This window comes from Lutra lutra, chromosome X, assembly GCF_902655055.1.
Source record: "Lutra lutra chromosome X, mLutLut1.2, whole genome shotgun sequence".
Taxonomy (NCBI): Eukaryota; Metazoa; Chordata; class Mammalia; order Carnivora; family Mustelidae; genus Lutra; species Lutra lutra.
Window position 1 is genome coordinate 89395117 of NC_062296.1, and position 241163 is coordinate 89636279.

At 46.2% G+C, this 241163-nt stretch overlaps 4 protein-coding genes and 1 long non-coding RNA gene across 22 annotated transcripts; 2 read left to right on the forward strand and 3 right to left on the reverse strand.

Annotated features, from left to right (window-relative positions):
• The first annotated feature begins 70461 nt into the window (after positions 1-70461).
• Positions 70462-111972, forward strand: GPM6B (glycoprotein M6B). 5 transcript variants are annotated; one of them, XM_047715308.1, is made up of 8 exons: positions 70462-70882; positions 78938-79057; positions 97401-97587; positions 97934-98090; positions 104152-104323; positions 106023-106096; positions 107011-107076; positions 109879-111972. In XM_047715308.1, exons 1-8 carry the CDS (start codon positions 70822-70824, stop codon positions 110026-110028), a joined length of 987 nt encoding a protein of 328 aa, XP_047571264.1. In that variant the 5' UTR covers positions 70462-70821; the 3' UTR covers positions 110029-111972. The 5 variants fall into 5 exon arrangements, with proteins under 5 accessions (XP_047571264.1, XP_047571265.1, XP_047571266.1 ...); XM_047715309.1 differs by lacking the exon at positions 109879-111972 and adding an exon at positions 108398-108648; XM_047715310.1 differs by lacking the exon at positions 78938-79057 and having other exon boundaries at positions 70463-70882.
• On the reverse strand, positions 104487-120075 carry LOC125091625 (uncharacterized). Of its 3 annotated transcripts, none has more exons than XR_007124721.1 (5): positions 119494-120075; positions 113129-113241; positions 112399-112515; positions 105999-108869; positions 104487-105229 (listed from the first exon to the last, which is right to left on the reverse strand). It is a non-coding gene; the product is annotated as an uncharacterized LOC125091625 (long non-coding RNA). The 3 variants fall into 3 exon arrangements; XR_007124724.1 differs by lacking the exon at positions 119494-120075 and adding an exon at positions 115064-115996; XR_007124723.1 differs by lacking the exon at positions 112399-112515.
• Positions 120076-130783: 10708 nt separating this feature from the next.
• Positions 130784-219967, reverse strand: OFD1 (OFD1 centriole and centriolar satellite protein). 4 transcript variants are annotated; one of them, XM_047716430.1, is made up of 25 exons: positions 219863-219967; positions 201379-201409; positions 188626-188731; positions 178720-178818; positions 173855-174055; positions 170170-170238; positions 170053-170080; positions 156140-156247; positions 154022-154158; positions 153537-153710; positions 151379-151485; positions 149734-149853; positions 147832-147905; positions 146964-147055; positions 146371-146560; positions 145300-145430; positions 144678-144789; positions 141976-142581; positions 141358-141481; positions 138545-138645; positions 137433-137543; positions 134522-134679; positions 131847-131993; positions 131219-131286; positions 130784-130924 (listed from the first exon to the last, which is right to left on the reverse strand). In XM_047716430.1, the coding sequence occupies exons 3-25, from the start codon at positions 188671-188673 to the stop codon at positions 130882-130884; spliced, it is 3048 nt and encodes a 1015-aa protein (XP_047572386.1). In that variant the 5' UTR covers positions 188674-188731; positions 201379-201409; positions 219863-219967; the 3' UTR covers positions 130784-130881. The 4 variants fall into 4 exon arrangements, with proteins under 4 accessions (XP_047572386.1, XP_047572387.1, XP_047572389.1 ...); XM_047716431.1 differs by lacking the exons at positions 130784-130924; positions 188626-188731; positions 201379-201409; positions 219863-219967 and adding exons at positions 130936-131081; positions 179241-179380 and having other exon boundaries at positions 131122-131286; XM_047716433.1 differs by lacking the exons at positions 130784-130924; positions 188626-188731; positions 201379-201409; positions 219863-219967 and adding exons at positions 130936-131081; positions 179229-179347 and having other exon boundaries at positions 131122-131286.
• Positions 179477-191832, forward strand: TRAPPC2 (trafficking protein particle complex subunit 2). Of its 4 annotated transcripts, XM_047716455.1 has the most exons (6): positions 179477-179595; positions 180111-180250; positions 185928-186039; positions 188638-188782; positions 189235-189320; positions 190770-191832. In XM_047716455.1, the coding sequence occupies exons 3-6, from the start codon at positions 185947-185949 to the stop codon at positions 190866-190868; spliced, it is 423 nt and encodes a 140-aa protein (XP_047572411.1). In that variant the 5' UTR covers positions 179477-179595; positions 180111-180250; positions 185928-185946; the 3' UTR covers positions 190869-191832. The 4 variants fall into 4 exon arrangements, with proteins under 4 accessions (XP_047572411.1, XP_047572412.1, XP_047572410.1 ...); XM_047716456.1 differs by lacking the exon at positions 180111-180250 and having other exon boundaries at positions 179486-179554; XM_047716454.1 differs by lacking the exon at positions 180111-180250 and having other exon boundaries at positions 179492-179595.
• Positions 196079-220007, reverse strand: RAB9A (RAB9A, member RAS oncogene family). 6 transcript variants are annotated; one of them, XM_047716448.1, is made up of 4 exons: positions 219863-219990; positions 214487-214557; positions 201379-201409; positions 196079-197122 (listed from the first exon to the last, which is right to left on the reverse strand). In XM_047716448.1, exon 4 carries the CDS (start codon positions 197090-197092, stop codon positions 196487-196489), a length of 606 nt encoding a protein of 201 aa, XP_047572404.1. In that variant the 5' UTR covers positions 197093-197122; positions 201379-201409; positions 214487-214557; positions 219863-219990; the 3' UTR covers positions 196079-196486. The 6 variants fall into 6 exon arrangements, with proteins under 6 accessions (XP_047572404.1, XP_047572405.1, XP_047572403.1 ...); XM_047716449.1 differs by lacking the exon at positions 214487-214557 and adding an exon at positions 206987-207072 and having other exon boundaries at positions 219863-219989; XM_047716447.1 differs by lacking the exon at positions 214487-214557 and adding an exon at positions 207682-207737 and having other exon boundaries at positions 219863-219983.
• Positions 220008-241163: the final 21156 nt, after the last annotated feature.

A 241163-nucleotide genomic window follows, 5' to 3' on the forward strand; every position in this document is an offset into this window, starting at 1 on the left:
ACGTTAGTACATCCTTCTGAGCTCCTAAGTTTTATCTTTAAGCCTGTCCTTGCCTTTCTGCTTTAGTGATGGGACCAGACTTTGGAGTGATGAGTGGTGAGAATGTGAACATCTTCCCCACTTGGTAATTTTTTTTTTTTTTTAAGATTTTATCTATCTATTTGAGAGAGAGAGAAAGATTGAGCATGGGCGGGGGGCAAAGGCAGAGGGAAAAGCCAGCTTCCCGCTGAGCAGGGAGCCCGATGCGGGGCTTGATCCCAGGACCCCGGGGCCATGACCTGAGCTGAAAGTAGATGTTTAACCCACTGAGCCACCCAGACACCCCCTTCCCCTCTTGTTAATGAGTTACTGCACTGCACAGACAAGTGCCATAAGGAAAATGGAATTGGAATTCTACACCAGAACATTCTGTGTAGGAAAGGAAATGCCCCGAAATGCATTTAAGGTTAAAACTAAATTTTCATGACAGAAATCAGAGCACAGATTCGTATTTTCTTTCTCTTTCATTGCGTCAAATTATCTTTACGCAGGGGGACACACTTGAGTAGAATGTGGGAGATGAGAGCCATGGTCACCAATGTGGGATGCACAAGGTGGCTCCTAGGGCACAAGAAGGACACACTGAAAACGAAATTAACCTTTATTTATATTTGACATATACGTTTCTGGTACTTTAAATGTATGATATACAATTTACAGGTATTGGGAATTTATGAGTTTTTATTCCCAAGTAATAGAGGCATAGAAATAAAAAAAATGGGGAGGGTGGCGCCTGGCGGGCTCAGTCCGTAGAGTATACGACTCTTGATCTTGAGGTCATGACTTTGAATACCATGTTGGGAATAGAGATTACTTTAAAAATTACAAAAAATCGGGGAGACTGTTGGAAAAAGGGGCTAAAGTGTATACTTTCTGACCCTCGTGTGCTGCATAGAAGACCATTTATTTTGGACAGATGCCTCGGGAAAGAGACCCCAAGTTCTTTGTGGAACCAGCTGGGACCCCATGGACCTTGCTGGAGCCTCAAACGGAGGGAGGGGAGGATCGAGACAGGTTACCATAGATGATTTCAAGAAAACTGAATGGAGGGCGCCTGCTCAGTGGGGAGGCTGCCTCTCCCCCTGCTTATGCCCTCTTTCTCTCAAATAAATAGATAAAATCTTATTTTTAAAAAAGGGTGGGGGACGCCTGGGTGGCTCAGTTGTTCAGCGTCTGCCTTCGGCTCAGGTCATGATCCTAGGGTCCTGGGATCGAATCCCGCATTGGGCTCCCTCCTCAGCTGGAAGCCTGCTTCTCCCTCTCCCACTCCCCCTGCTTGTGTTCCCTCTCTCGCTATCTCTCTGTCAAATAAATAAGCAAAATCTTTATTTAAAATGAAAAGAAAGAAAATTGAATGGACCAAAGCTCTTCTGTATTTGACCAGGGAAGGGAAAAGGTATCAGAGGGTCTGTAAGTGTTGCCTTTGTGTGTTTCCCCAAGGACTGCCCTCATCACAGTCGAGCCTCACAGGTGTCTGTTGAGCCTGTCTCCCTAGAAATCACGGCGCGTTCATCACCCTCCAGCAACCCAACCTTTACAGGAGGAAAACGGAACTGAGGGTAGGCGGAGTAATATGGCCAGTCTTTGACTCAGGCATGTGTGAGTGTCATTGGAAAAGGAAAGATTTTGTTTTGGGGACGGAGCTTCACAGGGGAGGGACAAAATGAAAATTCCTCTTGCGTTCATAGAGACCCCAGTCTTCGTGCGAAGAAACTTCTCAACAGGCTCGTTGGGGGACAATTTGGGCAGGCCACCTGCTCCCGCATCGAGCACAGAAACTGATAGTGTGGGCTGTTTAATCACTATCTAGTTTACGGCTTGTCAGAGCCCATTCCTGGAAGATGCCGACGCCTTGTCCAATTAGTCGACAAATAATGGCCGAGGACTCGAAGGCAGCGGCGTCTGGTTCTGCACGAGCTATGCCTAGGAGAGGGTTTCCTTGACAAGGAGAGTCCTGAAGTCCTCTCCCTGGGCCAGAATTCAGCTAACCACCCACAGTCACTGCCGCTGTGAATGCTTGCTTTTACTGATGCAGATGGTGGCCAGAAAAATCCCATCTCCCACCCAGGGACTCGGCTGGACAGGAGGATCAAATGCTCATTTTCCTAGCCCGGTAACGGATTGTTTCTTAGGTACACAATTTGCTGCCTAGGTCTAGAGCACAGCCCAGAAAGAATAATGCCCCGTGCATGGTCGGCACAATTTTCTGCCTGTGGACCTTCACAAGGCAGCATTGTGGAAACAGAAGCCGCTCAAATTGTTCATTGTTCCATGGCTCCTACTCTGGCAGCCAGAAGCGAATTCATTATGCAGCGATCGCATGCTTTTCTCCTGTGTATTTCAGGCGGCGAGTACAGTACTGCCTTCTGTGCTCGGCCCAGCCTCTTCCTTTTGGCCTCTGGCTCTTCGGGTCTTCCCCTGGCCCCGCTGCCTTCCGCAACCTAGGGACCAGCACACTTGGCATTGCTTGCCTCAAACTGTAGCAAACGGTTAGGAGGATGGATTGCCCCTGACTCCGGGAGAAACACCCCCTTTTTTCCCCCTTTTTTCTTAAGGTTTTATTTATTTATTCCACAGAGATCACAAGTAGGCAGAGAGGCGGGCGGGGGGGTGGGGGGAAGCAGGCTCCCTGCTGAGCAGACAGCCCAATCGATCGAGAGATGCGGGGCTCGATCTCAGGATCCTGAGATCATGACCGGAGCCGAAGGCAGAGGCTTAACCCTCTGAGCCACCCAGGCACCCAGAGAAACACGCTTTATTCTCACGTCTGGGCCGGTCAGGCAGCCAGCATGTATGAAGCTCCTAGGGAGCGCACAGCAGTGTGCCTGGCCGCCTCTGGGGGACCTCGAGCTCAGACAAATGTCCACAATTGCAAACATGACACATTTCTCCCTTGCTGTTCCCGCCCCCAAAAGTATGGCCTCTTGGGCTTAGAGGGGGGAACTCGAGAAGCAGCCCTTTAAAAACGACCCTTTGTTGGGCACCTGGGTGGGTCAGTGGGTTAAGCGTCTGTCTTTGGCTTAAGTCATGATCCCAGTATCCTGGGATCCATTCCTGCATCGGGTTCCGTTCTCAACGGGGAGCCTGCTGCTCCCTCTCCTCCTGCCTGCTGCCCTACCTACTTGTGCTCTCTCTCTCTGTCAGATACATAAATAAAATCTTTAAAAAAATTAAAAAAATAAAAATGACCCTTTGTAAGGTTGGTTTTTTTGTTTTTTCTGAATTGCTTTGTGCGCCTGGAAGACAAGATGAGCATGACCGCTCACAGGCAAAGGTACGGGTTTTTTTTTTTTTAATTCTAGAGCAGCGTTTCTCACACTTGGCATGTGTGTACAGATCGCCTGAGGATCTAGTTAAAACTGCAGATAGGAGTCTGTAATTCTGCAGCGGGACCCGAGGCCACCTTCCTGGCAATGCCCTTGCTGCTGCGCCGTGGACCACCATGGTACAGAGTTTCTGCTTCTGGTGATGGAAAAGTTCTGGAAATGGATGGTGGAGATGGATCTCTAATGCTGTGGATGTATCTAATACCTCTGAATCAAAAAGCTTGTGTTGCGCATATCTTACTACAATAACAAAAATCTGTGATTCTGTCATCACTGGTTGATCGATAAAAACCATACGTTTGCCCAGTTCTAACGTGAAGCCACCTCCCCGTTCCCCATTGTTCTTATACTCATGTTTCTTCCCAGCACCTGTCCGTGGCTCAAAATCCTCCAGATTTGTGTGATCTGGTAATGCCTTGCCTCACTGAACTATCAGCCTTATGTGGGTAGGGCACTATATCTTTTGTTGCCCACGGTCTCCCCAATCCATAGCACGGATTGCCTGGGATTTTTTATTTTTTTTGGTAAGATTTTATTTTATTTATTTGACAGACAGAGATCACAAGTAGGCAGAGAGGCAGAAAGAAAGGGGGAAGCAGGTTCCCTGCTGAGCAGAGAGCCCGATGTGGGGGACCCTGAGATCATGACCCGAGCTGAAGGCAGAGGCTTAACCCACTGAGCCACCCAAGTGCCCAGATTGCCTGGGATTTGGTAGGTGTTCCACAAATACTCGTTGGGATGGATGGACCTGCTACTACCATACATGTTAACCTCACTGGGAAAGGGAATTGGTTGTTAATCACACATTCAGACTTAATAAGATGAAGAGGAGTGTTTGCGGCCAGGCACAGTTTTTATGATGTTGTGGGAATTGCCTTCACTTAGAATCACTTTGGAGCAGCCGATCCTGATTCCTCTCCAGGTCTGAGAAGTCTGTCCGTTCCTTTCTGGTTAATATCCCGTTCTGGCTGGCCCGGAGAGCTCTTGACCGCCACACGAAGGACAGTGCTGTACGTATCCGGCAGCTGGAGAGCGGTCTGCCACTCGAAAATATTTTACAGAGAAAGACATATTGTTACCATAGAATCGGTTGTGATTCTGTTGTAGATAATTGGCTTGGGAGACAGAAGGCAAAAAAAAAAAAAAAAAAAAAAAAAAAAGCATTCTTTTTCAACTTCATTTCTATTCTCGGTTTCTTAAAACCACCACCAGGCAAAACAGGGTGGGGAAAGGCGTGTATGGATGAAATGAAATAATCTGGCCCTGTGCAGAAGGAAAAAAGAAGGCAGAAAGTTACATCTTTCTCTTGCAGAGAAAAGAATATGTTTCCTGTTTGCCCTCGCTGAGAGCTAGAGCTTACAGCCTCCGCTGAACAAAGAATAGAGATGTGGCTGACAGGGCAGAGTTTGAGCTGCCAAATATTGGCTTGCTTGGAAACCATGTGACAGTCGCAACTCCTGATTGCATTTACTGGGGTGAGAAGGAAGGAAATGTGTCTTGCTGTATATCCTTTGCGGCTTCACATGAAAGACCATCGAAGGTAATTAATTTCACCTTCCAGAGTTCTGTAGGAGCATTGGAGGAGCCCTCGTGATTGAAAGCTCCCCCCCCACCCCCGCCACCCAGTACTGAGCTTATAACCAAATGGCTTTCTGCAAGAGAGTGGACTTCACAGAAATCCATGGCTGCCTACAGAAAGGTTTTAAAACTGTGACATTTTCCATTCGTATTTATCATGTTCCATATATGTCCTGTGCGACGCCCCTGGCATCCCAGGAAAAAGGACCCTGAGTGCTGAACAGGGGGCCCTGGGGATTCTCTAACTCAGTGGTTCTCCGTGTGTTTTTCTGGAATCAACCCACCCATAGAATATAAAACACGGTTTTAGGCATATGGGCTCCATGATGTGTGAATTTCAAGGATAGAGGGGTGCTCCCGTTGAAACCGAAAAATCCTTCCTTCTGATATGCCCCGTACACCACGGGTTCTCAAACTCTGCTGTCCAGTTAGAATCCGCTGAGGAGCCTTCACAGGCTTCTGCTCTCTGGTTTCCACCTTCCCCACCCCCCAGGCAGGGATTAGGATTTAATTGTTCTGGGGTGCTGCCTGGCTGGGGACCGTGGACGCCCCCCCCCCCCCGCCCCAGGCGCAGCCAGCATGAAGCATCACTGCATCACCGCGCCATCCTTCTCTCCCAGCATTTCAAGTTGCTCTTTCCGCCCTTGTCTTCAAGCGGGAGAGGATTAAGCCTACGGGCTCGTGCTGATGGCAGCTCCGATGGAAATGGACCCATGCGCTCCCAGGAGGACTTCCGTTGTGCAGAGAAGTGCTGTCCTCTCACTACCCTTGTTTCTGGTGCAGTCAAGCCTGTATGAGGAAGTCTGTGCTGCTCAGCCTTCCCTGTGTTTTCCCCCAAGGTGGCTCTAGAGCTCTCCCCGAACTGGGAAGCCCAAGGTAATTAACGGAAATAGTTCTTTGCACTTTGCTCATCATCATTTGAGCTTGACTTACTTGTCTGTTACCAGCAGTGGAAACACTCGGCATTTATCAGTAGACACACTAAATACGGATCGGACTGCGGTTAATGGAGTTGGAAGACAAAGGCCACTATTCGGGGGGGACATCCGCAGCCTAGTACCCCAATTCATGTGCAGACCATCAGGGATAAGGGTTTCTATATTCCGCTGTCATTATCTTTGATTCAGCAGTGACTTGCGGTCGAGAGAAATGGGACCCAGAAGAAGTCATTCTCTTTAGTTCAATGTCAGTCATGTTGAGAGCTGGGGAAGGGATGATGGAGGAGTCACTTCACTAAGAAGGAGGAGAGCTTAGGGGTTGAAGACCTCCCTTCATGGAGGCCGAGAGGGGAAAGGTCTTGAAATTTGAGTATAGAAGGCTGGCTCCTCTAGGGGCTCTGTCCCTTCCAGGCCCTGTAAAGTCAACAGTGCTGGGAACTTAGAAATACTGTGGATGTATAATGGAAGCATTTTTTTCACATGCTCAAGTAAAGAGCTGTATCCTCATACATACAGTACTGTAAACATACAGATGAAGGAATGCAGTATTTGTGGGGAATGTTCCACGATTTTGCCAGGGAAAAACGTGGTAGCCTACAAAGAGATCCGTTGACTTCCTAAAGGCATTGGGTGAAATGAATCATTGATTAAATATGAAAATTCAGGATGAGATTTTGCTTTCTAATTTGTTAATTTAAAATTTGAATAAATTTGCATTGATGCCTATGCAGAATACTGATCTTGGCCGCACTTAATGGGAAAAACAATAAGCATGTTATGCCTGTGAGTTGTAGAATCAGGAGAAGGGGATAGATAACAAGGTCAGCATCGCATTTCTGTTGCTCATTTAACCACTTACAAGTATATCCCCGAAGAGTGCAATGTAAGCTTTTGTGCTTTTCAGATGTTCTTTCTCTGTGTGTTTTAGCTTTAAAAAAAAAAAAACAAAACCAAAAAACAGCCGTGTCCATTTTTCACAAGGGCCCATTATGATAACAGTTGGAAGTGATGGGGGTGAGAAACTGAAACTTCTCAAAATCCGCATTTTATAGAGTTGCTGTATGGTTTTCCCATATAAGGCAAGCCTTGTGTCCCTGCCATGCGCATTTGCCTTCTCTGCTCACTCCCTGCTGTTGAATGTCTGACTGCGCTTCCCTCACTCTGTCACTCTTCGTCACTCTTGTCTATGGCAGTGACGGGGGGGGGGGGGGGGGGGGGGGGCACGCACGGGTGGTTGTGTGCTCCCCTCCTCCCGTCCTCCCCCCTCCCCACTGCAGTTTCTTTTCAGATGCAAAGGGTCATGGGCACCTTTGTGTCCTGAGGAGGGTGACCACGCCCCACTGCCATTACCACAGGCCCTGCCCTGCCCTCCCCCTGCCTCTGGAGATTTTGCGAAGAGGAAGCAGAAATAGCCCAGGGCAGGATGGGGACTAGAGCCACTTCTGGAGGGCCTTGCCTTCTCCCTTCCCCCAGCAAACCTTCCTGGTGCCTCAACCACTGTCAAACTCTAGCAGATGTTTCGGGAGGTTGATCTGTTCGTCCCAGGGGTAACTTCCTGGAGGAAAAAGAAGGGCATTGGGCTTACACTTCCCGGACATGTATCTGAACAGCAAAGCGTTCTCCTTTTCGGGCGGGAAGCAAGATGATTAATGGAGTATTGAGTCGCTTGTGTTAGCTAATATGTTTGGGATGAAATAAAGTCGCAGAAACTTCGTTTGTTACAAAGTGTCTGTATACTTTATAATAACCCAGTTCTCCGTGTATAATTATAGCTTACTTATGCACAGTTTATATAGCCTTTGTTAGAAAAAATGGAACAGAATGGTTAAAGAGTGGGGAACAAGTTACTTGATTTCTCCTTGAGGACGGTTATAAGCTCTCTGCGTTGTAAGCCCCTTTGTGTCTTTAGGAGGGTGTGGAGGCCGAATCCAGTGCTCTGTGGTGACTCATGGCCCCTGGCAACATACGCAAACTATATCTAGATGTTCAACAAATGTTAGTTTCCTGTCCCTTCCTCTGGGTCTCCTCCCCCCTCTGAATTTCAGGGTGGGCCCAACACTCTATGGGCTCGCATCCTTTGGGCCCATCACCCCAGGGATCCTCTCTGTGTTTTCCAGGGTAGAGAGTTTATATTTCCTTTTGTCTTTTATTTACATCTTTTGTCTCTCTGATCTGGAGTCCTTGGTCAGGAAATCGGGCTCAATTATCCTAATGTCTGTGGGAAAGCTCAGCCCATTTAATGACATGCTGCATTATTTTGTAGCTCTCAAGGGAAAGAAAATGTGGCAAGAAAGCGAAGAGTGCTTGTTACTTCTTCTTACACCAGGGTCCCAGCCTCTTTTGATACAAGTAAATAAAGATGAGGTAAGAGCTGCAGAAACTGTAGATTAGGGAGTTGGCGTTATCAGTCGATAGGTCCGAAAAATCATATTTTCTTGGTTTCAGAACAATGTAGAATTTGCTGTATGGCCACTACTTGCATGACTCCTGAAATAGATAAAGTGTAGAACATGAGTCAGCCCTCCGCATTTGGCTAAGTTGAAGGAGGCTTGATGAATTTATTTGACATCCAGACTCTAGACAAATCAGATACTTGTTTCCAGATTAAAAACCTGATTAAGAGGGGTACCCGGCTGGCTCGGTCATTAGAGCCCGTGACTCTTAATCTCAGGGTCATGAATACAAGGCCCGTGTTGGGTGTGGAGCCTACTTTAAAAAAAAAAAAAAAAGATGAAGAAAATATGCATTGCCAACATGGAAAACTATTTCAGATATTTTATTCGATATAAACGATTCTAGAATATCCAGGATCCACGCTGTCTAGTAGAAATATAGTGTGAGCTACATATATAATTTTTAAAAGGGCATTAAAATTATTTAAAAGATTAAAAATGGGTAAAATTAGTGATATAACTTATTTAACGATATATCTAAAATGTGTTTCAACATGTAATCTAAAAAATTGGGGTATTTCAGCTTTCTTTCTTTCTAGATTTTATTTATTTGCCAGAGAGAGGGAGGGAGAGAGACTGTGAGCACAAGCAGAGGGAGAAGCAGGCTCCCTGCTGAACGAGGAGCCCAAGGCAGGACCCCGGGATCATGACCTGAGCCAAAGGCAGACACTTAACTGAGTCACCCCAGGCATCCCTCACACTGTTTTTCATGTAAGTTCTTTTTTTGGGGTGGGGGGGAGAAGATTGATTTATTTATTTTTAGAGTGTGTGCCTGTATGTGAGTGAGGATAGGCAGAAGGGAGAGGAAGAGAGTCTCACAGAGACTCCCCGCTAGGAATGGCACCCCTGTATGAGATCCTTTTGAAGTCCAGTGTGAATTTGACCTTTAAAACACTTCTCAGTGGGCCTGGCCTCGGTCGGTGCTCAGTGGTGATATGGGGCTGGTGGCTGCCCTATTGGATAACAAAGCGGTGGATCTTCATTCTTTTAAACCCAGGTGGTGAGAAATTAATCAAGACTCTTGCCCTGATTTAGAAAGATGATGTGAACATTGAGAAAAGGAGTTCTTTGAGAAGAAATGTGCTAGAAACCTCAAACAGTTGGTAGTAGGAACTAAACCACTTTGCGTATAAAATCTTTGTTTTCATCCAAGGACCACAATGAGAGGCTACCTGTCTAAAATGTTTGCATGTGAATTGGAAGGGCATCTTCTCTAGCCTGTGCTTGTGAAAAACCAGATCCCAGTGACGCTGGGAGGCAGGTGTACTACACTCTAGTACATAGTTTTTGTAGCTATAGTGCCTGGGTTCCAAATCCCTGCTCGACTACTAACTAGCTTTGTGGTGTCGGGCAGATTAATCTTCATGCCTAAGTTTTGTTAGGGTACAGAGTCGACCACCCCTCAATTAGACAGAGAACACTCTCGATAATGCAAGTCACACAGCGAGGTTTATTTCCAGCTCGCTGGGGTCCAAGTATCCGCCCGGCGCAGGGGGTTTCAACAAGGACCCCGAGCACTCAAAGCCAAGGGCTTATATAGCATTTTCAAGGCACTTTCCCATAGCTACATACATCTCTTGCGCCCCACTCTGACAGTTTAACTTTAACTTTTTGCCACCCCGGCGTCACCCCGGTGTCACCCTGGCGGTTAAGTGAGATTTAGTTTAGAAGAAATTTAGCTTTATCTACATTTCCTTCTGCCTCATCCTTCCTCAGTTTTATGGTGGGGAGGGGGACCTTAGGCCTCGAGGGACTGAGCCATTTGTCTCTGGAAATTGGGCCATTGAAGAGATGGCCCTTTTTGTTGTAAATCACCAGGACATTTGCAAACCAAGGGAGACTCCCGTCTTGCAGGATTGTGATCTCTGCAACTTAACTATTTGTTTTCTTTTCTTTTCTTTTTTTTTTAAAGATTTTATTTATTTATTTGACAGAGAGAAATCACAAGCAGGCAGAGAGGCAGGCAGAGAGAGAGGAGGAAGCAGGCTCCCTGCTGAGCAGAGAGCCCGATGTGGGGCTCGAACCCAGGACCTGGGATCATGACCTGAGCCGAAGGCAGCGGCTTAACCCACTGAGCCACCCAGGCGCCCCAACTATTTGTTTTCTTTAACATCTGGTCCCTGTGGCGTCATCGCCTAACCGCCCTGGTGGTATATGATTAAGTTGCTTCCTAGGTTTTAGCCAGTTCCTCTTATCTCAAGTCTCAGTAAGCCTTGTGGGCTGGTTAGGGGCGCTCAGCAAAATGGCTTCCGGGCCTTCAGGATGGCCGTTCTTCTGCTAACGCACTCTTCCGGTGCCAGGTGCCGGCTTTTGCTTTGCCGAGATGGCTGTACTATGTCAGGGCCAGACCCGAGGGGGTACAGCCTTGTTTTTCTTGGCCTCCACACCTGGAGCTGGTTTCCGGGACTTGTTTTTAAGTCCCCTGGGGGAAGGGAGCAGGGACAGTAAAATAGGTCCTTACAGTTTCTTCCCCTGCATGCGTTGGCTGGGAATAGTAACTGTGTCCTAGGCTGTGAACGTTAAATGAGCTGATAGACACGAAGGACTTAAATCAGCACTGAGTAGTGAGTGACTGTATGATATCATTAGCTCTTAAATGGTCATTATTCTCATTGAAAATTCCGTCAGTTGCCTTATGTCTCACTTTTTTTTTTTTTTTTTTTTAAGATTTATCCATTTATTTTAGAGAGAAAGCAAGCCGGAGTGGGAGGGCAGAGGGAGACGAGAGAGAATCTCAAGCAGTGGGGCTCGATCCAATGACGCTGATATCATGACCTGAGCCGAAACCAAGAGTTGGGCACCCGACTGACTACACCACCCACGCACCCCTTGAGATGAACAAGATTCCTGCTCTCATGTCTTACATTTTAGTGAAGGGAAATGGGCAGTGAACAAGCACGTGGGGAAATGAGCTCATCTCTAGAACAGCTTAGTGTGACTGAAGACTTGGGGTAGAGGCTCGATAAGTAATCAAGGCAGACCTCACGCTGGAGGTGACAAGGCACTCTTTGAGTTAAGCCCTGCGGCTGGTGTGGATATGGGCGGGAGCAACAGGCCCAGGGAATGGTGGGTGGAAAAGGCCGTGGGTAGAAATTGATGTATTTGAAGAATGGAAGGCCGACTCGTGTGCTTGGGGTGTAGACCAAGTATAGGTTAGAGGTGAGGGCTGGATCACAAAGACCTTGCAAAGCCTGGAAGAGAGTTTGGAACCTTATTCTAAGAGCAAAAAAAAAAAAAAAAAAAAAAAGCGGGATGGGGAAGTGGCGGAATCCAGTTTGCCTTTGGAAATGGCCCTCTGGCTTCCTTGCATTTTATGGGAGTGGGAGGGGACCCCCACTGTCGGTTTTCTACAAGAACAAGAGATGGGACACGACTCCTCATTCCTGGCAACCCCCCCTCTGCCTACCCTGGGTTCCACGAGCCTTCATTTTCTGCTCGTACAGGTGTGGAGTGAGGCCTGTCCCCTCCTTTGGTCTGCTGTTTCAGACAATGCCATAACCACGCACGTGCTTGCACGTTTCTAGGACAATCAGTGGGTGTGTAAGCAATCGGTGGGTGTTCTCTGCAAAGTGAGGGAGAAGAAATCCTCCCAGAAGCCAAAAGTTGTCTGTAACGATTCACAAGGCCGGGCTCTGTCCTTCATACACGAAAAGCTCATTCTGACTCCCATGCCTCCCCTCCCCGCCGCGAAGCTGGTTTTCAGGTAAGAATAACCGATTCATACGGGTGAGATAGATTCATTCATTCATTCATTCATTCATTCATTCATTCCCAGCATCAGGTGGGAATTTGCTAGAAATGCGAATTCTTGGGTCCCTGCTCTGCAGACCTATGGAGTCAGAAACTCGGGGGCTGGGCTCAACACTGTTTTTAACGAGCCCTCTGGGTGATGCACCGTGGAATTTGGGGACCCCCTGGCTTCTGCTGCTAGAGATCGTTGCTGGGAGTAGCATGTTCGACTCGGTGCTGAGCACTTGGGTAACTCATGGAATTAAGCGTTTGCATCTAGCTCTTTGTGACTGAGGCTGTTCATGCTGTATTTCGGTTTTTCCTATCAGATGCTCCTGGATGGCATAATATTTACAAGGTTCCTGGGCTGGTTGCTTATCAGAATTTTTAGACTTGTAGAACTGAAGTAATTATAATTAGGTCCTTCCTATGTGGAATTTTGTGGTTTAAACAAAGAAGCTGCTGGCTGTCCTGCTTTAATATTTTTTAATTAATTAATTGATTTTTAAAAATATTTTATTTATTTATTCGGCAGACAGAGATCACAAGTAGGCAGAGAGGCAGGTGGGGGCCGGGGGAACAGGCTCCCTGCTGAGCAGAGAGCCCAATGCGGGGCTCGATCCCAGGACCCTGAGAACATGACCTGAGCCGAAGGCAGAGGCTTAAACCACTGAGCCACCCAGATGACCTTTTCCTGTTTTAAAAATAATAAAAATAAATAAAATATAAAAGTTCTTCCTGAGAACAACTGGCCACAGTGTACCCGCCTTTAAAATCCATGTTTTCTGGGCACCTGGGTGGCGAGCTCTTCCTCGCTTCTAAATGATCTGCTTGTCTGAGGCCTTTCAGGGCGCTATTACAAACCCCCACTGATTGGGAGGCTTACAGATCACAGAAAATATATTTGTTCTGGTTCTGGAGCCTTGGAGGTCCTGGATCAGAGTGTCAGCAGGTGCCGTGTCTAGGGAGAGGCCTCTTCCTGGTACCTAATTGGGCTCGCGAGGGTGCAGCCTCATGACTTAAGCATCTCCCAGAGGCCCCACCTCCTAATACTTACCACATTGGAGCTTAGGATTTCAGCATTTAAATTTGGAGGGGGCCTGGGTGGCTCAGCGGGTTGAGCTTCTGCCTTTGGCTCAGATCATGATCTCGGGTCCTGGGATCGAGCCCCACATTGGGCTCTCCACTCAGTGGGGAAGCCTGCTTTCCCCCACCCCGCTCCGGCTTCTCTGCCTACTTGTGATCTTTCTCTCTGTTAAATAAATAAGTAAAATCTTTGAAAAAAAAATAATAAATTTGGCTGAGGGACACAGACATTCAGCCTCTAGCACCACTTGAGGAAAGTGGGCTGATTTATTTATCTATCTATCTATCTATTTATTTATTTATTTTAACCTTAACGTACAGTATAAAAAGTACATCTCCCGGCAGGGGAGAATGGCAGATAAACATTGCAAACAATACTGTGAAAGCAAATGTGGTTTTCTTCCTGCTCCATGAGTTTCTGGTGGCTGCTCTAACAAATTGTCACAAACAGTCGCTTAAAACACAAATTCGTGAGCTTACATTCAGGAGAAGGGGGTCAGAGTCGAACCAGGGTCTCACGGGGCTAGAAACAAGATGTTAACAAGGCCACGTTCCTTTGTACAGGCTGTAGAGAAGAAGCCCTTTCCTTGCCCTTCGAGGCTTCTAGAAGCCACCCCCATTCCTTGGCTTGTGGCCATGTTCCTGCAGTTTCCAAGCCAACCATGGTGGGCGTGCCAACACCCTGCCTCTTCGGCCTGCCTCTTCCACGTTTAGGGACCTCTTGACTACAGTGGGCCCACCGGGTCTTCCAGGCTGATCTCCCTATTTTAAGGTCAGCTGAAGAGCCACCTTAATTCCATCTGCCCCCCAAGCCCCCTTTGCTGTATAATGTGACGTAGTGGTAGGTTTCAGGGATTAGGATGGGGACATCTCTGGAGGGGGAGGGCCCGTACTTCTGCCCACACAGCAGGTCCCTGAACTTCCTGTCTGTTTCCTCGTCTGTTTATAGCGGGGTAGCGAGTGGTCTTGAAGGAGCTCTTTGAGCATGTAGTGAGGTGTGTGTGTGAAAATATCTGGCACAGGGCTGTCCCTTAGGCAACACTCTTGTGCCCCCAAATCTCTACATTGGTTCCTTCTCATTCCTACCCTCCTCTGCCGTGTGCCTTGGCACCCCCACTGGTGGGCGGTCTCCTGCCCAGGTGGATGGGGAGGTGGACGGAACCAGAGCATCCGCACGTGGTGACGGAGGGAAACACCCTTCTTGTCCCAGACCATCTGTTCCTATTTTCCCCTCTAAACCCTAAATAGGAAAAAAAAAAAAAAAGAGAAAAAAAATCCGCAGAAGTCTGGGTCCTTCATTTGTTTTTTTAAATCTGCTTTATTAAGTTGAATTTTTGATTTGTCTTTCTCTGCGTTCTCTATAGGCCTCTGTCTGCTGTTGAGGCCCTTGTGAAATCCTGGATTTATTTATTTGAGAGCGAGTGAGAGAGCGTGCGCACAAAACCTAGCCACTCAGGCACCCCCCCATTTTGAACGTCTTGAGGACTGTCCCACACTAGCTGCTGCAGTCTGCCTTCCCCCAGGGCACAACGGTTCCTTTTCCTTCACATCCTCACCAACACTTGTTTCTTGTGTTGACTTAGCCGTTCTGACCGGTGTGAAGGGAGACACCGCATTATGGTTTTAGTTTGCATTTCCCAGATCAGGAGTGATGCTGAGCATCTTGTCGTGTGCTGAGAATTTTTGTTTTGGTTTTGTTTTTGTTTTTAACTATTGCTGGGGAGGGCACTCTAACGTTTGATGGGGCGCCCTAAGGAAACCCTCCGCCTCAGCACCCCTGTGCGGTTTGCACGCTCCCAGTGCTCTTTGGTGGGTTATGATTTCCCAGTTCAGAGACTGTTGAGATCCTGTTACGTTGTTTTGTCTCATATGACAATCCCCTCCTCGATGTCCAACGGCCCCGTCTCCCTTCCAGAAGGCGAGCGGTCTGTATCTGGAAGGAAGGCGCTACCATCATCTGTGGTTCTCGCCGCAGGCCTCTGCCGGGTGATCTTCAGCTGTGTGGGGGCGGCAAGGAGCTGCTCTGTGGGACAGTGTGGTCAGCAAAGTGTCCTCTCCTGCCCCATGACCCAGGCCTTGCAGGGACATTGCAACACAGTTGGAAATTATGTCACCCAGAAAATAGTCTTGGCCTATGGGCTCCTGTGAACCCCAGGCTTGCCACCCCTCCAGCTTGGGAGACAAGGTCGTTCTCCCAAATTACCCCAGTGGCTTGTCCATTATTCCAGGGACTAACAGGGGATGACATAGCATCATGGTATGTGCGTGATGTCATCTCAGACGTTGTCAGACAACAGACCCACTCAAGTTGCGCCTATGGCCCTCTGTCGTGGAGGCTGCATCCCGCTGGGAAACGGCTGCTGTCTTGTCCGCTGGCCCCAGTGATTATAGGTAGCTGTGCTGTGCCTGAGTTTGCACAGGCTTGCAGAAGTTTCCCTATGCCCTCAGAGCCGGCCACAGGCCACCTTCACAACGCTGGATTGTTCCAGACCACCTCAGGCCATCGGACTGGTTCCATCCCTCCATCTGCCCTGCACGCTGGCATCTTATTCCCTGATACTCCCATGAACAGCTTCAAGGTCCATGCGACATTATCTGCTCAGAAGGGGCTTGTGTTTTACCACTCCGGGTTGACCACTTAGGCTGGGACCACACGGGACTGGTGGGCTTTCATGAGAGAACACAGGCATGTAGAAATTATTAACAAGTGAGACTTAAAAATTTTGAAGACGAAGATGGAGGTGTCTCGCGTGTCCCCCTGTGTGTTTCCCTTGATGGATTCCCAATCAGTAGTTTCTCAGTGACCTTCTAAAGACCTGTGAACATTCTTTTGTGAGGGACCCACAGGTAGCTTAGGACCCAGTTTCTAGTCTGAGGCTGTGTGGAGGCTTGCGGATGGCCATTGTTTGTTGTGTATAGCTCTTCCCTTGCTTTTTTTTTTTTTAATTAAAAAAAAAGATCACCTTAGGTGCTATATCAAGTAATCTGTGACAAATGAATTACCATTAGTTCCTTTCTTTCCACAGAACACATCACTCTCACTGTGGCTTCTGCGCTTGTGGAATTTTCCCTTGCTTCTAGGCCCTTCGTTTAGTTTATTTTATAGTGAAAACATAGAAAGTTGACCAACTAACCATCTTAAAGCATGCAATTTGGTGGCATTTGGCGCAGCCACAATGTCGTACACACATCACCACCATCTGGTTCTAGAATATTTTTGTCACCCCAAAACAAGGCCCCGTAACTGTTCCTCATCCTCCCCTCCTCCCAGCCTCTAGCAACCACTCATCTGACTTCTATCTCCGTGATTTTGCCTAGTATGGATATTTCATACAAAAGAAACCCTAGAATGCGAGGTCTTCTGTGTCTGGCTCTTCTCACTTAGCGTCACGTTGTCAACGTTAGGCTGCGCTGTAGCATGGCAGTACTTCATTGTTCTTGGTGGCTCAGTGCCATACCGTTCTACAACTGGACCATATTCTGTTTATCCGTACGTTGGTGATGAAGGGTACAGATACTATCACGGATAGTCCACGTCATGAACCTGTGAGTACAAATTGTTTGCACACCTGTTTTAAATTCTTCTGCATAGGTACCTACTTAGGAGCGAAATTGCTGGGTCATAGGGTAATTTGTTGTTGAACTTAACCACGGGTGGTTCTTCTGCTCCTGCCAACGCTCTTCTTACCACATTATGTCCATTCCTATGACCTGCCTGTCCTTGGCTGTCCTATGAAGGAGCGCCTCTCCTTCAGCTCTGCCTAGAGTAACTTCACTTTGGCCTTCTCCTATCTTCAGCTGTGTCTGCCCTGTTTCTCCAGGATGGAGCTGGATAGATGTTCTTTGTGCTCAAATGCACTCGGTTCTATTCTTGCCTTTCTGTTTTTGGGCTCTTCTAGTAACAATTGGAGGTCACAAGAACAGATTTTGATTCTGTTGCTCCCGAAACTCAGGTTTTTGTGGAAATTTTGGCCTCATAGATAGGTTCTACCATATTTGAAATGCTAAAATATCAGAGAGTTAAAAAGTAGGCCAAAGAGAGGAATGGAGTTTGAGGAGAGGGATTAGGATGCATACAGAACAGATATAAAAGTTGGCAGAATGATGATAATAGCATTAATGCTGCCTTCTTGACTTTGGTCTCGTTGAATCTTCATGACAACCTTGTGGGGTGGATTCTTTTATTTCTACTTAACAACAAGGAAACTGAGGCACAGGGAGATGTAGTACCTGACTTAAGGCCACACAGCTCTTGTGTGGCAAGGTCAAAACCGACTTCCCAGCCTCTCCCCTTGACCCCTTTTCTATTCAATCACTGTGGTCCTTGAAGAGGGTATGGCCAAGATGGCAGGTATATCCATTTCGCAGGGCTGCCCTAACAAAGTACCATGACACCGTGGCTTAGACAGCAGAAATTTATTCATACAGTTCCAGAGGCTAAAAGTCCAAAACAAGGTCCCAGCAGGGTTGGCTCCTTCTGAAGGATCTGAGGGAGAATCTGTTCCATGCCTCTCTCCTAGCTTCTCATGTCGTCTGCAGTCCTTGGCATTTCTTGGCCCACAGAAGCATTTCTGCCCCCAATTTCTGCCTCTACCTTTATACTTTCCCCTGTGTCTCTTCTCTAGGTCTGAATTTCCCTCTTCTTGTAAAGACCTCAGTCACGGGGTTAGGGTCTGCGCAAACCACATATGACCTCATCTTGAGTGGATTTCATCTGTGAAGACCCTATTTCCAAATAGGGCCACATTCGTAGGTCCTGGAGGTTACAATCCAAACACAGATTTTTGTTGGGACACAATTCAGCCTATGACAGTGTGTAAGTGTACCAGCATCACAGGCCTGATGGATGAACCTCCAGCTTTCGGAGCTGCTCCCCAGCCTGTGTGTCCCCTGGCACCCTGTGGAATCATCGAGTGTACGCCTTAGGGCGTATTTGTCAAATTTGATGACCAAGGAATATGCCATTGATGCCATTAACTTTCCCCCACATACTTTTTGTTAATCTTTCTCCTTAAGCCTCGGAAAATTGTAGGCTTTTCTTTATGAAATTGTTCCGATTTATTCCCAGATAAGAGCTTCCATCTTTACTTGCATGTGTTTACAAACCGTTGAAACAAAGCCTTTGACTGCCTCATAATGTCTTCCTTAATCCCATTCTTTTTGGATAAAAATAGTATTTAATATATCCATTGTAAATCACTGGCAGCTCAATTTGAAATGTGTCTTTTTGCACAATATACACTATTAAGTATTCTCCTGTGTTGTGGCTCAGGGTAAGAAAAGATGACACAGTGGTTTTTGTCATTTAAAGAAGCCCAGTTTTTTGTTTTTTTTTTTTTTTTTTAATGCTCTAATTTTTAAAAGACAAAGTACAGCTTAATGAAATGGGAACTTGCCATTTCAATGATGGAAAATGTGGAGGATAGGATACTTGAGATACATTTTAAAAGGAAGTATGTATTTAAATAAAAATACTTGTTTTAAAATCATCCATTAGGCAGAAATGGAGACACTTGAATGGTCTCGATCCCTTGAGTACATTTTCATGGTGCTTACGTGGAATGAGGCAGCTGGCCTGCATGGTAATCATAATCGGTATGATCGGAGGGCTTCCTGTGTATCCCACTTTGTTCTAATTGCTTAATGTGGATTGACCCATTTAATCTCAAGACCACCCCATGAAGCACATAGTCATTCCCCCCCTTTTAAAAAAGATTTTGTTTATTTATTTGACAGAAAGAGAGAGAGACAGAGAGGGAACACAAGCAGGGGGAGTGGGAGAGAGAGAGGCAGGCTTTCTGTGGAGCAGGGAGCCCGATGTGGGGCTCTGTCCCAGGACCCCGGGATCATGACCTGAGTGGTACTCCATCTCCACATCTCTCTGTCATAGCACTCATGCGCTCCTCTCAGAAGCTTCCAGCTCCTCCACTGGGGCTGGGCTGAGGGGGAAGCCGGAGAGATGCCCAGGGTGCGAAATGATAGGAGGCATCCCCTGTGCAGGTCGTGTGGGCTCAGGGTCGCGCTCTTCCCCCAGCAGGTCCTGCCCTTGCCCTGTACCTCCTCCAAGGTCACGTTCAGTCATCCCTACTGGTCCTTCCCTCCCTCCACTGACTTCGAGGAGCCTCCACCTCCGACTCTGCCTCTTGTCTCTGATCATTGATTTCCGGCCTCTCTGCGGCTGCTCCCGGGCTGCCCGCCCCTGACAGTGACAGGCTGTGCGTGACTGTTTTTTTTTCTCTTACCCCGCACGCCCAGCTGGTGGTCCCACTCACTGCGTGTTCTCCTGTCTGTGTGTTGAGTACTCTCAGACCCACAGTTGTAGCCCTGTTCTCTTTTCCACCGTCTGCCCTGGTGACCAGAGATCCTGGTTGCCCTGCAGAGTCCTCTGGGCACTCCTAAAAGCAGCCTCTGGTCAGCTACTGCAAACCCTCCTCCCCAAAGCCTCTGCTTCAGTAAAATGTCCCCAGGCATATGAAATTCAACAGCAGAAAATCCCGTTCCCCATGGTTTTGCCTAAAGGTGGTGCCATCTTGGCTCGCTCTCTCTTTTGATAACAAGGAAACCTGTTTTCCAAGGATGAGGGGAGGTTGCCACACCTGCAGGAACAGCTGGATCCAGCAGCCGCCACCTCTGTTCCCTGACCTCTGTCCTCAAGGGCTGCTGCTCTGTTAACACAAGCCCAGGGCTAATAGAACTTTCAACCCCGATGGAAATGTTCTAGGTCTCCATGGCCCAATAGGATAACCACTGCCCACGTGAGGCTGTTGAGTGCTTGGAAGGGGGCTCAGGCAACTGAGGAATTGACTTGTAAGTTTTAATTTAAATGACCATGTATCCCTAGTGGGCACCGCAGCTCACGCGGAAATCTTGACAAAAGGCAGAGTCCTCCTCCGGAGGTCTGTCCCAAGACCCCAGAGCCTGCGTTTCTAATAGCCTCTCAGGGGATCTCCATGGGGCTGGTCCGTGGACCACACTTGGAGGATCGAGACTTGAGGCCAAGCTGTTCACCACACTGGGGAAGGTTGAAAAACCTGCCAGGTGCCCAGGCCTTGGCCCAACACAGGTAAATCAGGAGCTCAGGGAATAGTCTGGGCACACGTATGTTTTGCAAGGGCCTTTGGTGACCGTAATGTAACACGAGCCCAGACAAGACTTCGCTGAAGGTTTCAGGGTAACAAAATGGGGACGAGCCGGTGAGGACAAGTCAGGCAGTTGCCAGGGTTTCTGTGTGGGGCCCACTCCTCTCCAGCCTGAAGTCCCCGTCGGGGACCCCTCCCTGCCTTTCACCCCAAATCTCGTGCCGCTGCTAGAGGTTGGAACAGGCTCTGACTTCTTTAAACAGCTTTTGAAGCTGCCGAGCAGACTTGGCCTCGCTTCCCCTTTCTGCTGGACTCTTCTAGGCACGTGTAGATTCGTTGGACGGTTTGAAGGACTTAAGTACAGAGAGCTGGGCTGTCGAGGAGTTGGGTGCTTCCAGAACCCGGGTCCGGGGTGCCAGCCTCCCCCTGGAGCAGTGTTGGGGCTCTGCTGCTCCTACAGCCCTGAGTTGGTACCTCACAAGAAAGGTTATCATTGGGGCGCCTGGGGGGCCCAGTGGGTGAAGTGTCTGTCTGCGGCTCCGGTCATGATCTCCGAGTCCTGGGATCGAGCCCCGCGTTGGGCTCTCAGCTCTTCTGGGTGTCTTCTTCTCCCTCTCCCTCTGTGCTCTCCCTCTCTTTCTCTCTCTCAAATAAAATCTTTTTTAAAAAAAAGAAGAAAGAAAGGTTATCATTACTGGGGACTTGTCTCTGTGCCTATCTTCCTTCTCTACTGATTCTCCTCCAGACTGGGGCCACTGTCCTCTCTGCCACTCCATCCAGGCCACTGTGAGAATCTCCTGGGAAGCCTCCCTCTGACCTACTGGCTCGGAATCCCCAGACATTGAGGCAGGAATGTGTGTGTTTAAAAGGCTTCGCAGACCACATTGACTTGTAGTCAGGAATAAGCATCATTGCCATAGGGGCTCACATTCTCTCTGGCACTGGGCGAACTGTGAACACGTATTTTTTTTTAGTGTATGGAAATAAGGCTTAAATGTTAAATCTGTGGAGAGTCTCGGCAGAGCCCGCCCTCGCCGAGGGAGATGGAGGGTAACATCTCAACACTGTCCCCCCAACCCCCCCATACGCTGCATTGCCTGGGACCCGGCCTCGCTTCTCTGCTTTCCTTCCCCATCACACACAACCTGAAGCGAATTGGGAGGACTCCTCAGACAAATTTGCACTGAGGGTTCTACAAAACACTTGACAGGAAGACTAAAGGTCATGAAGACTGAAGGTCATGAAAGCTCAGGACTGAGGAGCTGTCACAGATGGAAGGAACCTGAGGAGATGAGACACCAGAACGCACTGTCACGTCTTGAATCGGATCCTGGGATAGAAAATGAACGTTCGTGGGCAAAACTAGCCAAATGCAAAGGAGTTCCTTGCTTTAGTCAATACCGTTGAGGTTTGACCGTTATCGAGGTTAATTGTTTAGCTTTGATAAATGGTCTGTAGTTACGTAAGATGTTAACCTAAGGAGAAGCTACAAGAAACATACAGAGAAACTGTCTAATATTTTTGGCACACTTGGGTTATCAGCTGAAGTTCTATCAACCCCTCTCTCCCCAAAGCATGGTTAAAAACAAAATCTAGGGGCGCCTGGGTGGCTCAGTGGGTCAGGCCTCTGCCTTCAGCTCAGGTCATGGTCCCAGGGTCTTGGGATCGAGCCCTATGTCGGGCTCTCTGCTCAGCGGGGAGCCTGCTTCCCCCTCCCCCTCAGTCTGCCTCTCTGCCTACTTGTGATCTCTCTGTCAAATAGGTAAAAATCTTTTTAAAAAAATGTAGTTTCTTAAAAAAACAAAAACCCCAAATTCTATATAAAGGAGTGGGAAGTAGTTGAAATGTCACTGAGCAGGGGATCCTGGAAGGAGAAGAGGCCCAAGAAGAGACCGTTGGTTCAACTAAGAAACTACACTGGGCAACCTGATGATGACTGGGTGATCCAATAGTTTCATCACAAATCCCTAAGGATTTTTTAAAATCCCTCACCAACATCAAATTTTAGAACATTTCTAGCCTCCTAAAGAACACCCATCCCCATGTCTGTCACTTGACCTTTCCCCAACTCACTCCCCTGGCTCTAAGCAACTGCTCATCTACTTCCTGTCTGTCTAGGTCATCTTCTGTGCATGTCCTGTTCTGGGCATGTATTTTGAATGGACTCCTCTGTGATCTCTTTGGGTCTGAGATCTTTCATGTAGCTCTAGTGTATTTGAGATCTGTCCATGTTGTAGCTTTCGTCAGTACTTCTTTCCTTTTTAGGGCCCAGTAGTAATCTGTTGTATGGATACATTACACATCTAGCATATCCTTGCTTCAGTTGATGGACACCTAGTATCTTCTGGACATCACTCTGATGGCTTTTGGTCACATCCAATGGTAGAATACTCCCCCAGGCTCCCATGGTCTATGCATGTGTTGTCCCAAAAGATAGATTTGTGATAACGTGTGTCCACCATCTCCAAGCGTCCCATGCGGTGCTTGTTACTTACGTACACGATCAGCCACTTTGGAACATCTTTAGAATTGAGGCAGGGAATGACCCCAGGGTCGCAGAGAGGGACAGGAAAACATGGATTGTTTCAGGTCCAAATCAATAATCACCACTTCAGGGAGCTGCCCAGTGAATTACTTTATTGAATAAGTGTGAGAAAGGAAAGATATTATTGTCCAAGAAGGCTGTTGCCAAACTTGGTGGAAACAGAATCTGGTCTGAGGGAACAGCTTACATTTTATCCTGTGCCATGGAATTTCCCCTCGTTTGACCCAAGGGGTAAAGGAAAACTCTTATGCAACTATCTCATTTCAAAAGTTATTCTTTCCTATGTAGGCCGGGTAATAACCAACAGTAGACAATTTTATCTGAGAAAAGATGACTAAGATCCTGTATTCCATTTTTAGTGAGAGCTGATTTACATATCTAATTCATGTTCTATTAGCAAAAAGTTATGGGAAATAAGGAAATGGAAGAAAAATCCGACACTGGTTTTAGGTATGAATTTAAAATCCTATAGTTACATTCAGCTGTGAAGATTACCTTCAAAACTCAGAAACCGAGTAAGCTGTCAACTTACTCTGCTGAGGTGTTGACCTTTTTTTGAAACCTAGTGATTGTCAGTTAATGCTCTGTGAAAGTTATTTTTAATACAAAGCATTTTTCCATCTTTTAAATGACTCCTTTCTAGGAGGACCTTTATACACACGCGTGTGAGCACACACATCCTATTTTATTTATTTTTTAAAAGTTTTGATTTTTAAATAATCTTTACACCCAACGTGGGGCTCAGATTCAGGATCCCGAGATCAAGAGTCACATGTTCTTCTGACTGAACCAGCTAGGCGCCCCCACACACTCTATTTTAATGTCTGTGAAGAGCTTTTCACTTTCTGGAAAATCCTTGGCCCAGCTGGAATCTTCCTCAGGACTCTGCTGTCCTACAGATAGGAAATGGAGACCTCCCACCAAATCTAAGCGTACATGGCTGTGTGAGGTACTTAGCGCATCATTTCTAATATTGCCACCAGGCCTTTCACCCAGTAACTGGATTCCTAATCATGCTGGAAGTGCGGCGTCCAGACACCAAACACAAGATGTCTTGGTTCCATGTTTTTGGTCAGTCAGTGTAAAACTTGAATTGACCTTTTGGGGCCCACATATTTTGGGTTCAAGTTGGTGTTTCTGTCAACTAGGCCCTTCAGCCTTGTTCTGTGTGTCACTCATGAGCCTGTCCTTCTACCGCCTTTTCTCACACCCCCTCTGGAAATCTGGCATTTGGTTTCTAACAGCTAAATTGGGATCTCACCTTTGTTCCCGTGATATTTAACCTTTCCGGAGAGAGTTTCCTCATTGGACCAAGCTCCTTTTGGCATCTGATGATTTTGTCATCAAGGGGGTTGGCCTTACTTCCTAGTTTCGTGTCACCTGCTGATGTGAGGTGTCAGTACCTTTGTGTGAGCCACTGATGGCCATGGTTCAGTAGGGAAAGGGCCAGCCTGAGGCTGCCTGGCAGCTTCAAACTTCCTCACCACCCCTGGCACAGCCCGGACATCTGGTGGGGATTGACATCACTAAAGGCCGGTTCTTCCACATTCTCTTGTAAACAGGGGCCGCTTGAAAGACGTTTACGGGTGCCTTGCCTTATCCAGATAGTTTTCATCTGGAAAATTCCCTCAGCCTTACAACTGAATTACCTTCTCTGGATGAAAACCAAGAGAGGCTAATCTTACATCCAGTAATCACCGCATCCTCTCCTAAGTGCTCACAAGATCTTCTTCAGTAATCTCTCACAGACCCTTGACTAGGCTGTATATCAAGTTCAGTACTCCATAGTCTTTGGGGCAGAGATCTTTGTCCCATTTGAAAATTGCAGATATATTCCCCAGACTCCATTGGTATCACAGGGGAGGACTGAACTCTTTTCTCTTCCACTTCTGCAAGTACCTGGTATGATCGGTCGTTGCTCTAATGCAGAAGTCCGTTTAGAACATCTTCTAATCAGGGACGCCTGGGTGGCTCAGTTGGTTAAGCAGCTGCCTTCGGCTCAGGTCATGATCCCAGCGTCCTGGGATCGAGTCCCACATCGGGCTCCTTGCTTGGCGGGGAGCCTGCTTCTCCCTCTGCCTCTGCCTGCCATTCTGTCTGCCTGTGCTCGCTCTCTCTCCCTCTCTCTCCCTCTCTCTCTGACAAATAAATAAAATCTTTAAAAAAAAAAAAAAATCTTCTAATCAGTTTGGGACTCGGTGCTCTATTCCTAGTATTTTTTCCCTACTCCTTCCTGGCCGAGGGTCCTTGTTCTTGTCCATGTGTCAGAAGCAAAACGACGTCCAAGAGATAGACGCGTTTCCTTTCACCTATTAGAATTTAGTCTGGCACCTCCTGGCTGTTCGTGACCACGATGGCACGAACTGCTTTAGAGTTGACGAAGCGCTCTCAAGTACGTGTGATCTTTACGGCCACCCCGTAAGCTGGTGACTTTACTACCCGATTTTAGAAATGAGGAAGCAGAGTTGAACTTACATTAAGTGACAGGTAGGGGTGAGTGATTTTTTTTTGTCCCCTCCCAAGTCTTCATGGCACCAGCCCATAGCAGCGTCCTGCTGGCCTTCTCACCACACAGCCTTGGCTGCATTTAACACATGCACTGCCACGCCCTGCGGGCTCCTGGTTCCGCCTTTATCCTCTGGGATTCTTGTTTGTCCTTGACCACGTGTCCTCCTCGGTCTCTCACACGCGGTGCCTGAGAAGGGCAGTTCCTATAAAGCCTTCCAGCTTCCCTCCCCTTCACCACTTCTGGGGCTCCTTGATGATTGCCAGAGTAGCCTTTTGGAGATCATCAGTCCTCTAAAGCAGTCGTCGAAAAGCAGTCGTCGTCGTCGTCTTTTTTTTTTTTTTTTAAAGACTTATTTTTTAGAGAGAGGGCGAGGGAGGGAGCGGGAGTGAGCACGGGCAGCGTGGAGGGGCAGAGGGAGAAGCAGACTCCACACCGAGCAGGAGCCCGACCTGGGGCTTGATCCCAGGACTCTGGGATCATGACCTGAGCGGAAGGCAGACGCTTCAGTGACTGATCACCCCCAGCGCCCCTCTTCTAAAAACTCTGACCCTGGACTCAAGTTTGCCATTTCCGGAACCTCTGGAGACCCCAAAGCCCGCAGCCCTCCCCGCGCTGTGCCCATGTCCGGGGGCGGAGGACCAGGCTGCTTCCTCCCCCGGCTCCCTCCACTGGCTTCGGACCCCGGGGTCAGCTTTCGGTCCAGGAGAGCGGCCTCCTTTGCTGCTTTTTGTAGGAGGGAATGGGCTGCAGGGCCAGACCAGGCGATTTAGAATTCATCAGCTCTTTTTTTTTTTTTTTTTCCTCTGAATAAGGCGCTGCACGGATTTGCTTCGGTGATTTATTTACGTGAGCACGCATGTGCTCAGAGAGATGGGTAGAAGGTTAAGGGTGCGCATTGATTTCTTTCAGAGATGTCAAGAGTCCCCGGCTGATGCTCAATGTGTCTTTGTACTACAAGGTGGGGTAGCAGGCGACAGATGACCTTTTTAATATAAGTTTATTGATACAATGTATGGCACCCTTTTCTCTTGCCTTCCCTGACCCCTGATGCTTCCCAGAAGCAAATGGGCCACATCCTGCTGTCGCCTGTCATCCGTGCGGGCTATAATAAAGCGAGATCCCATCAGGAGCTCCTTTACAAAAAAATACCAGTTTGGTGATCGCACGCCATACAAATGGGAAAGCGCACCGGGTGCATTTCTGGTGCCTTTCACAACCTCGCCACAAACCAAAGAAAAGGGACAAGGAAGGGAGCAAAGGGAAATTCTCTCTCTGTTGTTTTGCCAAAGACTTCATCTCTTTCCTTTCAAACTGCCACAGATCCTGAAGTTCTGAAAACGGCTAGAATTATCACAAGACCATTCTTTCTCGTGCAAGAGAGGGAGTGAGTTGCCTATTAGGAGATGATGGCTAAAATAATCCGTCAGCGCTGGGACCAAATGCAACTAGAAAGGGGTTCAAAAGCTGCATTCATTCGGGAGAGAGAGAGAAAGAACAACCTTTCCCATAATGAGCCCTGGGAAGTGGCCACCACGGAAAGAGGTCGCACAATTGGCAGTTTGGCGGCTGAGTAACTTCTACTAGCATATTTTTGCGGGCGGTGGTTTAGCTTTTGTGGTTTTCTCTGAGGCTGAGTCCCTGGGGCCTTCAAACACAATTTCCACTGAGTCTGTCTTCTTTGAAACCACCGGGCATTGTGAAATTGTAATCCACCATTTTCATAGGAAACAGTCACTGTGGCATAAATGAGCAAAACAGGGTTCAGGAAATTTTGGTCTCGAATGGACGCAGCACGTGGGGAGGGCGTTCGTTCCTCTCCAGAAACAAGCCGCCCTGAGACTGGGCGAAACGAGAGCTTTAGCTGTTCATTTCTCAGATTGCCCGTGGAGGATGCTTTAGTTGGGATGATTTGTATAATATGCAAACATGTGCAGAGTCCCTTATCTAAGGAGAACTGGGAAGGATACCGTTCCTGAAGATTCTGCTTGGCGCCTATCCAAGAGGCAGAAACAGTGCTGGTTGTGATGGGTTGGGGGGGTGTTACTTACCTTAAGGTCATATGGCTTTCTGTGGTTTATGCCCGTTTTTAAACAATTTTTCTACAAATGAGGTTGGAAGTGAAGAGCTCTTTGGGGGGTAGCATTCACAATACTTTTCTCATGGGTATTTTCCCAAAGCTCTAAAATGTGCCTTTATTTATGACTGTTTGCTTTTATATCCTCTCTGTTGTACCTACACGCCATGTTGCACAGTTAACTCACGAACTCAGGCATGTGACCTCAGCAGGACAGCGAGACCCGCCAAGCTCCCCACCCCAGGCTCCGCCCTGCAGGCTCCCCTGCCCAGTCTCTCCCCTGTTTCCACCTGGATCTTGACTCCTCTGCCCACTGGAAGGGGAGGCCAGAGCTGAAGGCAGACAAATGTTTCCTTTTGGTTTGAGCTTCCAACGACCAAGATCTCCTTGACAGACTCTGTGGTTTTAACTTGGTGACATTTTTGCCATATCTACTTAATCCATGACTGCTTCTCTCTCTCTCTCTCTCTCTCTCTCTCTCTCTCTCTCTCTCATACACACACACACACACACACACACACACACACACCATACCCATTTGCCCTAAAACTCGACCCACTGAGCAATACTGAGAATCAGACTCCTGGTTCTCACCATTTTGGGGTCACAGACCACTTGAAGAATGTGTTGGAAACTTCTAACCTGCCTACCCTGAAAGGTGGCAATACAAGCATGTGTAGGTTTTGCCTACAGGTCTATAGGGCTTTGTACCTTCCACAGAGCCCATGCTGAGGGACTTACTTTTACTATGTGGTCTTCATTTCCATTTTGTTTCCATCTACATATATTACTTTTGTTAATTGAATCTGTTTCGGTTACTTTTTCAATTACCAAATTAATTAGAAGACCAAGAGCCTAAAATGGATTTTTCTTATTTGATTAAGTACAATATCGAGTGCTGAGAGTGCATTTGAAAGCAGAGTGTTTGTGATTAACCTTTTCAGTGCCATAATGTGCCCTTGGGGTTGCCAGAAAGCCAGTGTTGAGAGCCAGAATTTCATGAGAGGAAAACGATTGGCAGTCGGATTCTGACCTGCATTATTTTTTAACAAAGATGACAAAAGAAATCTCTTATTTAAAAGTAGATAAAGGGACGCCTGGGTGGCTCAGTGGGTTAAAGCCTCTGCCTTCAGCTCAGGTCATGATCCCAGGGTCCTGGGATCGAGCCCTGCATCGGGCTGTCTGCTCAGCAGGGAGCCTGCTTCCCCTTCTCTCTCTGCCTGCCTCTGCCTACTTGTGATCTCTCTCTCTGTCAAATAAATAAAATCTTTTAAAAAAGTAAATAAAAGCTGATAGAAATATGTTCAGGGCTTGACTGTGACTGTGTTAATGGTCTCATCCACATGGGGAAAATCTTACAGTTGCCAAAATGTCTACTTGAAAGCAGCGAGAAGGTAAGAGTGGATAATTACCACGTCAGCAGCAGAGCTCCGCAGACACCTTGCTACAGGGTTTTCACCAGAGCTTATCTTATGTGACTATCTTTTTTATTTAAGAAGCATTTTCTGGAATCATGGTGAGGGCTTTGCACGGGTTGGGCTCCACGTGGGAACCGTCTTTTATACCGAACCTCTCACTGTTACCAGCGTGTTGTAAGAGTGCCTGGATATTTTTTTTTATTTTTTTTAAAGATTTTTTTTTTTTTTTTATTTGACAGATCACAAGTAGGCAGAGAGAGAGAGAGGAGGAGGAGGCAGGCTCCCTGCTGAGCAGAGAGCCCGATGCGGGGCTCGATCCCAGGACCCTGAGATCATGACCTGAGCCGAAGGCAGAGGCTTTAATCACTGAGCCACCCAGGCGCCCCGAGTGCCTGGATATTTTAAACGGCAGTCGTATTTTACTCTTCCCAGCAAGGTATATGTGGCATTTTGGGGCTCTGTTCTCACGGTCCTTAAGACGGAAATAACTAGAGGGAGGAAAGAGGCTGATGGAAAGTCAACCTCGTGAGTGTTCTCGTGCCTTCTAACGTTCCTTCCTGTGTACAAACCACGTGGGCACCTAACAGAGGTTTGTTTTCAGCTCACCGAAGTGTGTGTCTTGCGCGTTGTGTTGGGATGGAGTGATGTTTGGGTTGTTGCTGTAATGTGATGCGATTTGCCGAGGTGAGGAGACGCGGATTTCTTTTTCAGCCTGAGCCTGGCATGGAGGCTGGGGAAGAAGAGGGAGGTGAGCCGGGGAGAGGGACAAGCCCAGCCGACAGGCATACTTGAAGTGCCTCGTTCAGCTACTTTAGTAGCTGTCTGGCCTTTCTTTTTTCATTCATTCATTCTTTTTTTTTTTGGATTTTGTTTATTTATTTGACAGCACAAGCAGGGGGAGCAGCGGGCAGAGGGAGAAGCAGACAACCCCCCCCCACCCCGCTAAGCCCGACACCGGGCTCGATCCCAGGACCCTGGGATCATGACCTGAGCCGAAGGCAGATGCTTAACAGACTGAGCCACCCAGGTGTCCCTGTCGAGCCTTCGTTTCAAACAGGACTGAATACTCCGTGGGTGGTAGGAGTCTGGGGGGAGGGGGGAGAGCATCAGCACCAGAGCTAACCTCTCTTGAATCTTATTGTTCCAAGCACAGTCATGTGCATGAACTACTCTAATCTCCATGACAAGCACATGGCACAGTGGGTTTCCAACCTGACTCCTCCACTTCCTAGCTGTGTAAACATCAGTTTTTTTTTAAATGATGAACTTAAAAGTACCCCATCCCTGGGGCTGATTTTTTTTTTTTAAGATTTTGTTTATTTATTTGATGGAGGGAGAGATCACAAGTAAGCAGTGAGGCAGGCGGAGAGAGAGGGGGAAGCAGGCTCCCCGCTGAGCAGAGAGCCCGATGCGGGGCTCGATCCCAGGACCCTGGGATCATGACCCGAGCCCAAGGCAGAGGCCCAACCCACTGAGCCACCCAGGCGCCCCCCTGGGGTTGATGTTAACATTGAAGGAGATGGTCAGTATAATACATTCATAACTGCCTGATTAAAAAAAAACTAAATAAAGATGTAAAAATAATTAGCAATAAAAATAAAATCCATGTACACAAAGACTTACAAGCAAATGTTCACAGCAGCATTATTCATAGGGAGCCCCAAACTGGAAACAACTCCAACATCTTTCCACTGATTTGAAAACAGATTTTAACAAACTGGAGTCTCTCCATGCTGTGGAACACTGGTCAGCAGTGCAAAGGAAGATCTAGGGATACACACAGGACCTCGGAAGAGTTGGAAACATCACAGTACGTGAAAAAGGGTACATGCAAATATGCCGTATGACTTCACCAATAGGTTGTCTGGAAAAGCCAAACTCTAGCAACCAAAAGTAGGTAGGTGGTTGCCGTAGCCAAGTACGGGAACTGTTCTGGGTCTCGATCGTGGTGGTTATACAACTGCTTATAGTTGCTAAATTTCATCCCACTGTACACTTAAAAATAGGGAAGCTTAGGGTCCCCGGGTGGCTCAGTCAGTTAATCATCTACCTTCGGCTCTGGTCATGATCCCGGGGTCCTGGGATCAAGTCCCACGTCGGGCTCCCTGCTCAGCGGGGAGTCTGCTTCTCCCTCTCTCTCTGCCCCTCCCTGTGCTCGGATTCTGTCCGTCTTTCTCTCTCTAAAAATAAATCTTAAAAAAATAGACCAAGTTCAATGCCTATAACTTCTACCTCAAAGCTAAAAAAAGCAGCCTTCTGCAAGTTGTAAGGCTCTATGATTGTAGGTATTGTTGTGTTTTAGAACAGGTCTTGGGACTATATGGATTATTTTGAAGAAGAAATTAAGCAGGTGCTACTGAGCGCTCCCTGTCCACCTGTCTGCTACGAAAGATGCGCAGGAACCTACGCTACTCGTCTCTTCTTTATTCTTACAGAAGTTGTCGGAACAGCGCAGACCGTTCACTTACACTAAGCCTTCGAGAAATCCCATGAGCAAGTGGAATTCCAGGTGTGCAGTGCAGCTGAGCACTGGATGGATCAGAAAGAAGGGAGGAGATTCAGTGGGGATAGGAGTGGCCGGGGAACGGCCTTGACAGAGAAGACTTGAGAAGGGCTGGCTGGCTTAGCCTGGACATCACACAAGCAGTGGCATAGAGGTCACAGTGACACGGGCCACCTGGAGCCTGCTGGGAAGACTCCGAGGGTGGAGGACCGTGACGCTTGTCATTTACAACCTGGAAAAGGACAAACGCAGTAGGTCTGGGACCCCCACCCCTCGGAGAGCAAGTTGTTAGCAGTTTACCAGCGCACCACAGATAGTGATTGGAAATAGGTATGAAATTGAAAGAGGGGAGCAAACAGAATGATCAAGCGGTGCCTGGGGAGGTGTTGAGAGAGCCAGAAGAAAAAGAAAACTGTCATGGAGGGTAAGGAGGCACAGATGTTTAATCCTGGAAGAGGAGTGGGATCATTTTGGTTGTTTGCACAAGGACTGGAACAGTAGCCCGCCTTCCCCCAAGGGCGGATGGAGTTAGCAAGTCTTAGGCGAAATACGGTATCTTCAGACCTTCAGTAAATGGGGCTCCCTCTTGCCTCAGCAACTTCTCTGAGATGTCTGCGATACCTGAATTATCGGTGCTTGCGGGGTCGACCGGGTCCTCCGTTCTCTGTGTGCCCGCCGGCAGTCTGGGAGGGCAGCCTGGCAGTGGTGTGAATGCAGTCATGACCTAGTCGTGAGCACTGTGTTGCTCGTACTGTGTGCTTGCGGTGCGAATCTCACTGACTTGCGTGTTTACCTAACAGGGTGAACTCCAGAACAGCCAGGAATTTTGTTTCCTGGTGTAGCCTAGCACCTGCTACTATGCTCATTGAAATGACAAGCGAATTTAGTCGATTCCAGTTTTTTGATAACATGTGGTTTTCAAAAGATCAATTACATTCTCTTTAATAAAACAAACCCAGGCCTTAAGTATTAAACAGCGGGAGCACTGGATTGTGTGAAACATGGGCTCACGTCCTTGTTTCTGTACCTCAGTTTCTTTCTGTGATCTGGAAACTAAAGCCCTTCCCTGTCATGATTTCTCCTGAGTCTGAGATGCTAGGATTCTAAGAAGGGAGGAAAGCTCAGAGTTTGTGGGCTTAAAGCCGTGGGTCCTTTATTGCTGCACATTACACTACCGAGTGATATGTGGTCTAGAAATTTTCTGGATTTTTTCCCCCCATTTTTTATTTTATTTTTTTTCAGCGTTCCAGAATTCATTGTTTATGTACCATATGTTCCACGCAATCCATGCCCTCCTTAATACCCACCACCAGGCTCACCGGTCCCCCTAGCCCCCTCCCCTCCAAAACCCTCAGTTTGTTTCTCAGAGTCCACAGTCTCTCATGGTTCATCTCCCCCTCTTTTTTCCCCTCAATTCACTTTTCCTTTCCTTCTCCTAATGTCCTCCATGTTGTTCCTTACGCTCCGCATATAAGTGAAACCATATGGTAATTGACTCTCTCTGCTTGACTTATTTCACTCAGCATAATCTCTTCCAGTCCCATCCATGTTGCTACAAAAGTTGGGTATTCATCCTTTCTGATGGAGGCATCATACTCCATAGTGTATATGGACCACATCTTCCTTATCCATTCGTCCGTTGAAGGGCATCTTGGTTCTTTCCACAGTTTGGTGACTGTGGCCATTGCTGCTCTGAACATCGGGTACAGATTCTTCTGCCTATAGACGTGATGCTTTCCCCAGTTCAGCATACATAGGATCACCTGAGTATCTTGTGCAAATGCAGACTCGGATTCGGGGGCCCTGGGGAGGAGCGTGAGCCTCTACAGCTGTCCCCGGAGGTCAGGGGACGCAGGTGCTCCTGCTAGCCGCTCCCACTTTGAGTAGGAAGGTTCTGGAGGCGGCATTCATTTGCCTGGGCTTCTGTCTTCTCAACCACCTCTGGTCGGCTTTGCAAAAATACTGTATCCTGTTGAGGCTCCTTAGTTTCTAGAGGCATGTAGAGAATTCGAGAACGTTCTGTGGTGAGCCATGAAGACTTGGAGCAGAGCCAATGTGGGAAGCATAAAAGACCTGCAGTTACTCAACCGGCAGAAAAGAAGGCTGGGGATGATTTAATAATGACACATCAGAAACTCAAGACCTCCTGAGTGGGAAGTGGTGGTTACCTGTTCCTCGTCTTCACTGAGCCAACCGCAGGGTAAAATAGCAGAAAGAACTGGGGATTGGGAACAAGGGGCTGCCAGGGAAGACTGTGGTTTTGAGGTGTGCCTTCGGGCACCTGCCGAGGGCCCTGGGACCCAGCTCGCTCCACCTCCTCATTGCCAGGGGATGAAATGGGCCGAGTGTGACCTTTGTGAGGTTCCAAGCAGATGATGGAGTCTGGAGTACAACTCGTGGCTTGACCAGATTCATCGTGCTCCCTCCGCGGAGGCTGTGCTGTGGGTTTAAAGATGGGCCGTTGCTTTGCTCTTCCAAGTGATAGAAAACGGAGGCTGTCTCTGGGGGGACAGGCGTGTTCAGTATCTTGCTCTGGGGTTTGGTTCCACAGGTGTGTGCCCGCGAGTGTGAAATGCGTCCACTCAGAGGCTTTGGATTTGTGTCCTCAGCCATCTGTCTGCTCATCAGTTAAAAAGGCGTTTTACTAGCATTTTGAAAATGACCGTGGAAACTCTCCATGATAGCCCCGGACCGGCAACAGTTCAAGTGTACTTCCACAGTGGACCAAATAAAGAAACTAGGGCATGTTCATACAGCGGATTTCTATGCAGTGGCGAGAATAAATCAACCAGTGTCACACATGGCAGCGTAGACGAGTCGCGCAAGCAAGTGGCTGAACGAAAGAAGCCAGGCGCAAGGGAGACCAGCCCACGTGATCTGTTGCTATAAAAGTCGAAACTGAATAAGTGTATCAGTGGTGTTAAAAGTCAGAGTAGTGGCTCGCTTTGAGGGGGTGCTGGGGCACGAGGACAAGGGATCCTGGGTGCCGGAGAACTGTCTTTTTAAAATCTGGGATCTGCTTACATGGAGATGTCCCTTTTGTGAAAATGAAGTGAGATGTGTGCTTCTTCATGCATTTATGTGTATTTCAGTTAAAAATTAACTTGACGGGGGCGCCTGGGTGGCTCAGTGGGTTAAGCCGCTGCCTTCGGCTCGGGTCATGATCTCAGGGTCCTGGGATCGAGTCCCGCATCGGGCTCTCTGCTCAGCAGGGAGCCTGCTTCCCTTCCTCTCTCTCTGCCTGCCTCTCTGCCTACTTGTGATCTCTGTCTGTCAAATAAATAAATAAAATCTTTAAAAAAAAAAAAATTAACTTGACGGGGCGCCTGGGTGGCTCAGTGGGTTAAAACCTCTGCCTTCTACTCAGGTCATGATCCCAGGGTCCTGGGATCGAGCCTCGCATAGGGCTCTCTGCTCAGCAGGAAGCCTGCTTCCTCCTCTCTCTCTCTCTTTCTTTGCCTGCTTCTCTGCCTACTTGTGATCTCTGTCTGTCAAATAAATTTAAAAAAAAAATCTTAAAAAAAAATTAACTTGACAGTGGGACCCTCTCACAAGCCTTCCTACTCTCACGCTCTGAAGAGTTCAGTGTTCTGGTTTATCTTAAAGGCACACAGGTAGATTGCATGAGAAAATGGGTTCTTTCACAGAAACCTTGAAACATGTATGCTGGAGAGAGAAGTCTCCCGGTCAGGAATTTGGAACGCGGATATTTAAATCCCAGTTGTAACCCAAAAGCCATCTGTTCGGTAGTTGGCTTTTCCCCTTTTCTTGCAGAGAAATCTATGAAGCCGGCCCCGGCCCTCAGTGCCTCTTTGGCTCTTTGTAGTTCTATAGAATGAAAGAATGGGGTCATTTTTTCTTTTTTTTTCCCAAAGCAGGAGCTTGAAATAACTAGTAATGGTGTTGGGAGACAGTTCTATCCTGCCGGGCACAGATGCGGGTGAGAGTCTCTGGGGCAGGCCTGAGGCTGCTCTCCCTAATGGGGCCTGTTCCCTACACAGATCCAGAACATTCCCTTGCTGCCAGGGCTGGTCTGGAGGCGGGGAGGGGCGGTGCTTGACTGTCCAAACAGTACGGTCCTAACCCTAACTCCTGCTCTCCCTCCTGGAGGCTGGGATTTGGATCTTTCCCTCTGTGACCAGCCAGAGCCTTTTTGACGGCTTCCCTAGGCAGAAACTTCTCGAACATGTTGTGGTTCTGTTGCCGAGAGCAGGGTGTGCTCTGAGTGACCCTTCCTGGGACGGAGAGAGCATGGGACAGCGGCACGTGGATTCCTGCAGCCTCCACGTGGGGCTTCTTTGCTCGCGGGTCGTCTGTACGGCTGTCATAAGTCTTAGCCATGAGTGTAGCCATGTGCAGGGTCCCAGTGGTCCCCTCTGGTGGATCTCTGCACATAGGTGGGGTCTTGGGGACGCAGGTATTTAAAGTAGGTTTTATTCTACTTTTGTTCCAACGAAAGTAAGGTTAGGAGATACTCTTGCGTGCTGCTGGTGGCCACATGGACGTGGACAGCCCTTGTTGTGGACAGGTTGTCAGTCTCTGGAGACCAGAAAGCAGTGTCTGCCCATGGAGGGGGTCCCCTTAGTCTCCACGGGCACCATCAGAGGGTACGTTTATGCTAGGAATTCCTGTGCAGCTGGAAAAAAAAATGGATGAAGAAGTTGTGCACTGCTATATAGAAAGATTTCCCATGTCTATTAAATAAAAAAAAGTTGAGGTGCCTGGATGGCTCAGTGGGTTAAAGCCTCTGCCTCTGGCTCACGTCATGATCCCAGGGTCCTGGGATTGAGCCATGCATCGGGCTCTCCGCTCTGTGGAGAGCCTGCTTCCTCCTCTCTCTCTGCCTGCCTATCTGCCTACTTGTGATCTCTGTCTGTCAAATAAATAAATAAAATCTTAAAAAAAAAAAGTGCAAAATTGTAAATGCAGTATTTTTTTTTTTTTCCCTCTCCACATAGGAAGGATGGGGAGGGTACGTTATTAAAAAGTGGTTACCTTTTGGAGACAAGTGAGATAGAACAGAAGCCAGAGAAGTGAGAATTTCCAAAGCACAGTTCCTTGCATTTGATGTTCTAATCCTGTCCTTGTATTACGTATTAAATTTTTAAAAATTAATTAAAAATGAAAAGGGCTGAGAAGAGTCACTATCAGATGTGGTATATCAAAGTCACGCTATTACAAGCAAAAGTAAGAACAACTGTATTTGTATTTTCTTTAGAGAAGGTGGGGACGAAGGGTCGGGGGAGAGGGAGAGAGAATCTTAAGTAGTAGGCTCCATGCTAGCACAGAGCGCCATGGGGGCTCCATCTCACAACCTTGAGATCATGACTTGAGCCGAAAGCAAGAGTCGGACACATAACCCACTGAGCCACCTAGGCACCTCCCAAAATTTTATAATCTTTGAGCTCACTTACCCCTCCCCCTTTTTTAAAGTTTTTATTTATTTATTTGACAGACAGGGATCACAAGTAGGCAGAGAGGCAGGCAGAGAGCAAGGGGGAAGCAGGCCCCCCACTGAGCAGAGAGCCTGATGAGGGGCTCGATCCCAGGACCTTGGGATCTTGACCTGAGCCAAAGGCAGAAGCTTTAACCCACTGAGCCACCCAGGTGCCCCACATTTCCCTTTCCTTAAAAAACTATGGCCTACAACCTAGCCACCTGTTTTTGTAAATAACATTTTGGCTCACGGCCATGCCTGTCCTCTTCCACATTGTCTATGGCTGTGTAGGTGGGATGGAGACCGAGATGGCTGACACAGCCTAGAATACATACTCTCTGGCCCTCTGCAAAACAAGTTTCATGACCCTGAACCCACCGTGTTGTTTACTTGTGGCTTAGATCATAATACACTTGATAAAAAGCAAATAAAATACTGTATTTATATGAAAAGCACTAGATGACCAGATAAAAAATCTGATCACTACTCTTGGGATTCATATCCAGTTCATTTTCCATTTTATTCATTTTCCATTTCCGTTCCCATTCATTTTCCACTTGAACAGGGATTGGCATTCTAGCCCTTAATGTTAGCATATGTTGTTCTGGGATTTCCTTTTACTAGCCTAAGTAACTTATCTATAGCAGATGTCATGGGGTCCTGCCCCTGTCCCCTCCCCTCACCCCTGCAGTGAACAATGGTCAACCTCCAAGTGCCAGCGCCCACATTGCTTCTCTCTTGGCAGGTCAGAAGTGTCAAGAAAATGAATGCCCTCCAGGAGTAGCCGCCTCCAATTGGTGTATAAATACCCCAGCTCCCCTGCCCCATGGTGGGCTAACTGAAGCATGTCTTCTCTCCCATCTCTCAGAGTTCTGTAGTGGGACTAAGACCAGTCATCCTTAGTGATAACTTGCTTGTTAATGAGTCTTTATTGCCTACCTTCTCTTCTTTCCTCTCACTTCCCCTACCCACATTTCCTGGGATCCACTCCCAAATGAGCTACTTGCAAGCAAGCTTTGCTTCAGGCTCCATTCCTGAAGGACCTCCAACTAAAATGGGTTCCTTATGAACCGTCTTTTTGTTATCTTCAGGCCCACATATGAAATACTTAGAGTGGTCCTGTTCTTTCTGTATTTTATCAATGAATACAGTGCAGAAGGGAAATTTTCAATGTACTTCATTATCTTTCCAAGGAACTAGATGTTCTTTCTGTAGACCAAAACACAAAGGCTAGATAAAGGGAATTCTCTTACTCTCACTGAACGTATCATAGATTGGGTTCATGATAACTTTAAAAAAGGGGCTTCCATCTCTTGATGGAAATTGTTGCCTTAAAGACCTCTGGATGTGTCTTTATTTGATGTGGTCATTCATTTGTAATAGGTAAAGCCAATGGCAGTCATTTCAGAGAAACAATTTTTGGTAAACTTTGAACACATCTCCCTGGAATTTGGTGTGTGCTGTGTTGGGTATGTGACCGTGTAGGGGGAGGGAGTTAGGTAGAGAGGAGTTCTTCTCTACAAGGATGCATTAGTCCATCGGTGACACCTGTCGCAAGAAATCTTAAGCAAAGTAACAAGTGATCTCTTTTCTAAAAATCTGTATGCCTCTGAGACAAGGAATAGGCCACTTTCCTGGCAGTGGTACCCTGGCTAGATGTTGTCTTTGAAGCTTCATGTCATCAAAAATTGCAGCAACTGTGCTTCTCCAGGGGAACTGAAGTCTGGGGTGGGATAATCTTCCCTCTATGTCAATTGCATGTCTGGGAAGACTCCATTCCTCCTTGCAGAACAAAATGCATTATTCTTCGAGATATGTGGTGGTTAGCAAAAGGGTGGTGTAGAGCCATAAGCAAGGCATGTCCTTTAATGATGGTGATTTTATGTGACTAACAGTGATGGTGGCTCCTGGTCCTCCAGGACCTGCTGTGTCATGGGCAGCAGATACTGGGCTCTGTGCGTCCTAGATCTGTTGAACCTCCCATCGACCTTAGGGGGCTGTTACCATCCTCTCTTTACAGGTGAGGAAATCGAGGCTGAGAGGGTTTAAGTTCCTTCCCGAAGTCATGCAGCCTATAAGTGGCAGAGCTGAAATGAGAGAACCCAGCTCAGCCTCAAAATCTCTCTTCTATACCCTGTACAGGAGTGACGTGGGACAAATATCAGGTACTAGGTAGAACTCTCCCCAAATAAACCTTGAAGTTTTGTCCAAGAAGTGACTATGACATAGCTTCAGTTCATTTGTAAATTGGATCAGTGCTAATGTTTTAAATAAAAATTGCAAGAAAAGCAATAAGACATTGAGGGGGGCAATACATTATCTTCTTCTTCTTCTTCTTTTTTTTTTTTTCAAATACCACTCTAATCACACATGGTCCAAGAACACTCCAACAGGAAACCAAATATAAAGTGATGTCAAAGATCGGTCTTGAGCCATCCCAGCCAGTGATGGCACGCAGGCCTCTGATCTCGCCGACCTAAAACCCATCCACCCATCCAACCGCTGGCCACCATGCCATACAGCAGAACTTCCTTCAGTGTGAGCTGTTGGAAGCTACCAGTGACTTGGCTATTTTTTTCAAGCTCCGACTCGGAGGGAGCAGCTCCGCCTTGGCATGGTGCCCAAATGTGGCCAACCGAGGCTTTGGGTAAGTCAGGTCCATCACCCTGGATGGCCGCTGAATGTCACCCCTGCAATATGTCACCCCCACAATAAAAACGGTAATGCTTGTGTTCATTGCCTGTCCTAAGAGCTGGACATAATTTCACTGATATTTTCCATGGACCTGGTTTCAGGGAAGCCAGCTGTTAATAGAACTTAAGCAAATTTATCGTTCACACTCACCTAAGTAAGTTGGGTTCACCCAAGATCCAGACTCTTACCCTCTGGACCCTCTTCTCTCTCCTGTTCTCCATGGGCTTAAGACTTGACTTAGTAAAGGGACAGACTCTCAGGAAGACAAAACTGTCCCTCAGAATATTCCTGTATTTTAATTTTTCCTTCAAGATACATACATTGCACCTGTTGCTTTTGGCTGACTCCCTGATTGTGTTTTCTGTTCCCTTTTTTGCTCTCAATTTATGGTGGTTATTCTCTGACAAATCAATTTTGACTCTGTTATTGTGGTGCCAACTTTAGCAAACTCTTCTGTGAAGGTAATTGCTAGTTCTATTGTCTTCACATTATGAGGGCTGTTAATATAATCCAGAATATTCCATGATATTCAGCCTGGGGCTGATTTTGTCCCATTGGCCCACCATTCACATGTTCTTGCGTGTTTGTGGTGCACCCACGGACACATCCGGCCTCTAGGCAAAGACAGTGTGCACAACTCAATCGATAAATCATGGAAGGCAGGGTGTGATTATGTCCAGATGAACGGGACTGAGTGTTGGTGCCGTGAGAGTTCACGCGATGCTAAAGCGTTAGGTAAGGAAAGACTTTGTGGAAATCCCAACCGTTCTGTCTTCTGAGCTTCTCTTGAATGAGTTCCCCTTACTATAATTTCATTCCTCCCTGGCCCAGGTCACCCCCATCTCTGATCCAAATGACTGTACCTGCTTCCTGATGACTTCTTTTGACATGTATATTTTTTAAGCCATGGCATGGAGGTAGGACTTGCGTACCATAGCATTCACCGGTATTAAAGTGAATTAAATGACTTTCAGTAAATTTGCCAAGTTGTACAGCTCCTGGCACCACAATCCCAGTTTAGAACATTTCCATCACCCAGTAAGATGCCTTGCGTGAGTTTACCATTCGGCCCTGTTCCCATCCCCAGTCCCAGGTTGCCTGGGGACCCACAAATCCACTTTCTGTCCACTATTTGCCTTTTCTGAACATTTTATATTTTTTAAAAATTTATTTATCTAGGGGCGCCTGGGTGGCTCAGTGGGTTAAGCTGCTGCCTTCGGCTCGGGTCATGATCTCAGGGTCCTGGGATCGAGTCCCGCATCAGGCTCTCTGCTCGGCAGGAGACTGCTTCCCTTCCTCTCTCTCTGCCTGCCTCTCTGCCTACTTGTGATCTCTCTCTGTCAAATAAATAAATAAAATCTTAAAAAAAATTTTTTTTAAAGATTAAAAAAATTATTTATCTATCTATTTATTTTTAAAAGATGTATTTGAGAGAGCATGCATACAGGCAGCGGGGAGGGGTGGAGGGAGAGGGAGAAGCAGACTCCCCGCTGAGCAGGGAGCCCAATGCGGGGCTCCATCCCGGGACCACGGGATCATGATCCAGGCCTAAGGCAGACACTTAACCGACTGAGTCCCCCAGGCTCCCCATGAACATTTTCCATAAAGGGACTTCTGTATATTCTTTTGCGTCTGGCTGTTTTCACAGAACATAACATTTCAGGGGTTCATACACGTTGACGCGTGTTATCAGCACTTTGTTTTTATTGCCAGATAATATTCCACTCTGTGGAGGGACCACGTCTTGTTTATCCATTTTACCAGCTGACGGGCACTTGGGTTGTTTGTACTTTTTGGCTATTGGGATTAACGCTGCTCTCAACTTTCGCATTTAAGTTTTCGTGTGGACCTGTGTTTTCATTTCCTTTGGGTATATACCTCGGAGTGGAGTTGCTGTGTGGTAACTCTCTTTAACTTTCTGAGACACTTCCATGTTGGTTCCCAAAGGAGCAGCCCTGTTTTCGGTTCTGGCCAGCAGGCAGTGTCCAAGGGTCTAGTTTCTCCATATCCTCACCAACACTTGTTACTATCTTTTTGGTGATGGCCATTTTAGTTCTTTTTTTCTTTTTTTCTTAAGATTTTATTTATTTGACAGAGAGATCACAAGTAAGCAAAGAGGCAGGCAGAGAGAGAGAGAGGGAGAAGCAGGCTCCCTGCCGAGCAGAGAGCCCGATGTGGGGCTCGATCCCAGGACCCCGAGATTACAACCTGAGCCGAAGGCAGGGGCCCAACCCACCGAGCCACCCAGGTGCCCCTCTAGTTCTTGCGAAGTACTATCTCATCCTCACATGTAGTTTTGCAAGGTGAAGGGCATTTGTAATGTGGGGCAGTTGCCTGAGTAAACAGGAAACATGACTGAAGACCTTAGTTTATTGTTTTGGTGGGTAGCTCCCCTGATATCTTAGTAATGGCTGTTGAAGATTCATGTAGTTCTAGGCTGACACTGTAGAGAGAAAATGTATGTGTTTACTCTGTACTTTACATTTTATATCTTGAAACAAAATTTAAGAACAGTATTTTTAAAAATCAGTTAATATTTAAATAACAATGTTCATAACATTTGAAAAAGAAGCCTGCTACGAAGCAAGTGTTAAGGCTATAGTTTGGAGGGCCCCTTGGGCTTGATTATAAAGTCCAAAATTGAAATTACTCATTTGATGTGATCCATAGGAGCCATTTTCTAGTGTGCCAGCATTAATCCACTTAGAGCTGAGTGACTAATGGATTAGCAAGCCATTCCATTTTCTATAAAGAAATGGGTATCACAAAGGCCAGAGCAGCAAAAAGAAAGCTGACTAGAATCATAATTCATGTATTCAAAACATGCAAAAAATATAGGTGGGATTAATGTTGCTTTCGAGTTTAGATGGGATGTTTAGGCATTGTGTCTAGAAATAATATTCTGAAATCCATAAAGGATAGGAATCCTTAGGTGTTTAAGTAGACTCCCAAGAGAGAAACTTCTTGGTAAATGTTAAAATTGGGTCTTGGAATACTTAATTATGTTAAAAATTGCTTGGACTTCAGCGAAAATTTCCTTATTGCTCTTTCCACTGATTTTCTGCCAAATTTTTTCTGCTCGGTGCGCAGAACTTCAGCAGCGACTCGTGTGTAAGGATGTTTGCAGACGCACAGGATGATATTTGTGCTTATCTTAAGTCATTTCATCAGGTCTCATCTTTATGTTATTACTGGTTTAAGGATTTGGGATTTCTAGGACCTTGTTGATATTTTTGGCAGACTGAAACATGACAAGTGCTGGGGGATAGATCGTAATACACAGAGACATATTGACAGACCATCCAAGCCATCTGCATGTCATGTCCAGTAGGAGTTGTCTTGTTGGCGTAGTTGAGAAAAGGTGCTCACCCTTCCCGTCCATGCCTGTGATGGGACCAGAAAGTGAGCAACAGCTGTACGTGTTGGCGGCCCACTAGGTTACTGGTGTTTGCTGCAAAAGTATGAGTCAGTTCTTGGAATGATGATTAGTCAAAGAAGAAGAAAAATGAGTGTACAAAAAAAAAAAGTGTTGGGGAGAGAGAAGTCCATATTTGCTCCAGCTGATGAATGTCACTGTCTTTATGCTTGACTATACGGGACAAGAAAACAGAAATACGATCTCCAGTGAGTATAAGGCAGCCTTTTTGTAAGTAGTGGGTGTTGAGTCTTTTTTTTTTTTTTTTTTGGTTCAGGGAGAGCCTGGGGACATGGATAATAGTGCCAGGAATGCAGAGCAGAACCAGACAAACTAGTGTAGAGGTTCTGGGGATGATAGGGAGCTACAGTAGATCAATGTGTGGAAATTCTGAATTCCACAGAGGAAATGCAAGCATGGGAAAGGAACAGAGCTCAGGTGGAAAAACCAGAGGTTTAGATGTTGCAGGAAGGCAGCCAAATGGCAGAGGAAAGGACAGACAGAAAATGAGGAAGGAAAGAAGGAATGGAGAGTGGAGAGCAGGGCTTTTGGCATTCTTTCCTCCCCACTCAAACAGAGAACCCACCAACTGGGACACAGTGCCTCTTCGTGGATTGGGAGAATCCTCAGAAGGATACCACTCCCTGCACGGAGAGGGGAAGTTTCTGAGAAAAGGCATGATGGAGGGAGGGTCCGTGATTTGGCACCTGGCCCTGAAAAGTTTACACCTGCCTTCCACAGTCGCTGGCTGTCCCTGCAGACAGCTAAAACATCCCATTGAAATGGTAGAATGCTCAAGATTTCAACAAAACCCCCAAACTGATTTATAAATCTATAACTCACAGTATGCTGAAAGCCAAAGAACTTTTACTTGACCAGAAACACAGAAGTACGTATTAGAGGAGAAAGGATTGCTGCTCTTAACTTCCTCCTGCAGGGAAAAACAGATTCCATCTTCTTTGTAATAAGAAACCTTTTGTTTTGGGAATGGTTGCTGGCATAGGTTGGAAAGAAGGCCATTTCATACAAGCAAACACAGATTCCGTGAGATGGAAAATGGCATTCTATCCTAAGCAAATACGGAAAGAGCTGGAAGCCTTTCGGGTGCTTGCATTTCTGCTGTAGAAAAGAAAAGCATTCTGGCAAATGTTAGAAGATCCCAGGTAAGTGAGGCAAGATGTCTCCCAGCTTTCTCGGTCTCACTCTCGTTAAAGACAGCGAGTTGTCTCTTTTCTTACTTTCCAACACTAGAAGATACGCGGGTAGGTTTCGAGGGGAACAGCCTGTAGCAGTAGGCAACTGGCAAACGCCAGGAAATATTTGTCCTGCTGCAGTCTCAGGATCCTTCTAGATCCCAACACTGACCTGTAGAATGGCATTCTTCAGTTCCCTGGGCTCCGAGTCCATCTGTCCAAGGCCTGGCAATCATCTCATCGTATCCAGCTGAAAAAATTAATTTGATATTTGTTCAAATAATTTTGAATATACTGAAGTGGGGGAATTGTTAAATGGGATGCTTGACTTTCATAGGCTAGGTACGTGACTGGGTCACTTTTCACAGTCAGAGGATGAAGGCATTAAGAGGTTTTGCCGTCTAATGGACAGTCAGATGTGAATTTAGGTTTTTCCAGCCAGTTGTAATATAACCAGCGTTTGAGTTAAAATAGTATTCTACCAAATTGGAATTTGGGGGTCCCCAAACAGCCTAATGACCCCAAACTACAAAGCTACGGTAATCGAGGCATTTTGGTACTGGTCTAAAAATACACAGATAGAGGGGCGCCTGGGTGGCTCAGTGGGTTAAAGCCTCTGCCTTCGGCTCGGGTCATGATCTCAGGGCCCTGGGATCGAGCCCCGCATCGGGCTCTCTGCTCTGCGAGGAGCCTGCTTCCCTCTCTCTCTGCCTGCCTCTCTGCCTACTTGTGATCTCTCTCTGTCAAATAAATAAATAAAATCTTTAAAAAAAAATACACAGAGCAAGAGAATAAAATTGAAATCCCCGGAATAACCCTTACATTTGTGGTCAGTTGATTTTCAACAAGGGTACTGCTCTAGAATAAATGTGCACCCCCCCCAACCCCCCACCACCCTGCTCACGTGTTGAAACCCAATTCCCAGTGGGACAGTATTTGGAGCTGGGCCTTTGGAAGGGGATTAGGTCATTAGGGTAGAGCCCTTTTGAATGGGATTAGTGCCCTTAGGAAAGAGGCTCCAGCCATGTGAGTATGCGGGGAGAAGGACCCTCTATGAACCACGAAATGGAACTCACCAGGTAGGGAATCTGCTGGCATCTGGATGTTGGACTTCCCATCATCCAGCACTGTGAGAAATAAATTTGTGTTGTTCAAGCCCCACCAGTCTATGGTAGCTTGGTAGAGCAGCCCTAATGGACCGACAGATACCAAGACAATTAAAAACAGGGTAAGAATAATCTTCTCAACAAACGACACTGGGACAACTGGATAGCCACATGCCCCCCCACCAGAAAAGGTGAAGTTGGACCCCTGTCTCACACCATTCACAAAAGTAACTCCTAATGGATCACAGATCTAAATGTAAAAGCTAAAACCAAAATCATTGGAAGAAAACAAGGAAGTAAATCTTCACGACCACAGGACAGACTGTGACAGTTTCTGAGATGTAACACAGAAAGTATAAGCAATAAAAGAAAAAAATAGATACATTGGACTTTATCGAAAATACAAAGTTTAGTACTGCAAAGGACGCCATCAAGACTGAAGAAAGCACCTGGCAGACTGGAAAAAATGTGAAAATCATACATCTAAGAAACTAGTATCCGAAATATACACATACACATATATGTGTGTGTGTGTGTGTGTGTGTGTGTGTGTATTTTTTCAAAGTCTTAGAACACTGTAATAAAAACACAACCTGAAAAGAAAAACAGAAAAGGGTTTAATACTCATTTCTTTTAAAAAGATATGCAAGTAGACAGCACATGAAAAGATGTTCAACGTCATTGGTCTTTGGGGGAAATGCAAATGAAAACCACGGTGAGATTACCCCTTCAGGCACTCAGATAGGACGGCTAGGATCAGAAATATGTGATAGCAAGAATTGGTCAAGATATGGAAAACGTGAAACCCTCTCACACTGCAGGTGGAAGCAGAAAATGGTGCAGCTGCTTTGGAAAACACTGGCAGTTCCTTAGGTGGTTAAATGCAGTTACCATGTAACGTGGCCATTCTACCTTTGTGTATAGACCCACGAGAAAGGAACACTTACATCCGCACACAAATTTGTACGTGAATGTTCATAGCAGCGTGATTCATGATAGCCAAAAAGTGGGAACAGCCCACATGCCCACACGCTGAAGAATGGACAAGCTGAATGTGGTATATAGTCCCATAGGATATTATTTATCAGTTAAAAAAAGGAAGTTTGGATACTTGCTGCAACACGGCTGAGCCCTGAAAACATTGTGCTCAGTAGATTGGTGGTTGCGCAGAACTGGGGTTGGGAGGATGGGGTAGCGTGGGGGGAAGGGCGAGTGACTGCCAATAGGATCAGAGTTTCTTTTAGGGGCTACCAAAATGTTGACAATCAGATTATGGTGACGGGTAAATCGCAGAAGCTGAACAAGTCGAAAGGAAGAAAAAAAAAAAACTAAAAACTATTAAATCGTACATTTTAAATGGCTGAATTATATGGTGTGTCAATAATCGCTCAAAGCTTTTTATTAAAAATGGTTTTTGGCTTAATCATACATCATAACCAGGGAGAGAAATATGCTGAGTAAATGTTAAAACATTATTTTATGTTCTGCCCATTGACTCCTATTTTAATTAGGGAAATATGCATTTCTAATTACTGCCATTGTGTGCCTAAGGCTGATGTGTTTGGATAGATCTTTTTGACCATGGAAAATAGTTGTTCTTTAATCAGGTCAATAAAATAATTACTGCTGGCAGATGGATGTGCCTCCTGTTCAACATTGAGGTCATTTGGGGCCCCTGGGCTTCACAAACTCTAGGTAGAAAATTAAAACCACTTAGTGTTTCTACACATGGAGCCCTCCCAACGTAACACAGTCAGCATGCAGGTTTGCGCTCCATAATACACTTGGCCACATTTTGCCTCTACACTAATGGAGTGCTGCTTACTTACCAGTTTCTTAAAAGAGATGGTACCATGCAGTCCTTTTTTTAAAAAATATTTATTTAGGGGTGCCTGGGTGGCTCAGTGGGTTAAGCTGCTGCCTTCGGCTCAGGTCATGATCTCAGGGTCCTGGGATCGAGTCCCACATCGGGCTCTCTGCTCAGCAGGGAGCCTGCTTCTCTCTCTCTCTGCCTGCCTCTCTGTCTACTCGTGATCTCTCTCTCTCAAATAAATAAACAAAATCTTTAAAAAAAAATATTTATTTATTTGACAGAGATCACAAGTAGGCAGAGAGGCAGGCAGAGAGAGAGGAGGAAGCAGGCTCCCCGCGGAGCAGAGAGCCCGATTCGGGGCTGGATCCCAAGACCCTGGGATCATGACCCGAGCCAAAGGCAGAGGCTTTAACCCACTGAGCCACTCAAGCACCCCAATTTTTTTTTTCTTTAAAGATTTTTTTTTTTTTTATTTGACAGATCACGAGCAGGCAGAGAGGCAGGCAGAGAGAGAGAGGAGGAGGAGGCAGGCTCCCCGCTGTGAGCAGAGAGCCCGATGTGGGGCCCGATCCCAGGACCCTGAGATCACGACCTGAGCTGAAGGCAGAGGCTTTAACCACTGAGCCACCCAGGTGCCCCCCAATTTTTGTTTTTAAGATAGAAAAATGATACTCCAATTTTAGAAGCCACGGGACCAAGGCACTCAATGAGTTCTCATGGAATGTGAGCACATGTTTCTAAACTTAGGGTAGGTGTTTTCGGTATAGCACTAAAGAAGGGCCCTGTAGGGTCCCTGTGGCGTCAGAGGTCAAAGTCATTTTGGAATGGAAGACTTAAACACAAGGGTGCTTTGTGGGAAAAGGTAGGACGTCGTCATGTGGTAAATTGGCGGGGTATAGACCCAAGATGGTCTGAGAAACGAATCCTTGGGAGGGTTTCCCACAAGCTGTAGCCTTGGAGTTAGGCCACGAAAGTGAATAGAATTAGGACAAGTGAAAGGGGGGAGGGAAGAGAGAGAGAAGGAAACAGGTCCAAGAAGTAGAGGCAAGAGGCGCCATAGGTAACGGAGAGAAGCACTGCAGGTGAGCGAGCGCCAATGACTGGCTTTGAAGGACGGTGATCCCCATGGGTCAGCGAGAGCCAACTTGATCTAGGAGGCAGGGATTCCACTGGAGATGGAGCAAACAACTCAGCAAGAGGGTTAGGTTTGGACAGATGAGCTTTGGTTTGGGGTTTGAGATGGGGAGATCGTAGGGGTTGGGAATCAGCTACACGGCCCTGGCCTCCATCCAAGCCTCAGGCCAGAAGAGGTTGGATAAAGGGGCAAGGATGGATTTGAACTACTGAAACCCACACGAGCCAGTACCCACCCAGTGTGCAGAAGTCCGAGCCAACGACTATATATTTTAGAGAGTGTGTATGGTATATAGAGAGATTTTGTGGAATTTGAGTGACTCTTCCAAACAGCACGTTGACGTGGGGACTTGTTATGACCACTGTAGAGATGTGGGCACGGATGGCCAGAGAGGTAGAAGTTAAAGGCCTGGTAAATGGAGGAGCTGGAATTCTGGAATTCTGAATGCCTAAAAGCTGTAAGTTGTTCAGATGAGGGTGATGCTTTTGACAGCAAGGGAGAGCTTCGGGAAGGATGAGGGAGGCATCAGGTGGGGGTGGAGAAGATGAATTCAACTTAGCACATTCTGAGTTTAGAAGGATGTGAAATGCTTCACAGAAAGTACGTGTATACATGAATATGATTATGCGCATATGTGCCCGCCCGTGTGTGTGCACGTGCAGGAGGGTATACGCATACATTTGCACGTGCACGTGTTTATGCGTACACACACACGCACACATCTGTGTGTGCGTATGTCTGTGAGGGGTTTGTGCCTGCATGTACATATACGTGCGTGCAAATATGTGTATCCTGATATGACGCACCTGTACACACAGGCATATATACACCCGCATACTTTTTTTTTTAGATTTTATTTATTTGAAAGAGTATGAGAGAGAGCACAAAGCAGGGAGAGTGGGAGAGGGAGAAGCAGACTCCCCACTGAGCAGAGAGCCTGACGTGGGACTCGATCCGAGGACCCTGGGATCATGACCTGAGCCAAAGGCAGAGGCTTAACCCACTGAGCCACCCAGGCACCGCCATCCACACAGTTTCACTTGAATGTTTTACATCTGTCACACCTCAAAGTATTCTAAGCCGAATTCGTTTTCCTCGACCTCATCGAAACTTCGTCATCCTTCTGTTCATGTATGTATATACGTACACGTGTGTGAACGTGTGTTGAAACGTACATGTGTGTGCGTTGTGAACGAGCCACGGGAGCTTCGCAAAGGAATCACCCCCGATTTCGTGTCAAGGGGTCTTGGGGAGCCACCTTACCCTATCAGAAGCGGTGTGACTTCCTGAGAGAGGCTGGACCCTTAATTCTCTGAGCCTCTTACACGCTCACAGATGGGTGAGCATAGGGGGTGGCCAAGGAGGAGGAAGACCAAGGAGAAGGAACTCCTTTTGGAGTGGGCCAGCGTGCTAGGCCGCGCTTGAGTGGACACAGCAGCCTGAGCGAGGCCTGTAGGTGGGTTAGTGGTTTGGTTTGAAATATTGACTGGATGCTCGTGCGCCAGGCACTGAGTGACGGCCCCGGAGACATCAGAAGTCTCCGATACGGAGCCAGCCCTCACCAAGTCCTCAGGCCACTGGTGGTGAGCGAGAGGACACGCGTGGCTTGAGAAAGTGGGCCTGCTCCTGCGGCTGCAGGGGTCCGGCTACAGGGGTCCCCGAGGAGGATCGTCAACTCTGAGTCGGGGTGGGGCCGGTAATGGCTGTTTGTCCTGCAGCACAGGGCCCCGACCCTGCTGGGGCAGCGTCCAGAAGGACATATTTCACGCAAATTCATCCGCTGGGTGAAGCCCAGGTCATTAAAAGCGTTTACACCAATTACTGCGCACCTCCCTAAGCTAGCATCCTGATAAAGTGTACCTTGGCAGAATGTTGGTCTGTCGATCTTGCTTCCAGTGTTGGATGGAAACACCTGTCACCAAGCCCAAGATCAGGTAGATTTCCGCCTGTATTTTCCTCTGGGAGTTTGATAGGTTAACGTCGTGGGCCCTGAGCCGTTTTGAGTTCCTTTTTGCGTATGTGTCTGACTTTGTATTTTGCATATGGACGGCCAAATGTTCCAGCACCATTTGCTGACAGGAATATTCTTTCCCCATAAAATTACCTTCTTCAAAAGTGAGTGTATTCATGTGGGTCTATTTCTGGGCTCTCTCTTCTGTTCTGCTGATCCGTGTGTGTCCTTTTGTCAAAACCACACTGCCTTGATTGGTGTGGCTTTGGAGTAAGTCTTGAGATTGGGTAATGTGAGTCCTCTGACTTTGTTCTTTTTCCGAATGATTTCGGCTCTTCTAGTTCCTTTACCCTTTCTAGAAGGGCTTGAGAGTTAGCTTGTTGGTAGCTACAGAAAGCTGGTCAGGATTTTGACTTGATTGCATTGGACCTATAGCTCAGATTGGAGAGAATTAAGCTATGGTTTTGAGCATTAGGTTTTTTTTTTTTTTTTAAAATACTGTATTTTTTTTCCTTCTAATTTTTCAGCTTTTATTTTAATTCCAGTGAGTTAACATACAGTGTTAGTTTCAAGTGTACCATCTAGTGATTCACGGACATCAGTTTTTAAATTGGGCTCTCATTCTTAGCTGAATTTAGGGGAGGCCCACGCTGCTGGGCGGTGCAGGCCAGCGAGACAGCAGTAAAGAGAGACGAGAGGGCATGTGGGTGCTGTGCAGGAGAGAGTGAGATGGAGGTGGGAGCCAGGGGGTTGGGGGTGCATTGGAGAAAATGGGCCTAGGGGAGGGGGCAGTGCCTAGGCATCTGTTAAAGGCAGGACGCTAGGCCAGCTCCGTGGGGACATGGTTGGGAGGCAAAGCAGATGGCCCCACCATCGTTTTCAGCCTCCTCCTTCTCCCTTCCAGAAGGCAGAGAAGGCAGGAGCGCATGGGCCGCCTTCCAGAGCCAAGCTTAGCCCGAGCGGGTGCCTGGCTCCATCTTGGTCCTCAGGAAGGAGCTCTAACTGCGCACAGCCTCCCCGGCCTTCCCTCCCCTGAGACCTTGAAGATCAGCCCGAGCCATAACGAAGGAACCAGAGCTTGTGTGGAGTAGGGCGTCATTTTAATTACCTCTGATGGTTTGGAGTTATTGTTAAGGGGCAGAGCCCTTTCAAAACATTCATTCCGAGCCAGAGAAGTCATTTCTCCCCCTTGAATTGAGATTCCATCTTTTGGAGAATTAATATCTGGTGGAGTGAAACACAAATCATTTTTTTGGCCTCTTAGAGGTTTACTGGGTTGATGTGGTTTTTATGACCTTTCAGACGTTCCTGTCTGCTCTGCCAGCCCGAGCCTGTTGCGGCTTTAGGGCTCTCCTTTAGCAAAGACGAAGGTGACATCTTCAGCAAACACAGGGACACAGCCTGCCAGGCAAGGTGAAGTCATTGCTCCCAGCCTGTGGTCCGTTGTCTCAAGGTCATCAGGGTGTTCCTGATGCCTTTCAGCCCACCCCCTGCCCTTTTTATTACTGAAGATCAAAAACATATAAATAAACTTGGCAAGGGCGTCCCCTCCGAGCCTCCCTCCCCGCAATAAGTATTACAGTAAGTGAATTTCTTCCTTTTGTCAAATTTCTCCAGGAGCAAGGGAGGTACCCTACTCCACAGCAGGACAAGAGGAAGTTTAGGGTTTATAATTAATTTTTTAAATCAGAGTTTAATTGCAACTTAATAATGAGAGGGAAGACGTTTATTACCTAGTGGCCCAGTAAATATTTTCTGCTAAGTTTGAGGCCATTTGAGAGGAGACCTGCTGTAAGGAAATTGAAAAACTCGCAAGTCGCTTTGAGGGAGGCAAATCATTACATTCAGACACTGTTGCTAAGAGCAGCCCAGCCCTCTCCCCTCCTCCTCTCCCTCCGCTGGTTTTACAAAACAGAAGCTTAAAAGCCTCCTTTGTGTGGAGGGGAGAAATATGCTAATTTGGGGCCCATTTCCCCTCCTGAGTCTTCTCTGGGCCTGTCATCGCTGCAATATGAATGATGATCGGGGCAGGCTCCGGTCCGTATTGTGCAGGGACAAAAGGGATGAATAGGGCGGCAGCTCTGCTCACCCGTGACGCCCCCCCCCCCCCCCCCCCAGGGCTGTGGGCTGCTCGGAGCTGAGTGGGTTCTCATGGGTTTGTTCCGTCCTCCCACCCCCAACCCAGGCATTGCCCCTTGTTGCCAGACAGCCCCCTTGCAGGAAGACTGTGTGCTAGGGACTCAGGGTGGCCGGGTAGGGAACTTACAAGGCAGAGCCAAGAAAAAAAGAAATGGGCCGTTTGAAATGGCAAAAACTTGATTAAGTCAAGGCCGTGACTGCAGGGTTATCCAGATCCCTGCGCTCGCCAAGGCAGCCTTCTCGCGCTTTAATTTGTTGTTTTGTCTTGTCTTCAGCTTAGTCATTTGGTGCTGTCCTTGGCTGTGTAGTTAGATTTGTCTGTGTTCAACTTTGATTTTTAGGTGGCAGAGTTAGCCAGGATCCCTGTACAGTGAGATGACAGTATTGGATGTGGAATCCCACGTTCAACAATAGGAAAAAATGTTTTCCTTCCTGCTCCGAATGGCTGATTTTTATGCAGGGAAGTGCACTGGTTTAATTCCTGTGGGCATGGTTTAGCTCAGTTAGTTCTTTAAATGTGTGAATTTTATAACTGAGGAATAATACATGCATTGCCAAATAGCCATTAAGACCAACAAAAGTGCTTCCCAGTTGAAATTTCACATGACTCATTGGAGGCAATTTGTATATTTGTCATGTATACTTGTAGTGGCGGCTATGCCGCACGTGATCGTGAATCTTCTACCACCGTTTGAAGCTAGAAAATGAATGTTAATTGAATTCTAGGTTTGTGCTGAGTGCTTAGTAGATACTGATAGCGGCACGCCTTCCGTGCGGAACAGAATTATAGGATGTCTCCATTGCGGTGGCATCTTTGTTTCTCTTGACCATAAATTCAGGAAAGCTGCTTGATCTTTGCACTGTAAACAAGGGGATGTTATTCACACCGAGGGAACTTCATTGGCTAGAAACCGCGGTTAGAGCTCATTTGTTCACCTCTCCAAGAGAAGTAGCTCCCGGACCGGACGCAAGCAGGTTTTAAATGACAGGCTCTGTGGATTTGTTTCTTCCAGTTAAGGTCTGGGTTTTGTTCATTGGTATGGTAAGCACGGTTTCGCATTAAAATCACAGCTGCTCGCTCAGCAGCCACCATTAATCTATTTTTCTGATTAAAATCAGTGGGTCAAGGAAGTCACGGTGAAGAAGCAGATCTGCCACCTAATTTTAGTGACTTAAAGTACCAACTGGTGATGGTGGCAAGCCCAAGACTTGTCTCATTCAAACTCGCATCAGAAAATCAGAAAGCAGTGGTTTAACACGTGTTTTGTTTGTTCATTTGTTTAACCTCGACAGGTGGTGTAAGATCGGCATTCAAGAGCCACCTTGTTCTTGGTAGCGTGCGTGTGTGTGTGTGTGTTAATACAGAATCTTGTTGAGAAATTTTTTTTTTTTTTTTAAAGATCCTGTTTATTTTAGAGAGGGAGGGGAGGGGCAGACAGAGTCTTAAGGACACTGTGCTAAGTGCAGAGTCCCATGTGGGGCTTGATCTCACGACGCCAAGATCATAACCTGAGGGGAAACCAAGAGTCAGTTGCTCAACCGAATGAGCTACCCAGGTGCCCCTTGTTCAGCATTTTTTTTTCTACATCTAGCAGTGATCATCCACTCACACGTTTCACAACAAAAATGCAAAAGTTGAGGGGTTGCCTGGATGGCTCAGTCGGTTGGGCACCTGACTTTGTTTAGGCTTCTGTCATGATCAGATACGGTTGTGAGATTGGGTCCCACATCAGACTCCACATTTAGCCTGGAGTCGGCTTGGGATTCTTTCTCTCTCCCTCTCCCTCCCTCTCTGCCTCCCCCCATGAGTTCTTTCTGTAAAACAAATAAATACATCTTTTTTTAAACTGTAGAAGTTGAATGAAACTGGGGGTTAAGCAAACCCTTGCAAACGAGACTTCTTGCCCCCGTTTTGAAACTCAGATACACAAACCCCTTGTAGAGTGAAGGGTTCAGGCAGCCGCTGATAATGGTGGCAGCTTGGAAGAAGTCTTGTATAATGCTGGCTTTGAGAAAGGCACGCGTAAGGGACTAGCTTTTATCTACGCTGACCTACAGTTAATGCCCCACTTTGCTACATTCTTATTTACTCTCTTATGTCACTTGAAGGTGTGTGGACTGAATATGACCAGGCTCTGCAGGTGAAGATCTGGGTCCTAATTAGAGGTTTTGAGGAACTTGCTTCCCAGGTGACTTTGGGGAAAATGGTGAACTCCCAGTTCGTACAGTGGGGCTTGGGGCTCATGAAGACAGTGTGAAATCCCCACCGCTCCGTATCCCTCAGGTACCCCCCCAGTTCCTCCCGTCCTCCCGCAGTGGGTTGTGTGTGTGTTCTGGGAAGCTGAGAACCTGGTCCCTCTGGTTGTCCCATCAGTGACACCCATAGTGGTTGCCAGATGCTGGGCCCGTGCTGGGGAACGAATTGGGTGTGAAACCTGTGCTCGTGGACTGTCCATTCTGGTGACGGTGCCCTCACACCATGGGGTAGGTTGCTATTTGCTCATCAGAAGCGAATGTTTGTGTCCTTCTGCTCCCAAGATCCCCTTAGCTGATCAGACGGCAAACCACCCCCACTCTCTTCTTAGCCTCACAGGGCCCCGCACAATCCCTGGCACGTGGCTGGAGCTTGAGAAATGGGTGTCGAGCAAACCAAAGAGGTAGGAAGAGTTAAAAGGTTTGAAACTGCTTTTCGGTGTTGCTAGCAGTAAATTATAAGTCTTTAAAAAAGGAAAGAATTGGCCTTCATCACCTTCTGTGCCATTTCAACTGTAAGCCTTAGTATAATTTTAATTGAGAAATAATGAAGTATCTGGATTTTTTTTTTTTCTGAATGAGAAACAAAGGGAAAGAAATACAGATGTTCTGGCTGAGAAGTTCAGAAGGTGAGATTTTAGGCAGAGGTTTCAGACCGAGAACCATGAGGGCAGCCCAAATGAGAGGGAGTAAAGCAGATAAATGAACTGACTGCTTTTTATTCACGATAACAGTTTATAAACTATGAAGTAATTTCTGTCTTTACCCCACTGAATGTATTAAAACAAGTTTGGGGTTAACAGGTTTGAAATTGAGATCTCCTTTCTTTTTGAATATTACCAAATTAGCAGTCATTAGTGAGAAAGAAATAACTTTTTAAAAAGGAATAAATACACCAGGTAATTAACATACCGACTGATCAGGTATTGGGAGTGAATGTGACAAATTACCTGTCACTTTCACCCATGAAGCTGTTCTGTGAGCAGCAGAAAAAGTTACACAGTGAATAGGATTTTTGACATTTTAAACAAGCTAATTATCAGGGTGGCCAGTTAGAAATAAAAATGTCCATGGGTCACCTGGGTGGTTTAGTCGGTTAAGCCTCTGACTCTTGGTTTCCGGTCAGGTTGTGATCTCAGAGGTGGTGGGATCAAGCCCAGTGTGGGCTCCATGCTCAGCAGGAAGTCTGCTTGAGATTCTCTTCCTCTGCCTACCTGGTCCCCCACCGTGTGCACCTCTCTCTCAAATCTTAAAAAAAGAAAAAAATTAAACTGTTAGATTTTCTAAATACACGTGAGTTTCACAGTACCGTGTTCCATTGATCCTTTCTCTGCCAACCATCAGAAACAGGCGTTTAAAAAAACAAGGCTACAAACTCAAGTTTAGTTTTGGGACTTGAGGAATCGGCCTAAATCAGGAATTTGCTTATTTTTCTCTGTCATCACAAACATCGGGGAGGCTTTCTTCTTTGGTGATAAAACAACAGCAACAGCAGCTTGGATTCTTTTAAAACATTCTAAGTGCTGAGTGGCATTTCATGTTCCCCCAAAGCAGCCATTCTTTTTTTATTTTTTTAAAGATTTTATTTATTTATTTGACAGAGAGAGATCACAAGCAGGCAGAGAGGCAGGCAGAGAGAGAGGAGGAAGCAGGCTCCCCGCTGAGCAGAGAGCCCGATGCGGGGCTCGATCCCAGGACCCTGAGACCATGACCTGAGCCGAAGGCAGCGGCTTAACCCGCTGAGCCACCCAGGCGCCCCCAAAGCAGCCATTCTGAGCTGTGGGACGGATCACACTCATGCTGCAGTTCTTGGTGAGAGGTTCCAATCTGTTGCTAATAAGAAAGCATGGAGGTGTGCATAGATTTCCTTTTTATCGGGATAAGTGTATGCATCTGTTCCTACCATACACTACCATCCCTCCCTTGCACTTAGATCTACTTTTCTTTTTATTTTTTTTTATTTTTTATTTATTTATTTATTTATTTTTTATTTGACAGAGATCACAGGTAGGCAGCGAGGCAGGCAGAGAGAGAGAGGAGGAAGCGGGCTCCCTGCCGAGCAGAGAGCCCGATGCGGGGCTCGATCCCAGGACCCTGGGATCATGACCTGAGCCGAAGGCAGAGGCTTTAACCCACTGAGCCACCCAGGAGATCAGTGAGATCTCCGCTGGGGAGCTGGGAATTTCCCATAATCCTCAGTTCTCCCCTGAGAGCGGGTGGAGCAGGTGACCCATACCCATGCATTATTCCGTGGCTGGGGCTAGTTGACAAGTTCCATCCTGGAGCTTTATTGCCTTCGTGAAAAAAGCATTTTCAACCCCACTCTGGTCCTGCCTATTAATCATAACAGCTACTTTTTATTGAGTGTTCCCAGCTCTTGTGCAAAGCCGTGTTATGCATTAGCTCACTTAATCCAATGGCGTGCTTTATCAGTGGCTTTTCATTAAAGAGATAAATTGATGTTAACAAGCATTGATTTCAAAAGATTTATGTTGTCTTTTCCATTACACTGTCTTGGCCCAGTACGATTTTACTTTTAAAAGGTATTTTGTAAAATTCATGCATGTGTTTCTTTGCAAAGATGTAATGTGTATTTTAGGAAGAATTATCTCTGTCGAGTGCGTGCTTTGCCGATTTGGTGGTTGGGCCTCATCCTAACAGAATATTTACTTTGATAATTATGCATCAGGCAAAAACAAGAGCATGTTTGGCTGCGAGTCAAGAGACCTCAATCTTTACTCCTGTCTTTCCCAATTACAGACTAGAAGAGGAGAGAAGAGCTAGACGGTTTAAAAATTTTCCTCCTGCTTTTAGAATTCTGTGTGTGCGTGACATTTATTTTAAGCTGGACTGGAAAATCAGGGAAGAACTGAACAAAACTCTTCTCGTGGGGCTTCTGTGAGGAAGTTCTAGGTTGATTACAGGGACTTCATCTTAAATGCCCAGGTGGTAAAATGAAGGTAAATGGCTTGTGCTTTCTGGGCCCTGGGTGACATTGCCACCTCCGTGGCAGACGGAGGGCAGAGCCCAGTGACATAGTACTTGGTCACCTTCCTCTCTGAATTGACCCCCTCATTTGGCGGCCACTTCGAAATCACATTAGCCCATTCTGATTCCACTCGAGTATATGATTAAGTGACCTCAAACTGTTTGTTGATGGAGAACATAGAATGAACATTTTTTTAAAAGATTTATTTATTTGAGCGAGAGCGACAGCACGAGCTGGAGGGGCAGAGGCGGGGTAGAGGAAAACCCAGGCCGGCTCTGTGCTCAGCGTGGAGCCCGACGTAGGGCTCCCATGTCATGACCCTGAGATCGGGACCTGAGCCAAACCCAAGAGTCAGGTCGCTTAACCGACTGCGCCCCTCAGGCACCCCTAGAATGAACACATTTTAAAGAATTCTTGTGCGTCACCAACATCACACACTATCTTACTCCCTCAGACAGGGGAAGGGTTTTATCCAGTGGCTTGTGGGGTCATTGTGGAAGAATTCTGCTCTGTCTTCAAATCATGGGGTGGTCGCTGAGTCCCTTCTCAGTGTCTGTCTGGCCTCACGGCGATTGTCCATAGCAGTTTTGCGGTCATGGCCAAGAGTTCTCTCAGGACCCTGCTGTACACTTTTGGGGTCTAGAGGCACGATTTTCCATTTTTGACAAAATCGTAAACTTTCACATTTAGCAATGGTGTGGCCAATTTGTGTCCTAGCCACAGCCATGGAGACCCAGCAGCTGATGGGCTTCGTGGTCTGTGTTCATTCCTGAGGTCGGAAACTATACCGAAGTCGTTTCTTGGAGATGTTCAGAATCTGTATATTCCCCAGTAGGAAGACATAACGTGCGATTTAATGGTGTAAATTACTGTATTAGTAGCTTTCAATGAGATTGCTCACCTAGACTCTCCATTGATGGTCCTTTCTACACACTGGGATGGCTTCCATCTGACCAGGCAGGGATGGGTTGTTATTTCAAGTGGTCTCAGTGGTTTCCGACTTCGAGAGCCCACCATAGTGGTAGAGTGAAGGACCTATCTGAGTTCCTCCTGCTTCTAGTTTCCATTGCTGAAAATAAACAGAAGAGGCGATTTAATAAAATAATGCATTTGAAAAAAAAGTGTGTTTAAAAGTATGTGGTTGGGAGGTCTTTTTTATTTTTTTATTTCTTAATTTTGACTGGCGGTGGCGGTGGGGGGGGGATCTTCTTTAGTATAGATTTTCATCAGCCTTAGACTCGATGAAATAGCTCATGTTTTTGTGCAAGTCCTATATTCTACAAACTCCAGCCCAGCCAGTGGCTGACCCACCAAGGCATTGGGTTTCTGGGGACTTCCATGTGAGGGCTCTTGAATGACATATCTCCAGGTCCAGAGTGTTTCCCCGAATTAGCAAGAGCAGGCATTCTAATACCGGAAAGTCAATTTCAAAGACTCTGTCAAGCTACCTCCTGGCAAATTTCAAAGAGGTTGCCAAGCTCTGTTCTGGGTAATCATACTCTGCTGTGTGTGAGTGGTTTTTCAGACTTCAGTGTGTAGATCAGAATCACTTGGGGTGAGGCTGCTTCTCTGAGTCGTTCATCGTCCATCTGAGTAGGCAGGCTCAGGAAGGTCACGTCTAGAGGAGAGGAGGGGAAGGTGATAGCCACGTGCTCACCCAGATCCCCTTAATCCTCCTAGCAGTTCAAAGGCTGACAAATACCATAGTCTTCCTAGCCTAGCCTATGAGTAGCCTATTTTTTCATTGTTAAAAAGTACATAAATAGACTGTTTCGGGGGTACAACAAAATGTGATCCCTGGCCCATGAATCATTAACTGGTTTACCAATTTTCCACTGAAACTGTCTACCAGATTCGTGTTTGCGGCGGGAGGAAGGACGGACCAAAGCCTGTTAGAATGTCAAGTTCAGTTTTCATACTAGTCTACAGAAGGGCACTGAGTTTTATCCCTTTTGTTTGTGAAATATATTTTTAAGTGAGTGATAAGGGTCTAAATTTTGTCAGAAACTGTCTTGGTGTCATGGTTTGACTGGTTTCCATTGTCTTTGCGCTCTCAGCATATGAAGAAAATCAGTATAATGTGACCACTTTGAGAGGTTCAAGGGCACGGGTCAGTGACATCAGAGCTGAGAACAGCTGAGCTGTCCCCCCCAAGCTTCCAAAGAACCAGTTGCTGGCATCTCGCCCCGAGAATGCCGGGAGCCTGGTGGAATCCATGCTGGGTGTCGAGACGTCTGTTCGAGCAGGTGAAAGGTCATTTGTCCTGCACAGTTACACGACTTAGGTGGACAGGAACAGTGATGGAGAACGGGGGTGCTGCAGGAGTCCTTACGCGAGCTTCTTTTACTTCTTACAACCGTCCTGCTGAACTGGTTGGTCACTTAAGGCCCAGTGGACCTTAGAACCAGGACAGGTTTCACGAAGCATCTTGTCCGGTCTCTGACCAGCGAGAAAGCAGAGAGGCTCAGGTGTGAGAAGCCCAAGTCCTCAGGATGGCGAGCAACAGAGCCGGTGCTTGCTTAGTAGGAAACATGGCACCCTTCCCTTGTACTACCTTGGAATCTCACAGAACTTTCCCCGCCTTGTGGGCCTGTTGGAATTCTGTGCTCACGGGCCATCGTGAATGTCACATGCCAGGAGGATGGCGAGGAGCTCGGGGCTCCTCCACTCAGGCACCAGCTCCACTGGCCGATCAGGTTGCACTTGCGAAATACAGAGTTAAAGATGAAATTATGTGGAATTCGGAGACCGTGACCTCAGAGCATTAAACCAAGTTTGAGGCCCTTCTTGAGGGCAGGGCTCTCTGTGTCCTTTTTTTTTTTTTTTTTTAATAAATAAAAATCAGAGGCAAATCTAATTTGGCTCTGAGTACCCAGGTGTTAGCAACGTCCTCCAGATTCCAGAAAACAATTTTGACAATTTGTTAAAGAGTGCCCTTGGAGACACATCTTTTTTAATCTCATTGCCTTATTCTCCTTAGCTCCGTTTATTTATTTGGAGCTTAATCATAGACTTAAACCTCCGCGGGGAGGTGTGGGGGGACGTGGGAGTCAGGAGTGACCTTAAAAATCCAGTCAAGCCAGACAAGGGCTCTGAAATGACCCCCCCCCAACCCTGGGAGACACAGAAAGATCTGGAAGGATAGAAATAATAGCACTTCCAACGTGCCACATAAGGGGCGTCGTGGAGACTTTATGCACCATAGTTGGCTCCTGGTGAAGGAGGCTCTCTGTGAGCCTGTTGAATGGGCGGCAGGGCTGAGGCCCAGGAGGGTCCTGTGGCCTCGGGAGGTCGGTCAGCGGTAGAGCTGGGCCGCAGGCGCTGGCAGGTCGGGCTGTGGGCGCGGGCCCCCCACTCCCTGGGGAGGAATGCCGCCCTGTGTTTCACCAGAGGGTGGTTGACTTTGGCCTCCAGTGGCCTGGGTCCAGGTCCAGCTCAGCCTCTGACCTGCCGTGTGACCTTGGCCAAGCCCCTCGGGCTGCCTTTGGTCTCGGTTTCTCCATCCGTTCAAGAGGGGGGCGGTTAGGAGACAGCTGCGGAGGAGCGAGGATGAAGCCCCCCACCCCCGGGAAAAGAGAGGCGGCCCCCAGGCGCTTCATGCTTCCTCTTGCTCGGATTGGTAGGAAGTGGGCACCGTGGAGGATGGGTTTGGAGGGGTCCATTCCCCCAAGAGGTACATGGGGTGGGGGGTGCGGTGTGTGCTTTCCTGCCTTTACTCAGCAGCCTAAGAGCTAGAAACCCGCTAATCCGCACACTGACTGCGTGGTAGGGCAAGGAGATGGTGAGTCCCGTGTCTGGATGACAGTAAGGCCTCCTGAAACTCACGGGGGTGCCCCCGAGTTTAAAGGGGGTACCATCAGCTCTCTCCCCCGCTGCCAGGCCCATCCCATGACTTTCCAGCCTCTGTTGTGACGATTTTCACAGCCCGCGTGTCTTGTGAGTTCACCTTGAATTTGAAAATGTCTGGCTTCCGTGGGGGTGGTACAGTGCGGGGGGGGGGGGCCCGGGTTGGCAAGAGTCTTTGTCTCCCACCTGCGTCGGGCGGGGCTGGGGGCAAGGAAAGGCAGGTTGAGCCACCAGCTCTCTCTGGGCGAGAGACTACTCCAGCCGCCGTGGTTTCTGGCAAGCCGGGCAGGAGCTACCCCGGAGACGTGCCTGGGACCCCAGGAGCCGCGGGAGCTCGGGAGCCCCGTCCTTGTCCGCGGGGGCCGGGTTCATCCGGAGCCCTGGCGGGGAGCGCTCCTGGCAAGGGATCGGGGCTCCCCAGGGACGTGATAATTAGTCAGGAAGCTCATTCTCAGTAGATCAGCTGCCTCCGGATGAGTGCCTTGTGTGCTCAGGAAGGAGGAGAAACTTGGCCTTTTTAATCAAAACCACCTCCTCCCATCGGGGCCTCATTGCTGTTTGGGCTTCCGGTGTGGTTCCATGGCACTGGGGCCCGCTTCCCTCCAGTGTGATGAGACACACAGCAAGGGTGTTGCTTATCTCCCTACCCCACCCCACACCCCTCCCGCTCTCTGATCCCCGGTGTTCCCTGGGGTCCCCGATCCCCTAAAGACTCAGTCCCACTCCAGTCTCCAAGCGATCTGGACTCGCCTGAGACCAAGCCTCCCCTCCCATTATGTCACCCCTAACACAGGGCTGTGGGCCCTCCCTCTTCTGGCTTTGACGTGGAATGACTCCAGGAACAAAAGCCCCTTCACAGCTCCGCCCCCGTCCCTTTTCACCTCCCCATCCCCATCCTGGCCGCCTCTTCCAAGATGGAATTCCTTAAATCTTGGACCATCTTTTTCTTTTCACTCCCTTTCCTGCTTCCTCACTCCCACCTCAGAGGGGAAGCGTTCTGTCCTCCTCCCACAGCTGGCCCCCGCCTCGCCTGGGATCTCGAGTCCTCATTTATCCACATCCACTGGCACCTTAAATCTCCTTCCCCCGCCGCTGCCTTTTCAGCATGAAACATTCGTGGACTCTTCCTGTGTTCCCCCTTCATCCGCCTGCATTTTTCTCTCACTTTCCTGTCACTACCCAGTTTCCTTAGAAAGCCGGCTGCCCTGGCTTCTCCTCTTCGCTTCCCAGCCCTTCAGTTCGCTGGTTTCCATTCTAATCTTGCTGTCGATGCTGGTAAGGAAATTGGAATTTTCCATGTCCGTGGCCTTTGCCGAGTCTACGCGTTCTGGCTGCCTTGACTGGGGACCACCTCTTCCTTTTCAGACTTTCCTCCCCCTCTGGGACAGGCCCTGCCCGGGATCACCTCCGACTTCCTGAGGTGGTTGGCCTCCCCGTAGGCTCTTCCCTCTGGACCATCTCCCAATCGTATCCCGTAGAAAAAAAATGTCGAAGCCGTAACTTCTGATACCTGTGAATATGCCCTTATTTGAAAATGGGGTCTTTGTGGATGCAGTCCCATTAAGATGAGGCTATCCTCGATTAGGGAGGGCCCTAGTCCAGTGTGACTTGTGTCCTTAGAAGAAGAGACACAGACACACATGGAGAACGCCACGTGATGATGAAGGCCGAGGTCAGAATGTTGAATCTACAAGCCCAGGGATTAGGGGGAGCCACCAGAAGTGATAAGAGACAGGGAAAGACGCTCTCCTAGAACCTTCAGAGGGCTTTCCTTTCCCGGAAAGGAAAGTACAACAATATAGAGGAGGGACTGAGGAAATCAGGAAAGGGCATAAGAAATCAAAAGGCCTTATAAACCCACACTGGATGTGAAATCAGAAAGTTCATTCTGATAAAGGGAGGTCAAAGTCTTGCCCAAAGCAATAAAGCTTTGGGCAGGCCCAGTTATGAAAAAGACTGAATTCTAAACAATCCTGTTCCCCATTTCCGGCTCTCTGTTTCTAGTTCTGGTGGTTTTTAATTTATGTGACATTTTGCACAGAACACAGATGCATTCATATGTTGAATATTATTGCTACTTTATATTAAAAGTATCTTTTCTGCTTTAAAGGTAAGCTTTAAGAATTCTTGTGCTCTTTGTAATTCTTCTCCCTCCAAGGCTCAGATACTTGCTGCTGGAACACCTCTTTAAATTTTATCATGGGAAGTAATGTGAAGTAGGAGTCACTTCACAAAAATTTCTTTGAAAACACAGTTTACTTACAATGCATCCATTCAAGCACACTAGAATGTGAAGTGAGGCTGTTTCTGGGGACCAATTTCCTTTGGGGGGCACAGGAAGGCTTATGCCTGGGCCTGTAAATTACGTGAGGCATGTGGAGGCCTAGAAGGCCTCCTAGAAGGCCCCAGAAACTGTGGAAAGAATGGGGCTTGAAGAAACTGACTGGCTGCGAGTTGTTGGAGCCGGTCATCATGATGTTCACAAATGCAGTCTTAGCTACTTACTCGGGGGTGAGAAGAGGGGTCTTGGGGAATCGGGAGGGCGTGTGGGCTCATTAGAAAGCAGGGAGCATCCATCCACCGGGAGGAGATGATCTGTAAAGAAAACTGTCAGTGGGGCGCCTGGGTGGCGCAGTCGGTTAAGTGACTAACTCTTGGTTCTGGCTCAGGTCATGATCTCAGGGTTGTAAGGTTGAGCCCCACATCGAGCTCCACGCTCAGTGGGGAGTCTGCTTGAAATTCTCTCTCCCTCTCCCCCCCTCATCACCCCATGCTTGCTCTCTCTCAAATAAATCTTAGAAAAGAAAAGAAAAAAAAAAAAGCAGTGACAAGAGTGGGAAGGAGAGGAAGAAGGGTCTGTCCCCTGGAGATGTGGGGCCACTAGGAGGCTTCATCTCGGATACTAAGAGGCTGGGCTTTTGGGGGAAAACCATTGGTGGAAATGTGCAGATTTCAGAGGAATTAGTAGTTTGAATAAATATGGAAACATCCCTCTTGGTGACTGAATGACTTCCCACCGGGGACTCATTCCGAGGCCAGAAGAAACCTATAATATAATTTCAGGAAAGTGGAAATGATGTGGAATTGTTGGGGTTCAGAAGGGAATGGTCTAGAAAGACTTCTTGACCATTTTTGGTGCAATAAGGTGGTTTAATTAACGCCCTGGGACAGGACCCACAGGCAGAAAGAGCGGCACTGGGGTTGTGATGGGTGACTGATTATATACTTTTTTTTTTTTTTTTTAGATTTTTATTTATTTATTTGAAAGAGAGACAGTGAGAGAGAGCATGAGCTAGGAGAAGGTCAGAGAGAGAAGCAGACTCCCCGTGGAGCTGGGAGTCCGATGCGGGACTCGATCCCGGGACTCCAGGATCATGACCTGAGCCGAAGGCAGTCGTCCAACCAACTGAGCCACCCAGGCGTCCCCTGATTATATACTTTTAAGTGGAAGAAGTTAGGGATGGTGTAAGTCTCCAAGGTATTTTGGAAACAAGGTTTCCAGGACCTTGACAGGGCTAGCTATTGTTAGGAAAAGGTCATTTATTACTGTTTCTTGTAAAAACTCAGTCATGGGATTTTTCAGAGGTGTATCAGCAGGCCGTATGCTTGGGGAGTGATCAGTAACACATGGGGGGGTGGTAGAGCTCAAGGAAGTTTCCAGAGGAATTTATGGTTGTTTTTTTTTTTTTTTTAAAGATTTTATTTATTTACTTGACAGACAGAGATCACAAGTAGACAGAGAGGCAGGCAGAGAGAGAGGAAGGGAAGCAGGCTCTCCACTGAGCAGAGAGCCCGATGCGGGGCTCGATCCCAGGACCCTGAGGTCATGACCTGAGCCAAAGGCAGAGGCTTAACCCACTGAGCCACCCAGGTGCCGCGAATTTCTGTATGTTAAAGGATCCCAGGTGGTGGGCTAAGATCGCCCTTGGCAAAGTGTCAACATCGAGGCAGCTGAGTCTCTAGAGGGAGGTCACTCTGCCTGTTGCAAGGACTTGTCAATGGGCTGTGGGCAGTAAGGACATTTCATTTTTTTCTTTTGCCTCTGTTTCCCACATCAGAAGGAGTAGGCATTGACAAACTTGATGGGTAGCCTCGTGACCTTGATAAGACTATGTAAGTAGAGTATTGTGCAGTCTCATGCGTTTATCCCATTCTCAGTCAACTCCCAGTTGACTGAACAGTCACAGCCACGTAACATAGAATGGTGACTCACTTTCTGGCCTGCGGTGGGTGCTTAATGAACCTTGGTTGAATGAATGAATGAACAAATGAATGAACATGTGAATGATCAAACGAACCAGTCACCTGATGGTGATGGACGACGTCCATGGTGGCCCACATGAGCATCTCTGACCGTGGTCTTGTTATGTTCTACACTGCCATCCGTATTTGGATCACAGACATATGAGATACGTAAGGCAAATTTACTAGGAGCCATGTGGAATTGTGATTTATTAAAAAAAAAAAATACACATTTGGTTTGCACTGGGGGCACAGAGCTCCTGAAACCCTTGGAATTTCCTGCAATGGAGAGCCACACAGGTGTCTTTTTTATGTTAATGAGGTGACTGACTTCTGAAAGCTAAGGTTGGGAGTCTGCTACCAGTAGAGCCAACTATGTGATTAGAGTGATGGAACTTTCCATCCCAGTCCCACTGCCTCATGCCCCCCCCCCCCCCCCAGCAACCTCTAACCCAAATCTCCACCTCTGGCCTATGATTTAATCAATTGTGCCTCTGTAATGAAGCCTCCATGAAGACCCAAAAGGACAGGGTTCGGTGAACACCTGGAGATTTGGGACAGTCCTGTGCTGGGAGAGGGCTTGGAACTTGGTGCATCTCTTCATTTAGCGTTTGATTAGTGTCCTTTGTATCATTTATAATAAACCCCTAACCTAGTAGGTAAAATGTTCCTCTAAGTTCCAGAAGCTGGTCTAACAAATTAATTGAATCCAGGAAGGAAGGGGGTCGTTGGAGCCTCCGATCTGTAGCTGAGTGACAGCCAGACTTGGAATTGGCGCCTGAATTTGCAGGGGTGTGTGGTGATGGGGAAGGGGGGCGGGGGGCAATAGTCTTATGGGACCGAGCCCTTAACCTGTGGGACCCCAGTGCTGCCCCTGGGTAGCGCGTGTCAGAGCTGACTTGAGTTGTAGGACGTCCCGCTGGTGTGAGGCTGCTTGCTGGTGTGGTCCCCCCCCCCCGCCCACCCTGCACACGAGCGAGCACGCGGCGGGAGCACGGGCCCAAACCGTTCGGAACAAACCTGGGAAGGTAGTCATGGAAAGACAGTGTCCCCGGGAGCATCCTAACTGGAGAGGAAGGCCAGTGGAGAAGCCCCAGGTGTCTTGTTCCTCCCCTGCCATCACTCAACCCAGACTCTTCTGGAAGTTCCAGTGACTGAGCAGTGGTAAAAAGATACTTTCTGCTTGTCAGTCCTCATCCTCTTTGCTCCTTCTATGGTATTGGACCACATGGGACACTCCCAGCACAGGACTGTCCCCAAATCGACGCTCTGCCCTTTGCGGACCATCTTCTATTTCTCTCCTTCCATTTTGGCCTCGTTCCCCTGCTTCTCGCATTTTCCACCCTTAGCCTCTTTGACCCTCCCTTTTACGGTTTCCCTTTCCCTTTATAGTCAAGAGACCGTGTTCCTTAAATTCTCATTTCTGTGTTTTTAGTCTTTGTCTCTTACCGGTCATTTGTTCACCCATCATTTAAAATATATTTGCAGAAGACCTCCGGTGTGCCAGGGGACCAAGACCATGTCCTCACCCATCCACGCTGGAAACTCCAGATTGCCTTTTGTGCCTTTTCCGCTCCCAGGCGCACGTATCCAGTGTGAGATCACCAGGGTTTCCCGGTGCCAGAGCTCGGCCCTCACGGTGGCTTGTTTGTCAGTCTTGTGACCAACACGATGACCTTGGTAAAGCACAGGTCAGACCTGTTCTCATGCCTTCCCTCTCTCCCCCATCTGCCTCTGGGATAGGCAAGGTGGTCCACCTACCTGATTCCCAGTCTACCACCCTCCAGCTCCTACACGCTCCAGACCCCCAACGTGCTCTTGGGCCCTCTGTTGGAAAAATCACCTCTCCAACACGCCGACAGTACCGTTTTCCTGTTTGTGAGCTTTTCCATGTTTCCAGGGACGCTCTCCCCCATCCCTGTTCTACCTTTCCCTTCTCTACCTTTCCCTGCTCTTATCCACCCTGCCCTGCCCAGCCCAGTCCTTTTCTACTCTTGCCTTCCCTTCTCCACCCTTCCCTACCCTCTCTTACCTGTCCATTCCCAACCATACAGCAGTAGCCAGCTCCGCTCAGGTCTGCTCTGCAAAGCTTTCCCCAAGTTCTCTTTCCCTCCTCTCATCTTCTTCGTTGTGATACTAGAGGACCTGTAGCCAGTAGGATCACCCTGGTTTCAGAGGCTTCTCTGGGGCCCATCAGTCTGTGGGCGACTCGGAGACAGGCACCGTCTTGTTAAGTTAGTGTTTGGAAGGCGAGTCCATGCATGCTTATGGAACTGGCTAGAATTCTGCAGACAACTTGCAAGTGTTGAACCCTGTGAAGCTTCTGTTCTTAGTCCGTGTTCACAGTTTTGTGTGGCCTGATCTAATATGTCCATTTTGTGTCAGTATTTGCTATTCCCGTCTTGGCTTTCGGAAGTAGTTTGCCCTTCAGTCAGATTGACTTAACTCAGGGGGCTCAAAGAATATTTTCCAGCTTTATGAAGACCTCTCCCATCCTACTCATTATATGTATCTAATCATGCCAGCCAAAAATGGGGGCAGACCCCAGAAATGTTATAAATGTATGCTCTTCTTTCTTGCTGTTGACAATTTTTCTATCATGCTTTTTTCCAGCTCGGATGGTTTTTCATAAACATCAGTGAGATTTTGAGGCTGTTGGTAGAGGTAACTTTTTAGCAAATGGTCCTTTGTTATCAGCCTAATGAAAACAATATGGGGAAGTTGTGAGCAAGGCAGAAATGGTGACTTGCTCGTTTGCTTGTTGTTCTTCGAGGGGAACATAGATCAAGGTATCACCCAGAGAATTTGTGAATATTTTGTCCAGTGGTTTTGATTTCTAAGACTGTGATACAGAACCAGAGTTGTCCTTAAATTGAAAATGTCTTCTGTATTTAATGTATACCCTCTTCTGTATTCTGCCTTCCCCCTTTAACAATATCTAACAATAATATTCTTAAGTAAGAGCCAAAAGTGTTCCATCCGGTGTATAATTGAGTGGTTTTGCTGGACGCTTTTAAAAGAAAACCAATTGCATAGCTAGCCGTGATCGCCCCTTTTGGTGCTGAGTTGCATTTTTGTTTTGTTAAAACTAAACTGCCGAGGGAGAAGCCCACTGCAAAGTCACAGTTGTCATCTTTTGTTCCGAATGCACTTAAGTAGTCTTTGCAAAAATGCGTAATGCCATCCTGTGTGGACGCATCATCAGGTTTTCCCATGGACGTAGTTAGATCACAGACAAATTTCTTTCTGTCTGAAGTTTGAGGCCGCCATGCTTTTCACTGCTTTCGACAGGAGACAGTAAAATTGTCCGGAGCCATCAGTTAAAGGAATAGTTGACTGTGGGTGCGGACTTCTCAGAGCATAGCTAGGGTGAAAAATGAGAAGTAACATCAGAAGAAAACATTGAAACAGGCTAAACGAGTTTTCAAAATCTTTTCTGGCTTACCAGGGGCCAGAGGTATGGAATGTAGAAGGTTTGGGGGATTATCTCACACTAAGGCATTAAAAGATCAGGTTGTTGGAGGATTTTGATTTGGGATCTCACACTGTTGTTTTTTTTTTTTTTTTTTTCCTTTGTAAGCGTTGAGCAGCAAAGCATCAAACCTTGGAAGAGGTTTTTTTTTTTGGGGGGGGGTTGGTCTCTAACTTGTCTTGATGTTTGCTTCTAAGGTGGGCAGTCAACCCACCCAGCTGGCCAGCTGCTAGGGTCAGAGAACCCTTCACCCTGTGGTTTTCAGGATTCATCCCTGTAGTTGACTTGAGTTTCTATAAATATCTTTAATAGACACAGTGAAGGGAAGTGGGTCAACCAAATCCTTAAATCATGGCACAGAAACCAGCGATGCTTGGAAACATATGGCTCATGACCAAGAGAAAGGATTTTCTATGCATGGATGCATTGAGAACTGTGGTCCCATAGTGTCTGGATACATACACAGGGAGGCTCGTGAAACCGGCAGGTAGCCATCATCGGTGCGATAACATTGAGACTGCTCTTGAAAACACCTGTTTGACCTTGAGGGAGAGGTTCTAAATGAATAAAACCCTCTATAGAACTAGTCATGGCCAGTAAGGAAAAGCATTCTATTTTCATTTTCATTCCAAAAAGTCACCAAAATGTCAGCTAGATGGACTTGGAGAGTGTCATGCTTACTTTTAAATATGGAGGGATACCTTTTTATGAATTGGGCTCGAGCTCAAGTTTCTCTTTCTGGCACAAATGTTGGTTGCAGACAGGGAACGGGTTATAATCCTGATGCCACACTGCATACAGCTGTGGCCATGTTGTGGGTTTTCTTCCCTCTTAGGTATTTTTTTTTCTCCCCTCTTTAATATATATATATATATATATATATATATATATATATATATTTTTTTTTTTTTTTTAATGGTAAATGCTTCTTTTTTTTTTTTTTTAAGATTTTATTTATTTGACAGAGATCACAGGTAGGCAGAGAGACAGGCAGAGAGAGAGGAAGGGAAGCAGGCTCTCCAGAGAGCCCGATGTGGGGCTCCATCCCAGGACCCCCGGGGATCATGACCTGAGCCGAAGGCAGAGGCTTTCACCCACTGAGCCACCCAGGCGACCCTTTAATATATATCTTATGGTATGTATCTAACATATAATTATATACCAATATTATCATATATATACTCTAAGGCTAGCTAGCTAGCTAAAGATGGCATGAAAGACAAATACTAAAGAAAGTGAATGCTACAGAGACCATGGGCTGGTCCTCTGCCGGGGTGGGGTCAATGAACTTGAGCGGCCTGTGATGCCCCACGAGGGGGTCCCTCATTGAAGGAAGGAGTTTGCAGGGATGGAAGCCCTGCGTTCTGCAGAGAGAAGAGACATCCCGACCCGCTGAGTCACGTGGTGGGAGGGGGCTCGCCCGCGCTCTCTCCCTCCCCTTCTCCTCCACATCCCGTCCTCTGATGTCACAAATCTGTTCCTCCCTGGGAGAGCTGATTAGCATTCAGTGGGTGCAGTTGGCCGGGAGCGAGCGGCGCGGGCAGGCGGGCGGGGGCGCGGCCGTCCCCCGGGGAGCCGCAGTGGGACTGGGCGCAGGATGGCCGCGTTCTAACTGGGATCCTCGCTGACGCGCGGCTGCCGGCTGCTTGGCAGCGGTCTTTGCGGACCAGTAGGCAGAGGGGAAACGGACGCTGCTGAGCCTTTTGCATCTTGGAAGGGACTGTAATCTACTGTAGGGAAGAACAGAACCTCTCAATCACGCGGTGTAAATAAGAGACGGAGGGGAGCCCAAAAGAAAAGGAAGAGGAGGGGAAAAGTGTGTGTTGGGGGAGCGGGGGAAAGCATTTTTGGTGGATGGTATGAAGCCAGCCATGGAAACTGCAGCCGAGGAAAATACTGAACAAAGCCAAGAGAGAAAAGGTACCCAGCGCTCTGACAATAGCCTGTTTCCAGCTTTTCACTGGGGTGCTTTCAAAGGGGTAGCCCGGTTTTGTGTCTCTTGGAAAATAGCTCTGAAACAATCCCTGTGGCATGGTCTTGCTTTCAGGGTGGTTTTTGCCTGTAGGCTGATGTTAAATTAATAGAGCAGCCTTCCTTCAGCCCAGTCCTGTTCCAGATCTTCTTACCTAGTGTGGGATTTCCCAGGATGTCCGCAGTTTGTCACCTTGGGTAGCTGAACTGGGGAAACGGTCTTTTTGGTTTTTTTTTTTTTTCCATTAATATAATGAGTCATAACTTAAGTCCCACGTTCTGCATGTTATATTCCAGGGGCATGGAATGCATTGTTTTCTGCTAATGCTGGGGAAGAACTGGGGGGGGGGGTGGGGGGACGCAAACTAAATGGCTTTGGTTCCGCTAATGCCGTAGTGATTTTGGACATTTTCTAGTTTTCTTATTGAGTATGATAGTTCTTTCCATGCATTGGGTCCTGACTGTGACATGTGATAACCATTTACAGTGGGAGCTTCAGAGAGGGGACATCAGCTCTGTGGCCCTGGTGCTGATGGAGAGGGGTGAGGGGGTCCCCTGCCGTTTATGACTTGGACATTTGGAGGAGGAGAATTGGTAAATGTCCTGACCCTACAGGGGAATCTTATCACAATGCTGACATAGGGAATGGCCTTTTTAGAGAAGTAAGTGCTTTGCAGTAAAAAAATGACAGAAAGTAGAAGTTAAAATTCATCTGTATTTTTCCTAGATAAAAACTGATCTCAAGTGCGAGAGCCCGTAGAACGCGCTCAGCCACTGTTAAATTACAATGCGGTGAGATGCCGCTCACCTGTCTCCCGCAGGCAAAGTTACAGACTCTCCTAAGGTGCAGGAACGCGTACTACACCTGCAGTGGCTCTAATATCACCAGCCTTCATGCCAAGGTTATTTCCCACGGCCCTGAGATCGACCGACAGGCACAAAACAATAGTGATTTTGCAGGGCGGGAGCACAACTCCGTTTGACTTAGGAAGATGTTGGTTCAGCCAACCATTTTACACCTACAAACATGGCAATTTCATGTGCTTGAGCCTAACAGCAGGCTTGGGTAGAAAGCTGCTTGTGTTTATGCAGAATTTCTCCCGTACACGGTACTTTAATAACATCGTTTCGTAAGCAGCGCAATTTCATTATTTATTTTTTCAACTAATTAAATTTCAGAGTCTGATGACATCTGCATAACATGAAGTTTGCCATTGTAACCATTTTGAAGTATGTATTTCAGTGCCATTAAGTATTGTAATTTTAAAATTGGCAGTGAAATTCAATCCCTGCATGACACCTACCTCCCCCCGCAATGAAACAAAACAGAAACTTTGCCTTTTCTCGTATGTATGTATTTTTAATTTATATGAGTGGCCAAAGAGCAATAAGAGAAGCTTTGAGGGAGTATTTATGAAGCTGAGGAATGGAGATAAAAGTAACGATTGATTTCCGTGATGATGAGAGATGAAGTTTGCAAGGGTCTAATCACGTACAAGCCTCTCACGGTTCACAGCGATGTTTTCCTAAAACAGATGATTTCATGTAGTGCCCACTTTTTTTTTAATATGGTATTTGCCATATTAATAAATCGAAGTAACCATTGAAAAACCATTAATATAACCATCTTGGTCTCTGCAAAACCATACCTTTTTTGTTTTCCTCTCCAAAAGCAAGCGAGGGGCATGAAACCAGGATAAAATCCTTACTGCACAACTGCATAGCTCATCCTCATTTAGTTACGGACGGCTGTTATTTCACAGCAATTAAATACTATTTAACACCGAATCTACAGGCTGTACTACCGGCATCGGCCGTCTGTAGGCAAAACCTCATTAGCTAGTTAGCCACGGTTTCAGAGACAAAATCAGAAGCAAGAGACAATGCCTGGAGGAACTTTAAAAATTGCCAACATGGATAAACACTAGCTGTGGAGGTCATTTGGAAATGGCAGGTGAATACAAGCTGCCGTCACATGTAGAGTTCAGGCGTGAGTAAGCACACAGGCCGGGGTGTGTGTGTCCACTGCCACCACGGGGGCTGTGGTCACTACAGGACCACTTATGCCGATCTGGAGGATGGCTTATCTGCTCATCTTAATTTAGACAAACAAGTTCACGTGCCAGCTGCACCCAAGTCAAAAACCCAGACAAGTATCATCTTTGTCATTTCCCAGTTTGCTCACCCATTGTCATTCTGGGCACACACATACACACACACACACACACACACACACAGGCATGAAGTGACAGTCACAAATGTTTCTGCCTGCCTGTCACTCCGATTTCATTTGAAATATACAAGATAAATGTTGATTTCTTTGAAATGTACATTGAAAATTTTGACATAATTGGAGAAGGCATTATATAATTCTTGAGCCGGTGGATCTGGGTTTTTGTGTTTTCCTTTTAAGCCTTTCAGCAAGGGATTTAATTTCCGAAATCTAATCCTGTACATTTTGTCACTTCCCACACAGTTTTTCACGCACATCTATTTATTCCCCCTCTCTGCTCCTCCTTTTGCATTTGATTTTAGTAGTTGGTGCTAAGGGCTATACCTGCCTCTTAATCTGGGGTCTTATTGCCCAGTGGGAATTCTAGCTTTGGATCATTACTTCTTTGGAGAATTATTTAGATTATGATTAAGAATAGAAATTAAACTTAACTTTATAAATTGACCTCAACTTCGTTAGTTGGCCTCACTTCCTTCAGCAGGACAAAGAGAGCTATTTCTTTAAATTGGGAGGACTTTGTTCCTATTTCAACAAAAAACATTATCCAAATCCTTAAAAAATGTGTGTGTGTGTGTGTGTGTGTGTGTGTGTGTGTGTGTGTTTGAGACTGCCTCACGGCTCTTGCCACAGAACACTACTTAGATGGTCAAAATTGCCCCAGAAGTATTCAGGAGATATTCAGAAATGTTTAGGGAAAGCAAGCTGGTCTTCCCAGATGGCTGTAAGAAATGCCAGGTTATTACAAATAACGGTTTTTACATGGGACACATTCCACTGAAGCATGAGGACTGAATAAAGAGTTTCACTGAAGTGAGGTTAGTGGAAGGACTGAATAGGACAGAATCAAAGAACCAGATCATGGGCCTCACCAATCAAGAGATTTCTCTTTATTTCTGTGGAGGATTACTTGATGTCCATTCATTTGTGAAAACTAGTGCATCTCGAAGTGCTGGGAGTGCTCAGTCAAGGGGTAGAAAAACAATTGATTCAATTGCTGTGCTGTGCGGGAAAAAAATCTGTGATGCAAATTGTTTTTATTACATGTAGGGAATTGGAATCTAGTGGAACCATTAGAGTCGAGGTAGTTAAAGTGCCTGGAATTGCCACTGAAATAATTTTGAGAGCTCCAGGCATCAAACCAAAAAGGAAGAACAACGTAGCAAATGGGAAATAATGTGTAATTGGAAATAAACTCTAGGATGTAAGCAGTGTAAGAAACGAATTCAGATTGTTGACTTGGGTAGAGAAACGGACACATTCATTTAATTTTTGGAGCAAATGTCATGTCTTATGTGTTTAGGTTGGGTTTTGTTTGTTGCGGTTTAGATGCGTGCACTCTGGGCCCTGTCTTCTTTTTTTTAGGAAGAAAACTCTTCTAGAATATATGGCCTGTGAGCTAAAAACCCTGAGGGACACATTTAATGTGTCATGCTCTTCCTGGTGATGTAGACATGATTTGATTTCGAGATCTTTTATTGACAATTTCTAACTGGATTATGTGAGTTCTGTACAGAGAAAGTTTTAGATGTAGTTTTTCCCTCGAAGGATCTGCCAAGGAGGACATTTGAAGAGAGGGTGTCTGGGGACTAGGCTGTAGAGAAAGGCCTGGCAGGCCAGATGGTGCCGGACGTATGTGGTAGGTATGAGACAGCTTGCTTTTACCTTATTTTATTTCACTTTATTTTTTTAGAAAGTTAAGCGTGGTGAAGATCTCAGTGAGCCATTTGGCGCATCTCCTACTTTTATACGGTTGCTTCCATTAGCATATTTTGTAAGGTTTGGCCTTGCTATTTCAGGAGACAAAGAATTCCAGCCCCTTTCTGGAAATTTAAATTTGCCTTGCTTGAAATTGGGTGGAAACCTCAAGTTCCGATTGTCCTGTTATGAATCGCGTTTTTCTATGACTTGAAACTACAAGTCGATTTAGAGTAAATCATCTTGATGGCATGACTTGGGAGCCTTGATGTATCAGAGAACGTGTGAAACAGCCACGATGTCAATTTCCCCTCACTGGGACTTGGTGATGGGTGGGATTGTTCCAGAGACATGTTCTTGCTTTTTTCTCCTTGGGACCAAATGTCCAGCCCTGTGAGATGGCCGGCCAGGAATAGGGATGGCTGTGGCAACACACACTCGCTTGTAAGAAAGGGAGGCTCCAGTGTCAGCTGCACAAATGTGCCTGGTTGTTCATTCATTCGTTCATTTAATAATACTCTCCTTTGAAACATCACCCGTCCTCTATCTTCCCAGCACGCTGCACAGGAGTACAGGGGCCCTTAACTCATCTCAGGGACCATTACGTATAGCAGGATCTTGATTTTAACCATAATTTTGCCATCTCAGTGCGGATTGCCTAGCAGGACAACAGTAGCAGAGGGGAGAACTTTCCTCCTCAGCCTGCCCAAGGACCTGTCTCTTCCAGACACATGTGAAAAAGAGAAAATAAACTAACTTCCTGTCTTGGAGGCCGACTGGATTAATGGCGTTGACTTCTTTCTATATCCAAGCCTTACCAGCCACGTTCCGTAGCCAGGGTCAGCACGCTTCATCCATGAAGGGCCAGGGAATAAGTATTTTAGGCTTTGTAGGCCACACAGTCTCTGTTGTAACTACTCAGATCTACAGCTGTAGCGTGAAACAGCCATGGATAGTATATGAACCAATAAATGTGGCCGAGTGCTGATAAAACTTTATTGACAAAAACAGGTGGCCATCGTTGGCTGACCTCTGCCATTTCTCGTGGTGGTGTTAGGGCTTTCCTTTAATATTTGAAATAATACCCACGAATGAAGGATGATAGATCCAGCTTTCGAAGACCTTGCCTAGGGAGTATGGTCTCTCGAAGGAAGCTCGGTCTTTGACACTTTGTTGGCTCCAGTGATAATTTCATAGATGCCAGAAAGTAGACCGGCCCGCAGTTCAGTTATTCCAGCCTTGTCGCAGAAATACATCACACTCTCTAAGTAAATGGGAAAAAAAAAGGTACAAGTCATCGTTTTGTTTTCCTCAATTCCCCATTGTCTGCTTCATACCCACCTTTGGTGATGACCGCCCATGGTTGTGAGTGTCACCATTAGCCACCACGGCTCCCCTCAGCCCCAGCTGTCTGTAGTAGTTCAGATGTCACCGACTTGGGAGGTCTCTTGCCCATCCCTGGCTTCCGCTCCCTGGCGGGAATATTTGCCGTCCTCCCTCGGTAGGGCCTCAGCAGGGACCTTCCTGGCTGTGTGCGGACGTTTTCCCATTTCTTGCCAACTGCCCAGCATTGACACATCGACACTGTTTTAACAGACCATTCGAGCCGAGGCTTCTCCTTGCAATCCTGTGACTCCCTCATAAACGTTGGGACCCTGGCCTTTTTAAACGAAACGTATACCGTGCTCTTTGAAATTTTAGAATTAGTCTTATATTTAACGTCTCCCAAGATTTGGTTCCAAAATGGGAAATAGACATGATTTTCTTTTCTTTCACGGGGAAAAATTTACTGTTGTGAAAAGGCCTATCCCAGAAGGACTGGAAAACAGCCACCCACTTGCTGACCCCATCGCCACATCTGCTGGAGAGGCAGTATTTACGCTGAACTAAGCATGTCTGGCATGGCCGCCATGTTTTGGTCAGAAAACATAGAAGCTTTGGGCAGTCCCCGGTTCTTTATTGTCCTTGCCTAGCAGCCTGTGCCTGATTGTCTGACTGTCTGGAGACTTCCCCATGCATGAGGAGAGGAGAACAGAGAATGGCTGTGTCCGTGCAGAGACGCATGGCCTGGCCTGGGTGAGGTCAGTGTGGTGGGGGACCTGGAGGTCCGTATCTTGGTCCACAGGGTCCCGGGGTGCTGCCTTGCCTTCAACCAGATACTGCCCCAACAGACATTTGATGGGGCACCTGCTGTGCATTGGGCATGGCGAGAAAAATGGTATTTAGAGGACAATGACAGATTTCCAGATCAAAAGTGCTCGAGTGAAAAGACTGGGCGTCGTTGCTCTCAGACAACGTAGCCCAACCCGCATCTGAGGGAGCATCTCCTGGGCAGGGACGCGGAGCTCTAAACCCAGGGCAACTTGAGAGTTAAGTCCTTTCCAGAACCCTGAGATAACACCAGGCGCTTGGGACCTGCGCCCTTTCTTGGGGAGGCACAGAAGCACAGCTCACCTCCACACTGACCTCAGAGAATCTCCTGTCGGGCGGACCTCCGCCTCCGCGAAAGAGCAGGGACTTGGAGCAGCTGCGCCCGCCACAGGGGGCCGGCCTGGTGGTCTCGAGGCCTGTCCTCTGTTGTCACATGGCCCAGGCGTGGCCCCGGGCTCCTCCTCCCCTAGCTGCATGATCAGGGTGGTGGGCGACTGACCTTCTTCTTGCCCTTGCTCCCTCCATCTGGAAAGGTAGACTCTTCAGAGCCCCGATGTCATAGGACAGTGGGGGCAGACATCTGACCTTGGATGATGGAGGGAACAGGTGCAGCATGCTTGGTGTGGCGCCTGGTGTCTCACCAGCGCCCCCTAAACACGGGCTGACCACCAGACAGCAGTGAGCAGGTCCTTGCGCAGGTCTGACCTTGCTCTAGCATCCTTTTTTTTTTTTTTTTTTTTAAACCCCTTTTGAACATCTTTGAACGTCTTTACATGTCCTTTAAGAGTTGGTGGAAGCCATCAAGGCTTTCCCTGAAACAGCACCCAGAAAAGCCCCCACTCACCAGTGGGAGAGAACCCCGGGAGCTTTTGGAGACTGCACACGCTTCCAGGGGGGTTCTGTGAAGGCTTTGCGAGGTGCTCCGTGCCCCTGGTCAGACATTTGCTTTGTCTGTGGCTGCTGGCTCTGGGGCCCTGTGGAGCGTTCTGACCTCCTGCTGATGGAATCATGGCCACTGTCAACATCAGAATCCCTTTTTCACCTTAAATATTTGTGCCCCCGAACTCCTTATTTGCTTCTGTGAGGTTCTGTGTGATTGGCATACGTGAACTGGCATACTTGACCTTCTGAGCTCTTAGGGATTTTAAGACTGTGGCTGCACTCATAGTTACGAGCAGCCTTTTCTGGGTCAGGGACACGGGCAGACCCGTAGCTTTTTCTCCAGTCCCTTAAGAAGTGGGAAAGAGAGTGCTCTATGACACAGGGACCCGAGTTCCCCGGAGGCCACTCGTCACCATGTGTGTGAGGAAGCAGGGGTTGGGAGCCCAAGACCGGCAGCCCATTTTCTCTAAAACGCTGGGAGGTCATCGGAACAGGATTTAATCCAGAACATTGTGGACTCCGAAGTACTGAGTTTAAGACGAGCTGACAGAGAATACTGCAGGTGTCAGTGGGAGGACAGGAGTTTGGTCCAAGATTCAGCAAGTCATGGGCTCACTGGCCAGGTTTTCAAGGCTGCAGCCGGGCCCCACCATGGAGGCCGTGATTATGACGCTCTGTTGGTCCAAAAGGGAAACAGCCAGAAAGACCAGCAGCAGTCTTGGGAGAAGCCAGATTTCCACCCTAAATAGCGTCTGCCCAAAGTGAATGTTCTGAGGGGCGGGGTGGAGGCGGGGGGACATCCTGGTGACAAAAAGGAAGGAAAAGGCGGTTTGGGTGAGTTTTGTCAACGTCAAGAACGGAGGAGACTGCAGCGTTCTCGATGCTTCCTGCCTTGGTGATCAGCCGGTACGGAAAGGTTGCATTTCAGTCTCATGTTTTTTAAACTCGTCGTTTCCTTTAACTGTATGGTAAGAGAGTAAATGCTGATGTAGAACCTTTGCTGGAGATAGAGACACTGACTCTTTGCCACCTGAAATTGGCAGTGAACAGCAGAGCTGAAATGGAAATTGGCAGGTACCACTGGATGTACCCAGGCTCAAAGAACCACCAGTACCGTCCCGTGCCGACCCTGGGGGACAGGGCTAGCCCCTTGAGCAGTCCAGGTAAATACAGCCTCGGGCCGAGTTCGAATAGCAAGTCAACTGTTACCTTTAATATTATTTGTAATGGCTCTTTCAGTGTGGTGCTATTTTATGTTTTGTTTGATGCATTAATTTGTTCACAGGGGCACGGGTGGAATTGGCTCTTGACGATTTTTTTAATCATCTTTTGTTTTTCTCTCCTCCTCTCCATTCCACCCCATCTTTGGCCTCTTTCTTCTCCCTCCTTCCCCTTTCCTTGCCCTCACCTCCTCTTCTCAAAGGGAGCAGTGTGCAATGACTTAAAGCTTGGGGGGTAACTCCGAAATTGCGAATGTCTGAACCAGTAGCGGAGGGTGGCGGTGGGTGTCACGTGTGTCCTCCTCCACAACACCGAGAATGGGGCCAGGGCGCTCCAGGAGCCTTGGCTCCAAGAGGACCGGGAGTGTCCCCAGGTGGCTCCCGGCCCCACTGCTTTGCAGCACTCTGTTTGAACATCTATGTCTTTGAGAAGGATAAATCCAAGCCCATGACATGAGGATCAGATAACTGTACTTGATCCCATCAGGTAGGTCTGATTTCCAGTTTCCTGAAACTGGTTTCCAGTTTCCTCGCTGGCAAGGAACACTGGTCTCCCAGGACTACATGATTCTAGGTTGGAGTGAGACGTGGGGGCCCAGAAGCGGGGAGAACGCCCACCCTCCCACTTGCCAAAGTCTACACCTATCTTAGGACCCGGCTCAGTTAGCGAAAAGTCAGAGGACTTCAAGTTATTTAAAATGTGCATAGATGGGGATGGTGTTCCTTAGTGTTCCTTAGTGTTACTTCTCCCAAATGGGTGCAACTGCATACTTTTTCAGGAATCCGTCAGAAATGATCGTGTAGAATCTATAATTCAAGAAAGAGCAACCCCGAGGTACAGTGCAGGACATGCATTGAGTTCCAAAGTCTAACACTATCATCAATTTAATACAACTTTTTCCTTCAAAACCCATATTGTGGCTTCGGGTTAATTAACATGAAGTCTGATTTCGGATTTCTACATCTTGAATTACGCATTTTGTCTTTTGACCTATGGCCGTCAGGCATCAGCAGTGTGTGTGTGTGCACGCGTGTGGTCCAGTTAGAAACAGCGAGCGAGAAGTGATATAGACATCTGTTATCATAGATCCTTGAAGGGATGGAGAGGGTTCTGGAATCTTGATTGAAGAATTGCTGTTAGACATGATCTATTCGTATAGCGCAATACCATTCAGCAGTGAAGTAGAAAGAGATGTTGCTACGTCTTATAACTTGGGCGAATCTCAAAAATATTATACCAAATGAAAGAAGCCAGACATAAAAGACCAACTATTGTCTGATTCCATTTATATTATATTTCCAGAATTAACAAATGCACAGAACATGGATTCCTGTTTGTCAGAGGCTGGTGGAAAGGGAGTGTGGGCCGTGACTAATGGTTACAAGGGATCCTTTTTGGAGTGATGGGAAGGTTTTAAAGTTACATTGTGGTGATGTTCACACAACTCAGAGCCATCGAACTGCACACTTGGCACAGGTGAATTGTATAGGTAAAGGGTATCTCATGCTGTTTTTAAAAAGCGCCCCCCGCACGGGCCCCAGGACCTTTAGATATGCACAGTTTGTGGGGGAGGGGGAGATATTTGGTACCAGGACAGGAAGGCTTCAAGTTACCAGAAACTGCTAGAAAGCGCCAAGTAATCTCAGCTCTGAACCGGTTTTGCTGCCGGGTGAGCCACACCAAAACCCCCCATCCTGCGTTTTCAGAGCTTTTGGAATTCTGGAACACTCTGAGGAGAAACACAGAAGTCTGACAGTATCCCGTTGCCGGTAAGACTTCATGTGAGAATTCTGTGAACGAGCAAGCGGGCTCTTGTCTGAGGGGGAGAAAACAAAAGCCCTAAACCTGATTTCTAGAATCATCTTCCCAGATCCTGCAGTGGCCTTTACAAAGCGCACACAGTCTGACCTTTTTGTCTGTACTGACTGTGGTCCCTGGAATGCACGTGCCTCCTGGGCACACACCCTGGGGACGGTTTGTGGCTGGACCCAGCCACGTGGCCCTGGTGCGAGGGGACCCGACCCAGCCAAGTGAGCACCTTCCCAGTCGCTTGGAGAGTTTGTTGGCTCTTACATCAACGCAGTTGCCATTCTGTACTTAGATCCCAAACCAGATGGTGTGAGGGAAAAAATAGAGAATTCCATATGGCTCTGGTGTGTCCCCTCCCCCCCCACCCGAGTTCTCAGTTTCTTTCCATGGGGCGGGGAAGAGGTTTCCAGAGAGGCCAAGCTGATCTCTGCTAAAGGAAAGTGCCCATCCTGCACGCGGCCATGATAGCAGTGAGCCCCTCCGCCTGCTGCCCCAACTGGCTTTCCCGGTGGGGCTGCTCGACGCTGGTGTAGACGGTGTGGTGTAGGCTTCCGAGTGGAGGCCCCGGAGGCTGGATCCTCTGCTCCGAGTGCAATCTACGGACTGGCCTCACCTGGAACCTGTGACAAATGCAGAGTCTCAGGCCCCAACCCAAACCTGCTGGCTCACAGCTCGCGTCTCAGCAGGATTTCCAGATGGTTCCAACAACATGCGTTAAAGTTGAGAAGCACTAGCTTAGAGGAAGGCCCAAGTAGTAAGAAGGGAGACCTGGAAAGGAATTGAAGAAGCGATTTTTTATCCTCTAGAGATCTAGAAGTCTCTTGCTCTTTGCAAAGGCTGAGGACTACCCCGGGGCTTCACTCCTCCCCGTCTGTCTGTGGAGAGGCCGGTTATCGAGGCCCTGAGTCCTGGTTAGTTTGAAGGACAGTGACCTTGGATTCTCTCCTCTGCTTGTCTGAGGCCAGGCCTCCTGGGGGACCTTGGTTTAAAGTCTTGGTGAAGGGGGTGGGGGAGGGGCAGCACAAGCGGGAAAGGTCTGTCTTCTTGTGGCAAGGAGAGGGCGAGGGGACCGCTGGTGCAAGCTTAGGAGAGACTCTCAAATGTTCCTCGTCATGTTCCTTACTATACCCCAGTGGCTCGCCAGATGCTGGTACTTCCTCTAGGCTCCAAGCAAATGCCCCAAGGCAGACCCTTCATGCGCCGGCCCACCGGCGGCTCAGTGTCCAGTCTGAGAGCTGAGCAGCAGCAAAACCATCCCCTTCACCAGTCCCCAGTCCCCTCTCTGCCCGTTTCCCAAATCTGAATTGTTTTGGTGCTCGGTTTGAGAGGGCCGTAGATCATTCCAGAAACCCAAGGAGCGCACGCGCACATGCCCTCTCACCCATGGTCATGGGTGAGTTCTAGGGAGCTGCCCTGGTGTGACCCGGGAGGGCGAGCCCCCTCACATCTCCAGCCTGTACCCCTCATGCATTTTGGCTTAAACCGGGGTTCATCGTGGACGCAGGGCAAGTGAATCACAGCCCAGGCCCCCCACGATAACGTTTTGAGGGTTTGGGGGGTTTTCTGGTGGTGGTGGTGGTGGTTTGAGTTCTTTGCAATCGGTTTCCTGCCATGGGTCAATTGTTCCGTTTTTCGCATCACCTGCAGTTCTCACAAAACACGTGCCACAGACAGTGAGTCATGATTTTAGAGCTCATTTACCAAAGGCTGTTATTATGTCAGCCGAATAGGTATAATTTCTTGTTTATGAATGTTCGTTTTTTATCAGCATCTTGTTGGTGTGTGATCATGCTTGATTATGTAACAGCGGCTGCCGTGTTCATGACTCCCTTTGCCTCTTGGTCTCGTGGCTGATCCCCTCAACTCCGAGTCGGCAGAGAAAGGCAGAGATGAAAAGCACGTCGATCAGTATTGAAGATCTGGACCTTTCTCTCAGACACAACATCTGGTTGTAGGGACACCGACTTGGATTATCCAAAGCAGCGATTCCCCCCTCCCCCATCTCTTAGGATTAGTGACATCTGGTCTTGGCTCCCTTCATGATACCCCTTGTGTGCTGTGTTTCCGTTCGAGTTCATGAAAATGAATTGTGCTTCGAGACCTTTTGGCACCCTTAAGAGCTAACTGGAGATGCTGTGAAGCAGGAGGCTCGAGTCCGCCCACCTCCCCAGGCCGTGTCCTTTCGGGCACCCCCTCCTGTTCACTCACAAATAAGCCACACACACCCACGTGTTTCCATGTCTGTCAAAAGCTTATATAAAATGGCTTTTGTGCTAAACAGAAAGCTCTGCGTGTCAGAGAGTCATGTAGGTGGGATGAGTCTTTCTCTGAAGACCGTCATGCTTGCATTTTATCTGGAAACTTCTGTGGATGGTGCTTCCCCCCAAGGAATAATTGTAGTGGTAAAGTGTCAGGCAGGGGGAAGTAAAGGGATCAAAATGAGCCTTTCGTGCTCTTAAAACAACCCTGTTTACATTCCTGTCCTCTTTCCCAGTGGTAATAAGCAGAGGTTATGGACATTCCTGGGAGGACTTGACTTAGCCCAAGCTGGTGATGCCACCCACCGCATTTTTTGTAAATAAAATGTTATCAGAACACACCCCACCCATTCACATACAGCTTGTCTGTGGCCGCTTTCCTGCCACAACAGAATCGAGTGGTTGAAACCACATGCTCTGAAGAGCCAGAAATATTTGCTCTCTGGCCCTTCACAGGGGAAGAAAATCCTGCCAACCCTTGACTTGAAATGCTTGCATTCTTAGCCCATGTCGCAGATTTAATCTATTTACGGAAGACAACACCCAGAGACTTTGCTAGTCACTCACTTTCCTGAGGTCGTCATCTGGGATCCCTCCTTTTCTTCTCTCCAGGCTTCAGAATCCTTGCTCCCCGAGGGGACCCACTGTTCACAGGCTTTAGGCTAAGGCTCAGCCCCTCTGGTCTCTTTCAGGTTCTTCTCTGAGCATCCCCGTAATGAACCAAGTCCTGTGACATGATGTCAGGGGGTTCTTCTCATCAGCTGTGCCCTCCAGTATCCTTCAGATTTTCTCTTCTGTGACCTATAAAGCCTGTGTCTTTTTAATCAGTGTAATATTGGGGGTCATTTTTTAAAAAAGCCTTATGTATTTGAAAGAGTGAGAATGTGTGTGGGGAGGAGGGGTCGGGGGGAGGGAGAGAGAGAGATAGAGGGTGTGTGTGTGTGTGTGTGTGTGTGTGTGTGTGTGTGTGTGTTAAGCAGACTCAGTGCTGAGCACGGAGCCTGAGCGGGGCTCGATCTCATGACCCTGAGGTCATGACCTGAGCAGAAACCGAGAGCCATCTGCTCAACTGACTGCAACCCCCCAGGTATCCCGGGTCTTTTTTTTTTTTTTTTTTTTTAATTTTTATTTTAATCACCCAGTAGTCATCAGGACAAGTGCGCTTCTTAATCTTGGGGGTCATTTCTCTAAGTGGTGTTTCAGACTATGAGTCTCTGATGCCCTGAATCAGAATCACCAAGGATGCTGGCTAAGCATTCAGATTCCCGGGCCCCACCCACCTTGGAATGGGTCCCAGGAATTTGGTATGTTTTAATATGTTCCCCAGGCAAGTCAGATGTGCTCTGAAGTTTGAGCACCATGACTGTATGTGCAGAGGGTCATAACCTTGGTTAGGAAACTATATCCTTGTTATACCATCTCTGGCAAAGTATCATTTCAGTTCAAGATAACCTTTCTGAAATTGAAATTCAAAGGCAACTTGTATACCTGTTGACGCACCAAGATGCCCCAAACTAAATCACCACATTGTAGCAGATCGCACTACCGAATTCGACGACTGCTCCTCTTGACGTTCTTATATTGCCATTGTGTCTTTCTGTATTAAAAAATGTGGGGATCCTGTTGTAGAGTCACTGGCAAACTCCAGAGCTGTGGCTGCTTATTCATTACCTACTGTTGCGTGGCAAGTTAATTTTGAATTTAGCAGCTAGACACAACATCTGTTATCTCCATTTCTGCAGCTTGGGAGTCTGGGCTTGGCTTAGCGGTGTCTGGATGTCCAATGAGGCTGCTACAAAAGTGTCAGCTGAGGCTGCAGTTTCATCAGAAGGCCCAACCGTGGAAGAATCCACTTCCCGGCTCACTGCGTGCTTGTTGGCAGGACTTGCTCCCTCACAGACTGTTGGCCCAAGACTCCTATGGATTCTTTGCCATATGTGCTTTCCCCTAGATCCCTCATGACTTGGTAGCTGGCTTCATGAGAGAGAGCAAGTGAGCGGATGAGAGAGAAAGTTCCGGCAAGCCAGAAGTCATGGTCTTTGGAAACCTCATCAGGGAAGCACGTCCCTAGGTCCAGGCCGCACTCAGGGAGAGGGAATCACACAAGAGTGTGACCATCAGGAGGCGCGGGGACCTTCGGGAGTATCTTAGGAGGCTGCCTGCCACAAGCCGTATACACATTTCCGGGTAGAAGTGTGTCCTTCCTCCCCTCTCTCCTTGAGGACAGTGGCCCCTTCACTTTCCTGTCACCAAGTAGAGGAGCCTGTGGGTTCTGCAGCCACAGAATCTGTCCCCCCAGACTACCCCACCCAGGTGGGGGGTGGCTCCTGCCTTTTGCTGCCGATCCTTCGTTCCCCAGAGAGATTCACAACCCTCTTAAAATTACTAGTGTCTTTTGTAAACATCAAGCTTAAGAAACAGGTCTCTCTTTTTTTTGGAAGGTATAATTGACATGTGTACGGTGCTTGCATTTAAAGTGGCCAATTTGTTAACTTGGACATATGAATGTGCCTGCGAAACCAGCAGCACAGGCCAGATGGTCCTTCGATTCGCAGGTGTCCCCGGGTCCCTCTGTAGGCCCTCCCTCTCACCTGTCCTCTCCGACCAGTGCCGATGTGCTTTCTGTCTCCCTGGGTTAGTTTCCATTTTCTGGAATGGCCCTTCTGATGATTTGTTCACATACATTCCCTACCATTTCTCGAACCCAGCCATTCCTGTAAAATGTGGTGTGACACTGACTGTGTTAGATAATAAAAATCCCACTGAGTAAATTGTAAAGATCCAATTGGTTCTGTTAAATGATGGATGACTCTGTCGGCATCCCATCGAGCAAGTAGAGGGGCTCTGAGTATTTGTTCAAAATGGAGGGTTTTCAAAGAAGGAGGGTGGGGCAAGAAATTTTATAGTGGAAGGAAAGGATTGTTCCAGGGAAGGCCCTTCTTCCCTTAGGGGGAAAAGCAAGGGGTCCTGACATCTCATGTGGATGACCTCATCTTTCCTTGGGGGATGGAGAAGACCCCTGTGGCAGACTCTTTGGCGCTGGCTGATTGAAAAAATTCCTGACTGACTGGTTATGACTGCATTTCTGGGAGAGGCTGACATAGCTAATAGATTAGGTGTTAAGCCCCTGGCTTGGGGACTTGGCCTAAGTGACGCCATTTTGGGCCTGTGGTTTTCCTATTAACAGCTGCTTCATGGCTCCAACCTTGTCTGATTTTCATCCTTCCTGCCTCTGTGGAACACACCCTGTGCCCTTTGACTAAAGCTCTGAAAGGCCCGTTCTGCTCGCACCCACTCCAGTCCCGCCTACACAGCCAGGCCAGATGGATTTCTCACCAGCGCCCCTCAGGCCACGTCACCCACCTGCTCACGAACCTGCCTCTGTCCCCGCTGCCTGCCAAGGGAAGGACTCCCGGCTTCTCCCGTGACGCTGCCCCAGTGTCTCCATAAAGTCGGCCACGTCCTGACCTCTCCCACATGCCCCTCGTCCCACTGGGCCTCCTCTCCTCCCCCCCCCCCCCCCCGCACGCTTGTCCATCTGTCCTAACTGCCAGGGTAGGGAGATCCGTCTCACTCCCCCTGTCCCTGAGTCAGTTCTCTTCTGTCTTGTACGTAGATGGCTTCTTGTCTATGTCCCTCACCCCACTGTCAAGTGGGGCCCCCTGCGTCCCGCCCCCTGCATGGGCCCTTACACACAGCAAAGTGCACCAGGAGCGCGTGGATGCTGTCGCCCAGATGCTCAGGGAGGTTGAGTGCTGCTGAAGCTTACACGTAGTTTTCAAGTTTCTTGACTCCCCTGCAGAGCTCTGTGCTTGTCCGATCGGTCACCTGAACCTAGAGCTGGCTTCCCCGGCTGTCAGCCTCCCCGACTCGCCAAGCCCCCGGCGGACTAGGCAACGAGCCCCCACGGTGATCGCTAGGAAAACCAGAGCCAGTTCCCACGAAAGGCAAAGGAAGACACCAAGTGTCCGTTTCTTGAATTTGTTTACTCTTAATTTGCGAAGATGTCATTACTTTGATCATAATTATCTTGTACTGCTCATGCCATATTGCAAATGTTAGAGGCTAATCTATCTTGAAGATTTTCACAACATGCCGTAAATATGAAAATTTCTTTTTTTTAGATTTTATTTATTTATTTATTTGACAGAGAAAGACACAGTGAGAGAGGGAACAGAAGCCCGGGGAGTGGGAGAGGGAGAAGCAGGCCCTCCACAGAGCAGGGAGCCCGACGCAGGGCTTGATCCCAAGACCCCGGGATGATGACCTGAGCTAAGCTAGACGCTTAATGACTGAGCCACCCAGGCGCCCCTGAAAATTTCTTATTTAATAAATTTTAGGACAAGAATTTAAAGAGATCTGTTGAAAAGCCATTTCCTTTGCATCGTTAAAAATAGTTGCAGCGTTCTTCCCATTAGACCGTTGAACTTTTGGGTCGGTGAAGGTCGGGAGAGAATGGAGAAGCAAGTCATTCGAGTGACTTCTCATTTAGCGCTTTGTCAGGACGCTTCCCATCCACTGACTTCATGATACCTTCTTCATGCACTGTGCCAGCGGTTCACATGCTTTTGGCTGTTAGGTCCCCCTCACACTCTCAAAAATACCTGAAGACCCCCAACAACCTTGGCTGATGTGGGTTATATCTGTCAGTGTTTTCTGCATTAGAAATTATAACCAACTTATTAAATAATGAACTTATTTCAAATAACAATAACAAGTCTATTACACGTTAATATCATGTTTAGAAAAGATAACCACTTTTCAAAACAAAATAAAACTTCAGTGAGAAGAAGAGTATGGTTTTAGATTTTTATAAATGTCCTTGAGACCTGACTCACTGTTAGACAGCTGGGTTCGCCTCTCTGCCTCTGTGTTCATCCCCAGGCATCTCGGATAACTGGTTTTGGTTGAGGTATGTGATGAAAACTTCATCTCTCGACATACCTGCGAACGGTTTAATGGCCTTTCCATGTATTTGTGAAACTCCTCCTGATAATACACTAAAATTCAACAAGTGGTGGTTTCCTAAAGATTATTTGTAATGTGGACTCTGGAGACATATTTGTGACCTTGTTTTATACTCTGTCGCTCTCCATTGGACTTTATGAGTGGCTCTGTGTACAAGAATGATTTTGCAACCTTACATGTCGGTCATGCAGAAAATACTGGTTCACGCAGATCTTCCAAATAACTGACATATTTCATTATGCCACATCAAAAAAGTCCCATTTGTTAATATCGCCACCAGTTTCACCCAGAAGGCTTTTAGGTGTTGGGAAAGCTGGGACTTTCACTGTGGCAGGTACAAGGTTTTCAGAATAACACCAATGGTTGTCTAGCTCACTTAGCTCATTTTTGAGAAAATGTCTGCCAGACACCCAAGTCTTCATAGCTAGAGTTTGTCACTAATTCAAGAAAAAATGATGTTCCAAAACAAAAAAAAGTACTTGTTTGGCTTGCAACTCAGTCACACTAGAACTTTCCGTTAGGACAGCCATCACACTTCGGTGTGCCGCACATGTGCTTTGTGCCTCCCTCCGGCTTCATCACACACACTATTCAAGAGGTGTATCCTTGGGAGATTGTGATTTGGTAAAATTCATCACTTCTTTACTGTGTCACGGACCTTTTTCAGTAAAACTATTTTTAAATTTTTTTAAAAAGATTTATTGAGAGAGAGTGCGAGTGGGGGAAAGGGGTAGAGGGAGAGAGAATCGCAGACCCCCTCTGAACATGGCACCAGACACGGGTCTCCAGCTCACAATTCTGAGATCATGACCTGTAATCGAGCTGGAAGCCCAACCGACTGAGCCACCCAGGCGCCCTCCTACCTGTTTTTGTTTTTTAAACCGCGCATGCGTGCTGGAGAAGAACGCCTGGCGGCTGAGTACCTTTCACTGCTACTGCCTGATGGGAGCTACTCTGTCGCCAGGTCACCGCGCAGATGTCAGCTCAGTAAAAACGGTAACATCTCAGGCGCGCCTGGTTAAACATTGGACTTTTTCAGTCGGTTAAGCATCTGACTTTTGATTTCAGCTCTGGTCAGGATCTCAGGGTGGTGAGATCAAGCCCCACATCAGTCTCTGTGCTCAGCACGGAGTCTACTCGGGATTCTCTCTCTCCTTCTGCCCCAACCCCTGCTTGCTTGTTCTTTCTTTCTCTCTCTCCCTCAAAAATAAAATAAATGAATCTTAAAAAAAAACAAAAACACAAAAACCAGTAATGTCTTAGTGGTATTTCTTTTTTTTTTTTTTTTTAAATATTTTATTTATTTGAGAGAGAGAGCATGAAAGGGGCAAGGGGCAGAGGGAGAAGCCAGCTCCCTGATGAGCAGAGGGCCTGATGTGGGACTTGATCCTGGGACTCCAGGATCATGACCTGAGCCGAAGGCAGTGGCTTAACCAACTGAGCCACCCAGGTGCCCTTAGTGGTATTTCTAAAAAGAGGTTTAACCTCATAGACCTTGTGAAAGAGCCCCCAGTCTCCCAGGACGGCCCAGGCCCCAGCTCCTCCCCACCCCCCCAACCCCATTTCCCTTTTCTGGCCTGTGGGGCCAGCAGAATAGAAGAGTCTGGGGGTGGGTGAGAAGTGCAGAAGCACGCTCTCTCACCGCCAGCCCCCCACCTGCCTAAACAGAATCTGCATTTAACAAGATCCCCAGGGAATTTCTAGGCCCGTTAAAGTTCGAGAAGGACTGCTGCCTAACAGGGCTCTGCAAACTTTTCCCCTAAGGGGCCACATGGCAAATATCAGAGGCAACTACCCAGCTCTGCCTTTGCAGCTTGAAAACAGCCGCACGCTATACGTAACCTAATGACCATGGCTGCGTGCCCGTCAAACTTTATTTATGGACACCGAGAGCTGAATCTCCTATCCTCGTATCATGCAAAAATAATAAGAAAGAATATTACTCCTGCAGGCCATAGGACGGGCGGAGCGTGGCCCACGGTCACAGGTTGCTTCCCCCTTCTCTGTCATGCTTGTTCTCCAACTTGGGATGCTCACTGAGATGGTTTCAGGAGCTGGCTTTTGTCCTTAAAAAAGCCAGAGCCTCTGATTCGCGAGCCCCAGCCTCAGAAATCCTGAGGTAATGGGTCTGTGGGGAAATCTGGGCATCAGGGCTTGAAAAGGCTCTTCAGATCGTTCTAACGTGTGGCGGGACTGGAGACGTTCTGGGCTGTCATGTTCTTCAAACGGAGTGAAGTGGAAGCGTTCGTTCGTTTGTCTGAATTGTAGAATTTGACACAGACCAGGGCGGCCCGTGTCACCTGAGGGCGGGGCTTCTCACAGCTGACCCTCTTGATGTTTTGTGTCCCCACATCCCTTGCGTGTATGTGTGTGTCCCCGCATGCGGTGCGAGGGCGGCGCGGTACCCTGCAGGGTGACCAGCGCCGTCCCTGGCTTCTTCCTACAGCACGCCAGTAGCGGACTCCCAGTTGTAATAATGATGGAAAGTGTCTTCACTCGCTGCCATCAGTCCCCTGGACGTACCCTTTTGTGCTTACGCTGTCTGGCTTATTCTCCCTCGGTACTACTGATCGTGGTGTGGCTGTCCCGTGAGCTGTAGGGCGTCGAGTGGCGTCGCTGGCTTCTGCTCATGAGAGCTGGCAGCAACCCCCCTCCAGTGTGGTATCAACGGAAAATCTCTCCAGACGTTACCCAATATCCCCTGGGGGGCAGAGTCACCCCCTGGGGTGGGGGGGGAACCGCTGCTTAGTGTCCTTCAGAATCCAGGAGGGAGGCCTCGGGCAGATGCCACTTCTGTGTCTTTGAAGTCGGTTTCTGTCTGCTTCTATTTCCCTGGTGCCTGTTGTTTCAAAGTTGCAAACGTTGGTTTCTTCTTTCCTTCTTAATTTTTTGGCTCCTTGGAAATCAGCAAAGTAGCAAGGAAAGCCCTGTTTAGAGGGCGTGGGGGTGTGTATGAGAGCGGGCCAGAGTGCCTGCATGTGTTTCTCCTTCTCTCTCTCTCTCTCTCTCTCACTCACTCTTTCCCTGGGGAAGAATCTGAGCCCTTGTTCCTGAAGCCAGGATCACAGACAACTCAGGGCAAATCACTGGGCTGTTATGAACTCAGCCATGGCAACGGCCATCCGCCAGCCCGAGGACAAGACGTGTTTTATTCTGTTGTTCCGCACAAAAGGTTCTAGAGATGCTGGAGACAACATGGCCATTGAGAGTTGGAGGCATTGATGCGTGTTTTTTCTCCCTACTATGTGGTTTATATTTAAACTGTCTTAGGCTAATGCACACTGGGGTTTTTGTGTGAATCAAAATCTAAAAATCTCTTTGGCCAGAGCCCAGCTCAACGAAGGCTTAAGACATTCTGAACCTCGCAGAGCTTTTAGGGGTTCGCTGAGAGGAGCTGGCAGTTCCTGGTAAAACGTGCTAGAAACTCTAGCGTTGAGTTTTAGTTTTACTCCGTCTGCTTACATGAGTAGATCATGTTCGTCAAAACCTGCTGGTGTGACGCTCGGGAAGGATGCGGTCTGTGGACCACAGGAGTGTCCGAGAAAAGCGCTGATGTCCCCTAACTAGCATCAGCTTTCCCCCAGGGGCTGCTCTGCCGATCCTTGACACCAACCCCACGCCGCCTGCCACTCCTCATCCTGGGGACAGCCCCAGTCCCTGATCCAGTCCCTTTGTCCAGCCCCCTTCGTGGCCCAGAGGAGGGGACCGCGCTGGGGCTTTTTCGGGCCTTGCTCCGCCGGACCCCGGAGGTGAGCAGTAGCCTCTTGGCTCAGAGGAAGCCCTCCAGCTGCACTCCTTTCGAGACAGCCGAACAACTTGGAACATTCTGTCCTTCTTCACTGCAGACCCTGGGACTTGCCGTGCATTTGATGGCCAGGGGCTAGAGTGTTCTGACCAAGCCCAGTGGGCTGCCTCTTAGGGGAGAAAACCCCAAACAGGGGTTGAGCCCCAAAGCGGGCCCTTCAGATGGAGTTGGGGGCACGCCACAGGACCGGGAAGGGGGGAGAGGGAACTGCTGGCTAGAAACGGGCCTCTCAGACTCCCTGGCGCGCACGGCACCACGGGGCTTGCGAGGATGCCCGCTTTGATTCAGCTGATCCGGGGCGGGGCCCAGGCATCTGCCTTTCTCGCCATCCCCCCACCTCACCCCCATGGAGTTGCTGTGGCTCGGCCAAGGACCACGCTTTGCGAAGCAAAGGGTCTGAGTCACTTCCGAGTGAGAAGTGGTCCGCTCATGTCTTGGTCTCTGAAAGCTCTCGTTGCCATCCAACAGCAGCTCACAGGGTCCAACTTCAGCTCTTCGGAGCTACAGACCCAGGAAATGAGTCGCCCCCTGGAAAGCTTCCCTTGAGATGACGTGCGGTGTCCTCAAACTCAGCATGTCTAAAACTGAACTCATCGTCTCGGTTCCCCAAGCCTGGCTGTCTTCCGGTCAGCCCGAGCTCGGGGAACAGCACGACACCCATCCGGTTACCCGCACCAGACATTTAGGCGTCCCCCTTGGTACTCCCCGGCCCATCCCCAGCCTCACCAGCGAATCCACACCGAGTTGTGCCCATCTGACGTGCTAGACGGCTCTCGGACCGCTGCCTCTGCCCCACTCCAGGCTCCCGTCATCTGTCACCTGCATTATCACCCTGGGTTCCTGGTCCTCTCCACATCCCCTCTGTTGCTCAGCAGCCAGACTGCTCTCGTGCAACCCCAGTCTGTTCCCTGCGGACAAAGATGCTCCGTGGCATCATTTGGTTCTGGGGATAAAGTCCAGAATCCTTAACGCAGCCTCGAGGGCCCTCGGCGGTCCAGCTCCGGTAGAGCCCTCATGCCTTCCTTGTCCTGCCCTCCCCCTGCTCTGCGTTCTGGCTTCTTGCGGGCCTGGGAAAGTGCTCTGCTCTTTTCCACCACAGAACTTCTCTTCGGGCTCTAAGTCCTTCCTGGAACCCCTCCCTTACCCGTCCTTCTCTCTCCTGATCAAATGAATTCAAATCCATCCTTCCTATTTAAGTTCTGGAAGCCATCCCTGCACCCCACCCCAAGCCTCCGAAAATTGCCACTCTTTGCTCTTGTAGCACTTGGGAAGTAAAGCCATTGCGTGAATGTCCCTTTGCCCCATAGACTAAACTCCATTAGACTGTGTACTGTGCCTACCTTAGCCCTTCACCGAGTCCCCAGCACCCGGCTCTGTGCTTGGGACCTCAGAGGCACTTGGCGAGCACTGACTGTGCACTGCTGGAATGAAGCAGAAAGAATGGACAGTCGCTACCCCCTGTCCCCCTGCTGTCATCCACCCCCGTGTCTGTGATTCCGCTTAGCTGACAGCTTCGGGGAGACCAGGCCTTCAGGAGACCCCAGTAACGGAGGTGATGATCAGAGTGGAGTCATGGGCAAGAGTCTCTCTTGTCTGCGTGAGCACCGAGCTGAGTTGTCCCCCGGAGGGGGTGCGACGGAGCCAAGAATCTGTACATTGAGCGCGTGCAGAGATGCCACTGGGCCTGGGACCACACTCTGAGTGCCATGGCCGCCCAGGGTGGCTCTGCCGCCATTCTCCGTGAACGGGGAGTGAGTCCAGCTTTTGCAAGCCCCGTGCTGTGGGTCCTGGCTACTCCACTTGCCACTGTAGGCCACAGGTGGCCGCGGTGTGTAAATGAACAGGTACAGCCGTGTTCCAGGAAAACTGTATTTACAAAAACACGGGCTGTATGTAGTTTGCCTACTCCTGGTTTAGGAGAACTTGGAGCCTTGACTGTGATGGTTGTGAGAGTGGGAGGTTGTGCCTTGTCCTTCTTTCTGGCCCTGACTCGTATCTCTGTAGAGCTGGGGCACTGGGCTCAGGATGGCGTGGCCAGCGAGGCGGCGTCTGCCATTCTCAGCCGTACTGGGGACATTATGAAATGAAACAGGATGCTCCTGTGGGCCTATCAAGGGAAAAGAAGGCCTCTTGCCTCCTCCCACGTGCCTACACTCAAAATTGGCTCCGGAAGTGGCAGGCCCAGTGCAGAAGGAAGATTCCAACACCCCTGTTCAAAGAAGATGACTGTCAAGACGGCAATAACAGTGCATTCAGCTGAGCACGGGGCCCCGTAAGAGCACAGAGCAGATGCCTGGGAGGCTGGCCTGAGCACACGTCACTGTCCTGGCCTCTGCCACCACCCTCTGCCACATACGTACCTGCCTGTACTGTCAACGTGAGCACAAACAGTATTGCTATCGATAGTCAGAAAGCTGATTCTGAGCGTTTAGGCTTCCCTGGGATAAGTGTGTGGCATAGGCCCAGACCACCCTGTGTGTAAAGATACCTTACACCCTTGGCTAGAGAGAGCTTCTAGACTGACCTAGAAAGTCCAGTGGAGTGATCCATTCATAGAAGGTCAGGGGGCCACCACACATGCAATGTCAGCCCCGCAGGTCACTGACCAGCGAGGTAGACTATGCTCCACATCCAGCTATGTGATTTCCTATATATTCTTCCTGTGTTGTGTTCCAGAAGCTTCTGCTCACATTGGCTGGCAGGATCCCTAAGAGTTTTGTCTGTGGGCACCTCGGGGGATTCAGTCGGTGAAGCCTTGCCTTCGGCTCAGGTCATGACCTCAGGGCCCTGGGATCGAGCCCCGAATCAGGCTCCCTGCTCAGCGGGGAGTCTGCTTCTCCCTCTCCATCTGCCCCTCCCCCCTGCTCGTGCGTGCTCTATGTCAAACAAATAAATGAATTTTTTTTTCTTAAAGAGCTTTGTCTGTGTGTGTGGAACCACAATGACCGATGTGGTGAGTTGTCATGTGTGGGAACCAGTACCTGCAGCCACAAAATCATTTGCTGCAAACGTACGAGCACTGGCGGGTGCTGAGAGTGTCATTCATTGACGTGATCCCCCAAATCCTCCAATCCCTGGTTTTCCCTGCTGTTCCCAAACTCGCCCCTCGGCATGGGGTATCTGCAGTCCTTGAGAGCAGGAACTCAGAGGGAAACTTGAGCCTTCCTCTGCTGGTAAATCTGGGCCTGAATGGCTTCGTTCTTCTAACCCCACTTGTCTTTTCTGAGCCAGGGAGCAGCTGCGATCGTTCCTTTGAAAGAAACAGAATGCTCTAACCCTTTGGATGAAAGACTGTTTTGAAGTGGCAGCTGTGGGCTTGGAAGGCTGAGTGTTGCTGTTCAAGGGCAAGCGCACTGCTCCACCACACCCCCACTTGCCGCCATGAGGAAAGACGTGGTCTTCCCAGAATGTGTCCGCGTGATGCACTGAACATCGGCCCAGCTGACGTGTCCGTGCTGGCATGTCCGCTGTGTGCCTGGCCTGCACATTGGGTCTTTCTGTGGAAGCCTCCAAAGAGTACTGAACTCATGAAATCTAAACTAAAACTCCCAAGAATCCAACTCACTTTTCAGAAAATAGCAGAGGCAGCAAGTCAAAAATGTATCTTCCAAAGCAGGGTTCTGTGAGAATAGAATGTTCCATAGTTACTGTGCAGTATGGTAGCCTGTAGCACGTGTGGCTGTTGAGCATGTGAAATAGGACAACTGAGGAGCGGAATTGTTTTATCAGCCGCTCTGTTGGACAACATGGTCCCAAGGGCACCCAAGTCTCTTGGTCCAGTGGGGACCAGCTGTGACTTGGTTAGCTGGGGAAGCAGGCGTTCATCTTGATCTTCACACCATCTTACAGGCTGAGAAGGGGGGAGGGGTGAGCGACGCCCCACACCGGGGTCTGTGTGCTCTTTACATAGTGGGACATGAGGCTGAGGGCTGTCGTTGCTCTTGCTTTGGGAGTCTGGAGAGAACTTGTACTTTCAGTGGCCCGCTTCTCCCCTCCCCTCATTCCCTAGAGAGCTGTATGACAGAATGAGATGGAACGCCATCCTCCTTGCTCCCAAATAGCAAGTATCTAAAGCTCTTGACTTGCTGGTGAACTTGAACTGTTCCGCGCACTGATTCCCGTTGTACGTGGTTTCATAAACCCATTTCATGGAGGTTGGTCTCCATGATGACAGCCAGCCGTCTTCTTTGTAGTGAAAGAAAGCACACTTTCTTATTTAGCCCGGACCTTTCCTTATTTTCCATAACTGAAGAGGAATCTGGTTTATAGTCCTCTCTTGTGGTGGGTTTAGACAGATGCTGCTTTTGAATGGGATGCTTCTCAAAATGGCGCAGCCCATCTCCAGTCCTTCCCTGTCTACTGGAAAGACCACTCTGGGGGCAGGGGTTGCAGCTGGGTTAATGTGCTGGCCTTGAAGTAAATAACTGCTCTAGATTGCGATTAAACATCATGATGCATTCAGGTTCGATTTCCCTGGCAAGCCATTTACTTAAAGGCCTGGATGATACAAACAGGGTACCTAACCCCAAGGTCACCACTGCTTTAGATGAAGCAGAGATGTCTCCATACTGAAAATGTCACCTGGCTCTGTCCCTTGGAGGGAGCATTATGGACCTCATCAGTAAAAGTTTATTTTTAAAAATGAAGAAAAATCTTCTTAAGATGAACAGTTAACTGTGGCTCTTTCTTCATTTCACTTCATGGATTCTCATTTTGTCTTTATCTGTTTTTTTGTTTTGTTTTGTTTTGTTTTTCTTTTCTGTTCCTTTGCCTTCAAGTACTTAAATGTCACCCGCCAGTTCTGGATTCTTACTCTGAACACATCTTGGGGAAGGAGGCAGATGGAAGTGTGGTGGGAGGAGGGGGAGGAGGGATAACGCACTGCTGGTATTGCCTGGGCCGGGCAGACCTTTTTATTAAAGAGATGAGGGGATTTGATGTTGACATGAATGAAACCTGAGTGGACCCACTTGAGTGGATGTTGGTGACTTTGTACTTGTAGGGACCAAAGAAATCCATCACCTTTCCACAATGACCATGTTGATATTTTTTTCTGAACCCAGCTTCACTGCTGTCCTCTCTGTTGACTTTGTTAGTGGAACAACCCCTCCTCCCTGTCACTCGAGCAGCACCCCTATCCCCGCCAGCCCCAGGTCAATGAGGAAGCCCTAGAACTGTGACTTACTCCCGAACTCGTTGTCGGGTGGTTGCTCTGCTACTCACCCCGAGTAAATTAAGCCACGTTCGCCTCTTGGAGCCCCGGGATCCTCCCCACCAGAATGTGAGCCGAGGACAGCCACCCTACTGGCCCTCGGCATGGCGAGCTTAATCGCAGAGCGCGAGAGGGGAGCTGGCAAGGGCGAGCCCTCTCTGCGAAGGGCTGGTGTTGATAAAGACCAAGACGTCTTGCCCGTAACCGCTGCCTTTTCTCTCCTTTGGGTCCAGGCTGCTTTGAATGCTGCATCAAGTGTCTGGGAGGTGTCCCCTACGCCTCTCTGGTGGCCACCATCCTCTGCTTCTCTGGGGTCGCCCTGTTCTGTGGCTGCGGGCACGTGGCCCTGGCGGGCACCGTGGCAATCCTTGAGCAGCACTTCTCCACCAACACCAGTGACCACGCCCTGCTGAGTGAGGTGTAAGTACTGGCTTCCCCGGGGAAGGGCATCCACCAGGCGACTGTCCCGGGATGGCCCTGCTAGCAGGAAAGGGAGGCTTCTGGTTAACGCTTACTTGGACGCAGGCAGAACAAAAGCCCATGGGAGAAGGCAGGAGAAGGAAGGGCTGAGAAGGCTGGGAGTGTTTGGCCCCAGGGGTGCCTGGCCCAGGTTGCTGTCGGGTGGGCGGTGGGGGCTGCCAGCTGCGGGGTGGGAAGGGGTCCCAGGACGTGGCACAGCCTCATCACGCCCTCCAGAGGCCCACAGCGTCTGCTCTTCACCCTGTGACGAATGTCGCCCTTGCGGCTGTCGTCCTCCCTCCCCCAGGATACAGCTGATGCAGTATGTCATCTACGGAATCGCGTCCTTCTTCTTCCTGTACGGGATCATCCTGCTGGCCGAAGGCTTCTACACCACGAGCGCAGTGAAGGAGCTGCACGGCGAGTTCAAAACCACCGCCTGCGGCCGATGCATCAGCGGGATGGTGAGTCCGAGCCTCTGGGTGTCTGCCGCGCACCCAGGGTCCCGCCTCTGGTGGGTCTTTGTATTCAGTGAAGGCTAGACCATCGGTCACAGACAGCGAGGCCATGACGCAGATGCCGTCCCACCGTGTTAGAGTGGGGAGCACGAAGAAACCCTCCAGCTTATGATTGATGGTAAACGAAAATCCCTGGCTGGAGTACTAACGTTTCCCTTATGCAGACACACGCAGTAAGGGCCCCGAGGGCTTTCGAGTAGAAAGTTGTGAAAGGAGGTCACTTGTGTATTGTCTCTGTACCACCCGCGTTTGTCTCTGAATGTGGATTGTGGCCCTGAAGACGGTGTACTGGGAGAAACTGTCCCATTCGTTCTGGAAGTACCGAGTGCTTTTTCTACTAAGCACCCGGCTGTGGATCTTGCTAGTCGCTGTGGGTGTGCAAAGAGGAAAACACAGGCTCTCGTCCTCAGGCAGCTCAGAGCCAACTCCAGCCCTTGGGCCAGATCCGGCCTGCCATCTGTCTCCGCGCGGCCCACGAGCTGAGAATGGTTTTCTATCCTTAGATTGCTGGGGAAGGTTTATGCAGGAACGAAGTGAAAGTCGCATCCGGGCACCCTAGGTGTGTTGGCCACCGGCCCCACGCGTGAGTTGGTGTGCCACGCGCTGCTTCGTGCTCTCCCAGCAGAGCCGAGGGGTCGGGACACGGCCGGCGCGTGGCCTGCACAGCCTCCCTGGTCCCGGCCAGGCCTTCCACGGACATGGGGAACCTTCAAAGATGGGCTTCTTGAGTGTCCCAGAAGGAAACTCGGTGGTGGGTTGGGCAGCTGGGACGGGGGGGGGGGGGGGGGATGTGTCCGTGCAGCTGCTCATCCCCGGACGGAGCCTTGGTCCTAAGAAAACGGCTGAAAGTCCCTGTCCGTGTTGCTTCCCTGTCTGGCCCTCAGTTCTGCTAAGTTTCAGATTCCCCCAGGAAAGGGGGGCTGCTCCCGCGAGCCAGCAGTGTGCCCCAGCTGGAACCGAAGGGTCTAGTGAAGAAGGATGGAAATGACACTGCTTGGGAAGGGGGAGACACCAGGTCAGGAAAGGCCCCGAGTGCCAGGCTCAGAATCCAGCGTTGAACAGGGAGTGCTGGCATCCCACACACGAAGGCGAGCGCCATCTCCGAGTGGCTGGGAGAATGGGGCCGGGGGTGGGCGCTGGTGTACAGCGGAGATCCCAGTTGGGCCCCTGTGGCAGAGCGGAAGAAGGGGGGCACGGACCAAGTGGGGGCGAGCTGGCCGCTTAGGACTGGGCCGTGGGACTGATCTCGAGAGGACGGGATGAGCGGCCGGTCTCCAGCTGGGCCGTGTGTGCTTTCAGTGGCTGGAGGCCGTGGGGGGAGTAGGTGGAACATCACCGAGAACCCTGGGCCGGGGTTTCTGCGAACACTCGGGCTGGAAATGACAGAGACCGGTGGTAGGCGTGAACAAGGTGGCAGGATTGTGGAGGAAAGCGCCCTGAGGAAAAGCATGGTCTACCGGGAAGACCCCAAAATAGGAGCCTTGAGGGAGAACTAAGGCGAAACAGCCAAAGATGTAATGACTGTCGTGCATGTAAGGACATGCCCCCCTCCAAGGGTGCAAACAATCTGATAGAGTCTTGGGTCCTATCTCCATGTCACTCTTGCTGTGAATGCCCACCTCCCAGTCCTCTGAACCCACAGGCAATGGCAAGTGGCACCTCGGGGGCTGGCATCTCTGAGCCTGTGAGGTCTGGAAAGTTCTCTGATAGCTGGTTCTGCCCTGGCTCCGCCCTCCGGCAGGCTGCCGCACTGCCTGTCTTGTCCTCCATCAGGGGCTGGGCCAGTCCTTAGTTCCCATAGCACGACTGCCCCCAGAATGTACCTGTGATGGTCGTCCTGAGGGCAGGGCTGCCAGCTGTGATGCCCGCGTGGACAGCGCTCCTGCGGGAGGCGGGGGGCCTCTCTGTGCCCAGTGAGTGCCATCAGCGAGGTCTTACACCAGGGCCCAGCACAGCTTTGTGTCGCTGTCCCTGTCAGCGCCAGGCCGGGGAGATAGTGCGCACGGGGAGCCGTCCCATCAGCATGGAGCCGTGTGGGGCCGGGTGGCACTGTGTGAGCTCCCCAGAATGACAGCATGTGGGGGACTTCGGAATGGCACTGTTGGGAGTTTGGCCTTGGCGGGGCCCCTGTGGGATCCACATGCCTCCTCTGTGCTCATGTGCAGGGAGGGAGGCGTGTGTGTGCCCATGCACACGGCATGTCCCTGGTTGCGTCGCCCCCGGAGGGGCACGGGGGGGTGAGCCCCCACCACTCGCTTGTTTAACCCTTTAATTCTTGGATGATAGGAGCCCCTCCAACTCCACATCCCCTAAGGGACTGTCCTGATGGGACTGTCATTTCTTTTTTTTTTTTTTTTTTTTTAAAGATTTTATTTATTTGACAGACAGAGATCACAAGTAGGCAGAGAGGCAGACAGAGAGGAGGAAGCAGGCTCCCCGCTGAGCAGAGAGCCCGATGCGGGGCTCCATCCCAGGACCCCGGGATCCTGACCTGAGCTGAAGGCAGAGGCTTAACCCACTGAGCCACCCAGGCACCCCCCCCCCTTTTTTTTTAAAGGGGACTGTCATTTCAATTTGGCTTTTTAAGATGAAGTCCACAGAACAGGGAAATAAATGAGTTTAAAACTCTGTTATTTAAAAAAAAGATACAACTACTCTCCAACTTGGGGGGTGGTGCTTAGGTCGGGGAAGGAAGCAACCATAGGAGGAAGAAAAGAAGGCAGGAGCCTAGGGGAGAGAGCAGCAGAAAGTAGATGTGTGGGGGGACCTCAAGCCAGTTCCCCCCTCACTCGGGGAGTCCAGTTTCTGCCCCGACGCAGGGCACATCTGCCTGGTGTTGAACATGTTGGGGGACGGAGTCTTTGTGAGGTCGCTCCCCGAGTGGCCCTAATCCCTTGGCAGCCCGTGAGAGCAAACTGGAACCAGAGTCGGGGCGCTAGAATCCCAGAAGAGGAAACTTAAGAAGCAGCCATGCCCCGTGCCCCGCAGGCTTCCCCTGAGCCAGCTGCTGCACTAGCAGCCTGTGACATGGGGTCTGAACTTGGACTCCGTGTCTGCCTTCGCGACGCCTCTCCCCACGCTGGTGCTGCCCCAGGGCAGCAGATGTGTGTCCACATATGCCTGCACAGGTCGTGAAAGATGTTAACGTGCCTCAGTTTACCTTGTAAAGGCGTTCAATAGGGGGGCGGTAGAGAGTGCCCCAGAGCTGTGCCGGGGGGCCAGGAGGGAGAGGGCCGGGACTCGGGGCGGTTCTTGGGGACCAGGCGCGAGTGCGCAGGGGACTTAGGGGACTTCTGGCCCAACAGGTCAGGCGTGAAGACCTCCGCCCCGCCGCCAGCACAGCCCACTTTTGCCTCTTTTACGTGTTCAGTTTTATTCAAGAAATCTCTGTTCCAAAACGTTGAAAAGCCACCCTGGGTGCCTTGAACACGGGTTGGCTTCATACGTCGCACTTCACGGCCGCTGTGGTGGTGAAACACCGAAGGGCCGGAACGGCCGCGGCAATCCTGTGCCCAGCACGTCTGTCGGCGCCGGTTTCCCAAAGTCTTTATCCGTTTCGAGTCTGTCCCATTTTGGTACTTCCTACAATACTGCAAACTTTCTCATTATTCTGTTGGTTGTGGGGATGTCTGACGCTGCTAGAGGCAGCAACTGACACAGGCTGGGTCCGTTCTTCCTGCTCCACGGACCAGCCATTGGCCCCATCTTTCTCCCTCGGGCCTCCCTATTCCGCGAGACACAGAAGTATTGAAATCAGGCCAGTTACTAACCCTACAGTGGCCTCCAGGTGTTCAAGGGAAAGGAAGAGTCACCTGTCTCTCTCACTTTCCCCCAAAAGCTAGAAGTGACCGAGCTTAGCGAGGAAAGCGGAGAGCCCGGCCAGGCGGAAAGCCAGGCCTCTTGTGCCAAACCGCCGAGGAGCGAATGCGAAGCAAAGTTCTTAAAGGAAATGAAAGGTGTTAGTCCAGTGAACACACAAGCGAGAAGAGACCGTTGTAGTTCTCTGGACAGAAGGGCAGACCAGCTGGAACACGGGGAGGAAGCCGCAGAAGGGAGGTCGGAAGCCAGCAGAGGTTGCTTCGCGGGCCCTAAGGGAAGAAGCCGACCCCGCAACATCAGAGCGCCAAGTGCAGCAGCGCGGATTTCCAGTGGAGACCAAACAGCCTTCCACTGGAGGAAGAGGCCCCCGAGGACTTTCGTAGTTGGAGAGGAGAGGTCAGCGCCTGGCTTCAGAGTCGCAAAGGGCAGGCTGATTCTCTGGCTAGCGGCTGGGGACGGAAAGGGCTCCTGCTGAAGCCGTCGCGGCACTGGAGAGGACTCTGTCCAGTTCTGAAAGCGGTTCGGTGGTGACACGCTGTCGCACAGCCGGGCCTGCTGCAGCACTGCGGAGTGAAAGGAAGAGGCATCTGCCGCACAGACGTCACTGCCGAGCAGCCAGCAGCGACCTTCCGCCCGCCGGAAGACGGACCCACTTAAAGCTCAGGTGACGGTTAGCGTTTTTGAGCAATAAATAAAGTGTATTTTCTTAAAGGTCAGTACCTTGTCTTTTCCAGACCCAATGTTCTTGCACACTGACCAGACTACAGTATAAAGAGGAGTTTGCACTGGGAAAGCCCCAAATTAAATTGACTCGCTTTACTGTGATGGTCTGGAACCAAACGGCAGTATCTTGGAGGCAGGATGGTACCTTTGAGGGGACCGGGGAACAGACCTGCCTTGGAGCATGCTAGGTGACCGGGAGGCCTGATGACAGCTAGGGCAGACCAGCTTCCGCCAGAAAGCTCCGTGAGCTCTGCCCACCCGGGACAGCGAAGCTGCCCTTTGTCCATGAGCAGGCCCGGTGCTCACCGGTCCATTATGAGAAAGCCGCTGCTGGGGAGCGCATTCTGGAAGCGCCTGTGAAGGCCTACGGCCCCAGGACAGGAGAGGTCCGCAAGGAGCGCTCTCCACAGGCCTGCCCTGCGGAGCCCTGACGACCTCTGGAAGGCCATGTTCGAGTCTTTTCTTTTTAATAACTCTGCAAAAATCCTTTTGAAGGGTGGGTAAGGAAAAAGCAGCCTGGTCTGGAGCAGCCCATCCATAAGCACAGGGCCCACAGGGAGTGTGAAACTGCTGAAATGGGCTTTACTCTCCCTAGAAATGCAAAAGCCTCTAAGTATCCGTGCCCCTGAGATACAAGCAAAGGTGACTTCTGCAGTTTCCTGTGGTGTGAGGCTGTCCCCCAAGCAGCCCTGAGCTCCTCCAGCGCTTTCTTGCAGGATGGAAAGGGACACCGGGTCTGCAGGTCTTGAGCATCGCCTGAAGAAGAGAAGCGCCCAATGAGAATGGCAGAGCATCGCCCACAAGCTCCGTGGGTGCCCGATCTGACGTTTTTGGAACAGCTTTCACCAGTCTCTGAAAACTGTTAGCCCCCCAACGAGGTTCTTCCCGAAGCCGTCCATGCCCACGTGTGCAGGGCAGGCTGGAGAGCGGCCGTGCGCACAGAACTGCTGCGGATCTTCCAGATGACAGCGGAGAGGGAAAGGGCTGTTGTACCAGACACTGCCTTAAGCTTGTGTTCAGGGCTGTTTCAGACTGTTACCTAATGCATTTAGTGATTTCACGGGCCTGTGAAACTAGGGAAGTTCCTTTCGAGAGAGGGCTTCCTGGAGCACCTGTCACCGTACTACGCTTGCGTAGCAGAACATCAAGGCCCGTGAAAGCAGCCAGACGCTCTGCATGATGAGTCCGGGAAAGAGCGGCAGGTGGGCGGCCAGCTCCTGAGAAGGGGACCTGCACAGGCGGTCACACTGTCCATCGTGGAGCTCCGGAAAGCGTGACTGCCCTGGCCCAGGAGAGGCTTCCCCTCTCCTTGTCACTGTGCCCATCGCTCCTGTGGCCCAGGCGATGCTGGAATGCAGCCCCCGGGTTCACCATCCAGCCAGAGCTGTGTGAGCACTGTGCCCCCAGGTGCTGTACCCTGCCCCGTCCCCCCCGCAGTAATGATTGTTCTTCCTTTTCTGCTCAGTTCGTGTTCCTCACCTACGTGCTGGGAGTGGCCTGGCTGGGTGTGTTTGGTTTCTCCGCCGTGCCCGTATTTATGTTCTACAACATCTGGTCAACCTGTGAGGTCATCAAGTCACCGCAGACCAACGGCACGGCCGCTGTGGAGCAGATCTGCGTGGACATCCGACAATACGGTACCATCCCCTTCTGTTGCCCCACGGAACCTCTAGCCTCTTGTGCAGCCCTCTGGACCTGAGTGATTACACGGGTGGCTTTTTGAATCACCATGATCGCTGTCATACGTTATTCTTAACGTGTGCTCTGTTTTCTGGAGGGAAACATCACTTACACTCTTAGTTGTAATACAGATTTTTGTTGTATTCTCAAGTATGGAGCAAAGGAAACTTTTCAAACTGGGTTACCAAGTAGCAGTGCATTATAATCCATCTTCTGGACATCAAAAGATTACAGATTTTTCAATTTCTTTTCAGTTTTGTACCATTCAAGTCTTTATCCAAAATATTGTGTATACCCTGTAGTCCAATTAATTTCCATGTCCCACTCTTCAAATCAGGGCTTTTAAAATGACCAAATGCTTAAACTTCAGCTCTCCTGGAAAACGCAACAAAATCCAGACATAGTTTAAAGTCATCAGACTGAACTCAATAAAATCTGGCTTGTTGGAAACCCCTTCAAGCCCATTTTCTAATGAATGGGATACTTGCAATGGGCAGCTAAGGTTGGTTCATTTTGACAAGCCGCAGAAGGGCCATTGCTCTTCCTGTCAATTAAATTGAGAGGCAGCCTCCCAAGTCAGGACTTTAATGAGTGCTTCTTGCCAAGATGCTGAGGGACCTTGTTCCTGGCAGAAACAGCAAGGCGGGGGCGGGGGGGGGGACTTTTCATTAAAATTAAAGACAAGATTTCTCAGGAGAGAGGACGGTTTCATTTGTGCTTCTTGTTTTTCCCATGGGGCTTGGCTTCAACATCTTTTCTTACAACATAATGAGAAACTTGCCCAGGACTGCCCACTGGAGTAGTTTTCTCATAAACACCAAGGTTCAGCTGCACTAGTCTTCCTGATGGTTTGAAAACAGAGCCTAAAAATGATTTTTTAAAAGTGTTTGTGAATGTCTAGATGTATATAACTCCCTTATTCTTAAATATTTGACTCAACACTTCTGGCCATTAGCGATCCTATTTTTAAGTTTTCTCTATGTGAAATCACTGGTTTCATGGACAGCGTGGGGACTTGTCATTGCCCGTTCTCCTCCAGCATCTCTGGGCCCATGGCAGGGATGGAAGGCATAAGGCACTTTTTAAAGAAAGCCTTCCTTACCTCCTGGGAGAAGAGTAACTTGAGCTGTGTTTAATATTTAAAAGCACACACCTAGTACACGGCACAGAGACCAGCAACCCGGTGGCCCATGGCGCGGCAGAGAGGCAGGACGGGGATTCAGGGGATGGACTCCACCATGCTTCCGTTTTTTAAATTTCCAACTGGATTTCCAATCCCAGTGGAAATGAATATAAAAGACCTACAGAATCCAAATTCCATAAACTTTGAGTATAGACCCTCAATTTGGGGACTTCGGTAGGAAGTCCATGGACTGGGAAATCCTGTATGAAGGTGGCTGTCCTCCAGCTGTTTAACTGGTTGGAAAATCAGTTTTTACAATATGAGGTCAACTCAAGCAAGCACAATTGGCAGGGAAATCAAAGCAGTTTAAAGCACTTAAGGACCAGTTGACTTGCTCTTGTCCGGCTGAGTAGGACTTCTTATTGATTCTCCGACCTGGCCGGCAGAGGTTGGCGGGGATGGGCGAGAGCAAGGGGCACTGCAGGGGGCGGCACTAACCGACCACTAACCGTCTGTTGGGCTTCACCTGACAGGTATCATCCCATGGAATGCTTTCCCAGGGAAAATCTGCGGCTCCGCCCTCGAGAACATCTGCAACACCAGTGAGGTAAACCCTTCTCCTGTCAGGGCCTGGACACGGCTGCTTGGTGGAGCCGGCTGAGGAAGGGCCCTCCTGGGGAGACAGAGCAGGAGGTGGTACAGATGCTAGGAAGGAAGGCTTTTCTCTGCAGACTTTTTAAGATCAAACCAACAGTCTGTCTTCACCCATACTCACCCATTTCTGACCCAGAAAATGCCCCTTTCGCATGGTCCAGCAGGTTCAGGGAGGATCCTTAGCACACCGAGAGCTTTCTCCTCGGGCACTGATTTGAGTGACCCTAACTGCCTCCATCTGAAAACACACGTAGATTCTTCTCTTTTGCCTTCACACGGTTTTTCAAAGTGGGACATTTATCACGGGACAAATGCAAATATTCATATGGAAAAGATCCCCTTTTAAAAAAACCCTAGAATTTGTATAGAAGACAAATTCCTCTCAATCTAGTCAGAGCTGGTCATCACTACTTCTCACTCACTCTTAGCTCACAGTACACCCTAACCCACTTTGCTTCAAACTCAGGCCTTAGAACGTGCTTTCGGCATTGGTTAGAGCGGTTTCTCCGGGGCGCCAGGGGGAGCTCGCATCCTTCGGGGAATCCGAGCCTGCTTTGGGAAAGCCGCGAGTTACTGAAACCATCAGCCCCGCCTCCGTCGTCGGCCCTTTGGCTTCTCCGTACCAGGGCCTGGTTCCAAGCAGGGGCTCCCAAGGGTGGCGGCACAGGGCGGTCATGAGGAGAATTATACCGCCCATCACTGAGATTCAACTAGTCGTGGGTACAGCCCGGGCCTCAGGAAGCTTTAGCAAGCCCCCCACCCCTACCAGGGAGCGGCCCCGGGGAAAGCAGCCCTGGAGGAGCAGGACCAGGTAGAGGCTCGTCCCCTCCGCCTATAGCGCTCACCCGGTGCCCTGTTCTTTCCTAGTTCTACATGTCCTACCACCTGTTCATCGTGGCGTGCGCCGGAGCTGGCGCCACCGTCATCGCCCTGGTGAGTAACCGCGGCCCCGCGCCTGCCTAGCGCCGCTCCCCTCCCTCCAGGCTCTCCTGCCAGACATGCCCTCCTGCGGCCCACCTCCGGGACGCAGCCCGGTTCCATGTCACCCGTGTAGATCTCCCCCCGGGGCTGGGGTGCAGGCAGACCATACTGCCTGTTAGGCCCAGAGCGCAGGTGGCAGAACTTGGATTCTGCTGGAAGACGACAGGGTAGTACCCAGGCCTGGCCTAGGGCAGAGCTGCACCGTGAGCCTGGACTTGCCGGGCATCTCTGCCAGGAAATCTGTGTTTCCAGCTGGCACCGCCTGTAGGTAGCCCTCCGTCCCGGGACGGGTGAGCTGCTTCGGTGGTCTCCTCTGTTTCTAGAGGGACACACAGGGTTCACTTTCTGCCACCACTGGGTACATCTCTTGCCAAACACATCACCACATAACCTTGTTTGATGTGGTTCTGCTCCAAGATACCTGATTTAGTGTAGACCACCACGGTGTTAACACTGAGCTCCTGGTGTCCGCACTACGGCTCCTACCTGAAGGAAGCTCCGTGGCCCCTCCGAGCCGTCTTGCTCTCTGTAGACTTTCAAGAGCCCTTCGTTCGGCACTGTGGTCAGGAAACCTGTAAAGAGCAACATCACAGAATGCAAACCCCCTCCCTGCCCCAGCACGGACTCGCCTGCGGCAAGGCGGCTGGGGGACAGTCTGAGACAAGCCACTGGGGCCTGGGCTGACCGCAGTTGGGAGCCTGACCCCGGGCCCCACTCTGCGTGTCCGCCGGGGACCAGGCCCGTGCCGCGAGCAGGGATGGTCGCACGGAGGGAAAGGGGCTGATAGGGAACCGGTCGCTAAGGAGGAGCAAGTGTAAAGGGCCCCGGGTTCCTGCATGTACGGCCAGAGGTCGGGAAGGCTCGCTGTGGGCGTTCAAGAAATCGAGGCTTGGTAGACCCAGAGGGAAACTTTCTGGCCCCCGCAAACAAAGGCCTTTCCCATTCTGGGGGCGACCCGTGCTCTTGCTGAGAAAGGAGCCAGCGGCGGACTCTGTGCCGCCACAGGGGCCGGCTGGGGAAGACCAGGGCATACGGGCCCCCAACCTGCCCCTGGCGCTTCTCATCTTCCAGCACCTCCCAGGCTTCTGCATCAACGGCCAGACGGCAGAGGCCAGGACTAGCAGTGTGCATGGAAGCACGAGGACATCTGTGTGCCCCGCAGGACCCCCTTCTGGGTGATGATAGATGGGGAAGAAGCCAGGCCGTGGGTCCCAAGCGGGCGGCCGCCCTGACTGCCGTTATCTTACTGTCGTGTTCTGTTCTCTTCCACCAGCTGATCTACATGATGGCTACTACCTATAACTATGCTGTCTTGAAGTTTAAGAGTCGGGAAGATTGCTGCACTAAATTCTAAATTGCTTAAGGCCAACGAGGAGCCGTAGGGAGCGCTCCTCGGGAGCCTGACATCTCCCTGACTAAAGCCGAGCGTAGGTTGCTGCAGTCTGGTGACAGGAATTTGTAAATAGCTTTAGTCCACGCATTTTGCATTGTAGATTAATAAGATGACTTACCCTGAGTGAATTACAAAAAGATGAGATCTGGCTATTTCCACGTTGTGAAAGGATTCAGTTATGTACTGACCTTGGTGAGCATCCGTTAAAAACTAATTCTCTTGAACTTGGAGCAGTATCTCTAAATGAAGTGTTAAAACTTTGTAACACCAGCCTTGTCTGTTATTGTCGCTTGCTTGATAACCAATACCAGTGCTGGAGAGGAGATGGCAGAGAGACGCGTTTTCATCGACTCTGAAAAAAAAGGCAAACACACTGTAAATTTGACTACAACTCTTTTTCTGATCTCATGGCTCACTACCCAGTACAGGCCCCTCCAGTTAGCCCACCCAGCTAGAGGACAATGTGAAGAAAAAGCAAGGGCACCCTGTCATTTTCTGTGGGACCAGGATCTGTACGTGGGGCGTGTAGCTCTCCGCAGCACACTTTCTCAGCAACCTCGCCTTGGTGCGTTTCGGTGCGGAGTGTCTGGTTGCTGGTAGCCGGCTCTCATCCCGCACGTCCGGTGCTGAGCGCAAGAGCGATGGGGCCTGGATCGGAAAGTCTCAAATATGTTGAAAAGGAAATCGGAGGAACCGGAGATGTAGATTTTGCAGGGCAGATGAGGAAAAGGAGCGGGCGAGAAGGGTTGGCCACCTCCACTGTGGAGAAGAAGGATTTGTACCCCGGTAACCTGCACTAACGGCAGGCCTAGAACGAAAACCGGAGGTGTGCTACTGCGCACGTGCTCACGCAGATGGCGCGCTGGGCCTAGAGGTCTGCATTTTGGTCTTGATAGTCACTTAATTTTCCTGTTAACTCCGCAGTCGATGAGTTACTCAAAATAAGTATCATTCACTTGTAGGCCTTCTGGGAACTGATTTTTAAGAGCTTGGCACTGCCCTGATTTTTAAGATAAGCACACAAGGTGTTTCGAAAGTCTGCGTTAGTTAAAATTCCTCCCAAAACGGTAAAGGAAAAACAAGACAAAACAACCCTGTCCTGTTTCATTTTCGCTTTTTCTTAATAACTTTAGCCGTTCTTTTTTTCAGTTCATTGTGTTTGTATACTAACTTTTCTTCAGCCTCTCACTCTTAAGCATACTGGTAGAGCATGCCTCCAGATCGGATGGCTCTGACAGCAGAATGAGTATTAATCCAGAATAACCCTCTCCCCTTTGACAGCACAGACCGTCTAACCGCCTAGCACCTTGCTTTGCCTCCTGACATGCTCACTAGCCATCATGCTCACCCTTCTTTTCCAGATCCACTTCCTCATGATACTGTCTTCTAACTGGGCTTACTTAAAGGATGCAAGCAAAATGCAGGCTTACCAGGATATCAAAGCAAAGGAAGAACAGGAACTGCAAGATATCCAGTCTCGGTCAAAAGAACAACTCAATTCGTACACATAAGTGTTTGCCAGAGCGTTACGGCCGACGCGTTGACAGCTCTGCCCACTGCCGAGACAGCTGCTCTGCAGTACAGATGTGTACCCCACCAAACAGCCTATCCACTTCACTGTCTGGCTCCAGCTGCTGGGATGTATTTCTAGGAACACCTTCCAGCAGGTCAATCTTTTTCTTTAGAGCAGATGTTGGGGGTTTCATGTGAGCCATTTTAAAAGGCAACACTTTGACAAAAGGATGGTTGATCTTTCTGAAATTGGTGGCATGTTCAGGTTTATCGGTAGAGCGATCCTACCAGGACAGGCGATGGGGACATGGCCTGTTCCTTGAGAGGGACCGAGGCTGTGCCCCAGCATCAAGGAACGTGACCATCAATTCACATACACCATCTGTCCTCCAGTCACTCATCTATGGGGAATAAAATGAAATGGGGGGGGGGTTCCATTTCTGACAGCTGACATTTATTAAACTTTGGCTCGAAGAAAATGTGATTCTTAACAATTGACTTTTTAAAATTAGCTGCCTTCCCTACCCCTTGGGTCCAGCCTACATTAATCTCCTGACCCAATCAGAAATCTATTTTTCAATAATGCTAAAAGGAGCTACTATAATTCTGCTACACCTACCCCCAAAGAAGCTGGATTCTGACTCCTTGACAAGCTTTCCAGAATCAATTTTATAATAGATTTCCTTTAAATAAAATGGCCCAGTTGTCATTCTTCTTTCCTGGGAAATAAATGTCAGCTCTGCCTTAATGAGTATTTGTTTTAAATTTCTAGGAACTTATTTTACAACAGGAGACCCCAAATCCTTCACAGACTTTTGTTCCACCAATGTTTTTCTTAATTAAAAAGTGTTACCTTATTAAAATGACCACCATTCGCAACCATTTCTATGTGGTCTGAATAGCAAGTTTACAGTTTCATACCAACTATCTAAAACCTAATTACAAGTAGACCACAGACCTCCTCCTACTTTTATAGACTTGAATACTTAAGTGATTTAAATTAGGGTTGGTATTTATTTCATTTTTTAAAATCTTTCCTGGAATAATAAAAGTTCGATGTTCAACATAAAAAAAGAAAAAAACAAAAAAACACCTGCTTGAGTTTAAGCCATTTTCAAAAGAAACTTGCCTTCTAAATCATTGTGTTCCAGAACATTAAGTGATTATAGGTACTGGATATTAGTGACGGTAAACTTTGTGTTGTTCTTTATGAAATGATACATATAACTGTTGGGTGCATCAGTGCTTTTTAAAAGGGGCTGCATAATATAGGGTTAACTATGTATATTCATGTTAAGAATTAACTTGTGGTTTGGCTGTTTCCTGGATTTTAAAACATATACATGTGCAGAAATGTATTAAAATGAAAGGAAGCATACCTTTATCAAGATGCTATTAAAATTGAACATCAAGTATAGTATTTCATTTGGATTCTTTCTGTTGTTGTTGTTAATGCCTAAAAATGCCTATTTGGATCTTGACTTTTTTTCTTTTAACTGGGAGAAGCTCTCTTCCGTGTAGAACAGTTGTTCCAGAATAGCTTGTTTTGTTTTCCTGTTGCATGACAGACTTAAATATTTTTTTTCCAGCAGTGGAGGTGCTGTTAGAGTCCAGTGTTCTAGAACAGGCAGTGTCTCAAGCCTAATTTTACTTTTCTAATTCTGGTAGCTATTACCAGGAATTTTTGAAAGTTTTTTGTTTAAGTAGTCTAATATTTTTTATGTAAAGAGCATTAAATTTTGCTATGTATAAATTTTTGTAACCTAACAGTGAATCAATATTTTCTATCAGTGCCAAGGGCTTCCTGTAGTTCTATTCAAGTGTTACAATAAATATTTGTAGATAATAGTCAATACTTGTGTATGCTTATTTTAAAGATCTATTTAGGTGGAAATAGTTGTGGATGTACTAAGAGTAATGCAATAAAGGTATAGCTTCACTCACTTGCCTTTTTACCATACATAAATACTCTTCTTTCTCTGGCTGCAGTACGGTGTCATTTTTCAATAGTATGCATGATCAAGATTTCACATGTGGATGGAAATCGTGTTTCTAGGAGGATGCCACCCCATCTCTATAGTTGTGTGAAGTATAGAAATTTTCTGACTAGCATCGGCAAATAAAAGCAATTATACATACGGGATTAATATAAAGCTTAAGTGTGGGGAAAGTAAAAACAATGCTGAGCCTTCCCAAGGGACCATGTTCCACTGGCTCCTTTATGAACCCATGGTAGAAAAGATCTAGATCCGGGGACCGGTGGGGGGGGGGGGGGACCACCACTCTAGATCTAACAGTTAACGCTCAAAAGCAGCAGAGCTAAGTTTGTTACTTAGGATCTCGTTTTACTGTCTGTTCTGTTTACTTACCTGTTAGCATGATCAGGCACTGGGATTTTCATCATCTGAAGTTTCTGAGTAAGGACCACCAGCCCTTGTCACTTACTGAGCCACGGCTGTTGCTAACTGAGATGCCACCTCGGGATCCTTGGCAGAAGAACAATCGGGACCCCAATTAATATGCTCTTTGTCACACTACTTAAAATCTTCCGCTTTTGTAGCATTTTGTGCAGCTGTTTAAGTTACATAATAAACTATGTCTAGATGAGATCACATGCAGTCTCTCTGACAGTAATCCGGCCACAGAGCACAGGAACCTCTAGAGGACAGAGTAGCAACCATTCATTTCTCTAACTCTGCCTTGTGAACTTTGACTTCCAAATTGGTAAAGAGATGAAAACAAAGTCACAATTTAAGTCCACTAAAAAATGACAAAGATTCCACAGTAAAAAAACTTGAAAAAAATCCTTTCCGGGCTTTTTAATGCTAGGATAGTCCTACTATTAGAAGATTTAAAAGAAATGATCCCCTTGTTAGTATCTTCTCCTAAAGCACGCCTCTTGCTCTAGCCAGGGCAGGGCGCATCTGCCCTCAGATGTTTGTGCAAAATCTCAAAATGATTATTAGGATGAATAAAACTATAGAGAGTTTTGAGGAAACAAAAATACAAACATAGTTAAGTCAGGTTGGGCCAAGAACATCCTTTTTACAACCTGTGCCCCAGCCTTCCTCACTGTCTCGATACTGGAACTTGACCCACCTGGGGAAGGTATGAATAGAGATGTGTTCAGGGGGTATCGTCTGGGGGGAGCGGGCTGGGGACTTCTCACGTCACACGTCACGCATCCATAGCCTTCTAGAGGATGCGACCACCTAAGAAGTACTTAAGAAGCGTCTGATCTTTAAATGGGATCTGTCCTGATATGGAATGTTAAGAATACCGCTTAGAGTTTGAGTTGACTGAAAAATGAAGATATCAAACTCCAAGCTCTAAAGCAATATACAATGAGTTACTTAGATGAGGTCTTTGAAAATACAAGGTGTGGGGCGCCTGGGTGGCTCAGTGGGTTAAAGCCGCTGCCTTCGGCTCAGGTCATGATCCCAGGGTCTTGGGATCGAGCCCCGCGTCGGGCTCTCTGCTCAGCAGGGAGCCTGCTTCCCTTCCTCTCTCTCTCTGCCTGCCTCTCTGCCTACTTGTGATCTCTGTCTGTCAAATAAATAAATCTTTAAAAAAAAAAAATACAAGGTGAGGAAGAACTGAGTCATATCAAAACGTGTTAAGAAGTGAGTTGAGGGTTCTGGCCCAAGATGGGGACACAGGAGGCCCCTGAACTCCTCCCCAGAACACAGCAAATACACCACTACACCCAGATTCATTTTTGATGAGAAAAAATCCAACTGGCTGCACTACTCTTCTACACACTGAAATGGGCAGGAAAAGCTCAGCCAAGCCCTTACCATAAACCCCAACCCTGACCTGATGCCGCACAATCAGCCGGAAGCTGCCAACCCCAACGTTCCCCCCGAACAGGTCGGACCCCACATTTAGTGCCTCAAGTTTTAACAGAGATGGGCCCCTAAAATGGCTTTTTTTTTTTTTTTTTAAGATTTTATTTATTCCTTTGAGACAGAGCACAAGCAGGGGCAGAGTGGGAGGGAGAAAGAGACTCCCCACAGAGCTGGGAGCCAGACATGGGGCTTGATCTTAGGACCTGGAGATCATGACCTGAGCCAAAGGCAGACGCTTAACCCTCTGAGCTCCCCCAGGCATCCTGAAACATCTCTTTTAAGCCAGCAGGGCTTGTAGCCATGAGCCCAGGCCCAGAAGACTAACAAGGAAATGGTGCTTAACCAGCCCTAGAGAACTATCTCTTGATCTTTCCCTGAAAAGGTTCTGTTTGCATATATTAAAAACTTGTCTCAGAGTCCAGCTTCTACATTTAGCACACATCTAGGGGCTGCCTGCTAAGCCACCAGAGAACAGGGAAGCCAGCGGATGCCTCCTCTGTTCACTCCCCTCTAGCCCACTCCAAAGTGCCTGTATCTCCCCGGAAGGAGCTTATACACATTGGGCCTTAGTTTTCGTGGCTGCCACCCAACATATCCCTGGAGCACCCGGCTTGACAGCCCATGCTGCTTGCACTCAGGAGTTCACAGGACTGTAGCCAAAAAAAAAAAAAAAAAAAAAGAAAAAGAAAAAGAAAAAGCAGTTTTTAATGGGTGCAGGAGCAATACTCCCCCAACTCCCCTACCTCCTTGGCCAAGTGCAGAGGAACTCGGCCTAGGGAAGATGGGAAAAACACCCATCTCACAGCTGACCTCAGAAAGAGGCGTAACTTCCATACTTTCCCAGTGGCTGAGAGTCTGGCTTCTACTCAGACTGCATGTGTGTGCTGTGATCTTCCCCGCAGAGACACTATTCAGTCTTGACAAACACTCAACTAGCAGCAAACGCCAAGAACAAAACAATTGTCTTAGACGGTCACAAAAATTTAAGAAGCAACCAAGAGCTTGGGCCAGCCTGACTGACCTGGGCACCTCCTACCCAAGACCTCTCTGGCCTAGGATAGGTGTCTGGTCACAGGCTAGAAGTCAACACACAGCATGAAGGAAAACGAAGAGACGATGGATTGTGGTCTCAACAAAAGTCAAACTCCAAAACCAAACTGTAATGAAATAGAAAGAAGTGACTCACCTAAGAGTGCGAAGTGAGCTCTACAGACGCTCATGGAGGTCAGAGCCACACATGAACAAACCGAAAATCTCAACAATGAGAAAATTAAGTATCAAATCATACAGCTGAAGAACACAGGAACAGCTGAAAAATTCGGTAGATGGGTCAACAGCAGACTAGATCAAACAGAAGAAAGGATCAGCAAACTTGGAAAACAGGCCAGTGGAATTCATCCTGTCAGAGAGTCAGGAAGCCTGAAGAGTTCCAGAAAGTATCAATCTAAAGAAATGCACACGGACACAGTGTAACTGAAGTGGCCAAAGTAAAGAATCTTAAGGCAGGAAGAGAAAACCTTGCAACATACAAAGGAAACCCCGTAAGACTACCAACAGATTTGTCAGCAAAAACTTGATGGTCTATTCCAATTGGTAAGAAGAAACTGCCAAACAGGAATAATACCACACTCACAAAGTTGTGAGTGAAGAACTGAAGGAGAGAGAGTTTACCAGACAAGAGCTAAAGGAGGTCATGACCACTACATCAGCTTTACATGTTAAAGGGAGTTCTTCAAGCTGAGATGGAAAGATGCTAATTAGTAACAGGAAACCCTATCAAAGTATAAAACTCACTCATAAAGGTAAACATACAGTTAAATTCAGAATACTCTAATGTTTTAACAGTGTTGGGTAAATCACAACTCTAGTGTGAAGATTAAGAGATAAAAGTACTAAAAATTAACTAATTTGCAAATGAATATCAAACAAAAAGTGGAAACAATGTATAAATGTAGAGCTTCTGTAGACGTTCAAACGTAAGTTGTTATGAGCTAAAACTAGACTATTACAGGGGCGCCTGGGTGGCTCAGTCAAACGTCCGACTATTTCGGCTCATGTCATGATCTCCGGTTGTGGGACTGAACCCCACACTGGGCTCCACGTTCAGCAGGAAGTCTGCTTGAGATCGTCTCCCTCTTCCTCTGCCCAGCCCCCTGCTCACCCACTAATAAATAAATATATCTTAAAAAAAAAAAAAAAAAGACCACGTTACATACCTTGTATGTAAGCTCCATGGTAATCACAAAGCAACAATGTGTAGCACATACACAAAAGATGAAACCCAGCGCCTGGGCAGCTCAGTCAGTTAGATGTCTGCCTTCAACTCAGGTCATGATCCCAGGGTCCGAGGATTAAGCCCCGTGTTAGGCTCTCTGTTCAGTGGAGAGCCTGCTTTTCCCTCTCCCTGCCACTCCCCTTGGTATATACTCTGTCAAATAAATAAGTAAATTCTTAAACAAAGATGAGACCCCAAGCATACCCCTACTGAAGATCATCAAAATACAAAGGAAGAGAAAGAAACAAAGGAATTGCAGAACTACCAGAAAACAACAACAAGGTGATTGTAATCTTGTACCTATCAATAATTACTTTAAATATAAAAGAACTCAATTCCCCCAATCAAAAGACACAGTGGCTAAATGAATTAAAAAAAAAAAAACAACAGAAAAAACAAAAACCAAGATCCATAAATATGCTGCCTACAAAACACTCACTTAAGCTTTAAGGACACATGAGACTGGAAGTGAAGGGATGGAAGAAGACATTCCATGCAAATTGCCCAAAGTAGGGGTAGATATACGTAAATCAGAGAAAGTAGATTTTAAGCCAAAAACTAACAAGAGACAAAAGAAGTTCATCATATAATTATAAAAGGATAAATTCATCAAAAAAATACAGCATTTGTAGGGGCGCCTGGGTGGCTCAGTGGGTTAAAGCCTCTGCCTTCAGCTCAGGTCATGATCCCAGGGTCCTGGGATCGAGCCTCATATCTGGGCTCTCTGCTCAGCAAGGAGCCTGCTTCCTCCTCTCTCTCTGGCTGCCTCTCTGTCTACTTGTGATCTCTCGCTGTCAAATAAATAAATAAAATCTTTAAAAAAAAAATACAGCATTTGTAAACATTGATGCACCCAACATCAGAACACATACACATATAAAGCAAATATGAACAGACCTCAAGGGAGAATGAGACAGCAATATGATCGCAACAGGGGACTTGAAAACCCCATTTCAATGATGGAGATCATCCAGACAGAAAATCAATCAATAAGGAAACACTGGACTTCAACACCACATTGCACCAGATGGACTGAACTGACATTTACAGAACATTCCATCTGTTAACCTTAAAAATAAAACAGCCAGTTATTTTACCAGTACAATGAGCTTATTTAGGACTAGCAGAGGAACTGCAATTTGAGCCATACAAGCTATAGGCAGAGTCTGGAGAACAAAGGAGAAGAACCTTACAGAGAAAAAAGGAGGAAGAACAGAAGTCTCTTAGAGGAACGCCAGAGTTCAGGGTGGTGACAGGGTTTCTCACCAGCTAGGCAACTGCCAGGCAAGGAGAAAACCTTCCTCCTGCTGAGCCCATAAAGTGACCTTCTTCCTGCCTGGGAGTCTGAAGTGAGCTGGGATAGAAAGTTCGTGTGTGAGAGCATCCCCTCCAGGGCGTTCGGACTCCATTCTAAATCAAGTTTCCCTCTATTTTCACATTTCCCCCTTTTGATCAAGATCTTTCTCCAAAAGCCTAACTGATCAAGAGTTGAATTCTCTGTATTCACGGCTTTTGTCCCTTGGTGCCATGAAGGGCTTTTCCCGATTGTCACGCCCCACGTCAGAGGCCCAACGCCGAGCAGTTACAAGCCATTTCAGGCCCCATTTGAGTAATGAGAAGGTTAGGAGGGAGAACTCCCAGGCACTTCCCATCCAAAGGCTCTATCTGGCCACAGCTGTACACACCAGATCAGCTCGAAGCACTGAGCCAGCGTCTCTTTACTGGGTATATCATTTCCACAAAGGTTTGACAGGCCATAGGCACAAAACCTAAAATCATAAAGTAGAATTAAAAGTAGCAGGGCAGGGGCGCCTGGGCAGCTCAGTCGTTTAAAGCCTCCAACTCCTGATTTTGGCTCGGGTCACGATCTCAGGGTCAAGATTGAACCCAGCACTGGGCTCCATGTTCAGCAGAGTCTGCTGGAGAGTCTCTCCCCCTCCTCGCACTCACCCTCGAATAAAAATCTTAAGGGGAAAAAAAGGTAGCAAAACAATTCCGAATTGTATTATGGCTCTGAACTAGGACCCTAGGCCTGAAGGCAGCCACTGAACAGATCAAGGGACCATGGAGAATCAGGTAGAACGTGCTGCAACCACTGTGTTTGCTCCCCAACTTTTTACAGTTGGATTCCGTCCTGTCCGGAGGCACCTACCCATGTGCTACGGGGGGGCGGGGTGGGGGGACCCGTGATTGCACAAACCCCTCCGCGTGTATCAAGCAGCTATGCAAGGGCCATCCAACTATCCAAAACCACTTCTGCCAGTGAGTCAGGTGATCATTGCTGGACAGCTGCTGCTCTGGCCGTGGAGCAGACCGGCACTCCTGAGGGCGGCCTGCCTGCAGCAGTCACGTACGGCTCCTGGAAGTTCCTGTTTCGGGTGGCTGTGGTGGTTCCATGGGGCGGACTAACAGGGGAGGCTTCTAATTTATTATGGATGTTGACAAGGACAGTTAAACATCCCGGTAAGGACTGACCTCCGACTTGCCAGCTATTTAAACGCTCACACACCCATGGGAAATGCCACCCAGTGTGGACCAAAATGAAACTGGGCGGGGGGGTACGGAGGGCCCCAGCTGAGGTCTGCTCAGTGATAGATCCATTTGCTGGAACTCCCTGATGGACCACTTTTTTTTAAAGATTTTATTTATTTGAAAGAGAGAGAGAGAGCATGAGCAGGGGCAGGGAGAGGGAGAAGCAGACTCCCGACTGTGCAGGGAGCCCAACATGGGGCTTGATCCCAGGACCCTGAGATCATGACCTAAGCTGAAGGCAGACACTCTAAGAACTGCACCACCCCGGCACCCCCGACTGACCTTTTCAAGACAGGAATCAGAGGAACCGGCATGACATTCTGAGGGCCCATCCCATCCTGAAAGGGTCTTTTCTGAAAGTCTTCCAAAGAGCAAGTAGCCCATCTGTAGCTCCCTTGCAGGGGAATGGATCGTACTGAGAGAAGGAAAAGAATGTGGGGGTGCCACCGTCATACGATTGGCAAAGGTGCAGGTGTTGGACTGACCTAGTCCAGTTATGGCTAGAGGAAGCGTGAAACAAGGAGTGAGAATCCCCGCTGTAAATGGCCTTGTCTGACAGGTAACGCCCGTGAACATGCCGGTATAATCAACAGTGGCTTCTGGGACTAAGACAACTGGTGATACAGAAGACCGAGGGATGTCTGACATAATAAACCTGTCAGTTTCTGGACAGATTCGACAGCCACAGAGGTTTCCCTTTTTGGCAACAGGCTGGGAAATATGGGTCAGAACGTTGTCATCCCAAACAAGAGAGGAAGAAATTAAACAAGCAGCAGCAAGAAAAAGGCATACAGGTCTGGTCTGCTCACCTTGGGAAAGCGGTCGCCTTTAGCGTCTGTATCAGCTTCCGGAACGTTTACTTTCAGGTCACCAGACAGTGTGTGCCCACTCAGGGCTTGGCACTTGCTTAGATGTGATACCTGGACCCAAGAGCATATTCCGAGAAGTCAGCCAGCATGAGGGTCATTAACAGTCCCTGACAGGGCCCGTCCATGGGGTTGAAGTGTCTTTCTGGAGATATCTTTCTAATGACAAATGTCTCTGGCCTGCAGATGATGACAATGCTTTCATCTACCAAGAGCACACTGTGGAAGATTGTCCCACCAAAGTGTTATTATTCCCTATGGCTTTGTTTGGGCTTTTGCAAAAAAAATCCCTTTTTACCAACTGTGGATCAAAGGAAGCAGGGGGCTAGGTATACGAGACATCCTGATACAGAAAGAACAGATTCTCATTGATCTGATGCAAATATATTGTCGTGGAAAAGGCGGTTATTTAATATGAGTTCCAGAATTCTGGACAGATCAGTTAAAGAAAAAAAGATAAACAGGAGCCTGGGTGACTCAGCCATTAGGTGTCTGCCTTTGGCTCAGGTCATGATACCAGGGTCCTGGGATGGAGTCCAATATTGGGCTCCCTGCTCAGTGGGAAGCCTGCTTGTGTTCCCTCTCTCACTGTCTCTCTCTGTCAAATAAATAAATAAAATCTTTTTAAAAAGAAAGAAAGAAAGAAAGAGAGAGAGAGAGAGGCGCCTGGGTGGCTCAGTGGCTTAAGCCTCTGCCTTCAGCTCAGGTCATGATCTCAGGGTCCTGGGATCGAGCCCCGCATCGGGCTCTCTGCTCAGCAAGGAGCCTGCTTCCTCGTCCTCTCTCTCTCTCTCTCTGCCTGCCTCTGTGCCTACCTGTGATCTCTGTCAAATAAATAAAATCTTTTAAAAAAAGAAAAAAAATGCTTCAATCATTGGTACAAATTATTTTAAGTTACAGACAGCTTAAAAGGAGAAGGGGAAGCAGGGAGGGTCTTTTAAATCTAGAAAAGAAAGCATTAAAGCAATCAGTTTTCCTTTAGAGTTTGAGAAATTCTTACCCAGTTCAATGTTATGATCTTAAAGTAATTGAAAACCTGTATTCTAGAGCACCTGTCCAATATCTTTGTCATGAATCTCTTTGAAGATGAAACACTTTTGTAGAAATGTGTCGTAAAAGCATCAGATTAAAACAACAACTGTAAAGGACAAAAGACTTAAAAATGGCCACAACTGAAGATCTGTAAGAGCTCATATACACACACCAAAGAGACCAGTGATGCAACTGACAAGTACATTTGCTTCATTCTGTGACATACATCTATTTTAACTAGTTATTAAAGCTTTTGACAAATCAGTTACTATTAATGCTAGTATTAATGCATTCGACATACTAGTTATTAATGCATTTGACAAATCAGTTACTATTTTTTTTAAAAATTCAATTAACATACAGTATATTACTAGTTTCAGAGGTGGAGTTCAGCGATTCATCAGTTGTACAGAACACCCAGTGCTCATTCCATCAAGGGCCCTTCCTAATGCCCATCCCCCAGTTACCCCAATTCTCCCCCCCTCCCCTCCAGTAACCGTCAGTTTGTTTCCTATGGTTAAGAGTCTCTTATGTTTTTTCTACCTCCTCTAGGTCTTTATTTTTCCCTCCCTTCCCCTATAATCCTCTGTTTTGTTTCTTAAATTCCATATGAGTGAAATTGTATAACTGTCTTCTTCTCATTGACTTATTTCACTTAGTATAATACCTTCTAGTTCCATCCACATTGTTACAAATGGCAAGATCTCATTTTTTGATGACTAATATTCTATTCTGTGTGTGTGTGTGTGTGTGTGTACACACTCCATATCTTCTTTATCGTGACATACATTTTAAAATAATGATGTACCAGGACATACCAGAATTTTTAAGTTTCATGTAATCTTTGGAACACGCATATTAACACACAACTATACAAACACAAACTAAAGAACTCTTAGTACTCCTAATTAGACAATGCTTCCCATGTAATTTAACATATCAAATAAGCCTAGTTAGTGTAAGATCCGTTTTTATAAACAGAGAACATTTTGAGATGTTCCAGGGACCCACTAGAAATTCTTATCATGAGTTTGAGGCCAAAAATTTTTCATTAAAAATTTTAATTTTGAGAAGTTTGTCAAGAATAACAAAAGGTTTGGACACTTGGGTAACAACAGGGCTACAGAAAATTAAAAAACAATACTTAATTATCTACTTACCTAAACTGACAAAAAGATTCCAAGTATATAGATCACACAGCTGCAAAAGTTATAACTCTTTTTTAATAGAGAACACTCAGCTTTTCTAAGTAATATCAATGATCTGATCAAGATAAAACAGAGGGTGAGAGATGGGCTAGATGGGTGATGGGTGCTAGGGAGGGCACCTATGATGATGAGCACTGGCTGTGAATATATTAAGCGGATGAATCATTGAATTCTACTCCTGAAGCCATTTTCACATTATATGTTAACTAACTAGAATTTAAATAAGAATCTGGGAAGAAATTGTCAAAAAAATAATAATAAATAAAAAAGTCAAGTGACTTCCAGAAAGGAAAAAAAAAAAAAAAGATAAAACACAGAACCTTTGTTTCCTAGGCAGATTAAATTAAAAGCAAAGAAACTTTGTTTAAAATTTCTTATTAAGGGCGCCTGGGTGGCTCAGTGGGTTAAGCTGCTGCCTTCGGCTCAGGTCATGATCCCAGGTCCTGGGTTCGAGCCCCACATCGGGCTTTCTGCTCAGCAGGGAGTCTGCTTCCTCTTCTCTCTCTGCCTGCCTCTCTGCCTACTTGTGATTTCTCTCTGTCAAATAAATAAATAAAATCTTTAAAAAAAAAAAAAAAGCCTTTAAAAAAAAAAAAAATTTCTTATTAAGAACAGATCAAAGGCGCCTGGGTGGCTCAGTGGGTTAAAGCCTCTGCCTTCGGCTCGGGTCATGATCCCAGGGTCCTGAGATCAAGCCCTGCCATCGGGCTCTGTGTTCAGCAGGGAGCCTGCTTCCCCCTCTCTCTGCGCCTGCCTCTCTGCCTACTTGTAATCTCTCTCTCTCTGTCAAATAAATAAATTAAATCTTTAAAAAAAAAAAAGAGCAGATGGAAAACGTACCACAGTTGTTCAGCATGGTGCTGGAAGTCCTAATCTCAGCAATCAGTCAACAGAAAAAAGAAAAAGGCATGCAAACGGTCAAGAAAGAAGTCAAACTTTCACTCTTCACAGATGACATGATATTCTATGCAGAAAACCCCCAAAGACTCCACAAAAAAAATTGCTAGAACTCCTCTATGAATTCAGTAAAGTCACAGGATATAAAATCAATGGGCAGATCTGTTCCATTTCTATACACCAATAATGAAGTAGCAGAAAGAGAAATCAAGGAATCAATCCCATTTACAATTGTACCAAAAACCATAACATACCTCGGAATAAACCTAACAAAAGAGGTTAAAGACCTGTACACTGAAAACTATAGAACACTTATGAAATAAACTGGATGATACAAAGACTGGATGATACAAAGAGATGAAAAGCATTCCATACTCATGAATTGGAAGAACAAATTTTGTTAAGATGTCTATACTACCCCTAGCGATCTACACTTTCAACACAATCCTGATTAAAAGAACACCAGCGTTTTTCACAGACCTACAACAAACAAACCTAAAATTTGTATGGAACCAGAAAAGACCCTGAATAGCCAACTAATGTTGAAAAAGAAAAGCAAAGTGGGAGGCCTCACAATCCCAGACTTCAAGCTCTGTTACAAAGCTGTAATCATCGAGACAGGATGGTACTGGCACAAACACACATAGATCCATGGAACAGAACAGAGAGCCCAGAAATGGACCCTCAACTCTATAGTCAACTAATCTTTGACAAAGCAGGAAAGAATGTCCAAAGGAAAAAAGTCTCTTCAACAAATGGTGTTGGGAAAATTGGACAGACACATGCAGAAGAATGAAACTGGACCATTTTCTTACACCACACACAACAGTAAATTCAAAGACCTAAATGGGAGACAGGAAACCATCAAAATCCTAGAGGAGAAAACAAGCAGCAATCTTTCTGACCTCGGCTGCAGCAACTTCTCATCAGACACATCTCTGGAGGCTAGGGAAACAAAAGCAAAACTGATCTATTGAGACCTTATCAAGATAAAAAGCTCTGCACAGCCAAGGAAACAGTCAACAAAACCAAAAGACAACCAAGAGAATGGGAGAAGATATCTGCAAATGACATAATGGATAAAGGGCTAGTATCCAGAATCTATCAAAAACTCATCAAAATCAACACCCAAAAAATAAAATAATCCAGTTAAAAAAAATGGGCAGAAGACATGAACAGACGTTTCTCCAAAAAAGACACACAAAAGACTACGACCCGTGAAAGGAGGCTCCATATCACTTGGCACCAGGGAAAATCAAGTCAAAACCGCAATGAGACACCACCTCACGCCCGTCAGAATGGCTAAAATTAACAAGTCAGGAAACAGATGTTGGCGAGGCTGTGAACACTTTCGCACTGCTGGTGGGAATGCAAACTGGTAGCCACTCTGGAAAACAGTATGGAGTTTCCTCAAAAAGTTAAAAATAGAGCTACCTTATGACTCAGCAATTGTACCAGGTATTTATCAGAAGAATAAAAAATGCAGATTCGAGGGGCACATGCACCCCAATGTTTATAACAGCACTATCAACTACAGCCAAATTATCGAACGGGCCCAAATGTCTATCAACCAATGAGTGGACAACAAAGATGTGGTATATGGGGGCACCGGGGTGGCTCAGTTGGTTGAGCATCTGACTCTTGATTTCAGCTCAGGTCATGATCTCAGGGTCATGAGATGGAGCCCTGTGTTGGGCTCCATGCTGGGTACGGGGCCTACTTAAGAGTCTCTCTCTCTTGCCCTTTGCCGCAATCCTGCCCCTCCACCTTAAAAAATAAGTTGTGGTATATATACAACGAAATATTGTAGAAGAATGTAGAAGAATGAAATCTGGGACACCTAGATGGCTCAGCTGGTTAAGCAATTGCCTTCCGCTCAGGTCACAATCTGGAGTTCTGGGATCGTGTCCCGCATCAGGCTCCCTGCCTGGTTCCCCCTCTGACCCTCTCCCCACTCATGCTGTTCCTCTTTCTCTCTCTCAAATAAATAAATAAAATCTTAAAAAAAAAATGAAATCTTGCCATGTGCAATGACATGGATGGAACTAGAGTGTATCATGCTAAGCGAAATCAGGGAAAGACAAATATCATATGATTTCACTCATATGTGGCATTTAAGAAACACAACAGATGAATATAGGGGAAAGGAAGGAAAAACAAGATAAAAAAAACAGAGAAGGAGGCAAATCTTAAGAGACCCTTAACTGCAAAGAACAAACTGAGGGTTGCTGGAGGGGACGTTGGTAGGGGGATGGGCGAAATGGGTGATGGGTATTAAGGAGGGCACTGGTTGGGATGAGCCTTGGGTGTTATATGAAAGTGATGAATCACTAAATTCTACTCCTGAAACCAATACTATACTATATGTCAACTATAAATAAAAAAAAGAGAGAGACCAATAATGTAAGAAAGCTTTTCCTTTTAACAGTCAAAACCCCACAAATTGTTAACTATGTACCAGGATACTTTTGATTTTTATTTTTCAAAAGATTTATTTGAGAGAGAGAGAGAGAAAGAGAGCGAGTAAGTGCGCAAGGGAATGGGCAAAGGGAAAGAATACCCAAGCAGACTCCCACTGAGCATGGAGACCTATACGGGGCTCGATCTCACAAACCATGAGATTAGCACCCAAGCCAAAACCAAGAGTACAACACTAAACTGACTGAGCCACCACAGAACACCAGGATACTTTCGATTTATTAAAACTCCTTTTTTTAAATTTTAAGATTCCATTTATCCATTTGAGAGAGAGAGAGAGAGAGAGCACAAGCAGGGGGAGTGGCAGGCAGAGGGAGAAGGAGAAGCAGGCTCCCCACAGAGCAGGGAGCCCAATGTGGGACCGGATCCCAGGACCCTGGGATCATGACCCGAGCCAAAGGCAGATGCTTAACCGACTAAGCCATTCAGGCTCCCCTTAAAACTCATTTTTAAATGAATTCATTTTAATCTTAGCTTGATTACATATAAAATATTTTTCCCGAGATCCCTTTTCCACAAACCTTCTCCAACTTTCCTTGTCCACTTCAGTTTGCCCTTTGCTCTTTTCTTTCCCTTTCCGAAACAGCCAGCTTTCCTTTAGGAGAAAATAATTTTCATTTTCCTCAACAAAATACATGTCCATTCCTCATACCTTCTTTTACCAAAAACACATATCCTACTTTCTCTGCAAGCTTTTCATTTATAGTTGTTTTCTTTCATGCTTATTGTTTCTAGCAGTTGTATTTTTACAGGTATTTAGAATTCTTAACGCTCAGAATCCTTAATTCCCGCAAAAACGAAAATGTAAGCAATTACGGACTAGCAAATTTATAAATACAGTTTATCATTTTTAGAACCATGTGTTTTTCTCATAGAACACTTTCTCAGAGTGGCACAAAGTATGTTTACTAATAGACTCAAATACCTTTAGTTTCTCTGTAATAAGAAACCAAAAGTGGATCATCTATGTTCATTACTGTTTTAGTATCTTACCTTGTTTAAAAAATTACCCAGATACCTAAAGAAATTCCATCATTTAACTGAACTCAGCAAAACTCTCAAATTTAGAGTTACCCAAAAAGATCTGGGGAAGCTGTTTTTTTTTTTTTTAAAGATTTTATTTATTTATTTAACATACAGAGATCACAAGTAGACAAAGAGGCAGGCAGAGAGAGAGAGAGAGGAGGAAGCAGGCTCCTTGCCGAGCAGAGAGCCTGATTCGGGGCTCGATCCCAGGACCCTGAGATCATGACCTGAGCCGAAGGCAGAGGCTTTAACCCACTGAGCCACCCAGGCACCCCCCTGGGGAAGCTATTTTTAAGCACACAAGCCATAAAAACGTAATTACTACACCTAAGAACTCTTATCTCATTTCGTTCTTCTAGTCATGTTGTTCCCACATGTTTAGGTCACTCACAAAAACTTCATGAGATATTAGACAATGCCAGCCACCATCTCAAAAAAATTTTCTTGCTGACAGATTTTGCAATAGAGATAGCATAAATATTGACTAATAAACCCAGGTAGAATAAAAGTTCTATGTCTGCATTATAGTCAATGTTGATAATTCTAAGACATGTTTGTCTTCATTAAATCAACAAATTAGCTTTTATTTACTGATTATCTGGGAACATGTGAACCCAAGAGACATCTGGGTTAGTTTACTTAATTTATATATGCACTTGTTTTTCTTTAAGCTAATTGCATGGAGCTCTTTACAAATTAACTTTGGCAGCACTACCTGTAAAGAGAAAAATACAGACATATGTAGACCTACATAAACAGACAAACACAGAGTACTTAAGAGCTTTTGTTTAAAAAAAAATAAATAAAAACAGTGGCACTTGGGTGGCTCGGTTGGGCATCAGCTTTTAGCTCAGGTCATGATTCCGGGGTCCCCAGATCAAGCCCCCACATCAGGCACCCTGCTCAGTGGGGAGTCTGCTTCTCCCTCTCCTGCTCCCCCTGCTTGTGCTCTGTCAAATAAATAAAAATCTTTTTTAAAAAATAAAATAAAAAAACAAAAACCTTAACCTTAACTTTAGCCATGTCTCAAGTACAAAACTCAAAGAATGGCTGCATCCAAGCTAGGTTTCGGGCAGACAGATCAAGGAAAGGTTACCTGCTTAGATGGCCGACGTTTGCTTTGCCTTCTATTTGCATGCTGTTAAGAATCCTTCTTCGAGATTTTTTTTTTTTTTTTTTTTTAAAGATTTTATTTATTTATTTGACAGAGAGAGAGAGATCACAAGTAGGCAGAGAGTCAGACAGAGAGAGAGAGAGAGAGAGAAGCAGGCTCCCCGCCGAGCAAAGAGCCCGATGCGGGGCTCGATCCCAGGACACTGAGATCATGACCTGAGCCGAAGGCAGCGGCTTAATCCACTGAGCCACCCAGGCGTCCCTTCTTCGAGATGTTTTAAAAATCATTTTGTTGTTCAAAAGCTTCTGCTTATCAAAGAATGCACCCCATTGTCTCTGAGAGGGTTGGGATCCTCTCTCTATAAGGGTACCCCTTAAGGTGGATTTATCAAAGTCAAAGTTTCCAAGAATGGCCACTACAATTCCAAATTATCCAAAAGTTTGCCTATTTTTCCACAGAGGCCAAGAGCCTGGTCCAAGGACTAGGGCAAACCCATCTTGCCTTTAGATTCCCTAAAGTGTCTTACCTTCAAGGGACCCTGTTTTCTAAGAGCTGCTCTGAAACACCGGGAATCGCGTTTCCCCCTTTGGACCAGGATGGGTCAATTACGAAGAAGGTGCAGCGAACCAAAAAAGGGCTAACAGGAACCAAGGAGTGCTCACCAGGTCGGGGTGTGGGGTGCCTTCAAAAAAACCAAACCAGATGCCAAATAAAGTCAGACAGCTCAACCAAGGGAGGGAGTTTGAATCTGGGAGGGAATTTACCCAAAGGAAAGAAAAAAGATGAGTCAGGGAAGCAGGGAGCACCGAGGGCTCGAGTGGGTACCACACACGGTTCTGAGGTTATTTGTTACTTGTTACTTCCGCAGGCGTTCATCTCCTTCAGATCCCACTTCTGAGCACCAAGTAACATGAACTTTATAAGTAAAATAGCAAGCTATTTTACCAGTAAAATGAGTTTCTTCAGGAATAGCTGAGGAATGGCAATTCAGAACACGCAAGCAAACCGTAGGCAGAGTCTGCAGAACAACGGAGAAAAACCTTACTTTATAGAGAAAAAGGAGGAAGTTGGGAGGGGCTGCTTTGAATGAAATTTAGGGTGCTGATGGTTACTTACTGTCTGAACTGTGGTAGTTTCTCATTGGCTAGGCTGTGGCTGGACTAGAAAATCTTCCTTCCCCTGCTGCAGCAATCAAGTGAACTTTTTCTGGCATAGGAATGAAGTAAGCTGTGACAGAAAATTCATGTGTGGGAGAGCTCCCCCGACAGGGCTTCCCAATGCCATTCTAAGTAAGATTTCCCTTTATTAATTTTCACACACCCAACAGGAGCAGACTACACATTCTTCTCAAGCATGCACGGAACATTCTCCAGGACAGATCATACGGTTGGGCCACAAATAAGTCAAGAAATTTAAGGAGACTGAAATCGTATCAACCACAATCGTATAAAACTAGAAATCAATTATAAGAATAAAGCTGGAAATACACAAGTACATAGAAATTAAACAACATGTTCTTGCCCAACAAATGAGTCAAAGAAAGAGAAATAAAAAATCTCTTGAGACAAATGAAATGGGAAATATAACATACCAACCTTTATGGGATGCCGCTAATGCTCTTCTAAGAAAGAAGTTGACAGCAGTAAATACCAACACTAAGAAACAAGAAAGACCACCTGGGTGGCTCAGGGGGTTAAAGCCTCTACCTTCTGCTCAGGTCATGATCTCAGGGTCCTGGGATCGAGCCCCACACATTGGGCTCTCTGCTCAGCAGGGAGTCTGCTTCCCCCTCTCTCTCTGCCTGCCTGTCTACTTGTGATTTCTGTCAGTCAAATACATAAATAAAATCTTTAGGGGAAAAAAAAAACCTCAAGGAACTACAAAAAGAAAAACTAAGCCCAAAACTAGCAGAAGGAAGGAAACACAAAGATCAGAGCAGAAATAAATGACCTAGAGACTAAAAAAACAGCAGAAAAGATCAATGGAACGAACAGCTTGGTTTTTTTAAAAGATAAACAAAACCTTGGGCTACATTAACCAAGGGGGGGGGGAAGAGGACTCAACTAAAAGTACAAATGATAGAAAACATTACAACCGATACCACACAAGTATTATTATGAGCAATTATACGCCAACAAACTAGATGACCTAGCAGAAATGGATAAATTCCTACAAACCTATAACTTACCAAAACTGAACCATGAAAGAAAAGTCTGAAGAGACCAGGATTTCTGGGTGGCTCAGTCGGTTAAGCGTCTACCTTCAGCTCAGGTCATGATCCTGGGGTCCTGGGATAGAGGCCCAGGTCCAGCTCCCTGCTTGGCAGGGAGTCTGCCTCTCCCTCTGCCCTACCCCCCTGCCACGCCTCCTGCAGCTCACGCTCATGTTCTCTCTCAGATGAATAAAATCTGTACACACACACACGCACACACAGAAAAGAAAATCTGAAGAGGCCAATTAGTAGTAAGGAGATCAAATCAGTGATCAAAACTCTCCCCCACAGAAAAGCCCGGACCAGATGGGTTCACTGGTGAATCCTACTAAACACTTCCTAAAGAATCAACTCCAGTTCTTCTCAAACTCTTCAAAACAAGACAAAACAAAACATCAAATTAAAAATCTTCTGTACAACAAAGGGCATCATCAACAAAGTGAAAAAGCAACCTGTCCAAGTGGAAGAAAGTATTTGCAAACTATGTATCTGATAAACGGTTAATATCCAAAATATAGAAAGAACTCATATGACTGACTTAATAGCAAAACACAACGCAATTAAAAAAATGGGCAAAGGAACTGAACTTTTTTTTAAGATTATTTATTTGCGAGAGAGCATGTGCACAAGCAGGGGGAGGGGTGTATACATCCTGGCTCTGCTACCTGATGGCTGTGAGACCCCGATGGAGCTACGAAACTCCTTGTGCCTTGTGTTTCATCATCTGTAAAATGTGGGTGGTCAGAATACACATGCTTTATATGGATGATAGAAGAATTAAGTGAGTTAATACATATAAAGGTTTAAAATTGTACCTGATACACAAAAAGTGCTCAGTAAATGTTACTTTTTTATCATCATCTAAGAAGGGGTTGTGTTCATTCTCAAGAAAAAGATGTGAGAAGTAAAGACCAGAGGTGATACTGTATTATTTCTAACACCTGGGATGGAAAGATCCGTGTCCTTATTTTCAGGGACAGATCAGACGGAGAGTGTTGGGGAAGATGAAACTCCTATTTGACAGTGGGTAGCCCAACTCTGGAGAGGAAAGGAACACAGCTGAAACTTCCAAAATATAGGCCTGGAACTTGACCAAGAGGTTTTCAAATAAATATAAGCTATGACAAAAATGGGGAGGAAAAAAAAAACCCATTCTAGGGTCATGCAAAGCCTGAAAGGAAAAATTCTTAAGAGGTGTTACTTGACTAGATGATTTCTGATTTATATACCATGAAACCAAACAAAATTATGAAAAACAGAATCATACAGGGTTACACATAAAATTTTTATTGAGAATTTTGTCTTGTTACAAAGAATTCATAGGCCTTTAGTTATATGGGTAAGATGCTGGACAGCAAACATGGTTACCAAAAGTCATCTGTTTCTTCGTGAGAAAAGCCCGTGAAACTAAATTAGGGAAAGATAAAAACAATTTTAATTTATTAAATTCTTGTCGAGTTTATTCAGGGATCCTTATAATGTTCACATTTTTTCTCTGTAGGGTTTCCATCCTCATTTAAAATTTTCTCAGAAGCCATTTTACAAATTAAAAAATGAAACAGATTTATCTTTTTGAAGTCCTTAATTTTGATTGTTTCACTAATTTCTCACAGGGAGACTCAAATATCTGAACGTTCCCCTTGGCCGACACACCTGCAACGTAACGGTTTGTGTAGGAACACCGCACTGAGGAAACCATACCTTTCGTCTTTGTCGCTAGATGGCAGCGTGTCCACTTCTGAGGCTTCTCTGCCAACTTTCTTTGAACTCTGACACAAAGAGGGAAAAAGAATTCTGAAATTACTATGTATCAATCTTATTCAACACTCTGATTTCTCTCAGGACTAATCTGAGATATAGATGCAATTCAAAAGTCTAAGAAAGAGGTGACTTTTAAACATGAAATTCAGCAAGCACATCAAAAAAAAAAACAAAAAACAAAAAACAAAAACCCTATCTGGTGCCCATTCTCCACACCCACGGTGAGATGGAAGTAAAACACCAGGGCTTCCGACAGTACTCAGGCATTCATTGTTCACGAACAGACCTTCATTATGTTCTTTCTTGTTCTTAAAATGATAGACATCCTAAACTTTTATAAAGTATGACAAATCAAAACCTCTTCAATCTTCACCCAAGCAAAGCGAGGAAATTTTGTCAAGAGTCTCATGTATCAAAAAGACTCAGGGCTCTATCTGAACTGTGGATTTTCTATGCTTCCACCTTTTTGGCTCCAATAGAGAAGGCAGATCTGGGTCCTACAGTTTTGAAACAAACCAAAGCATCTTGGCAGCCCCCTCCACAGAAGGCCAGTCCGCAGCATCAGCACCTTTTCTGCCGTCTCCTGGTCTTGATCCTGCTGAATAATCTTCATGTATTTCTCCAAAGGATTTTCACCACAAACGGATTGACCTTTCATTTCCTCAACACTGATTTCTTTTTCCATTTCAATCTCCAAGGACTCTTCAATCATCCTCTGTGGAATTATAGGTGCCAACACAGGAAATACACAAACACATTAAAACAACCTATAAGTGTTTAAAAGGGCACAGTAATATAATCTTGGTCCTGTAAGTACAACCTGCATGCCAAAGAACTGGTTTTTTAGTTGAAGTCATTGCTATCAAAGGGGGACAAACAGGTCATCTCACTGAAGGAAGGCATTAAGTCACCTCAAGTGTCCTGTGCTTTACGCCAGATGTACCAGGAGTCCAAGGAACATCCATAGGGAAGATAAATTCTGGTAAGACTCAGCAGGTATGTCAAGTGGCCAGAGTAATCCATGTGCCTGGGACCAGAAGCAGGACCGAGAAGGCCAGAAGAGAACCAGAGGAAGGAGGAGAGCAGGGGTGCCCCTGAAAGCCACTGCTGACCAGCAGTCACCTCCGCAGGGTTACCCTAGTTCCAGCTAGCTGACGTTGAATGTCTTCTTTAAAACCCATTTAAAAAGGAAAGACCTAGAGCAAAGCCAAGCCCACCTTCTTTACGGCTTGTTTCCAGGACCAGATAAGAATGCACGAGAATGAGCTTGCAAAACCTCCCCGTTGCTGCTGAACTCCTAAGATCTTTGTTACGCACAGGCTTTCTCAGTGCTCTTAAGCAAAGAAGACCGGGATGCCTACCACCGGCTTTTATTTTATTTTTTTAAAAGATTTTATTTATTTATTTGACAGACAGAGATCACAAGTAGGCAGAGAGGCAGGCAGAGAGAGAGAGAAGAGGAAGCAGGCTCCCTGCGGAGCAGACAGCCCGATGTGGGGCTCGATCCCAGGACCCTGGGATCGTGACCTGAGCCGAAGGCAGAGGCTTTAACCCACTGAGCCACCCAGGCGCCCCTACCACCGGCTTTTAATACTAAACTTAGTAATAACTAAAATTTGTAAGGAACCTCAAAAGACCCAAACGGCCAAAGCCATCTTGAAAAAGAACAAAGCTGGAGGTATCTCAATGCCAGATTTCAAGATATACGACCAAAGCTACCGTAATCCAAACAGTATGGTACTGGCACAGAAACAGACACACAGATCCCTGGAACAGAACAGAGAGCCCAGAAGTACAGCCATGCTTGTATGGTCGACTGACTACAACAGAGGAGGCAAGAATATACAACAGGGAAAAGACCGCGTCTTCAGCGATGCCGGGAAAACTGGGCCACCTGCTTCAACAAAAACAAGCTCAGAATGGATGAAAGACCTAAATGTGCAACCTGAAACCACAGAAATCCTACAAGAGCACCAGCAGTAACTTCTCTGACACTGGCCTGAGCAACATCTTTCTAGATATGTCTTCTGAGGCAAGGGCAACAAAAGCAAAGAATAAAACCCCCCAAAACAACAGCAACAAAAACCAAACACAAACAAAAACCTACTGGGACCACACCAAGATAAAAAGCTTCAGCACAGTGAAGGAAACCATCAACAGAACGAAAACAAACAAACTGAATGGGAGAAGATATCTGCAAACGACATATGCAACGAGGGGTTAATACCCAAAATATATAAAGAACTTACACAACACCAAAAAACCCAAACGATCCAATTAAAAGCGGGCAGAGGGCCTGAATAGACGTTTCTCCAAAGACGACATCCAGACGGCCGACCGACACATGAAGAGATGCCCAGCGTCACTCATCATCAGGGACATGCAAATCCAAACCACAGTGAGCGCTCACCTCACCCGTCAGAATGGCTAAAGCCAAAGAGACAATCGACAGCAACTGCTGGTGAGGATGTGGAGAAAAGAGGAACCCTGTGCCCGGCTGGTGGGCACGCCAACAGTGCAGCCGCTGCGGAAACAGTATGGAGGTTCCTCAAAATATTAAAGACAGAATTACCCTATGATCCAGTAATTCCACTACTGGATATTTACCCAAAGAAAATGAAAACAGTCATCTGAAATGATACACACACCCCGATGTCTACTGCAGCATTAGTCACAATGGCCAAGAGAGGGAAGTAGCCTGAGTGTCCGCGCATGGGGGAGTGGGTGGAGAGGGGCTGCGCACACGATGAACCAGTGCTCAGCCACAGAAAGGAAAAGGATGGGGTCCTGCCATCTGTGACAACACGATGGACCAGAGACTATTACGCTGCGTGAAATAAGTCAAACACAGACAAATACCATGTGATTTCACTTATGTGTGGAGTCTAGAGAACAAAACAAATGAACAAAGAAACAACAAACCCAAAATACCCAAACTCAAATACAGACAACAAACTGGTGTTTGCCAGGGAGGAGGGGGGTAGGGGGTGGGGGAATAGATAAAGGGGATTAAGAGGTACAAACTTCCAGTCATAAGAAGTGTAAGTCCCAGCAATCTGGAGTACTGCACAGGGAACATAGTAACACTGTAATAATGTATGGTAGAAGAAATCCCGAACCAAACCACCTGCCACTCTATGACTTCGGGACACAGTAAGGACTCACGTCCCTGGGAGCGAAGTACTTACAGGAGGCGCACCACAGGAAAAGCAGCAGAGAGAATTTGTGTGTACTTAGCATTACCCGCTCTTGATCCAGTGTTTCTAGTTCTCTTCGTTCCCTTTCTAAAGCCTCTTGCCGCTCAGTCTGCCTTCTCTCTTCTCTCTGCCTGCGTGCTCTCATGTGCTCTTCCCACATGTTTTCTTCTTCCTTCTGTTCTCCCAAATGTTTTTGATCCACACCTAATGGGACAGAAAAGAAAGGGAACGTAGTTTCCGGCATCAGATTTTTTCAACTATACACACGGCTGCTTTGCAGGGGCCCTTGCCAAGGCTCACGAAGACTCTGTGTGGTTTCTCATGGACTCCTGGCCTGCTCCATCTTCAAGCCCCCAAACCCACTCCTAGCCCCGCACCTGCCTTTTACTTTGCTAAGATGAAGACCCGTCACCCTTCAGACGAGGACTCTAACTGCCTCCCACGCCCCCCCAATTGCAGCTTCTTATGCTCTTTGCTCACTTCCACCCTTCCCAAGGCAAGCTGTGCCTCTGGTTAGGATCCTGCGCCCAGCTATAGGACTCAGAGTTAGCCGTTAGCCCCTCTTCTCTTACACAGCACTTCCGCAGCTCTTCCCCTCGCTCCCGTGCAGGCATCCCATCTCTCCTGCCCCAGAGAGGACGCTGCCACCACGCTCTACCCACCCCCCCACCCCCCCCACCCCCGCCAGAGCCACCTTCTCCAGGCTGATTCCCGACCCTTCCCACACCTCCTTCCTAGGCCCGACCTCTCTGTTTCCTCATGCCCTGACTTCTAAAAGGCTTCCTGACATCAACACTTGGAGATCCCACAGCCCTGGGTTCCTTCCTGGACCCCTCATTCCTGCGGAAGGTTCCGTAACCATGCTTGATCACAGAGCATGCCCCCTTCATCATGCTCTTCCCGTGCTATGTCCACTCGGCCAGCAGGGCTCACAGGCCCTCCCTCCTGCTGCACTGAGGGGCACTGCCACCACCTAGTTAGTGCTCTCCATGACGCTGGTCTCTCCGCCTGCAGGCAACCCACCTTCACCACTGTGAGCGCGCGTCACTTCCTGGGTCTGCTCCGCATACTCTCTGCTCTGGGGAAGTCCAAACCCATAGCGGTTCAGGCTGACAATCTGCCTTTTTCTTTCCAGACTTCCTCTATCACCGCAACCTTCACGGTCGAGACCTGCCATCCACAGAGCGGCACGCCCACTGTCGGATGTCCAGCCGCACTGGCCTCGCGCCACGCCCTTGCTTTCACGGCCTCCTTAACCTGAGGTGCTCCCTCCCTCCCCCACAACTCTACCTGCTCCGCAAGCCACCACTTAATGCCACCTCCTGGGTGAGGTCCTCCTTACTACTAAAGTCACACCTGGCTCCTCCAGCACCACATTCACACGTACTTTGTACCTGCCTTGTCACAACCCACCGGCACCTGTCTTCTCTATTTGTATTCCTTCTGGCCAAGGACCATATTTTCATCGTTTGTTCCCTCAGTTTGCAACACAGGCCCCCACGCCTCACATGCTGAATTCAACCTCAAGTCCACGGATGACTGTGCTGACCTTCTCCTCTAGCCCTGGCCTCTACCCTTCACCTTCCCCAGCCATGCTAAGTAGCAACGGTACGTGCACAGGTTCACCATGGGACCTCAAACCTCACAGCCATGCCCTGTCCTAAGTCACTAGCAAAAAGTTAGTTTTACTAATAGGACAGGAACAATAATACTCTCTTAATCCTGGTCATGAAATTCTAAGAGCAGAGGAGGCGCCGACCACTTCCCTAAGCAGCGACACAGTCTCCTGCCCGCAGGGGGAAACGAGGGTCACTCCCCGATGTGCCACTCTCACCCGGAGCAGCAACCCCAGAATGAGAACGCTGTTTGCGAGCTAATTTAAACAGATGAAAAGGGCTGCTTCTTCCCTGGGAGGTGCACTTTGTAGCTGCCCAGGCACAATGAAACTGCCCCGGACCTTAAGAACAAAGAAAAGAAGCGTTCCCACTGGCACAAAGGTATTGAGCCTGGGGCCTTTGCGTCTCCCTGTGCACCCCAGATAAAGAAGTCCAACAACAATGTAAGAGACTTTCTCAATGATTGCAACCATTGAGGGGAAGTAACCATACTACTTAACAGTCATTTACAAAGCCATTTACTATCATCTATGTTGTGTGTCAGAAACAAAACACCTGTCTGCTCAGTTGCTTTCCCTTATTCTATCGCGTTTTCTTCCCTCCTCACTCAGATCTTGGCCAAATGCCTGCCCATCAGACCTGCTCTCGGGTGCCACAGTCCCTATTGGTATCTATCCCACAGGAGGTCCTCGATGGCCTGACGACTGCCCGACTCTCCTACTAGAAGCTCCAGGAAGCAGGGGCCTGGGCTGGTACACTGCTGTCTGCCAGCCATGAGGAAAGTGCCCAGTAGAGAAAAGGCTCAATGAATCTCTAGCATCGTTTACTCTGGAATTGGCAAAAATCAACCCCAAGTCTCATGCCTCCGTCAGTGACTGCTCACATTCCCAGCCGTGTCTCAAACCAAGAAACTGGTTGTAACAGGCTCTGCGGAGGTTTTAGGGAAGATGATCTCCCCGTGTTTGGAAAGGACCAGTAGCCAGTTTTACTTGAAGCATTTCCTTTCAACTTTGAAGCTTCAACACTTCGGTTCAAGGAGAAAAGGACATGGCGGTTGGCTGAGCCCTGGAGCAAAGCCCCAAGCTCCCCACTACACCTTTCTTCCACGCTGGGGAGGGAGTGGGTCAGCTGGAGGAGGCAAGAGGAAAGACAGGGTGGGTCCGGCAAGACAAACCTCATGGCCAGTTTCCCTGCAACGTCACCAGCTTTTCTGCAGACTGAAATATATCAAGGTTTTGCTTGTCCTACTTTCTTAAGGCATGAAGGAAGAGAAAACACAGTAAGATTCAGCACTACTAATTCGTTAATCTACTTTGTTCGTTAAAACAGAGGAAAACTTACTCGGGTAGTGACAGGACACAGGTCTGGCGGCCGCGGCGGCATCCGCGTGAGGCATGTCACCGGCGGGATGGAGGCCATCCGCGTCAAACTGCCTCGCCGCGCTCCCTGCATCTACACGAGGTGCAAACAAGCGTCCCATGAGTCCTCCACAGCGAGGGCAGGAGAAGGGAGCGTAGCGCAGTGGAGGGAGAACTCACGGTGAAGCGCTTGAGTTTTGGCCCAAGCAACAGGGCCAGCCCTTTGCCTAGAGAACTCTAGAAGTCTGCATTGGAGCCGCCTGACCATGGTACTCACTTCTCCCAGTGTTGTCCTGCTTTCAGAATTAGATTCCTTTATAAAATCTCACTGGTTCCCCAATAGGAAAACCTACCAAGGGAAAGAATTCACCTGGCTTGCGGATAAATCACTTGAATTCTACTTGAAATCAGTGATTTAACAAACTTAGTCACAAGGATTTTGAAAAGCTTACTAAGCCTTATCATTTAAATGTTCAAAACCTGATCCTTGCACACTGGCCATGAGACCATGAAGCAAAATGGCAGGTCACGCAGAAATACGAAGATTCCCAAGCTGGAAAGAACCGTGGGCATGAGCCGCGCTACGGCTCTGTCCCGCTTCCCCTTCCGCGCTGCGCTCTGGGGCATGGCCACAGCCAGGATACCAATTCCAGACTCACAAGCTTATATTATTTTACCTCCATTCTTGAATTTTAAAAACGGGCCTTCTAAATCTTAGGCAGTCAATGGGTCAATAAAGTAATGGCATACTCATGTTCCATAAAAGGGAAAAAAGAATTCTTAAAAATCACTTATTTGAACTCTGAAGCAATCCCAAACTTGGTAAACTGAGTTAAGGATTCACTTACAGGCTCAGCTCCAACTCTGACATGGTGAGCTACCCTGAAATGCTTGATAAATGGAACTCAGAACACACCCCTGAAAATCTTTGTGATGTAAAGATGAGGCAATATATCTGTATTTGTGGTTTTATCACAAAATAAAAATGTCATAATCTGTAACTGCTCTGCTCTTCACGAGAATGAGTATGCTTCACCAAAACTAAGCTTTCTCCATTTTGAGCTTATAAAAACCAGTACTCGTATTTGAACTTACATTCGAAAGATGATTCAAATTCCTCATTGTCCTTAAGAGGTAGCTTGGCCGGATTTGAAAATTCACTTTTGTCCTGAAGCTCCATTTGTCTTTGACAAAGACTAGAATGGAAGAATAAAAGTCAAGAGCGTCAAGTTGTAAGAATGTAAAACCCAAGAGCACAGGTCGATGAAAACCCTTTGGGACTCGAGAAAATGCTTTCGGAAAGCAGTTGTTCCTGGGCTCTCGGAGAATAAGAGCTAGGCTGCCGGGGGCACCTTCCGCGCATCAGGCATCCCTCAAAGCCTTTGGCTCGGTGACCCCTCACGGCCACCACACGCCGTAAGACAGGCACTACCACCATTACCACAGTGCTCCTATGACGAGTTAACTTTCTCAAGAACCAGAAAGCATTTTTGAGAAACCCGGATTCTGCACACCCTCAGCACATGTCAGCTGAAGAGGTTGTACTACAAGCCCATGTGCATCAAAGAGCCCTAACTCAGCTTTCTTCCTGGCTTTATTACAACAAAGAATGATATAAAACACCATTACAGGTGTTAGGATAGTAACAGGCACATGTGGCAGTTTTCAGCTCTGCACAGTGTAACGGAGTCAATACGCAGAAGCCCAGACCGGAGCCCAGAACTAAGGAGCCAGCATCTCCAGCCATGGGGACCAGGCACAAACAGGGGTCCTCCGTATGACTCAAATCCCTCAACACACCCAATGCCTCCTACTTCACCAATCACACCGCAGGACCCACTGCCTGGAATTTATTTCAATGATCTACAAACTGGAACCTTATACGATCAGGAACGAGACAAGATGTCCACTCTTGCCACTTTTATTCAACACGGTACTGAAAGTCCTAGCCACAGCCATCGGACAAGAAATACGAGGCATCCATATTGGAAAGAAAGAACCAAACCGTCACCATCTGCAGATGACATGATTCTAAACATAAAAAATCCTAAAGACTCCACCGAAAAACTATTAAAATGAACGGATTCAGGGAAGTCGTGGCTAGAAAATTCATACCCAGAAATGGGCTGCATTTCCACACAATAATAACAAAGTAGCAGAAAGAGAAATTAAGAAATCAATTTCATTTACAATTACACCAAAAAATAACACCTAGAAATAAACTTAACTAAGGAGGGGCGCCTGGGTGGCTCACTAGTTTAAAGCCTCTGCCTTCGGCTCAGGTCATGATCTCAGGGTCCTGGGATCGAGCCCCACATCAGGCTCCCTGCTCATAGGGGAACCTGCTTCTCCCTCTCTCTCTGCCTGCCTCTCTGCCTACTTATGATCTCTGTCTGTCAAATAAATAAATAAAATCTTTAAAAAAAATTAAAAACAGAAATACCATATGATCCAGTAATTTCACTACTGGGTATTTATGCAAAGAAAAGGAACACACTAATCTCAAAAGATACATGCACCCTTATGCTTACAGCAGCATTATTTAAAACAGCCAAGATATGGAAGCAACCCCAGTGTCCACAACTGATGAATGGTAAAGAAAATGTGGTGCATACACAGCTATACATAATGGGGTATTACTCAGCCATAAAAAAGGACGAGATTTTTGCCACTTGCAACAACACGCATAGATCTGAGAGTATTATGCTAAGCGACATAAATCAGACTGAGAGACAAATACCACGTAATTTCACTTACATGTAGAGTCTGAAAAACAAACGAACAAACAGAGGCCACTGGCTGGCTCAGTCGGTTAAGCACCCAACTCTTGATTTCGGCACAGGCCACGATCCCACAGTTGTGAGACGAAGCCCTACATCGGGCTCCACGCTCAGCGCAGAGTTTGCCTGAGAGTCTCTCTCCCTCTGCCCCCCCACCACTCACGTGCACTCTCCCTACAATGAATAAATAAAATCTTTTAAAAAATGAATAAACAAAGAAAAAGCAGAATCAGACCTATAAATACAAAACAAAGTGATGGTTGCCAGAGGGAAGTGGGCAGGGGGATGAGCAAAATGGGTGAAGGGAGGGGGAGGTACAGGTTTCCACGTATGAAATGAACACGCCATGGGAACAGAAGGCACAGCACAGGGAATATGGTCAAGGGCCGTGCAACAGTGTTGTACAGTGACAGGCCGAGCTCCAATTGTGGGGAACAGAGCGTAACGTGATGAGTCCCCTCACTACGTTTTCTACCTGAAATGAATGTAATGTTGTCAACTATGCTTAAGTACAAAAAGAGACTGGAACCTTGTTTGTTTATATTTAAATACCAAAATATTTTTATATGACTTTTTAGTGATGTGTGAAATTGTTTTAAGTTTAAACTGAATTTGTTTTCGCAGATTTGGTCCATTTGTTTTATCTCCGTTAACTGGGTCTATTTTTTTTTTTTTTTAAAGATTGTATTTATCTGAGAGAGAGACAGGAAGAGAGCATGAGAGAGAGGAGGTCAGAGGGAGAAGCAGACTCCCCAAGGAGTTGGGAGCCCAATGCGGGACTCAATCCTGGAAGTCCGGGATCGTGACCTGAGCCGAAGGCCGTTGCTCAAACAACTGAGCCACCCAGGCGCCCAACTGGGTCTATTCTGAAGTACGAAGCTGTTTACTGATAGCAGAGTGTAGATCCTACATGCCAAGTTTAGTAAACATATAGAAATTACTTCTTTACTAAAAAGAATGTTCCTCCCCACCCCCGGCCCAGGTAATTTAGATCATTCTCAAAGATCACACGTCATCTTACAACCTGACTACTGATGCTATACTGCCACTGAAAAGCCCAGCGAGTCCAGGGTGAGACCCCGAGCAGCTCAGCAGACTCAGCTGAGGTCCAGCAGAAGGTGGTATTACCTGGCCTGCTCCGGAGGGCTGGGCGGCGGGTGGAGGGCAGCGCTGTGCCTGGACTCAGCAGATGAAGGCCGGGGTGTTCTGTCGGGACAAGGACTGGGGTCAGCCGCGTGGGATCGGTCCAGACCTAAGGGGCAGAAGGCTTGACTTTAAGAATTGCAAGGAGAGGACAGCAACATGGTCTCCAAACAGTTCTATTACTCTGACAATGAGTTCTACTATCCTTGTAAATAGCTGTGTATGACATAAGTGATCTCAAACTAACGATTCAAGCGCCTAAATGAAAATACAGTAGGAAAAATAAAATGTACCCAACTAACCAGCGGTAAAGGGAAAGCCACTGTCGCTCTGCACATGTCTGCGTGCCCAGGAAATTGCTAGAAAAGGACACTACCCCAACACTGCCCACAGCAACCCCACACACCTTAAGGGAGATGCCCCTGTTAACAAGGAAAGGCAGGTCAAGAGAGAGGACAGCAGTGCTGGGGCTCAGGCGACCCCGGGCTCGGCTCCTGCTCCCTCCTACCATCTCGGGCAGGCTGCACTCAGACTCGGGTAAGAGGCCCTCCAAGGACCAGAGCAAACCCAGAGCTTCCTGCAACCCTCCCGGCAGCCACTCACCTTCCAGATACATTTCACCATCGAGGCTCCTTTTTGCTTTGGGAACGGGAGTGGAGGAGAGGCGTCTGGAGGTGGTGCCCCTGCGTGGCCGCGAGGCCTTGCTGCCCGCCCATGCCTCCAAGGTGCTGCTCTTGTCCTCTTCGGTGGTGCCCACCGGAGGCTGCTCGGAGACAACTCTGTCCTCAGCACAAGTGCGTCTTTGGGATGAACTCGAATCGATGCTCTGGAGTGTTCCTAGCAAGTGCAGCGGTGGTGGGCTCTTGGCTGCTAAAGGGCTTTTAGCAGGGAGTTGACTAACTCTTCGATGGTAATTTCGGAAAGCTTTCTCCAAACGTTCGGTCTCTTGCTCTAGCTCTTTCATCCTGGCCTTGGTACTGGCTACAAACTCAAGGTCAGAATCACGGGAACTGCTCTCTGTGCTTGCATTTGGATAACTTATGATCCTTGGTATAACCACCATCGGCATTTCCTGGTCGAGAGTATTTTTTAAGAAATCCCCGCCTACATCTGCATCACAAGGCACCGCCGTCTTGCCACTCAGTAGTCTGCTGACGGACTGCTCGATCAGAGACTGCTTGGGCCTGCGGTACACCTCGTTCTCGAGCGCTGTGGGTTCCAAGAAGACCATGTGAGAAATGACGGGAAAAGGCAGAGAAGAGAGTTAAAATAGATTGAGATCATGATTTTTCAAAAACAAAAAGCAGGGGACGCCTGGGTGGCTCAGTTGGTTAAGCAGCTGCCTTCGGCTCAGGTCATGATCCCAGCGTCCTGGGATCGAGTCCCACATCGGGCTCCTTGCTCGGCAGGGAGCCTGCTTCTCCCTCTGCCTCTGCCTGCCTCTCTGTCTGCCTGTGCTCGCTCACTCTCTCTCCCTCTGTCTCTGACAAATAAATAAAATCTTTAAAAAAAAAAAAAAAAGGTACATACAATCTTTTGATAAGTGTTAATAATTACCGTCATGACTGCAGCTTCAGAAACTAATGTGGAAGCTTGTCCTTAATACTGCTTTTTTTTTTTTTTAAGATTTTATTTATTTGTCAGAGAGAGAGGGAGAGAGAGTGAGCACAGGCAGACAGAATGGCAGGCAGAGGCAGAGGGAGAAGCAGGCTCCCCGCTGAGCAAGGAGCCCGATGCGGGACTCGATCCCAGGACGCTGGGATCATGACCTGAGCCGAAGGCAGCCGCTTAACCAACTGAGCCACCCAGGCGTCCCTGTATGTACCTTTCATTACGCATGATATTACTTCACAATCCATTACACACAATTGTGAAATCTAAAAAGTTCTGGAAACTGAAAATATATTCCTAATTTATTTGGTGGCAAAGCCCAACTGATCTGGTTGAAAAGCTTGACCTGAACCAATATAAACACATTTACAATCTTCACTTAGTCCACTTAGCATGAATATTCATCCATTTGATTACAAAGTAATTACCATGTTTCACTGCAGGATGCTGCGCAGAACCCCCAGGGCCGTGGCAAAATCCACAGGCCACAGCCCTGGCCTGAGTTTCCGATAAGGGAAGGAGGACATGCAGTCACGACAACACTATGGGCTAAGAACGCTCACTGCTCCCATTTTATGGATGGAGGGCAGAGACTACTGAGGCTGGCTCACCCAGTGAGCAAGGTGGAGAGCCGCTGGCACTGCCCGGGGCAAAGCCGGCACTCCGGACCACTACCTCTCCCGCAACGCCTCCTTGAGGACGCCGCCAGACAGAGGCTCGCAATGTGCCACGGGGGGTTCAAAAGGTTCCACCTTCTTGAAGTGTTTTTCCTGATACGAGGTCACCAGAATTACAGCTGTGGACAGTGCAGCAAACAGAATTATGGAGAGACAGTGAAGAGCAGGCAAGAGTAGAAATGAGTAAAGGGAAAACCTGTGTGGGGAGAAGAACAAGGGCCTAACCAGGACAGAGCGCGAATGGGACGGAGGGGGTTTCGGAACAAAGAAGCGAGAAAGCACGCCCACCGGTAACACGGAGGAACCTGCTCCGTGCCTGCAAGCGGCCAAAGAAGGTGCGGAAGCTTCGGCGTCCCTGTTACGACGTAGGAAGGGGCGGACGTCATGCACAGCAGTGAAAATGGGAGTAAGAAAATGACAGCAGCAACCACCCGCTCGGTGTCATGTGTGTCGCAGGCCCCGTACTGCCACCCATCTTGCTTCATCTTCATCCACACGGCCCAATGCCACTCCTGGCCCCGTTACACAGTGAGGACACTGAGGCCCAAGGAAGTTCAAGGGAGTGTGCCCAGGGTCAGAGAACGGACTTCACAACGGGGATCCGAAACAAGGACTCCGCTCGCAGTGGTGCTCGTTTTTCTGACCGCCCTGCTTCTCGCACGCGAGTACACGTCTGCCCGGGCACACATCACACCACGGAACAGTCAACTGGTCTTTGCGGCAGGGCCACACGCAAAAAAGGAAAGCCTAGGTTCGGGATGAATCTGGGGACCCCTGTGTCACTACCACACCTCTCCTGAGTCACGGGGCACCTGTGAAAGCAGGTCACTGGAGCGGAGGACCTGGTTGCTAGTTCTGAAATAGAAGTTTTACTTCTCAGCTGACACATATTTCTATAACTCTTCCCCTGCTAGGAGAATTACTAAAAATTCACTGAGTAATCATCATTACATTTTCACAAACATCAGAAGCTTTACACACACACACACACACACACACGTTAAAAATGTCTTTGACCTGTCTGGGTTTGCTTCAGTTGCAATTTCAAATCGGCAACCTGTATAGTTAACCTCTTTACGGAGTCGTCATAATCAAGTATCTGGGCCTTCAGCTGTGCAGAATGTTCGATCTGAAAAGATTTAGGGAAGGAAAAGAAATGAACAGAAGACAAATCACAGCTTATTTCAAAAGGACCAATTCTCTCCTCTGGCTTATTCTTTCTCTTTTTTGCCAATTCTGAGCAGGTTTATACCTATGAAACCACAGAACACACTAACAAGTTTTCTAGCTCCTTCTTTACTCGTCTCACACAGCAGCTACTCCAGGACGGAGACAGATAGTATTAAGTTTTGGGGTGAGGATCAAGGGATACTTTGAACAATGGGCACCATCACGACTTGGAAAACCACGTGTGTAGGGGAATTTACTTTCCTCTTGATTGTATCACTATTATGAATATAATGTCACAATCACTCAAGAATTTTCTCAGATGAGAAAGAACACTGGTGGAATGATTCGCATATGGGGGGAATTTCTCATGTTAAAGTAGATCTGATTTATGCTGGTGTGATGCACACCGAGTTTACACACCCACAAAGTGCACCGCCCTGACACCGGGTGAGCGCAGAGCAATACTCACTTCACTCTGCAGCTGCTTCTGCAAAGCCTGCTTGTGGCTTTCAAACTCCTTATGCTCAAATGCGATAGCGTCTTCTGCTTTCTTTAGTTCTTTCTGAAAAACTGCCAGCTCGGGAGATGGCTGAGCTATACCTATGAAGGTAAAAAAGCTTGGTCATCACCAACCTGAAGTTTTCTCATTTCCCTTCACCAAAGCAGCTAAAGAGGCTTTAAGATGGTTTTGCTCCTTCTTTGTAAGCACACAATTAACATTCGTTTTACTAAATGGTCTAAGAGCAATCCTGAATCACCAATTTCAGAACAAAAGAATTTAATGCACATAACTGCAAACTCTACCACTCTTCAGAGTTCTACTCCCAGTACAAGGACTCCTTCAAATCCTCAAATGAACGTGAATGACCACCTCCCTCCTCTACTCTGCATAGAGGCACAGAAAGAACGCTCTGTCAAAGCCTGCCAGTGATGGCCCCTAGGTCCAATCCGACCTGTGCCCCTGTTAGCGGCACTCAGGGTCCAGAAAGCAAGCAGATGGTGTTCCCAGTACGGGTCATCAGAAGACCCTTTAATAAAGAGACACTTACACAGGGTGGCCACTAACGGTGGTGCAGTTCCCTGGGCTGGACTGCAGCCACGCAGTTACCAGCCCTCAGGCCTGGAGGGTCGGTAAGGGAGGCACTCCCAGAGCTGGACAGAGCGAGCAGGCACAGGGCACTGCTGAAGGGTCAGGAATTTCACTTTGCTGAGGCCCAGGGCCAGCCCAGGGCTATTCCACAAGGAGGAGATGGAGAAGGGATCACAATCACCTCAACCTCGCTGTTCCCTCCTTCCAAGCGCTTGATCATGTCCCCATTGGCCGGACACCAGCAGTCCGGAGGGTTCAGTGGGCAAGGGGAGCTGGGGACCCTCTTGTGTCTTAGTGCCATGACTACATAGCAGCAAGCAAAAATAACTCCGATTCGAGAATCTTAATTTTATAAAATCTTCCTAACTGAAGCTTCCCTGACAGGACAAAGCGCTTTCAGAATACCAAGCTAATAGCAATTACAAAGCCAATTAGAAAAAAAAGACCTACGGTTTAGGAGACGCACGTTTTCACTTCTAGTCTCTTCCAGTTGTTGTTTAAGTAATTTATTTTGTGCCTGAAGCTCCAGTTTCCCTTCTTTCAGGAGTGCATAGTCACTCATCTCTTTCACCTTTTCATTCAGCAGATGGTTCTGCTTGGTTACTGCCGAAGACAGGGCTCGGACAGACTCTAACTCAAGCTGCAATGAAACAGAAAAACCGGTACTTGAACGGTGACTTTACAGGGTTGCCTCCATGTAAGCTGGCGGGCCGCCCAGAGCTGAGCGTCACCACTGAATTAAGGCCCCTTAACAGAAGTCTGGTTCTCCGCGACGAGACCCCAGCTCCCACAGTCATCTTTTGCCCTAACGCTGGGCCAGGGGCCAGTTCATCCAGCTGCTACCGTGTACAACCCTGTCCTGCAAAGCTAGTGCTTCTGATCATTACCCCATTTTCCGGATGCAACTAAGGGCTCAACAAAGTCACGGAATAAACAGTCCGAACACATCAAGAGGATAAATGAAGATAAATTACGTATGACTAAAATTGAAGTTTCATACATTGTCTTAATGTCTGTTTCAAAACAACAGGCTTAACAATTACCTCAAGCTCTTTGACACGATTCACTGAATGATTAAGTTCTTCCTTTTTTGAATTAATAGCTGTGAGCTCCTCTTGCAAATGTATAGCTTTTTCTGAAAGAAAGAGCCAACCAATTAACATCATGTTTTCCTAGTGAATATAAAATCATTTAATAATTTATGGCCAATAGATCAGCTCTAATGACTACTATTTCATTATCTAAATAAGCAGACGTCAGGGCCAAAAAAAAAAAAAAAATCAGCAGGCAAGCACGAAATAAGCCCTGTTACACAACAGGGGATGGGATGTTAGCTGCAGCTGTCAAATATGCGGCAAACGCCCTCCCGCTACACATATATTAAAATGCAAAATACCTCAAAGACTGAAAAATTATCCAGCTTTCCTAGTTTCGGGCTAATGTCTACAAGAGTTTAAGAGGTTATCGATCATGTGAAAATATCACGAAACAGAAAAATACACTAGAAGTAAAAGAAATAAGAAACTAGGTCACAGGGACACAGAAGTCAAAATTTTCCTTAGGAAGAAATGAAGTCTCTTTCATGGTTAAGAGTGGTATTTAAGGGATGTCAATAAGTTGCTGCCACCTTCTTGACAATCACATTTATCAAAATACACTGAAATCAAGTTGGATAAAATCCTGCTGATAAATCACTGACCTTTGTGAATATACAAAAGGTTAAACACTAAGGTTCACAAAAATGTAGTGAGAGTATTTTTTTATTTTCTGAAATTAAGATAACAAAAAACAGGTAACTTTTGTAGTAACAAGGATGTGTTAGCTCTGTCTTTTTTAGGATACAGAAGAGGCCCAACTAGGAAAGCTAACAGCCTGTATCAGTGCTGAAAAATACAGCTTGCCCCCAATCACCTTTATTCTTCCTTTCCTCTTCAATCAGCCTGTTAGTTCTGGTGATATAGTCATCTTTAAGTTCAAGTTGATACCTGCCAATCAGAAGAACCAAAAATGAGCTCCTGGTCCCTTTCCTGGACAGACTGTCGTCAACACATGAGCTTATCTACGGCACCGGGGACCCCAAGGTGACAACAGGTAAACCTCAGGCTCTCTCAAAACAAAAGCCAGGGATCTGAACATAGAAGGTCCATAAAACCCGGCTGCGATCCTGTTAATCAGGTCCCAAAACTCAAATCACACAAAAATCAAGGGTCCCGAAGATGTGAGGTTACTGAGAGCAATTATTTCTCAGTTGGTCTCGACTGACACGAGGTAGTAAATTAAGGTCAACTTACAGTGTTCGTGACACTCTAGATCCCAAATGATAACCACGTCAGTCACTTACAATCCAATTCACCTATCCTTTCTCCCCGCTCTAAGATACGCACTTTTGCCCTTCAAGGTGGAGCACAGTATTGAGAGCCAACTGCCAACAGCATTAGACCCGAATTAGCGATACCCAAGGCACAGCTCACGCGGCTTCAGCCACCTCCGCCAGCTGTTACCAGCTGACTTTCTGGTTCAGAGGCCAGAGAAAGGAAGGAGAAGCAATCCTGTGATATTCTCCCAACTTCAAAACCTGCGGAAGTCATCTGAGGACACCCAAAGCCCGACAAGTGATACCAAACAGCTCATTCTATCCATGGCTGGGCAAAGCTAGCAAACTGTGAGGAGTAAGGGAAGAAAAATGTGTGTAACAACTAGATTTACTTCAGTGTTCGCTGGTATGTTAGAGGAGCAGACATAATACATAGATGAGACTCATCATTTCAAAACTGATACAATGAAAAGGTGCTACTTTTCTTTTTTAACAGAATTCTTTTAAAGAATAACCTCCAGAAACCTTTGTGGGTACTACAGAGTGGAATACCCATGACAAGTTATGGGCAAGGCAATAAGGTGAGGCCAGTCGGGGGGCGCCTACGTGGTTCAGTCAGTTAAGCGTCTGCCTGCAACTTAGGTCCTGATCTCGTGTCCTGGGATGGAGCCCGACATCGGGCTCCCTGCTCAGCTGTGAGTCTGCTTCTCCCTCTCTAACCCTCCTCCCTGCTTGTTCCCTACCTCTCTCATTCTATCAAAAATTCTAAAGAGGCCAATGACTAAGACACGGCCAGAGGAGCTGAGCGGAGCCATCGCTTCAGTCCACACGCACTTAGTCAGTACTAAGAGAGCACTCAGTGTGTGCCAGCTGCCGTGCCACACGGGAGGGAAAGCCACCATACGGGCTTAACATCTTTGCACGAGACACTATTCACCGGAACACACAACGCAGGCTACAGGAAAGCCCCAGAGACTATGTCTGTCCATCTTCTCCTCTTCTATGCTGTGTTTTACTTCACAGAGCTAACCCTTTTTCTGGATTCAGACTTGGCAGAACCTTGAAGGAATACCGGGCACACGTTCAGTGACAAACGCTGTAACCAGGAAGAAGGCCACGAGAGAAATCGTGACCTATCCCCATCTTCATGCCAGCGTGAGGCGAGAACGGAAAATGATCGTACTTCCAACTTTGCAACTGCTCAGCTGTGAAAACCGAGCAAATCCTAATGTGCCCTAAAAACTGAAGCAAACCATAAGCCTTCATTCAGTCAGTGTCAGAGAAGCTACGAGTAAGAATGAGCAGAGGATGCCATTCTCTGTACCTTTTTAAACCCATCTTAAACATTCATGGGAAAGGCGTGACTACCAATAAAACGTGTATTTTTTTAAACACCAAATGTTGCCATAAACTGTCCATCTTATCTATTTCATCAGTGTTGCTGTGTTTCTAGCAACTCAATGGAACACAGGATTCCTTTAGCAGTGCGAAGCAATTACTTGAGAAGTTCATTCTTGAGCTTCTGGTCATAGCTCTCCTCAATGCCCTTTATATCCAGCTCCTTCTTCCTAAGTGCGTCAGCTATGCTTTTATTTTTTTCCTCTTCCAGCCTCTGAGCCCTGAAATTAGCAAAAACAGAGAAAGCAAATAAGAAAACCACAATATCTGAAGTAACAAATTTAGGGGAAAAAAATCACCTGTGTTTTAGTTCCTCCATCTACTTAATGAACTGACTTAGTTCATCAACTAGCAGATGGAATGAATTATCCAGTGGCTCCTGGCTATGGGGAGGGTGAATGTACTAAGATCAAAGTGGTCTCTTACCACACTCAAAAAGAGGTTCCAGCGAATCGATGGCCATCATCAATTTAGGGATGAAAGAGTGATGTTTTTAGTCACAAAGCTACAACCCAAACTCTAGTGTACTTAAATGCTTATTTCTTCTAGAATATTATTTCTAACTGTGAGACTTAATTGATGAGCCCATAAGAATTATAGATAGAAGATTCATTTTTGGCATTTAATAATCCATCAACTGAATGTCGGAAAGAGTGCCAAAAGAAAGAGGAAACGATAGATGGGTGCTTCAGAACCTCCAAATCCGGAGAATGGAGTGCTTTTCATGGTGAGACACCCCCCCGCATCACCCACAAAACCAACTCTGGAGCCAGGAATTCACAGGTACTTAGACCAAAGCACAGTGAGACCTATGAACACAGCCTGTTCCAAGTAAAAGATAAATCCTTTGTGTTAGAGCACCCTCTGCTGGCTAATCTGGAAGGCAAAGGTGCATTAAATCCACTTTAACATGCTTAGACAGGAGGAGTCGGAGAGGTGGAGGTAAGGAAATGACAATATAATCATGATTATGTAACCAATAATCTGCACACATTTTGTCCCTTTACTTTTCTCTCTCATTATCCATGTGCCACTTCCGTACCGTGAAAAGGAGAGTAAGAAAGGCAGAGAGAAGAAATCAAATGAACAGAGCCTAAGAGAGTGAAAAAACATTAATGAAGATGGAAACAAACTTCAATAAAATCGGACTCCTGGAGTATCTATGAATGTCAAGATCCCAAATGGGAAAGAAAGCTCATTCCACCAACTACAGACTGGTGAGCCTGGTATTAATCCCAGGTAAGACGTGAAGGGTGATACATCCATGAGCACTTAGAAAAGTAACACAACACCAGGAGAAACAGTTTCACCCAGGACAACTCAAGAGTCAGAGCTACCATATTTCCTTTTCTTTTTTTTTTTTTTTTTTGGCAGCAGAGCAGGGAAAGGTGGAAGGTCTGGGTGTCTGGAGTTCAGGTGCTATGTGCGCTTGCAACTCTGAGAGCTGAATGACGGCCTGTAAGTGAGAAACATGGGATTTGTCAAAGCATCATTAGCTTCTTCAAATTATGTGTCTGGTCTTACTGTAGCCTGGTGACGGTGCCTCATTCTGCTTTCACCCTAATGTCTAATATCTCATGAAGGAAACCCTAGTCTTTGTTTCTCTTGTGCCTTTTAAAATCAGGTGTTGTCACTTTTACATCCAAAAACTCCACTTGGCAATTAGCATCGGACTATCAAGACACCTATTTAGTTCTTTAAAATCTCATTCATTCTGAATATGCGAAACAAATCCCCGTTACTCACAATTCAAAAGCTTCCATTCGCTGCTTCAGCTCCGCTTCTCTGCCTCTTAGCAAATCTATATCTTTTAGTAGAAGCTGCCTCTGAGCATAAATTTCTCTGGTTTCCATCTGCGTAAGAAAGCGTTAATTTTCAGTAAGCAAGCTAAAGGAAATAAAACAGATCTGAACTAACATCTTGCTTCCTAAGTTCCGGAGAACAAACTCCAGACATTTAGTGCCACAATTTCCCTTTTAAGAGGCTCCGAATGGAGGTGCGCTTTTCCTAATTCCTCGCCCAAACATGTGTTCCCTCCTTCAAAGACTGTGAAACTCCGTTAGTCTGTATTCCTAACATCCCTCGTCTATTTATTCTACGTAATATCTCTCAGACACTTAAAATTTGGTAAGTGCTTCAGCAAGGAAAGGAATGACAAAATGTGTATTCAGCAATAAAGCTCCCGAAGACTAGAACGCTCCTGGTTCTGTTGCTGTCGGAAAGCTCCCGTTCCTAAGTCATTCTGACTCAGCAGTAGCAAGCTGAAGGAATGGGCCTCACTTCCATTTGTGCGTTCACTGAGCAAAAGGCTTCACAGAATACCTAGCCTGTGTCAAACAGCACTCTTGGAGCTGGCCAGAGAAAGATGCAGAGACACAGGTCCCACCTTTCCAAAATTCACAGTTTAGTCAGGGAGAGAGAAATAATCAGACGATGCCGTGAGGATGTTATAACTGAACTACAGAAAGACCCCGGCTGGAGCGGCAGCTGAATGGGTCCGTAGACCAGGGAAGGCGTCACAAGCAGGTTAACATTCAAGCCGGATTTTGAAGGCCAAGAACGTTTCATCAGAGACAAAAGGGGAAGGGCATTCCAGGTGGTGGAAGAAAGACACAATGCTGTGCGTGAGGAGGGCCCTCCTGTCCAGAGCCCTTAGAGCATCAGTTAACTAAATGAACATTCTGGTCTGGTAGCTGACTGGGCTGAAGGAGTCAGTCACCTGACTTGAGGATGCCCTTATTTATCTAAACATAATCCAATCATCTCAAAGACAGACGGTGCTGCCCACATTTATTTTTGGAGGAGCCCAATCACCAGATAAAGTAAACAAAATCATACTGGGGTGCGGTCAGCATGAGCCGACTGGGTGTGACCGCGAAGCCCCGATCAAGAGCTCCGGACGGCAGCAGCTGCGGCCGGACGCAGGCAACAGTGGTCCCAAGCCGGGCTGGTCGAAGACAGCCCCTCGCGAAAGGAACTGGATCTTCCTACAAGAATGGACCCATGCCTCCTGCACGCCACAACCTTTCCACCTCCTGTCCCATCACTTTCCGCGAGAGAAGATCAAACAGCCACCTGGCTGACTTCTGTAGGCCTGGACTCCACTGCTCTGGGGACCCCGCGCTTTGACCCAATGGCAGCACACAGCGTGTTGTTGCCAGTCGGCCTGAAACCCTAACCTCTTGACCCACACTTATCCGTCCTCCTGTCGGTAGCCCCAGACCTTGTCCTTGAGGTCTCAGACACTGCCACATGGCCCTCCCTTCTCCCCTGGGTTAGTAGCTTCCCTACTGGCTCCCTTCACCACCCCCACTGAACCCCAAAATCTTTAATTAAACAGGCTGCCTTTTTCAAGCCAAGTCACTTCAGCTCTATAAAGCTCCACTCCACAAGGGCCTCTTTCTACCCTCGCTGACCTTAAAGGCCTCCCAAGAACTGGAACAGGACAATCGCCCACAAGCGCCCGGTCTGGTCGGTATCAGGCGCAGGCTGCCCGTCTCAGCCGGGCCCTCAACACGGCGCCGGCCGTCCTGTCTGCTTTGGGGCGTTGCTCTGCCTCTCCCCGCAACACAGCCGTTCCGCAACTGCTGATCCTCTTCTGGAAGCTGCCCCCCAACCCTCAAACCTGCCCGAGAGGACGAAGCTTATTCAGTGCGAGTTTCTCACAATCCCCACATGGATGTTCACACTCACAGTGCTTTCCTGCCAGCAATTTCGGAGCAATGAAGTCTGCAAATCGCTTATAGGCCCATCCTTCTACTTGTGTCCTTGAGCCCAATCCCTAGCACTCTCGTAGGGCTCTGTCCTATCTGACCGACTGTCCCATTGCCCAGTCTCGGACCTTGAGCCCCTCTACTAAGAGCTGCAGGAAACAGACACCCAGTAAATAATTTTAAAATGTTACCTCTTGGTGCTTTTGAATTCTCTCAAGGGCCATCTTTTCCCGAGAAATGAGGACTTCAGATTTTGCTTGACAAGCTCGCTCCAGTTCGTTCCGGAACTCAGCTAATTCCCTCTCAGACTTTCTTTTCTCTTCCATTTTAACTTTTGCTATTTCCGTATCTTTAAAATACTTAAACTGCCAATTGATTACAAATAACTGTAAATACCAATAACTATACTAAAGAAGTAACTTCTCTCTTGATGGTTAGATGGATTAACACGAATGCTGCACTTAAATACATTCAGATTAACTATTTAGTTTCCTCTCATTCACTGTACCTGTAGCGTTCATTCAAAAAGCACCAAAAAATGAAATTAGAATCTTATGTGCAATAATTTCACATTCATTAGTAAAGATTCCACATTTTCTCTCTTATACCTAAGACTAAGACATTAAAAGACAAGCACCAGTATCACCCTTGCTAAGAGCAACAAGATACAACTTACCTTTTGACACATTTCTTCCCGAAGTTGCTGTTCTATTTCTCTCTTATATGCACTTAACTTTAGTTCTAAAGATTCTAACTTGGGACACCGAGGGTAAGCATCAGCAAACTGATCATCAATGAGCTGAAGCTTTTTCACTATTAAAAAACAACAACAAGGGAAGTTAGGATAGAGAGATGCGGTCAGGTGAGCACGAGGCTAGAGCTCTGTTCAAAAGCGAAGAGTATACTTAGGGGGAAGTGTAGGGATCTCTGCCACTGACTCTGAAACATAAAAAAATTAAGACGGATTAACGGATGGGACAAACAAGGGCTTGAGCAAGTATCACACAAATTTATTGGGAGAATCTAGGTACACGAGTGTTCAGCATCCAACTGTGTGTTGGAAATTTTTCATCCTTCCTGTGTGTTGGAAATTTTTCATCCTCAAATATCAGGGGCGAAGAAAGCCAGAAAACACTGGCTTCTCTTTCCAGTCCCTAAATGCCAAGGCAGAGAGCACTTTCAGTGGACTTGGTTAAAGGTGTGACTTACACGTTCAGAACACTGACCTTAAAATAAACAAAGATCATGTACTTCAACTCCTCAGCTTTCTAGGAAAGGAAAGTGCCCCCTACAGTTTAAGTGAGTCCTAGAGGGCTAAGCAACTACATGACAGCCTAACGGGGACTGAGACCAGGCCCACAGGCTGTCCCGCAGTCTCCTGCCATCTCCAGGACCCACAGCCCTCAAACCAACTGCAGATCAGCATGAGCCACGTGACATGCAAACCTCGACCTAGAGGACCACCACCACCACCACCACCATCCACCAAAGAAGATACACAGGGTAAAAGCCTGGCAGAGGTACCAACAGTGTTCATCCCTTTAGAGAATTTTAGACATACTTTCCGTTGTCCTTTCTGTATTTTTCCAAATGCTCTGTAATTGTTACTGTTCAATACAGGACTCTCTAGCCGCATGAGGCCACTGAGCAGACAAAATGTGACCATCTGAACTGACATGTGCTCTAAGTGTAAAAGACACACCAGATTTTAAGGACTGAACATAGAAATTTTATCTAAACTAATCTCTTTAGTTTTTTTATATTGATTACATGTTGGAATATTTTGGTCATATTGAGTTAAATAAAATATATTAAAACAAAGTCACCTGTGGGGTGTTTTTTTTTTTTTTTTTTTTTACTATGGCTACTAGGCCATTAAAAATTACACATGTGGTTCATATTATTGGACAGCACTGCTCTAGAATAAGCACATACCATGTTCCCAATGGAATAAAAGCTATGCCAAAATAAATTAAAGGCCTCGTTATACAGTGTAACTTTTACAGATTATAGGCTTATCTTCTTACAGGTTAAAAGCACCATTACTCATTAAGACTCAGGAAGGGCCAAGAAATCAATTAATCACACAATTTCGGAAAACCTGGACTCTAATATCAGTTCTGCCCCAGACTTGCTTCCAAGTTGCTCTTCCTCTGTGGACCCCCATTTCCTCAACTATAAACTGAAGTGATACACCACTAACTTCTCTAGTTTTCTACAGTGCAAGTCGTCTAGGATTTCTCAGGTAGTGGCTATAAAATTAAGTTAGATGAGACAAAGGGAAGAATCTGCCAGTTAAGAGAGGTTGAATGTTGGGGCGCCTGGGTGGCTCAGTGGGTTAAAGCCTCTGCCTTCGGCTCAGGTCATGATCCCGGGGTCCTGGGATCGAGCCCCACATCGGGCTCTCTGCTCAGCAGGAGAGCCTGCTTCCTCCTCTCTCTCTCTCTCTCTGCCTGCCTGCCTACTTGTGATCTCTGTGAAATAAATAAATAAAATCTTTAAAAAAAAAAAAAGAGAGAGAGAGGTTGAATGCGACACACAAGGAAGAACATGGGCCTTTGGAGTCCCCTTGAGATGTGGAAGGTGTAGCCTTAGCAGTCGCAAGAGGAGGGAGCAGTACTGGAGAGAAGTTCGGGTCCCTTCCCACAGCGATGCCAGAGTAAACGAGCCCCCCCACCACCTGCAGGTTGTATCCCTCCCGGTCAAGGAACAAGCTCATAATATAGTAAATCAAGTCACTGTCATTTGAAGAGAAAGCAGAACAATTAAAATTCTGAAAGAAGGCTACAGTTACCAAGAGAGTCTTTGCTAGGAAATGTTGAATTTGTCTGCGTTTCCGTATCACGGCTCGCTTTGGACTGATGATATTCTGCCAATTCTCTTAAAAACTGCATGAGAAAACCTAAAAGAAACAAAGCGTAAAATATAGTTTCACGGCACCAATTTCTTTCATTTAACCATTGCTCAGTCACTGTTTATATAATCTTGGTTTTAGAACATTATCCGTGGGGTGCCTGGGTGGCTCAGTGGGTTAAAGCCTTTGCCTTTGGCTCATGATCCCGGAGTCCTGGGATCAAGCCCCGCATCGGGCTCTCTGCTCAGTGGGGAGCCTGCTTCCCCATCTCTCTCCCTGCCTCTCTGCCTACTTGTGATCTCTGTCTGTCAAATAAATAAATAAAATCCTAAAAAAAAAAGAAAAATTAAAAAAAAAAACACAATATCCTTTTCTCCATTCTATATCTTTTAAGAATAATTTCTAAGGAAAGGCCTTTGTGAACAGGGCACAAAACCTAGAAACAATAAGGATAAATATCAGTCTAACAACGTAAAAATCAGAAACTTATACGGCATGAAATGAAGTCAAAAGACAAGTGATACACTGGGAAAAAAACATTTGCTGTAATAATATGGAAACAGAGGACTAATTTTCATAGTATCAAATTGCTCTTACAACCAGTAAGAATGGAAAAATGGAACAAGACATGGACAAAGTTTACACAAAAAAAAGTTTAACTGTCAAACGTGAACAAAATGATAAATAAATGCAATTTACTTGTAATAAATTACAACAGGGAGACTGCATTTTCCCAGTAAGATTGCTGAGATTAAAAACACAGGCACAGGGGTGCCTGGGTGGCTCAGTGGGTTAAAGCCTCTGCCTTTGGTTCAGGTCATGATCCCAGGGTCCTGAGATCGAGCCCCGCATCGGGCTCTCTGCTTGGCAGGGAGCCTGCTTCCTCCTCTCTCTCTGCCTGCCTCTCTGCCTACTTGTGATCTCTGTCAAATAAAGAAATAAAATCTTAAAAAACAAAACAAAAAACAGGCATATAGGACTTCTGGGAAGGTGGCAAAGTAAGAAGATTGTAAGCTCACCTCCTCCCATGGACATACCTAGGTAACAGCCACAGCAGAGCACCTAACCCAGAAAAACAAACCCAAAGACTGGCAGAACAGACATCACACAGTTAATCACAGAGAGTAGGCCACACTGAAAACGGTAGAAGGGGCAGAGACACAGTTGGGAGCCAAACTAACCACCAACTGGAGGGACACCACAAGCACGGAGAAGGGAGCAGAGCAGACCCCAGCCACACCAGGCATCAGACAGGAGGGACCTGCACTGGAGAGATGAGTCCCCATATCATCTGGCTTTAAAAACCAGTGGGGCTGGGGCGCCTGGGTGGCTCAGTGGGTTAAAGCCTCTGCCTTCGGTTCAGGTCATGATCTCAGGGTCCTGGGATCGAGCCCCGCATCGGGCTCCCAGCTCCATGGGGAGTCTGCTTCCTCCTCTCTCTCTCTCTCTCTGCCTGCTTCTCTGCCTACTTGTGATCTGTCAAATAACTAAATAAAATCTTAAAAAAACAAACAAACAAACAAAACCCAGTGGGGCTTAACTTAGCCTGCCTTTACAATCAGCAGAGCTTTCCTCCAGGTATCTTAATGATCAGCAGGCTTAGCTCTGGGAGAGCTGGAGGGGGGAAGGAAACAGGGTCCACCCTTAAAGACCCAGCATAACAAACAGAGAACAAACATACAGCAGGTAACAAAACGGCAGTAAGTATGGACCTATCAATAACTACTTTCAATGCAAATGGACCAACTGCTCCAATCACATAGGGTGACTAAATGGACAAAAAAGGCAGACCCATCCATGGGGCACCTGGGTGGCTCAGCTGGCTAAGTGTCTGACTCTTGGTTTTGGCTCAGATCATGATTTCATGGGTTGTGGAATCAGGCCTGCACCAGGCTCCTTGCTCAACAGGGAGTCTGCTTGAAGATTCTCTCCCTCTGCCCTCCCCGCTATGTGGCTCTCTCTTGCTCTAAATAAACAGATCAATCTTTAAAAAAAAAAAAAAAAAAAAAAGCAAGACCCATCTATATGCTGCCAATAGGAGAACCACATCAGACCTAAACATACATGTAGACTGAAAGCGAAGGGATGAAAAAACGTGATTGTGCAAATGGACATGAAAGCTGTGGGAGCAATATATATATTGGACAAAACAGACTTTAAAACAGAGACCGTGGGGCACCTGGGTGGCTCAGTTGGTTGAGCGACTGCCTTCGGCTCAGGTCATGATCCTGGAGTCCCAGGATCGAGTCCCACATCAGGCTCCCAGCTCCACGGGGAGTCTGCTTCTCCCTCTGACCTTCTCCTTGCTCATGCTCTCTCTCTCACTGTCTCTCTCTTCTCTCAAATAAATAAATAAAAAATGTTTAAAAAAATAAAATATAAAACAGAGACCGTAAGAAAAGACAAGGGAAGACACCATATAGTCATAAAGGGAACAATCCACTAAGAAGATACAACAATTGTGGGGCACCCCGCTGGCTCAGTGGGAGCATGCAACTCTTGATCTCTGAGTTGTGAGTTCGAGCTCCACACTGGGTGCAGAGATTACTTAAAAATAAAATCTTAAAAAAAAAAAAAAAAAGAACAATGTAAATACTTTTGCACCCAACACAGTAGCATCCAAATATATAAAACAGCTAATCACAAACATAGAGGAAGTAATTGATAGTGATACAATAATAGTAAGGGAGTTTAACACACCCCGCTTACGTTAATGCACAGAATATTGAGACAGAAAATCAATGAGGAAACAGTGGCTTTGAAGGAAATGCTGGACCAGATGGAGCTAACAGATACATTCAAAAGGTTCCATCTTAAAAGAGCAGATTATACATTCTTTTCAAGTGTACAGTAAATATACTCCAAAACAGAGCACACATTAGGCCACAAAACAAGTCTCAAATTCAACAAGATTGAAGTCATCCCATACATCTCCAACCACAACAGTATGCAACTAGTAATCAACCATAAGAAAAAAATCTGGAAAGAATACAACTACATGTAGGCTACTGAACAATGAATGAGTCAACCATGAAATCAAAGAGCAAATAAAAAAATACATGGAGACAAAGGAAAATGAGAACACAATGGTCCAATATCTTTGGGCTGCAGCAAAAGCTATTAAAGATAGAAGATTCTGACAATTTAACAATGCAGGCTTATACCACAAAGCAAGAAAAATCTCAAATAAATAATGTAACCTTAACACCTAAAAGAGCTAGAGAAAGAACAAAGCCCAAAGCCAGTAGGAAGAAAGTAATAATAAAGATTGAAGCAGAAATAAAGGAAATAACGAAATAAAATGAAATAAACGAAATAAAACCAACAGAACAGATCAATGAAACCAGGAGCTGGTTCTTTGAAAAGATTAACTGACAGACCCTTAACTGGACTTATTAAAAAAAAAAGGAAAAATAAATAGACTTAGTCCTTTAACTAGACTCATTAAAAAAAAAAAAGACTCAAATAAAATCAGAAATGAAGGAGGAGAAATAACAACCAACACCACAGAAATACAAAAGATTATAAAGAGAGCATCTGGGAGCCTGGGTGGCTCCATCGGTTAAGCATCCAACTCTTTTTTTTTTGACAGAAAAACACAGCGAGAGAGAGAACACAAGCAGGGGGAATGGGAGAGGGAGAAGTAGGCTTCCCGCTGAGGAGGGAGCCAGCCCTGCTGTGGGGCTCAATCCCAGGACACCAGGAAGCATGACTCAAGCCGAAGGCAGATGCTTAACAACTGAATCATCCAGGTACCCCAAGCATCCAACTCTTGACTTTGGCTCAGGTCATGATCTTGGGGTCAAGATCAAGCCCCATGTTGGGCTCTGTACTCAGTGAGGAGTCTGAGATTCCCTCCCTCTCCCACAGCTCCTCCCCGCAACTCTCTCTATGCATGCACACTCTCTCTAAAATAAAATCTTTTAAAAACATTTTTTAAAAAGAGAATATCACAAAAAAGTATATGCCCACAAATTGGACAACCAGGAAGAAATGGATCGATTCCTAAAAACATAACCTTGAAAGCTGAATCAGGAATAGGAAATCTAGGGGTGCCTGGGTGGCTCAGTGGGTTAAGCCTCTGCCTTCAGCTTGGGTCATGATCCCAAGGTCCTGGGATCAAGCCCCGTGTTGGGCTCCCTGCTTCTGCCTCTCCACCTGTCCGCGCTTGCTCTCTTTCAAATAAATAAATAAAATCTTTGAAAAAATAAAAATAAAACTATTACCAAAAACAGAGGGAAAGGGAAGATTCCAAATTCATTCTACAAGGCCGGAATTACCGATACCCAAAATCAGATAAAGACACTACCAAAACAAAGCAAAAACCAAACAAAAAGCCACAAAAGACTATAGGCCAATATCTCTGATGAACACAGATGTAAAAATCCTCAAAAAATATTGGCAAATCAAATCCAACATTACTAAAATTATTCACTATGAACAAGTGGATTTATTCCACAGATACAAGAGTGGTACAAATATCTGCAAATCAATCCAGGTGATATATCACATTAATAATGGAAAAGATAAAAACCATATGCTCACCTCAATTGGTGAAGAAAAAGCATTTAATGAAGTACAACATCCATTCATGATAAAACTCTCTCAACAAAGTAGGTTTATTTTTTTATTAAAATAATGGCATTTATTGGGGCACCTGGGTGGCTCAGTGGGTTAAAGCCTCTGCCTTCGGCTCAGGTCATGATCCCAGGGTCCTGGGATCGAGCCCCGCATCGGGCTCTCTGCTCAGCGGGGAGCCTGCTTCCCCCTCTCTGCCTGCCTCTCTGCCTACTTGTGATCTCTGTCTGTCAAATAAATAAATAAAATCTTTAAAAAAAATAATGGCATTTACAATAGCACCAAAAATAAAATACCTAGAAATAAACTTAATGAAGGAGCTGAAAGACCTACACTATGAAACTATAAAATAGTGATGAAAGAAACTGAAGAGGACACAAATGGAAAGATATTTCATGCTCACGAACCGAAAGAGCCAGTACTGTTAAAAGGTCCATACTAACCAAAACAACCTACAGATTCAATGCAATGTCTATCAAAATACCAACAGCATTTTTCATAGAACTAAAATAATCCTAAAATTTGTATGGAACTACAAAAGATCCCCCAAAGAGCCAAAACAACCTTTAGAAAGAAGAACGAAGCTGGAGATATCACAATTCCAGACTGCAAGATATACTACAAAGCTGTAGTAATCCAAACAGTATGGCACCAGCACAACATCACACACGAAGATAATGGAACGCAAAGGAGAGCTCCGAAATAAACCCACGCTTATCTGGTCAATCAAGCGTGAACTCCTACAACAAAGGAGGCAAGGATAGATCATGGGGAAAGTAAAGCTCTTCAACAAACGGACAGCTACATGCAAAGCAATGAAACTGGACCACTTACACCACACACAAAACAGGCTCAAAATGGATTAAAGTCCTAAATGTGAGACCTAAAACCATAAAATTCCTAGAAGAAAACACAGGCCGTAATACCTCTGGCATCAGCTGTAGAAACATTTTTCTAGACAAGTCTCCTCAGGCAAAGGCAACAAAAGCAAAATTAAACCACTGGGACTACATCAAAATAATGAGCTTTTGCCCAGCAAAGGAAACCATCAACAAAACAAGAAGGCAACCTGCCGAATGGCAGAAAACCCTTGCAAATGATACACCCCAAAAGGGATTAAAGTCCAAAATCTATAAAGGACTTACACAATTCAACACAACAGAACAATCCGATAAATAAATGGGCAGAGGACCTGAATAAACTTCTTTCCAAAACCATCCAGATGCCAACAGACACATGAAGAGATGCTCCGCGTCACTCATCATCAGGGACATGCGAACAAAGTCACAGGGAGCTCTCACCGCACACCTCTCCGAATGGCTAAAAGCAACAGCACAAGAAACAACAAGTGTTGGCAAGAATGTGGAGAAAAGGGAACCCTAGGGCACTGCTGGTGCAAATGCAAACGAGTACAGCCACTGTGGGAAACAGTATGGCGGCTCCTCAAAAAATCAGAAACAGAATCACCATATGATCCAGTAATTCCAGTACTGGTATTTACCCAAAGCAGACGAAAGCACTACTTTGAAAAGATCTACGCATCCCTTTGTTTACTGCAGCTTCATTTACAACAAGCAAGATACAGAAACAACTCAAATGGCTTTTTTTTTTTTTTAAAGATTTTATTTATTTATTTGACAGAGAGAGATCACAAGCAGGCAGAGAGGCAGGCAGAGAGTGAGGGAGAAGCAGACCCCCTGCTGAGCAGAGAGCCTGATGCGGGACTTGATCCCAGGACCCTGAGATCAGGACCTAAGCCAGAGGCTTTAACCCACTGAGCCACCCAGGAGCCCCTCAATAGATGAATGGATAAAGAAGATACGCACACAACAGAATTGTCACTCAGCCATTAAAAAGAATGAAATCTTACCGTTTGCAATAACATGGACGTACAGGTATAATGCTAAGTGAAACGTCAGAGAAACAATTATCATATGACTTCATTTGCATGTGGAATTTAAGAAATAAGTGGAAAAACAAAGGAAAAAGAGACAGATTCAAATACAGAGAACTAATGGTTGCCAGAGGGGAGGTGGGTGGGGAGATGAGTGAAACAAAGGGGATTAAGAGTATACTTGCTACAATTAGTACTGAGAAATATACAGAATTGCTGAATCATCACACTGTACACCTGAAACTAATATACCACTACATTAATAATTGAATAAAAAAATAACAGTATACTCAATGAAATAATACATAGCAATTAATATGAACAAACCAATGCTAAAGTAGTCTTGAATCAACGTCATAACCCTGAAAGAAAGAAGCCATACTCATGACATACTGCAGGAGCCCATGCACATAAAGTGTAAAAACAGGCATTAACAATCCACGGTGCTAGACAGCAGAATAGCAGTGAAGACTGGGAAACAGGGAAAGTGTAGTGATTGGGAAGAATACAAGAGAGGCTTCTGGGATGCTGGCATTGCTCTATTTCTTGTACTGGGAGGTATTTCCTGGGTACATTTATTTTTTCATGGTTTCACCAAGCTGTAATTTCTGCATTTTGTATTATTATACAAATACATTTTTGTTGAAAAATGTGTGTGTACATATATATATATATATATACATATAAATATATATACATGTGTGTATATGTGTGTGTATACATATATATACACACATAAAATAATGTTCGTGATTGCATTGTCCATAATGCTGCTGGATTCATCAATTATGGCATTAAATTAAGTGGGGCACATCCATTAAAAACAAACAGGAATACCTTCGTGATCCTGCCATTTCAGTTTCAGACCAGTGCGATACAGTGAGTATCACAATGAATTAAGTCTAATGAATGTTTCCCAGTACATACAGAAGTAATATTCCCACTATAACTCGAGTCTGCTAAGTGTGCAATAGCATTCACTATGTCTAAAAAAAGCAACATACTTATCTTAATCTAAAAATACTGCTAAAAAATGCTAGCCATCATTTGAGCTTTTGGCCAGTCACACACAGTCTGGCTGGTAGAGAGGGTCTTGCCTTGGTGTTGATGGCTGATAACCGATCAGGGTGGTGGTTGCTGGAGGTGGGGTGGCTGTGGCCAACAGCCAGACAACACTGAAGTCAGCCACACTGACCCTTCCTTTCACGAGTTCTCTGTAGCACATGATTTACTCAAAGTAGAACCTCTTTCAAAATTGGAGTCAATCCTCTGGAAACCTGGCACTACATTTATGTAATAATGTAAGCCCTTTGTTGTCATTTCAACAACCTTCATGGCATCTTCGCCACTAGATTTCGTCTCAAAAACCACTTCCTTTGCTCATCCGTAAGAAGCAACCCATCTGCTCAAGTTTGACCCTGAGGATGCAGCACTTCAGTCCCATCTGCGTGCTCCAATTCTAGTTGTCTTGCTATTTTCTACCACATGTGCAGTGACTTCCCCCACTGAACTCCTGAACCTCTCAGTCATCCATGAGGGTTGAAGTCAACTTCTTCCAAACAGGGGAATGGGGAAATAGACATGCTCGTTCGCTTGGGAGCGAATTTTGTCGGGGTCTGTGTATGCTCAAATGCACATGCCCTTTGACCTCATCATTCCACTTTCCTAAATTTACACAGCTGTACTTCCAGAGGCGCACAGTGTGCTGTACATACCGATTGCTTCCAGTGGCAAAACAATAAACAATAAAATCTCCACCAATAGGGGTTAAATATGTTCTTTAAAAATAATTAATCTGGGGCACCTGGGTGGCTCAGTGGGTTAAAGCCTCTGCTTTCGGCAAGGGTCGTGATTCCAGGGTCCTGGGATCGAGCCCCGCATCGGGCTCTCTGCTCCGTGGGGAGCCTGCTTCCTCCTCTCTCTCTACCTGCCTCTCTGCCTAGTTGTGATCTCTGTCAAATAAATAAATAAAATCTTAAAACAAATAAAAATAAAAATAATTAGTCTGAATATACAAAGAAGTGTTAGTGAATAAAGCAAATTGCCAAACAGGATAATACGATCCCATTCATGATTATGTGTGTGTTTTAATCACACAGACTACCACATTCATAAACAAAATTCTGGCAGGATGAACCTCTCATTCTATGTATCAGCAGAAAGGGAGATTACAGAACACGGGCGGCAATTCCCACTTTTCTTTCACTTGATACTTTTCTGAATAGTCTGAAACTTTTTTTAAACCATGAGTATACATTTAGAAGTTTTTTGTTCCTTAAAACAGCTGGAAGGACTTGGCTTTTGTATCAGCCAAGTTAAAGGCCGTTTTGTTTTTACCCTTTTCTGAAGAGATTTTAAAATCTAGTTTCTCACTTCCTCTAATGTGACCGACATCCGTCTTTCATAGCCATTGCTTGCAATTCCTCTTGGGCTCATCCACTAATCTCCGGACCTTTTCCTCCCAGTCCTCCTGTCCTCTCCTCACACCTTCCTGCTACTATTATGCTCAGGGTGTCTGCTCTGCCTTTATAGAAAAGGTAGGCATATTGCAGAAATGTTCTTCGAGATCCTGCAGTAGATAATCTTCCGAGGTGTGCTCTTCCCCCTCACTCATTCTAGGTGAAGAATGGTCACCTTTTCCCACTTCCGTAGTACTATTCGAGGGCCCCTAATTAGTTCACTTCCCCCCCTCCCCTCCCCGATATATATATCCCCTCTAAGAAGGAATTCTCTACTCTCATTTATTCAAGCATTCATTTACATTGGTATGGACCCAGGGGTATTTTACACATTGTATTTCAACTCCTCTGTGATAATGTAACATTTTTATATAATCCAGTATTTTATTTTGTTGCTCCATTTGTTCTAGCTTTGGTCTTTGGAAGGTCTTTCATGGTGGATTTTTTTTTTTTAATTAAGCCCTTCCTTTCATCTAGCACTATAAAAGATCCAGGCTCATTTTGTACACTCTCTGCCCCAGTCCTGGAATCAGCCATTGCTCCCGGCAGCCTTGGCTCCTATTATTACAGAATGGTATTGGAATCCAAATCTTAGTGCTCCAAACGGGGCACTAGGCGTGCTCGTGGCTACTGGGGTGTCACGGCCTCTAGGCCCTCTCAGCCTCCAGAACAAGGAAATCTAAGTGTTCCACTAACCTGTGTAGACACGTATCTGTAAATGTCTCTGTATATCCTCTGCATCTATATTAAGCTAAACTTGAGCTTATCCTGAGGGCTCCAACAAATCCATTCCCACACAGATCATTCCAGCCTCTTCCCCTTACTGATCCGTGAAGCTGCACTCTCCAAACGCTGAGAAACTCGGCGCTCACCCTCTACTACCCATCTGGTTAACTGTGCCGTTCCAGCACACATGTACAATGGTTTTCAAACTGTTAACGAGTACCTCCATGAGAAATAACTATCACCCTGAACATGGTGCCTATATACAGTTTCATTTGCTTTTAGCCTCACAGTTTCATTTCCAAAGCTGGTCAAGCTCAGGTTCTTTTTTTCCCCATCCCCTCCCGTGAGGTTATTAGTTGGTTTGGTCACAGTCTGTAGTCCATCCTGGGATCACCTGACCTCCTAAATTTGCATACATTAAGGTTCAGCCTTTGTACTATAAAGTTTCACAGGCTTTGACCAATATATAGAGGTATACATCCTACCATTATAGTATCCTACAAAATACCTTCAGGACCCTAAAAAATCCCCTATGCTTCACCTATTCAACCTCCTACACCCCTTCCGTCCAAATCCCTGGCAACCACCAACCCACTGAACAGCTCTATAGTTTCATCTGTTTTTTTCTCAGCTTTTTAAGACTTTGATAGCCCTAGCACAAGCAGAGGGGAGAGGGAGAGGGAGATGGAGAAGCAGGCTCCCCATTGAGCAAGGAGCCTGTCGCAGGGACCCTGACATCATGACATGAGGCAAAACCAAGAGTCAGACGCTTAACCAGCCGCACCACCCAGGTGCCCCAGCTTTTGTTTTGGCATGGATTGACAATTCATTCCTTTGAGCCAAGCAGTATTCCATTGTCTGGACGTACACAGCTTGTTTACCCATTCACCTACTCAAGAACAATTTGGCTGCTCCCAATTTCTGGCAATTATGATAAAGTTGCTATAAACATTTCTGTCTGGGGATCTATGTGGCCCTAAGTTTTTCAACCAGCTGGGTAAACAACTAGGAGCATCACTGTCAGATGGTATGGCAAGACCAGGTTTAGCTTTGTGAGAAACCACCGATCTCCCCAAACGCCTACAGCATTTTGCAGTGACACTATCAATGAATGGGAGTTCCTGTGGCTCCGCATCCTCACCAACATCTTGTGTTGTAAGGTCTGGACTTCCGCCATTCTAACAGGGGCATGGGGAGATCTCTTTGTTGTTTTAATCTGCACTGTCCTGATAACAAGTGCCATTGAACATCTTTTTATATGCTTACTTGCCATCTCTAGATCTTCTTTGGTGACTTTTCTGTTCAGATCCTTTACCTATTATTAAACTGTGTTGTCTCTTTAAGACTTCTTTGTATATTTTTGATAGGTCTTTTAGGAGATGCGGCCTTTGCAAATATCTTCTCCCAGTCCGGGGCTTGTCTTTTCATGCTCCGTGTCTTTCAGAGCAGATGTTTTTGATTTTAATAGAGTCTAACTGGTCCATTTTTTTCTTCATATATATGCTTTTAATTTTCTATCTCATCACCAAACTGAAGGTCACATACATTTTTTAATGTTTTCTGACATGAGTTTAATAGTTTGATACTTAAAATTAGATCTACCATTTATTTTAAATCTTATATAAGATAGGTCTGTGTCGAGGTTCGTTTTTGTGTATGAGTGTCCAACTGTTCCAGCACCACGTATGTAAGAGACATCATTCCTCCCTTGAAATACCTTCACCCAGGCACCTGGGTGGCTCAATGGGTTAAAGCCTCTGCCTTCGGCTCAGGTCATGGTCTCAGGGTCCTGGGATTGAGCCCCACATCGGGCTCTCTACTCAGCAGGAAGCCTGCCTCTCTGCCTACTTGTGAGCTCTCTGTCAAATAAACAAAATATTAAAAAAAAAAAAAAAAAAGAAAGAAAGAAAGAGAAATACCTTCACCCTTTATCAAAAATCAGTTTATTATATAGTTGACCCTTAACACGGGCTTTATATGGGGATTTTTTTCAATCAATATAGGTCAGTACTGCTAATGTATTTTCTCTTTGATTCTTAATGATATGTTTTTCTCTAGTTTACTTTGAGAGTATGGTATATCATATATTTAACACACGAAATATGTGTTGACAGTTTACCAGTAAGGGTTCCAGTCAACAGCAGGCTGTTCATTTTGGGGGAGTCAACAATTCTAGTGGATTTAGGACCGTGCAGCAGCCCTGGTTGGGGGTGGGGGTCAGAGCCCCTAACCCCTGTGTTGTTCAAGGGTCAACTGTATTTGTATAGACTAATTTCTGGGCTCACAGTTCCATCCTGCTGATATATGTAGCTACTGTGTTACCCATCACAGGTAAAGATTTTAAGTTCCAGAAAATAAAGAGCCAATGTTTAAATTTTCTGCCTCATCTAAATTCTCTACACAGCTTTTTTCTCAGCATTAGTATCTCTGAGAAGTTGGGGATGGAAAGGATGGGTAAGTGTAATCTAGGGGGAAAGTACTACAGCCATTTAACAACCCAGCACCCTTGAAAGAGAGAGTAAAATAAAACTATATACAGGTCTCTGCTAGGGCCTAAACAACAGACACAAAATATCTTCTTACGTGTTTTCTATGTTCTCATTTTCTTAACTGGAAGCCACAAATTTTTTAAATTATTTCATTTTAACAATAGCTATTTTAGTGTCAGCAAAGAGTTCTACCCAAATTTTAAATTTTGACATGAGGATGCCTGACATGTCTACTATGCAGTTTTTCTGAATTTCAGAACCTATACTAGGAGGCTGGGTGAAGCCGGGAAGAGCTTTTAACCACATGTCTAACCAGAAGCATTTTGACAGTGTATAAAGGTGAAAAACTATTTTTCAAGAGAATATGAAATACCTGTAACAAGTGGATTATTTCCTAATATCCCTTTAGGCCCTGAGTTTCCTTCTGAAAGGAGTAAAGGTACAGATAAACGCTATATCCCTTAGATCTTCGTGCCCTGGGCAATAGGATAAGCACTATTCATGTGTGGCTATTTAAACTTAAGATTCAATTCTTCAGTTACACTAGCCACATTTCAAATGTTTAACAGCCACACATGGCTGGCGGCGACCATATCAGACAGCAGAGACACAGGTGCTCCCCCAATCACTACAGGAAATTGACATTAGACAGTCCCGTCTTGGAATACCAAATATAGGATCACTCGCCATACCAAAGCGCAGTATGGATGACCTACTTTGCAGGCACTCCAGAATGTCCTGTGATCTGATTTACTTGTCCTCTGCTAACATTACTCCCAAGAGACGAGGCAATTAAGTCATAGACTAATGGCTGGCAGAAACTAAGTACTCAAATGTTTGCTGAAAGTTAAGTTCTCAGTGAATGCCCTACTGGGGATGGTAGCAATACTGGCGACAGACAAAATCCTGGAGCTCACCAACACAAAAGGGCCACTATGTAATATTACAGATTATTTACAACAGACCTAAAGAGTATGCATTTCATCCAAGTTACCAGCTTAACTTCATGCCACAAAGTCTATCGTCTAGTCTAGCTCATGGTCTGGCATGTTATGGACTCTATGAAGGTTAATATCAAGCCCAAGAATAAAGCAATTTATCAGGCTCATATAAACACTTAATAAAAAGTATATATGTAACACTTATACTGACCCGATACTTCATTCTTTAAGCAAATATTAAGAATCTAGGAACTGTACTTGAGGGGGGAGATCTAGATTAAAGACACCTAGCCTTAAAATCATTAGTTTCCTTGTGTGGAAATGTTCCCAACAGTGGATATCTTTACAAAATGCAGCTTTCACATCATTTCTAGGGTTCTATCAACTCTATAGTTTTGGGGGTTTTTTGGTATCTAAGGGCAATTAAAAAGAGTGGAATTTAGGGAAGTGATTGACATCTATCAAAATAGATGAACTGTTCTATTTAAAAGGTAAGGTATTGGGGTGCCTGGCTGGCTCAGTCAGTGGGGCGTGTGACTCTTGATCTTAGGGTCATGATTTCAAGCTCCACGTTGGGTATAGAGATTACTTAAATAAAATCTTTTAAAAATATTAGGTAAGAAGGTAAGGTACTGTCACAGCATGGAAACTCAAATTCATATTAAATTCCCTACTCATACCCCTCAATATTATTACTTTCATAGTTTTACAGGAAAAAGTACATGACAAAAATGTTGCTATTTTCTACAAAGATGAAGGCTCCTACCTTTGTTTTCTTTATCAAATCCTGAAATCTGTTAAAAGAAAAAATTTTTATCTTTATTCAACTGTTCAGTTACAAATTAACAGACCAAAGCAGGTTATAAAAACTAAATAATCCTACCAGTGATTTGTAGAGACTGGATTCAGGGTTGATTTTAATGAGTTGTAATAGATCTTCCATAGTAAATACCTTAAGGAAAAGAAAAGTTAGAAATGATAAACTAGGATATTTCTGAAGAATCATAGTTCAGACCAAATTAAAAAATATTTTGATCATGCTAAAATAAAACTGAAGCACTTTCTTATACTATTGATAACATATTGAAGTCACAAGGATAAAATATTTTTCTTGATCACATAATTAACCTCCAACTATTACACACTAAAGACAATAGGTCTAACATGTCTAAATGGTTAATGCCTTACAGATTACAAACACTCTAACAGGTGATGAGCCAGTGAATACATGTGTGAATTCCAGGGTCTTTCAAATGCAGTTAAGTTTTTAAGGTATTACTGCTTCAAAATATAAATAAACTTTTACTGTCATTTCCAGAATGAATAACTAAAGCATACCTAAAATAGTCTTAAACATTTTGGGTGGCTATTTGTTGTTTTTTTTTTTTTTTAAAGATTTTGTTTATTTACTTAAGAGAGAGAGCGAGAGAGCAAGCAGGGTGAGGGGCAGAGGGATAAGCAGACTCCCTGCTGAGCAGGGAGCCCGATGCTGGGGCCCGATCCTGGGACTCCAGGATCATGACCTGAGCTGAAGGCAGATACCAACTGAGGCACCCAGGTACCTGTTGGGTGGCTGTTCTTAATATATATTTCTACTACAATATTCATCATTTACTAGGTTTACCCTGAGAACATGGATAGGTTTTCAAGTGGTTTTCCTTTATAGAAAATATTCTGCACAGCATTTTTTTTTTAAAGATTTTCTTCATTTATTTGACAGACAGAGATCACAAGTAGGCAGAGAGGCAGGCAGAGAGAGAAGGGGAAGCAGGTTCCCTGCTGAGCAGAGAGCCCGATGCGGGGCTCGATCCCAGGACCATGAGATCATGACCTGAGCCCAAGGTAGAGGCTTAACCCACTGAGCCACCCAGGCGCCCGTCTGCACAGCATTTTAGAGTAGAACCTTTGGGCGCCTGGGTGGCTCAGTGGGTTAAGCCGCTGCCTTCGGCTCAGGTCATGATCTCAGGGTCCTGGGATCAAGTCCCACATCAGGCTCTCTGCTCAGCAAGAAGCCTGCTTCCCTCTCTCTCTCTCTCTGCCTGCCTCTCCATCTACTTGTGATCTCTCTCTGTCAAATAAATAAATAAAAAATCTTTAAAAAAAAAAAAAAAGTTTAGAGTAGAACCTTTAAGTATGTGAACCAGATTAACTACTGCTATAACAACTGCGTAACTGACTATTACTCATGCAATAAGCAAAATTGTGAAACGTAACTGGAAACTCAGGGGTGCCTGGCTGGCTCAGTCAGTAGAACATAGGACTCTTGATCTTGAGGTCCTGAGTTCAAGCCCCCATTTGGGCTTAGACCTTACTTTAAACAAACAAACAAAACTTAACAGACTGATGGACCAAATAAGAACTCCTAATGTCGACAAATAAAATTTGGTTGTTAAATAAATACAGCATATTTGAATTTTCATATACTAACATTGTTCTTATTTTCTTAAAACATCTGAATATGAACTTTTAGTCAATTATAGACAAGATAAAGAACAAAAATAGAGAAACAACACCAAGAGTTAAACTATGGACTTTAGGGGTGTCTGGGTGGCTCAGGCAGTTAAGCATCTGCCTTCAGCTCAGGTCATGGTTCTGGAGCCTGGGATCAAGCAGGGAGTCTGCTTTTCTTTCTACCCCTCCTCCTGCTCCGTTACTCTCACTCTCAAATAAACCTTTTAAAAAATAAATAAAAATAAACCATAGACTTTAGGTAATAAGATGTGACAATGTAGATTCTATGGCAAAAATGCATATAATGGGGGTGCCTGGGTGGCTCAGTGGGTTAAGCCTCTGCCTTCGGCTCAGGTCGTGATCTCAGAGTCCTGGGATCGAGCCCCACATCGGGCCCTCTGCTCAGCAGGGAGCCTGCTTCCTCCTCTCTCTGCCTACCTCTCTGCCTACTTGTGATCTCTGTCAAATAAATAAATAAAATCTTAAAAAAAAATGTATATAATGGGGGCACCTGGGTGACTCAGTTGGTTAAGCATCTGCCTCTTGATTTCAGCTCAGGCCATGATCTCAGGGTCAGGAGATCGAGTCCTGCTGAGGGCTCCACAATGGGCATGGAGCCTGTTTAAGATTCTCTCTTTTCCTTTGTGCTCCTCCCCACCTCCCTCTTTATTTTTTTTTTTTTAAAGATTTTATTTATTTATTTGACAGAGAGAGAACACAAGCAGGCAGAGGGAGATGCAGGCTCTCCACTGAGCAGAAAGCCTGATGCAGGGCTCAATCCCAGGACCCTGGGATCATGACCTGAGCCAAAGGCAAATGCTTAACCCACTGAGTCACCCAGGCTTCCCTCCCACTCCCCTCTTTAAAAAAAAAAAAAAAAGAAAGAAAATCAAGTATATAATAAAAAATGTTGCTAGTAGGGGAGGCTGTGCATGTGTGGGAGCAGGGAGCATATAGGATATTTTCCTTTCTGCTCAACTTTGCTCTGAATCTCAACTGCTTTAAAAAATTAAGTCTACTAAAAGAAATAGGCAGTCAGCTGTATCAGCCTTTAAAATAATCAAGTGTTGGGGCACCTGGCTGGCTCAGTGGGTTAAAGCCTCTTCCATCGGCTCGGGTCATGATCCCAGGGTCCTGGGATCGATCCCTGCATTGGGCTCTCTGCTCAGCGGGGAGCCTGCTTCCCTTCCTTTCTCTGCCTGCCTCTCTGCCTACTTGTGATCTCTGTCTGTCAAATAAATCTTTTAAAAAGTAAAATAAAATAATCAAGTGTGACTAGATTTCTCGACCATCACTGTTAAACATTAAGCAACTAGGAAATTGGTAAAAATAGGTGTTTTAGTATTTGAGAATTCCATAGATTTTTTTATTTTTAATTTTTTTTTTTTTAAAGATTTGACAGACAGATCACAAGTAGGCAGAGAGGCAGGCAGAGAGAGGGGGAAGGAGGCTCCCTGCTGAGCAGAGAGACTGATGCGGGGCTCGATCCCAGGACCCTGAGATCATGACCTGAGCCGAAGGCATAAGCTTAACCCACTGAACCACACAGGCGCCCCAAGAATTCCATAGATTTTTAAAAACTATTGTAGCCCTCATTTCCCTTGTGTAATTCTAAGGAACAGAAATATTTGAAGAGACTTAAACATAGTAAGAAAAACACATTTTAGAGATCTAGATTTATGGCCCTGCATTGATATTTACAAAACATGTGACCTTGAGCAAAGTACCTCGCCTCTCCAGAGGCTGGCTCCTCATCTGTAATACAAGTAACACCCGCACTGTGACTAGTACAGTAACAATCTTACAACAGATTCAACATCAATGATGACTCTGAGTCTTAATAGACAACACCGAATGGGAGCTCAACTCTAGCTCCAAAACAGTCATTCTACACATCACAATTTTACCAAAGACTAATCGAGATTCCAAGGAATTGGTAACAATCAACTTTAGTACTTCCACTTTGTTACGTGATCGAATGTATGATGTGAATTCAAAGATGACTGAGAAATGGACCTCGCTCGCTAAGGAATAGGCCACTAGGGTACGACACTTCCCGTTAGCTCAGAAAAAAACCTGTTATTAGAAAATTCAAAAACAGAAAAGGAAAACTTTACCTTTTCTTTGGCCAAACCACTTTCCGGAAAGAAAACAGAGCGTGAATACTCGTAGCCACATCTTTCTAAGTGATCTGCTACTAGACAGTTAGAAGCATCCACTAAGAGGGCACTCCCTTCCACTGAAATGGACCGGGGCTGCAGTTCTCCACTCAACACAGGGTGCATCAATTGGTGAATTAGCTGGTTGCGGAGCTGTGTCTAGTTCAAAAAAAAACAGAACAAAAACATGAAAAAAGGGAAAAAATTTCAGCGGGATTATTTCACTGGAGATACACAGATCTGTACATGAATTAGCACTTTATTTCCAGAATGGTTCTGAACCCATGACCAAAAGCTAGGAACGACTCTTTAGATAACCCTGTGACACAAGCAGCCCACTGAGTTCTGGAAAAAACTCATTTCCACCAACTTCCAAGTTAACTTGTGGTTCCCAGAACGCGTGCATACTCTAACTTCACTTCCCCAGGAGCCCATTTCAGCAGCTTTTCACCAGGGTATCAAGTGCAGGAGACAATTCTGTACCTTCTCACCTCTCTGTGGGCTACTAAAGGTTATGAAAATATTGGGCATATTGATCAAAACAAAACTGGGTTCCCAAAAGGGAAATCACATATGCAAGAGAGAAATCGGTAAACCCCAAAACATATTAAGATATACTTCTGCATACGGTATTTACATCTCAAGACACTGAAGTATAATAATTTTCTTACATTTTATAAGTGAGAAAATTATAGTGTAAAGTGGGTCATTTTCTCAAGGTTGTGACACTAACATTATTCATCTAGGTTTTAACAAAATTCCCAAAATTACTCCGACTACTGGGTATTTGTTCTAGTCTATTTTGCATATCATCTGAAAACATACATTTGGGCTGAACTTAAGAATACACTGCCTAGACTCATGGGGTTCAGCAGTAAATGATATCTAATGAGTTCATGTTAATGGAATACAAGCCAAGAAACAAATGGAATTCTTATTATACTTTTTTCTATCCTTTAGCTCAAGAGTAGAACAGTACATAATTACCAGTATAGAATAGACCCTAGTATAGGTCTAAAGTCTCCTACTTGGGGTGCCTGGGTGGCTCAGTGGGTTAAGCCTCTGCCTTCAGCTCAGGTCATGATCTCAGGGTACTGGGATCGAGCCCCACATCGGGCTCTCTGCTCAACGGGGAGCCTGCTTCCTCCTCTCTCTCTCTCTCTCTCTCTCTCTGCCTGCCTCTCTGCCTACTTGTGATCTCTGTCAAATAAATAAATAAAAATCTGTAACGTCTCCTAGTTTAAAAAAAAAAAAAAAGACAATTACACTTAACAGAATACGCATGCCCTGCCTCATCTAGTACAATTCCATAACTGAAATAAAATGAGAGAAATTGTAGCATTCTCCACCAGTAAAATTTAGAGGTACTTTAATTAAATTTGTAACAAGTAAAGAATATACTTAGATTCAGCTTAATAAAAATGACTTAGGGTGTCTTGCAAACAAATACTGAAATAGGATAGAGTGACAGAAGCAGAAAGGAAAGTAGAGGGTGGGAGGAGCAAAGGACCTTACAGGTGAATCCCCACCTCAACAAACACAAAAAGCAAGCCATCCATCACTTGCTGGAAGGAATCCCACAACCGGCTGGGACTCTCCAGCAGCCAATATAAAGAGGGAAATCGATTCAGAATAGTGTTCCTAAAATAGAAGTAAGTACAATATCTGTGGGGGGGGGGTGGAAGAGAAGAAACTTGTGTAGCCTCAGCACAACTCTCTCCGAAATTAAGAGTAGACTCAAAATAAGGAGAAAGACTTGATAAATTCCATTTAGTAGATACCAGACTTTGTACTTCACCAGAAATTCTTTGCAAACATCCAAATAGAATGTTAATTAGGCCATTAAAAATTTCAATGAATTTTATTTTATTTTTTTTTTAAGATTTTATTTATTTGACAGAGAGAGAGTTCACAAGTAGGCAGAGAGGCAGACAGAGGGGAGGCGGAAGCAGGCTCCCCATTGAGCACAGAGCCCGATGTGGGGCTCGATCCCAGGACCCTGAGATCATGACCTGAGCCGAAGGCAGAGGCTTTAACCCACTGAGCCACCCAGGTGCCCCAAAGATTTTATTTACTCATTTGACATAGAGAAATCCCAAGTAGGCAGAGAGGCAGGCAGAGAGAGAGGGGGAAGCAGGCTCCCCACTGAGCAGAGAGTCCGATGTGGGACTCAACCCCAGGACCCTGATATCATGACCTGAAGGCAGAGGCTTACCCACTGAGGCACCCAGGCAACCCCTCAATGAATTTTAAAAATTAACTCTCACTCAGGCCACCATCACTGAACTGAGAAAACACAAATTAGCTCAGACTTAGTAAGTAAAAATCTGTCTTGCCACTGGTAAAGCTGGGATAACATAACTGAACAGCCAGCTACACAAAGGAAACAGTATTTCTCTAGAAGATACACATTAGTAAAGTGAACCAAGGTAACATAATCCTGATACCAAACCCAAACAGGGACAGCTTAAAAAGGATAAGGATACATCAGTATCATTTGTGACTACAAATAAAACACTCTCAAATCTAATTCCGAAGCACAGTAAAAGAAAGTATGCCATGGCCAGGAATCCAAGGATCATTCCACATTAGAAAGCCTGTTAGTGCACTATACACTACAATTAATTCCAAGTGAGTTACAGAGTTAACTGAAAAAAAAAAATAAAACCTTTTTAAAAAATAAAGAGTATTTGTTCTTTTAGAGAACTGAGAATAATCAGCAAAAAAAAAAAAAAAAATAGATTTGACCATATTAAAAATGTACATCACTATTTAGAACCAAATTAGAACTGAATATCAAGATAAAGTATGGCTGCAAAATTGGAAAAGAAATTAAGTTCCTATTAAAAGAAATCTTATACATTAATAAAACACCACTGGGGTGGGGGGAACGGGCAAGGAACATAAACTGCCAATCCACAGAAAACATACCAATGGCCAGAAAACATGTGCAACCTCATTAATAATCAATGGAATATTAAAGATTTTCCAATGTTTAAAAAAATGTCATGATAAGATCACTGGAGAGATAAGCATTATTAAATTGCTGGTGGAGTATATACTATTAATAATCTTTCTAGAACAAGACCCATATGCTGAGAGCCTTAAAGCTCTTAAATGCCCTTGGGTGGCTCAGTCAGTTAAGCATCTGACTTTAGCTTGGGTCATGATCTCAGGTCCCTGTGATGGAACCCAATAGGGCTCTGAGCTTAGCGGGGAATCTGCTTCTCCCACTCCCTTTGCTCCTGCCCCTGCTCTGGCACCCGCCCACTCTCTCTAATAAAATCTTTAAGAAAAAAAAGCTCAGGGGGCACCTGGATGGCTCAGATGGTTGAGCATCTGCCTTCGGCTCAGGCCATCATCCCAGGATCCTGCTTCTCCCTCTCCCTCTACTGCTCCCCCTGCTTGTGCTCTCTTGCTCTGTCAAATAAATAAAATCTTAAAACAAACAAACAAACAAAACTCGGGCTTTTGGTTCAGTAATGCCACTTAACCTAGACTAGGCAAAAAGTGAGAGAGTCAATGAAGGAATGTGCCGGCCTGGGTATAATGTAAATCTTCAACAGGGAACGGCTACATAAATCACCCATACATTCAAAGACAAGCCTGGTGCCACTGAAAATGAGGATTTCAAAGAACTCTGAAGGACACAGGAAAATGTTCACTATATAGTATCAGATTAAAAAGGAGAGGTGTCTGGCTGGCTCACTCAATGGAGCATGGGACTCTTGGTCTCCAGGTTGTGGGTTCGAGCTCTGCATTGGGGAATGGAGACTACTTTAAAAAAAAAGCGGGGGAGGGCACCTGAGTGGCTCAGTGGGTTAAAGCCTCTGCCTTCTGCTCAGGTCACAATCCCAGGGTCCTGGGATCAAACCCTGAGTTGGGCTCTCTGCTCAGCGGGGAGCCTGCTTCCTCCTCTCTGCCTGCCTCTCTGCCTACTCTCTCTGTCAAATAAATAAAATCTTAAAAAAAAAAAAAAAAAAGACACTTATGTCAATTAGTAGCTGTATTAGCGATGATGTTTCTCCATGTTTTTCTCTATTTTTCAGATTAATCTCAAGATTTAAGTTACCAAGACAATGGGAGAGAGAAAAATTTTTTTAAAAGCTCACTTTTTCTTCAACACTTTCTTTTAAAGAGAAGGAGCAGGGTAGGGGCAGAGGGAGGGGGAAAGACAGAATCTTAAGTAGGCCCCATTCCCAGCACAGAGCTGGAGGCTCAACTGACTGAGCCACCCAGGTGCCCTCTTAATTTGACATTTCAAATACAAAATATACTTTTGAAATGTATATAGTAATAAAAACATTTGAGCTAATCCTACTCTTTGCTGTTCATGTATGTACTAGTATCTGCTGCCCAAATATTTATACATTTCAATATATTTTAAGCAAGAGCATTCCCCAAATTATTCTCCCGTAAATCGTTCACCTCCTGTTTTCCATATGGTGTCTATTTTCTTCATTCAAAAGTGAGTACGGTTACAAAACCAATTATTAATTCAGGACTTGCAAACCAGATTTATAAACCAAGTCCAACTTTACTAGAATGTGTTCAGTTTACAAAGCTACCCACTACCACCTTAATATAAGTCCAATAAACCCATGATTTGAATATGCTCTTTTAAGACCACTCAAACTCGAAACCATTTTTAAGACTTCCGTGTTCCGTTACAAAGAGTTACAGAGGAACATAAAAATGTAACTTAGCAATACAAACTATGGCTTACTTTTTTAAAAGCCAAGACTTGAATGTGTTTAAATCTGGACTGCGTGTTACAGATTAACTTGTAAAAGTTATGTAAAAGATATGGCTAAAACGGATACCTTGAGCGTGTCCAGTATACCCCGATCCTTAAACGTCTGGTAAAGCTTTTTTCGCAGTTCATCTTGAGTCAACACGTCAGATTCGGGGCGCATAGTGAACTGGAAGAAAAAAATGGTTACGGGTTACCCGGCGGGCTGATGGACCATGAGTTTTTGAAAACAGACCAGTGGCCTCCCGGGAAGCCCTAAGAAGCTGAGCAGGGGAAAAGCTACAGAGAAAACAAACAACAGGTTACGTTTCCACCGGTCCCTGGGGAGCAGCCAGTGTAGCTACCCGAGCCGTTAGCTGCCAGCTTCCCCTGCCCCCGACTCCCCCCCCCCCCCCCCCCCCCCCCCCGCCGCCGCCCGTCCTGCCTTGGCTGGAGTTAACACCCGGCCCGAGCTGCAGGCTCAGGAGGAGTCCCGGCGTTCAGGGCTCGGTCTCTGCCTGGGGCCAGTCGGGAAGAACAGGGGAGCTGAACACTTTGTCTCTCGCTCTGAACTAGGAACTCCAACCAACCGACTCGCACTTCCGTTCTCACTGGTTCCGACGGGTAGGCGGGGTCGTGGTCCACACGCGACTTTCCCACGCGGCTGGAGGGCGAGGACCGGTAGTGAGGCAACAAGAGAAAACCGGGTACCAACCGGAATTCGCTGGGCTCCGCGTTGAGCCCGCCTTCCCCCGAGGCCCGCCAAACGGAACCGCCCTTGTCGGGAGTACTACGGCGCACGCGCTGGGTTACACGGGCCCTCTGGCCGGAAGCTCCTCCCACCTCTCGCGAGATCGCAACCGCGGACTCTCGCGAGGTTTGCTCGGGGAGTTCTGACAGAGGCTGCCAAGCGCGGGTCTACTGAGGGAAGTGAGTGGCTGTTTCCGTTGGCGGCATCTCCCCGCAGGTAGGAGATGGGGTGAGTAGGGGGCGGGAGGTCCAGGGGACGTTCCGGGTCCCGCGTGACGCGGGTTTTGGCCCGGTATCTCCAGCCCGCCCGGGGACAACCGGATCGGACCTGGGCAGTCCCCGTTCGGTCACATCTCAGGCGACTGGGCCGACGCACCTCGCGTTTTAGCCCGCAAGTGTCGATCAGCTCGGGGCCTTTTCTTCATTTTGCCTTTCACTGGGACATTCAGCTAATGCAGGGTTTTTTAAACGGCCGTACTGTTGTCATTTGGAGCTGGAAAATTTGTGGGCCCTGTCCGGTGAGGGGCGGGGATTAGTCCTCTCACAGGCAGCCTGATAGCTTGTAACAAAGTGCTTGGTAACATTGTCTCGAGTAAGTTTCCAGGTAACCTCAAAGGAGCAGCCCTAAGCTTGTCCTCTGGGCAGTTTGGGATAAATCTGTCACCCAGAGTTTAAAGACTTGGTACACACGTAGGTTCTGCCCTTCGATCTCAGCCATCTTTCCTGCTACAGATCTTCCTTGTCCCAGTCGTTATCAGCACCAGGTCCTGGCCGTCACTACTGGCTAATTAGAAGTGGCTCACCAGCGATAACGCATTTGCCATCCCTCATCATATCCCTTTTCCTTTGGACCGCATTCATTATATTTGAAGGTAAGATCCTGCTGTATCTCTCTCCCAACCCCCAGAAAGGCCTTCCCATTTAAACATTCTCTGGTCCTTCCGTAGCTCCTTTCCAGAGCATTCCTTACAACACACAGTTCAGAGTTATTGATCCTTTTAAAAATGAGATTGCTAGAGGTGCGTATGTTCCCTGGAGGTGTAATTAGTTAAAAGGACATGAACTTAGTACAGCCTCAAATTGGCATTAGCTTTTTGGGTTACTGTATCAGACTACTGCCCCTTACTGAGCTTGCATTAAATGTAAACTTTTGGGTTCTTGTAGATGAACTGCTCTTAACCTAGGTTTCTCTCCTATTGTACAGTTTGGGTTTTTGTTTTTCCTGGTTTTTAAATTTTTCGTGTGTGTGTGTGTTCTCTTAAACTCTATCTTGTTCATTTCACTTAAATTCTCTTAACCTGGAGGAACTGTTGAACCTGTAGTGTTGCCTTCCAGTTTATTAGCTGCCCAAGCGTGTTATCCTTCAATGTGATAAATTGTCCCTCACTTAAGCATTCAGAATGTTGATCTGAACTAGGTTAATGTCACACGATGGTTCCCTGTCAACCGACTTGTACAACTTTTAAGTCCCTTTGGGCACTGACATTCAAGTCTGGTAGAAGTGGTCCCTCACTCAACAGATAAAACGAGTGCTGCTGCACCCCCGTCCCCTTGTAGCTCTGACAGTACCACGGACTTCTCGGAGCCACAAATCTCCAGTTTGTTCTCAGGTAGATACCACGTTACTTCATACACTGATTTGCCATCCCCTGGATTTCTCTTCTAAAACAGAAACTAGCCATTCAGCTTTCTGTCAAACAGTTGTATAAAGCAGCAAAACAAAGGGGGGGGGGAGGGAATGATTGTTGTATAAAACAGAAAGTCTAAGTTTGTCAGGGCTTGTTCCCATATAACCAGTACTTTGACTAACCACTTGATTTTTGTCTGGGGATTCACATTAATGAAGTTAATGTAAATTAAAAGCTCCTAGCCTGTGTTCTGACCGGAGACAGGTATTTCATACGTGTTTCTCTTGGTGTTTTAATCTATTCCAAAAGTACTCAGTTACAGAAGATAAACCTTTGTTTCTGAAAACAAAGATAGGTAAGTAACACTTAAGTAACACCTATCTGAGGTGGTTTGACGGTTTTGTTCCGGAGATTTCCCATGTCCCTGATGAGTATACAGCCACTTTTGTTAGTCAAAGATATGATTTGCTAAGACTTGAAGATCTGTATTTATTGAGGTCTTTTTTTTTTTTTAATATACCTGTCTTGAGGTTCCTAGCCCGCCTTTTTGTCACGCTTGCTATTAAAAAATCATGCTCTTTGAGGGAGCGCCTGGGTGGTTCAGTGGGTTAGGCCTCTGCCTTCGGCTCAGGTCATGACCTCAGGGTCTTGGGATCGAGCCCCACATCAGGTTCTCTGCTCAGCCGGGAGCCTGCTCCCCCCCCCCCCGCCCCCGCCTGTCTCTCTGGCTACTTGTGCTCTCTCTCTCTCTCTCTCTGTCAAATAAATAAAAAGAAAAAAAAAAAGGAAAATCATGCTCTTTGAGAAAACTGAAGTTCAGCAGATCTGCATCCTATGCACCAGGTGACTTTTCTCCGTTCTTCCTGATTGTAGTCTAAGAAGCTTTTGTTTTTAACTTATTTCACACATTTCCATTCATTTTGCGCTTCACAGCCGCTCTCATGCCCGCCTCACAGATACGTGGTTATTTTTTTGCGTTCATTACTAGTTAGTGCCCTGTTTCTTATATCATGTACACACCCTCTTCCAGTTCAAGGTAGTTCAGAGCTTCTGGATCACCACATTGATTTTAGTTGTCAATCCCTCTCAAACAGTTCAGATCACCTAGCCATCGGGGACAGCTACTGTTTTCATCCCAGGTGAAAGTCCTTGAGTCAACAACTCCCATCAGTGGTTATGGGAGGTTCTTCACAAGTGTGGAAACTTCAACTTCTCACAAAGGTGCTGTTAATCATTTGATCACAGACCTCCCCAGTCAGGCCTCTGAGACCCTGAAGGCCTCAGCACTAGAACCTTCAGAAGGTTCTTTTCAGTGTTGAGGCCAGGTAATCCCAGCATGCCTCTCATTCCTGTGTTCCGGCTTCACCTGACACTGCCCCAGCTACTGCCCCCCTCCTCGCGGTTCCATTCCCCAAGTGTGTCGCGCTTACTCTGTACGGAGCTCTGTGGTAAGCATTAGGGAGGCATGCTGAGCAAGAAAACCACTTAGATTACCCTCAGGTTTCCCCAGTAGTTTCCCCCTGACGCACCACTGTCCCCCGCTTCCTTCCCCTCCCTCCGACCTTCTACAGTGCTTTGAAACACTTGTCCTGGGGTAAGTGAACTCCTTTTTTTCCTCAGTCTCCCTACAGAATGCACCTGCTTTCTGTGAGCACTTCAAATATGTCTTTTTCCCCTCATTCCTGCAGCGATCTCCGCTCTGACGTGTGTGCTGTCTACTGCTATAACGAAGTTGAGTGGCTTAAACAGCACAAATATGTTACCTTACGTGTGGCACAGACGTCCGCCGCGGGTCTCACTGGGCGTGTTCCCTTCCGGAGGTTATCGGGAAGAATCAGTTTCTTTGTGCTCTCCAACTTCCCGAGGCCGCTCGCCTGCCGGCCCTTTCTTCCCTCCTCAACGCTGGCAACGTTGCATCTCTGCGACACCCCTTACCCCCTCTGCCATTGCGCTTCCTTCTGACCTTTTGGGCCTCTCTCTCCCACTTTTAAAGACCTTTGTGATTATACTGGGCCCACCTGGCTAGTCCGGGCTGCTCTCCCTGCCCTAAGGTCAGCTGGCGAACCACCTCAGTTCCACCTGCAGCTTTACTGCCCCTCGGCCGGGAAACGAACATTCACAGGTTTTCCGGGTCAGGATGTGGTCAGGGCGGGGCGTGCGGTTCTGGCACCACCACATGCTCAGAATGGACGTGCTCATTTCATCCCTCTTTTTTTCCTTATTTCCTTTCCTGGTGAATAGACTCATCTTGATACTCTGCTTGATCACCTCAGTCAGGCATTTGGAAACATCCTTGATTCTTCCCTCTTCCTCAGTTCCCCAGTTTAATCCATTGCCAAGTTCTCTGTAGCCATCTCCTCCCCCGCTGGAGACTTCGTCTTCTTAGGAGAAGGGAGAAGGGCCCCTACTCTAGGTGATGGGGAAATGGAGCAGACACACGCTGTTCGAGCTCACGCAGACGCCGGCAGCTGCTTCACTTGTACTAAGTAACACTTTGTGGATGGAGGAAAGCAGTTGCTTCTTTTATATCACAGACTGGAGTACTAAGTAACACTTGCTTCCTGGATGGAGGGAAAGTAGACTTGGCAGAACTTAAAACATTTCAAATCATTGTTACAGAGCCAATACAGAGGCCACCGTCCAATACAGTAGCAACTGACCGCATGTGGCTTTTTAACCAAAGTGAAAAACTCAGTTCTGCGGACACAATAGCCACTGGTGGCTACCACACCGGATAGCGTGGATACAGAACGTCTCCCTCCCCGTGGAAAATTGAGTGTATCAGACAGCACAGAATTCTAAAGTGTGTCTCATCTTTGCCTACCACCTTGGCATAATAAACCTCAAACACTAAGTGATGTAGACATTGCCTTCCGAGACAATGTGGTTCTAGTCTCCCAAGATTTCCATTTCTTCCATTTCACCTTCCAGTTCTGCCTGTAGAGTCGAACAGTCGCATTACTCGTTCAGCTGCTATGAAATCAAATTATTGGCAGTTCAAGTCCTGTCCAGCTGTAGAGTCTATGATCTGATCTTTATGTGGTGTTTCCTCGGTTCCCTTTCTGTTTATCGTCACCCTGTACTGACACTACGCAGGCGTGGGGATGAGGGTTTCCTTCCTCAGATGTGTATTGTTTTCTGCTGCTGCTTCAATGTTTGTGGCAGAAAGGAAGCCCTTTCCTTGGCAAGCTCCAGCTGCAAAGCTCCTATTCTAATTCGGACATCATTGTCGACTTTGTTCAGATTGAAAGTTCTCATCCCTTTGCCTCTTGGCAATTTCTTTCAATCTCGAGAACTGTTGCTAATTCTGCTAGCTTTGCAGAGCTTTCACTTCATTCCTGCCTGTCTTGTTACCCAGTTTCACTATTGGGGCCTTTCCCCCCATCTTTCCCCTAAGACACTTGCTGTAAAGGATCAGATGGTCTCCGTTGCAGTTGCTCAATCCGTCATTTTGTCGTTGGGCAAAGGCCGCCTTCAGCAACAATAAAAGGATGGACAAGGCCAGATTTGGCCTGCAGGATACAGTGTCCCAACACCTGGCCCGAGTGACATTCTAAATTCCCTTTACCTCATCATGCCAAAAGAACGTCGTATTTGCCTCTTCTTCCAGTCATGGGCCTTCCGATTCCAGAGTTCAAAGTGCCAGTTGTGCCTTGATTTCCTTAACAACGGAGGTTGTATTCATTAGGAAAACATTTCAGGTTTTCTCTTGTTCAGTGTGATTCAGCAGGAGTCCCAGTGAGGCTTGATGAGCCCTGGGCCCTGACACACCTCACCGTACCTGCCCTGAGACGGTGTCCTCTCGGTTAGCCAGGTGGCTGCCCCACGTGGAGGCCTTAAGGGTCAGCACGTCTCCACGTGCGTATGCTCCTCTGTGTCGTTCCAGAGAGCCAGATATCGTGCCTAGTGCTTCACATGCATTACGCTGTATAATCCTCAAGTTCACTGTAAGGGATCCTGATGGTTGCCTCTGTCTCACCGGGGAGGAAACTGGCATTGGGAGTTTAAGGACTGTGCCTGTGGTCATGTTTCCAGTAAGTGGCATAGGTAGACCCGAACCTAGCTTTGTCTGATTCCAAAGACCCTGTGCTAGAAGTACATAAATACGTACATAAATCCTTCTACCCGTCTGTCTGTTCATCCAGATTTTGATTGTGCTAAAAGCCACAGAATCCCTGATTCCCCCCGCAACCAACCCCACCCCCAACACTTTCTCTTCATTCCCTTAGCAAACCTATAAACACCAGTTCTAAGATTTCTTAACACCTCAAGTGTCTTTCTTTTTGGATTATGGTTTCTTTCATCTTTTCTAGAATACAAAATTGTATCTTTTTTTTTTTTTCTCTTTTTTCTCTTTTCCCTATATCCAATATGTGGCTTGAACTCACAACCCCGACATCGAGAGTCACACACACACCACCGACCAAGCCAGCCGGGCATCCCATGTCTTCCCTTCTTACGAATGCTGTTTGAGGAGGCATATCATAGGCTCTTGCATTTGCAGAGACTTAGAATTATAGCATACATTGTTCAGGTAGAAAGAAGACAAAATCCGCACCTTTTATCAACTTCTCCCAGTGTTAGTGCTAGTAATGCTAACTGGTCCCATCCAGGTTTGTTCCAGCTTGCTCTGAATGTTCTTTTGGGGTCATGAGAATGTTGTTTTTACGATTTTGTATTAGAAGTCTTCTAGTTTCCCTGTGAAAATAAGGTACTGGATTCTATAGGACATATCACAGACCTAATTTGTATAGTCTCAAAGCCATTTGTCTATGACGATATACTGGAAAACGTGACAGGCTTTGTGGTCTCCTCTTCTACAATGTCAGGTTTAAGTAAAAAATTGAATTCTAGACTTCTTGTTAACCATTTTTCATTTTCAGTATGGAGTACTGAAAACATGTTATTTTCATTTAACTAGGAGCTATATATTGAAGACAATGTCTGGAAGCTTCTACTTTGTAATTGTGGGCCACCATGATAATCCGGTTTTTGAAATGGAATTTTTGCCAGCTGGAAAAGCAGAATCCAAAGTGCGTATGAAACCTTAAAAAATTCTGTAAGAATTGTTATGTTGTTGTAATGATAATGGTGTGGCACAATTTGATAGCTGGGAGAGACCCGGACAGATGAGGTAACTGGAATCAGCCACAATTAAATGAGGCTTGCCCTGCAGTCCCACAGGTTGAAAGAAGCCAGCCAGGGAACAGTCTCCGAGTGGTTGACTTCATCCTTTGATTCACCACACACTTGGCAAATACTAACTAGCAGGATGCTCTGGGTCTCTTCTCTGATATGTAGTTCACTGTGTCACCCGTTGTGAAAAGCTGCTCCCTGAGCACATAGGAACATAGTCCACCTGTTGTGGGACCAGAAGAACAGTTGTTACTGACTGGAAATGCCATGAGAGCCCATTCTATCCAGGGGAATTAATTACACTTCTCCTCAGGACATACGGACTAGGGCCATCTACACCTGGGAAGGCTAAGAGACCCTTGCCTCCATGCCCTGCTGGCCCTGAGACTCCAGCAGTTTCCAGTGCCCTTCTGCCCCCGCTGCTAGCTGGGTGGAGCCCACATGCCATTCTCCCCAGTGACACCACCCAACTTCCTTGTTGCCAGTAATGGTTCCAGAAAAACAAGCTCGGTTCAAGAACATGCCATTCAGAGTAAACATGTAGAATCTTGAGATGAGGATACCTGGGGCCCTTCCATCTTTCTGCACTGCTCCATATTGCTCATAAAAAGTTAGGCTGTGTTTCTCCCAACTCCAAAATAAGCTTTCGTGTCCCTTAAGAATTGATTTTTGAAATTAACTGTAACGCATCCAGTGTGTGATGCTTTTCAACTATTTAAATCTTGCCACAAAAATAAGATAGAAATGTGGTAAAGGTATTCTCTGTCAGGTGGCTGTTGCTACATTATGGTCCCACATTCCCGTGAGCACTGTGCTTATTAGAACTTGCTACTGAGGCATCTCTGTAGCAGCAGCAGCTTTGTGGTACAGGGCTACTTACATAGTTTCTGTGGACTTGTGGGAGGCAAAGCTGTGCCTGTAGAAACACTCTGTGGCATGACTTGCCCTTAGTTCCTTCTCCTGCTACCACTCACCTTAAAGCATTTCTACATTTTTCTTCTAATTGATGATCCCATGGAAAACACTGCTGTAAGCCAGACACAAAACACATCGATTTCTCTAGGGACGAAATTAGCTTCGTCATGGTGATGTGAGTGGAGTAAACATGCCTGAGCTGTGCAGGGATTCCAAGCAACTGGCAGCCTTCCTCCAGCCCCATCCCAGGAACAGCCTCCACAGCAGGGAGGTCATATGACGTTGCCTTTCCCAGGGCTGGCATAACAGAGCACCACAAACCGGGCAGCTTAGAGTAAAAGCAGCTCATTGTCTCACGGCCTGGAGGCCAGATGTCCAAGCACAATGCGTCTAGGCAGGGCCAAGCCCCCCGTGAAGCTGCCAGGGGAAGATCTGTTCCAGGCCTCTCTTAGCTTCTGGTAGTTCCTTGGCTTGTGGCCACAGAACCCCAGTCTTCACATGGCATTCTTGCTGTGTGTCCATCCCTACATGCCCCTCTTTCATAACTATGCCAGTGACGCTGGATTAGGGCCATCCCACTCTAGCACGCTAACGACAGCTGCAGTGACCCTCTCTCCAGAGAAGGCCACGTTCTGAGGTACTGGGTGGGTTGGTGGGTGGTTAGGACTTCAACAGAAGAATTTAGCTCAACCCGTTAATGGAAGTCTTCATGAAAAGTTTATTTTGAAATAAAGAATTCCACAGGGGTAAGACTCCCAGGTTGTGAATTCCCTCTCCACATTATGGGGGACTGTCCCACCTCCAGTTAAGCCCACGAAAAGGACACTCAGCTCTGACAGGACTGTCTCCTGATGTTGAGACCGGTGACTACTCACAGCTGGGGCTGAGCATGGCCTCCTGCCACTCCCAGGTCCCCCTGTCACCTAAGCTCCATTCACCTGAAAGAGGCCAACGCCAAGCCTGTTAAGAGTGCCACCTCCTCAGCCGTCTCCGCTCACCAAGTGTCACCGTGTCCCAAGGCCTTCCCTGCCCTTTTTCTCTGCTGACCCTGAGACCCATGCCGATGTCTGCTAGCACAGACAGGTAGACCCACCACCTGTCTGCTAGCCAGAGCCACTTATGTATTTTTTCATAAATATGTATTATTTAATAAATTATTATTCATAAATATGTATTTATTTTTCAAAAAATAAATTTTTTCCTCTAAAGAGATATGAGGGTGTTTAAAGCAGAATCTCTATTTTTAACCTACTGTACTTCACACACCAAAATAAGTACCAAATTTCATAACTTCCTTCTTGCAAAATTAAAAAAATAATCTATATTGTTTCTTGAACACCAACATTTCATTTATTAATTGGCTGTTTCTATTTGTTGAGTCTTAGATAGCAAATAGAAAAGAATATGATGTGAAAACACTTAAGATCTTTTCTAAGTCCCATGACAGTAATAAATGAAGTAGCAGCAGAAGATGCCCCCTACCCCCAAGAAGACTATGTATAGAATTTCCAGAATGAAATGTTGGTGTTCTCGATGCTGTCTGGAAATGTTAATCTGGTGCTACTCACGTTGTCATCTAGGACGATCATCGTCATCTGAACCAGTTCATAGCTCATGCTGCTCTTGACCTCGTAGACGAGAATATGTGGCTGTCCAACAACATGTACTTGAAAACTGTGGACAAGTTCAATGAGTGGTTTGTTTCGGCATTTGTTACTGCAGGTCATATCCTTATCTTTTACAAAAAGATCTCTAACTAAGGGTTGGGTAACAGACTAGACCAACACGGGACACAGATGCCAGACTGTGAGTCTGTGGACTTCAAGTGTCAGGTTAAAAACTGCCATTTATGGGGCTACTGTTATTTGGAGGGGGAAGCATTTGTTTAATATTTTTGTTTAACAGATAATTTTGTTTAACAGATACTTTTAGAACCAAGTCTCAAATAAAGCTGTGGTTAAGCTGAACCATTAGGTTGATTTTACTTCATTCTGTAGTGACTTTCTAACTTAGAAAGATTGTGTCCTCTGATAAAAGTTACCTAACTTCAAACGCAGTTCACACATTTGGCTTTTCCATCACGAAATACAATGCATGTGACTCATTTGAAGGATATCGTATCACCTGACAACTTTTCATTTTTCATTTCTATTAAGATTATACCTTAATTCTTTCACATATGAGATTTATTATGCTCCATGACATAAGGCAAGAAGATGGAATAAAGAATTTCTTCACTGATGTCTATGATTTATACATAAAGGTATGGTATGCTCCCTAACTTTTTAAATTTGATTATAAAAAGGGATTCCAACAGGAAACTGGCCTGTGGCGGTAACTCCCCTGTACTGTTGTTTTCATCTCAGACTAGTCCCCGCTCCCCCCAGTCAGAATGACCCCTGGAAGCTCCCTCACAGGCAAGACTTCACCACCAGGCTAACATGTATTTAGGACAGAACTCATGGTAGTTGTTTTTAAACTGGTTTCAGTTTCCCCCCTCTGGCACATATAGTTGATTTTATTAGGGAACCCTAAAAAGAGAAGGAAGCAGGCTACAAAAAAGAAATTGCTTCATAATTTTAATCTAAAATGTTCTCCATCTACTTTATAAGTAAGTTACACAGCAATGATTATAGGTCATAAACTGTCAGGAAGTTTACCAAATAGTCCTTCAAGGGTAATGGTGCCACTCACATTTCTGAATATTTAGAAAAAATAAAATAGTAGTAGGATGTCTGTGGTTAAACTGCAGGGCTAACAGTCTGCTCCTATTAATTTTAAATGGTCTATATTTAGACAAGATTTTTTGCATATCAGCACAGTTAATATTCCTGGTCAGATTTAGCAAATAAAAATATTTAGCTCTTAAAAAGATAAGAACATCAAGTAGATTAACGTATAAAAACTATTTAATGCCTTTGCCTAATTAGTGATTCCATTGGACAGTTTTCTCACATGTATTATGATACACTCATTACACTATTTAAGAACCTGATCATTTAGCCTGTGTTAACGGAGTGTATTCAAAACCTGATTGTTAGGGGCGCCTGGGTGGCTCAGTGGGTTAAGCCGCTGCCTTCGGCTCAGGTCATGATCTCGGAGTCCTGGGATCGAGTCCCGCATCAGGCTCTCTGCTCAGCAGGGAGCCTGCTTCCTCCTGTCTCTCTGCCTGCCTCTCTGCCTGCTTGTGATCTCTCTCTGTCAAATAAATAAATAAAATCTTTAAAAAAAAAACAAAACAAAACCTGATTGTTAGAAATTACTATATAAGGGTAATTTAATATAGCAGCAATGTGGTATAACTTTTTTTTAAACTATGAGCATATGGTGGATTTTTAGTTTTATGCAGCCAAAGGGCCTTATAGATAAACCCATACATTTCTAATTAATGTGAGTAGATTAGTATTTCACACAGAAGGTGAATCCTGAAGTTCTTTAGCTTACAGAGGCAATGCTGATCATACCACCATTAGTTTTGCCACAGGCACTTCTCAAAACTGAAACACTAAATCAAAAATCTCCTCAATGGGGCATTACTAAGTATTTAACAACAGAACATTTTTGTTGAAACTTAAAAATGTGGTCTTCAGACTTTTGTTTTAGATGTCTTTGATGATTTAATTTAGAACTTTAAAATAATTTCCTTCTAGAGATCTAGGATTTGTCAGCCTTTGTACTTTGACAAGCTTACTAATACCTTCTTCTTTCCTAGTTTGCAATGAATCCATTTTATGAACCCAATTCTCCTATTCGATCAAGCGCATTTGACAGAAAAGTCCAGTTTCTTGGGAAGAAACACCTTTTAAGTTGAATGCGGAAAAATCTGGAAATAAACAATACCACTACAATGGGGTATTCTCAGGAATGTGTACGTTGTAAGTAACTTGACTAAATAGCCTGGAAGTTTTACTTGTAGTCTAAATTTATCTAAACCTAATGAAATTCCTTGTATTATTTCAAAACAGTACATTCAGTTTCTTAACGATTATCAACAGATTATCAATATTTGCTTGTGAACAGTGTTATTTATAAACTCTTTATAACCTTGAAAATATCTTTATTCTAAAACTTAAAGATGAGCTTTTGGCTTTACTCATTCAGACAGCTTGATCTTGATGTCACAATTCAGAACTAAATGTCATTGTCAAGATTTTGGTAGACAGATTTAAAAGTGTCTGCCGTAGGGAATGAAGCTGACAGTGTGTGCATGGGTTTCTATACATCTATACTGTTATAAAACCACGCGGGCAGTATACACAGCACTCCACAAGAGGCCAAAGCAAGCAGCTTTTGCGGTGCCAAACACCGCAGGCCGGTCTCTGTCAGAGATTCTGCTGTAAATCAAGAATCCATGTTTGTAAAATGGGAGGCTGGGACCAAAGTGACGGGTTATGTTCTTATATTGTCTTTCCCTCCGACAGTAAACTAAAGTAAGCGAACTTGTTGACAGTTATAATAGTAAAAAGTTGTAATAATAGTAAAAAGTTTCTATTACATTAACATTTGCATTCTTAGCTTTTTTAGGCTGTGCACCAAGGGGGTGGGGAGTGCTCTGTAACCAGTGGGATCTTACTGTAAACTAGTAAATGTCCATTTAAAAACAAGTTATAACCAGATATTTTCTGTGCTAATTGTGAGCACTTAGTTTTTTTCCATCCTGAGTAACTTGAGCAAGTAGTTCTAAGTTTGGTCTCATACCCTTGTGTGAAGTTGCTACCATAATTTTTTACCCTATCTATTTATTTGATTTCTTTAATAAAGATGTTTGTCCAAGATTATGGAAGTTCGGTCAAATTTTGAAAGTGTTGCTTATGCTGCTACCATGACTGTTTTAGTCCTATTCCCCCTAGTGAGAGTCTACAAGCTATTACCTTAACCCATTTTCTAGAACTCAGATGCCCTCAAACTAGGTACCAGAGCTTTGGGAGTGGGAAGATACCCCGCTAGAAATCCAGGAGTGGTTTGAGCCGTGCTCACTGCAGAGACCCCAGTGTGTACTTACGCATCCCGCCGGCTCTGCCCTCCGTGAACAGCCTGCGCGGAGACCAGCAGGAGGTTTCGGGCGCCCTGCAAACCCTGCAAACCCTGAGCTCGTGAGGGAAGCGGGAACAAGGACCGCAGGCCCCGCGTGAGTACGTCACTGCAGTCCAGCACCGAGCTGTGTGTGCGCAGGAGCGTGAAGCCAGCCCACTGCCAAGTTGTGGGGGCGAATGGGACGCCAGACGTGAGCTGCACTGGACGAGCACGTGGGCCGCGACGGTGCGGGGGAAGCTGCCCCGGGCACACACACAGCGCGGTGTGAGGGGACAAGTGTGAGGGGACGAACCAGGGGCTGGTACTTAAGAAAGCGAAGAAGCCAGCAAAGCTTAGATCTGGTCGTACGGGACGTCACACAGGTTCAGGAACACAAGAGCACGAGCACCCCGGGCATGAGGCCCGCTGAGCACACGTGTGTCAGCACCACGTCAGAGCTATGTTCACATGCCCAGAGGGACCCAAAGACGACGCACAGGTCTGATCCTGTCCTCTTCTGTTTCCTAGATGCTTCACCGGTGCCCACGTTTTCCTCGTACGTACAGGGGGATGGATTTCTGCTCTGCCCACACTATACCCGTGTTGTTTTTTTTTTTTTTTTTTTTTTTTATTTGACAGAGATCACAAGCAGGCAGAGAGGCAGGCAGAGAGAGAGGAGGAAGCAGGCTCCCTGCTGAGCAGAGAGCCCGATGTGGGGCTCGATCCCAGGACCCTGAGATCATGACCTAAGCCGAAGGCAGTGGCTTAACCCACTGAGCCACCCAGGCACCCCTATACCCGTGTTCTTTCACGTTTCACTCAGTCAGCCCTTTCTGGTTGCCAGGCCACAGTGGTGGCTTTGCACAACGCACAGACAGTGCGCGGGTCCACTTTTCCATCTCACTGGCCCCAAGCCACGGGTGTCCACGGTGTCATGATACGCAAGGGAAAGCTTACACACGTTTCTACAGAAACGTAAAACTCAAGGCTTTCTCTTAAGGGACATCTAGGACGTTTTCACTTCCACTAGGGAATTTTCCCAAGGTGACAGACATCCCCCCGCTGATGGGACTGTACTCTTCCATCTCGCACACTGCGCGCTGTTATTTGCCACGCGGGCTGCAAACGTACGACTGTCCATTCTCCAAGTTCGGTCGTCCGCCTTTTCCGTAGCACTGAACTGTCTCGAAGGCTTCACGGGAGTAGAGCACAGAAGCACACGCTGTCACAGAGCTGGTCTGACGCCGTGTGACGAGCACGGGCACTGGACCACTGGGGCCTTCCCTCGCCACACTGGCGGGCACGCAGACCCGTCCTCCCGCTGGCTTCCTGCGGGCTCTGCAGCTCCTCCCACCAACCCCGCAGCCTCCGGCGCCGACTGCTTTCTTCCCCAGCTCCTGTTTTCTCGGTATTTCTCATCTTTCTTTAGGTAACACCAGCCAATCAAAAGACGTTTTTGTTCCTAAAAGACTTCTCACTTCCTAAAAACAAGAGTCAGATCTGCAGCTACCTCTCCCGGCTTGTTGAAGAGCTTTCCCCCTCAGTCCGTTGTAGTCTCTTTGAAGGCCGCAGCTCCTGGCAGTCCTGTTCCTCCTCCGTGGTCCCATTTCAGTCCTGTGCTCGGTCAGCCAGCCCCGCTCACTGGATCCCTCTGAGTCACGGCGTTCCACTGCATGACTCTCCTTGCTCGCCAGCCTGTCTTTACACACATGATCTGTTCCCTTGGCTTTTCTTGCTTCCCAGCTCTAGAACTTCTTGAATATTGGCTGAAAAAAAAGTTACTGAAAAGCTACTTGGACGTTTTTTGTTTTTTTTTTTTTAAGATTTTGTCAGAAAGAGCACAAAGCAGGGGTAACAGCAGGCGGAGAGGGAGAAGCAGGCTTCCCGCTGGGCAGACAGCCTGATGGGGGACTCTAACCCAGGACCCCGGGATCATGACCTGAGCCGAAGGCAGACACTGAACTGAATGAGCCACCCAGGTGTCCCTGCTTCTAAATTTTTTAAAAACCTCCAAAGTATTAGTTAAATCTATGTAAGAATCAAAACTACACATTATGTAAATATCTACACACACACAGACATAATATGGGCTGAATTGTGTCCCCCCAAAATACATATGTCAATAGCCCTAGCCCCTAGTCCCTCAGAATGTGACTCTATTTGGAGACAGAGCCTCTAAAGAGGTGATTAAGTCAAAACAAGCCCACTAATCCAATCTGATTGGTGTCCTTTTGAGAGGAGGAATTTTGGACACAGAGACATGGTGGCATGGGTGGGGGTGGGGGGCATGCTGCACACAGAGTAAATGTCATCTGCAGGCCAGAGAGAGAGAGACCTTAGGACAAACTAAACCTACCAACACCTTGATCTTGGACATACAGCCCCCAGAACTGTGAGAAAAATTCCCACTGTTTAAGCCACCCAGTCTGCATTTTGTTATGGCAGCCCTAGCAAACTAATACAGTATGCTTCCCTTACATACTAAATATCTAGCTTGATACCCAAGAAATAGACACATGCTGCCTTCACGGACAGGAACTGGGTGGCAAGGGTACAGATATCTGTCTCTTAAGTCTTATGTTGTTTAAGATTTTATTTATTTATTTATATTTTTTAAAGATTTTATTTATTTATTTGACAGACAGAGATCACAAGCAGGCAGAGAGGGGGGAAGCAGGCTCCCTGCCGAGCAGAGAGCCTGATGCGGGGCTCCATCCCAGGACCCTGAGATCATGACCTGAGCCAAAGGCAGAGGCTTAACCCACTGAGCCACCCAGGTGCCCTCTTAAGTCTTCACGTGACTCATCTATTCAAAAAATAAACAGAAAATGTATTCCTGGGGCGCCTGGGTGGCTCAGTCATTAAACGTCTGCCTTCAGCTCAGGTCACGATCCCAGGGTCCTGGGATCCAGTCCCACATCAGGCTCCTTGCTCAGCGGGAGGCCTGCTTCTCCCTCTCCCACTCCCCCTGCTTATGCTCCCTCTCTGTCTCTGTCAAATAAATTTTTAAAATCTTAAAAAAAAAAAAAAATTTACTCCTAATACCCACTGTTGAATAAGGTGTGGGAAATTAGAACTTTCAGATAGTGCTGCTGGATGTCTGTCACTAGAAAACAGTCTGAATAAACTGGTAAACATCCATAAAGCTGATGAGGTAGATATACTGTAATAAAGTATGTTCACATATATTAAGAGGAAACAGCAAGTCGCAAAACAATGGGGACACTTTAGACTGCGGGGGTGGAAGGCGGGAAGCAAATCCCCTAGAGAAAAAAGAAAGAATATATAATATACGTCGATTTGTTAATGGATTCCTATTTCAGTTTTTTTGATGGAGGATTACAGTTTTGGGAGCGGGGATTGATTATAAATACTAAAAACAACAACTGCCTCTAACCTGAGAACATGAAGAGATTTAATTTCCCCATAATTCAAAATGTCCAAATGTTTTGCATATAGCCAAATTGTTCTGTTAGGAGATGAGACTGTCAAAAGCTTAGCTTACTGAATGATACTGCAATTCTTTTCCAGTGACTCCCCATGAGCAGGACATGCTAACCCTGACCGGCACGTCCTGACAACCCTCAGCGGGTTGGTTTGCCTCTGCAGGATGGGACAGGCACAAATGCTGGGCATATGAACTTTACCCGCAGAAAGACAACAAATCGCTTTATCAAAATCTCCTTGAGTAGAAATCACTCAACAGTGTTCAATGATAGGGAAGGCATTACATATGTGACCTAACAAAGATGTCGTTTATCCTCACATGAAGTACAATCCTTTGTATTTTCTCCAAGAGTGATAAAGTTGGCTTCTGTTTTGGGGGCGGGGGCCCCACATGTAGCACACGAATGATTACTAGTGAGAGCAATTCTGGATATAGAGAATGAAAATGTGAACACTTAAATAATTTTAAAGAGAATGAAGAAGTAATCAAATAACTACAATGCAAATGCATTAGGTTTTAATCTTTATTATTTAACAATATTGCTTTCGGGAATTTTTTTCCCCTCAACCAGGAACTGAATGCTAATTACATAAAAATATACACATATAAAAGTAGTTCTCCATTTTCCCAGGAAAAAAACAATCAGTAACTTCCAGAATATTCAAGTGTTTTAATTATAATTAAAGTACTGATCATCTCATTTATTAGCTCTGTAACGTACATATTTAAATTAAACGTTAACAGACAACCATTACAATTTATAAATGTACGGTGCCACTACTGAGTAAATTGATTCTTCCATGAGTGGATGTGTCCCTTCTCCCGCCCACTAACAAAACAGCAATATGGTTAGTTTAATTTTATGAGTAGATGATCCATTGCTGCAATGCTAATTCTCTTCTCCACCCTGTGTTTTTCTGTGTATGTGTGTGAGCTGGTTAGATCACACAGGCAACCTCTCTAAATGGTCAACAGCAAGATGAGCTAGGCTTGGGCTTTCGGTGCAGACTGACCGTGTCTGTCTGGATCAGGTGATCTGACCTATCCTCAGTAGCAAGCACTCTTCGAACCGCTTCCTCAAAGGCCGCTGCGACATTTGTGGCATCTTTTGCGCTTGTTTCAAAGTAAGGATAGTCGCCGTTGTCCCTGCACCAGGCTTGGGCTTCTTCTGTAGACACTTGACGTTCACTTATGTCGATCTTGTTGCCTAAAATCACGAAAGGAAAGCTTTCGGGCTCTTTCACATCTGCGTAATATATGAACTCTTTCTTCCAGTTACTCAAGTTCTGGAAGCTCTGGGAATCATCGACACTGAAAGTGAGCAGGCAACAGTCAGAACCTCTGTAAAACGGCGTCCTCAGGCTTCTGAATCGCTCTTGACCGGCTGTGTCCCAAATCTGCATAGTAACAAAATGTCCGTCCACCTCCAAATCTTTATTTAAAAATTCCACACCTATTGTATGGAAGAGCTGGGTATCAAACTTATTGGTCACATATCTGTTCATTAGAGAGCTCTTCCCAACTCCACCATCTCCAAGAAGAATTACTTTAAAAAGCGAAGATTTTCCTGCCATTATTAATCTCAAGGTTTTGACTTTAGAACCCTGTAAAATAAAAAGGTACCATTACATTCCTTTCGACCTGTACATTTCTCTACATGATTCTATGAATATCAGTGCATAAGGGAAATAAAACGCCGAGTCCCCCTTCCTTTCTGTACAGAAAATACCTAACAGCGAGAGCTGTCATAGCCTGAGCACTCCACCACATACCAGATGCGGCCCTACTGTTGCTCCGAAGACAGCCACCAAGAGCTCACTCTTCCCCTCCTCGGGTCACAGCGGACAGAGGCAGACACGCAAGGCCAAGTCTCATCCAAAGACCTTGCTCTCAACCATCACTCTCTGCTCACAGTAAGCCCCACCACCATCTGTTAGAGATGCAGGAGGAGACCAAAGTAGGCAGGTATTTGTAACAACTTCAAACAGCCCTTTGGTGACACAGTGACAGTTTTACTGATGGCTTTCATTTTGCGCCAAGGGTTTTCTCTATGACCTCCCCTTTCTCTCTCGCAACACTATCACCATAGGCACTGGTAACCAGGAAACCAGAGACAGAAGCTGACTGATCTGGCTGTGAACAAAAATAAGCCAATGACTGAGTGAATGGACTCCATTCTCTTCCTTAGGAACACTATTTGGACTTGGCTGAAATTAACATCAGCAGCAATGGAAATTTTTAGCTGAGTATCATAATCTAGCACATTCTGCCCACAAGATTCATTTGGGCAGCTGCAACTCTTAATAAATTCGAACCTGGGCTGTCACTTGTGTGTTTCCAGAGGGAATGAGATAAACCTTAAAAAAAATGTGGTACTCTAGGGGCACCTGGGTGGCTCAGTCAGTTAAGCGTCTGCCTTCGGCTCAGGTCATGATCCCAGGGTCCTGGGATCGAGCCCCGCATCAGGCTCCACACTCAGTGGGGAACCGGCTTCTCCCCCTCTTCTGCCACTACCCCCAGCTTGTGCTCTCTGTCAAATAACTAAATAAAACCTTAAAAAAAAATGCAGTCCTCTACGTCCTCTTTTGGGGAAGCCATGGGGCAGGATTAAACATTTCCCTTTACCACAGGCACCAGCCTATGTGGGGTAGAATTTCAGATGCCCATTTACAGATGGCTACTTTTTTTTTTTTTAAGATTTTATTTATTTATTTGACAGACGGAGATCACAAGCAGGCAGAGAGGCAGGCGGAGAGAGAGAGGGAAACAGGCTCCCCAATGAGCAGAGAGCCCGATGCAGGATTCAATCCCAGGACCCTGGGATCACGACCCGAGCTAAAGAGAGAGGCTTAACCCACTGAGCCACACAGGTGCCCGTTTTTTTGTTTTTTTAAAGATTTTATTTATTTATTTACCAGAGAGTTTGAGAGAAGAGGGGGCAGAGAGCATGTGAGTACAAGCAGGGGCAGCAGCAGCGGGAGAAAGTAGGCTCCTTGCTGAGCAGGGAGCCTGATGTAGGACTCATCCCAGGACTCTGGGATCACGACCCAAGGCAAAGGCACTTAACCAACTGAGCCACCCAGGCAACCCCCAGATGGCTACTTTTATTTTTTTTTTTTTTAAAGATTTTATTTATTTGACAGAGATCACAAGGAGGCAGAGAGGCAGGCAGAGAGAGGAGGAAGCAGGCTCCCTGCTGAGCAGAGAGCCTGATGTGGGGCTCGATCCCAGGGCCCTGGGATCATGACCTAAGCCAAAGGCAGAGGCTTTAACCCACTGAGCCACCCAGGCGCAGATGGCTACTTTTAAGTGCAAACAGGAGCACTGTTCCTATTTAAGACTTCTGTTTTTAGGGACACCTGGGTGGCTCAGTGGGTTAAGCTGCTGCCTTCGGCTCAGGTCATGATCCCGGGGTCCTGGGATCGAGTCCCGCATCGGGCTCCTTGCTCGGCGGGGAGCCTGCCTCTCTCTACGCCTCTCTCTCCACCTCTGCCTGCCTAGAGGCAGGCTTGCGAGCTTTCTCTCTCTCTTTCTGACAAATAAATAAAATCTTAAAAAAAAAAAAAAAGGCTTCTGTTTTTATTCTTTATTATGGAAAATTTCAAACATACACAAAATTTCTGAATAATGAGAATAATACAATGAAACCCCCCATGGATCCCCAACCTAGTTTCACCAATTATTAGCTTATGGCAAATCCTATTTCTTCCATAACTCCCCATTCTCCCCAGTTATTCTGAATCAAATTATATCATTTAATCTGTAAATATTTCACTATTAGATGGCTTTTAAATACATTAAAATTTGTAAAAGGAGACAACCTTTGGAGTAGCACTAATAAATTTTCTGTAATGACGGAAATGTCCTCCATCTGCACTGTCCAATATGGCAGCCACTAACCACATGTGACTACTGAGCATCTGACATGTGGCTGGAGGCAATGAGGAACTGAATTTTAAATTTTATTTAAGTGTAACTAATTTGAATAGCCACATTTAAAGAGGCAACAGCTGTAGTGGCCAGCACAGTTCTAGAGCAAAAATGGTAATGAACTTTAACATGAAAGTGGATATATTATGACTCCCTCAATGGGAAGGTAATGAGACATGAAAAATCACTGTTACACTGACTAGGATGGATTTGGAAATTCACTGCAGTAAACGTTATCTGGCTATATCTTGGTTATATCCAAATGTGACCCAGTATAATGGAATTAAATACTCCCTGTAATGTGTAAGAATTCTGCATTTCCAACTACATGCTACACTATTCTGGTAAAACCTGTAGAACTTGCCTGTAACTCTTATTGGCTCTTTTAAATTACTACTGCTATAATTACTACTATAATTGATACAATTTAAATTGGCCAACAAAACTGTGAGGCAATCAAAGTACTTACCTCTTGGAGACTTTTCTGACTTCATGGGATTGCTCTGCTCAATGCCCAAACTAAATTCATGTCAGAGAGGAAACTGAAACAATCCCAAACCCCTTAATCTCTTGACATAGGTAACAACTTGATAAATCTGTTCCTTTAACTTTGCAATCTTGCTTAAACAATTTCAATTCATACCCAAAAAAAAAGAATAACAAAACCAAAAATGCACGCCAGCTATTATGACATGGGGAAAAAGCACTGGTTTAAGGCCTTATCCCTAATGCTCTTCACTGTTTCTCCAGAAATTTAGATCTAAGTCCAACTTCTAAGACAAGACACCTTAGCCCTACTCCCCATTTCTGACTTCAGTCATTTGGAAATACACAGTCAGATGGGACTGAAATTCAGTTCTACTTGCTCAGCTCTCACACTCTCCCTGGCCTTGGCCCTGGCACATGCTGCTTCCTCTGCTGGTGATCCTACCCCACCCACCTCACCTAACAACGAACTGCTGAGCCCTCGGACCTACTCAGCATGGTCATCACCAACACCAGGAACCTTCCCCAGCAGCCCCCATCCCACGGTTGTTCCTTTCACAACACAACAGTTCCATTATGTGTTCTAAGGATGTAAGAGATGTGCGTGATTCTAGTGTATCATTAATTCCAGTATTTGAGTAAGCTCTAACTACCTGACCAGACACAAAATTTTACTGCACAGCACTGAATTGTTAGTATCTTCACAAATTACAAACCAGATTATGCAATCTAGTAACCTCCACCCAGGTGACTAGCTGCATATATCTACCAAATTAAGTCTCAGACATTCCTTGAGATTTTTCATTTATAATTTTATCAGGATACTTTGACACAGTTCTTTTCTTTTTTCGTAATAATGTGGGACTTCCTAGTTGGTGCCATTGTGCTAATTAAACAAATCTGGGGTACTCCAGATCCATGCGCCAGGAAGTGGGATATGATTTTTTACAATTCCCATCTATAATGTGGGGCCTCACAGATACCCTATTTGCAAGGATGCTGGCATTTGCTAAAACAGTATATATACAAACATTTCTCTGATTCTTACTGTAGAGTTGTATATAAACATACATGGTGATACAGATAAGTATATAAACCATCTTATTTTCCACTGAATCCAACACAAGCTAGCTTCAGGCAATCTATACATTAACATAACCATAACTGGCTTAGAGACATTAAAAATACTCCCTTTTTCTTTTCTAAAAACAGTAAAATCCTTTCAAACTTCAGTATAAGATGAATGAATAAAGGTATCCCGTTATTTTCAAAACTTACCTTAAAATATAATGTGAAGTCTTTTATACTCCACAGTTCGGAATGATTGCCCATGGGCAATAATGAAAATCCTCACCAAGGTTAAAACATGACTTTAACAATTCAGCTAAATTTGATGAAGATTTCTGAATAAGAAAAGCATTATTACATAAGTCATAAATGTTACCTTAATTGTTCAGTTCAAGCAGCATCATTATCTGCAAAGAAAAAATTAGAAAGCTCACCTTAGCAATGGACTTTTAATTTGTTTTATAGTTTTAAGAGTTAAAAACAAAAATTAAAATGTGAATAAATATGACTTGTATTAGCACCCAAATTCTTAATTTAAAAGGAAAACCAGAAAAAATAAATAAAAATAAAAGGAAAACCACACCTGAAAGCTGTCCATGACCTTTCTCAGCCCCCCCCAAAAATCCTAGAATCAAATACTACACACTTTTTTAAAGGTTTTTATTTATTTATTTGTCAGAGAGAGAAAAAGTGTGTGTGTGCAGCCACACAAGCAAGGGAAGCAAGTGAGCCCCCGAGGTGCCCCCAAATACCACACGTTAATCATTATTTTTTCAAGAAGGTTTTTGCCTGCTCACCCTTCTAAGTTTCACACTCAGACAAAGGTAAAATTTTTTAGGATAAAATGTAAAATATGGGGGCGCCTGGGTGGCTCAGTCAGTTAAGCCTTTGCCTTCGGCTCAGGTCATGATCTCAGGCCCTGGGATTGAGCCCCGTGTTGGGTTCCCTGCTCAGGGGGGAGCCTGCTTCTTCCTTTCCCTCTGCTACCTGTGCTCTCAAATAATAAAAATTTTTTAGAAATGTAAAATGTCAGTCCTCAAAATTTGCCCAAGTTTTGAATGGCTTAGAATAATCCTATTCCAAAGAATTAGACAAAGCTAACACAAACAAGAAAAAGTAGAGTCACGAGAGGGAGGGGCACCAACGCAACAAAGGAAAAGCGGGGCTGAAGCTACGGCGACACTGTGTGGGGAAGCTGCTGGGCAGCTAAGGCAGACGTGAAAACTTTCTTGTGACAGAACAGCAAGCCACTATCAGAAAGGAGGAGGGTTCTTGGTACCAAAGGCCAAGAGCACACACCCCTGGGCAAGCTACCTGACATCCTACCTCCTGGGGCTGTTGGGAAGATTCACTAGGTCATGGACAATAGGTAAAAGCGTTTCACCACAATGCCAAGTTCATTGCAGGAGCGCAGGAAGTTTCTGTGGAATGAATACATGAAGTCTTTACTGGTGGTTTCAAGGAAAAGTTTCTTTCATGACCATTTCTTAAGTCAAATTTCAGTAAGGGTCCTGGGCAGAACAGAGAAGAGGATTATGCAGGCGGACGTGAAGAAGCCGAAGGATCCTCGCCATGGAGATCGAATCAACCGGAAGGTTTCTGAGTGACAGATTATGCCGGAAGCTGGGCTACAGCACTAGCCTCTCTTAGTCTAAACCAAAGGTTTTACCCCCGACACAGACCTTTTTTAAGCAAAGGGCATTTTTGTGAAACTTACATACAGCAGCCCTTAACTTATAAATTCAATCAAGGAATAAATGAGACTCTTCAGAATTTTGACATTTGACTTTAAAGATGAAACAGCAACAGTAACAACAGCCGTAACAGTGACACTGACTAAACCCTGTAAGCCCTTACTCTGCTTCACTGTATCCACTCCTCTCAAGTGTCTCCCTATCCTCACACTGCAGATGAGCCTGACTCGGTCGGGTCCACTGCCTTGCCCGAGGTCATACAGCTAGGAAAAGATGGAGACAGGGAGATCGCAAGGCGGCTGACTATTCCACAGCCTGCCATGTAAGCTACCAGACTCAGTTGTCTTCGCATTTATTTCTGAGGGTTTTCCTGTTGGCTGCTGCAGGCAGAATGAAAACCAGTAGCTGTGATGCTAAGAGTCTTTCAACTGCTGACTTTATTTCAAGAACCACACAAGACGAGTTAACCTGACAGAACCAGTAGTGTTCAATCCACTGACAGGTACTATAAATAAAGCACATCTAACTGTGCCTAAGGTTGTTTTGTTTTGTTTTTAAGATTTTATTTATTTATTTGAGACAGAGAGAGAGGGAGGGAGAAGTAGACTCCCCACCGAGTGCAGAGCCCAACACGGGGTTCCATCCCAGCACCCTGGATCATGACCTAAACCGAACGCAGGCGCTTAACCCACTAAGCCACCCATGTGCCCCAAGTCCTAAAGTTTTAACAGAATTTCAACAGTTTAAATTTTTTTTTTTAAGATTTTATTTAGGGGCACCTGGGTGGTTCAGTGGGTTAAAGCCTCTGCCTTCAGCTCAGGTCATGATCTTGGGGTCCTGGGATCGAGCCCCGCATCGGGCTCTCTGTTCATTGGGGAGCCTGCTCCCCCCCTCCGAAATAAATAAATAAATAAATAATCTTTTTAAAAAAAATTTTTTTTCACAGAGAGAAAGTGGGGGGGAGCGCACACACACAAGCAAGAAGGAACAGAGGGAGTGGGGCAGTAGACTCGATGCTGACTGTGGAGACAGGCGTGGGGCTCGATCTCACAACTCTGAGATCATCACCTGAACGGATATCGAGAGTTGGATGCTTAACTGACTGAACCACCCAGGCGCCCCATACATGTTTTAAATGCAATGTGAATCAAATGTTGGCAGAACTCTGAAGCATCTCCCCAGAAGTCTGGAGTTCCACAGGGGGGTGGGGGGTGGGGGGTGGAAAGCAGTGTTTAAACAAGCGCTTAGTGGGGCACCTGGGTGGCTCAGTGGGTTAAAGCCTCTGCCTTCGGCTCGAGTCATGATCCCAGGGTCCTGGGAATGGAGCCCCGCATCGGGCTCTCTGCTCAGCGGGGAGCCTGCTTCCTCCTTGCTCTCTCTCCCTGCCTCTCTGCCTACTTGTGATCTCTGCCTACTTGTGATCTCTGCCTGTCAAATAAGTAAATAAATAAAATTTAAAAAAAAAAACAAAAAACAAAAAACAAGCGCTTAGTGAAGCCTCCTTTGTGCCACACCCACCCAGCCCCGGCGGGTGCAGCTTGCAGTTGGGAAAGCGACAATCTGCACACAACCCATGTGTGCTACACCCACGGCAAGACCGACCCATGAAAGGCACTTGATAGTGCAACTACGCACGCCCAACCAGAAACCAAACCACCTGAACAGCCCGGGGATTCTGCCCAGCATGTGCCTCGGTGAGTGAGAGAGGCAGCGCACGGCGCTCAGCCACACCCAGGCCCCACAGGGGAGCATTTCGCATGCGAATCCAGGCCTCGGGCACTTAATTTTCATACACTGCGGCCCTGTAACTCAGCCAGCTACTTCACCTGCTGCTCAGTTAAAAAGGTGGTAACTTCCACGGCCAGGGGAAACCGGGCTGTGTGCAAGTGTGTCCGTGAGAAACTACACACCAGCTCCCAGAGCGAGCTCTTCCAAAGCTCCGTCTCAAGGATCATTTTGCTGTCCCTGGAGAGCAGCCTCACCAAGGTCTGATTCCACCGTAGGGGGATCTGACCCCGGCTAACTGGGTCTGATCACAGGCTGAGCTCAGAAGCGCGAAGCTCGGCAACACGGGGAGGAGAAAACCCCCGAGCGAAGCAGAGGGAGCCACAGCCAGGAAGCGGCGGAGGCAGCCTGGCAGAGCAAGAGCGCAGCGCAGGCCTGAGCCCCGGGAGCCCAGAGGGAGGAGAGCGCTGGCGCGCGGCCCGGAGGGCGCGGGACTGGAACACGCAGGGCCTGAGAGCCGCGGGAAGGACTTCGGCCCACACCCCCGCGACGAGGAGAGCCCCGAAACGGCTTCCGCGGCAGGCGACCTGCTCAGATGCGGAGTCGGGAAAGGTAACTGGCTGAAGTGAGGGAAAGAGGAAGGCCTCAGGAAGAGCTTCAGCGGATGCCCGTAGGATTCCTTTCAACTACCAATGGCATCAGTGGGCTTTGGGATTGAAAATGGTGGCTTTTCTGACTTGTAGGGGATCCCGCAGTAAAATGTTCCCTCTGCGGCTTATACCTCACCTCCCTCTGATCCTCTGCTCTTGCTCCCCTTCTAACTCCTGCTCACGCCTGCAGATGCAGCCAGACCTCACGTCCCACTGAAGTCCCTTCCCCCACATGCCTAATGCATCCTGAATATGCCTCTAGGTGCAGAGGTAGTAACAGTGACACTGGCATGCCTACTATGTCTAATAAAAATGAAACATGCTGGGGCGCCTGGGTGGCTCAGTGGGTTAAAACCTCTGCCTTCGGCTCAGGTCATGATCCCAGGGTCCTGGGATCGAGCCCTGCATCAGGCTCTCTGCTCAGCGGGGAGCCTGCTTCCTCCTCTCTCTCTCCCTGCCTCTCTGCCTACTTGTGATCTCTGTCTGTCAAATAAATAAATAAAATCTTAAAAAAAAAAAAAGAAAGAAAGAAACATGCTCAGGGCACCTCGCTGGCTCAGTCTGTGGAGCATGCAACTCTTGATCTTGGGGCTGTGAGTTCGAGCCCCATGCTGGGTGTGGAGATTACTTAGAAAAACAAAAAACAAAAAAAAATTTTTTTTTTTTTTAAAGAAACATGCTCTCTAAAAGGATTTGTTTCGTGGAAACATTATACCATTTAAAAATGCCCATACTTGGGCGCCTGGGTGGCTCAGTGGGTTAAGCCGCTGCCTTCGGCTCAGGTCATGATCTCAGGGTCCTGGGATCGAGTCCCGTGTCGGGCTCTCTGCTCAGCGGGGAGCCTGCTTCCCTCTCTCTCTCTCTCTCTCTCTCTGCCTGCCTGTCTACTTGTGATCTCTCTCTGTCAAATAAATAAATAAAATCTTTAAAAAAAAATGCCCATACTTTTCCCCAAGTTATCAATTTTCTAAACTATAGCAAAAAACTACATCCCCATACTATTCTAAAATCATCTCAAAAAGAAAAAAAGAAAGGAAGGAAATTTTGCAAAAATGTAAACTGTAGGGCAAATGCAAATGCCCTAAATGCCTAATTGGAGATGTTTTATACTCCCTGAGGAAACATGGAAACGTGGGACTGTAGAAATATACTGTTGCTGAGTGCTGAAACAGCACACAGACCACGATCATACCACATAAAACCTTACAGGTTTATATTAAAGTCTGCAAGAGGGACACCTGGATGGCTCAGTCAGTTGAGAGTCAGACTCTTGGTTTTCGGCTCAGGTCATGATATCAAGGGCTGTGAGACTGAAACCCATGTCAGGCTCCAAGCTCAGTGGGGAGTCTGCTTGAGATCCTCTCTCTCTCTGCCCCTCCCACTTGTGCACTGCCTCTCTCAAATAAATAAATAAATAAAATCTTTAAAAAAAAGATTTTACCTATCTACTTATTTGAGAGAGAGAGAGCAAGAGAGAGAGAGCGCGTAAGCCCAGGACCCTGAGATCACGACCTGAACCAAAGACAGACACTTAACCGACTGAGCCACCTAAATGCTCCTAAATAAATAAATCTTTTTTTTTAAAGATGTTATTTATTTGAAAGAGAGAGCTTAAGCATGGAGAGGGGCAGAGAGAGAAGCAGGCACCCCGCCAAGCAGGGAGCCCAATGAAGGGCCTGATCCCAGGACCCAGAGACCATGACCTGAGCCAAAAGCAGTCGCCCAACGACTAAACCACCCAGGCACCCTAAACAAATAAATCTTAAAAATAAAAAACAAGTAACCCAATTTAAAAATGGACATAAATGGTCAACATCATTAGCCAGAAGGGAAATGTAAACCAAAACTACAATGAGATAGAACTTCATACCTCTAGGATGGCTAGAATCAAAACAGACAGACAATAAACAAGTACCGATGAAGATATGGAGAAACTGGAACCCTCACACACAGCTAGTGGAAATGTAAAATGGTGCAATGACAGTGGAAAATAGCCTGGTTCTGCAAAAAGTTAAATATAAACTTTCCATATGACCCAGCAATTCCTCTCTTAGATATATACCTAAGCGAAATGAAAACATCCTCCACACAAAAACTTGCACATGAATGTTCACAGCAGCATTATTCATAACAGCCAAAAAAGTGGAAACCACCCAAATGTCCATCAACTGAGTCATTAATAATATTACATGTGGCCTCCCATTTATATGTAATGTTCAGAATAGGCAAACCCATAGATAGGTAGTAGATTTGTGGTACCAGGAAATGGGTGGGGAAAGGTAAATGGGGAGTGATCGTTAATGGGTACAGGGATTCTTTTGTGGGGGTGATGATAATATTCTGGAATTAGATAGTGGGTGATGGTTACACAACTCTGTGAATAACCACTGAACTGCATACATTAACAGGGTGAATCTTATGGTATGCGAGTTATAGCTAAAGAATGTAGGTGTGTATTTATAGACGCGCACACTCACACAAATATGTGTATGGTCTAAGAATTGTCAATTAAACCCTTATATTAGATTTATGTAAAGCCACAAATGACCTCCTTGTTGCTTCAGCAATGTCCTTTTGAATAAATAAACCTGATACACACACAACAGATACCTCAGGATGGCAATCCATGGGCCGGCGCCAACACATGCTGTATACAGCACACTGGTCTATATGAGGAAACGGAGTAAGTAGGTCACTCTTAGGAAAGAAAATGAACTATGCTTTCAGCAGATATCTCAAAACTGAAGACAAAAAGCACTGTATGTCAACCCTTCCCTTTTTACAACACTATTTTTCCAACTTTTCTATTGCGTACTTTAATCTTAATTATCGATAGTTTATTAGCAGTACCCTTTTCTCTGGTTTTCCCCAATCCCTTGCTGGTTTCCAAAGCCATTATACTACAGCAAACCAAGAGGGAGTCAGATCCAAGCAGAGAAAATTGAAATCTCTAACAGGAATGTTTGTAGGGATTAAAGGCAGACATTTTTTATTGTTTATAGATCCAACTGTCTCCACTCTTAACAGATAACTAGCCCCATTTATTTCATTATTTTCATTATATAAAGGTTTTGGGCATGGCATTCAAAGGGCCATCCAACCTCAGTTACAAACTTGTCCCAATTGTATCACTACAACTCATAGTCCCACACCTATCATAGGAATTTACAGCTCAATCTTTGTTCAGGCCCTTATCTTGGACTGGGAGTTCCCTCCCAACTCCCAGCTGTTCAAAGGCCTAGTTAGATCACCTCATCCAGGAAGCTTGCCACGGCCACCCCCAGAAACTTAATCTTCCAATTTTCTTTGCTCTCATCATCACTTCCATCTGGTTACAGCTCTCACCCACTTGTCATTGTCAGTTGTGTATGTGTCTCTTTCCTAATTATGATGTCAACTCCCCAGGAGGGACACAACACACCTAATTCTATCCATTTGTCCTTTTTTGGTTCTGCAACATCTTGTACAACACTTTACACACAGTGAGGTATCAAATAAACGGAAAATTGAGAACAAAAAGTAAATAACTTCCCCTTTTGTTCTCGTTATTCTATTCTTATTTTTCTATTTGTACTTTCCACGCTTACAATTTATTCAATTAGTTCTTCCCCCATTCTATTTATGAAGTCTATTAAAATGTGTGGGATGGGACAAAAAATTGATTTTTTTTCGTGCAAGTCCAATGAAAACACCACATTAAAATAAGTACTACTGGCGCCAACAGGGAGCTGGTGAACATTAAAAACAACATTCCTCTAACAAGCTGCCGAAGGGAGAGCGGGCCGGGTTTGTAAACTGCTCTTCTCAAAATCTCAGACTTGAAACATATACTCTGTAACCCCTTGACTAGTTCTTACTTCCAAACACTTAAATTGAATTTATCGCTCTTGGTTTAAATTTAGGAACAAATTTTTTCCCTCAAAATCACACATCCCTTTGGCATTTACCCTGAATGTCCCAGTTTAGAAACACACCACTTATCCTGAGGCTCAAAGAAACTAAGCAAGGAAACAAAAGCACGGATAATCTCTGAATTATTTCTAGTTTCGCTTAGAGCTGGACTCATTCCTTGAATCTTAGTTATCAGTGTGTCTCACGTAATTAGTTCCACTCTGTTTCCAGTCTTCTTGGTTGTCTTGCTGAAATGCATGAGCAAGAAGCAAGTCAAGGAAGGCACGAACTCTCACGGGTGCTTCATCTCCACAGCAAGAGGTGTACACACACACACACACACACACACACACGGTGAAGACTTAAATAAATCATCTAGCTGATCACTGAACATTACTCCACAGAGAGAGATAGCAAGAGAAGGGAAAAACTGTAAATCACTACACTATCACAACGCCAGAGTTGAACACGCTATTTAAAGAACTCATTTCAACACCCTATTTAAAGAACTCATTTCAATAAATACTTTTTAAAAGATTTTATTTATTTGAGAGAAAGCGAGCGAGCACGAGTTGGGGGGAGTAGTGGGGAAGCGAGGAGGGGGAAAAAGTCTCAAGCTGACTCTGTGCTGAGTGTGGAGCCCAATGTGGGGCTCGATCTCACGACTCTGACACCATGACCTGAGCCAAAACCAAGTTTAACTGACTGAGCCACCCAGCAGACCCATTAAGCACTCTTTTTTGAAGATAAGTCACCTAATTAAACTTCTAAGACATATATACTCACAATTTTGCTTAAAACAAGGTACCTCTATGGTTAGGTATACAAACTAATCATTAACAGCGATGGAGAGAGTGTAGGGAAAAGAGAGGTTACGGAACTAAGTCGTCTTAAACCATTCCGAAAATACAGAGCACCAATGATCAGAAAGAACCATGTGCAGTGATGGAAACGCTCTATTCCTGTGCTATCTACTGTGGTAGTCACGAAGCACACATGGGTTAGAGCACCTGCAATGTGACTGATCTGAGGAACTAAATTTTTAATTTTATTTAACTTAAATTAATTGAAATTTAAGTTGCTACATGAGTACTGGACAGTGCAGGTACAGAGTGTGCTGAATTGCGGAGTCCACGAAGGAGACGCAGAGAGAAAACACACGTCCTAGAACGACACGTGAACTAGAACGTAGAGATGGAAGTGTGTGCTTCAGCTTTTCTCTGGCAAGAGTACGCAAAGGGTTTCAAAAATCTGGCAAATTAAAAAAAAAAAACAGTACAAAGGGTTTCCTGTGATTCTTAAAGGGATCTGGAATGATAAACACATGTCCACATCATTGTATGTGTATATGTGTATGAATTTTTTATAAGGTAAATTCTACCAACATGGGGCTCAAACTCACAACCCCTGAGATCAAGAGTTGCCTGCTCTACCTGAATGAGCCGCGAGGCGTCCCTTCGTCATTTGTATGATACGTGATCCATGTGTATAAGTAACTCATAACCCCCTCCAGACTTTCATCTTTATGTGGCATCACTATTTCTCCATTGTCTCCCTCACCTGTGAGACTTACCTATTACATTTTGACCATGAACCGTGACAGTTCAGTGAACAGACTTACTCATGCGAAGCCGCTAATCTCGGAATTGAGGATAATGTTTTGCTCTCTGTTCTGTTCAATGGGGTCCTTTTTTTTTTTTAAATGAGGTCCTTAAAAGAACACCCATAAATCTATAATAAGACATTTACCTGTGAAAGACACTTAAACTGCCTGAAAATAAAGAAGAGGGTTTTTTTTTTAGTTTAAGGTTGTTTAAGATACTTCAGCTAGTTTAGGCTGCACTGTGAGGGACACAATTCAAAGACAGAAAAAAAAAATGGATAAAGGCCACAAGATAGGAATACTGGAAATTCTGCTAGGTTTCAGAAAGAAGACTGCATTGTGAAAGAAATGAATTTAAATATGCATGTTAGAAAAATGCATTAAAGTAGCAAAACACAAATTCAATATGATCTACAGTGACCTGCTGTAACTTAAGGGAACATTGATTCTTACTCGTCAAAGAAACCCATGTCTTTAATTTGGAGCAGAAAAGGGTAAGGGCTAGAGAACTTCCATAAAAACCCAGGGAATAGGACACAAACACGACCGATAAGACATGAAGCCACAGCAAAGTAGAACTTCTTGTTCTAAGTAAGTAAGTAAGAGGAATGGGGATTTCCCAAGATGTATCTCAAGAGGACAGCTGTACATCTAGCATACAGGACTCAACTGGATGAGAGGAGCCCATTCTGCAGGGAAGTGGTTACCAGGTAAAAATGAGAAGACACAGAAGAGAACTGCAGCTGTCTTACAGGAAAATTCACTTCATCCCACTTCTCCATCAACGATGCCCCGGTTTGTCCCAACCAAGGTACTGAAGCTGGCTTTGCTTACAAAAAGCTTCCCAAACCCAAACTTACTCTGCCGTCACTACTCATTTCACCTCTATGCCTGATCAGCCCTCTACTCCACTCACTGCACACAGGCTCCCAACTTCTCCATCCCTGAGTGTCGGCAGAAGCCACCAGAGAGCTCCTAAAGTAAGGCCAATCCAGGGGCTTCCCCCAGTCCTCATCTAAATGGCCTAATGGACCAACAGCCCTGAAGCAAAGAAAAAGTGTTTCTCTTAGGACTTCACTGTGTACGCTTCCAGAAAACACTTCCACAGCTGACCACCTAGGACAGTCAGTTCTCTTAGATATAGCCCTTTGTCTGGATGTACAGGACATAAAAACTCAAAAGGTACTCAAGACATTTTTCCTAAATAAGGGAATGGAGGCCCAACTGGGAAAGGATCTTATGAAGTATCACACCTCTAGCTGGAGGCATAGGTGGGATCTTCCAGTGTGAGCCAGGACTCGGCCACCATTACTGTCTCTGTTAGGTCTAACAGCCTGGCAATGACCTTGAAAATGCTTTCTGTTTAATGGTCCATAAAACTCCTCTTAGCTGGGGCGCCTGCAGTGGCTCCCTCAGTTAAGTGTCTGCCTTCCCCTCACATCATGATCCCAAGGTCCTGGGGTAGAGCCCTGCACAGCACGGGCTCCCTGCTCAGCAGGGGGTCTGCTTCTCCCTCTCCCTCTGCCTGCTGCTCCCCCTGCTTGTGTGCACACATGTGTGCGCTCGCTCTGTCAAATAAATAAATCCAATCTTAACAACAAAAACTTCCTCTTAGCTTTCTGCAACTTCGATAACTCCCTCTTCTAACAAGCTCTTAAAAGTAGGTATATTGCAAGGCTGAAGTCCTTACCTCTTCCCAAACCACATCTTCCTGGGATATAAAACCTAGTGATTCATAAAGTTGACCTCCATCCTCCCCCTCCTTGGGAAAAGAATTCCAACCCCTTTCATAATGTTCATGTGATACCCCGATGGCAATTCAAATTCAACAAATGTAAAGCCAAGCTGATTATTTTCCCCATTTCCAGAATCTCTTCTATTCATTTCATTCACCCACACAAGAATGTGTCCACTTCCCTCCCTACCCATTGCCATTGTCTTCTTTGCTCAAATAACCTATGTTATGACCATAATAACATGAGCCACCACTGTTTACTGAGTATCTACTAGGTACCTGGCATACAGCAAATCACCTGCAAATTGGGACACTATCACCCTATGTTCTATGTTTGTGATAACAAAGATTAAGTAACTTCCCTGATCTAATTAAACAGAGCAGGCTGACCATGTGTTACCTTCACTCCCACCAAATGACAAAAAAATTCTAAAAAATATATAAACCCAAAAAGGATAAGAAGAGGGAAAAACTATAGATGACAGACAGCAATGAAATTGAGATGGAAAGCAAATGTTCTAGTAACGACAAACGGAAGAGACAAGGAGCGCTAATTGGGGGAGAAGCAGCTAACAATGAGAAAGCTGATTCCCAGGGAACACCTGAAGAGGCATATGGACGCTTCTGGAACTTTCTTGAGACAGGCTGGCCAGGCTGAAAGCACAATGGTTTCTCCTGAAAGGCCACAGACCCCACGACCACCCCATCTGCACCTAGAGGCCCCTTTCTGCACTGGCGAATCTACTCCCTAAAGAAGTACATACAGCAGAAAATGGAGACGAAACCCTACGGACAACAAGGGAGGCCGGGCGGGCTCTTCTGAATTTCTGAGGGAGCCGCAGAGGTGGCAGACGTCCGTGAGACGCTGCAGGCTGGCGCTCCGGGGAGCTCAGGGTTTCAACGTGCGACTGTACCACGTTCCTTTCCGTGACATCATTAGCTTCGCACAGCTGGCTTTCCCAGGGCCGGTGCGGTAAAAATCACGCGCTGCGCAAATGGTAATGCGGGACAGGGTACGAGGGCGGCAGCTGTTTGCTCCAAAACAACTATTTATGAAATTTCATTTAGGATTACTAGAACTCAGGGCACCTGGGTGGCTCAGTCTGTTTAGCGTCTGCCTTGGGCTCTGGTCATGATCTTGGGGTACTGGGACAGAGCCCACTGGGCTCCCTGCTTAGTGGGGACTCTGCTTCTCCCTCTCCCTCTCTCTCCCAAATAAACAAATAAATAAATAAGTAAAATCTTAAAAAAAAAAAATACTGGAACTCATTCCAGAGAATGTTCTGCATTCACCAATGTGTGGTCCTCAAGCAGTTCTTCTGTTGTTCTGTTGTTCTGTTCTGACTTCCAACTAAACCATGTATGTATTTTCAGGTATGTTTATCTAATCACTGCTGATTAAATACACAAATGAGAAACTGCACAGACCAGAGCAGGTGCCCAGCCCAGTGAGTTCTAACTTTTTTGAACCTGTTAAATCATTTAAACACTCCTCTAAGGGAACCTGGGTGGCTCAGTCGGTTAAGTGTCTGTCTTCAGCTCAGGTCAGGATACCAGGGTCCTGGGATCAAGTCCCAAGTGGGGCTCCCTGCTCAGCGAGGAGTCTGCTTCTCCTCCCTCTGCCTCCTCTCCCCCGCCCCCCCGCCCCGCTCATGCTCACTGTCTCTCTCAAAAACAAACAAACAAACAAACAAAACCCTTAACTAAATAAAAACTCCTCTAAGTGTTCTACATAGCAAGTCCAGAAGAGAAATCTGTAAGTCTTTTTTCAGGCTTCTCTAACACGGACAATGCAACCACTCGTATGAAAACTACATTGGCCTCTGTACCCAAAAACCTAGCCCAATTCACAAGAATTTGGAATTAAAATAGTTCCGTTACACTGAACTAACTGTTCAGTGTGTTAGTTTACACTGCTCTGCTAGCCTTCACACTTAGATAATGAATGTGGCCACAGAAGGAGTAGATCAAGTTGCTCCATACTCTTTCTCGGTCCCTATCAAACAATAGCATAGATTTGGAAGGCCTTGGACAGAAGTGGTCTGGGTCCAGACTCCCCACCACGAAGTGAGCTGGCTTCAGTGAGGACAGAATGTAAAGCCTCGACCACCTACTTCATTTCTGTATTTCCTTCAAGCTACGTACCCGTCTTTCCCCACCCCATGTTGATCTAGCTGTCAGCTTACCTGCATTCATTTACTTCTAGCTGTCCTCTGTATTCACGATAAGCAACAATATTCTAAACCCTGTATCCACCCTGGTCAAAAATTAACAAAAAATAATGGAAGAATAAAGAATGTGGAAATAGCCAGAGCTCCACTTTCACAACATATACAATATCAAGATTCACTCCAGAAAACAGGGATTTCCTCTCCAAGGTATCTAACAAGCCTAGGCTCCCCCAGGCTCCCTGGCAAGCACAGGCCTGGGACGACCTCCAGCCTTACCTCTCCAAGCAAGGAGAGGCCCCGCCTCCTCCCCCTGCTTACACACCGGGGCCCCCAGGCCTCCTCCCTCAGGTATCCAGAATGTGCCTCTCCATCACTGTTTTCCCAACTCCATGAGGCATTTTATGAGTTCATCGCCCCCCCCCAATCCTTAATAAATGTTCTCTGTTGATGACCTACTTGACTAAGCCCTATTTTCTCGTCCTTGGTTTTGACTACAAAATTTATTACCTAGTTAGCTTTCAAGTGAGACGCGTTTCTCAAACACACAAGCACACTTCTATTTGGCTCTCTTCTTCCTGCTGCTTAACCAGCATGTTGCCTGGAGCAGAACTACCCGGAAGCCGGTAACGTGATGTCTCTATTTGGTGTCATATAATCTCACGGAGATCGTCAAGTGCAACCATCTCATTTCACAAAGAAAGAAACGCGGTGACCTAACGTGACCGAGCAGCAAGCCAACTACAGGCGCAGTAAACCTCCTCTGAGGCCAGCGTGGGTTCTTCCTGCACCCATTCCTCTTGACCCTTCCCAGAGTGAAATCCCTCCCATCAGGAAAGAACACGTATATCCCTTTGCCAGATCCCATTTGATAGCAGTCATTTTTAGGTGTACAATTCAGCATCCCCTTCACCCCACAGGAGATAACTCCTGATAAGAGACAGAGAAATCTATAATTAACAGAGAACATGCTGTCCATTAGCAGGAGTCCAAAGCAAAGCTACCCACAAAGCATGCCACCTTGGCTTCATGAATAACACTTTCACAGCGATGCCTAAAGACACAGCCAAACCTTTGGACTCCTCCTCTGAATCACTTACCCCCAAAGTTCCCCTAACAGTTACACTGACCACCACAATGAAGTAATACATATACTGAAGGGCCTAATCTTAAGACAGGTATGGTGAAATGGCTGGAAAACAACAGAAAAAAAAACGATGCAAAGGTCGTTTTTTAAAAAAATTTCATCATTTAGGGGCGCCTGGGTGGCTCAGTGGGTTAAAGCCTCTGCCTTCGGCTCAGGTCATGACCCCAGGGTCCTGGGATCGAGCCCCGCATCGGGCTCTCTGCCCCGCAGGGAGTCTGCGTCCTCCCCTCTCTCTGCCTCTCTGCCTCCTTGTGATCTCTGTCTGTCAAATAAAGAAATAAAATCTTAAAAAAATTTTTTTCATTTATTTCTTGATTTCCATTATAAAATGCATGTGTAACTACTGCCTACTAAGGCTAAATGTAAGGAAGAATTTTATGCTCAACAAGAATGGCTTCTTGATTTGATTCTTGTAAATATTCAGATGTGGTCAACCTAAAAAGCTATCAGAAACACATCAGGGGCGTCTGAGGGGCTCAGTCGGTTAAGCGTCTACCTTTGGCTCAGGTCATGATCCTGAGGTCCTGGGAGTGAGCCCCACATTGGGCTCCTACCTCAGCAGGGAGTCTGCTTCTCCCTCTCCCTGCCGCTCTGCCTACTTGTGATCTCTCTCTCTCTCTCTCGCTCTCAAATAAATAAATAAATAAATAAAATCTTAAAAAAGAGAGAGAGAAAAAAGAAGTACATCAACTGTTTCCCCATTTTACCAAAGTCACAGTAAATGGCCTACAGGTACCTGTGAGTTGGTGTACAGCTGTTTTGTTTCTTTTTTTTTTTTTAAGATTTTATTTATTTATATGACAGAGAGAGATCACAAGTAAGCAGAGAGGCAGGCAGAGAGAGAGAGAGGAAGAAGCAGGCTCCCTGCTAAGCAGAGAGCCTGATGCAGGGCTCAATCCCAGGACCCCGGGATCATGACCTGAGCTGAAGGCAGAGAGGCTTTAACCCACTGAGCCACCCAGGTGCCCCTGTTTTGTTTCTTAATGACACCTAGCCTCTGACCTTGAGTAGCCCAGGCAATAAATTTTATTCTCAGACAGAGTCAGAATCTGCTCTTACGATTATGATTAGACTGTAAGCTTCACAGAGTTGGTGACTCCCTATTATCCTTCATATCACCAGCACCTTCCTATCAGTGCCCAACAGACTGCCGGTGTTTATGGACAACTGGAATAATTCAGAAACCAAACCCCTAAGTCTATTTCAACAGCTCTGAAATGGCTCTCAAGTTCTTTTTGACACTTTTGCCCTAAAAAAAGAAAAAAAAAAAAAAAAACGATTCTGGGGGCGCCTGTGTGGCTCAGCTGAGCACCCAACTCTTGGTTTCATCTCAGGTCATGATCTCACAGCTGTGGGATCAAGCCTGGTGGCAGGCTCTGCGCTCGGCGCAGTCCGCTTGGGATTCTCTCTCCCTCTTCCTCTGCCCCTCCCCTGCTCCCATGCTCGGTCACTCTCTCTAAAATGAAAGAATAAAACCTCTTAAAAAAAAAAAAAATTCTGGGGGCACCTGGGTTGCTCAGTCAGCTGGTCTGACTCTTGATTTTGGCCCAGGTCATGACCTCAGGGTCCTGGGATAGAGCCCTGCCTGCATGGATCTCCCCTACTCGGAGGGGAGTCTGCTTGAGGATTTTCTCTCCCTCTCCTTCTGCCCCTTCCTCCGCCCACATACATGCACTCTCTAAAATAAATCAGTCAATCTTTAAAAAGAAAAGATTCTGTTATCAGAAATGATCTGCTCCCTCCTTAGTCTCTCAAATGAATGAATAGGTCTCTTGGTCAAGGGAAATTCTTCAAGTTCTTAAATTTTCCCCACTGCTCTTTCTTAAAAATGATTAGGAGGTATCCTAAATAGGAAAAATGACATTGCAGTTGAAGAACTACAGAAGCCCTGAAACGTGTTAGCCCCGGAGTTACACAGACTGCTGTAGAGCAGGGTTTCTCAATCCTGGCATTAGGGACACTTTGGGCCAGACCACTCTGCGTTGTGGAGGGCTGTGCCATGCACTCTAGGACGCTCTGCAGCACCCACAGCCTCAACCCACTACATGCCAGCCAGCAGCACTCCCTCTCAGGTGCAAATCAAAATCACCCGCAGGCTTTGTCAAATGTCTCCAGGGTGAGAACTACAGCTCTAAACTCACAAAAGGGGGTTCCTGTGGGGCTCAGCTGGTTAAGGGTCTGCCTTTGGCTCAGGTCATAATCTCGGGGTCCTGGGATCGAGCCCCGCATCAGGCTCACTGCTCAGTGGGGAGTCTGCTTCTCCCTCTCCGATATCTCTCTCGCTCTCACTTTCTCAAATAAATACATTTTAAAATCTTTTAAAAAAAGAAAGAATGAATGAAAACAAAACAAAACTCACAAAGGCTTGCCTTGAATCCTGGCTCTGCCCTCTTCCCTACTTGTATTGCCTGGGAAATAGACCTAACCTTCCTATGCCCCCAGCAAATTCCTCACAAGTAAAATGGAGCTAATATCAGAAAACTGTTGTGAAAATTAAGTGAAATGATGTATGAACAGGAATTATATGCACTATAACATCCAGTGCCAGAGTGACCGCCCAAGAAATGGTGAGAAACAAGGGGAGGCTAAAAATTAACTTCTAGAATCAAAGGAACATGGCTTCAGGCCTCCAGAGTACTACAGTCTACATGGAAAGAGTGGTGGGGATAGAAAGAAATGAAAAGCACGAGAATGGAAAACAGGAAGAGCACTAACGTATTTCCCCAACCTCCAAGAGAGCCGAGGCCAATGATGTTCTTAGTTTTCGTTGGTCTACTCTAACCTCACAAATGATAAACCAAAAATAACCCCAAATCAGAAACTCTCCAAAATAAGTCATCAAACCAGAAGCATTATAGTATACGCAAGAGGAATTTACTACAATGCCTACGCAAAAATACTAAAAGCATCCGGATCACACCACTGTCTTACATTTGGGGATCTAAATAAGATACTGAGAGTTACGGACAAGCAGCGATGGTAATTTCGACATAAGCTCCTGAAAGAGAAACTAAGCACAGCCATCCTATTTTAGTGTATGTGCTGCCAAAGCGAGCACAAGCACAGTCTTCCTAAATGGCTGAAAAAAAACTGAACAATTCTGGGTTTCCTTCATCTCTACAGTTTGGACCCGTGATAGTTTTTCAGACTACAGGCAATTTAGGGATTTTTTTTTCCCATTACGATGGTATCAGAAACAGAAAAACATGTAAAGATTTTTCCTTTAATTTTAAAAAAGAAATAAAATTCTACTGATTTTTATCAGGTTGCTGAAATCTTGTGAAAAGACTGTGATCACATGACATTTTGGAAACTAGCAGAAAAGTCATTCCTCAAAAGAACCGTGGTCACGGGATGTATCATCACTTAAAAAGAAAAACAACGACAAAAAGACAACTAATACCTCCACAACTATTTGGTCGGCACTTTAAATTCTCATCTTGCCTCTTGACATACGAAGTTGGAAGAAAGGAACACGATTCTGAAACCTTAGCCAGAGTCTCAATCAGATAACGCCCCAAACGGCCGCCAGCCCCCAGCATGGGCTTTACATTCCAAACTCCTTAACTGAGTGGCCATTAACACGTTAGCAAATGTTCACCCAGGCAGCGTGTCAGAGGTCGCCCAAAACAAACCGTGCGAGCACCTTTGCTTCCTCTATGTTAATCATTCGGGGGTACGGTGTGGTTTGGTTGGGCTGGGGTGCGTGGATGTGTGTGTGTCCTGGAACGGCTGGGGGAAAGGCTGGTGTATCTGTGTGTCCCCGGGGGGCTGGGGGTATTTGTGTGTGTGTGTGTGTGCCCCTCTCCCACGCCACCCCACCCCCACCGCGAGAACGTGCGTACGTGTCGCTCTCCCCGGGCGTCTGGGTCCGTGTGCGTCCCGTGTTAATGGATCTCTCTTCCCCCGAGTGCTTGCGTGTGTCCCCGTGTGTTTTCCAGATGTCTGGGCGTCTCTCCATGTGTCCCCGCGTGTTTGGGTGTGTGTCCCTCTCCTCGGGTTGTGTGGGTGTGGGAACTCGTCTTTTCTCCTGCGTCAGTCAGTAGGAGACAGGAGGCAACAAGCCGTCCCCCGTCCCGAGACGGACGATCGCCCCGCGAGCGCGCGCAGCCCCCGCCCCAGCTGCCGAAGGCCAGGCCGCACTCGGAGCCCACGCGCCCCCCAGACCCTGACGCTCGCGCGCCCGACGCTGGCGCGCCCTGCTCCGGCCCCCGCCCGGCCCCGAGGGGCGTCCGCGCTCCACTCACTTCGTGGCCACACAGAGGACGCCCGGGGAGCTCCCAACTGGCCCGTCCGGGTGCAACGAGGAGAGAAGGTCGGGGGGTAGGCGGCCAGGAGACCGTAGCGATGCCCTGTGCAACTCCAGCTGCTCACGTCCAGCACCAAGGGAACAACATGGCGGCGGGCCGGGGCGGGGCCCGGGGAGGCGGAGCCTGGGCGGTGGGGTCCGGGGAGGCGGGGCCTCGAGGCCGCGATACGGCCCGCCCTCACCTTCTCTCCCCGACTGCTTGTCTTCGCGTTAAATCATGGATTTTCTTGGGGTGGGCGACTCCTCGTGTCCTCAGCTGCGTCCTGGCGAGAGAGAGCACGAAATAATAGTTCTCTTTACAAGTTTACGTAAAGTGGAAATAAACAGATCGCAACAGCACAATCGCAGGTTTTTGTGGTTACCATAAGAAAACGAATATGGAAACGGAGAAGAAAAATGGAAGCAGCTGTGACATCGTGGAATAACAGGAATTTTTATAAAAAGTAAATGTAAAACTTTTCCGTAATCTTTTTAAATTCCGCCTCTGTTATCTCTAAATATAAAGCAGTAGTGGAGAAAGACTGTATTGGAAAAGCTCTTCTTATATATGGAGTCCCTCACTTTATATATGGAGTTGAGGGCATGGTTTTTATGATACAAGTCTCTGGAGGGACTTATACTGACCTCTCAGCAAGTATACATTGTGGGATATATTTCGCTTATTTGTATTGGAAGAGAAGGACCTCACTTATGATTTGCTGGGCCCACAATCATTAAATAACCTCTGGCTCTTTAGGGAGTCATTTTCAGCTAAAGAATCTAATGTAGTCTTTTCATTCAGCACTAGAAAAAGTATATATAGGAGAGTTTCTCCCAAGTATAAAAGGTAATTTTAGAACAGTGGGACAGTGGGATCTGTAATAAAGATTGAGTTCTAGTTTGAGCTTAAATGACTTTTTCTTTTATAAAGAAATCTATTTTTTAATGCATATAGGATATTTTCCCAAGGAAATATGAGTAAAGGTTTATAAATTATAAATCTTTTTTAATATAAATCTCTTGAAAATAGGGAGGGGAAAGATATTATCTTAAACACAAAATAATTAAAACTACACGATAAAACATATAAGAACATTAGAATTAATTTTCCCAAAGAAAAAATATATAGTGTCGTGTACATTGACCTAAATTGCAACAAGCAATCCATAGGATCACTAAGGAAAGTCTACCTGAAAACTGGATATCATATCATAGTCAGGGAGTGATGCACTTTAATTTCTGCAACTGCTAATACCAACCAGCTATTAACAAGAGCTCCTACAGAATTATTGTATCTTGATTTAAAGTAAGCCTCGTGGGGCGCCTGGGTGTCTCAGTGGGTTAAAGCCTCTGCCTTCGGCTCAGGTCATGATCCCAGGGTCTTGGGATTGAGCCCCGCATCGGGCTCTCTGCTCAGCAGGGAGCCTGCTTCCTCCTCTCTCTCTCTGCCTGTCTCTCTACCTACTTGTGATCTCTATCTGTCAAATGAATAAATAAAAAAAATCTTTAAAAAAAATAAAATAAAATAAAGTAAGCCTCGTGAAAAAAATAAAAATAATTTTTTTAAAAGTTTTAAAGGGGCACCTAAGTGGCTCAATCAGTTAAGCGCTTGCCTTCGGCTCCGGTCATGATCCAGGGGTCCTGGGATGGAGCCCTGAGTCCTGCCTGGGCTCCCTGCTCAGTGGGGAGCCTGCTTTTCCCTCTCCCTCTGCCCCTTCCCCCCACTCATGTTCTCTCTCGCTCACTCTGCTCTCTCTCTCTCTGTTAAATTTTTTTAAAAAATCTTAAAGTAAGCCTTGGGAAATTCAAGAGTTTTCCAAAAAAGTGTTCTAAGAATGTCCTACCAGTCATTCTTGGGCTGTTCCAAAATGTAAGCAAGGCATACAAAAATCTGAGTATAGCTTTTTGTAAGCACCTGAAGAAAGAATAAGGAGTTACTTTTCCTGAAATAACTATTACTTAGACACTAGACAACTGACACTTAAGAATATTCATATATTCAGGTCTCTCCCACCATTCTGTTCTTTGCCTGATTGATTTGACAGGGCAAGAGTAGGGTGGGTCAAAAGATTTTTCCCTGAAGGGCAAGTTTGGGGGATTTTTGTTGTCAGATGTGTGCTGTCCTCAACAGGACACAAGTTAGATAGCGTCTATCTCTTTTGCTCCATGAACTTGTTTATTGATGAAAAACATTTAAAAATTGACCTCATGGGGCGCCTGGGTGGCTCAGCTGGTTAAAGCCTCTGCCTTCAGCTCAGGTCGTGATCCTGGGAGCCTGCTTCCCCACCCCACCCCCACTCTCTCTCTGCCTGCCTCTCTGCCTACTTGTGATCTCTGCCTGTCAAATTAAAAAAAAAAAAAAAAATTGACCTCATTTGACTCACTTCATCTAACTAAGATTTTTGTCTTTATATTCTGTAAACATCCATTGCATCACTCATGGAGGAAAAAGAGATCAAGGTTGCTAAGCATTCATGTTTTCTTTCATTAAATGACACCTAATTACCACTGTGAGCACTGGGAGTTAATACCCCATTTCCAGCTGGAGTCTGAAAGAAATCATGTCTGGTATCTCTGAGGAAAACCTATAAATAAGTGGGCCCCAAACTCAGGTTTCATAAATACTGACCTAGCTGAACTGATTATACATTTCACATACAAGGAAAAACATAGAACTCCATGGTGGGCAATTTGACCATTAAATGACCTATCTCAATAATCAGAAATTTGATATTTTCCCTAAATCGTTGACCAAAATAAGAGATTTGTTCTCAGTATTACATAGATGTACTTGCATAGCTGTACTAAGAAGAGAGAAAAGCATAAAAAGTAATTCGAAATGCATTATATTTGGCTTTAACATCAGAGTGAAAATATGTAACAACATACAATAAGTGATAAAGAATGTTATCAATAGTATATGAAGGCAAAAAAATCCCAGTCCGGTGGAGGAAACACTTTTCTTTCTTTCTTTCTCTCTTTCTTTCTTTCTTTCTTTTTTTTTTTTTTACAATTTTATTTATTTATTTGAGAGAGAGAGAGCACATGAGAGAGAGAGAGGGAGGGAGAGAGTGCACGTGATCTGGGGGGAGGGGGAGAGGAAGAGGGAGAAGCAGACTCCCCGCTGAGCAGGGACCCTGATGCAGGGCTTGATCCCAGGACCCTGGGATCATTACCTAAGCCAAAGGCAAATGCTTAACCAACTGAGCCACCCAGGCGCCCAGGAAACATTTCTTATATAAATAAGTATTGAGTAATTTCAATATTTATTTTCAATATTGAATAAATAAATAAATATTTGGTAAATATGGAAATATTTCAATAAATATTGAAAAGGAGTAGTAAATCAGTAAATGAATGAATGGTACCATCATCCTTAATCTCTAGATCGTCAGTGAGAAACTCTCAGGATTTGCAATCTTTAGCTTGTTACAATCAAATGAAGAAAGTCTGACTTGAAACCATGATAGAACATATATTCCTTCATGGGTCCCATGAGCTCTGTACAATGGCTGATGTTGAATGGCCACCTTGGAATCAAAAGCCACCAAAACGCTTCCTCCAGGGGCGCCTGGGTGGCTCGGTGGGTTAAAGCCTCTGCCTTCAGCTCAGGTCATGATCCCAGGGTCCTGGGATCGAGCCCTGCATTGGGCTCTCTGCTCATCAGGGAGTCTGCTTCTCCCTCTCTCTCTGCCTGCTGCTCTGCCTACTTGTGACCTCTATCAAATAAATAAATAAAATCTTTAAAAAAAAAAACTTCCTCCACCTGGCGCCCCCCAAGTTTATGGGCAACCACCACATCAGCCCAAACCCTTCTAATGCCTGCGGTATAGACACACATCTACCCTCTTCCCTTGGGTGGTCTTAAGATTTTCTGGGAAATGAAAAGTCATTTCATGTTAATACTTATATATTCAACAAATATATAGAAAGTGGCCACACTGTGCCAGGTACTGATAATACAGTGGTAGATAAGATGCAGAAGGAACTCAAGGGGTATCCCCAAGCACCCTCCCTGAATTTTTGCTCCCATCTACCAGCTGTGTTCATAACATATGACCTTTCCTCGGTGAGTGAAATAGATCCAATCCCTTTCTCAGGGCAGCTCAGAAGAGTGAGGGAAACACTGAGTAAGCAACTAAACACACGTGCAGTTACAACTAGATTAAGGTCCTTGAAGGAAATAAACAAGGTGCAGTCAGTGGGAATACGGGGGGAGGGTACCCGAGAAGGCATGAATCCGGGGACTTGTGCTGAGCCCTTAAGATAAGCAAGCAGCAGTGGGAAGGGCTGTGGAAGGGGGGTACCAGCTGAGAGATAAGCGGTTTCCTAAGAACCTAGCACATAGTAGCACTCAAAAAATTCTAAATAAAGAAAAGATGCAAACTATTAGGAAATCTTCAAAATTGATGGAAAAACCAAAATTATAATTGTTTCTTCAGCCACAGCTAGCTCTAATGTATTCTCTTAAAAGTATTAAGGGCATTTTGAATAGTGATGCTCTTTCTCTACCACACTCTAAACATAGCTTAACTCTGGTAATTACAGGTGGCAGAATGGAATAGGCATTACAATTCAGAGATGAAGTGGGGAATCTGATCCCTTTGCTGATTTCCTGATGAATGTGAGTTATAAACTGAACTTCACTTTTAGAGGCAGTAGAAGGAAACTTCCAGGCACACACCATGGTTAGATTACATAAAAAGTGTGTGTGTGAGTGTGCGTGTGTGTGTGTGTGTTTCTCCATAAGAGTGTTTATTTAAAAAGGAATGGTAAGCCGCAAGGAAAACCAAAACAGTTGAATTGTTAGGGCAGCAGGATTCTGGGTAATTTTTATTTATATTTTGAATTCCATGTTACAGTATTTTTTTTGAACAATAAGTAGAAATTTTTTAGCAAAGGAATTGTAAGCACCCTTTAGAAGTACCTCTATGGCATCCAAATGTAATCTTTGCCTTTGGCTATTATAGTTAGGCAAGACAAAAATTCAGGTATCTTGCAACTTTTCCCTTTAAACAGAAGCCCTCCCAAACCCACAGACACATCCAGAACTTCGTGTTGTTCTTAGAACTCAGGACGGTAATGTGGAAGTGTTCCTCTTCCCACCTCCCCACCGCCAGGTGTCTGAGTATCCAACACCCATTGGCAGCTTCCTTGCCCTTCTTGGTTGAAATCTGAGAACACTATTGCACTCACATAATCAACTTCTTATTCTCTCATCTCCTCCCCTCATGGCCATCCTGGTAGACATAATAATCCAAGTTTATACAAGCTCCCGGCCGTAGCTGGAGCCAGGCTCATTCTAAACCCAACCCCTGATTGGGCTAAAGCGTTAAATCTCTCACCCTCTCTGCCTAATAGAGGACAGAGGGAACCCTCAGTCGTGGAAGATACCGTCTAGAGCATTTATACACAACGTCCGGCACTCGACAAAAAATATTAGGCATGCAAAGAGGCAACAAAAACTGACTAATAATCAAAAGAAAAGAAAACAATATAATTTAATGTCTTGCCAATTTGTGTGTATCTCAGGGATGCAAGGGTGTTTTTTTGTTTGCTTGTTTTGTTTAAGATTTTATTTATTTATTTGACAGAGAGAGAGATCACAAGTAGACAGGCAGGCAGAGAGGGAGGGGGAAGCAGGCTCCCTGCTGAGCAGAAAGCCCCGATGCAGGGCTCGATCCCAGGACCCTGAGATCATGACCCGAGCCGAAGGCAGAGGCCTCAACCCACTGAGCCACCCAGGTGCCCAGGGATGCAAGGGTATTTTAACATTAACAGTTTAGGAGCACCTGGGTGGCTTGGTTGGTTAAGCGTCCAACTCTGGATTTCAGCTCAGGTCATGGTCTCAGGATCGTAGGACCGAGCCCTGCTTCAGTTCTATATGGATGCGAAGCCTGCTGACGGTTCTCCCTCTCCTCTCCCTCTGTCCCACCCCACCCCTGTTGGTGCATCTGCGTGCACTCTTTCTCAAAACAAAAATATTAATAGTTTAAAGGGAAAAGAAAGCACACAATCAAGTCCACAGATGAAGAAGAGAATGCATTCAATAAAATTCAACACCCACTCGTGATGGGTGATCTCAGCAAACCAGGAAGAGAAGGGAGATTCCTTAACCTCACAAAGAGTATCTCCTAAAAACCGGTACCAAATGTCATTCTTAATGGTTAAAATCTGTAAGTATGCCCCCCCTTTTCTTTTAGAGATAGGGAGCATCAGAGGGTGAGAAAGAGAGAGAGAATGAATCCCAAGTGGGCTCCACGCTCAGCATGGAGCCCACTGTGGGGGTTCAGTTTCACAACCCTCAGATCATGACCTGAGCCAAAATCAGGACTCAGATGTTTAACCAACTGAGCCACCCAGGCACTCTATAAGTATGCCCTTGAAAACAGGAAAATGAGAACTGTGTCTGCTGCAAGGACTCTATTTACACGGCACTGGAGGGCATAGCACACAGAAATAAAAGAAAGAACAAGTACTAGGATTGCAAAGGGAGCAACGAAACTGTATTCAACACAGACAACATGCCTGGAAATTCAAAAGGACTCTATAGAAAAATTACCATTCAGAGAATTCAACAAGGCAGCTTACTGTAGACTAGATGCTGGTGTCCCCTCAAAATCCAGGGGTTGAAATCCTAACCCTCAATGTAATGGTATCAGCAGGTGTGGCCTTTGGGAGGTGATTAGGTCATGAGGGTGAAGCCTTCACCCTGAGATCAGGGCCCTTATTAAAAACACCTCACAGGGGCGCCTGCCTGGGTGGCTCAGTGGGTTAAGCCTCTGCCTTCAGCTCAGGTCATGATCTCAGGGTCCTGGGATCAAGCCCCATGTCCAGCTCTATGCTCAGTGGGGAGTCTGCTTCCTCCTCTTTCTCTGCCTACTTGTGATCTCTCTCTGACTCTCTGTCAAATAAATAAATAAATAATCTTTAAAACAAACAAACAAAAAAACACCTCACAGAACTCCCTCATCCCTTCCACCATCTGAGGACACCGTGAAAATAGAGCCATCGATGAACCTGAACATGGGCTCTCAACAGACACCAAGTCTGCCAGCAGATCTGCGTCTCCCAGCCTCCAGAACTGTAAGAAATAAATATCTGTGGTTTATAAGCCTCCCAGTCAATGGTATTTTGTAATAGCCGCCCAAATGGACCGAGAGAGTAGCTAGATAAAAAAATGTTAACAAAAATAAATTCCATTTATATAACCGACAAAAACAGGAAATGAAAATTCAAAAAGATACCAATTCCAATAGCAAAATTAGAAAACATTTATAAATAGACATAACAGAAAATGGGAATAGCTTAGTGGAGAAAAGGAAAGCATGCCTCAGGAAGAAATACACTTAGGAGTTGTAAAGTTTTCTTATCTTCTGGGAGTGTCGGGGGGTTGGGGAGAAGAGGTTTTGTTTAGCACCTGAAGGCCCTTCTGTTCAGGTGACAACGGTTTTGTGAGTCTTTTCATTATAATAGCTCTAAAGACCAGATATTTAGATACCTGCTCTTCCAGAACCCTGGCAACAAGGACACAGGGCATGAGACCCAAGACTGGCCAATCAGATACTATCTTTGAAGATCTGAATCTTAGGCAGGGAACACAGAGATGCTGGAATAGGTGGAAGCTCATTCTGGCACGTGCAGTCGTGGCCCCTGGTATCCAGTGACTACAGATGGGGCCAGTGGCCGTACCTAGCACCTGGCAGTGGGCCATTCATGTTGTGGACTCCCATTGTTTCTGTCCGCTGTCCAAGCTCAATACTCTAGCCTTGCCTCTTAGAACGATTCAGTATCTCCCCCAAGAAATGCCTTTTCTAAGTTAGAACGAGGTGATGTCTTTATTTGAAACTACAATTGACACTTGAACAATGTGGCACTTTGGGCACTGACTCCCATACTGTCAAAAATCTGCATGTAACATTTGACTCTCCCAAAACTTAACTACTAATAGCCTACTGTTCACCAGAGGCCTTACTAATAATATAAGCAGTTGATTAACACCTATTTTGTATGTTATATGTATTACATACTGTGTTCTTACAATAAAGTAAGCTAGAGAGAAGAAAATGTTAAGAAAATCATAAGAAAGAAAATATATTTACAGTACTACAACTGTATTTCTATTTTTAAAAAATCCATGTTTAGGGGCACCTGGGTGGCTCAAGTTGGTTAAGCGTCTGCCTTCAGCTCAGGTCATGATCCCAGGGTCCTGGGATCAAGCCCTGCATCAGGCTCTCTGCTCAGTGGGAAGCCTGCTTCTCCCTCTCCCTCTGCCTGCCTCTCTGCCTACTTGTGTGCTCTCTCTCTGTCAAATAAACAAATAAAATCTTTTTAAAGAAATCCATGTATAAATGGACCTGAGCAGTTCAAACCTATGCTATTCAAGGCTCAACTGTACAAACTCTGAACAGTACAAAGTCAGAAGATATCCTACAGATCATCTACTGCAAACTTCCTGTGTTGTAATATACGTTCAGGTAATTGGAGTTACATCTCCCTTAACACTTTTGTGTTGATCAGTCTAGGCTTAGCCATGCTGTGGTTGAAAAAAGAAAAGAAAAGATAAAAGGAAACAAAGGTGGACCCTCCCACCCCCCACCAAATCTCAGTGGCTTATAAAAACAAAGATTTATTTCTCACCTTAATGTCTGTTACAGGTCAGCTGTGGTTCCAATACATGTTATGTTCCCTCTGGAACCGGGCAGATAAACCTGAGCTAACGGAGAAGCCCATTTGATACACCGCAGTTCTCATTGGCTGGTTGGCTCTTAAAGCTTCTACCTGGAAGTGACATGCATCATTTCCACCCGTGTGTCCTTGGCCAAAGCAAGTTACACACTAGGATGTACAATCCTTCTAAAGGGATAGGGCAGTGCAAATCACATGGCAAATTTGATCTAAGTGGTATGGTTTTCCAGAATTGTCTCACTGGGAAGGTCATCAAATACTTGAGCAATAATACAATCTAACACAACCCTTATGACTCAGGGCTCTCTTTCATTAATTTGGTAAGTTTCAAATGCCATAACATGAGTGAAATAAATTTATTTTGAATAAATTATTTTTTTTTGAAGAGTGGGTTTGAAACATTAACCATCGTAACATGTGATCCAGTTTTATTAGAGTTAGATACAGTGCTTCCAAAGTATGGGGCAGCAGATGTAGAAGAGAAACACATATGAACTCACTGAAATTCCACTCTAAGCAAAAACCCATTTTACAAAATTGCATTAAGCATCTACCATGCCCAGAGTTCATCTTGGGCCTTTGAGGGATACAGACATACCTAAGATGTACACAAGGAACTTAAAGGACAATCAAGGGGGAAAAAACCATATCTACAAATAACTTACAACGCCGTGATAAAATAGAGGAGAGACAGAATGGAGAAAATTCACAGGACAAGCTAAGTGTGAAATCTCTCTGCCTAGAGATATAATAAATTGTGTGAGGAACTGACTACTTTAAAACAAGCCATACAATGGACGCCTGGGGGGCTTCATCAGTTAGGCATCGGCCTTTGGCTCAGGTCATGATCCCGGAGTCCTGAGATCAAGTCCCGCATTGGGCTCCCTGCTCAGCAGGGAGCCTGCTTCTCCCTCTGCTGCTCCCCCTGCTTGTGCTATCTCCCTCTCTGTCAAATGAATAAATGAAATCCTATAAATGAATGAATGAATGAATGAGTAAAATAAGCCATGTAATTCTTTTTGTTTTCAAGCCATTTAATTCAGAGGCACAATAATTTTATACCACATGGTATGTGTATTTGGAAGAAGATGTGCAGGGGAAGAAACACTGATCCAACAGGTTGCTAAGAATTCCTCACTTTGGTCCTCACTAAGCAATGGCTACAAGTCTTTACTGAAACAGTGGTTATAGTGATGAGAGCTGATTGAACTCTACTTCGCCAACTAAAATAAGTGGTGAAAAATACCCATATTTCCCTTTTCTTTTTTTTTTTTAAAGATTTTATTTATTTATTTGACAGAGATCACAAGTAGGCAGAGAGGCAGGCAGAGGGAGAGGGGGAAGCAGGCTCCCCGCTGAGCAGAGAGCCCGATGCGGGGCTCAATCTCAGGACCCTGGGATCATGACCCAAGTGGAAGGCAGAGGCTTTAACCCACTGAGCCACCCAGGTACCCCATATATTTCCCTTTTCTTAAAGAAAAAAAACTTGTGACCTTTATCTTGTAGATGAGTGGGGGTTTTTTTGTCTTTCAAAATGTCAAGTTTTAACATGTGATTATATTGACGTAAAAATTTGAAGAAGTGCAATTATGACAGATGTAAGTGTTAAATTATGTATGTAAATTCAATTAAAGCTGCACCTTACATAAAGGCCAGTACAGTCCCCTTGGTTAGTAAAATATGGTTTATTTATCGAGTTAAAACAAAACAAAACAAAACAAAAAAACCATGTGAAAGAAGCCAGACACAAAAGGCCACAGATTACATGACTCCACTGATGTGGAATGTCCAGGGTCGGCAAATACTTAGAGACAGAAACTAGGTTAGTGGTTCCCAGGGGCTCGAGGGAGAGAAGAATGGCAAGTAACCACTAATGGGTTTAAGGTGTTTTTGGTGGGGGGTGATGGAAATGTTCCGGAATTAGATGATGGTGATGGTTGTACAACTTTGTGAATATACTAAAAACCAATAAAAAAAAAACTTCTAAGTTGCAAATAATGTTTATATATGTAATTTGGGGGATGATTATTTTCAAAGAGGCACTTTTAGAATTACCGACATACAGCCAAGCACAATCTGTAATACACAGAAAAACTCAACAGCGGCAATATCACCAAACAACTCTTTCAAATATGTTCCTTACCTATGACTAGTAGGGCCTTCTGGAAAGTAAAACAACAAACAGAAATAATTTTACATATCTTTTAAGGATTTTATTTATTTATTTGAGAAAGTTGTGTTTTGTTTTGTTTCGTTTTTAAAAGATGCTCAACATCATTAATCACCAGGAAACCATAAATCAAGACCACCATGAGATACCACTTCATGCCCACTAGGATGGCTATAATTTAAAAAACGGGAAAATAAGTGTTGGTGAGGATATAGAGAAGTGAGAACCCTTGTACTTTGATGGTGCGGATGTGAAATGGTACAGGCACTTTGGGGAACAGTTGGGCAGTTTCTTAAAAAATCAAACACAATTTTACTATACAACCTGGCAATTTGGTACATACCCAAGACCCACACAAAGACTTGTATACAAATGTTCACAGCAGCATCATTCATAATAGCTAAAAAGTGGAACAACGCAGATGTTCATCATCTGGTGAATAGACACAAATTATGGTCTATCCAGTCAAAAAAAAAAAAAAAACTACTGCTCAGTAATATAAAGGGATGAAGTACTGGCATCGTGCTGTGACAGGAATGAATTTGGGGAACGTTTGCTAAGGGAAGGAAGCCAGCCACAAAACACCACATGCTTCCTGTGACTCCATTTATATGAAATGTCTGGAACAGGCAAATCCATAAGGACAGAGGCAGATGGGTAGTTGCCTGGGGTTGAAGGTGGCACTAGGAAGTTAGTGCATTATAATGGGCACAAGGGATTCTACTGGGGTGATGGAAACATTCTAAAACTGGATTGTGGTGAAGGCTGCACCACTCTGGAAAACTGTGCAAACTCTCTACAATTCATTAGTATGTGTACTTAAACTGAGTGAATGTCATTCCGTGTAAATTATGCCTCAGTAAAGCTGTTAACAATATCCAGAATCTGACCACATTATGTTTTCTGCCACCATATCTAGTGTGCTGTCTTATAAACTTTCCCTTTTTTTCCTTTGTTGAGAGAGAGAGAGAGAGAATTTGAGAGCAGGGGGAGGGGCAGAGGGAGAATCCCAAGCAGGCTCAACACCCAGCACGGAGTTGGACATGGGGCTCCATCCCCAAACCCCAAGATCGTGACCTGAGCCAAAATCAAGAGTTGGACGCTTAACCGACTGAGCCACCCAGGTGCCCCAATCTTTCCCTGTTTAGTACACTGTTTTCCATTTTAGTGTTCAGTAGCATTGTCACCAGAAATAAATAAGGAAAAGGAGATCAAATATGAAATCCTAGAGGCGCCTGGGTGGCTCAGTTGCTTAAACGGCGGACTCTCGATTTTGGTCAGGTTATTATCTCACCGCTGGGAGCTTGCATCTGCGTCTGGGCTCAGCAGGGAGTCTGCTTGAGATTCTCTCCCTCCCTCCGCTGCTCGGGTTCTCTCTAAATAAATTAAATAATTAAATCTTCAAGAAAGAAAGAAAGATTTTTCTCTCTCCCTCTGCCCCTCCCCCCACTTCTCTCTCCTCTCAAAGGAAGGAAGGAAGAAAGAAACAGAGGTACCTGGGTGGCTCAGTGGGTGAAGCATCTGCCTCTGGCTCAGGTCATGATCCCGGGGTGCTGGGATCGAGCCCACATCAGGGCTCCCTGCTCAGCGGGGTGTCTGCTTCTCCCTCTGCCCCTCCCACCGTTTGTGCTCTATCCCACATGCTCACGTGCATTTCTCACTCTCAAATAAATAAAATCTTAAAAAAAAAAAAAAGATTTATTTTAGAGAGAGAGAGTAGGGGGTTGGGGCAGAGGGAGAGGGAGAGAAAATCTTGAACAGACTTTGCACTAAGGGTGGAGCCAGACCAGGGCTCGATCTCACCACCCTGGGATCATGACCTAAGCCAAAATCAAGAGTCAATGTTTAACTGACTGCGCCACCCAGGTGCCCCAATGATGTTGAGCATCTTTTCATGTGCTTATTGGACATCCTTGTATCTTCTTTGATCTTCTTTGTTGAAATGTCTATTTAAATCTTTTGCCCATCTTTTTAAAATTTTTTTTTTTTTTTTTTAAGAGAGAGAGGGAGGTGCCCCCAGGCTCGAGCTCACAACTCTAGATCATGACCTGGGCCAAAATCAAGAGTCAGACACTGAACCAACTGGGCCACCCAGGCGCCCCAATCTTTTGTCCATTTTTAAGTTGGGCTTCTTAATCTTTGAAATAGAGCCACAAAGATTTGTTGATGGATTGGAAGTTCAAAGGAAGGGAAAGAAAGGACTTGATCATACCTCCAAGGTATTTAGCTTAAGTTATTCAACTATGGAGTTCCTATTAAGTGGAGAAGTAGTGTTGGAGAGAAGATCAGAAGCTTGATTTGAAACATATGAAGTTTGACATGCTTGTCAGATGTCTCAAGTAGGCTGTTAGATTTCGGGACTTGGGATTCAGAGGACAGACGCAAGCCCGAAGATAAAGAGGGGGAGGGGGTCATCAGCATATAGATGGTACAGAGAGCCATGGAACTAGATAGATCAACAAAGGAGGGAGTGTAGATAGAGGTGTCCGGGGACTAAATACTGGACACTCCAAAGTTAAGAGGTCAGGAAAATTATGTGGAAGCAGCAATAATATTGAGACAGAGTGGCCGGTAAGAGGGAAAACCGGAGAGAGTACAACCTCCCACAAGCCACGTGAAGAGTGTTCCCAAGGAGGCCAGCGTCTCAAATGCTGCTGACAAGTTTCAGGGCTGAGGACTGTCGCTTGGATTTAGTAGTGTGGAGAGTGGACGTGGTTGGTGACCAGGACAAGTGGAGAGACACGTGTTAGCTAGGAACTCGAGCATTTCGTCCAAAAGCATAAGGGGGAAGGCCGAGTCCCCAGGCCCGGTTCCCGTGGACAAGAGAGCGTTCACAAGCAGTAATTTGCGCTGTGAGGAGTCACTGAGGGCTTTGTGAAGACGTACATTCAGATTCAACGGGTCTGAGATGGGGGGGAGGGTGAGGGGGTGCATTTTTGTATTTGCTCCCAGGTCTGGCTGATGCCGCTGATGCCAGGGCCTCGCTGTGAGGTAGTCAATCTATCTGCAGTTTCTTTTCAAAGTACAGATTGGACCAGGACGTAAATGGCAACAGCTCTGGGGTGATGTGAGAAGACCGTCTGTGTTCTAGGGGCTTGATGTCATTCACGGTGCCGCTCAAGTCTGTGGCTTGAGAAACAGGGAGGAAACATAGGGAGCTGCAACTGTGGATGGAAGCTTTAGCCCTGGTTTAGTGACTGCGAGAGGCAGGGGCTTTCTACGCGGAAATGCAAAGGCTGGGGCCGGGCAGACTGCCTGGGCCGAGGCCTCGAGCTGGCCGGGGAGGCTCCCGCAAGGCCCCTTTGAAAGCGACCACCATTATGTCTCCACTGCGACATATGTCATTTACTGCATGAATATATTAATGGTTCAGAATGATTCGCTGAGATAAATACCCAGTAGAGGTCCTACTTAGAAATCTCCTCCCTCAGTTCATTTTTTTTTTTTAAAGATTGTATTTATTTATTTGACAGAGAGATCACAGGTAGGCAGAGAGGCAGGCAGAGAGAGGAGGAAGCAGGCTCCCCGCTGAGCAGAGAGCCTGATGCGGGGCTCGATCTCAGGACCCTGAGATCTGATCTGGGCCGAAGGCAGAGGCTTAACCCACTGAGCCACCCAGGCACCCCTCATTTTTTTTTTTTTTAATAACAGCTTTATTTACTGAGTGCTAATTCCCACACCACACAATTCGCCAGTTCCAAGTGTATGATCTGACAGTGTTTAGCACATTTGAGGAGCAGTGTCACCTTCACTACAATTGATTTTTGAAAGTTTTTATTTCACCCAAAAGGAACCTTCAGGACCTTTAGCCGCCGCCTCAGTTCAAATGGCACAGAAACCCACTAACATGACTGCAAGCTCTCCGCTAGGCAATTTGTGAGAAGTCACCAAGCTGGGGGATAGGCGTACATCTGTCGCATGAAAACAAAACCACAGGCACACCTGGGTGGCTCAGCGGGGTAAGCGGCTGCCTTCAGCTCAGGTCATGATATCAGGGTCCTGGGATCGAGGCCCGCATCGGGCTCTCTGCTCAGTGGGGAGCCTGCTTCCCCCTCTCCCTCTGCCTCCCGCTCCCCCTGCTTGTGCTCTCTCTCTGTCAAACAGATAAATGGGATCTTAAAAAAAAAAAAAAAGGAAAAGTAAAGAAACCTTTAAAAACAAAATAAAATAAAAATCTTAAAAAAAAAAACAAAAACAAAAAAACCCAGAACAACCAAAACTGTAAAGCTGCAAGTCCTCGGTCTGAGAGACACTAAGGACAAGACAAGACACCTGGTGGACTCAGAGACACCAGCACTCCACGTACACCTGGGACTTCTTTCTAGTCGGATGTGGGGGACCATCTACCTCAGCTTGCCCGCACAGAGGAGCACTTGGTTCCCCTGCCCTGGGTAAGAGCGAAGCGGCACAGCGACTGGCCAAGCCCCAGCCGAGCCGTGGTTGGGGGCAAGAGAATGGAAAGTGGGTTGCAGTTCTGTGTGCTCAGACCTCACTGGGCAGCTGTGGAAATGTCTTAATCTTTTGTTGCCACCCACCCAGGTGAATATATTCTGATAATAGTAAGTTTTTGAATGGGCAATATTTAAATTTGTTTATTAATTAGATCTATAAATTTCCTATGGCTGTTGTAGATGCCTGAGTGGCTCAGAAGGTTTAAGCGGCTGCCTTTGGCTCAGGTCATGAACTCAGGGTTCTGGGATGGAGCCAGGGAAGGGGCTCCCTGCTCAGTGGGGAGCCCGCTTCTCCCTCTCTCTCTGCCCGCCCCCCCGCTTATATGCATTCCCTCTCTCAAATAAATAAATGAAATCTTTAAAAAAGTTTCTAAAAATATGTGCCATCATTTTAAACAGTAATGACTACTTGGAACCTACTCCTGTTTGTACCTTGTTCGTATTTTAAAAGAAAGAGTATGTCCAACAAATGCTTTTATCTTTTTTTTTTTAAAGATTTTATTTATTTATTTGACAGACAGAGATCACAAGTAGGCAGAGAGGCAGGCAGGGAGAGAGGAGGAAGCAGGCTCCCTGCTGAGCAGAGAGCCCAATACAGGGCTTGATTCTATCCCAGGACCAGATTCGATCCCAGGACCCTAGAATCATGTGACCTGAGCCGAAGGCAGAGGCTTTAACCCACTGAGCCACCCAGGCGCCCCTGCTTTTATCTTTTTAATTGTCCTGTAGGATGCTTGCAATCATTTAACAAAAGATACGATACAGCTTGGTTGGTTTGTCACAACTGATTACTACCTTTGTTATAGAGTCTCCCTAGGTCCTACAGAGAGGGGAGATACAAAGGCCAGGATCATTTAGAGGAAATAGTATTTGAAACTGCATTTATACACTTAGAGTCTTCAAATTCCAAAATTATATAAACATGTAAATGTCTCTTTAAAAGCTACACGGTTTTTATATTTTAAAATTTAAGTATTTAACAAATCACTTACTTTTCAGAAAACCCGATAAACCCCATGCGGGCCACAATATTTGGGAAGGGTCCCGCGTCAGGAGAGGCGACCCAGGCTGACCTCACTATCAGAGGGAGGAATGCAGAGCACTGGGCCACGCGGAGCCTTGAAACCACAGCTGAGAAACCGTTGTACCTGGAGTGGAACGAATAGGAAGTCTGGACGTTTCTGGAAGCAAACAGATATACAAGAAAACAGCCCGCAAATGACACCCCACCTGGCTCTGGCTCCGTGTAGCCCTGCGTGACTATCCGAATCTCTCTGGGCCTCAGATTCTCACTTCTCAAATGTTGGCGGGGTCGTTGTGCGGGTTAAATGGGAGGTTGGAGATGAAGTGCCAGGAATCTAGCGAACGCGGTGATGAAATATCCGTCCCCCTTCCTCTGCCTGGCTAACCTCATCTCAACATTCAGCCTCAGCATCACAGCCTCCGTGAAGCCCTCCCTGATCCTCCCGGGTATGGTCGGTGTCTCTGTCCTGGCTCGTTATATCTAGTCTGAGAGCGTCTTTGGCGCTTCCCCTGCATCTTGGCCTCGGACACGGCTGTTGATCACCTCACCACCCCCAGCGTGGGGCCATAAAAGCAATGGACAATTGCCACCGCGGGGCATTTCTGATAACGCCCGGCAACGTCTCTGCAAACCTCATTTGCAGCAGTAATGCGGATGGAATTCCGCGAAGCTGTCATCCTTTCTCCTTTTGGACCGTGGGCTCTTCTGAAAGCAAGATGACGCCTTCTATAAATCCAGGCACTTACAGTAAATACCCCTGAGAGATATAAAAATATTTGTGTAAAATATTTTGCATTTACGGGGCAGTTATCAATAAAGCCGTCGGACCAGAGAGACGAAGACAAAATCACCGCCCTCGCAAAGGCAGCGGAGCACGGCCAGCGGCGGGCTTCCTGGCTGTGGTGCTTAGAAATGGTAATAGGGAATGAAAGGAGCCTCTCATCCCGGGAAGTGCCGGGGGAGAGACAGAGCCGCAATTGTATCCAACGTTTTATCTAAAAAAAGTAACCCGGACAAAAGCAGGGTGATGTGGGGCAAGGCACTAAGAGCCCTTCCAGATTCAGGTATAACAGCGGATGCTCATGCCCTATGCAGTGACTCCTCGTAACCAGGGCAACCAAGATCCAGGCTGCGCTTGTATTGTGCTGAATTTCTGTGCTATTGGTTCATCTTTATAATATGGGTCACGGGTAGGGAGTTTGCGGTTGTTGGAAGTGATGACACATCCGTTTGCAAAAGTGCCAACACGAGGAAGGAGAAAAATATGTTTTCCTCTACCCCATCTAGCTTCTCGGCTGGAGCTCTGTAAGGAAAGACAGGTTAACAAAACGAAAGCACTCACATTTGATACAAATTTTACATGACACAGGAGCCTTCATAAGGAGATGAAGCCCCGGAGAGTGCTAAGCCGGTGTGATTTGGGGCAGGTCAGGGAGGAATGCGATAGGACAGAAGGGGGTGAACTAAGGGGGAAACCTAGAAAGTCCTCTTGGCTCAGATTCCCTCAGTGTCCCTACCCTGCAGAGACCAGGGATGCTCCCTTCCTTGGCTATGGTGAGGGCACCGCTCCTAGGAGGGTCTTGGGACGGAGGGAGGGAGAGGCAGGCAGTCCTCTGGGTACAGGCCCTTACTCCATTTCCTTCAGCTTCCTGGTACTCGAAGGTACCAGATTTTAGAGTGGCGTTTCCTGAGCCCTGTCGCCAAGGACATTTTCTCAACTGTAAAGATGCAGGGAGACCATCTAGTGTACTCTTGTTTGAACCCAGTCACGTGACAACCGGACCATTGCTGTGGCCACCTGACTGGGTGTCTCCGCACCCATCCTGGCTTCCCTCCCCATCTCACTTAACAAAGCAGCCGGAGAGGAACTTCCGAAAGGCTCCTGAAGTTGTATCACTACGAGCTCTCCCCTTCGATGGCTTCCCTTGGAAGAAACCCAAAGTCCTTATGATGACTGACAAGGGCCCTAATGAACCCAATGGCTCTTGTGACTTCCCCTCTCGTCCTTCGTCCCCTTGCCACTGTCCGTCAGCTCTGGTGGGCTCCTGCGGCCACCCCCAGCCCCCATCTTGGGGCCCCTATACTTGCCAATTCCTGTAAACGTGATTGTAAAGTAAACAAAAGCTCCTTTCCCCCAGAAGAAATTTTAAAAACTCCTTTTCTTTTAGTGGGTAAGACATAGAATATGAAAGGACAATTATCTATACTTAAAAATATAATGCTGTCTCATTGGCTGAAAGAAAAAAACCCACATTGCTATTTGCCTATGTCTGGTTCCAAAAGTCAGTCCACAGGAAATGAGAAAGACTCCCCAGATTTTTACATTTTGGAGAGTGAAGGACTTTCCATTTCAAATGCTTTTGTCTGCGAACGAAGTTTGCACAATTCCAACATAAAACCTTTTTTGAAAACTCCTCTACTCACAAAAAAACAAACAATGCCACGAACACTTGGTTTTCATGTGATGTGCTCTTTTATAACCACTGAATAGTTTTTAAGATCGGACTAAGTCACATGAAACCAGTTTGTGCAACTTGAAGTTTTAGGTGACTTTGCAAGTCTCTCTTTCAAAGACCAGCATGTTACATCACAATAAGCAGGCCCGGGAAGCCACAGGGAGGGGAGAAAAAGATATCAAAATAGAATTTGCACTTGCTGGCCTCGGATTACTTCAAACCCACTTGAACACACGAACATATTTTAGTTTTAGGCACCGGCTGGGGAATTGCGTCATGAGGCAGGGAAACTGTGTATCTGGTTAGGCCTTCGGAGCTCTGACACAGGAAGTCAGGAACGTGGGAGGAAAGCATTGGTGAAAATGTGTAGGTTTGGAGGAACTACGAAGTAAACTTATTAAAGCCATAACCGTTAACATTTGACAAGTTCTCAAAAAAGAACAAAATCTGCTATAATCACACAGAAGGCGTGTTGTGCTTAAACAATTGCACAGGTTAGTTCAACGCTGCAAAAGCCTGAAAGAAGGAATTCCCTCTTCATTTATTAGAGAAATGTTGGTAGATTCAAAGGCCGAGGCAACAATGGACGACCTCTGACAGATCAAGGCCTGTTTTTGCATAAACAGAATTGGAACTTCGGACCTAAAAGGGTTCAGAGCACGTGACCCCCCCAAATATGCCATCCTGGCATCAGGATCATTCTGGGCCAAGAGCAAATGAGAAAAGGCAGATGCAGAAGGTGCTCTCTGCCCCAAAGCAGAACGTGAATTCCCCTTGTGAATTCTGTATCCGGAAGAAGGTAACAACCTTCTCAGGATAACAGCAAGAACGGTCTACCCAACGAACCTTACGAAGGAACCATTACGTTCACTAGTCCCCACCATGTATGTGCCCTCTCAGTTTGCTGCCCCTATAAGCCTCAAGCCCCCTTCGTCTTGTTATTTCTCTACAAATGTATCATTCTTTTTTTTTTAATTTTTTTTTTTAAAGATTTTATTTATTTATTTTGACAGAGATCACAAGCAGGCAGAGAGGCAGGCAGAGAGAGAGAGGTGGAAGCAGGCTCCCTGCTGAGCAGAGAGCCCGATGTGGGGCTCGATCCCAGGATCCTGGGACCATGACCCGAGCCGAAGGCAGAGGCTTTAACCCACTGAGCCACCCAGGCGCCCCTGTATCATTCTTTCTTAAGATGCTATTACGAAAGCCCAAGTTCTAACCACCCACTTGGAATCTTCATCAGTGAGTTTCTTCTCTATGTATTGTGTCCTGCGTGTTAATGGTTATTCTCTCGGGAATCTGTCTTTTATCCATCTAATTTGCAGGGTCCCAGTTGCAGAGCTTAGGAGAACTTTTTTCCTCCCCCACGGATCTAAACTCACAGGCCTTGAGAATACGAAGACTCCCTTAAATCAGAGACTCAATTTCATGCATGATTTATAGGCTTGAGAGAACTTGTGCAGAAAAACTAAAAAAATAAACATACAACTCTTCTGACAAGGCAGAAGGACTCGAAGGGAAATTCTAACTGTGGGGTCAGAGGCTAACTTTCATGGTTTGAGGGAGAGAAAAGTGAGGAAAGAGAGGGGAAAGTAACAAAGTCCTGGTTATCCAATTGTGCATCCTAAAGACACTATTCATCTTGTCCCATGTCACCAGGAACTTGTTTCTCAGAAGTCAGTGCTAAGGCGGTATTGGACGGTGAGTTCGGAGGGAGACTGTGCAAGTGGTTCCAGCTGGGCTAGCTAAGACTGTCTGGCTCAGCCAAGTCACAATGCCTCTGGGGATCTGTTTCCTCGGGTCTAAAGTGCACAGCGACATTCTTTTCTCAAGGCTGCGAGACAATCACTTGAGAGCCTGTGTGAGGAGTTCTCAACTCTGCCTGCATCTTAAAACAACTTGAGGAATTAAAAAAGCGTGGGTTGCACCCCGTGCACCCCATGCATTTAGATTCAATTTTTTTTTTTAAAGATTTTATTTATTTATTTCACAGAGACACAGCGAGAGAGCGAACACAAGGAGGGGGAGTGCGAGAGAGAGAAGCAGGCTTCTCATGGAGCAGGGAGCCCGCCCAGGCAATCCCACATGACCTGAACCAAAAGTTTAATGACTGAGCCACCCAGGTACCCCTGGATTCAAGTGTTCTGGGGAAGGCCCCACCCCCCAGCATCAGTGGTTGTCAAAGTTCCCAGACAAGTCTCATATACAGGCCCTGCCAAGGACTGCAGGCCTTCCCAGAAAGCAGCACTTCCCAGAACACCTTGAACGGGATCACTGGGGGATCCTCCCAAAATGCAGAGTTGGGACTCAATGGTGTGAGGCCTGGGACTCCGCATTTCTAACAGGCTCTAGAGGGCCTGTTGAGCTGCTCTCAACCACACTGAGTACTGCGAAGGGCTAAGTGGCCACAAAGCAGACAGTCAGTCATCTACTCTCTCCCCAAAAGGTCAACTTTTAGTGGTGATGGCATGAAC

Coding starts and splice junctions, on each gene's coding strand:
- GPM6B (XM_047715308.1), top strand. CDS start 70,822: ATGAAGCCAGCCATGGAAACTGCAGCCGAGGAAAATACTGAACAAAGC. Junction 97,588..97,933: donor CACGCCCTGCTGAGTGAGGT/GTAAGTACTGGC, acceptor TCCCTCCCCCAG/GATACAGCTGATGCAGTATG. Junction 98,091..104,151: donor GCCGATGCATCAGCGGGATG/GTGAGTCCGAGC, acceptor TTTTCTGCTCAG/TTCGTGTTCCTCACCTACGT.
- TRAPPC2 (XM_047716453.1), top strand. Junction 186,040..188,637: donor CTGGAAAAGCAGAATCCAAA/GTGCGTATGAAA, acceptor GTTGTCATCTAG/GACGATCATCGTCATCTGAA. Junction 188,783..189,234: donor GGCATTTGTTACTGCAGGTC/ATATCCTTATCT, acceptor TAATTCTTTCAC/ATATGAGATTTATTATGCTC.
- OFD1 (XM_047716430.1), bottom strand. CDS start 188,673: ATGAGCTATGAACTGGTTCAGATGACGATGATCGTCCTAGATGACAAC. Junction 153,711..154,021: donor GGGAAGAAATGTGTCAAAAG/GTAAGTTGTATC, acceptor ATCAATTGGCAG/TTTAAGTATTTTAAAGATAC. Junction 147,056..147,831: donor AGAGGAAAGGAAGAATAAAG/GTGATTGGGGGC, acceptor TCTTTCTTTCAG/AAAAAGCTATACATTTGCAA.
- RAB9A (XM_047716446.1), bottom strand. CDS start 197,092: ATGGCAGGAAAATCTTCGCTTTTTAAAGTAATTCTTCTTGGAGATGGT.